The following is a 288,358-nucleotide window of genomic DNA, read 5'->3' on the forward strand; positions in this document are numbered from 1 at the left end:
TAGTGGTTTCCAAAGTGTGTTCTCTGAGATGAGCAGCCTTAGTTAGCATCATGTGAAAATTTGTTAGGATGCAAATTCTAAAGCCCATTCCCAGACCTATGGAATCAGAAACTTTGGGGTGGAACAATGGATGTTTTAACAAGTTCCCCAGGTGATTTTGATGCACCCTAAGTTTTGAGAACTACTGAAACAGAGAATTAAAAGTGTTTACTGGGGAACCAGAATATTTAGCTTTGTGACTTTTGGCAGGTTATTTAACATCTCTGTGTCTTGGTTTCCTTGTAAAATGAGGATATAATGACGCCTACATGATAGTGTTGTTATGAGGATTATGTTGTTAGCATACATAAAGTGTTAAGTCATTTTAAGGGCTCTCATTCTGTTGTTTTCAGTGGGAATCTTTTAAGCATACATTCTTAGAAAGAGCACAGGCTGAGAGACAGAACTTGCTTCTTAAAATGTAGTCTCCAAAGCAGCAGCCACCACTGCAGCATCATCTGGAAACCCATTAGAAATGCAAAACCTCAGGCCTCATCCAGACCTACTATTTTTCTTTGGGTAGCAATACTCTTTGGGTAGCAAAGAGTTGACAATTCAACTCTAAATCTAATAAGAATCTGCTGGGAGTGGAACCTACATAACTAAAAAGGCCCATTATTGATGCCGATGTTCACCAAGGATGCAGAAGCCCTGCTGAACTCAGGACAACTGATTTCTATCATTTGACAAAAACTCCAAGCACCTATGTTACAAACGTTGACAGGCACAAGACAAAAGATGGCAGGTTTTATATAGAAGAGTGCTGGATCAGGTTGGAAACCAATTACACTAATCTTGTGTTCTATATGATTGTAGTCTTTTTGCAAAATCCTAGAATATTCTGTGAAGGTTCCTATCTGGGTAGAAGTGACCAGTTGAGCCTTCTAAAATCTTATCTTGATGAAGCATTTTTTTTGAAATCATAGTTTAAGGTAGCCATTATCACTGAAAACATGGCTTGGCAAAATTCTGCTACTGAAACTGCACTAGAGTGAAGCAAGACGTCAATATTTGTGGAGCTGAGATACAGGGATGAGTTGATACATGAACGATGAATCTGGGATCACAAAATGTCATAAAACAAATTAACCTCTCAGAACTCTAGGAATTTTACTACAAAAATTGACAGTACATGTAATCAGAGTTTATAAATTGAATTCCTCATGAAACCATCCTCTTATCACTTATGCAGCCTGTTCATATGTACTGGCACTGGGTACACTGGGTTTTTGTGAGCATGTAAAAACCTATAAGGAAATATTTTTTCTTCAATTACTTCAGACTGAAGTATTCCTGTCCTCCATTTGACTGCTGATTATTATTTACTACATATTCTTTGACAATCATGTGTTACAGCTTTGTGATATTTTATCTCTTAGAATTCTTGAATCGCTACTCAGTGTTTTATAACTTTTCTTATCTTTATCATTTATTTCCTTGCTATAATGATATAGTTGTTCTCCAGAATCAAGGCAGGTGGAAATCTATGTGAAGACCAGATGACTTGAAGTTCACTCTTACTTTTAGGAAACAGCTCTTTGGAGACCCAATCATCTGGAAAGCCCTCATCTTTGGCAATTAGAAGATTTTTTATTCCCCTTTAGCTAAATCCCATTGCCAAAAGTAAAGCTTAGCCTCTCAAGCTGCCCGTTGTAGATCCTCAGGTGCTCTGAAGCAGGAGCAGCCCTGGCATAAATAAGAAAGAAAAGTAACAGTACAGGAGGCACATGGCTAGGAAGCTATTTAAATGAAAAAGTTTCAGTAATTACACTAAAGATGAAAGGACGAAATACTCTAGCAGAAACTCAAAGATGATCATATTGAATTAAAACCCAAACCCCAAATACATGATTTTTAGCCACTCATCTAAAACTAAAGGATATACAAAAGTTGAAAGGAAATGGATGAATTTATATGATGGAAGTGCTATTGGAAAAAAAGATACAGTAGCAATATTCAGAATAAAAAAATAAGCTTTAAGGCAAACATCTTTGCTACAAAGAGATCACTTCATAATGATAAAATATTAAATCCACTAGGAAGATATAATGATTCTAGATTTCAATGTACCTAAATTTGCTTAAAGTATAGAAAGTAAAATTAACAGGATTATATGGGGGAAATAGACAAATTCATAATCATAATGGGAGATATTTTTCACATTCTTTTCTCAATAATAGAACAGAGGAAAAAGCAGAGAGGACATAGAATGTTTGGACAACATAATTAATAAACGTGACACAAATAGACATTATACGTGGATCCAGACCTTGTTAGTTTGTATTCTAACTCCCATGGAAGAACATATGCTTAGGATCATGAGATCTTTTTTCTTATTTCTTCTTCTAATTGTAGCACATGTGCAAGCAAGAGTAGGAAAAACCTACAATATCTACTGGTTTGCATTTCAAACAAGGAACTATTTAAGGTCATATCCTGAATATGTATATTATAAAGTTAATTTTCATTTGCCCCTAATCTTATCAATTTGTAGTAGTATTACAGATTGATTCTTTTACTGCTTAATTTTGTAAATTGATCTTGATGACAAATATCTTATCCAGACTTATCCTTCTTGTTAGGACATGGCAATGAAAATATTAGTGTATGTTTTTATGGTAACTTAATTTGCCAATCCTATTGATAGAATTTACGGAACTCTTCAGAGGCTCTGGACCCACAATTTAGAACTTTTGTGAGAACCTCAGATTTCGGATCAATTACTGCTACATTACTAGGCAAAATTGATAGGGAAAAATATATTTGGATTCCAATGTAATTCCCATAGCCCTGCAAGTGGTAAGTATTCATTAAATGAATGGTATGTTTCTATGCCCCTCTTAGAATCAGGAGGAGTGGTATGTGACTATACTGGGAATAAATAAGGAGGAGGATGAAGTCTGATAGATTTATTTTTAAGAAAAAATAAATAATCCCTGTTTCAACCTTTTCCATACATGTTTGGTCAGTTGTTCACATTAGAACAATTTTGAATATTTTATTAGAAAATTATCTCTAATAAAAAGCATTTAAGGGGCTGGAGATATACCTTAGTTGGTAGAATACTTGCCTCACTTACTCAAGGCCCTGGGTTCAATCCCCAGCACCACACACACACACACACACACACACACACACACACAGCATTAAAAAATATGAAAATGCTTTTTTTTTTTCTTAAAAGACTGAAACCAACAGTCAAGGTGAAAGACAGGATTTGCCACGCCATCATCTTTATTTTAACAGGCACACCTCTTGCAATCAATATAGTATATAGAATTATGTGAGGCAAAAACATTTGGAGGAATTCCATTTATTGTGGATGCATTTTCACAATATATTTTTATTGCAGCGATCAATTATCAGTGAAAAATATCAAGTGTTTATAACATTTTAAAGAATGGCAGATTCACAGAACATGCTAGTCAGCTTGCAGTTTTATCTCTTAAAGATAACAGAGAACTGTAATTAAACAAGTCAACGATAAATTTGTTTTACCAAAGATTAAATTTAAACTGAACAAAAATTCTACCTTAAAACTTATTCCTTCCAAACATTGGAATAAAAGTCAGGATCAGTACATTCTTTTCTCAACTTTAGATTTTCTAGAAAATACATAGAATAGTGATCAGGAGAAGCTCTTGTTCAAAAGTTCAGCACAACAATGTTTCCTCACCACTGGCCTTAATTTAGATGTTGAACCATTTCACTCCAATGATGGAAATCCTCTACAGGGGAGTCTCATGGGAATTCTAGTTCATTTTATCGTAGACTTGTGTCTACTCTGTCATGGGTGGATGGCTTGTGCAATATTGGTGGCTTTCCTTCCTTTGGTCCAGGTTTGCTAAAAACTAGGGAATCCAACTAACCTTTCCTGATTTAGGAGGAAGATAGGCTTTGGAAGGCAGTGCTTACTCCACAAGCCAGCCCTCCCTGGCTAGCCTTTCTGGAGAAGTGGCTTATAACATAGTTATTTGGGATGCTCTCTCAGTATGGCAGGAATGGAGTCTAAGACAATTTTGGTTAAGTCAACTGAGGTATGAAATTAACCTGGTGAAGCTGTATGTATATGTCTATACTAGGACATTTTGCCAAGATACCGGTGTATCTTCTATCATCTATTATGAAGAGTAAAGACTTACATGCTAAAATAAGATCAGATATCTGGATTGTGTGTGTAAAAATGGTAAGTCAATAAGGACTCAGGGGAAAAATAATACTAGTAAAATTCACATATATTTTTGAAATTTTAGAACATTATCAACTTATGACAAGTATCAATGACCAACAAAGTAGAAAAGTTTAACTTGAAAAATATTTCAAAGTATATGAAGGTGGAGGTACTAGTATATGAAGGTGTCACTCCTAAATGCTAGATTTTACTCACTTTACTTCTCTGCTTCCCTTCCAGACATGAGCCAAAGTTCGTCTTTGTTTATATCTCTGTCTGGAATTCCAATCTGTGCAGTATTGTCATTGAAATTCTTGTCTTTAAATCTTAGCCAAGGAAGAGACCTTAGCTATCATGTTGGCCAACTTACCATGAACTTTAATGTTACAGGCTGAATTTGATTCAGACAGTAGATTTTGTAAAATTCACACTGGGCTTCAAAAATTGTCTTGAATTATAGACTAAATACTATGTATTATAGAAAATTTCAACTCCTTTTGACACTTCTAATCTTTCTTTTCAGTACTTTCTTTTTTATAAGTCATCGGGCATTGAAAACATTTCCATACCTACCTGCCATGTTTCTGTTGGCAAATATGAAATATTAATATAATATTGTGTTTTTTTAATTTTTAAAGAGCTGTGATATTTTCTAGTTACAAAGACATACTACTAAAAATAATAGTCTAGCACATGAAAAGCACTCTACTGTTAGTGTGTTTGTATACGTGTATGCATATACATACATACATACATAATCGGGTAATCTAAAATGTGGGTCAGGCTACTACACTATCAAAGAAATCCACAAAAGCAACCAACCTAAAAAAAATCAGTACCACTGTCAGCTAAAATAATAATCCAATTTAGATATGAATCAGCACGAAAAAAGTAATACCTTAACAGTACATCTTCTTTTTTAAAAAAGACATCATTATTGCAGAATTTTAAATTCGAAACAGGTTACTTTCAGAAACAGTTACCATGGCCTATGTAGATAATTTCTTCCATGCTTTATTCTAAAGTGCAGAAACAACATGACCTCTGTATTAACAACAACGACAACTATGGTTCCTTTTCCTAGATACTGCACACATTCCTCAGGCAACCTTAACCTCCTGTTGGTGACTCCAATGTGGTTGGTATCGCTGTTCAGACACGAGCAGTAGGAAAGTCTATTTCACAGCATGGGTTTCTTTAGAAACAGGCTCCTGTGCAAAGGCGGTACTTTTACCATGAACATCTCTAGATGTGATTATTAAATATAGTGATCATATACATTGGTTTACTGGGAAATTGAAAAACAAAAGAAAATAAACCCAATTTTGTAAATTGACATAAATATAAAACAGAGCAAGTAGCCCTCTACAACTGAGGTGGTCCGGCGTCTTGAGCTCTTGGGTTCTTTCTCGAACTGTCTCAAACCTGCTAAGAGAAGAGAACTTTAAATCGACAGCCCAGAGTATTTCACCCAGATGGCTTATGGCAGAAGAAAAAAAAACATAGTGTGGCAGGAATAAATATTTATAAATGGGGGCTGGGGATGTGGCTCAGTGGTAGAGTGCTTCCCTAACATGTGTGAGGCACTGGGTTCAATTCTCAGCATCACATAAAAATAAATTAATAAAATAAAGGGATTGTGTCCCATTTACAACTAAAAGCCTAAACAAAAAATTATGAAATGGAGAATTACTATTTACATTCTATTCAAATATGTCTTTTAGGCTACCCTTTTCTTCTGTTGATTCTTTTTTTCACTCTTCCTAGCTTTCTCCTGTATGTTCCTTTTTTCTATCTTGAACTTTGGCTTTGCTTGTGTCATTCAGAGTCCAGGAGGTTGTTTTAAGCTTCACTGAAAGGCCAGGAAATTCTAGGGGTGCAGAGGGGTGGGAGGAGAAGGGAGGTTTACATCCAGGATAGACACACAGGACCGGGCAGTCAGTCGGGCCCCAGTAACATACAACGAAGAAGCAGGGTACATTCATCTTTGGTTTTCTCCCATTTCCCCCCACTAGCAGTCTCTATATTCTCCCTGTTATTCTTATACCCAGGCCTTGTGCTTGACCCACAGTTCTATTCCTATTCTATTCCCCTTCCCTCTTATCTAGCTGCTAAAAATCCTTACGTGAGGTCCTAAAAGATATTAAGGTGTGGTGAATTTGCATTTTCGATGTGTTGTGCATTTTCATGACAAAGGAGGGTGGCATGACAGGTAGGTAGTGGGTTTGGCATTTTGGAGCAGAACAACCTAATCTACTGGTTCCTTATCTCAGCTCTGGGTCTGGTGGGCCTATTCATATTATTGCTGTAGAAGGAGTTCAGCAGCATAGACCAGGGATGAGGGAGTGGTGTGTGAAAACTGTCACCCTCCTACCTGGTCCCACCACATGGCACAGTTCCAGGGAGTGCCATTCAGGCTGGATTGCATATAAGTGGTGTTCTCTGAGTCCTGACACTCCAGGTCATCTTTATTCCACTTCCTAGAGCTCTGGCTAAGAGAAGTATGTCCAGAGGGATTCCACTGTACCTGTGATGACGGACTATGGACAGCTCAGAGAGGAGGATGTATAAACACTTGGACTGCCACTTCTGAAAGGTCAGTTATCTATGCTAGAAGGATCACGAAGTCTTAGGCCAATAAGTTCATCCTTTGTTTAAAAAAACAAACATTATTCTTCCTGTCTCCTGCCACCAATAAAACTATGGTATTTTACTCAGCAATAAAATCATGGCATTTTCAGGTAAATGGATGGCATTGGATAATGCTAGTGAAGTTAGCCAATTCCAAAAAAACAAATGCCGAATATTTTCTCTGATATAAGGAGGCTGACTCATAGTGGGGTAGGGAGGGGGAACATGGGAGGAATAGATGAATTCTAGATAGGGCAGAGGGGTGGGAGGGGAAGGGAGCCGACAGAGGTTAAGAAGGATGGTGGAATGTGATAGACATCGTTATCCAAAGTACATGTATGAAGACATAAATTGGTGTCAATATACTTTATATACAACCAGAGATATGAAAAATTGTGCTGTATATGTGTAATAAGCATTGTAATGCATTCCGCTGTCATTTATTTTTTAAAACATTAATAAAAAAAGAAACTAATGTAAGAAAATTTAAAACTATACATTTCCTGCTGAATAAGAATACAGGCTCAGGTCAGCTTCACTAGCGATCCAGGTTTTGCTGCTTATTTCCTCTGTGCCTTTAGGAAAGTTACTTAACTTCTCAGTGCCTCATGGCTGGAGGATCAAATGGGATAATAACAGCACCTGGTGTAGGGTGGATGCTCCTTCACAGTGGTGTGTAGTGGTGATCATTCCTACCAGGTGCTTTTTATGTATTTAGCAATCATTTGAAAATCTGAACTTATTTAAATCATTTTAAGTAGAGAGGCTGGGCTAGTGGGATTTATTGGAATGAAGGAGCAATGTATAACCAATAGAGAAGATAAAGTAACATACCCAGGCAGCTGCACCAGACTTAAGAGGGTGTGGAAAATAGGAAAGGGAAAGTAATTCTCTCATTTCAGTGAATCCCAGTGGTTCTCTAGTTGCCTTTGATGTGTTCTTTGGCCTGAGTTTGCTTAAAAAGTGCTTCTGTCCCTAGATTTCTACGTCCACTAAGAAGCAGTCTAATCTTACTCCCTGTTGGTCTCTCTTTAATTTTTCCTCTATTAAAGGAGAAGACTGGATCTGTTTTTTGAAATGGAGAAGGGCTTCAGTTAGGAGTTGAATTAGCTCCTTGTATAACAAGGGGGCCCTATTTGTAGTCTGAGCATCCTTTAGATACTGTCCAGAGCCCCCTTTCTGAAGAATGAGCATTCCCTTTACCCGGAGGATGTCAAAAGTAAAAGAGGCATTCTAAGCATTCCTAGCCATTAATTTTCACAGGGTAGCACATTTTGCCTGACTTGTGAATATTATTTCAATTCATTGCCATGGCAACCTGGGGCCTGAGGCTGCTGGCAGTGTTTTCTAGAATGGCTCTAGAAAACAGGTCTGGATCTGTCTACTCAGGAAAACAGGCACTTCCCCCTAAGGATCTGCTTTCCCCAAATGACGGTGGCATCACACTGGGTCCTTGCAAAGATACGTAGACCCCTGTTATCCCATGTGCCCATCTCTGCTGATCTTCCTAAGTACAGCAATGGAACTGTGGGTCAATGATATTTCTCCTTTGACAAAATGTTATATGGCAGGGTTCATTAAGAAAATAAACCTCTAGAGGGATGGAGGGGAAGAGAGGGGGCAGGGGGTTAGCAATGAGGGTGGAATGTGATGGACATCATTATCCAAAGTTCATGTATGAAGACATGAATTGGTGTGAACATACTTTATATATATATTTTCATACAGAGATATGAAAAATTGTGCTCTATATGTGTAATAAGAATTGTGATGCATTCTGCAGCCATGTAGTTAAAAAATAAAATCAATTAAAAAAAAGAAAGAAAAGAAACCTCTAAAATACCAGTCCTTCAGAGAGTTTACCTTAGTGGGGGAAGTGACCTTATCCACAGATTGCTTTTCCCAGAGGTTCCGTTTGCCAGTTACGTCTCCTGGCCTCAAGTCCTAATGCAGAAAGAAGAGAAAGCAGAAGCCTTTGATAGGTAGCCATTTATATTTTCTGACCAGGTCTAAATCAATCACCACATCCATTGTCTTGTTTGGATTAATTTGTTGTTTAGTACACTTGACCCCAGTGAACTCAAGTGGATGGAATTAAAAGGATCATTCACTGTTATTTGATTTTATAAAGAGCTCAACCTGATTGATAGCATGAGAATGGGCTGGAATGACATACAGCATCTGGGTCCTTGTCCTTCACTAAAGATTTACTGTTTATCAAACAGTGAAATTAGAATATAAGCATATTCAAAATAATGTAGCCTACTTCTAACTTTCTATGAAAAGTGAATAGAGCATGGGTTATTTAAAAATAACTTATTTGGGGTTTAATCAGCATTTTTCCCCTTGTAGATTAACTTTCTTTCTTTGTACCCCACCACATCCCCAGCCCTTACTGCTTTAGTGCGTGACTTCTGGTTGCCAACACTGCACTTCTTTGCCTCAGACCTTTCTCTAGCTGTAGATGCCCACTTGCCTGCATAGTTCATATCCCAGGAGCATCTCTCAACCACTGACCAGTGAGCACAGGCACAAGAATGCTTCTCAGACCTCCTCATGCTCTGGGGTAGGAAGTCTTAGAGGCATGTGTTCTCCAGGGTTCCAGGGCTTCCCCAGCGAGATTCACTTTTAACAGCCCATTCAGTGACTTGCTTAATAACACAGTCCCTACTGTCTGCTTTCTTCTCCCCATCTCAATCCCTGTAGTATTTTCTTCACCTCCCAAATAAACCCCTTGCACTAGGATCACTGTCTTGGAGTCTAATAGCCCAGATAAAACCTTTTTCTAACTGTACTTTCCTCCCACCAAAAAACCTTTTGTGTTTCCTAGGGGCAAGTGGGTAATTTAGAAGAACCTAGCCCCACAAAAATAAATGTCTATTGCAGATTGTACCCATAAGGGAAGTTGAGAGTCAATGACATATGTAAGTTCATGTGGGGATCTTGGGAAGGAAACACTAAAATATGATCTATAACAGCTATAGAGCTTTGAGCCTTTATTTACTGCCTCATAACTAATTTTGTTTGGATGAGGATCCAAAATTCTGTTTCCATTTACTTTTCTTCCAGCATCTGCTTATATTAGTACTTGGCAAAAGGTAGTTTGTAGAAAATAAATGTGTTTTACTGAAATAGTACTGCTTATTTTGGCAAACTCTTTTCTCATTTAAGAAGGCAAAGCTCACAGCAATTGCATTTATCCATGGACACCGGTCTAACTGAACATATTTCTAATACATAGCATTGAGATCTCAACACTGAAAATGCACTATTAAATGGTACCATGTGAAGCATTTCAGATTTGCCTTAATCTTATTGAATTTCTGGATTTCTGCTGTGGCATGAATTCCTGATATTCTATTAGAGTTATACTTATTTAACTTGGAAACATTAAGCAACAAATCAGGACTTTTTTTTTTTTTAAGAATTTCACTACATTTGCCAATGTAGGTAAAAGTTGCCAAATTGTCTGGAAAACTGTTTTGAAATTTTGCAAAGTATAATTAGGAACGTGCTGATGGAAACTCGGAAAAGTGGCTGTTATCACATTATTTATTTGATTTGTGCGGAACAAATATTTTTCTTTCACATGAAGCTTCTTCTACCTGAGAAAATGGATTGCGTTTTCCTTAAATTCTGCCAGTGAATCTTTGGAGATTACTTAAAGAGTTTAAAGAGTCAGTTTTAAGAAACTATTAGCATCCTTAGATCAAAGGGGAAATATAAATGGAATTACCTGACCAGACTACATTTTTAGAGAAAGACCCACTCCGGAAGAAGAGGGAGAAATGAAGGCAGGAGAGGCAGGTTTCCAATCAACCAGACCAAAGAGGGAAGAAGAGAAGCCAGCTGAGAAAGACACTGTTGGTGGTTGTGGTTTTTTTTAAACAAAAAGAAAGACAAATTAGCTTTTTAATTACTGTATAACATGCAGTTCAGACACAAAGAATAAGACAAACCAGCCACAACAGACACTTAGAATTGAATTCCAGTTACAAAATGACACGGAAATCCTGTAAATTCTATGCACAAACAGCTTAAATGTCCCAGTAAGGAATCTGCTATAGGTCAATGTTTAATTTTATATAAATTAATTTTCAGGAATTCCAAATACTATTGAGTTGGCAAACTGTTCTGAGCACATGTAATTCTTAAGATCTATGAAAATTATTACTTTTCTACTGGTAGACGATGTTTTTCTCTGCAGTGAGCTTAGAAGTCAACACTTTAATCCTACGATTTACTGTTTTCCTTCCTCTTGGCATTTCCCTGGATGAGGACCATTTGGTTCCATTAATTTCTCACTGGTTTAGTCCTAATGGCCACATATCTCTATGAAAGCACAAACCTAACTTTCTCCTCCCTCCATCCTACATCAAGGAATAGAAGCAATGAGCTGGCTGTAAACTGTCCCCTCTCCCAAATCAGAAGACAGCTTTATGACTCTCCTAATTGTCCTTGTTTTTAGGAATCTTTTGACATTCTGGGCTCAGGATCAGTCTGGCCTGAGTTCGAATGGTGTCAAACTCACAAGTTTTCCATGAAGGACCAAGGTGAAAACACCCAATGGCCAAAGAGGCTTGGCAGTAAGAAATTAAGGAAAAGAGGGAATCAACAACCTCAGGAGTTCAGCTTTCTATGCTTCAAAGTATACTTTAAGAGTATACTTTAGGACAAAGTATACTCTTAAAAATGAAAATGCAGCACAATGGTGTGGGTCAAGCCACACAGATCTTAGCTGCAGGCCAACAGTGTGAGATCCTATGGATGAGACCAAGATCCTTGATTGAGCTGTTTTTCTAAACCACCTTTCTTGGATTTTTTTTTTTTTTTTTTGCCTGCCTATGTTTAGGCATCTGTAGGATTCTTCCAATGCTTCTCACACTGCCAAAACTTCACCCTTCTGTTGGACCAATAGTGTCTGGGCTACACATGTCTGCTGTACTGAACTCCAAGTCATATTCTCTCCCAGTGAGAATGCCCTGTTGCTATCCATTCCCTGACATGTTGCTGGGAGGCTAGGTCTAAAATATGGGTCACTACTACTACCACTGGAGCATGCATAAAGCTTAAAGTGGCTTAATAAGTACATAAGACCTAGTATTTTATTTACAACATGAGTTACATTTTGATTTCTTCCAATATGGTCCTTATTCAGGAAGCCACCTTGGTCCACAGAATCAAATGTGAAGAAAGAGATCACTAAAATCATAAGAACTGCCATATTTGTTTTTTTAACCTCTACCTTCCAGGAGGTGGTCTAGCAAATCACTTGCTAAATTGTAGGTAAAGCAGACATTGATTCCATAATTTCCCCATTCTGCCTTTTATTAGGAAGCCATTAGCCAACAATAATCCTAGAAAATCATTATTTAGTATGTGGGAACTTTGGCATAGTTATGCCAATTATAATAATAACTGAATTTAATCTTTTAAATCTTTCCATTAGAATGACATACAGATTATGATAAGACTATAGTTAAATTGCTGATAAACAAGTAGGGATCAAATTTCTGAGAACAAGTTGGTATAGGAACTAAATAGATCATAAATGCTATAAACCTGAAAAAAATTAGCACTTCCTCTATTAATGTGCCATACTCAAAGAGGAAAACATTATCTTTCCCTCCTTTTTCCTTTTCTATCTTGAGAGTTCTCTAGGGGGTCTATGAGCTTCTTGAACTTGTAGATGTTGTGTGGGAGAGGTTCCTTACATTTTATTAGGCTTTCAAATGGGTCCATAATTGAAAAAGTTTACTAGTCATTGGCCTGGAATCAGAAGCTTTGTACAAATTGTTATGGTTTGTTTTTTGAAATAATTTATACTCTGTAAGTTATGGGTACTTGGAAACTTAAGGCACTAAAGAGCAAATACTTTTGAGATATGTTTTCTTGTCTCCACTATATCTTTTTACAGGTCCTCCTCTCCTATATCTAGCTGTGTTGGTCAATATGTAAAGATTTTCCAATTGAAAATTGCGTTTACACTGTTTATGCTTCTTGTGAATCTTCAGGCAAAGCCGTCTTGGGTTGAATAGTAATTAATAGCCTCAAGGAATTGTACTAAGAAGGATATGCAGCTGGTCGTGGTGGCACAAGCCTGCAATCCCAGAAGCTCTGGAAGCTGAGGCAGGAGGATTGTGAGTTCAAGGCCAGCCGCAGCAACTTAGGTCCTAAGCAACTTAGTGAGACCCTGTCTCTAAGTGTTAAAAAAAAAAAATGTTAAAGCTTTGGGGATGTAGTTCCCCTAGATTCAATCTCCAGTTCCAAAAAACAAAAAACAAAAAAATTTAAAAATAAAAATAAAAAAAACAAACATGTCCTTTTTTTTTTAATTGGAAAATTATAGAATTTAAATTTAGTGACTTTAGAGATTATATGTGGAGTGGACAGATACAATTAAATGCTATTGTGGCTCAACACCAGAGACCTGGTATTTAGAAAGTTTCTCTTCTCCTTCTAGAATGTATATGTATATGTATTTATGTCGATCAACTCTGCTTCCTTGGGTACCAACAAAGGTATACAGCCAACCTAACAGAATGCTCAGCAATACACAATAGGGTATTTATATGTAAGGCACTTACCATACACACTCAATGAAGGTTAAAATAAAAATTTTTAAGTAATATAGCTACACTTGATAAATGAGAAAATTTTAGATTTTTAAAAACAACATTCATGGGCTGGGAATGTGGCTCAAGGTAGCACGCTCGCCTGGCATGCGTGCGGCCCAGGTTTGATCCTCAGCACCACATACAAACAAAGATGTTGTGTCCGCCAAAAACAAAAAAATAAATATTAAAAAATTCTCTCTCTCTCTTTAAAACAACAACAACAACAACACTCATAATCAGTTTTTCTAGTTGCTAAATTTACTGGTTATGGGAAAAATGGCCCCAAGTTATCTAATTTCCAATTTTTTATGGTTTTCCTTTGCAGGTACTGATAATAAAATGATAGCAATTATTTCAACAACCACCCAAGAACTGCATTTTTATGCCAAGTTATAGAAACTAGGTAAATTAGAAAATATGGGTTCAAAAAGGCCAAAATACATTCTTTTGGGAATCGGGTAGAAGTCTTCATAACAGAGAAGCAGCCAAAGTAATTTGACATTTTGTTTTCAAATTCCTATCTGTAGTTTATAGAATAGAAGCTAAACAATAGACCAGTGAAGGGTCTAAGTTTGAACTGCTCTACATTCTGGCTAAGTCCTCCTCTTGGGGTGGAGAGGTGATAATATGGCTCCATTGACCCTCTGGGTGATCACGGTAAGGCTGCTGGGGACTGTCCTCCAGATGCACACCTCCTTGCTTGACACTCAGCAGACAGCAGAAGCGCCTTCTTTCCTAAATCAACAGACCAACTGCCCGTTTGCTGCTGCTGCTGGAAGCCGAGATCACAGAAACTCAGAAAAACCTGCAGCTACTTACAGAAGGTTTGGGAGCAGGTGACTTGTTCCCATCCGGGGTTTTAGTTAGCCATTCATTGATGCGGCTGGAGACTCCCACCTTCAGGCCAGCAGTTTCCTAGTATCAATCATCCAAAATATTAAATTAAAAAGTAAACTTAATCTGGGAAGGGATCTTGAAAGCAACCCCTAAGTACCATTAAGTATTATTTTACAGAACCATAAACCTAAATGATATTGATACTAAAGGAATATCTTCTTTTCTTTCTTGTGTACCTCACGCCATCCCAACCCAAAGAGTTAGCAAGTGACCTCAGGCATTTTACTTAGAGGTCTGTGGCCAGGTCTAGTACACAGGATCGTTTCCTGAGTACATTTGCCCTAAACTTGCTTTTATGGTCATTTCAAAACAAAGTACAAATTGCACCTTTACCAGTGCTTTTATTACCAACTAGTGTGACTTCTAAAACAAAATGAGGGGAAAAAATCCACTCCTCTAAACTTAAAAGACAAAAACCACACGCTTACCTTATTTGGTGTGCCTGATGCAGTCGGGGAGGAGAACACATTCCCTTTCTCCCACATGCTCTTGATATTGCGTACCCCTTCAGCAGGAACAGGAAGATCAGAGGCTGCTGGCTTGATAGGTTTTGCAGTTTTTGTTCCCTGAAATGGGTGAATTATCTTTAGGACTGGTGCTGAGAAGTTTGTCCTTGTAAAATTATAGAAAGCTGATCTTTCTCAACAGGATCATTCAAAAATTTCATTGTGTATACACCTTCACCAAAAATAAGTCATAATTTCTGTTGTAAAAGTGTACTCTGGGCTGATTCCATGGTAGTGGGTTATCAGAACTTAGTGTTACTAAAGTTGATATACAACTCCCCACTGCTAAATTTGACTGGCTTAAAAAAATTAAAACAAAAACAAAACTGTACTCTGAAGATATATAGCTCCCAAAATAAACTGTAAGAGCTTTCAGAAATGAAATATGCTTTCTAATGGGGTGTTATTTATTTTTAAGGTAATATCTAACTTTTTAAATTCAGTAGATACATTTTAAATCCTTACTATGGGCAGGCAACTTTGCTAGGTTCTGAATAAAAGAGGGTATTCAAGTATGCTTGAAAGGTGGGCAAAAGTCTGCTCTATAAGCTACAGTGGGTTTAGGTTTCAATAGAAAGATGGTAACTAGTTACAAGTGTTTCTTTCACATTGTGGAAAGTTCAATGAGAAATAATAAGTATTATAAAGCCTGGCAAAAGGGGACAGAATACTGAACATGGTATGTTTGGGGGCATAAACAGAATACTCTGACCTGGCAAATGACTCAGAAGTAATAAAGGGAACAAGAGGAACAAATTCTGTTCTATGCCAAGGTAACAGCATGTGCAAATATTCTGGAGCAGGGAAGTGCTTCAAGACTAAAAGACTGAGATATTTTAGCATGATGAATACACTGGAAGGAGGAAAGAATGGATGTAAGTAAGGGAGATATGCATTTGAGATACTTTTCCTCTGGTCTTGCTCTGTGGCCTGTGGTCAAGATGGTCAACTATAATAAGTGGCACCCCTAGGGGCCATGTCTTAAAAAATAATTTTGCCAGTCTCTGCAAAGTCTGAAGTCTGTCTCGATTTCATTAGACTTAATAGTGCCAAGACCAACTGAACCACAGAAAATTGCTGTCTGAAATTTGCCTTATATTTAGTGGACATTAATCTTATGAGTAAAAATCACATCTTGAGTGTTAGGACTTGATTATTATTGATTATTATAATTTGACAAACCAGAGCTCTCCATTTCTTATTTCCTCTTATCATTTGTTTGCAAACTATCTTATAGGCATCTCCATTCAAGGGTACAAAGAAGATGAGAAAAAACAAACTAATATAATTACTTCATTGCAGACACTCTGATTCAGAAGGAGGCTAAAAGCATTGACTGAAGTCTACATAAGGAGAACAAACTAGAGACGTACCTTAGTCAATGAGACCTGTCCTCTGAGTGTCATTAGAAATACACATTATTTCCAAATACAGTAAAACCTCCAGGTCAATCAGATTCAAGTAAGATAGAACCTACAAAACTATTTTCCTTCAAACTTGAGTTGTCTATAATCTTTACATTAATTTATACTATTATTTATTTAATAGTAAGACATTTTATAAATAAAAGAGGATTAAGCAAAATTGTAAGGAACCTAGTTAAATATAAGAATATATTGCATAAAGAATTGAGGATAGCGAAGACACACCTGTGAACATGTACACAATATAGTTAACTACCAATAAACTCATTCATTAAAAGAATAACACTCAGAACATACAGGCTGAAAGTAGTGAGCAGTAATCTATTTAAAACTTCTGTAACTATTATATTTTATAACTTTATTTACATTTTATATTTATCTTTTATTACTGTATTTCTCCATAACTTGTGCAAAGTACAGTAAAACATCATGAACACCTCAGTGGCTCCTGGATTTCTTTATTCTGAGTGAATAAAGGGCATCAGAGCCTATTTCTGTTCAACAGCACCACAACAAAAATACCAATACCTCCTGTTAATATTGGAGGCCAATTCTCACCTCAATTGCACTTGTGTATTGCTCCAGTCTGCTGTCTATCTTGGAGACTACTGCAGCTTGATGAGTTGTTTTGACCCCACTGCTAAATAAATAAACGCATGCATAAAAATATGAGAGAAAATAAGTGTGATGGTGTACACCTGTAATGCCAGTGATTCAGGAGGCTTCAGCAGGAGGATTGCAAGTTCAAGGCCAGCCTTAGCAATGTAGCAAGACCCTCAACTACTTAGTGGCACTCTGACCCAAGACAAAAACAAAAAATAAGAACTGGGGATGTGGCTCAGTGGTAAAGCACTCCTGGATTCAATCCCATCTCTCTCTTTCTCTCTCTCTCTCTCTCACTCACACACACACACACACACACCACTATATATATATATGTCGATATATATATTCGATTTATCTAATTAGATCCACCAAACTTCATTCATGGGATAGAAGAATATTTCCATGTATATAATAGCTAGTTATTCCCAATTGAACCATATTTACCTTTTCTGCACAGACTTATTCAAAAATTCTGCTCGTTCTTCTATCTAGGAATTGAAAAAGAAAATAAATACTGTTAATATTTTTAGCCCATGCTACTATTGTTCTTGAACCTGGTGAATAAAAATACCAAAGAATGTATAAAAGGTATTAGGACAATATTGCAGCAGCTCAGCTGGGCAAAATACAAATAAAGCATTTGATGGAGATTTGGGAGGTGAAGGTAGGATTGGCAAAGGATAGTTAAAATAAGTAGAGAAATACAAAGTGTGGGAAGCAAGTTAAGAATCAGATGATAAAAGTGCTTCTAAAATATTATAATGACTGTCAAATTAATCACTCATACGTTAAAATCCAAACTCCCATGTGGTGGCATTTGGAAGTGAGGCTCTTTGGAAGTCATTAGGTCATGAAGTTGGAGCCCTAAGGAATGGGATCGGTGCCCTTATAAGGGAAGACATGAGAGCCTGCTTACTCCGTCTGTTCTTTGGCCATCTGTAAAGAAGGAAGAGAGCTTCACCAGAACCCAACAATGCTGGCATCGATCTCAAAAATCCCAGCCTCGAAACTGTGAGAAATAAATGTTTGTTTTTTGAGCCACTCACTCTATAGTAATTTTCTAGTCTAAACTGATTGAGATGAGGGACATTCAACCACATCAGCCTAGGGTAGGTAACTATCGTCCAGGTGGTTCTGAGGCTGACCTGGACAGGGTAGAACATAAAAACTTTTCAGCACATGTGTGCTTTGGAACAGGCAGTCATACATCAAGAGATCTGTACTATTTGCTAATATGGATGGACAATGTGTAGCAGAGAATATCTCCAGTCTGGAGTTGGGTACCACATGGAGTCAACAAATATTTATTGATTTATAAAGAATGTATGAATTTAAGTGATAAAGTTTCAGTGACGTACAATGTTGATTTAGTAGCAAAAAGAAGTTTGTAGTTTAAAAAGAAAGAAAGACCACTGAACGGCCCATCTAGCATATATAAACCAGTTTATGGAGTTTTGTTATGGCAATCTGAGCAGACTAAGAGACAAGGACTCATTCTTTTAAGAAGCATACAAATTTAGTAGGGAAGAATATAAAGCACATAAACAGAATGTTAAAAAACCAATGGTAGGTACCCTATTAAAGATAAGAACAAAATGGTATGTCTAAGGCAAGCAAGTATCTGGGGGGAGTTGGAGAAGGCTTCTCAGTAGTTTGATACTTTCAGTTTGTAGTTTTCACAGTTTCATGATTGAATTTATGAAAGTGAGAATGGAAGTGCAGGTTCGAGGGGAAAGGACAGTTTTAACAAAGAAATTCATGTTCAAGGAGTTGGGGCAGGTGGGGAGGTGGAACTGAAGAGCTCATGGTGGTGGCAGAGCTGAGACTGGAGCATCCTTCTCACTTTGGCCATCACAGTTATTCACATCCAAGGTGCTCAGAATCCCCCCTCCTGTTTCTGGAATAGCTTATCCAGCTTGACTCATTGTGTTTTGTTGGGACTCACCATCCTATGGATGCCCTCTTGTTGGGAAAATGCCCTAACTTAATGGCTGAAAGGAATGAAACAATTTGTATGGAATTTGTCAATTCAATGTTCTATTGAATGTCCCACCAGTTAACCAGGGAAATTTCTCTAAAGACCACGAGATGGCAGTGTTGTCTTGAGAAGAGATTATATAGAGACCATCAAAGTTTAGAAAATTGATACTATTCCATGCTATCAATACATGAAAACAGTAATAATTATACAAACCTCTAAATTAATTTAAAGTTTATTCTTTGCTTGTTTTACATATAAAAATTACTCACTGCTAACATAGTTTAACAATGAGAGACCAGTTTCTGAGCTTCTCAGATAACAGAAGTCATGAGAAATTAACAAAATACATTTTTTGATAATATTTAATAATATCAAATATTTTATATTATTTGATAATATCAAATAGCAATGTGCCTGACCCTGTTATGAAGAAATTAATAAATGTCTTGATCTTTTTTTTTTTTTAAACATCTTCTCTAATTGATTGCTTACACATGCTTCTTTACCAGAGGGAATTGATAAAGGGATTTGGGGAGGGCTAGATGAAATGGAAAGCCAGGTGTGGGGTTGAGGGAAAGACCAGGAATAAGGAAGTCGAGGCATTTGGCCAACAGGAGCTAATCAAAGAAGAGAGACAAGAGTTGTAGTTTCTCTGGAAAACAGGGTAGCATCTGGAAGCCTATAGAACCACTGGTTTCTTCACGTTATCAAGACTATTCAGGGAAAGCTCAGCTGGAGTGGGATCTTAAAGAAAGTAGAAAGACAGAGTATGGCTTTTCTCCTTGGTTGAGCCAGGAACAAAAGACCCAGACTGGGAGCAGGTTGGACTCTGGGGACTGTACAGACAGAGATAGGCAGAACTGATGAAGTTATTTACTTTCTCCTTTTTCTTCTAGAGCCTGGCCTGCAATCCAGGGCCCGTTCGCCCAGTGGGAATAATGCAGTCTGTGTTTTTTGCCTAGCTCTCAAGATAAGAATAATTTTTTACATTGTTAAATGCAAAAAATCCAAAGAAGAATGATATTTTTACCATAAGAAAACTATGAAATTCAAATTTCAGTGCTGATAAATAAAGCTGTCTACCACATGAAGCCTCTCTCTACTCCTTCTGCTTTGCTGAGGTCTCAATGATTAGCATTTGGTTCCCTCTGCAATTCTTGAATTGTTTCCTGTGAGTCAGTCAGTCCACGTTAGCTTCACAGGGCCTGCAACTTGCTTCATACTGTTCTTTCTCAATGGTGTACAGCACACATGAGGTATATGACAAATACCAAGTACTAAATAACAAAATTCCTCTGTGGCTTAATTAGGATTTTTCCCTGAAACAGACCTCAAGATGAAGGTTCCAATACAAATATTGTTATGTATTTCTTAAAGTAAGGGATACACTCTGAGAAATGTGCTGTCATTAGTTGATTTCATTGTTATGTGAACATAATAGAGTATACTTACAAAAACAAGACAGCTATGATGTAAGTAGGTGATATAATTTTATGGGACCACCACTGAACATCCAGTCTATTATTGGCCAAAATGTCATGGTATGTTGCATGATTATGGTCAATTTGGGACCTAGATGGACAAGGAACCAGACCATCATAAAGACTAAGTGAAGTTATTTGAAGATAAAATATTCTGATTTTCATCTGAAGAAGTAATAGCTATAAAATGTAACTAACTGGTTTTCATCGTTTTTGAGTGCTACATCACATGATCTCATCGAACACCCTCAACCACTGGAGCCTGGCTATAATTGTATGCTGTCTTTGCTTCTTATTGATACTTTGTAACCTAGCTAGGCTGATGGAAAATGAGGATAGAATAAAAATGTAAAATTTTCACTCAAGATTCATTCATTCTTTGATCTATTCCTTTAACAAATATTTATTAGTATCTTCATTATGCAAGGCACTGTGCTAGGTGCTCAATTAAATGTTAACCCTCAAAGCAAAAGATACATGACATTGATTATAAGCAACAGATAGTGCTTTCCTGAGTCTGCTGTCCTTTTCCCTACATCAACCATTCCATCATCTCCCTGGCTCAGCTCCTTCCCTTCTCTAGGAAGCACTTCTGTCACACAGAAACTCCGCTCCATGAGGGCAAGAGTAGGACCAAACTCGTTCTGGCAAAGGACCGTATCCAAGTCACTTTTCATCTCTTCCCATGATAACAGCTCTGAAATGTGAAAGGTAGCCCTTCTTTTAAAGATGATGAAGCCAGTGTGCAAAGCAGTATAAGCCCTTTTCAAGTTTCAAATGCTCTAAAAGCTCATTTTATAAAGTTTAAATGTTCCATTTTCAATCGCTCAAAGCAATGAGGTACACAGAGAATGGATCAATGAAATTGAGAATCATCAAATGTCATCTCAATGTATATCAAAGTGCCACATTAACAACAGATACAAATCTCACCTCTTTCTTTCCTTTGCAAATGTTATAAACAAGAGAAGCTATGAAATAGCTGAAAAAGAGGGGGACTGTGCTCGAGATCCTCCAAATTTCGTATGTGGAGCTCTAATCCCCAGTGTGCTGCTGTTGCAAGGCAGGGAAGTAGCCAGGTCATGAGGATGAGCCCTCACAAATGGGATTAGTGCTCACAAGAGATGGAGGGGGCACCACTGGCCCTCCTTTCTGTTCCACCCTGTGAGAAGGCAATGAGAAGTCGCCATCTGGGAGGCCCAGGCCTTCGCCAGCTGCCGAATCTACTGGCACCTTGACCTGGACTTGCCAGTTTCCAGAACTGCGAGCCAGACATTTCTGTTGTTCATAAATTACTCAGTCCAAGGCCTCTTACAGCAGTCTGAACAGAAGGATGGCAAAGAGAGAAATGAAGCAGAGGAAGGCCTTCATGATCCATGACTACACGGGGGCCTAGAGCCAGGTTCTGTTGGAAGAGGAATACTATACGAAGGTTTTGTAGGGGAGAGAAATACCTTGAGAGATGAGCCTTTAGGAGTGAAGCACTTGAAGGGCTTCTTGTCGTCTGACAAGCCATCTTCGGGCATCTTCTGGCGTTTCTCAGCAGCTTCTGCCCTTCGCCTCTCAATCTCCTCCTTTAGCCTCCTCTTCTCTTCCTAAGACAGAACAAATAACAAGGACTTCAGGACCGGCTTCAGGGGAAGGGGAAGAGTGTTCTGGGAGAAAGAACGCCAGCCAAGGCAACAGACTCCCCCTCCAGTAACTGTGTGTCCTTTGCCATGTTATTTATCTGCTATATGTTTCAGTTTCTTCATCTGAAAAATAGAGAGGATTCCTAGTAGACACTAAACATCTGCTACTTAAAATGTGGAGATTAATGCTCAGTATGGTCGATTCCCTTAATGGGATGCATTAGCCTTACTATCCTATAAGTCATTTAATACCGACTCTTCATTTCTGTATAAGTGCAACAAACACAAATATCCTTCCCATCTATTTCCTAGAAGATTTGTTAAAAACAAGAACATATATGCAAAAATTTAATAAATCCATGGTACTATGTTAACCAAATTGCACAAGAGATGGTTTTAGGGTTGCCCCTGGCCTCAACTGAATACATTTACATTTTAGCCCTCTCAATTTAGTTATTGATTATGCATTATTTTAGATGGTTTGACAAAACCAAAATGATGTCCATATTGAGACTTAGTGGTGAAATTACAGATGTTTATAACCTGACTCATGAACCCCTCTATGCCTCTATTCCTGGCCTAGAACACTCAGTTCTGTCCTTTATCAGGCAAAAAATTCAGAGCTCTGATCAAGTTGCCTGTCTTGTGTGGATGATTTCTTGAGGGATTTAGGCAGTCTTTTGTCATTTTCAAACCATGAAATCATTATCACTGGTATTCTCAAGCACAGACTGATGTCCATCTAGCAGAGGATGTTACAGAAGGATCCAGTGCTTTGCTTTGGTAGAACTTTAGACTAAAATAACCCTCCAAGTGTAATCCAGTTCTAAGAGGTCATGACTTCCCTTTGTTTTCCTGATCCTCTCCTCTTCTAAGCAACATAGTAATAATGGTAAGAATAATGATAACTACCACTTTGGGGGTTCCTATTTGGGGCCAGGCACTGTGAAGACAATGATCTATTTAGTCATCAGGAAAAACTTGCCAAGTAGATATTATTTCACAGATAAAACAAGACAGAGTCGTCTAGCAATTCTCCCAAGGTCCCAGCTTCTTAGGTGGCAGAGTTAGGATACAAGTTCAGGTATGTCTGATGATAAAACTCTACCATCACAAATACTTTCCAATCAAAGTTTCTTGACTTATTCGAAGTTGACCTTGGAACGTTTTATCCAAACTTTTCACATAGTTTAGGAAAACTATGTGAATAGAATTCATGTCAGAAAGTCATTGAAATATTTTCTGCATATTTTGAAGGATGAGAGATCATTATCTCAAAAAGTTCTAGGCTTAAGAGTTGAAAAAGTAGGATCCCAGCTACGGCTGATTCTACCACTTATCAGTCAAGAATCTTCAAAGAAGTCACTCAAACTATTTGGTTCCTGATTTCTTTGTTCATAAAATGGGAACATACCCCAGGATCAAAAGAAAGAATGTATTTTGTAAACTGTAGCAATATAAATTGTAGCTGGGTAAGCATTTTTTCATATGTTGAGCTAAAGTTTTCTTCATTGCAACTTTAACTGTTATTTCTGTCTAAAGGATGGAACCAATTCATCTGTTCATAATGACAGGGCTCTTGTAGTAGTATCAGGCACTGTACTGGGTCCTGGGTACACTACAAAAACTTTTCAAGTATTAGGAAACAACTATCATGTAACTTAATCCTTGTACCTAGTTTGCATCTGAGTTTTCTCCCTGTTCCTTATTGAGAAGCAAATAGGACAAGGGGCTGATTAGAAGGCACATGGGACTTGGAGAAAAATTACAAAAATTGTGCCTCAGTTTCCTGATCTGAAAAATGGGGATTGGTACCCACAAGATAGAGTTCTTAGGAGAACTGGCTAAATTCTACAGGTTTGAGCCCACGCCCTGCGCACAGCGAGGCCGATTGCGCACTTGAACCCGGGCCAGCTCCTACCTCCTCTCTGGCCTTGCGGTCGGCTTCCTCCTGCTTCCTCTTCTGCTCTTCCTCCTCCAGGACCTTCCTTCGCTCCTCTCTCTTTTTCTTCAGCTCCTCCAGCTCCAAGGCCGCCTCCTGCTGCTTCTGTTTGAGCTTTTCGAACTCTTCGCTCTCGGTCTCCCCGCGCCGGCGGCGGAGCTCCTCCAGCCTCTTGCCGGCTTCCACCTGCGGCGCGCCCTCGGCTTCCCCGACGGCCCGCGCTCCGGGGCGGCTGGGGCTGCAGGGGACAGAGCGGGGTTAAGGCTCCAGCCCTGCAGCCTCCGCGGAAGGAGCGGCGTCTGCAGGCTGTGCACCCCAGGCCAGATCTCCACGCCCATCATTTTTAGACCCTGGATCCCCACTCCAGAGTGTAGGAGGGGTCTGCCAGGAACGGCGAGGGCTTAGCCAGGGCCCCTAATGCGCCACTTCTCCTTGACTTCCTCAGCTGCAGGGTGGGAGCAAATCTGTATTGCTGGTGGGAGGGTAAAGTGGTGCAGTTGCTATGGAATACAGTACCGGGGTTCCTCAAAATATTAAAACTAGGATACCCTATGTATACATTCAGAGGAACTGACAGCAGGGACTTGAGATGGTACATCCCTGCTCAGAGCAGCATTATTCACAAGAGCCAAGAAAGGGAAGCCACTCAATGGAGAAGCAAAATGTGGTATATCTATTTGGTGGGATATTATTCAGCCTTTAAAAGGAAAGAAAATTCTGATACACTTTTCAACAGGATGAACTTGAGGACATTATGCGAAATGAAATATGCCAGTTATAAATATCATGTGGTTCTACTTCTATAAAGGATCTAAAATAAGCAAATTAATAGAAATAGAAAAAAGAAGAGTGGTTACCTGGGACTAGGAGGAAAGGGGAAAGAGGAGGTGTTTAAAGGGCATAGAGTTTAGGTTCAGCAAGAGGAAATGATTTTGGAGATCTATACTGAGATTATACTTAATGTTAAATATCAGATTGCACACTTAACAGGGGCTAAAATGGCAAAAATTTTTTACTACAATTAAAAATACACGACCCGGGGCTGGGGATGTGGCTCAAGTGGTGCATGCTTGCCTGGCATGCATGCGACCTGGGTTTGATCTTCAGCACCACATACAAACAAAGATGTTGTGTCCGCCGAAAACTAAAAAATAAAGATTAAAAATTCTCTCTCTCTCAAAAAAAAAAAAAATACATGACCTATTCTATAGCATGAAAAAAATGGGGAAATACATTGATTCTGTTGCCTCAGTGGGCTACTCTTTGGGTCCCATGGGATTATTATTCATTTACTATTTAAATGTTAATTTATCCACTGTTATAAATATTAGTTGTTCCTAGAAAGGAAGGCCTGAACTCCATGACTATTAGAATAAGTTTGAAATTTAGGAGTGGCTTAAATAAATTACCGGTAACCTTGGATCTGCCTGGAATCACAGATCAAGAGAGAGGACAGAAGAGTTCAGGAACCAGAGACAGGAAAAAATGGTTGAACTCAGGGTTGGCACTGAAGCAAATACATCCACCTATGTACAGCTCTGCCTGGAGCATGCTGAAGCGGCTTTCTGGCAGATGAATTGACCCATTGTCTCTTGATTGAGCTAAATATAATAATACATGTCTATTTTTACAGAGCTGCTCCAAGAAAATTCTTAATGGCATACATTTCCCTGTGGCTTCAATTTGTGTATTTTCTACCCTCTTTGACCTCAATACAACTGTAATATTCCTTAACAGGATTTAGCTCTGATATGAAATGGTTAGAGTGGTTTCTTAAATGTCATTTATAACAAATTTATAAACCCTTTTCTTGTTCAGTATCTTATTTAACAGTCACAATAAATGGAAAGTTGGCAGGTTAGGTTTATTATCCCTAATATATGAATAAGTGCGTCATAGATGAAAGAGAAAATGATTTACCCACCCAAAGGTTTGGTAGCTAAAATTTGTTAAGCCATGACTGAATTCTAATATTTCTCTACCAATTATACTCTATTTTTCACTCTACTATAATTATACCTGAGGTTAAATTTGATCTGTTATAAAATGATGAATCAGCTGAAATAGAACAAGTTCGTCTCCTCTACCTCTCACTTGGTACTTTGGGGACAGTCTGTGAGTGATGTGTCCTATCTCAGAGTCTCTAGAATTTCTAGTCCAAACCTACCCACCTTCCATATCTGAGTCAAACAATGCTTTATCAGACAGCTCAGCTTATAAAACAGGAAGAAGATGGGACTGAAACTGATGCTTGAATTTTCCTTTGGAACTAAGGAGGACCCACAGGAATTTCATGACAGAACTGGAAACATGTTAAGGCTAAAGATAGATTGCTATCCTGAATCCTGTGTGAAAGTTTAATTCAGAACTAGCATTCTTTTTTAAAAAAAATATTTTTATTAATTGTTGATGAATTTTTTTTTTTTTTTACCTATTTGTATGTGGTGCTGAGAATCGAACTCAGGGCATCACACATGCTAGGCAAACGCTCTACAGCTGAGCCACAACCCCAGCCCCCAGAACTAGCATTCTTAATATTTTACAAGGATCACAGGAAAAGATGGAACAACATCATGGTCAACTACTGACTCTGAGCTCCTTTAATAAATTTGCTCTGTTAACAGAGTTGGACTACTGCTGACTTTGGCACATGTTAGTACTCACAGGAGAACTTCCATGAAACACTCTGTTTTCACTAAAGCAGAATCCACATAGATTGGATTCTGTTGGGACTTTATTTAGGAGAATTTATCAGTGAGCTTAAAGGGGCTTGTTACAGGTACTCTTAATTGAAAGACAAGGATGTTGCATGTCTGCTATTTAAACTCTAATTAACAAATATTAAGAAGATCTAGACGTAGGTAGCCATCCCTGATAACTTTGTCTAAGGAACAAAAGAATCACCACTATCTAATATCATTTATTCTGTGTAAAGGGTGGCACAAATGAAGGGAAGGGAGAGGGATGGAAATAGGAAAGACAGTAGAATGAATCAGACATAACTTTCCTGTGTTCATATATGAATATGCGACCAGTGTAATTCCACATCGTGTACAACTACAAGAATGGGATCCTAATTAGAATAAGTTATTCTCAATGTATGTATAATATGTCAAAATACACACTACTGTCATATGTATCTAAAAAGAACAAATAAAAAAGAATAAAAGGAGTGGCACAGTACTTCTAGCTATGGAGCAAGAGGACAAATAAAAAACAAATGGGTTAAAGGTACACATTATACAATATTGATCTTATTTTGTGCACCTCATATTTTTAAACACTGAGGTAGTTCTGACTCTATCATGGCCTCAGAATGTTTTCCTATCTGCAGATCAAAAGATCAATTTAGTAGTTTGTAACTGGCATTTTAAAAATGGAAGAGAAAATATCAGAGTACATGGCACGGAGAAAAAAAGCACCATTTCTTGACAGACTTGTTTCAGTTATAAATATACACGTGTGTAGTGGGTCATGCTTCAAAATTTGTTCTTTACTATGGACGGAGGTGAAAAAGTTTAAAAATATTATTCTAGTTTCTTGACTGTTAAAGATAAACTCTTTTATTTTGAATTCAAACAAGTTTAGAGGGTCTTTTAAACTTAACTTTGCTCTTTCAGAGTCTTACAGATTCACAGGCCTGCGAGGCCTCTTTCAGTTCATTAAGGTCTTTCCATCTCTGCTTAGAAACTCTCTCCTAACCATCTTACTATGCAGGGGCTGGACTAGGCAACGTGCCTAATAGAAACGTCTCTGGGTACCACTAGGTGGCGCTCAGTCTTCATTTTGGACAATCAAAAGGTCCATCATTGGGGACTAATTAAGTAAGTCATAATGCCTCATCCAGTGAACTCTTAACACCACAAATGTACGTTCATACTTTTTGGTATAGAAAGCTAGCTATACTACATTGTTTTGTAAGGTGCAAGACTCATTTAAAACATATATTTATAATTATATTCACATGTAGACATATGTGGGTCTGTAGTACATATGTGTGTCTATCTTGAGTGCTATATACATAGAAAATATCTGGAAAAATGCTACTGATAATCAGGGAAAAAAACTTTGATTCTCACCTTAAAAAAAAGAAAACCAAAACAAACCCTGGTCAAAAGAAGAGCAAGACTTTGGCCACTTCATCTCTACCTATGTGTGCTGTAGGCTCTCAGCAGGGAAAGGTCTTCCATAATGTTCTCTCTCCTATCTTTGGCTTCTTTAGGTTTAACTCAGCATGAACATGAGGCCTTTGGCCACTGGGAACACGGCTTGTTTTCATTTAAGTGAAGAGAGATGAAGCTTTTACTACCTTCCTTGCTTCTCATTTTATACAATGTGGAGCAAAACCAGGCTTCTCTGCTTCTGTTAGCATCACCTCCTAGCTGGCATGAAAGCTTGTGGACAATGGTAGATGAGCAAACAAGAATAACATGAGGACAATCTGTTCCCTTAGTTTTTTTTTTTTTTTTGTCTGCCCAAAGAAGGAAAATCTAAGGTCTGAGTCACATTCAAGCATTCTTAACGCTTGTTGCCATCTCTTGTGACTTTTCTTCTCTTTGAATTATCCAGCTCTTTAGATCTCCACACAATAGGCATGCTAATTATTAATTTGGGCTTTGACTGAAGCTCCTGGGCAAGTTTGCTAAAGGTTAACCAAACTTCTTTCTAGAGACAAGATTTTTTTTGAACATTGTTTCCCTTGACAAAAATAAACCTGGTCCCTTAAGAAAAAACTTTTACTTATAAAACATATTTTAAACAATCAAGTAATAAAAATATAATGATATTAAGTCATAGTCATGGCTTTTCATGAGTCTGACACTCCAGTAGCACTTTAAACCATTAAACTACAGCTTGTGCGGTAAGTTTTGGATTCAATTTACCAGCGTGAATCAACTTGCTTTGTAGGTTTTCTATGAATTTCCAATAACTTAATTGTCACATTGACTCCCTTCTCAGTTCCAAGTAGTGTCATAAAGTTTATCTTTCTTTTTCCCTCCTAGTTGTCTTTAGGTCTTTTATGCATACCTTTATCCTGAGTGTTCTAGGCTCATAAATGTAACGAGGTTTCTACTCAGACTGTTAAATAGAAAGTGTTCCGGGGGCGCTTAGGTTTATACATCTTAGCCTCTTAGCTGAGCCTGGAATGTCCATTGCTAGTAGTCTAACCCTTCTGAATGTTACAAAGGCTTTGATGTAAGAAGCAAGTCTAACTTGTACATAATACCTCCTTGGTGATTTTCTTATTTGAAGTGCTCAGAAAAGCAAGGTCTACAGGTAGGCTGCTGCCAAAGACCAGCCACATGGAAATCCCCAAACTCTTTTGCAGCACATCTGGCCTGGCAGCCAGGGATATAACAGAGGTTGGTATTTGGCACAAGTGGTAGGAGGAATGAGTGTGTGATGGGGCAGAGAATCTCTGCACCTGAGTCCTTCTACAAAACTGATGGACGTATCTGTGTTTACCTGTACCAAAGAAGTGAGGGTTCACCTGCATATATGGGTCTGTTCTGTCCTATAATTCAATTGCCTGGATTTTCAATATGATAGGGAGGCAATGTGTGAGGAGAGGGAACGTGAAGCTATACCAGACTTTTCCAGACTGTTTGAAATGGAGCAGCAGTTCCATGCCCTCGCCCTCTCTCTTAGAGATTCCCAAAGCAAATGAACATTCAGGGATTTGACAATGTGACTTAGTTTCCCAAGTATTTGTCTATAAAACAATCTGAGCTTTATGTGACATTTAAACCCTTAAAAAATGAATTCATGAAAATGGTACTGAGAAGGGTCTTTTATGAAGATGTCCAGACCACATAGAGAATGGACCAATGATATTAACCCCGGCCACAATATTTTTTAACAGACTGATGTCACATGAGCATTTTAGGTCAGTGAACAGGAACATGGTTGCCAAGCATGATCTGCCTTGCAAAAAAAAAAAAAAGGAAAAGCAGACTAAGCCTGGTTGAGCAATGACTGCTGGTCTCCCATTGGTGACTCGACAGACAGACCTGCTGACTGTGTATCTCTAAGACAATGGTCAATGACTTTGTAACCAAAGAATGTTGCCTGTTTAGCACGTTTCTGTCTGGAGGCACAGGACAGGGAGACTGGTTATTTTTCCCCCCCACACGTGAACACAGTCATTGTTAACTTAGTCACTACCTCTTACCTGAAAGTATTCTCAGTATGTTTAAGTTTGTGGGTCATGAATTCTCCATTCTGTGACTTCACTTCTGTAAATCCCTTCTTTCGATCCAAGAAGCTCTTAACTTCTTCTTTGGGCTCTTTGTCTTTTTTAATCTTCTCATCTTTGATCTAACAAAAAGTACATATTAGGAAGAAACATAACAATGAGAATCTTACTAGGTTTTGGTTGTTATTACCAAAGAAGACCCAACATTTTTAGGAAGCCAGCAAACTCAGAAGCAGAACCACCACCTGGGGAATGGTGTAGTAGAATTGAGGTCAGAGGACATTTTTGGAGAGTGAGCTGTGGTCTTTTAGCCTGTAGGCAAAGACTTTGACCATAAGGAAGTAAATATCATCCTTGATCTCACCGGGGTTTTTATTTTGGAGACCAGTGGGGATATGCTGTTTGGAAACCATTAAGTTCTGGGAACTCCACGTAAGAGTAGTTGTCTGTGGTTCCCACTGGGAGGTTGGTGTGGTTTTGATGGAAGAATGGTCAGGTTGCTTGGCCAGGTTTCTTCTGGGATGGACAGTGAATCTCTGACAAGGACACAGGTGAGGAGGAAAGAAGAGAAGATCTACCAAGCCAATTCTGGAGAACACCACCCTTGTAATTTATTCTAATGAGTAACTGGGTACCAAGGATGGAACACATAGGAACCCACCTTGAGTGTGAGGGCATAAGAGACATATGACACCATGTTTGTAGTTGTGGAAACCACTAAAGTTAGAGGTGGAACTCGAATAATTCCAGGTTTCACCTTGACTTCTGTTGCTAAGAAAAATTCAGTCCTCTGGAATTCGTTTTGTGATGGTTGCGAGAGACGTTATTTCAAAGTAAACTGAATTTACGTAGCTTTTATTAGGTAGGGGGCAAAAGAACTCAAACCACGGCTACATCACCTCACTCATTCTTAAAATATAAGCGTGAAGCCAGGTGAAGTTCATTATTGTTTTTACAAGTGAAGAGTCACAGAGCTCTAATGCTTTAACGAATCCTCCAGAGGAAGGGGAGACCATGGGAACTTGTGCTTCTTCTCTTCACACCTGGCCTCCCACACCTGTTTCCAACTATTCTTCAACACCCTCTGAACATCTACTCCTAAAAGACTCGTTTTGCAAAGCAGAGTACATTTTTTTTTTCCTGCTCTGAATTTCAACAGACCTTTGTTGGATTATCTTCTTTGAGTGTGATTTCTTAAATTGCCAGGGGTGGACGATTCACTATGAGATTGCCCTAATTAGCTAAGACTTTAATCTTTCTCCAAGAGGGATGTAATAGGATGTCCCTTGGCAATGCCAAAGAGGGGAACTGGGGTGTTGAGCACTCTCGGGGGATTTCTGTGCAATTCAAGGGACCTGATTTGGATCCCAGTGCTGCTAACAACCTAATTGTATTACTTGAACAAGGCTCTGGGATGCTGGTCCCAGGTATGTGAAAAGAGAGGGTTGTATGAGATCTTCCTAATCTTTCACCCTATCTTTTTCCTCTTGGCTCCTGATTAGTCTTGAGAGGCTACAGCAGAAGGACACTACTTGATGATGGCTGTTTGGTGGCTGTCCTTGCCAAACAATAAATCAGTGTTCACTGAAAAGGCAGGAGTAGGCAGAACATTTTCTCATCCTGGCCTACCATTGTTAGAGCCCCAGAGAGCAGGGACTAAAGCTTAGACCCTGGTTAAGAAGTATCTAGGGGACACACCTACAATCCCAGCAGCTCCAGAGGCTAAGGCAAAAGGATCCCAAGCTCAAAGCCAGCCTCAGCAAAAGTGAGGCACAAAGCAACTCAATGAGACCTTGTCTCTAAATAAAATACAAAATAGGGCTGGGGATGTGACTCAGTGGTCAAGTGCCCCTGAGTTCAATCCCTGGTATCAAAAATAAACAAACAAACAAAAGTATCTAGGGGAACAGATTTAGAATTTAGGGGTACTCTTCAGGGATACCCTGTGAGTCAAATCTCACGGTTTGTGGAGCACTATGGAGAAATTTCTTTAAATTCATTTCTCTTATTTTTCAGTGAGAAATATTTCCATTCTCTCAAAATATATTTATCAGATTTACTGACCAAAAGGGTGTTTAAAATAAATTTGTAAAACAATTGATATCAAAGACAAGAAAAAGGCCTTCCTCCATGTTTTCAAGCTCTGCCTTTATTGGCAAAGATTATGTTATGCTTATATTCTCCTTCGAAAACTTTTTAAGAAACATTCTCAATGTAATAACAATAATTTGATTTTGGACATTATTTTCCAAATGAATAAAGTAACTCTAAAAATCCTGTAAATCTTATTTTAAGGAATACAGTGAATTGGATTCTATGACAGTTGTGGCACTAGCCCAGGGGATTCTGAGCCCCTTGGTAAGATAATTAGATTTTCTAGGTTGGAATGTTTCCATGAAAAACCTCTGGGCTGAAGGGATTGCTGGGTCACCTAGTGTCCTGAAGGAGATAGTGTGCTTTGTACACAGATAACAGTAGTGTACTTGGAAGAAAGGCTCTGACCAAATGTGATCATGGGGACAAAACTCTGAATCTTTGGGATATCCAACCAGTGGGATAAAACACGGGTGTGCAGGGTTGGGGAATTTGTGGCATGCCCTTGTGCCAGAGAGATACTCAAAAGGTCCAAGGAGCAAGCAGAAAGGGATTATAACATATTGCTTTGAATGATTTGATATCAGAGTAGCCCCAAGAGCTGAAGGCAAGTTAGAATTTTTCAGTTCAGGTTTAATATGTTTTTGTTAGTTTTAGAAGCCCTAAGACCTTTTCTATCCCATGGATGTCCTCTGGACTCCTAGTTACTGCAAGTTTGGTCCGAAGACAACATGGTCCCTCCAGGGAGCTTAGACTCCACCCCAGAGCCCCTAAATCGACTGTGCATTTAACACGATTCCTGGGTGATGGATCTGTCTGCACATTGGGAGGTGTGGGCCCGGATGTTTGGATGTCTGCTACTGCTAGAAACTTTGTTTCTAGGTTGGAGCCCAGAAACAACTAGCTCATTAGTGAGGAATTAGCTCCTTGTAATTGGAGAGAAAGAGCTAAATTAAGTTGTAGGGTTGTCCATCATCTGCACCCCACTGCCACCACAAGCAGAGTTAAACTGCAGCGGAGGCAGACAGGGGGTTTTATTGTTTGCTTTTGTTTTGTAGGGCATTGGAGTGACTTCTGGAAATGTCTTCGCTGGGAAAGCTCCTGTGATGTTTGTGTTTACTTGTGGCTGATCCATCTGTGTATGCCACCTAGATGCCTGCCACCAAAGGGTTCAGCTTGTCTTTGTGTGATTTCTTTTAAAATTAAAAAGAATAGGGGGCTGGGGACATAGCTCATTTGGTAGATGCTTGCCTCCCATGCACAAGGCTCTGGGTTCAATCCCCAGCATCACAAAAAAAAAAAAAAAAAAAAAAAAAAAAAACAGAATAGGAAGAGATTGTTTCAATGGCTGGATCAGGTAAAATGATTTCAAGTCGCCTCTGTAAAGCAGCCACAAAATGAGCTAGAAAGGAAAACCCTGTCACTTAACCAGCAGTTTCTCTTTATAGTGTTAAAACATGAGTACAGTTGTTGTTGTTTTTAAAAAGCCAGGTTGAGGAGCTTATCTGACTTTATACAAAAAAAGAAGCCAAAGCTTCAAGACACTGGAATGTGCTGTGGGGAAGACTGGGAAAGAGGCAGCCTGAAACTATTCCCTGGAGTATCTTACTGATACTGTAGACATTGCTGAACTGGGACCTTATAGGAAGGATGGAAAAGGATGATTTTTATTCACCTCTGATGAGCCCTTTCTAGCTCAGGGACACCCTATGTAGGCCCAGAATGCTTTGGTCATTAAAAACAAATCACATCATGGTGCACTGAATTAAACTTTACATAAAGGATCTCAATGGTGGTTTCTGCGCCTCCCTTCCCCTTTGTGTTGAGTCAATTAACAGGTTAATGACTCAGGCCCGCTTGCTTCTGGGAGTTAAAAGTATTTACCATGAAACTGCAGCTCTGCAGAAGATCTCCTGTGGGACATTTCTATTTGAGTTTATTGCTGAGGGTTTTTTTTTTTTTTTTGTAGATGAATTTGTAAGTGTTGTCACTAAATGAGAAATCTTTTCCCTTCGTGTTCAACTGTTTTCTGAGCTGCCTTGTTAGAGCTAAGTTCAGTTTCCCTATTAGCATTTACACTCTCTTCTTCCTTTAGATGGGCAGTGCTCACGTTCAGTGTTCACTCCTGCAAACCATCACAACATCTGTTAGAAACACAGGGGGACATAGATCTTAAAGTAAATATAATATGTGACATCAACTAAGGACTCTTATATTTTATATGAATCTTATAAAACTTATTTAACAACCCACTCCCTATTTATTTATTCCGATCATCTATTTTCTTAATTTGAATTTCCCTTCTGTTTGAGTTTTCTTAACAGATGCCATAACAGGTTGAGAAAAGAGTGAGAGAACACTTGAGTTGGCACTCAGTGGCTACAAATCACTTTATCAGTCTCACGGGCAAAGCCATTCGGTTCTTTTTGCCTTGGATGATTCAGTTTTACCCCATTCAAATACTTTTAACTATTACTTATAGTCACAGTTTATAGGGTTATTTGGGTCTAACCTAAGCTCAGTGGTTAAAATGAGGTCAGGCTTTCCATGGTGGCACACTGATTGCTGGGCCCTGTGACATTCTGTCTGACTCAGGCTCATTACTTACCTACCTTCCGACACCCAGCACCTGCTCTGGTGTGTGCCTCAGAAATGCAATGCAGAACATTTTGCCAAAATTTTCTTTTGAAAACAAAAAAACATCCTCAGTTCACCAAATTTTCTACCGAGATGTGTGTGGGGAGGTGTTTTCCCTTGGAAAAGTCAAAGCATTAATCAAGGCCAGTTGGGAATATCTCACGATTGAAATGCAAGTAGAATGGATCAAGGGAGGGGGGGAATTAGCACTTAGAAGGGTAGAAAGCAGGAAAGACCGATTGGGGCAGTGTTTTCCAAGCCTTTTTGGCTATGACCCACAGTAAGAAAGACAATTTCTAAAACAATGCAATACTTACTACCCATGATGCCTTCTGATACCTTCTATCCTTTTCGTTTTTTAAAATGCTGATTAACTAATTTTGAGATGTTCTAAGCTGATCTCATGGATCACGAGCTGTGGCTTGAAAAACACCGGGTTAGAGGTTAGAATCCTGAGAATCATGGGAACTGAGAGACCCTGGAACACTGCTCTCTGCTGCATTAGGAGCAGATCACTTCTCCATAATATTTACCTCTCCTTTTTTGAAGGTAGGCTTGTCTTCTTGGGACTTTTGCCTTTGAGCTTGCCCTTTTGTTCCCTTTTCTTCTTCCTTTTCATTTTCAAGAATGGTTAAGGTCACTCGTGTAAAAGAAGCCCCTTTCTAGCTTGCAAAGGTGAGAGGGTGCACACATCACTCAGCAGGTGCTGTGGGACAGCTTCCTTGGCTGTCTTAGTGGGTGCTTACACCCCTTGGTGTCAGTGATTCTATATAGCAATGTGGGATACTTTCTTCCCACTCAATTTCTCTAATGTGCCTTCTAATTGTGCTCACTGGAATCTAGCGTGACATGGTGCTCTCCTCGTGTGTGTTTACAAACCTTGTGTGTGTGGCTGGGTGCGCTTTGTTTATGATCTTCTCAATTATAGCCATGTGCATGAGCCCCTTGTAGAGAAGCAGGAGTGAAAAGACAACTGCAGGCAGTGCTGAGTTGGTGACTGAGAGGTCGCTCTGGAAAGGTGCACATGCAAGCATCTCTTTTTTCCCTGTGGTTTGGGGAACAGTGGTGGTGCTTAGGGACAGTACTTGAATGCAGCCTTGCAGAAAGCAAAAAGTTTTTGCAGTTTGCAAACATTCTTCCCACCTCCATTATTCCCATCCTTCCTCAGGTTCACATGAATTCGTGTCACCTAGAAGGTCAAAGGAGCAAAATGTGTGCTCTTAATTTCCCACCAGTTACTGATACTACCTTGCTTTCTGCAAGCTCACATTAAGCTCAGGTCTACATGATGGCAAATCAGAGTTTTGAGGTGTATTTTTTTTTTCCCACAAAAGGTTCCAAATGGCTCCCTCAGGCTTTAAGTTTGCCTTCTTAGGATGAAATGTCTGACCATAATGCTTCATGTGAATTCCCCACGCTTAAGTTTATATAATCATTTAATATCGAACCTACATGTGAGATGAGGAGTGTTGGGTCTCTTGCCTCATGTAGACCTACAGATACAGGAAAGATTCAAAAGGAATGAGTTCAGATGCAGGTGCCGAAACAGCAACTACCACATTCATCATCCTTGGGTTCCTTCATTTTTTTTTTTTTCGGTATTCATAACAACCAAGCACAGAGCAATTGATTTCTCTCTGACTGTCCCATGGACTGCACAGTTAGCTTGCAATCATTTGCTTCATGCTTGTGCATTGCTATGACCTGAAAAAAAAAAAAATGACTAGCTTGCCAACTGTTTGAGCATGTGGGGCTGTGTGTGCGTGGCCTCAGTCCCAAATTTGATGTGCATTACATTTCTCGTAAGTCACAGGCATCACACACCGGGTGCAAAATGCTCACTGTACCTGTTTCTTTGGGACAGCTGTCTGAGGTTTATCTTCAGGCACTTTCTTTTCATTGACCCTCTTCCCTTCTCTTTTCTCTTCTGCTTTCTCCCCTCTCATCTTTGTCTCTTGCATTTCATTCCTCTTCTCCTCTAGCTGCTTTTTTCGCTTTTGCTCTTCTATCCTAGCCTTCGCCTCCTCCTCTGCCTGGGCCCTCTGCCTCTCCTCGGCCGCCCTTCTCTCCTCGGCCGCCCTTTTCTCCTCGGCCGCCCTTCTCTCCTCCTCCTTTACCCTCTCCCTCTCCTCCGCCTCCCTCCTCTCTCTTTCTTCTGCTGCTATTCTTGCTTGCTCCTCCGCTATCTGTCTTTCTTGCTCGGCTTTCATTCTTTCTCTTTCTTCTGCTTCCACCCTCAGCCTCTCTGCCTCGGCTCTTTGCCTTTCTTCCTCTTCCATCTTTTCATTATGAGAAGCCTCCTCTGAGCCTCCTTCCCTCTCCTCCACTTGAGCCTCTTCTGCATCCAGGTCCCCGTTTTTCAGGGCCGGTACCACCGTCTCCTCCTGGGTTTCTGCTGTGCTCTCTGCCACCCGCGCCTCTACCTGATTTTCTCCACCGCTCTCTTGCTTTGGCTTCTCTTCCTCCTCCTCCTCCTTTTCCTTTTCGTCTTTCTTCTTGTCCTCGGCATCCCTCCAGTCATTCTTCTGGTAGGACTTGGTGACGATTTCCGTCTCCTCTATCTCGTATCTCTCTTGGCGACGTTCTCTTTTCCCTTCCTTCTCCGCAGTCTCGTTTTCAGCTGTGTCATTTTGCATTCTTCCGCTGGGGAGGGACAGGCTGGCATCTGCGATGGTTGGGTCGAACTCCTTCTGCCGCTCCAGGGCTTCCTGAAGGCGTTTCTGGCGTCTCTCTTCTCTCCGGGCCAGACGCTCCAGGAGGGCAGCCTCATCATCGCCCTCCACCTGAGTGTTGGTGGTGGTTGGCTTGGACTCCTCGTCGGGGACACTGTGCAACACAGAGAACAACACCAAAGGCAACTTGCTCCGATTAATCTGTGATCTGCATTCATATAGCCAGTGCCCCCTGGGATTAGAGCGGATGTCAGTAGTACCCTTGGATGTCACCACTTCAGTACATACACACCTGCCTGATTTTCAACTGACAGCATGTGTAATTCTTTGCTCAGGTCAGTGGAGTCTACTCCCCATGCTAAAAGTGCCGTGGATGTTTGCCAATCAAGGATTGGATTTCTTACTCTCTCCTCTTGTGCCTAGGCAGCCCATGTGACCATAGTTGCCAATGAAATATGAGCAAAAGTGATGTGTCCAAACTAAAGCAATTAAGAAAGAAGCAGAGGTCCATTCTCTGTCCTTTCTATCTCTGACTGTTGGCTGGGTCAGAAGACTCCAAATCCCTAGGGATTGACAGAGTCATAAAAGGAAGGAAGATGGTGACCAGGACAGAAATACCCAAACTGGACTTACGTATTATATTAAGCTACTAAAATGTGGGGGCTCATTGTCAAAGTAGCAGCATTACCCCGACTAACATATAGACTATCTACCTTCTTTGTCAAGATTTCCAAGAAAAAAGGGTTTCTTGTCCTTCTTCTCCACAGTGAATAAAAGGCAGTTATAGTTAATGTTTTCTTAAAAAGGGAAAAATCTCTAAAACCCAAACTGTACAATGTTCATCATCTCACTCACTCTTGGAAGATGCTGGTCACTGCCCAATCCAAGGGTGTTGGTCTCCACTGGCAGGAGACAATCAGTCATGTAATACCAGAACTGTGACCAGAGTTGGAAGCGAATGCCTTACAATGTTTAGAAACTCCATCAAATTTCATGGTTCATAGGAAACTTGGCCCTTTTGATGTTCAAGTTCACTTAACTTTGGAAAAACATATTTCATATTTAACAACAAAATATGGCAGAGTAAACCCTAGATTTCAAACTTTCTTGGCCTTTGCTGTTGCTGTAGGACAATGTCCACATGAATTAGATATATAAGGACTAACTGTCCATGGAAATACAAAGAATTCAGAACTTACAGGGAAACGCCTAATATAAGGCATTTGAATCAACTGAATTCTAATAATTTTAAGAAGCTACCCCAAATTCCAAAATGTTAACCAGATGAAAATAAGAAGTTAAGAAACCAACAGACTGTTAAAACTTATCTTTGTATTTATACAAGGATTGACAGTGATCATCAGTAGATGTCAAGGGAGAGAGCCATTTATTTCCAAGAAGACTTATTTTTCTTAGGTTAATGAATATGTTAGAGATAAGTCACATATTCTCAGACCTGAATATGCTTTCCCTTAAAAAAAGAAAGAAGCAAAGAGCTAGGCATGGGGGTCCCTGTAATAACAGCTACCCAGGAGACTGAGACAGGACGGTCACAAGTTGAAGGCCAGCCTCAGCAATTTAGTGAGAAATTGTCTCAAAATAAAAATAAAAAGAGCTGGGGACATGACTCCGAAGTAGAGAACCCCTGAGTTCAATCCCCAGTACTGAAAAAAAAAGTTTGACATTATTCTTAGGGGAAAGGTATAACTTCTATTTCTATTTCTATTCAGGTGAAGAAACAGTTTACAAAGCATCTATTTGGGATTCAAAGGCAGTTAGTGAGCCCTGGACATCATACCTGTGTTCCCCTTTGCTGGACTTCCTCCCTAATTACATTGGAGCTGCTCATCAAGGGTCAAGGTCTCTACTTTTCTAGTTTGCCAATAAGTTTCCTTATTGAATTGACTCTGCCTACGAGCATTTGCAAGATGACCTTAGAAATCTGATGGAACTGTTTGAATGTAAGCCCCAAAAGTCATGACCCTTTCCCTTCATAATCATCTGAATAGGCTGAATTAAAGGAGCTATCCACAGCTCCCTCCAAACATCGACAAAATAAAACATGCATGCAAAACAAAACCACATGCAAGACCTTATAATAAGGTTTCATTTATTTAAGCAGTTCACAGTTTTAAATTAAAATGATTTTTTTCTCCAAATATCCTTTATATTTTCTAGACCTTGGTGCAAATAAATGACATATAATAACCACTAACAAAATGAACCATGTGATCCTATTTCTATTATAAAAGCCCTATTTTTAATTATTTTAGTTGTAGATAGACACAATATCTTTATTTTAATTATTTATTTTTATGTGATCCTGAGGCTCAAACCCAGTGTCTCACATGTGCTAGGCAAGGGCTCTACCACTGAGCCCCAACCCCAGCCCCATAAAAGCCCTGTTTGAAGAAGTTGAACCTATTAGGTATTCTCAACTCTAATTTCTACCAGGGCCTGAGTAGGAAAAAATTCTAATAGTAAACGTGTTAAACAAGTTTAAACAGTCACAATAAATTAATCATCTCTCTAAATACTACAGAAAATATTGGTTTGGGCTTTATGCTAAGAAAAGGAAGACATCTGCAATTCATACCTACTTTTAAAATTCAAGAGTCATCTATTATTGGTAGGCACATAGTCTCTATTAAAACTAGTTGATCTTTAGTTCAAAAAAGACAGCAATATGCTACAAAGGAATATACTTATTTAAAAGTATAATCCATTGTACTTAGTAAATTTTTAAAATACCAGATTATGAAACAAAATAAAAGCCTTCACTGTGGGTACGTTTAGGGATGGGAATGAAGTGTGTGTGTGTGTGTGTGTGTGTGTGTGTGTGTGTAGGGAATGAAGGTGTCCTAATGTCTAGATCAGACTGACTGTCCAACCTGATCTTTGGCCAAATCAAGAGAGATTGAAAAAGGGTTGAGCTGGGCTGAAAAGGAATGCCTTGCTTTCCTTTCTCAGGTAATTTTAGTTCAACAACCAGACTAAGATGCAATGAGAAATTCTCCATTCAAAGAGGGCAGTACCTGTTCTGGGTGTGAACCTCCACCTGGTCGGTCACCTGTCCCAAGGATTCTTCCTCTTGCTTCTGCCGCAGCCTTTCTTGTCGCGCTCGCCGGCGACGTTCCCGCGCTGCCTCTTCTTCGTCATCGTCGTTCCTCTGATAGGCAATTCTGGAACATCACAAAGACAAGCTCTTGAGCAAGGCCAGCTGCAAAAATGTGTTCATCGACTTCTTAGCAGGAACAGCCCTGGTCCCTTTGCCGAACCTCACCACAGGGTTCTTACAGGATGATTCTGTTCCTAAACTTGGAGGACCAACTGACTAGTTTTCAATAATTTTTTTGGGGGGGGGATACTGGGGATTAAACTCAGGGGCATTCAACCACTAAGCCATAACCCCAGCCCTATTTTTTGTTTTATTTAGAGATAGGGTCTTACTGATTTGCTTAGAACCTTGGTTTTGCTGAGGCTGGCTTTGAATTTGTGATCCTCCTGCCTCAGCCTCCTGAACCATTGGGGTTACAGGCATGCACCACTGCACCCAGTTAGTTTTCAAACTTGAAAAGCATTATACAATAACTACAGAGGATAATCCACAATGATCAGGTAACCTAAAAAAACTATGTAAAAGCAGACTGCCTTTGGAGACTGTTGGGTTAGCATATTTTGATTTCTTGATTTAAGCCAGTTATCACACATGAAATTTAGAAGCAGAAATCCAAAGTATTGAACCAAAAATAATCAAAGACCTATTAAAAAGGATTCAGTATGTTGTGTGAAATACTTGTATAGGCACTGTCACAAAGATAAGAAAAGAATCAAGTTACAAACCAATACTTAAAATAAGCCAAAATTGCTCAAGAGAATTGAAATCAGGGGTCTTTTGGTTAGATTTTGTTTTTCCTTTCAGGTTCTTTTTACTGGAGAGGGGAGGTGTTATTGACTGACGTTCAGAAGCTTCAAAGTCAGTGCATTTTGAAGAGGTGGCTCTAAGGACCCTCCTATGCTCTGAACCATGCTGCAGCAGTGTCTTCTACCTCATAGTGGCCCACAGGTGTATATTTAGACAGAAGCCTAAGAGCTGAGGCAGGTTGAAAACCCACAGGAGACTCCCCACTTGTGTATGTTACTTAGTTACAGTTTCACTGGAAGCAAATGCCTATTTGGGGAAATTACAATCAGTATCGCTGCACTAGGTATATTTCCTCTCATATTTATTTCCAAGTGAAGAATTGAGGCTTTGCAACTACAGATGCCCAAAGTCAAGAGGAAATCGCCTGGATGGTTAACTTGGCTTCTTTTGAAGGTGTAATATACACTGAGATACAGAGCTCCAGAAGACCAGGGGAGAGCTGCCCCGCCCAGGGCCTGGTGGATTGATGGGGGTTGTGGATGAGGCTGAATTATAGAGGGCTGCTTTTTACCGTGGAAAGTTAAAGTATTTTTTCTTGTTACTTACATATCTACAAAAAGAAATCCAAATACATAAATGTTTCATATTAGAAATTATTATTTTTAATCATGGTAAAATACTTAACATGAGATCTACTCTCTTAATAAATGTTTAAGTGTATAATACAATATTGTTAACAACAGGTGCAATGTTCCACGGCAGCTTCTAGAACACACTCAAGAATCTTAAAACTATAAAACCCAAATACTTTTTAAATTTTTTAAAAAATGACATTGGAAGCATACACTTTATATCAGCAATCAGTTATCTAATGTGAACAATGATGATTTGCTCATGTTAAATTTACAAATTGATCATTTTGGGACAATTCTAGTACCTCATTTTATCTGTATTATCTTTTGACTTCAATAACAAGAAGGCTATGTATTTTTTTCATCTAGGTATCTTATAAAAAACAAGATTAGCGATTCAAGGGCTGGTTGGTTTGCTCCTTGCTACTTTAGAAAATCTGACTTCATACTTATTAAAATCCGCTAGTGTGCAATGCTCAAATGCCAATATAAATAAAGTGTCACTTACTAATTCTATAAAACTAACTGGTAATTTTCCACAAATATGAAGAGAATGGGCAGTGTGGTAAAGTTAATGGATGACTAGATTAGGATTCAGAAAACTTGGTTTTCAGAATTGATCTCTTAGGTACTTGCAGGCCCTTGATTAACCTGAGCTAAATTTCCTTGTCTGTAGGCGTGTGGCAATTACATGAAATAATGGATATGCTATGACAAAGCATTCTAAAGTGCAGTATTTTTGTTGTTGTTGTTAGAAAAGGTCAGTTAAGGAGCTGCTTTGGAGGAAAGATGAGTTCAACTTTAGACTTGTTGAGTTTGAGGTGTCAACATGACATGAGTCGAATGTTCCTTTCTAGTTCAATCACATTGTAGTTTGCAGTCGAAAGCCCTTCCCAGTGGTTTGGCTTCAACCTTCAGATTTTTGGCCTGATACTCCCTTGGCTTCTTTCTCCCTAGACAGCTTTAACCACAGCAGGGAGAATGAGTCCTTCGTGACTTCTTCCCAAACTAATCAAACAGAAAATCTTAATTTGCTCTTTTTCATCTCTGGATCAGTCATGAGACCATGGCTATTACAGGGATCTTCCTCTTCCAAGACAAGCAAGAGCTCCATGTGAGACATCCCTATGCTAAAAGCAAATGTCCTCCCTTTCCTAATGAAATCTAGCTTTAAACCCTCATTTCCCACTATACTGGAAAAATCTGAGATGTTGCCATTTTTCTCCTTCTACATACTCGGTAACCTTCATGGCTGGATGTTGTTGGCTTTTAGCTCTGACACGAACTAGATTTGCCACCACAGCCAGGTCACACTTAACCTTTCCTCCTCTTGGATTTCTCATGGGCGGAGTGACCTGAACAATCCAATCATCCCCGCTGTCTCTTCGAATTCTTCACATTTTGAAGCTTAAAACTTATGGACAACCATTCTCCATTGGTAGGCCCTTTTCTACAGTCATCAGAGCTAGGTTTGAGGGGATCTTTTACTACTACTAAAAAAGGAAAAAGTCAAAATTGTTTACAAAATTAAGAACGACAGCAGCAAAAAGAGTCAAAATGATTTCACGTTATTTTTCAATTATAAAATGCCTGGTTGCTGACTCGAGAACCTATCAGTTGACTTTATACTTATAAGTGAAATTGTGTCTGTACCAAATAACTTGTTGGTGTGGAAATCCTTCAACTGTGAGACTCCCTACATTAGCCCTCAGCATGCAAAGCAAATTGTAACTCCTTAGCTTTTAGGCATGCTCCAAAGCAACCTGTATTTCATACTTCATCACAGATTCTCTTTTTATTTTTTTTCTTCATTCAACATTGGAAAGACTCAATTTGTTTTATTCTAAAAGTAGCATAGAATTATTACTTTAAAAACAAGATAATACAAAATGTATAAAGGCAAAAGTAAAAATCATCTTCCTAAGATCATACCACCCAGGTACAATATAGTGCTCATTTGATATATTCTATAAAATATTTTCCTATTGTACATAGATATTTACATTTTTTATAAAGTGGGATCACTTATACATATGATTTCATAAAGTTTCTTTAATTTACCTTATTTATGACTAATTTTAACACATTAATAGTTTGTCAACAGAAACAGTATTTTAAATATGTGTATATTAGGTGTATATGTTATACATCTTATGTATAAATAACATATATACATAATAAAATTTTATAAATACACCCAAATATAATTATATGGATGTACTATAATCTATTTGATCATTTTTTCTACTGCTTGATATTTAAGATTTTTTTCAACATTATGTTCTTATTTGTTTATTTTTTTAACATTATGTTCTTATAAATGATGCTGCAAAGGATATCAATATTGATACATTTTTACCATTTGTGCAATTATTTACTTAAGAAAATTTCTCAGAGATTAGAATTTCTGAGTTAAATAAAAGTATGTTTGTTTTACAGGCTTTTAGTATGCTCTCCAAAAAGGTCTATAACACCAGTAATGCAGGAGAGTGCTAATTTTACCATAAGCAAAATTTGTCTAAAAAGATAAGTATACAGGATCCTATCTAAATGATAGTATAAGCTTTGCTCTATGTTCTGGTTGAAGTCAAAATGTTAACATTTCTGATTTTCCACACACCAGATTTAAACCTATATGAAATGCTGATGGCTAGTAAAACACATACCTAACCAGCCACTGGGTTGTAATAAAAGCATAACGACCCATGTGTTCCTTCTGTGAAAATTCAGCAGATGCCAGTATTAACCAGTCCACCCATATTCTACAGTACAAAGACAACAGATGTTCCCAGATGATTCAGAAGCAGCGTGGGATCCCGAAGTTCCTCTGAATCATCTTGAGAAAGACTGAAGTATGTTTAACAGGGTTCTCAACAAATGCATCTTATTTGTGATCTACTTTTTGAAAATCCACAAATAAACTGAGCAACTCTCTATGAAATAAAATGCTGCGTTGATCAGAACCCATGAGCTTTCTATCCACACTGGCTGAAAAAGGGTTTACTACAGAGTATTCCGCTTTGTCTCTTGGTAACTGCTTTGGATGATTTCTTGCCACAAACGCTTGGAGAAGGGCACAGGAAGGTCTGCAGGAAGACCAGTGTTGCTAACAGTAAAATCACTCATTGGATATTCAAAAGAAAGAGAGATTATCTATGGTATGTATGCTCATGTGCACATATGTACACCTGTGAATAAGTGCAAAAAATCCCCAAAGTCCATTGTAATTCTATGATGCTATTTGATTGTGTCAGTTGAGAAAATTGTCTTTTCTTGCATTTCCAGAAACATTGCTAAAATTCCTTGGTGTTATGTGATAAGAAAAAAAAAAAAAAACGGATCTATGCAACAGGAAAACTTTCTTGTAATGCTGTGGCTTTTACAACACAACAATTTTTAAGACTAGCACTCTGCTGCCTCAATATATTCAAGCCACAGGATGATCATGTTATATTCAAGGTATTTTAGATGGAAAGTTCAAATAAGCAAAAGTAGTGCAAACCCAGCAAATAAGGGAATCGCTGAGGACTCAGTGTCTTCACCTTAGGGTGGATGAGGTCTAACTGTGTACCAGATGACAAGAGCAGGGACTGACAGGCAGAAGTTCCTCAAGCAATGCGTTAGTTGTCTCCTGGCCTCAGTGTTCCCCTCATCCCACACTCCCATCAAGTAGTTCTCACGACTTGAGCAACTCTGACAGAATTCTTGTGATTGCATCATCTACAGTATAGGTTGTTTTGTTTTGTTTGTACTCCAAGTCCTCCCTGGTGTGAAGAATATTGCTCTTATTTCCTTCTACTGTCTTTTTTCCATTTTGCTAATTTTATGATTTGAGACTACAAGACAACGTCCTTGATGTTTCCAAGTAAAATTCTGGCAATAGTGTTTTATTAACAAAACAATATCTCTTGACAGGGAATCATGCTTAAAAACAGAATAAGAAAAAAGAATAGCTATTTTTACTGAGGCAGGGGCTGATTTGATTACATGTTTAGGAGCACTAAATACTCAGAAAGAATGAAAACATAAAGTTAAGTCTATAGCAGGCACAGATTTACTGATTTTATGTTGATAGTCACAGTACTGTTCTCGGTAATTAACTGAATAATCAAATAGTAAAATTAAGTTTGGATCTGCCACCTTGCTATTGTATATTTTTACACACATTGTATATTTCATAACTGTATCTTAAAGATTAAACAATTTAATAACATACTTAAAGACTTGGCAAAATTAATTCCCTGAGTCATACTTTATTTTTATCATCTACATAGTAGGAATTCATAATTTATTTGATTATTGTTTTATACACAGACATTTTGGGTTTTCTTCCATTTCTTCCCTATGGCTGAGGTAGATGGTGAGAAGTGGAATAGTATGCATTCACGTAGATTTAAAAGAATCTGTAAGATTTCCTTTCACAGTAGTTATTCCAATTCACATCCCTATGCCCGATCACTTCTATAACCAAATAGAATCAGCATATATTAAGACAGTCCACTGCTAACCTGCCAAGCTCAGAGGATAGATTTAATCTCCTCTGTGGATTCCAACATGTTAAGCCCAAGGATTCTTTTAAAATATTAAGAAAATGATATCACAATTGCTTATACTTTTGTTATTTATTAATAAAATATGAATTCTATGATGCATGAAAGGAATCCATAGCTCTCTCTCTCTATCTATCTATCTATCTACCTATTTTTTTTGAAAAACAGTGTTTTTTAATATGAGACAGTTATTTATCAGACTAGGGAAAATACTTGGTTTGGATATGAACTCGGAACTCTCTTACTAAGATTTCATTGCTGGAGAACCACTGCTGAACTTGAAGACATTTACAAGAGTGCCCCTGAACAGATCTGGAATTGTCACCTTCAAACCGTTTTGTGTCCTTCCACATTCCTGGACTTGGTAAGCACACATGTGTATACAGATAAACAGATCCACAGGTTCAGTGAGAAAAGTTTCAGGGAAAATAAGGCTTCATACACTACAATGAGGCCGAGTCACAAAATACCCTACTCAGATCAAAGTTTCTAAGTCTTTCTGTTTTCCTTAATTGTTTCTGCCACACTCCTATATTTAAAAAAAAAAATTGTTGAACCTTAAATACCAATAGATTGAATCAATTCACTACCTAAAAGAATGAATGTGAATGCATAATAACTTATAGACCAGTAGACAGTTGACTGGACCCCCAAATCAGCTCTGATAGGTTTGCATCCCACTGTATGTGACATCCACTTTTATGTGACAAGTTCTTTAAGAGAAAGTGGTGTTGGCTAAAGGAGATTTCAGGTTTTAATTGAGGCACAGTTTAGCCTACAGCTTTCTGCAGCTACATAATTCCCATGTAGTCCACACCCAGAAGGAAGAAAGCCAGGGGCCCAGAACTTCAAAGAAGGATAGCTTTATTATTATTATTATTATTATTATTATTATTATTATTATTATTTTCATTTGATGGCCATTCCTATTGGTTCTTCCAAGGTCACTGTCTTAACTGGGGTCCTAATAAGGAATCCAGCTTCAAGAGTTAAAAACTTCATGTGGGTTGAAAATATGCTCATCAACTATTTAGAAGAAAAATGACTCATATATATTTTCATTATTCTTTCTCATGTACCAAAACCCCCAGGGATTTTCTTTTATAATGTGAAACACAAGCAGATTCTCCAAACATATCCAATCAACTCCATAAATTGCTCAAACACTCTTAGCAAAATCTCAGGCCACGCTGTGATCAGGAGAGACAATCCTGAGCTACTGAAGTGAGTCATATTTGCCCAGCAGACTTGCTGTATATTTGAAAGTTAAAAGAAGTTTATAGAAACATTCCAGGCTCTTGAATATGATTTTGTTTATATGTGGTGTCTGCAAATGTTGTGGTTTCATTTAATGCACATAAAGTCCAACTCTACATTTTTTTCCTTGGAGTCTTTAAAAGAAAGGCAATGAAAAATTATAATGGAGAAAAAAATTTTAAGTAGAAGTGTTTTCAGATCAGAATGTGTTTAGGAATGACTAATAGCTGATCATTGGTTTGTTAGTAATTAATATAGAATATAGAAACAAAGCCTCTTTGATCTAGAGGAGGACTTTTTTTGGTGGGGAAGACAGGTAAAAATGTGCCATATTATTTGTGGTATATCATTGCTGTGCCTTTACTGGAGTTTGAAGAAAATTTCCTAGGAAGAGAAGTACATCTCACTTCATCTATCTGCCCTTCTCCTATCCCTCTCCCCATTCTTAAACACATTGGAGTCACTAAAGTTTATATACCAACCATAAATTTGGATTCTTGATAAAACATTGTGTGCTGGCAAACTCTGGTGTCTCATGGATGTCCTCACAAGGCATCGGCCCAGCATTTGCTTCCTATGATGACAACATCCCATAATCACACAAGTTCCTCTAACCGCAGACAGTGATGGGGAAACGTGTTGTAGAGCCTCAGACCAAATGGAAGAAAACTTTTGTGTATCTATATGTATAATAGGCTGGTTCTTAGCACCATTATGACTTAGGCATCTTGTCCAGCCACCAAATTGGGCTTGATTCTGTATGGTTATAGAAGAGATCTGGGAAGTGTTTAGAGTTTCTGACTGAGTTACAGAAGATTCTAGAATGTTCTAGAATCATCCTGCCTCAGGGAAAGCAGATCCTTAAGCCAAGAGACTCATTTCTGAATTCATACACATAGCCATAGAAAATTTTTAAATGATAGATTCTAGTGGGGTTAATTATTTTAAATTAAAAAGACTTTTATCATGAATTGCATTGTACCTAAAAATAAGTTTATGGTGTAAGACCACTATAAAGATAAAACATACCCATGCACCTACTATCCAATTTGAATAGAACATTAGGAGACTTAATTTGCTCCTTTCAATCTCATTCCTCTCTCTTTTTAACCAAACAACCACTATTCTGAATTTTGGAATATTTGTATGATTCTCTTGCTTTTCTTTGTAGTTTTATCACCTTAGTATGACTCCTCAAATAATACATTTTGAGTATTGCCTTTCAAAACCTTCACATGATACTAATGTATGCATTGTGTGATTAGTATCTTTTACATTATGTTATGGAGATTCATCTATTTATATGAATAGATGTAGTAGAGGAGGCACAGAGTTTTCCAAATGTCATTCTTCTTCTTCTTCCCCCCCCTCCTCCTCCCCCTCCTTCTCCTCCTCTTCCTCCTCCTCCCCTCCCTCCTCCTCCCCCTCCTCCCTCTCCTCCTCCCCCTCTTCCCCCTCCTCCTTCCCCTCCTCCTTCTTCTTCTTCCTTCTTTCTTCTTTCTTCTTTGGTACTAGGAATTGGATTCAGGGGCACTTGACCACTGAGCCACATCCCCAGCCCTATTTTGTATTTTATTTAGAGACAGGGTCTCACTGAGTTGCTTAGCACCTTGCTTTTGCTGAGGCTGGCTTTGAACTTGTGACCCTCCTGTCTCAGCCTCCTGAGCGGCATGATTACAGGCATCTACCACCATGCATGGCTTCCAAATATTCTTGATATGATAGTTTGTAGAGTAAATGAATAACTTATTCAACAACTCACATTTTCTTTTAAAAAAAAGTCCACAAGTGGTTTATAATAGTCAGTAGAAACAATATGAATAGAATTTGGATTTGCTTTCTTATTGAATTGTTATTTTTCTCATATTTCTTTTTAAAAGAAAGAATGCATCTCATTAAATACAGATTTTGGTGGAGTAATTTCATGACAGTTTCCTGAGATAAACTAAAATCTATTCATTTTGTCAAAAACAGGACTGAATTTGCACCAGCCCATCTACCACCCCACCCTATTAAAACAATCAGTATAATCAGATACAAACATTCACTTTTTAACCTACAAATGTTTACAAAGGGTAGGTATGGAAAGAGAGGGCTGATGGTGGAAGATATGTGTGTTGCTGCTCACGTGGTCACTAGAGTTAAACTTTGGTCAAAATTAATTAAAAGGAGAAAGAGAAATGTTTAAGTGGCCAGGAAGCTAGTTAAAAATCAAATCGACCAAACTTCTTCCTCATTTTCCACCCTTATCTATGATTCAATGGGTATAAATGTGGCTAATGCAGATAAGCTCAGTTACTACCTGTGTTGTCATAAGAATTCATCTGCTCTTTATGCCCAATCTAGGATTCTCTGTCTAAAAAAGAATCTTAACTTGTGAATAGGAATCTCAAGTAAACTTGAACATATGAAATATGAAAATATAAATCTTAATGATCTTAGTCTTTTTAAAAAAGTTGTTGTCAATCAAAAATCAAATCTAATTGGAGACAGTCTCTGGCGGTTGTCTCTATTAAAGGACAATCTTGCTTTAATGTACATAGTATGTGGAAAATAAGCACCGGGCTTAGTCAATGTTTTAAAAGTCAAACATGAGAGAACATTTCAGATCCAGGTGCCCATCAATGGAGTGATGGTTTAGATCTTTACTGTCCCCTGAAAATCTCATGTTTGAAAGAATGGTCCCCAATACAGTAAGGTTCAGAGGTGGGGCTTTTAGGTAGTCATTAAATCACAGGGCCTATACCCTCATCAGGAAATTAATCTATTTGATGAATTAATAATTTGAATGAACCACTAGGTGGTAACTGTAGGCAGGTAAGGTATGGTGGAAGAAAGTGAGTCACTGGGGGCGTGGCCTTGGACTCATCTTGTCCTGATTCTTGTCCTGATTCTTCTCTTACTCATTCTGCTTCTTACCCATTCTGCGCTGACCAGCTGTCCTTCACTAAGCCCTTTCCCCTTGATGTTCTGCCTCACCTCAAAGCCAAAGCCATGGAGTTGGCCAGCCATGGACTAAACCTCTGAAACCATGAACCCCAAATAAACTTTTTCTCCTCTAAGTTGTTCTTGTCAGGTCTTTGGTCACAGTAATGAAAACTGACTAACACAACCGGCAATGCTACATTTTGCCATTTCTTTCTCCTGCATAAAAGTTTAGATCTGGACATATAACTGACCAATACCTGCTCCAGAGCAGGGTGTAGGGAAAGTTCCACATTCCCACTGGCTGATTTAAATGCAACTGCATTGGACCAAAAGTATATCAACAAAATTTTTTTTTCATTCCCAAAGACAATCTTCTAGAAACAGGAATTTCCATTTCCATTTCCATCTTCAAATGTAAAAATTATAAACTCATTTTAGATGAGTCTTATATGAGTGATCTAAAAACTTCAGTCTTCCTCCCAAATTTGAAATATTTGTGTGACACAGTCCACAAGTCCATAATTTCACGTGGTTGAGCTTCAAATTATAGTACTGCTATCACATTGGTAAACAGTCTGACAAATGAAATGAAGTAAGTGGAGAAATGAAAACAAGATGTCCTTAAATGGAGATTATAAGCCTGTGACTAATTAAAAGGAATCCCTGTAAGGGAAAGTGGCATTGCAGACATGCCTACGGAAATGTTACACAGCATTCGGATAACGCTAAGCCGAGTCACATATCCTGTGATTTGGAGATTCTGCTGAGTGCCTTCTCAGTACCTCTCCAGACTTGCAGTGCTTAATGCAAGGAAATTTATGGGTAATGGATTTTCATAACAGGCCTTTTATGATCTTTCCCTCCCCCAAAAAGTGCCCTCTGGAGCTTTTCTTCTTCCACTCTCATTTTTCTTAATTGGAAAAAGATTTACTATTCATTTCCTCCTTCCCGCCGCCTCTCCTTTCCATTCGGGTGGCACAGCCTCCCATCTCTTTCTCCCCACTTGCATCTCTCATCTCTCCTCCAGAAACAGAAAACTCTATAAAGTACTGCTAGAGAAGGCGCTGAGGCATTATTTTTAGGACAAATAGTAAAAAGGAGACATTTGTGTCATTCTAACCAGAAAGCATATTCGGATGGATTACTACCTCCCCGACACCAGAGGTAATGCACAACTCGTCCAGCATCCAGTTGGCTCATTGAGAGCCTCCCTGTGCTAGAATTGCAACTTTGTTTATAAGTGAAGGACAAACTTTCAGACAGGAAATGGAAAATGAAGGGCCACATCCTGGATGTTTGGTCTTTTGGAAAGAACACTTATAGGCGACCCGGCAGCCAATCACTGCAAATGGGTCCAGCCTCCTACTGTTAGGAAAGGAAGCCAAGGAATCTGCTCTGTCCTTGAGGGGTCTCTGTCCCATCTGTGGAAACCTTACCTGGGACAGGGCCTGCTCAAGGTGGAGGGAGAAAAACGACAGATGCTTAGTTGTGATTTGGTAAGAAGCCAGCCAACCAACCAAATAAACCGGCCTCCATGCTGAAGACTCCCTTGGAGTAAACAAAACCCCTATAGAAATGCAAACTTTTAAAATGCATTTATTAGTGTATTATAGTTATATCTAACAGTCGGGTTCATTTTGACATGATCATACATGTGTGAAATTTAATTTGATCCATTTCAGTTCCCAGTGCCTCCTCTTTCCCTCCCTTCGGCCCCCTTATTCCCTTTCCTCTAGTCTACTGGTCTTCCTTCTATTTATTTATCTATTTATTTTTAATTGGTGCTTTATAGATGTACATAAATGTGGAATTTGCTGTGGTGTATTTATACACGCACATCGCATAACTTTGTTAAATTCATTCCACATTTCCTCCCGCTTTCAGTCCCTCGGCTTCCCTCCCGATCTCCTTTTTCTACTCTTTGGATTTCCTCTATATCTTTATGATATCCGCCCCTCCACCAGCTGCCTTCTTTCCCTTGTTTTGCTCTGGCTCCTACATTTGAGAGAAAACATTTGACCCTTGAGTTTCTGAGTCTAGTTTATTCATTTAGCATTTCCTTGCGTTTACCAGAAAATGTCATAATTTTGTTCTTTATGGCCGAGTAAGACTCCATTGTGTACATATTCCACACTTTCTTAATCCATTCATCTATTGAAGGGCACCTGGGCTGGTTCCATAACTTGGCTATTGTGAGATGCACCGCTATAAGCACTGATGTGGCTATATCACTATAGTATCCTGATTTTAGTTCTTTTGGACAATTACTGAGGAATGGTATAGCTGAGTCATGTGGCACTTCCATTCCTTGATTTTTGAGGAATCTCCATATTGCCTTTCAGCGTGCTTGTACTAATTTGCAGTCCCATCCACAATGTATGAGGGTACCTTTTCTCCCAAATCCTTGTCTACATAAAAAATGCAAATATTTTAACTGACAGGGTAACATTAAGTAACCTCCCACATTTGTGCATGTTAAGTACATTGTAATCACCAACAGCTTAAGATTCTGAGACCCCAGTCTTTGAGAGCGAGGTGTGGGCATTAAGGACATTTTTGTACAGAGCTTAAGTGACTCGAACAGATTTCTATTTCAACAATACATTATTAACCTCTAAGGCTTAAGCTATATTCTGACCATTGACCATAACTGTAATCATTCATTTCTAAAAATTGTTACCTAATAGAGGAAGAATAGCTTCAGGAGTAGAGATAGCCAACTTGACTCTAGAAATGTCTAATCGTAAATGACAAAGTTACAGCACTGGTATTAGCTTATGGATTTCTAATCTTGTGGACGTTCCTTTCTGACCAAACCACTGATCCACATGGGACCTAGACTTTGACGGAGGAGAGCTCAATTCTGGTAGGACATCAAAAGCCCTTGGCAGCAAAGGGGCTGCCTGGAGCCCTAGATATGGAGGAGGAGGTGGCAGTGTGGCAGCTATCGGCACAGTCTTGACTTGTGGCAGGATGCTGGCTGGTAATTCTTGCTGCCGTAAAGTGCAAACTGACACCCAGGCGGCTGGAATTAGTCCATCCATTCAACAGACTTCGATGAAGCATTTACTCTATTCAAGCCCCCGAGGGACAAAGCCAAGATAAACACACCCTCTGAAAGGAGTTTATAATCTGGTAGGGAACCTAAGACATGAGTAAGTATGAGGGTAGTTTAAATATGACAAATAATATAGGAGACTTACAAATAAAGTTTAGAGGAAGAAGATGATTTAAGCTAAGGGTCAGAGAAGGCTTCGTGGAAAAAGTGGCATTTGAGCTGGACTTTTTAGGATGGCTAGGATTGGAAAGCTGGCAGGAGGGAAGAGGCCATTTCTTCTATACCGAGCTCAAAAGGCAAGGTTGCACAGTCAGGAAACATGGACATGGAAAAGCAAACAATCCAGTCTGGCTGGGATTTGGAAGGCAGGAAGGGCATTAGTGAAGCTCCAGTTGTGCATGGCACAAACAGAAGCACAGCTTCTAATAACTGGGAAGAGCAGACCATGCATTTTGTGAAGCTTAAGGAGAGCCTCCTTCTAAAGCTAGCCCTACTGAAAGGAGGCCTAAAGGGCACACACAGAAAATTTTTTAGCTTCTGTCTCCACTCCAGGTGTTCCATCTCACTCTGCAGCTTTCCCCAAGAAATAAAAGAAATTAGGGCCAGCTACTCCATATCAAGGGTTCCATAAATCTTAGCTGCAAGAGGAGATTGCTGTTCAGCAAACCCTACAATCATTTACAACAGTAGCACTGTGGAGGGTGCCTCATGAGCAACAAGCCAGGACTTTCAATTTTTCAGAATGGAATTTCTGCCCTTCTTATTCATACCATTTATCACCCTGCCTTGCATTTATTCTGCCCACCGAGAATTAATTAAGGTTTTCACTTACTCTACTTCCAAATCAGATCCAACTGAAACCTACTGTTGTGGCAAGGTGACAAGATCTTAGGATCATAGGTTAATATGACCATAAGGAATTTTTGTGGTGATTTTCAATTCAAGCTCCACATTTTACTCATGATAACCTGGGATCTAAGAAGTGAAGTGATTCATTCATACCAGTAATTACAGAATTAGGACGGAACCAGATCTTTAAGTTCCCTGACCCATTATCTTTCAAACATAGGCACTTTCCTAGATTTATTCTGCAAACCAACTAAGAGCTTTAGTCATTGAAGCCAGGAACTGGCAGATTAGGACTTGCAGGCCAAACACAGCCCTGTTCCTTCTGTAAATAAAGTTTTATGGAAAAGCAACCATGCTTATGTTGTCTTCGTACTTCTGTATCAGATCTAAATAATTACAACAGATGCTATACATGCTGCATGGCATTCAAATTAAAAAGTATATACTAATTGGCCATATGCAAAAATTTTTGCTGATCCCTGATCTACATCAATAGTTTTTAGCCAGTTTTTTAAATAGTATATTTCTATAAATTAAAAAAAAGCATGTACTTCTATCATGTATACATGGGTATATAGATAAATATCTGTACTCATTTATTTATAAATTATATACACATAATGATATTTAAATGTTTCTAGGTATTATAAAACACAGCAATGTAAAAGGCTAAAATGACAATGAGAACTATATTTAAAGGAACGTTTAATTTATTAAAGTTCATAAAACCTCAGTTATTTTTGAAAAATCTTGGTTTAACACATTGTGATCAGTAATTTGAAGGTCTGGATTCAAGTTCAGTTTATTTTGGTACTTAGTTTTAAACAATAGTCATGGCTTCACTTTTTAAGGAGCCCCTCAGAGGTATGTGAGCACAAACGGAAGAAACCCAACACTGGCCTTACATGTTGAAGGATGCATGATACCAGTTGCCTAAATCTCCCCCTACCCACCAGGCACCAACTTGTCTAGAAAATTCACGTCTATACTGATGTCAACCAGTTGTTTGTTCAAAGTCATGCAAGGATGCCCCAGTTTTACATTTTTAATGAATTGCTTCAAAATCTACTGAAATGTTTTGCTGGGGAGATGTTTAAATAGACTAGAAAATGTGTTTGAGGTGAAGTGTGGAGATGTGACAGTCTTGGTAGATGACATATTGGCATCATTTTTGACAACAAAAATCACAAAAAAGGGGGCCATTTTCCAAATGATTTCTCCACTGCACAAGTTTCTTCTGCAGATGAAAATGTTCTAAAATTGGCTATGGTGGTGGTCACATAGGTGAACCACTGGATTGGACAGTTTAAATGGGTGAATTGTATGTGAATTGTATCTCATAAGACCAATTTTTTAAAAGAGAAATGCAGTTACATTCCCTCTCTGGGGGGCAGCCACAGTGGCTGAAGGGAACAGGCCCAGTGTGTGGCAGAGGAAGAGTTCCTAGTTGCTCACCTCACAACGTGAAGTTGTCACCCTTTGGTGGGGCTTGGGTACTTTCTGCCTGCAGCTTCAGCAGAAATCTTCCTGACCACGAGTCTAATCATGAAGGTCAGTTTAGTTTAAACTAGATAAGCCTCACCATCTGTCAATCCACTGACCCCACTATGAGTAAACTGTGGTGAGTCACAGGGCACTGCTCACTCTGCTCACGCTCTTCCCCCAGGACCTGCCACATGTGGTTGGAAATACAGACTGGGGCAAGGCTCTGGCACCCCAAAGCATGACAAACACCCGTAAACCTTAGTTCCTCTGCCTTTTGACTTTACCTGCCACTGTCTTGCCTTCTTTGAGCACAGTTCTACTTGCGATGCTTTCCCCTCCTCTCCGCATCCACCCAGGGTGATCTCATCTGTCCCTCAAGGCCAGCTCACATTCCATACTCTTCCATCATGGAAGGCAACCAGAGGAAGCTCCTTCCCTCCTGTGAAATCTCTGTGGTTGTTCTAGGTATTTATCACATCTTGCTTTATTGTCATTATTTGGGCATTATTACCTTAGCTCCCATGTGATAGCAATTTTCTTGAAAGCAAGAGTCACGTTTTGAACGTTTTTAGCTCCCTCTGTGTGCCTTGCATGCAGAGGCATCAAAGAAGTGTTCTAGCAACTGCATTCAAGAAAGGCACGTGGCATTAGAACATCAACAATGGCACCGAGGAAGGCGAATGTACCCCTGAACACAGGGAATTTCGTCAAGGGAAGAAATGCTCTCTCTGGTCCCAACCTCATTACTATGAGGAGACAGAACAGAACCATATTAAACCAACCTAGGAGTGATAGTGAGGCTTGCAGACAGAAGAGATATTGGACAAAAACATAGCAGAGGGAGCCCCAACACTTCACATTTCTCTCAATTTTGTCTCTCCGTAAGCTGGAAGCTATGATTGGCCGGGAACTTCCTTTTCTGTGTTTGCCTAGGTAGTTGGTGCTTTTGGCTCGTTGGTCTAGAATGCAAAAATTTAAATGTCTTTATTGTAAAGATGTCCCTCATTCTTATATTACTTTTCTATAGATGGTAGAAGGTGGCAAGATATACAGAAAATCTTTTTGAGTTTGGAGCTGGAAAATATGTTTTCCTTATAAGGAAGAAGTAAATGGTTATGGACAGAAGACATTTGGCTTTTGAATCTAGTGAATAATCAGAGCTAAAGTCAAACTGAGTAAATGAGTGCTTTCCAGACTGTGGGCTCTTTCATTGTCATGTGTCTGGCCTTGACTTGGCTCATGAACAGGGCAGAAGTTCTCTGTCTGACTGCTACTCTGGGGCATGTCTCTTCCCTCTATAACGCTTCCTCCATCATCTTCCCTTGCAAATTTCTTATATTTCTCTTCCATTCTCCCTCTCTTCTCACCATCAAGCCTACTGTTGGTTTTGGCTTTTATGAGATATCTGGGTTAAGCCCAAACAATTCCGTATCAGTAGGTAAACTAAGCACATTTGATTTAGCTAGTACTTCAGAAATATTTTCATGTGCTCTTGAAAAAACTGGTTCTGTAATCCCATGGAAGTCATTAACATAGACCAAAACAGCTAATCTGACCGCATCATGGGCTGTTGTCATTTTCACACTTAATTTCAGAGTAAGGTTTTTAAGTCAGTTTAATCTGACTATGACCAGAGCTATGTGACCAGGGCTCTTGTGCTAATAGAGGAATATTCAGAGGTGAAATGATTGGATTATGAGAGCTGGAAATGAATCAGTCCATCCTAGTTTGAATGGACTAACAGGTGGAGCATAGCTGGAGATGGTGTACCCTGGAAAGGACCGCCTTCCCTGTGTTCTTTTCCCTCTCGCTCTCTCTCTCTATCTCTGCTTCCTGACCACCATGAACAGACCGTGCTCCTTCACCACACTATCCTGCCATGATATCCTGCCTTACCTGGGGACCAGAGGAGTGCAGTTATCCCAAAATGGACTAAACTCCTGGAACCATGAGCCAAAAAAAAAAAAAAAAAAAAAAAAAACCTTTTTCCTTCTCTATGTTGTTCTTGTTGGGTATTTCATTCACAGCATTGAAAAACTGATACCTTTCTTCCTTAATAATGTGATAGCCAGTAAGGAAGTGGCTGGTAATGAGTTCTTGTAGACATCTAACTAATCTGCAATGCTTCCAAAATTTGAACCTCCTCCCTAGTAGGTACTGCACTCATATCTACAAGTTGTCTTTAAACTTTTTTTTTTTTTTCAATTCTTTGGTCAGATCATCCCATCTTGCTAGATACAACAATTACACAATTTCAGGATGTCAATTTGGCTTAATATTAAAGGAAAAATCAAATAAAATGGTATTTATTCAGTAAATTAAATGTCAAGGGAACTTGCAGGGACACAGAGACAACATTAAAAATATAACTTCATTTCTTATGACTTTGAAATGAATAAACTGCTTTCAACTGCTTGGCAGAGTCGTGTACTCCTTACGTACATGGGAAATAACATCCAAACAATACTCATGTGTCTGGAAGTTGATTTTAGTTGAAAGCACAATTCCCTACTGTTAAGTTTAAAACAGCTGGACTGAACCTCCAAACCTAAGAAGAAACCTGTCTAACTCGTTTCATACATACACTGTATTTTCTTTAACATTTCAATACATCAGAAAGAAAAAGGACCCAGCCCTTGTAGGGAGCTGGATGACACAGAGAATGCATTCAGAGTGGCAGATCTCAAGGTTATCAGCCTTGGCTGAGATTAGAATCACCTAGGGGAACTCTAAAAAAGTCCTGGATGCCTGAGCTGGGCCCCAGATCAATTAAATAAAGAATTGCGTGGGGTATGAGCCAGGCATGAGAACTTTCCTCAGCCTGGTTAAGAAATACTGATTCATAAAGATGACTGAGGAAGAGTTCAGGCCAGATGCGGTTACAAGAGAAGGCAGGTAGGGTCATTAAGAAATCAGAACCAGAGAGAAGAAGTCACAGGCAAGCACTCGGAGACGAGAGGGGAACAGGGGAGCATATCGTCCTTATCCTAATGCCAGACATTTTGTTGTTTTTTCCTTTTTTAAAGGAGTCAAGGTCTATCAATATTTATAAGCAAAAGTAGGTGTTAACATCATTATGCAGATACATTCTTAAAACTTACTAAATGTTGGTGAACTACATGAAGTGGTATATCCCTTGTTCTCTACATGGCCAAATTAGACCAAGTCCAGGCCCACCTTCATCTCCTCTCCTGAGGACCAAGAGGACTTCACCTATGACCTCAGCCTCCTTGAATGAGGCAAACATCATATAACCCCAGCCCTGTGTTTTCCCATCATGGATCAACTCTCAGGAAGACAGTCCGAAAGCTCAGCTAAGGAGCTGTGAAAAAACAATTCCTACAGCCTGTTTTACATAATTTGAACTGTAAAAAGAGAAAAACCAGGTCAGGAGTCAGCCAAACCAAGAATGTACCTGCCAAACCACACCTTATCCTCCTCAATCAGCAAAAATATCATCCACCGCCCGACTCCCTTACCTCACCCACAGGAGCTCCCTCGTTCCCTTATTAGGACACTGGCAGAGGCAGAGACCGCTCCTGTCTGAGGGCCCAGGAGTGGCTTCCACAACATGTGCAGTTCATCAAAACGAGAGTAATATGCATGGGTGGGGGAGGGCGGCTGGAAAAATTAAATCCTCGCTTATGGAGGAGAATCCACTCTGGGTAGGCCACAATTATGGTTTTGCTGGAAAAGAATTTTTTTTTTTTAAAGGCCAAACCAAAAAAACACCATCCTAATTTTTTTTTTCCTAAAAAAATGCACTTTTAGGAAGGGTGTTTTTGAAGCATAGAAATGCAATTAAGGAAATTGTAATTTGAATGCTTGTAGGGAGTTGAATATATAATCAGCAAACACCCAGTCTTTGCTTGGGCTGTCTACATTGGTTTGTCTTAGTTTTAAGACTTTGGACATGCACCCAAATCTAGAGGAGTCTCTCTCTCTCCCCCTACTTCCTGTTCTTCCTTCCTTCCTTCCTTCCTTCCTTCCTTCCTTTTTTTCTTTCTTTCTTTCTTTCTTTCTTTCTTTCTTTCTTTCTTTCTTTCTTTCTTTCTTTCTCTCTCTCTTTCTCTCTTTCTCTCTTTCTCTCTTTCTTTCCTGGAGTAAAATGAAAGCTCTGTCTCTCCTCCTGCTTCTCATCTGGCCCTAGTCCTGGATTGGTCTTTCTCCCTTTTCTCACAATGGACCACCATCCAATCCAGGCTGTTTTTTCTACATGCTGTTGGTGCAACTAGAAGTAGGTTTCAGGTCCCAATAAGACATCCTGCTGTTAGAATCAGTGTCAGCAGGGCTGTCCTGTTAATCCCATCCTGTTTGGTGGCTAAGCTGTTTTCAGAGCCAACTCATGAACTCAGATCCATTCAAGAAATAACAGCTTGCAACTCTTTTCAAAGCACATTCATCACATATGAGATCTAATTTGATCTTCACAATCTTGGTGAGTCGGGCAGGATTCCCATTTCTTCTGCCCAGTGGAGGAGCTAGGCTCAGAGGGGCTGGGTGACTTGCATTCAGGGCCTGGACATCACTAAATTTTTGGACTTTGCTGCCTGGTACTGTTTTCTGCCTCAAAGATGTCAAAGTACTGTACTCTGCTCAAATAAGGGAGCCCTGAAACTGACCAGAGAAAACTTAAGTCCTCAAGTTCCCTTTGGGGCCTCTAACAAAGGGTATCAGGATCCCTGGCAGACTCAAGGAGACCCCAGGAATCACATCAGCCCCTGAGGTCAGACTGTGGCTGGTAAACAACCAACTGCTAAATTTTACTCCATTCATTTCTTTCCAGATAACAGTTCTCTGACTTTGTCAGGGCAGAGTTTAGAAGTTAAGGTACAGAGAAATTCAAAATTATGGAAAGATTTTATTTTCTTTTAATTGGCATACATTTCATGGGAGTCTGGATCTCCTACTGGGGGAAGAGGTACATCATGACCTCTTTTGAGGGCCCCAAAGCAGTATTTAGTCCTTTGGACTATATAGTTAAGGTAGAATCTTGCAGATCAAAGACCTTCCTTGAAACCCTTTTCTCCATCCCCTCTAGCTCTGCTCCTCAAGGAGGAGAAACTTGCTCATCGGGCAGGATCTGATGTAATAATACAATTGCTGCCAGATTCACCCACTCAAAGACCAGAGGTTAGAGCTTTGAACGCACACACAGGGAATAATTCCCCCAGTGTTAAGCTGGAGAGAGCAGGGGGGCCACCAGGAACCTGTCATTACACACACCCAGGCAGGAAGAAGTGGACAAGTGAATTAACCTCTGTGGCCTTGTTTTCCTTGTGTGTAACATGGAGGTAATGGTAAGTGGAGGTACTTAGAGTGCTGGTAAGGATACGATCAACACCAATATATGCAAAGTGCTTAGAACAGCGCTTGGCCTATAGTAAGTGCCAACAACTTTTATGATGCTATTATTATTGTTATCATCATTGTCATGATTGTCCTATGGGAAAGAGGTCCTGTGCTTACAGGTCTTCGGGGGCATGCTATTATTTCCAAACAAGGGGGCAAGAGGCCAAGAAGATTTTTCTAATTCAAGGATCTCAAATTCCTTTTCATTGATAGCATTAACACCCGAGAAAGCTGGGAAATGTAGAATAAACACAGGGGAAATTTCTTATTTGTATTCCCCTGTTCCTTCTCTGGTAATTTCATTCTCTCCCATTTTACTTTTTTTGGAGGGTCGATGGGGAGAATCAGGCTAAAAATGTCCAATGAATGAAATGCCTTTCATCCCTTATTTTCTCTAGCTCTTTTTTAATCCATGTCACTTCTTGTTAACACGTAGATGAAAATTTATCACCAGAGAGCTCTATCTTTCTACGCCAGAAAAGGCATGTGCACTGGCAGAAGAGGCTAATCCGCCTGTCTGCTCTTCTGTGGGGTTGGCTTCGGATTCCAGACCTTGAGGAGGGTCGATGATCGGAACTCAATGCTGGGAGGTTGGTTCTGGCTCTGGCTGGACTGGTTTAGACAGAGGACAGTCAGGGAAGGACCAGCTGTCCACTGCCCCAACACCCTCCAGCCAGCTGGCATTGTACACGTCTCAGTGATGATTCCACTTACTGCTTATGAATTAAACTACCGAATGGAATGTTAAAGCTTTAAACTCTTTCAGTTTTTGTCATGCAGTGTGACCTCTGAAAAATAATGTGCTGACCTAACCCCTAGTACCTCAGAATGTGATCTTATTTGGAAATTTGGCCTTAAAATGAAGTCATTAGGTTGGATTCTAATCTAATATAATTGGTGTCCTTTAAAGGCGGGGGGGGGGGGGATGTTTGGACCCAGACATGGAGTCAGACTTGCACTATCTGAAGAGGCACAGGAGACTAGAGAAGGGCCAGAGGGTTGCAAAGATGCTTCTAGAAGCCTCGGAATGCCAGAGACTGCCGGCAAGCCCCAGCAGCTGGGAAAGACGCTTGGAACTGATTCTCCCTCACAGCCCTCAGAAGGAACCAAAGTTGCCTGTAACTTACTTAACTTTTGTAAAACAGTTTCAGGTTCCACTCAACGTGGAGAAGGCAAGGGGGATTCTCACATAGCCCTGCTCCTACCGTCTCACAACCTCCCCCACTCTGGGCGGCCCCTCGGGTGGTGCTTTTACGACAACAGGTGAACCTACATCAACACGTCATTATCACCCAGAATCCGTGGTTTACACTAATGTTCACACTTGGCCTCGCATATCCTGAGCTTGAACAAGTACAGGACATGTCTCCGTAATCATTGTATCACAAGGACTATTTTCACTGCATAAAAATCCTCTGTGCTCAGCCTATTCGTCTCTCCTTCTCCCCTCTCTTCCTCCTTCCCCACAACCCTTGGCAACCACGGATCTCTTTGCTGTCTCCATAGTTTTGCCCTTTGCAGAATGTCATATAGTTGGAAATGTACAGTGGCGTCTTTCATGGTGACTTTCATGTGGATGAAAGTTTTCTCTATCCCTTTCATGACTTGACAGCCCACTTTTCAGTGTCGAATAATATTCTATTGTCCGGATGTGTCACAGTTTATCCACTCACCCACTGAAGGACATTTGTCCACACACCCTTTGAAGGACAACCTGCCTGTTGTTTTAAGCCACTCAGCCTGTGGGACTTGGTTAAGGGAGCCCGAGGAAACTAAGGCAGTACTCAATTTGAGGATTGAATGGTTTTATTTTGTTAATAAATATTTTAAATAATTTCTAGCACCTCTGCTGTTTATTTAGGTGAGTGGCTCATTACACTGAACCAGCAGTCTATTCTGATCTGTTAAGATACCTCTGCTGTGGGCTGGGGTTGTGGCTCAGTGGTAGAGCACTTGCCTGGCATGTGTGAAGCACTGGGTTAGATTTGCAGCGCGTGTATAAGTAAATGAACAAAATAAAGGTCATCAACAACTAAAAAGAATATTTTTTTTAAAAAAGATGCCTCTGTTGTCTCCTTGTGTGCTCAGTTTAACTCTGGCTGTGTTCCTTCTGTCCTCTGATATCTAGGAATCTTGGATGGAGATTTATCTATAGATCTGATTAGTCTCATAAAATGTTAGCCTGTTTTAGGTCCCCAGAAGTAGCTGGATCCTGGAGCCATTACATTTCCTGGAGTTTAGGAATGTTGTACATGGTCTCCCTCCCAGCCCACCAATCTTGAGATTCAGAAGAAACAGACACAAAATGCTTCCCTGAGTCAAAGTGGATGTTTAAGTAAGGTCAGACATCTGCACATTTATATAGGGAAGGGAGAGGAAGTGGGAAAGAATATTTCCCATGGTTCTAACGTACATAGACCTGGGATTGTTCTATCTCTGACTGCAAGGCTGTTTCCCTTGGGTGAAGAGAGATTATACATACTTCCTGGATGTCCTTCATGCAGTGAGGTTCAAAGCAAAGGCCCTGCCCACGCTTGGGTCTAGAAGCTTTTTCCATTTTGTGATCAGGGAATGTTTACATCTCAGAAAGTTAATCTCAGAATACAGTCTTTTCACAATGGGCCTCTTCAAGAGGTTTGCCCAACTTGTGGAGATCTCAGCAAACTTCAAAATGTAGAGGTCATGGACAGATTTGTTGCATTTAATCATAGGGAGCCTGCATACGAATTTATGGGTTGAACTCTGTTCCCTACAAATACATGTTGAAGTCCTAACCCCAGTACTTCAGGATGTGATCTTATTTAGAAACAGGGTCTTTGCTGATGTCATCAAGTTAGGATGAGGTCATTAGGGTGGGACCCAATCCAATAAGACTTCAACACAATCACAGACATGCACAGAATGAAGAATGTGGGATGAGACATAGGGAACATGGCACAGGACACTTCTGGGGCTACCAAAAGCTGGAAAAGGCAAGCAAAGTTCCTTCCCCTGCAGATCTCAGAGGAGCACAGCCCTGCTGACACCTGGACGTCAGTCTTCCAGGCTCTAGACTTTCTGTTGTTCTAAGCCACCCATTTTGCAGCACTTTATTATTGAAGTGCTAGGAAATTAATTTGATTCATAGATTCACTGGTGATCCTAGGAGTTCCCTCAGACTCATCTCCTAGGCACCCCATTCACGCCAGTTCTTATCATTGCTACTCAAGTCATCCCATTTCCCTTTTTTGGAGCATCTACCAACACCAGGCACCGTGCTACCCACTTGACATATATTTTCCTCTTTTTGTTGATGAGTAGATTAAGTAAACTGCCCAGGGGCAAGTCAGTGATCAAATGATGGGACTAGAACATGAACCCAAGCTTTTCTGGGTTTTGACATCAATATTCTTAATTGATACTGTCCTCCCCTGTCAAGGCCACTTAAAACTGGTGCCATTTGCTGGCAAACCATCCCTGACTATTACCATATCCTCCTTCCCAATGTAACTGGTTTAGGCCAACTAAGAAAAGCAGTCACTCTGTTTTGTCGTGCCCTCTCCCCCAAAAAGGTCAGTTTTCAGCAAATTTCCTTTAAGATTAGAGTTGGCCAAATTATAGCAGTTTGGATTCTCAATTTATGTAATATGTGAGATGAGCTCTGATTTTCTGAAAAGGAGACTTTTTTGTTTAATTTTTTTTTTGTAGTTGTAGATGGACACAATGACTTTATTTTATTTATTTATTTATTTATTTTTCTTACGTGGTGCTGAGGATAGAACCCAGTGCCTCACACATGCTAGGCAAGTGCTCTGCCGCTGAGCTACAGCCCAAGCCCCCAAGGAGAAATGGTTTAATGAATGCATACATTCTGCTGCCTTTGGCCTCTGCCTTAGTCACTTTGCTGGCTGGGGGTATCATGCCATTTGTCCCTGGGGTTTTGAGGAAGGGGAGTTCCCAGAGGGAAGGACAAGGGAGGTAATGGGTGAGATTGAGCATCCACTGTGGTATATGTGCTTTTGCGTGGCTCATTCCTTTAACTTTCACTAAACCAGCAAGGCAGATAGTTTCTTTCTTTTTTTTCAGATGGAGAAAGTAGGGCACAGTGAAATTAAGCAACCTGCTCAAGGTCACACACTTAGTAAAGGGGTGCGACTTAACACACGTAAGCGTTGGAATATCTGGCCTCGGTTTCTCTTCTGCCAAGAACATGGACATTTGGTGCTGAGAGCTGGGTCTGTGTAACAGGTGCTGAGACTTCCCCCAACCTGCAGGATGGCTTCACCCTGCAGAGGCCACCTGCTAGAGAGCACAGCTGAGCAATGGGTCCTCGCTAAATGACCCCTTCTGCTGCAGGAGACCAGCCTGCCAAAGCCCCTTGGCCTCAACCCCCTCATTAAAAAGCTGTTGAACACAGCCTTTTTCAATCAATTTTAGGCATATCATACACATTTCATAAATAACTGTGGAAACTATCTACACAGAGACTACAATGGTCATGACGTCGGCTTAAGACTAGGTTTCAAAAATTGTTTAGATTGTATGCATTTTATGTGTTTTCTCTGAAACCACACAGGCCTTTGGTGGGATATTGCTGAACGATGCTTCACTTTTTGAAACGCTAAAGTAAGAAGTTTATTTATTTTTTCTTTGGAGTGAATGTCGTCCTTATTTTATTATTATTTCATTTTCTCTCTGATACCATACAAAGTGAAAGGGAGTGATTCGGAGAATCAAATTCTAGAAAAGAGGAGTGAAAAACATTCTTTGTAAACATCAATGCTGTAGTTTGGATCTGGGATTGTGCCACAGAGGCCCTATGTTCCAGGCTTGGTCTCTAGACTGTGGCACTGTTGGGAGGTGGTGGAACCTTTAAGAGGTGGGGCCTAATTGAGGAAGTTAGGTTGGCAGGGGGGTGCCCTAGGAGGGGGCTGGATTCTAGCCCCTTCCTGTCTTTCTATTTCCAAAGGGCCATGATGTGAAGAGGCCTCCTCTACCACATGTTCCCACCACCCTACATGATGTACTGGGCTGCCCCAGGCCCAAAGCTACAGGTCCAAGTGACCATCAACTGAATGAACCCAGGAGCCCAACACACCTCTCCCTTTTAAAAGTCATCTCAGCTATTTTTTGTCACAGTGATGGAAAGTTGACTAACAGTCAGCAAACAGTCATAAAGAAGTAGAAATAAGACACAGAGAGCCCAGATAGCAGGCAGAGCCCGCCTGGAAGGGCCAAGCCCTAGGATGGGTCAGGCCCTAACTAAGAACTTAGCAGAACTTGGAAGGAACATTCATTCTGATCCACGGCTGTGTGAGATGAGGTATAGAATGCAGTTATAAGGAAAAGTGAAAGATCGATGAGAAAAGTATCACATTTTATTTACAAATTTATTGTCTTAAAACTTTCTTGATAAGGTGATTTCCCTTGCCAGTTAGTTTTGTTTAACATTCGTTGCTTTTAATAAAAAGTAGTCTTAAAAATGTAGAAATTAGTGGTTATAAATCTAGTGACATGCAGATAACAACAGGCAAAAGAACCCATCGACCACCTAGTTGCTTTATTGATTTTGAAACCAGAAACAGTATTTAAAGGCAGAGCAGAGAGGATGACCCAGCTGTGTTTCTTAAATATGAACCTAGTTACAACATCACAAACAAATGTCACTCTGAGATTTTCACTTATGAAGTTGCATCATATTGTAATCTGTTTAAGGATCCCAGCCCAGCTCTATTAAGAACATATGGTCTCCCTAAGTTGTCCCTTCAATATTAAATTTTAATTGGGAAAAGTAAGGTAATTTAACAATAACTTGCACTGGATTTGCACTCAGTGTTTTTCTGTACACTTTAACTGGTGTCATCATGCTGAATGTCCTTGCTCACCCTGTGATCTGAACAGAGCAGGCATTAGCATGTCCATTTGATCAGCTCTGTTGCAGCAAGTTGAAGTGACTTTCTGAAGAGATCACAGCTTTGATTAAAGAAAGGGCTAGACCACAATCTAGATCCTGTGATTCCATCCAAATAAACCTTTCCTTCAACCTCCAGATGGACCCCTGTATCCCATACCCTGGGTGGTCACTGACTAGCAGAGCTTCCTAAGCTGCTCTGAAAGGAGGAGCCAGAGAACTAAGATCATGTGATATGTTCAGTGGTTTTCAAACTTCAGTTTGGGACCCATTTACAGTTTATGGCATCTATCTACTGGGTCATAACCAGCATTTTAAATGAAATAGAATGGTACAAAATATCAGAGGAGGCTGGGCATGGTGGCTCACACCTGTAATCCCAGCAGCTCGGGAGGCTGAGGCAGAAGGAGTTCAAAGCCAGCCTCAACAACTAAGAAACTCAGCAAGATCCTGTTTCTAAATAAAATATTAACAAAATGGCTAGGGATGTGGCTCAGTGGTTAAGCACCCATGGCTTAAACCCCAGTTTAAAAAAAAAAATCAGAGGACATCATACATAGCAAGGGTGAACACTGCTTTGAGAAACATTATATTTCTATCTCTATCTAATGTATTTGTTTCAGAAGATCACAGGAAAAAAAGAAAATTGAGAATGGGGATTAGATAATGTTAATCATGGATCAGTACTGATCTGACTGCAGCCACATCTCTAAATGGACTGTGTTAGGTGTGTGTGTTAGATAGTAGGTATGCAGATGATTCAAGAAAGGCTTATGAAGTGGCTGGGAGGTTAGAAGCTGAGATAACCTCGAGGTCAGAGTCTGTATTTTATTCTCTTCTGTTCTTAGTTCCCAGTACAGCAGGACTAACCAGCACAGGAAACCCTCAATGAATATTTGTTGAATGAATAGATGGAAATGAACAAAGTTTACAGATTTTTTAAAGACTCCTCTTAAAAATTCAATTAGGCTTGGAAATAAATCCAGGCAGCACTACATTTATGGAGAGCCTATTCCAGAACTTTCATTTGTAAATTGGTTTTTGGAACTTCAAACACCATTCCACATGGTAGTTGGGAACTCAGGCCAGCCACCCAAGATATGTCAGAAGCTAGTACGAAGAATTGAAGCTGTATTTCCGTGGGAAAAAGCATTCTAACTGTCTAGTTAGGAATGCCAGAGGCAAATCAGCTTCCAGAGGAGAGCAAAACTCTTCCCTGATGCCCCATTGCTCTTGCCCCTGGTAGACTCAGCTCTACAGAGCCATATTTGATAGGCTTGGAGAGATGTTATAAGCAGTATGAAGTGAGGGCTCCTTTCAAGTATCAATAGGTCGAAGGAAAGAAGTAAAAAGGAAAGAGCAAGGCAGATAGTATCAACTGTGGCTACCAGATACCTTATTCACTTGGCCATTTCTAGGAAAGACACACAGAAAAATCTAGAGCCCTTCAATAAAGATTTGGAAGGACCAGCTCCATAGAGGGTGCCCAGTACATGTAAAAAAAAAAAAAATGACCTTTTTTTTGGCCATTCTCTTATTTTTTATCCATAAACATTAGGGTTTTCACTCTTCACCAGATAAGAGGTGCAGAAAACTCAACCACATAAAACCTATCTTTGAACCCAAAAGTCAACAAAAAGGGCCAGAGAGGTATGCAAACCAGCAGTCACAAAATGGACATGCCCTTTGCTTTGTAAAAGAGAAGGTCCTTCTAACTGGACTATTGATTTTTACTTTGAACATAATATTAACCAACAGGTTTTCTAGCATGCTTAGCTACAGCAGAATAGAACTAACCAGCACAGGAAACCCTGTGGAACACTAGAGAAAGGTGCATTACTAGATATTAGAAGAAATAAAAAGCATCAATAAAGAAGACACAAAATAATCACATAATAACGAGATCCATTTCTAGTGGGTATCTTATCCTCTGAGGTATCCTTATTTTGATACATGACTAAAAAAAAATGTTCATGGTGATAACTCCAAGCTATTAGAAAGTATCTCAAATGTATTATTTTCAAGAAGGGAGCAAAATAGTTTCCATTATAATTATTACTATTTACAAATGTAGCATCCTGGAAAACTGGAATGCTACATTGCCATATCATACTGGATAAACCAGGTATTCCTATGCTTTTTATAAATCTGAACATTTCTGTGTTTATTTCTTCTGTCAATTTTACAGAATCTTATAAAATTATGCTAATCATTTAATTATTTCTGGGCAATGTTTTCAACTTAGTTCTCTTGGAAAACAGTGGGATGAACTAAATAATTTCCCCTATTTCCTTGATTCCATAGACTTAAAATTTATGTCCCCTTCCACATTTGTGACAAAATGTGACACAAGAAAAAACTTTAAACTTTTATCCCGAGGATATTTAAAAGCATCTTATTTTTTTAAGAACTGTAACTCTCAGTGGACTAAAACACAAATATTTACAGGAAACTCAAAATCTAGACTCAAGTAAACTTTTGCAGGACTTTGGGGAAAGGATAAAATAGCAGTGAAAATAGTAAGTTGCAAACAGAATCTCTTACTGATCTTACTAGGAACAAATTAAATACACCTTGAAACATAAAGAACTGAGTAGCCATTCACACCTGCTCTTGAAAATAACATGGCCCTTGTGCAGGTCTTGGTGTTCAGGAATTTTAATGTACCTCATAAAAAAAATCGCTGCCAATCGTGTTCTGTAGGTGATGAAACTGAGATAAATTATCTGACGGAAATGCAAAGGAATTCTGAGTTCATTTGGTCAGGCACCTGCTTTAGCATTTAGTCTGGTACTTCTTACAAAACAAAAGGTGCAGAGGCTTTGTGTGTCAAATGAACTGAAATGAAAAGTGTAAACCTAGATGAAATGAGTTTGATTTCTTCAAACTAGAAAACTTCCTATATGTATTGGCATCATTCTGTATGTTGAAAATTCAAAATAGTTCCTGCCTTCAGATGAGTTGCCATCAATGGAGAGGAGAGACAGGTCTCCGCTAGCTTTAGCACAAGGGTAATATTAAAAGGATGGATAAAGAGAAAGGAGAGAGAGAGCCCAGGAACTGAGGAAGGCTTAGGGAGGAAAGGCAACGTTTGATCAGGGCCTTGAAGGAAGTCAGAAGCAGACATGGAAAGAAGAGTATTTATTCTCCATGCAGGGAATAGAGTGAGTCAAAAGATGGAGGTGGCATGAAGATAATGAGTTTGGGGAGCTGTGAGAGAATAATTTGGCTGGAGCACCAGAAGGTCAGAATGGGAAGGAATATTGAAGGCAGAATGTGGAGAACTCTGTACATTGTATTAAGCAAAATGGGCTCTATCCTCAAAGGCGGAGATGGTGTGTGGGGGTAGATGGGAGGACTGGATTGAAAGGGGACAGATTCTGAGGCCAGGAGCCAGATGTGAGGAAATTACAATCATCCAGGTGGAAAGCAATAACTGTTGAAATTCAGGAAGTGACAGAGTGAGTGGAGAAGAGTGAAAGATGGAGAAAAAAAACTGATGGAACCACAGGCGTGTTGGAGTGGAAAAGACAGCCAGGGCCAGGTGTCTAGGGGAGCATCTGGGAAGGAGAGTGAGTGAGAAATATGTTTGTTTTTTTTTTTTTCCCAAGCATTCCAGGCTCTGCGGCAGACCAGCTGTGAGACCCGGCCAAGCCCTTTTCCTCCTCTGAGCCTCAGTTTCCTTGTCTGAAATAAAGGCATTCAACGAGAACAGTGGTTTCTGAACCATTTTGTGGAGATCTAGGAATCCAGGGACATTTTAGTGGAGAGGACAGGGGGAATGGGAGTTAGGAGTGGGTGTAGTGTGTGCAATAGGCTGGAATTGGGCAGTGTTACGAGGATCCAGTGCTCCAAATCCAAAACCTATTTAACCAGAACATCTCCTCCACACAATAGGATTTCTTGTAAGATCAAATTGGATTTTTAAAAAAGTATGATAAGCACTGGACTATACAGATAACCTCTCAAGTCCCTTGAGCTCTCACACTTGTGTGATCACACTTAAAGAAACTTTCTCCAAGAGGTCTGCTCAGATCATGGTCGTGGGCCTGGTTTTTAGGACCCCATCGAGTTTTTCTGTTTATTTGATTAACTGTTGCACAAACCCTTGGAACAACTGGAACAACAATTGTCATTCTGAATCAGTGCCAAAGCTCTCAAAAATGGAAAAGCCTTACTGAAAGCCCATTTGGGGTGGATACTCCTGCGCGATACTTTTCCCCAAGACCCAGTAAGTTTTTCAATCCTCATAAACGCCAGTGTGAAAACGGCCCTGGCCGGGGAGTACAGAGATGGCTTCCCCCATGGACTGTCCTCTGACTTGGGGTAGGTCAGTTACCCCAATGGGCTCCCTTTCCTGCTCTGTAGAACGGGAGCATTGCACCCAGCGATCCTAGAGGCCCCTTCTGGCTTTCACATTCCAGGGACTCATGATCTCAAAACTTTGGAGCCCTTTATCTGAACAATTCCCTGATCAATAGCATATGCTCTGGGTCCTGTTTGGTCCCAGTCAGATGGTCACTGTACTGAAAGCGCCAGGCTGTTTACTTTAGGGATTGGGCAATGCGAAATCTCTGAGTCCTGCAAATGGATCATTCTGAGGCAGAGAGGGCTTAGGTCTAAATTAACAGCAGATCTTCAGCCACACAATGCTTTGTAGATCAGGATTTGGATTGCAGAAACCCGTGCCTAGATGCAAACCCTCAACATGGAAACGAGGGGAATCAGAAAGTCAGAACCACCACGCAGCTGAGACCTGAAAGTTTCAAGCAGGTCTGGATCTTGCATGCTGGCCTTGCTTTCCCTCCCCCTGTCTCCTCTGCCCCCTCCCACTCCCACAATTTTTTTTTTTTTTCGTTAAGCCACGATTCCTTTTTTTTTTAAAGGAAAGGAAGAGAAGAGAAATCGGAGAGGCTAAGTGCGGACTCACTGGGACAGCGCGGCCAGGCTGCGTCTTCCGTGGGACCCGGATCCGCCGAGCATGTCCGCAGCTGGGCAGGGGCGGCGGGCAGCGGAGGCACCCCCTGGGACCTGGCCGATTTGTCAGGGCGTGGGCCGGACCCGCGGATGGGCCATGTCATCTGCGACTGAAATGCAGTGTGCAGGATGCTCCAGTGTCGTCCCTTTGTGTTAACACTTTGGTCTGTCCCTGTGACGAAAGTCTCTGGGCTTGTCCTCAGCCAAATCTACTCCTCCCCACCCTTTCCCTCCACACAGGATCATCAGAGAGCTGATTGTTATTTTTTACTGTAATCTCCCTAATAGAAGCCCATCGAATTTAGATTCGAAGGGCACCAGTTGTTTGGAGATTTCCAGATCCTTTTTGCGGCGTCCTAGGGGCTGGAATCTCCAGTAGCATTCCTGAGGAAGGCTTCATATCCTTAACTATATGGAATAAGTAACTATCCCAAGGGAGGGAGGGAACTAGTCAAGGGAAAAGATGCTGATGCCTGTGCTGGCCTTTTGGAAAGAGTTGATCATGGTGTTATTACATGCAGACATAACCCAGTTCTGACAAGATCAACAGAAATCGGCCCACCGAAAAGTTCATCCGGGTGCCGTTCTCAGGCCCTCCTCCTGAGTTCTGTTCTCAATTAGCATTGATGTAGGCGGCTTCCAAAGCAAACAGTTCCCACTGAGAAATCAAATCTGAGAAACTCCTCTTATCCCTTTTATCCAGGGAAAGATGCATGACATAAAAATTCGAACCAAATGCAAAGGATGAAGAGACAGGGATTCTGCTCAGTGATGGGCTGAACTGTACAGGGTGTTTGGTGCTTGCAGAGTCCTGGAGCCAGGAACGTGTTAGAACAGGGTGTCCATGGGCATCCATGGCACTCAGAAGATGATCTCACCAGCCAAGGTGGGCAAAGGAAGCTGGTCAGCAACAGCTTGGAAGGCCAACAAATTCCAGCCCCTGAGGAGGGGGTGTTGTTGATTCTATCTGGAGATGACACCATCTCGGGTTAAGTTATGAATGCATCCCTTCATCTCTAATGAGCAATGAAGACGTTGGTGCTAGAGGACCCAGCTACTTATGGGACTGGCTTTCTGTCAAATGAGTAGAGTAACTCAGATCCCCACAATGTAGGGTTAGATTATTCTCTTGGTAAATAGTAGAGGCAATCCATCTCACACTGCCCATTTAATTTTCTGCCCTTTGATTGCATATTAAATTCTAGGGTTTGCTGTTGCAGGCAGAATTTACCCCCTTAAGATGTCTATGCCCTAATCTCTAGAAACTGAGGAATGTTCCTTTATACTGCACAAGGGAGTTTGCAGATGTGATTAAACTGAAGACAATGAAATGGGAGGGATTACCCTGGATTACGAAGGTGTGCAATCTAATCATATGGGTCTTTAAAATCAGAGAAACTTTTCTGACTATGGTAGACAGGAGATAGGACTACAGAAGAAAGGTCAGAGAGGTACTACTGCTGCTGGCTTTGATGATGGAAGAAAGGGGCCCAGAGCCCAGGAATGTGCAGCCCAGCCATGCAGAAAAGGCCCAGGAAATGGATTCTCCCCTAGAGCCTCCAGAAAGGAATGTAACCCCGAGGACACCTTGATTTCAGCCCCGTGAGATCTGGGTCATACTTCTATAGACCTGAGGATAAGAAGTTTGTGTTGTGTTAAGTCACCAAGTTTGAGGTTATTTGTTACAGTGGTGATAGAAAGTGAACATATTTGCTCATGATATTCATTTGACCTTGCGAATAAATTTTACCTGACAATGTCCTTCCCCCTTTAATCCCCCCTCCCACTCCAATACTGAGATGGCAAGTATAGTTTTGTCATGTTCAGAAAAAATTCTGTGGTTTCCAGGCCAGTAGTCAGCCTCTCCCCCTTTCTCTCCTTCCCTTACACACACACACACACACACACACACACACACACACACACACACACACCTTGCCCTCCACAGAAGAGAGCAAGAATGTAGTAATCTTCTGCTCAGGTGCCCATATTCATGTGCTAAAGGTCTGCTAACGTGCAGCTGTGTAAAGGATACTCACTGAGCTATTTCCCCCTGGTAGAGACAGGGAAAGGGAAACCTCGTGCATGCTCTCAGCTGGCCCCTTGTTATTAATGCAGCGCATCTGGGGAGTAGCTGTCTGTCTCCAGTGTGCAACAGTAAAATTCACTGGTGTCATAACTCATGCCATAGTACTGTCATGGAAATAGAAGTGAGTCTTGGACCTCAGTCAGACACCAGCAGAGAACACGGAGGCCAATGACAGGCAGATGTGATGCAGGGAGAGGCAGGAAGATAACAAGTGAATCAGGAGCTGGGAGCAGACTGGGGTGAGCAACAGCTTCCAGGTGGTCCTCTAAGCCAGAGGCAGGGGGTGGGGGCAAAGCAAGGGGAATTAGGAAGAACAACCAAAAGGTTATTTACAGTGTTCTGCACAGGCATGTGATTTCACTGTGTGGTAGAGCCTGGAGTTCTCAGAGTCCAGCTTCCAGAACTGGCATCTCTGAGAACTGAACGATAATGACCATTCTTTGGCACTGTGAACAACTGGGCAAGATAGTGGGTGTCACACATAGGAGACACTTCAGGATTCTAACTTGGGAAAATGAAAATCTGGGGCATGCTCGGATTACTTATTGCATCCCTTCCTTCTGTACGCTTTGTTGTTTAATTTTTTCATCAAAGAGATTCTGGGCTGGGAAGGTTTGATGGAGGTCAGTGTGATAGAAAGGAACAGCTCCCACCACAGGGTGGTCCTTTATTAATAAAATATGATTTTAAAAATAACTTTATTTCATGGAGGTAGAAGACTGGACCACATGATCTGTTCCAGACTTCATAGTCTGCAATAGTTGTTTAAGAACAGCTTCTACTTTGGAGCAATTCCCTAGAGAAAAGAGAGGTATGTGGAAAGTGCCATATGCACTGCAGTAATGCACTTAAGTCACACACACACACATTCACACACACACACACACACACACACACACGTGCACATCTATGCATACCTGCACATGCATATACACTCAGAAACATAAAACACATGTACATGCATTCACGTACACATATGCAAACACACACGTGCAATCCACATACCCACACACAGCCACTCATTTTCTGGACAATTCGGGGCAGGAGTCACACAGTCTTAAATTTACTTGCAACAGTTTAAACAATTTAAAGGGGATTTTTGAAAAGTTTCTTGGAGCTCAGTTTTCTTATAAAGAAATTCATAAATTCTATACTCTTAGGCAAGAATCTTGCCTAGACAGCAGCTTACCATGAGGTAAGCTGCACTGCAGCAGGTCTATGCCTAGACTCAAGAGGTGGCTAGGAATGAAAGAAAGTAAAGGGGTTAACCACATAGATGCATGCAGAATGCCTTTCCTCCTTTCCACTGGCCCTTCAAGTATTCTCTCCCAGCTGATGGCATTGCCCTCACCATGGCAGTGAACATATCTACTTAAACTATATTGCATCAAACTTCTCATTGATATTGTTTATTAACAGCCTAAGAAACATTCTCAGGAAACACTTCTCCCTTTTTGCATCTCCCTTTGCAGAAACTATAGACACTTTTCTCATTCTGCCTTGGAGTAACTGCTTTTCCTTTCCTCTCCTTCTCTATTGAATCTCTGCAGCTCCCCCATCTTCCTTTAGGAGTGTGTGGTAGCAGGTGGAGGGTGGGGGGATGTATGGGTTGCTGTGGACAGTTACCCTCATCTTTCCAGTCTTCCAAGTCTTCCAGTGTGACTCCTGCCCTTCCTCGGAGTCCTTGTGGTCTGTGCTAACACTGTTTTCTTCACTATTCTTTTCCTCTTCTGCTCTAGCCCTGTAACAAGGGCTGGGACTGCTACACTCCCTTATTGCCTCTGTGATGGCGGCCATATTGTTTTGTCCCAGCATGCTCCCCATCCATTTAGCATTATTTAAATATTATTGCAAGCAAGTCACTGCACTGAGTGTTGTTGGGGATACAAAAACAAGAAAGGCAGCCTTGAAGGGAGGTAAGAGATGTACATAAACGTCTCACCACTAGCTGGAAAGTGAACGGTGCTCTGAAAGAAATAGAGCTGAAGTGCTCTACTTCAAAGGGTGACATCCTATGATGGAGGCTCAGTTAGTCACTCTGGCTCTCAGTTTGTTCTGTTATCATGTTAGACTTCCTGTTGCTAAAATAGAAACCCACTTCTGTCTCTTGAGGCCATCGGTATTAAGTCATTCTTTTGCCTTGTCTGTTCTAGGCTAGATCCCAATGCCCATTTTCCACCCTTTTAAATATAACAATTCTTTAAATGGGAAACCAAAATGGAATGTAATACAGCTTGACCAAGGCTGCATGTGCCTGGAAGAAGTCCTCCTGCTGCCTGCCATGTTCCTGCAAACACATCCTTACCTCGTTTTCTCATTGATAACAGCATCTGTTACAGAGATCATCCAGCTCTGGGCTAAATACAGGTTTCTTTCCTCCCCCTCCTGCTCCTCCTGATCTCCTCTCTCCCCCCCTCCCCTTCCCTCCCCCTCCCCCTTTTTCCAGACCTGTTGCTTAGTCTATTTCCAGTATTTATTTGTAGAGCTATTTTGTTATTATTATTTGTCCTTAATATAGTGAACTTTATTATTTTTTTTAGAGAGAGTGAGAGAGAGAGAGAGAGAGAGAGAGAGAATTTTTTTTAATATTTATTTTCCATTTCTCGGCGGACACAACATCTTTGTTGGTATGTGGTGCTGAGGATCGAACCGGGCCGCGCATGCCAGGCGAGCGCGCTACCGCTTGAGCCACATCCCCAGCCCCCATAGTGAACTTTATACCATTTTCAGAGGCCCACTTTTCAACTCTTTCAGGATATAGTATATATTTTTCTTGTCTAAAGTCTTGGTAATTTAAATAAGAAACTCAAGGACTGATATCAAAAAACAGGAGAAAAATATATTGCAAGTAGCATCTACCTGAATTTCAGTAGTTGAGAAGTCTAATTACCTACTTGAGGCCACATAGAGTTCAAGGTTGTAAACTGCATCAAGCGTATGTTCGTATGCCTCTGTCTCCCTTCTGAAACTGAGGGCTCTTTGAGGAGAGCATTATGTCTTATCCGTCTTTGTGACCCTCCTCTCACCCTGTTAAGTGCAGTGCCTGGAGGAGAGTATGCTTCCTATAAAATGCGTTACACAAACCAATTAGCACACGTGACTTCATAAAGAGTAAATCACGACCTTGACCAAGTTAATCTATTTTTTCTCTAATTGAATAAAAAATTGGAACATAAGTGGTACCAGTGGTGACCCAGCCTCCTGTTTCGTCATGTCCACTATTGGAACTGAGATACATTGAGCAGCATGCATAACTGAGTGGTGAGGTAGATGAGCTGCCTGAGGGATCGGGATGTCATTTGCTGCTGCAAACTTTGGAATTGGTCCTTTAGCCCAGCTGCATTGCAGCAGGTCTGTGCCCCGAGGAAAGGTGGTTGCAGAGGGATGTTGAAGCTGTTTCCACAGGGAATGTGCTAAGCTCAAGCCCAATTTCAGTGCCTAGGTGATATATAGTAACATCAGATAAGAGGATCATTATCCTATCTTCTTTTTCCTTGTAGGGTTTCAGAACTCTGGAGGACTTAAAAGAATGCAGGGCCACTTTGATACCTCTAAGTTTGAATCTCAGGGCATGTGATAGTTCACAGAGGCCAAAAGATACTCTCAGGGTGGGGTCTAGGGCAGGGACAGTGGAGGATCCTCTGCAAGTGACTTCCTGGCAGAGGGGGCCAGGGCCACACTTGGGCAGGAGCCAAGCAACAGGAGTCATGGAGGTGGCACATAGTAGTTGAGCATATTCTTCAAGAGCTTGTGTGACACTGCCCATGGGGACTCCCAGAAATAATCAGTAGGGACTTTTTTTTTTTAAATTGGAGGTAAAGTGGTAGTCCTATATAAACAGGTACCATTAAGAGTAATTTTATTATCACTCATGTAAGAATTGTTAATGGTGTTCAGGGGAAGGTTTCTTTATTAAATAAAATTTAACTTGATATAAAAACATTGCCATAAGAAGTTCCATAAATAAAATAGTTATTAAGAGCATCTATAGAAAAGAATTATATTATTAATAATATTGACACCCATAGGCAGATTCTGATTGAGATGTATCAGCTATAAGGGCTTTGTATGCTTTAAAAATTGAATTTTATTCTGTAATTTGACAAACTAAAATGAATTTTAAATACTACAATGGTCATGTATATGCCCACCATCCAGCCCAAGTCCCAGCTAACTCAGTGCTCCTATGTTCTCTAGAATAACATTCTCTTCTTTTCCTCCTGAAGGTAGCTATTTTCCTGAATGTCTCTGTGCGCAATTGACCATCCTCAAAGCTGATACTCTGAACTCTTCCTCCCCTTTCTTTCACATGCACCTCTGGTCTCACCCCAGTGGGGTTACCATGAATACCACCAGAGTCTGTACTTAGTTCTAGGATGGACCAGGATGGAAGTGTGTAGTGATCCATCATTGCTCTCTGTCTTGATGTTTCTGTATTTTTCATGGTGAGATGCAGGTTCCCTCAGCACGAGTCTATTACTCAATTAAAAAGAGGACATTCTTTCCTTACTAAAGCCAAACCTCAAGTCCTAGCCTTGCCTGCCAGTTCTTCCCCTGAAGCACAGCCTGACTTCTAGCTGGACCCCCAGTACAAACTCACACATACTTTCAATCAGCATGACACGCCCTAACGTTGATCAGAAAGGTGACTGATGCTCAGTGTGGATTATTCCCGTTTGTCCTCCTTTGCCTGACATTTCTTGATGTTCCCCACTCTGACCTGAAGAGCCGTCTTTTCTCCAGAATGCCTTATTCTCTGTCTTTAATGATTGTTTAAGAACCAGTGGCTTGCTCCAACCCACGAAGTCTTTCTAGGTTTGACTTTATTCCCTTGTAATTTACCATCTGACAGGGAGAGAGCAGGAAGTTTGAGCCCACTCTTGTTTGCATGTTTTTGAGAAATAATTATGTCGTAATAGATGAGTCAGCCTCTTCGGCTAGCTCACTACAAAGTTCCTATTTTCTGTTGAAACTCTTTTGTACCGATTATTTAGGTCTATTCTGTAAGGTCTTTCTGAAATCAGGGTTTTAATCAGCTGGACTATTTTCTTTGCCTGGAGAGAAAAGTTTCTATCTTAAAAGAATTATGCCTCTAACTCCCTTCTGCCCTCCAGCTCAAAACTCATCTTTAGAACAATCAAACAGTGCTTGCAAATAGTAGGGCCTTAAGAACAGTTTCTTGAATGAACAGTTGCCAATGCATGCCAATAAATTCCTGGCTCTGGTCTCAGTGAAAATAATAGTCCTATCTCCTTTATATGATTCTAGGAAAGAAGTATATACAGGAAAAATACATTTTTTATGCATAGGAAACTGAATCTAGACCATAGTGATATATTTTAGAATGTAGATTTGTTGTACATAGATGAAGTTAAACTGTGAAGGGAATTCAATTATCACAGGGGCTCTAAGGATAGATTCTAGTGCAGGAGAAAGGTCAAATCTTCAAAGGAAACATGTCAGTTCATAAGCCACAGAATTCTCAGTGAGTCTGACTCTTGTTCAAAGTATCTAAATATTTCCACAACCATAAATATATTTGCTGGTGTCCACTTTATGCATCTGGATATTAAATTCACACATGGCTTTTATAGCTGGAATCAAATCCAGCTTTTTTCCCAGTAATACTATATAAGGTCTGAAAATATATTGATTTCTCCTTTTGGAAGTCAGACCTGGATTAAAGCATATTCTTTCCCATTGCAATTGGCCTACTTTTTGCTTTGGATCCTTTAAGTATTGTGCTTATTATTTATATTATAAATGACAATATAATTATAGGTGTTATTATATGGTATTAGGTACTGTCCTATTTTGTAATAATGAATCACATGATATCTACAGAAATAAATATGGATCTATACACAGAGTCTTATTTATTCTTATGTTTGTATGTATATTTTTTTCTTGCCAAATATATCACAAAAATCTTTTTTTAAAAAAATTCTGGCACAGATATGCCCTAAAATCACTTTTGCCTCTTATACAGTCTAGAATAGTGTTGGGCATAAAGCAGATGGTCAATAGGTACTTGACATTTGCTGTCTGGGTTGATGAGGGACAACAAGGGAGTAAAGAAGCTGCACCAAGAGGACCAGGACTGGTTCTTCCAAAGGCTTCTACTGAGTGGCCTTTTCTGGTTATTCATCATAGCACAGGATCTAGGTGCTGTGCTGCACCAGAGACTGGAGTTGGGGAATTATACAGTTGTCAGAGCTCAGAGATATTGACTAACTACAGAAACAGGAAAGACTGATGTGTATATCATAATGCCAATTCATTAAGATAGAACGGATGACCTCCCTCTTCAGTCCTGGGAGACTCTTACTCCCCAGCCAGGACATCCCCCATCCCCCAACCCAGAATGGCAGGAAGCTGCATCAAGACTTCTTCATGGGTGCGAAGTCAGAGCCAAAGGAACTGAATCATCGCAAGAATATTTCACCCAGCCAATAGGAGACAGGAGGGCATATCTCTCTCAGGGACAGAGGACATCTCATGTCACAAGCCAGAGCAAATCCTAAGACTCAAAGTCTATCTCATTTGGATGTTTCTAGATGCGCAGTGTCATCCCTGGATTTAGACTTGCCATTCAGGCAGACATCTTCTCCTGGCCCATTCTTTCATTAGATTTGCTGATATCACAGATTAGAGTGAGATTCCACTTGCTTAAATCTGGGATGCTAATTCAACTTGACCCTGATGGATTGAATTTATCAGAAATAGAATTGTAGAATTCTTAGGTGCCTTTTTTGGTGGCAGCCTCAGGCAGGAGATTAGAAATAGACCAAGAGAAGAAAGTGTTCAGCATTAGGAAGCTATTTTACTTTGAAGTTATTGAGCAATAAAATCAAGCCCTTATTAGGATTAATGTAGGACAAGCAAATGAGCTCTTTTGTGCTCATTAATTTATATTCCAGAAGTAGGCAGGGTTTTGAGGGAAAGCACTTAATTAAAAAATCACATACATTTTTTCTTATTTAAAAGCCAGAGGCCATCTGGAAAACTTTTTAATTATAAGATTTTTGAAGATAATAAAGAAAATAAAATAGATGGTACTTTTTAAAAAGTAGCAGACAGTCACTTCAGATTTGAAAGCCAATGATGTGAAATATGAATATGTTGCAAAGTAGAGAGGGCTGGAGTAATCTGAGATTCTCCCAGGTATTTTAGAATTCAGAGTCTTTCTAGGATAACTATAAATTATCTTTCCTTCTGACTCTTCCCTAGAGGATCTAAGAACTAAAGATTAAGTTAAAAATTAAGAGATACAATTCTGAGGATATGCTATTGTGCTTCCAGGCCCACGTGTTCTGAGTGTTCCAGATCACTGATTTTATTTTAATTACAACTTTTATGTTAACCAATTAACCAAAAGATATACTTTTATAAGGAAAAAAACTCAGCTTCAAAATATTCCTCCAGCACTTTTCAAGGTGTATTGACTATTTATAAAAAGAAAACAAAAACTGTTCCACTGTACTGAAAAAAAAAAGGAACCCCCATATGTTGATAAAAAGATTTAGTTCAAATGTATTGCTTTATATGTCATTATTTATTTATTTTTATTCTTTCATCCATTATTCTTCCTAATACTAGAAAACAATCCACCACTTAAAGTCTAAACTTCAGGGCTGGGAATATAGCTCAGTTGGTAGAGTACTTGCCTCACATGCACAAGGCCCTGGGTTCAGTCCCTAGCACCACACACACACACACACACACACACACACACACACACAGTCTAAATTCTGGACCCAACTTGTACATTAGACACTCTCTATTTCAGAAAGAGTTGATAAACACTAGTTTGAGGTTGACCCCACCCCTTGTCTACATCTTCCCATTTCATAGAATTAAATGAAACACTTTACTCTTCCCAACCACACACTTGGTCTTTCATTAGAGAAGGGTTTGATTATACAGCTTGTTCACTGCTAAACTCCTGAGGGTTTGGTCAGAACCCTGTAATTGGATGATCACCTGATTTTACATATAGATGCTGATGGAAAATGATACTAAGGGCTTAGATATCAGAGCAAAAAGCCAATAAAAGGAATTTGACTCTTCTGTTAATATCATTTGTCCCCATAATAAAACTAAACATAAGTGGTCAAAATTCTGATGTAAAAGTCCAATTATCCTTAATAATCAGAGAAATACGTGAGATGAATTTCTTCACATCACTGGAGAAGAAGATAATGGAATCAAGATTCTAATGACTTGAAGGCTCAGCTGGGAAATGATGGGACCTTAGGAAGGGGGCTGATGCTGTCAGCACCCTAAGATTTCACGAAGGCCACTAACCATTCTTTGTTTTCTCAAATAGCTCAGCACACTTAGCAAAGTTCTGCCTTGATATACAGATGTGAATGAAATATTGATGCCTATTCAACATTGTAGTCTGAGCTTTGGGGAAGATGTGGTTTCTGATCTAGTATTTCTTTCTATTTGAGGGAGAAAACAGATATGTGAACAAATACAGACCTAAAATAGGTGATGATAATTAATATACACGAAAAGTGCTGTGTGACAATGTGGGACACCAGTCACTTTGATCAAAGACATCTGGGAAGGATTTTCCCAAAGGGTGACCACTGGGCTGAACATTCGAGGTAAGGGAGCATTCCCCAAATTCAAGAAGCATGGGAGCGAGAAGTCCATGATGTAGAGGAGCACAGAATCCCTCAAAGCCGCAGCACCTCTGCCAACGTAGAAGCAAAACCAGACAAGTAAACTGACCCAAAGCATAGCTCTCTCGGTAAATAGCATACTCATTCCAAATAGGATAAAGCCATCATTTTAAATTTTTTGAATTTTCTCCTTGAGTCACAATTACAGGGAAAGAGACAATGAAAATGTTTTCCTTTTTCTAATTTATAACAGAGGTCTTAAGCCCCTTTCAGAGGAGATAGGCTCAGGGAGGAGTGACAGGTAACATTTTACAGTATTTTCTCTGTACCTCAGCCTTGAGAGCCTGGTATGCCTGCAGGTGAGTGAGCTGGCATTAGGCAGCAGGCTAAGTGTGAAGATTCCTTTGAAACATAACACGTGACTAATGAAACCTGCAGCTTCACATACATAGAAAAGAATCTGCTTTAAATCAACTGCACAGACACCTCAATATGATAAAGGTATGGCAATTTCTATCCTGCCTCAGTCTTGAATTTTCCAGAAACTCCATTCTGTTCAGTTCAGAATCCACTGAGCACCTGTAGCAATGATAATCCTTGTTTAGTCAGGATACACCATGAAGAGGCCAGCTCAAGGAAAACCCATGTAATTGCAAAGGTTAGTTTTCATGGTGAGGTAGAAAGAATTAAGGGCTATTCAAGGAGGTAACAGTAAGAAAGGCATCTGGTATCAACTCTTTCTGCATCAAAGTTTTTATCCAATACTCCTAAATAGTAGTTTCTTTCTCATCTTCTGCATCAGGGAAGGAGAAATGAATATTAGATCGCCCAAATGGTCCATCACTTGAAAAGGAAAAGAAAAATCAAGATTTATACATAGTGTTGATTGGAGAGACAGAAGAATTGTTTAAGGAAGGAATGGGCAGAGATACATACACATCTACCACAGTTCCCGACAGTGCCCTGGGAAAGGTGCAGTGCAATCATACCTGATGATGCTTCTTGTCTTTGCACCAGCATGATAATAACCCCTCATCGCCTGCTGCCCATCCCTTCACCCACTTCCTGCTCAGTTATTTTCCATATTAATCTCTTAAGTTCCCCCAGAAAAACCTGCCAACGGCGCAAGGTTTTCTGTGGGAATCCAAAATGGGTTGACTGCTGTTATTCTAAGCAGGCTCAGCAGAGCTACTAGTTCCAGAAATAAAGGACTCTTTCATGACCTAATTGCTGAAGCCAGCTCTGGGAGTTATCTAGCTTTCACTTGGAGAGCCCCAAGAAGTATGCAAAATTCCCGCAGGACAATAAGACCTAGCTAGCCTTAGGAAAATTTAAAAAAAAATAAAACAAAACATATTGAGCACTCTTCTGGAAACTGTCAATTTGATTCCTAAGTGGCACAGGAAAATGGAAAACAGTGAGGATGTGACATGGAATAGTCCATGTCACCCACCATGGAAAATGTGAATGGTGGAAGAATTTCCTATTCTAAACAATTTGGGGTTTAAAATACACTCTCTGGAGACTCCTGAATGCACAGGCTTATGGCTGCTATTTATAGTGGCAGATGTGTACTTTACCAAGATTTTTATTCCAACAAAGGAACTGTATGTGATGTAGGGAGTTATTAAAATGGAAAATAAACCCTCACATTTTTAACTGAGTCAATTGGTACCAATCTCAAATGTAATGTCAGAGCTCACTAATCTAGACTACCTGGAAGGAAGGCCATTATAAATTACACAATATTTTAAAAGAAATTCTGTCCTGAAAAATGTTCAAGTATACCTGGTAACTCTCACCGGGGTAGCAAAACATCAGAGGCTTGTTTAAAAAAGTGAACGAATAAAAATGACTTATGATTAGGAAATTAGCTTTTAAATGTTAAGCGAATGTTTGTAAAGTTATTTAAAACGTTCCAAAGGTTGTAATCTCTGGTGTTTAAAAACTAAGGCATGGAATGTAGCTTACATATTTAACATGCTAATCAAATCCTTTATTTATAAATAGTTCAAAGCTTACTTTTACTACAGTTCCCAAATAAACGATGAAAAATTCAGATATAGAGAAGCCCGAGTTAATGCTGATTTACAATAGTCTAAAAACTAATTTTCCAACTACTGATGAATGTTGATTATTATGTAGACAACTAGTGAAAAGAACTGATTTTTGTTCACAAAGTCTGCTCAGGACTCCTCTTTAACCTTGTCCACAGGTGCCTAAGAATCTACATACACAGCCTGTAGGTCCTGCTTCGTGCCCTGTGCTACTTTCTCTGGTAACACCAGTAAGGACCTTTGGGATAACAAAGGTCAAGAACTTCCCTAAAAGACTTCAAAGCAATTGAGCGAGATTTCCCTTGATGAAGATTCTGGAATGCTCTGAAATCATTCCTGTTACCATTTCTACCTGGCAATGAAAGCAGATATCTCATACCTGCTGATCAGTGAGGAAACCAGAGGCAGAGGAGACAACTCAATGGTAAGATCCGAGAGCCCTTATCACATTTTCAGTCTTTGGATAAGGTTGTTTTTTCCTAGTCCTGTATACTTCCCTCAGTTCCCCAAGTGTAGACTCCTTTGGTGCCCTATGTGTTTAGAAAGGCACAGCTCTTGCCCTCTCAGGGAAGTGGGTTCTCATTAACAACTTTACCTGAGGTGTCTGGAAAGAATCTTTGGAAAGAATTTTTGGAATGCCCCAGTTATAGGGCCCTGGAAACAAACAAACTATCACCTGAATTCCTATTACTTCATTCAGAATTTTGTTTTAAAATAAATGAATTCATCAAGACAAGACACTAGCCATTGCTGTGAGTGGAGAGATCAAGGGGAGGGATTGGCTTTGGTTGTGCAGGACTTTAAAGGAATCGAAAATGTGCTAGATCTTCAGCGGAGCGGTATGTTATAATGATTTAGGACTTCTATATGTATATTGCTTCATGTTATTTTTCATGTGTCAGCTTTATCATAGTTAAAATGAATGCATTCAGCCATGCGGAATGAAATGTTTCAAAGTCATTTTGTAAAAATTAGGTATATGCATTTTTTTAAATATACTATTAGCTTACTGTCTGTATACTGTAGTGGTGCTAAGAAACATTGGGTTGCTGCTTTAATAGTTTTGAAACAACTGATTATGCATTATGAAAAAAATTACAGTTTCACAAGTCAAAAAATCTATTTAAAATATATGATGAATTACATATTTTATATATGGATATATGATGGAGATAAAGGCTTGATATGTTAGGTAACAGATTATTTTGTGTTTTTGTCTTGATGTCAAACTAGTAAGAAAAATTAAAAAAAAAAAAAAAAAGGTGTACCAGGTATGGTGGCACACGCTTAGAATCCCAGTGGCTCTGGAGACTGAGGCAGGAGGATCACAAGTTCAAAGCCAGCTTCAGCAATGGCAAGGTCCTAAGCAACTCAGTGAGACCCTGTCTCTAAATAAAATTCAAAAATAGGGCTGGGGCTGGGGTTATAGCTCGGCGGTAGAGTGCTTGCCTCAAACAGGTGAGGCACTGTTTTCAATCCCCAGCACCACATAAAAATAAATAAAATAAATAAAGATATTAAAAAAATAGGGCTGGGGATGTGGCTCAAGGGTCAGATGCCCGAATTCTATCCCCGGTCCGGTTACCCACTCCCTCAAAAAAGGATAAGGAGATGCATTTCTTTTCAGGGTGGAGACTTTCATATCGAAGATTCACTCATCGTGTTTAAGGCAGCTGCTAAACAGACTTGAAACAGAGTAGAGATTAGATTGAGGCTGTCTAATGACCTGGGGACTGTGCCTTTCTTGTTCAGTGACACCCCAGAAGGTAGCTGTCCTAAAGCCAAATTCCCTGGGAGATGACTTCAGAGAGGGCTTTTCTGATAGCTCCTTCCACATCATGTCTTCTAACCCGCAGAAAAAACACCCACAGGTAACCTTGGCTGAGTGCCAGCCGTGTTTTGGAAACTATACTGAACAGTTGCTTTATAATCTGCTGGATACTTTGGAAGGAAGACTGTTAGGATGGCCACTTTTCAGATGAACACAGGGGGTTAGAGAGTCTGAGTGAAATCAGCCTTGGTAACCCAGCTGGGATTTGAATCTAAGTCTGAAAGACTCTGGATCCTACTCCTGGAAGGCACGTGTCTGGGTCCCACTCCAGATCTACCCCATTCTTTCCAAAGACAGTAGCAATGAAAGTGAAATATGAATTCCTCTGTAAGGAATCAAACCAATTCATTCTCTCTCTCTCTTTCTCTCTCTCTCTCTCTCTCTCTCTCTCTCTCTCTCTCTCTCTCTCTCTCTCTTAATATTTAGGGAGAAAAATCCTTGGATGAGTTTGAACTGCCAAAATGAAATTGGGAAGGACAGAGAAAGCTGACATAATAACTTAGTTCCATAATTAAGCTTTGTTTAAAGAAATCATGCCAAGATGACATATATCAAGCAAAAGATATTTTAAATTGATGAAAAATAGGGTTCTAGTTGCAAAATCACCATATTTTTCTCTTCTCATGTCAGATGGCAAAGTTCAAGCCCCAGTTTTTAACTGTTCTTATTCTCCCCCGCCCAACACACTTATTTTCATGTTTTGTTTGTCTGTTTGTTTGTTTGTTTTTTATTTTACTCATCACAATCTGGTCTAATTTCCTTTTATTTAGACATATTATCCATAAGCTATTTTGAAATGTAAACATGTTCTATGTGCAATAATACACTGTAGTATAAACTCCTCCCCAAAGTATGCTCCAGATGAACACATGGGGTTAGAGAGTCTGAGTGAAATTTCTAAACAGTAGCCATCAGCATTTTGTGTGGACAGCAGAATCAGGGTGCCTTCTCTTAAGCAGGGGGCTACACTGTTCAAGCAGACCCTGCCTCAATTTAGCTGGGTGGCCTTGAAGGGGTCAACGTCTTTGGACCTAAGCTTCTCAGATTCATTAGATCAAGGATTCTTGGCCCTGATTCATGGGCTCTGGGAGGTCCACGGTGCCAGTGAACTTACTGCTGTATTTTATGGGTGCCTATGTGCATTTTTCTTGGAGAAGGGGCCATACCTTTCACCAGAGCTTCCAGGTAAGGAAGGTGTGGTCCGAACGTGCAAAAGGAACATACCACTGCAGGAGATGATGCAAGATCAGTGACAGCCTGAAGTTTTTAGGAGTGTTGATGTGACTGAGTCCCTGTCCTTATGGCGAATAGAGCCTTACTCAGAAAACCCCAGGGAAAGTCAAAAGTGGTCCTGCCAACAGCCTTCTTTGGCTTGAGGAAGAAAACCTGATCTCCTCTGTTTCTATTTTTCTGTGAAATGGGAATAACACGGGAAATTTTATTTTTATTTTTATTTTTTTTAGGGCAAAGAAAACAATGACTGTCTACACATGTAAGCAATTTACCTGAATAAGCATAACAAACAGTTCAACTGGCTCAAGGCTCTTCATTCAGTCGGTTGCCACACAACTGCTGTGAATGATTCCTCCTTGTCTTAGGAAGTTATTTTACCATTATAAAGACGATGGACCCTCAGCCAAGACAATCAGTTGAGACATAAAAAATTCCATTGCTTGATTGCTATAGTGGAAAGGTTCTGAGACTTGGGGCAGGGAAGCAGAACTGGGTCGCACTCTCGGCTATATGAAATTGGAATGTTTTTTGAATTTCCAGACCCATGGATTCCTTAGCTGTAAAATGGGTATAATGACATCCAGGTCATAGGCTTGTTTTCACAATTAAATGAGATAATGTATATAGAGTACATCACCTAGAACCTGGCATGCCATTTATTTTAAAGAAAATGTCAGGGTTTCTTCTTTCAAATATTAAATGAAACATTTGGCAGATGTCCTTTTTTCCCACTTGAGAACAATTTTTACTAAATCAATTGATTTTTTAAAGTGAAATTCTGAGTGGTGTTTTAGATATTATATTTGAAATAAATATATGTAATATTAATTAATTTATATTTATGTTTAATATATTTACTATCTGAGATATTATATTTAAAATAAAGGATATCTCAATAATGAATTTGAAAATTAACATGTCTACAGTGTGTGATTATGAAATTTGCATGTAATGGTTATACTTGTGCAATAAGCTTAGAGGTAGCCAGCCAGAAGATTTAATTTTTTCCCAACTTCAACAGAAACGTCTTAGCAAGTGTCAAGAGCACTATAGGAAAGAAGCTTCACAGTAAGGGTACAGTAAATTGTAATGGCTGAGCCAGCAAAGACATCAAATTCAAATTCAAATAACATTTTATTTTCTATGGAAGGCCTACTAAAACATCAATGTGATTTTAATAATAATAATGCCTAACATTTATTGAGTATATACTATATGTTGGTCACTGTGTAGATCTCTCTATATGGATCAATAGCTTCATCTTAACAATGTCTGTGTGAGACAGATATAATTATCCCTGTATTTGTAGGTAAATAAATAGAAACAAGAGAGGTTTAAATAATTTGTCAAAGTAACACAAATGATAGTTGTAAATGATAGTTGTCACAGCCAGGATTTGAATGCAGACTTCACCACTCTCACACCTGACTACTATGTCATTCTGCTCCTCCCCCTGTGGCAGAAGATTGGTAACTTATAAAAGTCACATGTAGAAACAGTTCAGAAAAGCTTACCACTGTTTTAAGTATCCTGACTCATAGATAGGCTGCATTTTTTTCAACTGAGAATGAAGTTATGGGTTAGCATGGAAGTTCTTAAGAACCAAGATTTTCAGTTGTTTTAATATAAAACAACTATAAGTTTAGGCCTAGTCAGGGCATAAATGCCACTTTGGGTAGATCCTGAGCTTCTGATGTTTTGCAGAGGAATTATTAGGCTACTGGAAATTGATATAGGCAGGTCAAATTGGAAGAGGTAATAAACAGTTAATTTAGAGTGAAAAAAAACTGGAAAAGGAGGATACACAAGACTTTATGTGTTTCCTTCTTATGTGGCTAGACACAAAGATTACTTTGGTGGGAATTAGCTACCTCACCTTATGCATGTCCCTACATTTAAGTTGTACCAAACCTACCCAATATCGGATATGAAAACTTGGCAGACATCATTTAAAGTCTCTTTCAAGCCAATTATTGGAGAAATTAAAAGTTAATCTTCTTTTAATTCAAAATAAAGAAAATTAGATAAGGAATGCCAAGCCTCCCCTGGAGGGATCAATTTTCTGAAGACACTAAAAGGAAGTTTTGAGCAAATCCAGCTACTTTAAAGATTTAGACAGTTTCAAAGCAATATTTTACTTAACTCTCTAATGGAAAATCATGTTCTGATTATAAAATAACAAAAAAAAAGTTGAAAATATTTTTATTTGAAAATTTCAGGGTCATGTTTTAAGCATTTTGAACAAGTGCTTTTGTGTGTGCCTGGGTGTAGTCTAATCATCGATTGCCATGTGCTACTGAATCTCATGCAAGAGTTTCCAGGACACAGTTCTGGAAGGGGATTTCATGGACCCAGTGGATTTTTAAAAATCGCTTGTTTCTCCAGTGCAGTAAAAATATTTACTTTTAAATGTCTAATCATCAGGATATTTCAGAAGCCCATAAAAATGTATGAATGATGACAATAGCAGGAGTGTTCTCATTCCCTTTATTGATGCTCATGGGCCTCTGAATCTGATAACACAACAATAGGGGCCTTTCTTCTGATCAGAAAGAGGAGCAGGCGTTGGGCGTGGAAGGGATGTAATGAGTTCAGGCCTTGAAAAGTGAGAGAGCTCTGCTCCTGGTGAAAGCCAAGCCATCAGGCCAAGTATGTCCACTGCAGATTTCCTCATGGATAAAAACATCACTGCAGGGTTCTCGGAAGAGACACCAAAGCTCAAAATCCTTTTGGCCAAATTCAAAAGAACAGCTCCACTTGAATTGGCACTACCTCTTCTGGCAGAGAGGACACAATCCTTCCTCAGGCCCTGTTACCTGTCACACCCACTGACACTCTCTTTATTCAATAGCAAATTCTGGCTTTTCATTGTGCGCAGAGTTCTTCTGAGAAAAATACAGAATTGCTTTCATGTTTTTAAATTTTCTTTTCTCTTTTTGAATTGCAGAAAATTAAATTAGGTAATAATAATTCTTAGTGATGCTTACTGGTAGGGAATGTTCATTCAATGATTAGGGCTTTGTTAATACTTTCTTGAATTATCAGTTATTCCCACACAAACCCAATTAAGTCGATACTTTTGTTTTGCCCATTTCACACAGGAGGAAATAGAAGTTTTGAAAAACTGAATAATGTGAATAGTTAGAAGGCTAATAATGGCAGACCTGCAATTTGAACCACAGCTGCCTAAGGCTACAGCCCATGCCCCTAACTACGATATATGCCTCTGACCATTACACTTCCTGGTGGTCCTTCCTTTATATAGAATACATGTATTCCATTCTGACATATGTATTGCTGGTGCCATTGCTGGTCCATATGTACTAGATGCATATAAAAGGCCTAGCACTTTTTTGTACTTGTTGAATGGAAAGAGAGCTAGATGACCCCTTGGAAAATGTCTTCCCTTTCCTTCCCACTATATATATGTATTCTCTTATGACACAAACACATGTGCATGCATAGATGGTTCAGGAGTATATATAGGAAGAGAGAGAGAGAGAGACCAAAGAACCGAGTGTTGGTGAAGATGCACAGAGACCTCAGGAAATTACATAAGGGTGCAGTGAGGAATACGGAGATGAAGGCAGAGAGCGAGGGGGATTGAGAGAAAAGAGAAACAGAAAGGAAAGAAGAATAAATCTATGTAAGGCTTTATTCTTATAAGAGAGATGGAGAACAAATGTAGCAAAACTAAAATTTTATTTATTCATTCATTCTAACAGGTAATTGATGGAAAAATAGTTTCTTATGAGATGTGTACAAATAATGACTTTTGCTAGGAACAATGCATTACGGATTTTCACTGATTACCTGCACATTTCCTTCTGTGTCTTGAAGTTTTTTTATTCCCCTTTGGGTTAAGATGACTCTAGGAGGTGAGCTTTGTGATTATAGACATCTGGCCTCTACTAGAGACCATGGGTCTCCATAGTTCAGTGTAGGATCTTGCACTTTGTAGATATTCAATATATATATATATATATATATATATATATATATATATATATATATATATAAAATAACTGAATGAATTACCTTCTTTTTACCAAACCTAATGACCTCTTCTCAAAAACCTACAGTGTGAAAGCCAAAGAACAAGGATATCGTGACCAGCATAAAAGTTGAGCAGGCTGGGGGACAAGACTAAGAGGGGAAGCATATTTTCAGTGACCTAGGTTTGCAGTCTAGGTTGTTGGAAAGCTAGATCATTCAAGATGGACTGGGCTCAAACCTAAGAATGAGATCTGTGCAAGGCAGAGCTTGGGGCAGCCATGGTGCAGTAAGTGAATTCCAGCCCCAGGCACATGAAAGCCCCCATGTGCTAAGTATACATGTGCAATTAGTTGTTTTTTAAAAATGATATTTAAAAATTCTATTTCTGAAGAACAAAATGTCTAAAAATCTGGCCTATTTTAATTTATGGTTATGACAACCAGTGAGAGAACAACTTTAAATTATTTATCACTGCAAACTGAATGGCAACAAATTAAAACAACAAGGTATTTTATTAGAAAAGCCTCTGTGGGCAAGGAAGGTCAATGGACTTTTTCTTCTCTGTGGGGTCCCCTTCCCCCACAGGAATGCAGAGGTGCAGCACGCAAAGGTAGAAGTCATCTTTAATGTGTGGGCCACTATCAGGGTACACATTATATTAAGTGATAAAAATATAGTTTCTTGATCATTACCTGGCTTTCTCTAGATTGAAAAGCAAGCTCTTTCCATTTCTGTCATTCTCTTCGTCTATTCTCAGTGCCTTGAACACAGAACTCAGAGCTTGGAGCAGAATAGATGCTCAATAAAAATGTGTTGAGGATGAATGCATGGACCTGAGTCTTGGAACCACTTATTTTGGCTAATATACTCCACTGTCATTCCAGATCTGGGACAAATGCTTTCTTTTGGGTCCCTATATCCAAAGAAAAGTTAGGCTTTTGGTACTAGGTATACTTCACAGAGTCACAGAAATATCATTATTTTCTTGGGGGGCAGGTATGGAAAACCGTCATGGTTTATTCGTCTTAAAATAAAGTAATATAAGATCATCACAAAAACTTAGACAATCCTAAAAGCAAAAGAAAATTTAAACTGACCATCACTTCCCTTGAGGAAACACTCACTTGTGTGACAGGAGGAAGCCAAGGTCTAGACCTAAAGGAAGGAGGACTTGCCCAGGGTCCCACTGGCTCTTTGTCTTCAAATCAGAACCATGATTTTAGATGACCCTGGCTTTCTGGTTCTGGCCATCTGTTTCCTGTACACACCCTGCACTTTCCCATTAAAGTTGGCTGGACCACAAGGCCTGACCTGTGCTGCTCCTGTGAATGATCAGGTTTTATAAAAGCCTGCAGGGGAACATGGACTTACTAGAATAACAGAACTGAAGGTCCACCTTGAAACATGGAAAGGTAAACTTAGTACAAATATAAGGAAGTCCTTTACCTCTCTCTCTTATAAAGAAATAAAGAGGAGGGAGAGAGAGAGAGAGAGAAGAAAACAAATGGAACGTGATACACCAAAATAAGTAATGCAGACAGAAATGTAAGCAAAAAAGGTTAGGATAAACTTGTGTGAATTTATTTGAGGTTATTAAGGGTACCACACTAAGCTTTCTATAAGAATGACATCAAGAGAAGACAAATCCTTACACACACACACACACACACACACAATTTAAAAAACAAAATGAAAAACATAAAACCCGAGGAAACCAATTGAGTAGCTATGTGGTCAGTTCTTCAGCAAAGTCCTGAGTCTGAAAAAATGTGGTTTATTCATTCTAATCACAGCCTGGCTCTAACCACAGCAAGTTGGTTCTGTCACTCCTCTCACAATGATTCACTCACCCCCTATTGATGTAGAAAGCAAAGAAGCTGAAGAAACCAACCTGATGATCTAACACGGTGCCTCACCGCCATGTCCCCCTTCCTGAGTCCATCAGCCTCGACTCTGTCAGGCCCCTGCGCTCTGGCCTGACCCGTGGTTTCCTAGCATGTCCTGAGATCCATGAAGGCAAAAACTATGTCTTTCCATGTATCAGAATTATTTCCCACATCCCTCGAACAGACCCTGAAACCTGATTGGTGGTTAATAAGTATGGGTTGGGTCAGGATATTCTGCAGACTGTCAGGAGAACCTGAGGCCCAAACAGCACAGCCCAGACACTGCCTATGGGCCTTGAGGTCCACTCCCCACGGGGCCTCATCCCCTGCCTGCTTCTCCCCCATTTCCTGATCTTCTGTCTCTGTTGACGGTTTCTATTATGTCTTTAGGATATATCACTCTTTGCATACTTGCTTTCTTGGGATATCACTTCAGCTTTGACACCACCACCATTACTACCATCTTCTGAAGTTTGCCCAGATTTATTTTTCCAATAAGAATTCCTCTTCCTTTCTGAATGAAGATTGGCATTCCCTATCTCCAAGTGCCTGGGAGGATATCTCCATTTGGATAAAGCTTACCTGAAATTAAACACTATTCCCAAGACCATCCAGAATGGAATCCTTCCCTGCTTCCCCAGAGAGGACAGTGAGAAACCTTCCTGTCAGCTCCTCGGGCTGACAGCTTCTGGAATTGTCTTTGAGTTTTCTCCGCTCATAAAAGAGTTGTTAATTGTCCCTCTCATTTGTGACCTCTCTCCATTTCCATAGTCACTTGTCCAGATTCAGGCCCCCATGACCTTAAGTTTACTATGAACTCTACGGGCGCAGGGATCTCCATATTCTAGTCTACTGTAGACGATTTTTCCCAACACACTTTAACCCATATAACTTCCTTGTTGGGTCTCTTTCTATTCCATTAACATGAAACACTGAGGATGTACTAGACCAACCCCTGTTCCTCCAGCACCTGACAGGTTTATGGTACCAGGATTCTTATTTCCCCTCTGAGCTTTTGTGGTGTCAATTCCTCTCCTAGACAGCCTTCTTTTCACTCCTCATCACCATCAACATTTCCTCCCACACTTCCTTGCTATTTCCAAAAAGCTTTTTCTGACTAGCTGTGTCCCAGGATAATGACTACCTTTCCTTCTCTTGGCAGTAATATTTATTTCCAGCTCTATCATGATGTTGTTTTTTACTTGTTTAACTAGTAATAATGGCTAGTAATAATAATAACAAAAGCTATCATTCGTGGCACTATTTGCCAGGTAGTGGGCAAAGTCACTTAGGAAGTTCAATAATCTTCCTGACAACCATACAAGCTACATAAACATCATGCCTATTTGATAAATAAAGGCAACCATGGCTTAAAGAGAAGTCATTTGCTCATGGTAACCGGGTTAAGTAGCAGAGCTAGGGTTTGGTCCTATAGCGCACAGGTACCATCCATGGGGCCATGTGTATGTGCACAGACATTCCATGAATGGCAACCCACCCTGGCCAAGTCAATCCAAGGCAGACATTTTATCTTCTTTTTCATTCTTTCTATAAATCAAGCCCTCAATACTTTTTGCTACAGGTATAAGTTCAATTTCCTACTGCAGGATCGTGAAGGGATCTTCTCGCCACCATCTTTTCATCTGTGCACTGGGGACAATTGGGAAGCAAAACTGGTTTGAATTTAAAAGCAGTGTTTTAACAGTTTTCTTCCTGTGATCACAAATGAGAGGGACAATTAACAACTCTTTATTGAGAGGAGAAAACTCCTGAACTATCAAAAGAACATCTGATTTTTAGCCATGTTAAATGCCACTGTCTTTTGCTGTGAGGCCTAAAATGTTAAAATAGACATCTATGCCTGGAATGTCATGGGCCAATTCTTTATCCCCCCAACCTGCCATTCAGGTCACCAGTACAGCACTAACTGCTTCCAACCACACCCACAATCTCCATGGTAATACAGTTCACTGGCTGTCAACCTTTACTACACAGAGACCTGACTTGGATGCTTTTCTAATAAGAAAAAAGAATTATCACAAGATTCACCTGGGGCTTTCTGTCTCTACTGTTTTGGAAGAAAGACCCCATTTCCTAAATGTTTCCAATACTCAATATTTGGCATTTTTTCCTATCATCTCAGTATCATCAGTACTTTTAAAATCACTATTCACATATAGTCGGTCATTCAAGGTTCTCCCATGAAAAGCACCGATTAAACACAACTATTTGATTCTTCTCCAAGATTTTTCTTTTCTTTTTTTTTTTTAATGCAAAATTTAGTCTTAACAGTTAGGGAAAATGTCTCTCAGCTACTTCTGCAAACAGTTTGGCATGCAATATGGCCACGTTTGTCCCTTCAGAGGGAACAGTCTCTGAGGTCTGAAACCAACAGTGTGAATCATGAAGTGCAAGGCTGTGTCCACTTGGATCTCTACCTTTCTGCTTCCAGCCGCATCTCCTCCCTCTTTTGCCTCCTGAGTTCTCTGCGACGTTCAAAATCATCCATGGTGTGGGTTCAGTCTTAGGGAGACCAGATGGTGTCTGGATCTAAAAGGAAGGAGGCAGAGTCAGTATCATGGACGAGTTCGACTAGTACCTCCCGGGCATGGCTTTAACCCTCCCTCCAGTTTTTCATTTTTTTCTTTCCTCCTAAGAAAAATACCATAGAAGACTGATGATGGATAGCTAGTGATCAATTTCTGACTCCCCAGCTGAGTTAAAGCCACTCTAATTTCTGAAACTATTAGAAACAAATAAGTAAGATCCCAGGATCACATTAAAAATGATAATAATAACAGACCTGAGGAGACAGAGAGGCTTTAAAGACTTGACATAATGGTAGAATAACCTGAGAGCTACTGAATGATTTTTGTTCTTGGTAATTGGCTGAATCCCAGACAAAAGTTGTGGAAAAGTGAACAAAGAAAGAGAAAAACAGAGAAGAGTGTGTGCACGTGTGTGCACGTGCACATAAAAGTGTGTTTGGGGGGTGTAAGTGGCAAGAAAAGAAATAAGGAATTAAATAAGGGAGAAATAGAATGGTACGGCATAGATCTAGGCATCATTTGCATATTCTCAAAGTATTAGCATCAGGATTTGAATAATGACTGCAGCAATAATTTTGCTGAAAATAAACATCACAAAGCAGTGTTTTTAAAAGTAGTTAAATTGTGACCAAGCTGGTTTTAGAGCTCAAAAATCCCGGCTCTTTCTACAGATGGAATCCAACCATTTTACCCTTTCCTACCTCCTCCGTGATGATTTTAAGTCCAGAAAGATGTTCTTTTTCCAAAGCTCTTCAAATAAGGAGCCCGCTTCCCCTGTGTTTCTGTGCCATGGAGTCAAGCCTTCCAGAATTCCCCTGCAGCCCCCAAACCCAAAATGACTACGGGAAAGGGGAAGCGGGCTCTTTTTGTCCTTGCTTTGTTTACAGAGCTGTCAGTGGTTAGTTAAACTCAGCCTGGAATCTGGCATTTAAAGCCTGCTTGGAGATCGTTTCCTGTGTGGAGCGGGAGGTCTCCACTTCCTCTGGAATCCTAGGCTCTCTGCTGCACTCCGATCACAAAAAAATATTTTCCAGCCCCTTCTGTGCACACAAGATGAGCCATTTGCCCTGTGTAAGAAAATCAGGCGCTGTGAAAGCCCCAAGCCATCACCTGATGGCATCCTTCAAAGCAAAACTTAGGTTTTGAAGCCAAGTTGCAGAAACTTTCTTAAATAAAGTGTCAAATTCTTTTCTCTTCAAGATGTATTTTTTTCCTCTCTTAAAAAATCCCCACAAGAACAGAAACAAAATCTCAGCCAAAAAAAAAAACCCAACTCTCAAACAACAACAACAACAACATACAATGTTTGATTACCCCCCACATAGACACTTTTCTTATCCTCAAGGGTATTATTTAAGTTGCATCAGAAATCTTTAGGAATTCAAATTATTGGGGGTTTTAAAGTTGGAAATCTGTTTTTCTGTTTCACTCTGACCAAGAGGACTTCCTAAGACTGGCTGGTGATGAAGAAGACAACCAGTTTTTTTTTTTTTTTTTTTATCAACCATAAATGCATTTCTCTACACTTTGGGGTCTGATCTCCCCATAATTATTAGAATGAAAAAAAAAACCGACTTGAAGTCCTCTACAAGGTTGTCTGAGAGTCTTTCTCTCCTGGCGTGAGCTCCTGTTCCAACCACAGTGCTGATGTGTGAGGCAGCTGTGTGGATGGTGAGGACCCAATTTTGGGTACAAATGCTGGCTGGGTCCAGTGAGGGAGTGGGTTGTCTCTTTTCTTCTTCAATATAGTCTTTTGTTACCCTCAAAATAGCCTCTTGAATAATGATAACGACAGCAAACAGAAATGGGAGAAAAGTCTGTTGACAGCAAACTATTTTACTTTTCTTGAATTTTCCAGGTAGCTTGGAGAGTATCTGCCTCCTGCAGGGCTCCACCTGTACCTCTTTTGGAGGTGCTAAGAAACAGGCCATCCCAGGAGGCCCCGATGCACTTGATTTGCAGAGGTGGGTGATATCCTGCAGAACTCAAAGGCAAGTGCAACCGACCAGCATCTCGTGGACACTTTGGTGGACCATCCTTGCTGGATCTCTACCTCTGTGAGTTCCTTTTCTTGTACCCATTCTCTCCTCCTACTCCTCACCTTTTAGTGAATCCTTGGGCACTTTTTGTTCTTTTCCAACCATAGAAAAGCTCCCTAGGGTTGGAATGCAGCTCAGAGTGAGGTGGGGGCACTGAGAAGGGAGAGAAAAAGAGAGAAGGAGCTGGTGTTGCCTGCAGTGCTTCAGACCAGAGCCTTTCTGGCTTATGCTGCATGGATATGGGGTGGCTGCAAGTGAGGGAGAAGACAGAGCAAAAACACATCTGTGCACCGTGTGGTGTGACTCTCGGCTGGTGTGTGTGTGTGCGTGTGCAGTATGAGGGACAGAAGGTGGATGTGTATGAAGATTGATCTTGGTGGGTCTCCAGGGATGGGGCTGGAGGTCTCCCTTCAGCCACACACTCTACCTCCCAGAGCTCCTCTGAAGGTCTCTTGCACTATCCCTGTGTACAAGGAGCCAGGTCTAGGTAGAACTCTGATTTTTAAAAATTTTCTCTTCTCTTTTGGAAGCAGCAGCTTCCTTGTCCCCAGCTGGTAATCCCTCATTTCCTCCCCTGCCCCCAGTCAGTGTTGAATTCTTTCCAGCCACATTGGTTAGGAAACAAAAACTCTCAAGCAGTGAAGTGAAGAAATGTCAACCCAGAGAGACTCTGAAAACCACGAAGCTCTCGGGCGTACCAAACAGACAGGCAGCAGGAAAGAAAAAGGCAGGCCCCAGGAGGAGGTATCCACCGATGTATGCGACAGGGGACTTCTTGAAAAATTTTACAAAAATCAGAATTTGTGTGTGGGGACAGTTGTAGTTATGTTATTGAAAGACCTCTGATGTGACTCTTTTTATAAAGTGAAAACAGAAAAAAAAAAAAAAGCCCTTTACAAAGGCAGATAAACCATTGCCCATTGCCCACCAATGTTATCTGTGTGTCCAGTGTGGTTTCTCATGTATTGGATTTTCTTTAAACAGGACACTCTTATGGTAATTAAGTGATAGGTCACTGTTACAGGTTTCAAATCACTTAGCACACTGTCCTGCCTTTTGGAAAAAGCTTGTGGTCTAGGTGAATGGCAAGATGTGACAAGAAGTGTGTCCCTGCATATTTGGCCAGCCCTGAAGGCCTCCTGAATCTTTGCCTCTTCTCTTTCCTTCTCTACTTTTTTTCAAGAGTAGAATATTGCTGGGTGTGGTGGTGCACGCCTGTAATCCCAGCAGCTAGGGAGGCTGAGGCAGGAGGATCACAGGTTTGAAGCCAGCCTCAGCAACTTAGTGAGAACCTGTCTCAAATAATAGTAATAATAACAATAACAATAATAATAATAATAATAATAGTGTTGGAGATGTGGCTCAGTGGTTAAGCATCCCTGGGTTCAATCCCTGGTACCAAAAAAAAAAAAAAAAAGGAATTTTTAGTAGTATTTCTTATGCTTTTTGTTTATGTTTTGTTTGCTTTTCTTTCTCTGATACTTCTTTTTCTTCTCCAACTTCCTCCCTGTGTTGAGAATTAAAGTGTACTTATCTATTTATCTAACTTTAAAATATTTAATTTAATTTCAGATAAGTGTCTTTAAACCAAGAAATACTCTATGATGTTTTATATTCACAGAATTGTTTACTCCTTTATGGGATTGTGACCCCCTGTAGATATATGTGGGTCTTGGGTGGTCCTTGGGGTTTGGGGGTATTGCCAATATTGGCCTTAGAACATCAAGAGTAAAATTTGTATCAGGGACACTGAGTAAGTTAACACGGCCTCCAAAAGTAACTAACACTCACTGAGTGTCTACTATCTGAGTATGTACTATGGGATGGACCATTTTTTAAATCTTTTAAATTTTTGATTGACAGACTTCATTTCCTAGAGCAGTGAAAAACTAAATAGGAAGTACAGAGCTCTCATTTACTCCCTGTGCCCTACCCTGGCCCTCACTTTCTCCTGCGGATTGAACAGTGCCCTCTTCCAAAATAAATTATGTTGAAGTCCTAATCCCCTGCACCCCAGAATGTGACCTTATTTCCAAATAAGGTCAGATGTAGTCAAGATGGATTATTAGGATGGACCCTGATCCAACATAATGAGTGTCCTTTTAAAAAGGGGAAAATTGGCACAAAGAAAGACACGCACAGATGGGGAGCTGTTATCATCCACATTTTACAGAATTTCAAAATGGACTGATTCACATTTTCCCCCTGGAAATCGTTCTCTGCTTCAGGGAACATTTAAGAGTGGCCCAGAGAAGCTCTGAGAAGACTTTTTCATTAGCACTCTCCACTTTAATTCTTATATCTTAGGAGTTTAGGTCAGAATGATCTTGAAAATCACCCCTGCCTTCAGTTTCAAACGCATTCAAATCATAGAATTCCCAAGTCACAAGAGATCTCAGTTAAATGAGCCTTTCCAATATTGATGGAGCCTCCCTATAGTCTGTGTAAGAGTCACAGATGGGGATGGTCATATATTCGACAGCATCAGGTATACATTTCTTTGATATCTCAGAAGCTTCTTCTCTTGCCTTCCACCTTCCTTGTCACATACCTTGCTCCTCTCCTCAACATAACGTCATCCTCAACGTGGTTATTTCTGATACAAAGGACTCTAGTCTTCCAATGCCCCTGGCCACCATGAGATGCACCTTACGAAGTAGCTGTCCTTTTGCATTCACTGTCAATTCCATGCACCAACTACTTCAATGAAGTCTCACAGAAACATTTATACAGATGACATTCCATAAACATTTGTGGAGCACGACCATGTACCAGGTACAGGGGCAACAGAACACAACAATGAATAAGACAGAAAAGGTCTTTGAACTTGTATTTCTTTAAACTTCTGCCAGCCTTCTAAAGTTTGGATGTGGTTTGTCCCCCTGGTGTTCTTGTGCCAGAAGCTTGGTCCTCGTGTGGCAATGTTAAGAAGTAGAGGGACTTTTAAGAGGTAGAACTTAGGAGAAGGTCATAATGTCATTGGGAGCTCTGCCTATGAAAAAGGATCAAGATATTGCTCATGAGACCATGGTTAGTTATCTCAACAGGGTCAATATAAAAGAGCAATACTGGCCCCTTTCTGCTCTCTGGCTTCCTGTCTTGCCACGTGATCTCTCTCAACCACATGTACTCCTGACATTGTGATGCCATCCGCCATGAGGTCTTCACTGGAATGGCTGAGCGGAAGTTGACACCATGCTGGGCCTCCAGAACTGTGAGTTAAGTAAGCCTCTTTTTTTTTTATAAAAATACCCAGCCTCAGGTATTTTGTTATAGCAGCAGAAAATGGACTAATCCACAAGCCCATCTTCAATCTTGGATTGCACCCATCCTCTACTTTCTGGTTTGTGTTCTTGGAATTCCAAGCTTTGTGTCAGAAAGTCAGGGAACCTGTTTGTTTTATCAATCCTAAATATTTATGTTAGTTTCAGTTGGGTCATTACTACAACTCACTGATGCTTCATTTAACTACCTTTCCTTTTGAGCTGATAGTACCATGACATCCTAAATTAAAAAAAAAAAAAAAATTTGATTGCCCTTCAAATATATCTTATGCTTTCCTATAGCATTTTAGTCACTCTATTCCACCCATCTGGAATGACTCTCCTCACCTCCTCACTACCCATATTCTATCTAGTCATTGATTACTTCCAGCTGATTGGCTCACAGTGGCCCCAGCAAACTTCCAGCTGCCAGCTGATTGGCTCCTCTGTGGTGATGCTCATTGGGCTGTTTCCCCGCCCTTTCAGACCAAGGAGCTGCTCATTGGGGGACTCCTTTGGCTCTGCCCACATGACCCAGCCAATCGGCCTCAAGAGCGGGAGGAGTGGGGTTTGAGAGGCTCCCTGGAAGCCGGTGGTGGCAGTTGGGCTCTGAGGGAATTCCTGAAGGGCTGTGTGGTGCAGCGTGTGTGTTCTAAAAATAAAGTTCGTTTCTGCTTGACAAGTGGCTCGTGAATTGTGCCCAGCCAGACTGCGGCATTTGGTGGCCCACACGGGGAAACAGCCCAATGAGCATCACCGCAGAGGAGCCAATCAGCTGGCAGCTGGAAGTTTGCTGGGGCGGCTTCGGCTGTGGCTCTCAACAAGTCACTCTATTCCACCCATCTAGAATGACTCTCCTCACCTCCTCACTACCCATATTCTATCTAGTCATTAATTTCTAGCTCAAATTTAACCTCCTTCAGATGCTTTGCCTGAGCATCTTCACTTGAAAATGACATCTTCCTCCTTGAAGCTCCATAGTTCATTTTGATAAACAATAACCCCCTCCTTGCCACAGCTCACCAATTATCTTATTTATATAGCATGTAAATATTTTCAATAGTATTTTACTTTTCATATACTTTTGTCTGAAGGCTATTTATGAATATATATATAATCTTTTAAAAAAGAAACCCTTTGCAATTAGGATGTAAAAGGCACTTAGGAATTCTACCTGATTTGAGCCTCTAGAGTTTACATTTTGAATTTGGGAAATGTAACTTAAGCTGATTCATCTTTGTATTTTACTGACTGATCAGTATTTACAAAATAAATCAAAGACCCTGGTACTAGACTAATATGAATCTCTGAAGTTATATAAACCCACATTTGCAGTAGTTACACAGTAAATCTGGCAGCATTTGCTTTTGGACTGTAGAAAATGAACTTTCCTCCTTTTTTAAAAAAAAATCAATTTATCAACCCATTTTGCCCTTTTCCAAACTGAATGGTTCATTTGGGACTCAAAAACCAAATAAACAAATGGATTGTAATGTACAGTTTGGACTTAACTTAAGCTCAACCTTCACCATCTTGTTCCAAAAGTCTGTGCTACTTAAGAAAATACAGACACTCACCAAGGCACATTTATCAAGACCAGCAACAAGAAATAATAAGAACAATCTGAGGAGTTTTGCCTTCTCTAGTTGTTTCTTCTTTCCAGCCAGTGGAATCCAAAACACAAAGTCTTACTAGGAGCGGTTTAGCAGGTATGACCTATTTTGTTCCCATTCCTCACATCTCAGTCTCTTAAAATTACTTTTCTCAATTTGCATTTCTCCATTTGTGAGACCAGAAACCTGAGAGATGTACCATTCCTAAAGCTGATAATCTTTGTGCCCTCTCTTCCACTTGTGAACAGTGCCCAAATTGGGAGATTTAGATTTATGGAATGACAGTTCTTATATCTATTGACTTCAACATTCAGAAAGACATCTGCAGGGATTTTAGATTACATCTTTGAAGTGTTACCACAAATAGCATCAACTTCATTTGGAGTACTTCATATTTTTCAAAACACTGTGGTTATTATGATTTGATCCTCCCAAGTAGGAAAAGGAGATTCCTCCCCACTTAAAGTAAGGACACTGAGACCCACAGAACTTTGGCATTAGCTCCTGCACCACACAGCAGGTCAGGGGGAAAGGGGGACAGATATTTGGACTAATCTCTAAACCAGCTTGGAAGTTGCTTAGAAGAGTGAAGATAAGTGAAAATTTGGAACACAATTCCTCCTGCCCCCTGTCAAGGGTCAAGTTACTTTTCCCTGACAAACTCAAGAATTAGGTGAAAAGACATGGATTCCTACCAAATCAGAATAGAAATATGGCCACCAATGTTCTCATGGCCCCCAGAAAAGAGTGAATCACAGAAGTGTGAGCCATAAGGCAAGACAGAAATTCTCTACCACTGTGTCCATGTGAGGATACAAGACTCAGCCTTGAAAAAAGAAAGGAAAGAAGGAAGGAAGGAAGGAAGGAAGGAAGGAAGGAAGGAAGGAAGAAAGAAAGAAAGAAAGAAAGAAAGAAAGAAAGAAAGAAAATATAAATGTGTTTCCTAAATGTTATGTCTGAATGACAGAAGCATATACATAATTCATAAGTAAAGTGAGGGTTGGTTCCAATAGAATTACTCACCAATAGGTAGGATTCTGAGAGAGTGTGGACCCCTCTCACTAGACAAAGTCAGGGAGGAGTGAAATGGCCATCTGTTCAGAATTACAGTGAAAAGACATTTTTAAAATTCAAGGCTGTGCTATCCAATTTGGTAGCCATCAACCACATGAGGTAATTAAAATTAATTAAAATTCAACAAAATTAAGCTTTAGTTCCTCATCTTCACTAGTCCCATTTCAAGTATTTGGTAGCCACTGTGTTTAATGGTGGCCATGTAAATGCAGAGAATGTTTCCATCATGGTAGGAAGTTGGACAATCCTGCTCTAAGTCCTTCCATGTTCTAATGTTAAATCGTTACTCCAAGTGAAGTAAGGTGATGTTCTTCAGAGATGTGAAGAACACGTTTTAGAAGACCTTCATGGAGAAGCTAAGATAATGTATTAATGTGAGGAATGTAGAACAGGTCCACATCTCTAAGCACTTCTTTGGATTCCCTTACTAGCATCCTTTCTGTTCTCCTGCAGAGGATATTTTGGATTGGGCAATGTCTCTGTGACACTTGCTACTGAGAAAGTGAAATGCTGGGAAAATGTAAAAGAAGTTGGACATTGTCTGAAGAAAAACCACACTTCAGATTGAGTGACAAGGCCCACATTTGGAAATGAAGATCAGAGACTATGGGTTTTCATCGATTATAAACAAGGCACAGAGATCACAAAATTTTATATAATTTTACTTGCTGGACTTACTCATCTATAAAATATTAGCAACTCAGGTGCCTGCTTTTTTTATTTATTGGTCATTTCCACAAACATTACCGATTTGGTGACCGAGAAGCAGACCCCAGAAATTCAGCCAGTTTTCTTGTTTCCACAAGCTGAGAGGGTATAGCTGGAGGAATACAAATGCATTTCTTTGGCTGGAAACCACTCCAAGGTGGGTGCGAGAGGTATTTTGTTCATGGCCATGTTGTTGTGCAGGAAGGAATGCTATTATTAATCAGGAACTAGTTCTTCCCTGGTGAATGATTCAACTTCTATTCCTCATGGTCATCAGATCAATCTCTTGTATTTTGAAAGTATGAAGCAGGTTACAGGCTTATCTCCTAGGAGTTTATGATCTAAAATCAAAAGATTCAAAAACCCAAACAAGGTATGTGATCCATGGTCTTATGGACATAGGAGTCACATAATTTAAACACATAAATGTACAGATAAATTAAATAATAAATCAAACAGGGCCCAGGATGCTTTCTTCTTGTTCTCATGAGAGTTTTTTAAATAGTGGTTTCCCCGATTTGTTGGTTCAGGGATGTCTGGACTTTTCTTTGTGTAAGGAATGGCAGCAGAGGGGGGGAAGTCTGCTTAAGATCAGCATAAGGCTCGAGGATCTTTGAAGCACACCCTGACTTGAGTTTCTACTGATACCCCTATTAAATTATAGTTGGCACACTTAGCCTATAGCTTGTATTTTAATTAAATAAGTATGTGTCTTGTCTGTCCCCTTTAAAGGATTTTAACCTCCATGAGGTGATCACTCACTTTTGTTAACCCTCAAAGTTCTTAGCCAAGTATTTTCCTTATACTCAGTATGCAGTTTGTTCAGTTGGAATGGGCTCTGGGGCACTTCTTACTTACTGGACTTCATTGGTAAACAGACAAACTTGGCTAAGAAATTATCCTCATCTCCAGTTGAGCTCTTAGCAACCTGACGGATGGTGGCGATTGAGAAATGGACTTCTATTTTATTTTTGATTTGTACGTGGTTGCTTCCTTTTAGGGAAAAGATCTTTGTCTTAGGAAAGACATTCTGATTTCAGGAAGGGGGAGCTTCCTTTGTGATGGAGGAATAGGTTGGTTCTGAGACGTTCAGAGAAGGAGAAAGAAGACATGATAAATAGGAAAAGATGAGATTCAGAGTTGAGCTGAAATATTTCAAATTCCCATGGTCTTTGGAGATTTCTTGCCACTCCTCCATCATGATTAGAAAACACTGACATTCAGGGAGATATAAATGCTTCCATCAGTACCTCCATTCCCCAAAAAAGTGTTGCCTGATTTCACTTTCTAACCATGCCCAGTGATTAAAAACAGAAGGCCCCGTTCTGAATGTTAGCTTGGGAACCTGCCCCTCCCAGGACAGATGCCACTATACATTGGCCACAGGACTTATCTTTTCTCACCATCTCTCTTAGGAGCCCCAGTCAGGTCTGGGAAGACTGTGAGTTTGCCATGGGCATTACCCCCCCCCCCAAAAAATGGAGCCCTTTGGCACCACTTAAGCTTTAAAATACATGGAAGCGGCTCATTGTGTCTGGCCATTTCCTTGCTGAAGTTCTATAGATGTGAGGTCCATTTGGAAGGCAGTAGTTCAGGATGGTGAGATCTGGATTTGAACCAAGAGAGTTGGTGAAGAAAAAAATAAAAGCAGGGTCTTTGTGACAACTGGCTTGAAATGACAACCTGGTTTGTTTCGGAGAATAAGAAAGCTGATTCTAGATTTCCTCATACTCTTTTTTTTGAAAACCTGTAGTTTGCAAAATGTAGGATCAGACCACAGCTTCAGAAGCAATGGCAGCAACTTTTACTTCGGACAAAAATCCACAAAGAAAACAGAAAAATAGTTGTAATTAAGGACCTTAACTCGACAGTTACCTAGCTTGTCAAATTAAAACATGTGGTGACCACCTGTCAAGGATCTTGAAAAAAAAAAAAAGGCCCTTTTTTGTTTTTCTACCTGACCTAAAATCTTTTTTGGAGCACACTTGTGTTTTCCAAATTTTCACACTTAAACAAAAGCTATCCACACTAAGTATAAAGATGACTAAGCAATTTTGAATTAAGTAATCAAAGCGATCCCTGCCAATTTTAGAATAATTAAGTTTCTGCAGCCTGATATAAACAGTTCCAAGAACTACATGTGGCCTACCAAAAGTATATATTACAAGTAGTCAACCCTGAGGCCAGCTGGCAGACAGATCAACCTATTAAAGTAGAATTGTTCAGAATTTTGGAGTATTATTTTTCTTTTCTCCCAATATTTTTTTTTGCATCCAACTTTGTTTCTTTGGGAATGTTTTCAAACATACAAAGCAAAAAAACTATTGTGGAATCATACCTCTTGTAAATGAATGAGCATGTCTCTTGGGATCCTTTGGAACTCACAAATCATTCCCTTTTCAACCCTGTCTACACAGGCAGCCAAAGCAAAACAAAGTAAAATTAACCCATTTCATTCCCACTCAAGCTGAAGAGTTCATATTCTGCTTGGCCATCAGGAAGGTGCACAGTGACAAGTGGAAAAGTGAAAGTGGACTTTGGACTGTTTGCCCACCGGGTATCAAGGCATCTTATTTACTGTCTTTGCCAGCTAGGTGGGTGGGCAGGAATTTCTTGCTAATTAGGCTAAAGTTATAAGTTCAATCCCACTGGAATGAATTAACTCTTTGTGAGATTAAAAAAAAATCCTAAATGACTACCATGTCTAAATACTGGTCAGCTGCTCTATTGGAAGATGTTGTCTGACAACTTTAAATTGGGAAAATAGAGATGGTTAGACCTTCAGCAGGCATTTGTGATACAGGGAGTATTTGGCCAAAGGAATGTGAATATCATTATACAAAAAGCCCCCACACAACTGCATTATAAGCTCCATTGTCTTCTTCACTGTGTTTAAATCCAGATATAATCAAGAGTGGTTGAGGCAAGGATCGTTACAATGAAATCTTCAGTGTGGTTTCTTCAGTGTTAAAGTAAGATAGGAATGCCAACAGCTTTTTTTTTTTTTCAAACAAACATAATATTAATACACATACAGACATGCACTCATAAAGAAAACATAAATTTGTAAGACTAGAGTTTGAATTAATTTATCAAATATAACTTGATACCTATGGTGTCCTGGACACTCACTCTTCTACGTGGAGATAAATCTCCTTTCTACTCTCTCTCCTAAAGAAGCAGATAGGAGGCAAGTCACTAGTCAGGTTTGAAGGATGATGAACACTTCTTATCCCCTTCTCTCCCACTGCAGGTCCTATGTACGTAATATAAAAATAATGATCCATTAAATGCCATCTTCCAGAATTTATGCAGATACAGGGAATCCATTGAAGAAGTAAATTGAATAGGAGGTAGGAAAGAGGGCATCGTTCTAGATCCACCCAGTTCAGTGGCCTTCTAACAATAAAAGCAAGTTTCTTACCCACCATCAAGAAGAAATTTGCTGATTTCAATGAAGCTGGTCCACTGTGTTTTCAAACTTTGGTTCATGATTCCAAGAAATGAGCAGTTCATAATAAATTTATCCCAGTGGCAGAACCTCTCACGACCAGCTTTTCCACTTTGAATACCACAAGCAGACCTTTTATTTGTTGACACACAGCCCCTGGACATTCATGAAAACAAGATGTTCTCTTGCTGCTTTTTCAGTTAAACAGATTTAAGTCAGGGTCTCAGCTGAATTTCAAAACCAGATGTTACATAGCGAGAAGACTGAACTGACCCCAGCAATGAGAGACTATTTCACTTCAACTTGGATATTCTTGTCAGCAGGAAGAGTGACCAAGCATGACTTAAACTGGAAGCAGGAGCAACTTGAGGTTTACTGCTGTCTCTGTTCAGTGACTGTCTCCTAGATCTGGGAAGCTGCTAGTCGTCTAGGACTCCTGGTTTGGGGAATAAGAATCAGGGTTTGTGCCTTGGAGGTATAAGGACTTTGGCTTTGGAGGGGGCTCTGGGAAAAGATAATCTTCCTCCCACACATCACCATCCTGCTTTTCTGTAGACTCCAGAAGCTTCCACTGTATCTATCACCTGATTCCTCTTATCCCACTCTCATATACACACAACCAGACATGTCAAACTCCTGAGTCTTGCAATGATTTAGCCTTCATTTCTGCCTCTGGGCCTTTGCATCTGCTTCCTCTCTCCTAGAACAGGAAGTGCCCTCCAATCTTTTTGCAAATCTGATATATTTTTCTAGAATCTCTTTCAAGTCTTATCTTTATCCCAGAACCATTTTCTTTCAGAGTCTACTGGTGGTTGACAATGTCCTTTTTGGTGCTTCATACTACATGGCTTTGTTATTCAAATGTTAACTTCTCTTTCTCTTGACTGACTCTGAAGCTGCTCATCTTAGGGCTTCTATCACCTGATATCCCCCAGTAGTTCTGAGTATTTTGCCATGCATTTACAGATGCATGAAAGTATTAATAGAGCTGAATTTATTGAAAAGCTTAAGAAGCCTGGCCTGAGACTCCAACTTCCAAATGTTGCCACAGCTATGGTCACTTGTGCTAGTTGTCCATGATCCTGTTTTGCCCATCTGGGAACTTCCTGGACCCTTGTGGTCATTGGAGGCCAAGTGACCAGTTCTGACTGATGACCAAGGACACAAGTATTATGTTTCTTCTGGATAGACTTGCTGATGTGAGACCTTCAGAGATCTTTTCCCTGTCCTTCACGGTTGGCAATATTTCAAAAGTAGCTGTCAGCAGGTGTCCCTGAGTATGGATGGCAGAGATGTGAACCACAGACCCCTACCTCTTCAGTGGTGGTGACAAAGTTTTTAAGTTGCTGAGATAACCTAGCTTGTGATACGGTTTTGTCAACTCCAACACTAGATAATGGACTTCTAAACAAGTACCTACTCCACTTACCTATTTTCTATTTCCCTTCTGTGACTTCTAGTATAGAAATAGGGATAGCTGGGTTACTTGGTGTTGAGCATCAGGGAGTAGAAAGGGCTGTAGAAAGGGCTGATATTTCACTTTCTCATTGGTCCCATTTGATCACTCTCATGAGCCATCAAATGAGAGTGTTTGCATATTATACGATCACTCATTTATTACAGACATGACAAACTCAAATGCTTTTAAGGAATAAGAAAAGCCAATACTTTGGGAGTGGTGGTCTTTGGCAAAACAGAGAATACCACCACTAGGAACAAATTCAGATTTTTCCAAAGCTATGCTGTGCAAGGGAAGCACATTTGCAGAGCAACATGGGCATGCAGTGGTTGCTTTGTAACATTGATGGATACAGTCTTTCACTGATAAATGATCACACACCAGCCTAGGCACTGTAAGAAGTCACAAGGGTGAACTCACAGGTGATTCCATACTAGTTTATAATCTAGGTAGAGAGATTCACTATTGGGTCAGCAGTTATGTAATGCTAAGGATCAAGCACAGTTCTGAGAACTTTATACATATCAATTTAAATTCTTATAATGATCCTCACTGTTCTCATTTTACAGGTAAAAATATTAAGGCAATATCAAGGTAATCCGGTCTCTGTGATTTTAATTACAACACTATGCTAATTCTCATAAGACCTGTAAGTGGATCATACAAGGTAGACAGTGACAAGAACCTTAACGATGAAGTGATCCTGTGTCGGCTGGGAAGGTTTTTCTACCAATGGTCTTCCCAGGAAGCTGCTTCACATCAGGGCTTGGCTTGCCTGACATGGTGGTAAGCACATTCTAGATCTTTATTAACGAGGTAAAAATGAACCTCCTGTTTATGTGCATTTGTGCTTTGGCATACCGATTTATTATTTCATTTAAGTGGGGCTCACTTTAGAAAACAAGCTGAATTCTACCAAAAAAAAAATTTTAAATGAATCACCATCCTTCCCACTTGGACCATTTCTTTGTTTTCCCTACTTAATTAACTTTAGACATGAAACTAAATCATCTAAGTTTATCTGTGTCAGTTTCAGGGTAGATGCAGGTTTTGTGGGACCAGAAGATTATTTGAGAGGTCTTCTTTAAGAAAGATAATACAGGGGCTGGAGTTGTAGCTCAGCGGTAGAGCGCTTGCCTCCTACGTGTGAGGCACAGTGTTCAGTTCCCAGCACCACATAAAAATAAGCAAATAAAAAATAAAGGTCCATCAACAACTAAAAATAAAGTAAAATAAAATAAAATAAAAAAGAAAGAGAATACAAAATTAAATGTAAAAAGTTAGGACTGGGGTTATGGCAGGGTCCTGCCCCTGGGTCCACATGGTGGACTGATGTCCCACTGGATTTGTGGTTAATCACTATCTGGTCTCTCACCTTTGTTTCTTAGGAGCATTTTATAATAATGTCCCAGTAGCTTTACTTTGATTTTCATTTTAATTACTTTGAAACTATAATTATATTCCTCTTTTTTAAAAAATGTTACTTGAAAACCAGAATTTACCAAGTAAATAATGTAGGGGGCAATTAGGCATCTTCTTTGAAGTGATTTGCAGAAAAGTAGAATTACAGATATGGTTAATCCATTGCAATATTGTTTTCTGCCTATAAACCATATAATTAAGTATGATAGGTAAATGAGAGGGCAGAGATAATTTAAAATATTATGACCTTTTGCCAAGACAAGGCCAATGAAAAATAAAGAATACCAATCATCACAATTTACAACAATGCACATATTATTAGATTTACCAAAGTTTCTCCTGCATCTTTTTTTTTAAAGAAACATTTCTCTTATAGGAAAATGTAAAAGAATTGCAATTGGAGCTCAGATCTAAAATAGCACCCGGGATGGAGTAGTTCCAATTCAGTATGTATACATATACCTGTTGAATGAAAGAATCAGTAAGTGACTGAATATATGCTTGACGAAGGCGCTGCTAATGATGGTCACAAGCCTCCCTTATCAACCTCAACTTACAATTGCATCTTTAGTTTATAAACTATTAGTCATTAATCTGGGGGAAGCAGTTAGACAGGTCTCCAGAGTGTCATTATAACAAATGACTTCCTATAGATGCTTTTCCATTTACACTGGGATTACATTCCAATAAACCAATTCCAATAAATTGAAAGTGCATTTACTACATCTAACCTCCAAAACATCCTAGCCTAGCAGCACAGTATACTGTAGTGTGTCAGTTGTTTTCATCCATGATGTTGGGACCAACTAAAAGCTGTGGTACCCAGCACTGCCAGAGCATACTGGACCACATATTGCTAGCCTGGAAAAAGATCCAAAAGCAAAAGTTGAAGTATGTCTTCTGCCAGATGCATATGGCTTTTGCACCATTGTAAAGTTGGAAAAATCCTAAATGGACTCATAGTAATCCAGGGACCATGTGCATTTATATATTTTGTAAATCTGCAATAAAATCAAACCCCAAATCATGGTCTCATACACGTAGGGGAGGAATTCTTGGAAGAACTGGAAAGACTGATCTTAGGAGAGCTCCCTCCTTGAGCCCCACATGTGTCTGCACTCACTCCCCCACTGCATTCTCTGGTTTTGATAAACACACTTTCCCCCCAACTCAGGATGCCCCATTCCACAATATATCATTTTTAGTTATTAAATAACAGGACTCAATATTAATGTTGGCCTTCTCCATTCCTCTTTAAGAAAGTGTTTTTAGCCAAAGATATTAAACCACTCTTTTTCCCTGTCAGTGAAACAGCCAGTATTCTGAAATCACAGCTCATTTGTACCACATTGGCGTGAATATTCAGACTCCATTTGTCTCTAGCTCTTAAAGGCTGGTGGTGTGAGAGTGAATGATGGACATTTTGTTTTGAATTCACAAAAGGGAGGGGGGCGGAAAACCCTCAAGTAATAAGTTTAACCTAAAATATCTGTTTCAGGGAATGTAGCATTGCCTTTTCCTCTAGGAAAAGTCAATTTAGAAAAAAAAATCTAGGCTAATTTGGCATTGTCAGACCTGGGAGAGAGAATAGTAGGAAGGAAAATGTCTCTGTTTTTTTCCCCCCTGGATTGAGTGTTGTTCTACTTAAATCCTACTGGAACATTGTTGTACTGAGTCATGCAAGAGGTTCACAATCTAATTTTGTTGAGCCTCCTATAGCAGAGTTTGGAAGTAGTTGAGTCTGTATCCTTTAACTATAAAAATGGTTTCACAGCTTGAATTTCAGGTAAGATTTTTGATAGTTCGGGTTCAAAGCTAAATAGCACACTCCTTCCTTTCTCTTTATTGCATACTCACTTGTTCTTATGGGGACAAAGGGCTGGAGAGGAGTTCTAGACAAGAGCTCCGACCACCAGTGTCTGCTTTTCTCCCTATTATCTGTGCCTCCACTGCGGCTTGCCCACCCTGGTGCAATATCCTTCTGTCAATAGCCGTGCCAAGGAGGGAGGTATGCTTTTGTGGAGATGCCTCCTAAGGCCAGGAGCAGTTTTGGGTCAGGGATGCTCCATCATTTAGCCAAAATCACAAAGTCCGCATGTGATGAACTGCAATGAAAGAATCAGTAAGTGACTGAATATATGCTTCCCATCATTCCTTACAACAAAGGTTTCTGAAATGCTGGGAAGTCCCTGGGAACCTGTGTTCCTCGTTTGCCCTCAATCCCTAAACAAACTTTCCTTCTTGTATCTCCTGATGAGAATCCTGGGGATCATTTCCTTGAGGGGAGACTCCTGGATGAAAGAGTGGGTTCCAGGCCTTTCCACACGGAGCCTGGTTCCACAATCACCAACCAGGAATCCATAGTAAAGGGTCTTTGTTTAACAAAGACCTCTTCAGATCCAGCTCTGATAAGCTGGGCACACTTGAACTAAAGAAAAGACCAAGCACTTTGTTAAGGGTGTCCAAGGAGGCTTATTCTGTAAAACTCAAGGAAAAAGGAAGAAAAAAGCCCTGAACTTCTCTTTCCACCCCATCTGGAGCTTCCACTGATTCCAAACATATTGGCCCACAGTGGTTATAAAATCTCCCATTTATGCTGTTCTAAAACAAGGGCAAAGCCCGCTAGGTGCTTACAACTCAAAAGCACTACTTTTACATGCTCATAGGAAAATGATTTTTTTTTTTCTCCACGCCCTTCAGCTGACTGAAAAATAATGAAACACAGTCAGGAGGCACCTAAGCTGGCCACTGGCCATCATTCACTGGAACTCCCCCACTAGGCCATTCACGGATTGCAGAACTGTTTCCTCGTGCCTTCAAAAGTTCTCATTGTACATAAATATCAGCCTGCATAAAATCACTGACTTAGGTGTCAGCGACATTTTAGGTACCTTTAAGACAAGAGGCATCTTTTGCTGAACTACTTCAAGAACACAGAGGAAAGTAGAGATGTGGGGACTTGAATGCTGGCGTCTCAAATTTCATCTGAAAAATAAATGTATGATGGCCTACAGAGAAGGAGGAGGAGGATTCCAGACTTCTGATAGCCATTTCTGCTAATATTCACACCACTCCCCAAAAGTTCAAGCCTTTCTGCTTAAGAGAGAAGTAAGGAAATAAAAAAAGGGGTGGGCAGATGCAGAAAGAAAAATTAAAGGAAAAGAACACTTTGGAAACAACAGAAAAAATGAATAAATGCCATTCCTCCTCTTATTTGCATGATACTCAGGGAAATTCGGTCGTGGGGCAAACATGGCCACATTAGGAATGACAGGTGGTGGTGGAGCCCAGAGAGGAGGGGCTCATCATGGCTGCCATGACCCATGGCTTGGCTCTCCCACTGTCCACTAGACCTATCCTGGTGCAGCAGTGAGAACTTAAAACATAGCCAAAGCCTACTCTAGAGAACAGGTGGAGTGGTGAGATAAGAAGGAACCATGGCTGAAGTGGGAGGGGAGTTAGTGGGAAAAAAGAACTTTTTCTCCCAACTGGGCCCCTTACTGACTATCTAGACAAGATGATGTTCTGTGGCAACTGAGTCACCAGCACATAACACTGAGAAGGACCTGTCTCTGTTGGTCATTAGGTCTGATCTTGGCCTCCCCCACCATCCATTCTGATCAACTTTGCTTGCTTGATGAAGAAAAGGATCCTGAAAGAAAGGGCTGTCACAGAAGAGCCCCTGGGCAGGGGAGTTGACCACATGTCGGTCAGGGGGTGGGGCGAGACTCACAGGAATGGTTTGGGACATAGCCCCCAGAAAAGAGGCAAAAAATGGAACAAAATAAGTCCAAAGAAATAAGGGATGAGAAACACAGGTGATACCCATGTTCTTAGGTACCCTTGATAGAAGTAGTATGTGGGTTTCTTCCTCTGGGGAGGGTCCTTCTGTTACTTACCAGGAAAACTTCCCACCTACAATTTCTGATGATATTTTTATGCCACCGCTCCTCTCCCCTCACACAGTCTTCATTGGTATCCTCATCTACTGACACATTGTCACTTCCTGTCCACAGTTTGGGACTGTGAAAATCTCTCTCCCTGGTTCTGACTTGTGTCTCTCTTGTTTTCTGGACACATGCCCTTGGAAGTCCCAGAGGCCCTCAAACTCACAAAGTCACAATCTAAATGTATCATCCTTCCCAGAAGGGCAACCTCATCAGGGGAATGTTCGTGCCTCTCTGAGGAGAAAGATAACACTAATGACGTCAGCAGATCACATCTTCCTTCGACCTATTTCCCGACCTTGACTTATTTCTCCCTGTTTGAATTAAGAGCAGCAAGTGAGGAGAAAGGCCGTTGGATGCTCATCATTTAGAGACAACTTAGAGCAAATAAGTGTAGGTTCAGAGGCTGCATCTAATCATCTAGCCCTGTATTCATTCATTTGGTCATTATTAAATGACTACTGTATACAAAACTTCCTCTAGTATTGGAAGAGTTGTAACAGGTACATCTTCCAACTTCAGAAATTAAATAATGCTACAGGGGAGTGACGGCTGTATACACACTATGGAAAACCCACATGCTCTGAGTGTGATGTAAGTGCTAGGCGACTGCATGAGAGGAGAATAAGAGGGAAGTCCAAATGCAATAAACTTAAAATCAGCTATTAGAGAGGAAAAAATGATAATGGTGGTGTTGGGGACGAACTGTGTTCCCCTTAAGTTCACATATTGGAGTCCTAACCCCCATGGTCTCGAGTGAACCCACATTTTGAGATAAGCTCTTTCAAGAGGTGAACCTAATCCAACTGACTCGTGTCCTTACAAGAGCAGGAAATTTTCACACAGAAACACCAGACAGGTGTCTGCAGAGGAACAATCATATGAAGACATGAGAGGTCGGCCATTTGCATGAAAGGCCTCAGAAGAAATCAACTCTGCTGGCACAGTGATCTCAACTTTCAGCCTCCAGAACGGTGAGAAAACAATCTATTTTCTAATTCAGTCTGTGGAATTTTGCTGTGGCAGGCCAAGTAAACCAGCACAGGGAACAACTCATATGATCCTGAAACAAGAATTTCCTGATAACTGTGCTAAATTCCCCCAAAACTGAGTGAGGGAAGTTTCCTTTGGTTCTCCTTCCTTTATCTTCCCAATCCCCTCTTTCTGCTCCCCAGGTGGTCCTTCTGCTGGGGGACATTCTCCTCCCAGTCGAGGGAATTCAATGAAAGACAGGGGTGCTTATTGCTCCTGAAATCACCAGCGTTTCCACAAAAACGAGCTTATTGACCCTGATAACTGACTCATCCTCTCTGTTCCTCCAGCCATCGGCATTATTCACAGTGATTGAAGACTTCAGTACTGATCAAGACCCTCCTAAGCTATTACACATGCAGGAAATATTTTAAAATGAAGCAGAAAATCAGATTATAAAATAGGAAAACAATTCCTGCAAAACTGAATAGATTCTAACTGGTAAGTGTTAAGTAAACTAGGAGGGGCATAGCAGGAAGACTGGTTTCTCACAATGCATCTTTAGGAGCAGAAATTAAAAAAAAATCAGGCAGAGAGGCTGTATAACCGCTAAGAGCAGAGCCCAGAGAAACACACACAGACTCTACTCACAGGTTGGCAGTCAGAGGTCCACTTGTGAGCCTGCTGGTTAATCACCAAGCCTTGTGGAATTCAGCTGGATGATGTTGAAATGTTTTCTTGATACCTGGAATAAAGAGAGGATTAAAATACAATTAAGCAAAATGAATTTTAGTACATGTAGACGATATATTTTAAAATTCTAGTTCTCTCTCATGTACTATTATTACTTAGGACTTTAAGGGGGGAAATAAAGGTTGGGGTAGAAATAGCTATTGTGCATTTACATTTTAAAGACAGTCAATACAATGATTATTCTCCTGAACAATTCTTCTGAATTATTTTAAATGATGAGGTGGAGAAGTTTGTATAGTTCTACCAATGCTCTGACAAGGTCAATATTTATTTAACTAGTTTTCCTTTCTTTGCTCATAAGTCCTTCAGTATTTTTACTTTAAAATTTGGAAATTATTAAACAGAAAAGAGAAAGAAAATGCTATAAATGGGTGGAAACCATAGTTTCATGAACTATTCTATTAGTGAGACAGAAGGCTTTAAAGAGAAAACTTAAAGGCAGGGGCAACGTAACTAAAAGTGGAATTTGTCTTCAGATAACTCTTTTCTCTTTTCAGATTCCAGGTCTGAGGGCCAGGAAGCGGATGAAGCTCTCAAGATCTTTCTCTACCATCATTTACGTTGCAACTTCAAGTACATGACTGAGTGAACCCTCAGGTCAACCATTCTTCACTTTGCCCTTCCAACCCAGAGCTCTTTGTGAAATGTCCAACACGTAGACTCTCGCTGACTTAGCTCAGAAGCAGTTGCCAAAGTTCTCTATGAGCCAAGCTGAGTCTAGACCAGACATGGTCAGGGGCAAAAGATCTCTTCCTAGACAGAAGGGAGAGAGAGCTGGACCCACCAGGGAAATGATCCCTTTTTTCCTCCCCTTCTCCCAGTCTCAGTCAGTGGCCAACAGCCAAGCACTATTTCTTGCTCCTTTGACTTAACCATCTAATCAGTGGTGGGAGGAAATGGGTTTAATATAAAATATTCACTGTGGAAGAACTGAGGTGTAAGAAAAGGAAAGGAAGGATTCTCTCCCCTAATCAGATTTTCAGCTCTGCAAGAGTTGTATTTTCTTAGAACCCTTAGGAAACCTCCAGCTAAGCCACTCAGTAGCATGACAGATGGCAAGTAGCATTTTCCTGGGTTATTCAAATGGAAAGACATCGCCAGTACCTCTTTGCAAAAAGAGGTTAAAAATCATACTTTAAATATCTACCACAATTGTTCTCAGAAAGATGCCCCTTTGCAACAGGATGCTGTGGAACTGGAAGGAGGAATGAATCTCAAAGGGTTACTTATTGTAACAGGAAATTATTGCAAATGTTAAATGAGAAAACCTTTTTGAAAATAGATACTTTTATAGCAAACAAGAGGAATAGACTAAAGAAGAATGTAATTAAAATTTTACCTTACACAGTTGCATTAGGGCCTCTTGATTTCAACATTACTATTTCTACAAACCAATTCTCATTTCATGATTTGCTCTACATACATTATGAAAATTACAATAATAACTATTTGAGTGTTTTGTGTGTGTGTTTGTGTGTGTGTGTGTGTATGAGGTCCTGTGCTAAACATATTACACTTGTGGGTTTTTTTGTTTGTTTGTTTTGGTACCAGGGATTGAACCCAAGGGTGCTTAGACACTGGACCACATCCTCAGCCTCCTTTTTAATTCTTTAAATTTTTATTTTGAAATGGGCTCTTGCTAAGTTGCTGAGGCTGGCTTTGAACTTGCCATCCTCCTGTCTCAGCCTCTTGGGCCACTGGGAATTTAGAGTCATATGCCACCATGCCACGTACAACACCTGTTTCTGATAGTGAGTAAATAAAATAACAGGATGTGATAGAGGACCCCTTGAGGGCCACTGGAGGTTGAATAGTATTATGGTTTGACGGTGCCCCTAAAGTTCATATGTTGGAAATTTACCTCCAACATTAAAATGTTGACAATATTTGGAAGTGGGACCTTCAGGAGTTAACAATTATGGTGAGATGAGGTCATGAGGATGGGGCCCCATGATAGGATTAGTGGCTTTTTAATGGGAAGAGAGACCTGAGTACATTCTCGCCATATGATGCCTTCTTGTGTCACACAGTGGGAAGGCTCTCACCAGATGTCAACACTTTGATCTTGAACTTCCCATTTTCCAGAACTGGGAGACATAAATATCTTTTCTTTATAAACTTCTAGTCTGTAGTATTCTGTTGTGGCAGCATAAAATGCACTCCGTCAGATAGTGAGGGATGGTCTCTCTGAAGAGTACATTTCTAGGTAAGAGTCACCTATGTAAAGATCTGGGGAAGAGTGATCCAGTAGTGGAGCCCTTGAGAATCGTGGCGTGAGGCTTCAATGAGATGACCATGTGCTCTGATCACACAATCTGTCCAAGTTATTCAGTCCCAATGGGATTCAGGCTCATATGTCCATTGGTAGAAAACACTGCGTCAAATTATGTGTTGAACAAAGAGAGCTTACAAAAAAATTAGTTCTCAAAAGGGTTGCCTTTTTGGAAATCATGAGGGTAGCAATGTTTGGTGACCTGTCCCTGCCCACAGAGAATGTACAGGGCCACCTTGCATCTAGATCCTGGACGAACAGAGTTTCCCCCACTCCCCCGTTTACCTAGTAACTTGAAGAGAGCTGCTTTCTGTGGGTTTACATGAGTTCCTTTTACTCTTCAGTGTTGATGATAAGGCAAAATATTTCTTTACAATCGAATGAAAAGCTATAGAACACAATCCTCAGAATGGGAAAAGAATGGTAAGTAGCGATTCCAGTCTTAGTTGGCAGCGGATCACATAATTTGGGGGGATGGATATTAAAATAAAATATTTAAAAATAGATCCCTGGGTTTTAGTTAGATTGAGCCGGTAACAATAAAACATTAATATTTGTCTCTGTTTTACATTTATAGTTGAATATGGGAGCTAAAAGTATGTTAGAAGACAGGAAATATGGGATCTTAGGGAATCTGGGTCATTCCAATGAATATTAATGGGTGAACTGACCTTGAACGAGTCATTTAACCATTCCTGGCCTCTTGCTTCCTTCATCTGTAACATGAAGCATTTGAAGTAGAATTTTAAGAGCCCTTCAACTGAGATGGGAGATATATATATATATATACATACATATGAGATAATTTAAGGAAAAAATGTATTGTGTTTGTCTTAATATCTGTGAATAAACCTGCAGATATGGATAAAATGTCAACTGAACCCCTCTTTTCTAAGGGGTGCTCAGTGATGAGTATTGCTTTTTAGGGTTAATAACTTCTATCTCCATCACTTCTGAGAAAAAAGTGTATTATACAGAGCTAAATGATAATGTATCACATGATAATATCTATAATTTATTGGATGACTACTGTGTACAAGATAACTGATATCTGTGATTTAATTTTCATGAGAAAGCTGTGAGACTGCTTGTTTTTATTATCCCCATTTGAAAGTGAAGAAACAGATTCAGATTCATTGCCACTTCGTTGATAAATGATAGAGTTAGAATTAAAACCCAGATTTATCTTGCTCCAAGCTCTCACCATGACTGAGTACGTGGGGTTGTCAGAGCTGCCAACATTGATCTTTTGAAATTTATTACAAAATGTTAGGGACGGGGAGTTTAATGAGTGTGTCGAAGGTAGATAGACAGACCTAGGTATTTGCCTTTCATGGAATAGATTGTGGCAGTCCAGTGTTCTCCCTGGGAACAACTACAAAATCTGGATAAGTTTCAAAAACACTCAAAATTTATTTGAAGGCATCAGAGACCGTCTGCAATAACCAGGATCGCAGGAGCCAATATCCTCCTGGAGAGAAGGAGGGCCTGGAATAGTGATCTCCCATTCAGGGACTCCCCCCTTGAGGCATTGGTTGTCCTTAATATACAAAAGGCAAGATCATGGAAGAGAGTAAAAAGGAAAGCAGAACATTTCTGAGAGGAAGAGCCATATTTTTAAGCAGTCTCATAGCGTCAAAGTAGGAAAAACTTAAAGTTTCAAAGGAAAAGAGCCTTTGGGGATCCACAGAGCTATCGTGTAGTTCTATTTGTGGCAGTCACTACACAGAGCTTTAAGAATCGATCAAAATTTGTGGAACTGTCCAGAAAAAGAGTGAATTCTAGTCCGTGTAAATTATACTTTGATAAAACAGAAACAGAAGATGGAAGAGGAGGAGAAAGGTCTTGGGACCCTTGAGGGTTCCTCCATGAAGAGGGGGCAAACCAGAGATCCACAGAGTCGTACAAAGTAGCAGATGAGTTAAATCACCTCAGTCCTTTCCAAATAAAATGTATGTCCTCAACTCTATCAAACTATCAGAAGGTAAGATGAGACCCAACTGGAGGAGAGCAACCTCATCCAGCACCTCAATTGAATATCCATATGGAAAATAAGAAAACCAGGTCTTGACCTCTGTTGAACTTCCTTCTATCAAATAATTCCAGATTGACTGTAGAACTAAGTTGTGAAACTTACATATTAAGGATTTCAGGGGGAAAAAAGTGGGATATCTTTGCATGATCTTTGGACAGGCAAAGAATTTGTAAAACAGGTAATAAAGGTCATTTGTAAAATAATACTATGCTAAAATTAAGGATCACTAAGAGAGTGAAAAGCCAAGCCATAGACTGAGAAAAAAAAATTAGTAATACATACATCTTGTCAAAGAATCTGTATCTAGAATATATAAAGATTTCCCACAAATCAATAATACGAAGATAAATATCAATAGGAATATGTGTAAAGATTTCAACCAGCACTTTAAAAAAAAAAAAAGAGGATGTTAAAATGACCAACAGGCATTTGAGGAAGTACTCAATCTCACTATCATTAGAAAGATTCAAATCAAAATTTCCGGAATTAAAACCACCATTTAGGATAGCTAATATTCAGAAGAACAAGCAATTCGAAGTCCCATACACTTCTGTGGTAATATAAGTGGGCAAAATCACTTAGGAAGAATCTTTGACTGTATATGCTAAAGCTGCATATCCATCATGCCCCATGTCCTGGAAATTTTTCTCCTACACAATAGAAACCCATGCATGTTTTCCTTAGATGACATGAACTAGATGTTCATAAAAGTACAACTCTTAGTAGTCAAAGACTCAAAATAATTTTAATGTATATCAACAGCAAAATGGATAAATTGTGGAAGACAAACAATGAAATACCATCTAGCAAGTGGAATGATCTAGGTATTGCACAGGCAATTGGTCTTGGACACATAATGTGAAACAAGACACTGAAAAATTACTATATGATTTCATTCATATAAAAGTCAAATGTGGACACAGCTAATACTTGGTTTTGAAATTGGAATAGTGGATGGCGACGATGGTGGGGGTGGTATGACTCTGAAGGGCACCAAGAGGGCTTTCGAGGTGCTAGTACTATTCTGTCTCTTGATCTGGACACTGACTGTGTTCATCCTGAGGAAACACATCACACAGTACAGTTAGGGTTTCCTGTCCTTTTCTGTGTATTACACATCACTCAAAAGATTCTTTGTATAACACATGCCTTGTAAAAGACTGCATATTATGACAGAGATGACAAAGAGCAGGAATTTATGAGCTCAAAATACACAAGATCATGAAGGCTCTGAGTCTTCGGTCATCTATTACACCAGGAGGAAAATAAAATAATAAAAAGGAAGACAAACAATGAGAGAAAACAATAAGGTAATATAAATCACTGTATGCTATGGGGGGAAGCCGTAGTGGGGAGGCTGGGATTAATTTGGCCAGTTATTTCTAAATTAAAAGTCAACACTGGATTATTTACCAATGACTTTGTGAACTTTCCATATATATATTTTGGCTTACCATATCTTAGAAGGGAAATATTGAATGTTTTTGCAAGTGGCCCATACCAAAACAGTTCAACTACAGGGCCTGCTTACCCTCTTGGGACGCAGAGAAGCTTCACCAGCCCGGAGCCCTGGGCTCACCTTACCGTCTACTGTTTCTGCTCTTCCCAGTCAACCACCCACCTTCCCAGACCTATGTCTAGGGGCTTGTATATATATTAAGACCTCGAACAAGCTTACTTTGAAAAGTGCATGTTTCTATTTAAGCTTTTACCTATGTGTCTTGGGTAAAATCTGTCTATAGTATGCAGTATAAAGTTTTAAGCCTGCATGAGACTCTCTTGATTTTCATGGGGTACATTTTTGGTGTTTTCTATGGGATTGTATAAATGAAAATCTCTCTAGATAGAGATTTACATTTGTATAAATGAGTAGCTGAGAGGCTCGGGGTATATTACTAGGATACTATATTATGACTTTGGCTATTCAACGGGTTAAATAAAGTGATTGACTATGGAAATTGTTCTCACTATTGAAGAAAAGTTATGCAATAAAAGAGAATTCTCAGGACATTGTACAACAAACAAATTTACTGGATTGCAGACAAAGCTTTTAAACCATTACATTGGAATGAACATGGGTCTTTCCCTTTACAGCAGTTTGGAATGACAGAAGAAGACAGCCTGTCAGGTCCTGTAGACCTCTACACTTCATAGAGGTCTGGTCCTATGGAAATTTGTTTCCAGATATCAATTACTTCAATTTTAAAATCAGGATAGTAATAGTATTTTTGAAGGGTTTTTCTTCCTCTAAGCCTCCATAGCATTTTAAGAAGTCCTCTGGGCTCTTGTCATTGTATAAGTATGGGCTTCTTGATGGCAGGGACTTGGTCTTGTCAGTAATCCCAAGCATGTTCCCTGGCACAGAACGTATGCTTCATAAAATTTTGTTGGCTGAGTGAGTGATGAATGAAGAAGAGTAACATGACATAGAAAATGCCTCATATTTAACTTAGTATGCTATATGAGAAGACTAGCTCCTTCCTCTTCCTCCTCCTTTGTTATTCTTCATCTGCAAAGCAGAATGGTGCATCCCTTAGCTCATTGCTATACCATCAGGTGGCCAAGACCAGCGATGCCAGCCAGGAAAATTTTGCAAATCATCCTTAAACATGGAATGCTAAAGGTGTAGCTTTGATATACGTTGTCAAAGGAGCCAACCTGGTGCAAGTATGAAAAAAAATTCCTATCTGTAATAGAGTAAGGTCACATAACAAACAGCACAAAGAAGGGCTCTGATGTCTTAAATCAGGGCCATTTTTTTCTGCAGCCTCTTCTATTTTTTTCCCCTTGGAGAGTCATTTAATTAAGAATGCTCCATGCTGCTATTTCCATCAGCCAGGATCTTTCAATTTTTAACAGAGAGTGGGTGTGGATTTTTAGAGGCAAGGTAATTTCTTATTGGAGAAGCAGTAAGAATGTATCCACAGTAGGGTGAAGGTCACATGCTTATTTTTAAGCTTTATGAAAAATTCTCTACTTGTCTGAAGCAAATAGGAAAGAGAAAGTCATTTATGGCTCTATGAAATTTCTGGATTTCTCATGGGAAAGGAACTGATGTCAGTGTTTGATAAACTTCCCATGGCTACACACACACACACACACACACACACACACACACACACGACATTGACTCCTGAGAAAAATGTAATTTCTGTCTTTACTGAGCCATGGTTAACCTGCAGCTGAAATATGGTATAACTATACACATCAAGAAAGATGTAGTATGGATACTAAAAAGTTCAAAGGTTGTGGCAAGGTATGGCCAGTTATTTCTCATGCCACCACCATTACCACTACCACCACCACCAACCATCACCATTAGTACCACCATCACCATCACCATCATCACCACTATCACCATCACCATTAGCACCACCATCACCATCACCATCATCATCACTACGACCCTCATCATCACAGCACCACCACCACCATCACCATCACCATCATTACCACCACCACTACCAACATCACCACCACCATCATCACTACCACCACCACCACACCACCACTACCACCATCACTACCACCACCACCACCACTATACCACTACCACCACCATCATCATCATCATTTTTAAAAAAGTACCTATGTTTCTTTATGTTATTTCTAAGGCACAATGTTAACTGCTTAGGCTCCCAGAGGGATACCAAATGAAGCACTTAATTTTTATGATTCTTCAAATTTTGAATGGATATGATCTTCCTGACTCTCTTCTGCCTATGTGCCTGTGGGAGGTTTCCTAAATAAATAGAACCTATTAAGAGACAAGAAGCTACAAAGATAAACATATATAATATCTAGGAAAGGCAAGTACTATATATAATCATTTACTGCTTATCTGTAGAGTTTAACACAACTGTATGCATGTAGAAGTTTTGTAAATACTAATGTAGCCAAATTGAACCCTTTTAATTCTAATAGACTCTTGATTTATTTTCAATCTCAACAGTGAAGTTGGTACTTAGGGATCTGAGATATTTCTAAAGAAGTAGTGTCCTAATTCATCACTTTCCAGTTGAGGCTACATGTCACAAAAGCAACCAGATAATTCATTCAATTCCATCAACGCTGAAAAATTTAGGTACACTTAGTTGATTTAGTGAATTGACTTCCATGTTCCTATTATACATTTCTGTTTGTTTTTTTCTTAAATATTTTTCTACTGTTAGTTTTCACTACTGATTGAAATTTAGATATCTAAACACAAGGCTGTATGTTATATATTGCTTAAAGTAAGCTAAAAATCAAAGCAAAATTGTACCCACAGTGGATCGATCTTGTTCTTCTTCTCTACCTTCCAACCAGCTGGTAGTTCCCACCTCCTTCCTCCACCACAGAGCAGTGTGCTAAGATCTACTACAAGCTTTGGGTTCGGTCCGTGCCATGCACACAATGTTGACATAAGGAATCTGGCCTGCTGCAGGACTCAGGGCTCAGATCAGAAACTAGAATCACCATGTCTTACCCATGTAACAAAAGGCAAAGATCAGTGTGTGTACCCTTGAAAAAATTCACTGGCAAATGTCATTCCTCTCCATGAAAGAAAGTCAGACTGTGCTTTATCTATTGCACTTATAAGTGAAGGTTGCAATACCATGGGTGAGAGGCACTGCCTTTGCTCTAGAAAACTGATGTTTGTTCATCATCCAGATATCCATCTGTCATTCTCTTGAAAGCCATAGACATCAACAAACAGCAAAATAACAATGCACGGGGGACCATTTTGTGCACAGGCCCTGGGAAGGGCCAGTAGAATTCCTCTGATCAGTCTCCTTTTGACTTTTCCCATAGACCTTGTTCCCGCACTAAAATGTCTGGAATGCTCAGCGGGGATGAAGTGGGTTGGTCCCTGGGCAGTTATGCTTCTATTATCAATGAGATCAGCCATTTGTGGACTGATTTCCAAGCGATTCGTAGCATCCCAAATGGGTTGAGAACACAAATACACAGTGTATACAGTGAACAGCCTTCACATCCCTTTCCTCCAGTGATTTTTATGGCAACCTCAGAGGTCAATAAGACAAGTATTATTGGCAAAATTTTATAAATGGGACCTAGAAAGTCGTAAAGAGGTTAAGTGGCTTGCTCAAGGCTTCTCGGCTAGTGCTGGGAAGAGTTGGGTCTCCAGAGCTGTTCTTGCCTCCATTTGATCACTTATCTACCAAGTTCATATAGCAGGAGTTAGTTTGTTTTGTTTTGTTTTGTTTAGAATAGTCAATCACTACATTTCTTTTTATACATTGGCTCAACCCACTGATTGATTCCTAACTGCTATTACAGACTAAACATTTTCAAAATAACTATTAAGAATTATTTGCAGCCCTTGTAATTTGGCCTGTCTTTGCAGTAATCAAAACAGCAAGAGAGTATAACAAGTGATAAGAATATCCTGATCCCAAAGCATCTGAATATCAAAATAGGGCTTCTCTGAAGGTATGGTGGTCCACCATGTCTTGCAAGTGTCACTTGCAAGATGCGCCTCCGAATACAAGGTTTCACATGATTTGCTTTTAAAAATATTAGGAAAGATGCGAAGTTATCCCTATAAATCATTCAACTGCATCTTAAGCATCTTTCCTGATTGGAAACTACATGTGTTCTACAAAGGTCTTTTCTGTGAATATCATCCTTCATAAGGGAAAAATAGTTTAAGATTTGATCTACTGTCCCTTCCTTATAAAGTCAGGTCCAGTTTGGGATTCTATTTCCAGTTATTAAATGGAACCTCGTAAGGATACAGCAGAGATGAAGAAAGATGAGACCCTGCTCTCACAGAGCCTTCATGGGAACGTGAGTATTACCCAGTTTAGGTCATAATCGTTCTGTATCCCCGGTGCTTACCATAGCTCTAAGAACATATTAGTTTCTCAATAAATATGTGTTAAGTTAATAAATAAATGAAGTCTCCAGGTGCTCAGTTTTTCCATTTCTAAATTCTGATGAAAACATCATTATCCACTGTCCTGCCTCCTAGGACATTGAAACTGATATGAACTGAATGGTTGCAATCTAACTGAAGCCTGAACTTTTTATTGGCAAGGACATTAGCTAATTGCTGATAATGTGGGCACTATCCAAGCTTCAATTTCTTATAGCCACAAATTTAAACCAATATTGCTATCTTTTTTAAAAAATGTGTTTTTAACCAAATGAAGGATGGTATACAGATATGGATTGATAAGTGAAATAGATTTGCACATTAATAATATATTTAAAATGGAGCATTTCACAATAAGGTTATCTCCAAAGAATAGCATTTTTAAAGCATAGCAATGTGTCTATTCATTTGCCATCAAACATGCCAAAAGCAGCCTCATTATGTTCAACATTGATAGCTGAGTTGATTTGAACTAAATGATTGATTAATTCAACTGATCAATTAAAAGATTGATTAGTTCAATAAAAACTTCGGAGGTTGATGCCAGTTAACCTTGGGCACCTTGGTGTGTAGGACCACTGTGGTCTTATTCAGGCACAAACACAGGCTGAATCGAGCTGAAACACTGCAAAGCCTGACTTGCAGCTCCATAAGGAAAAGTTCTAAAATATACTTTTCAGAGATAAGATGATGATTCTTACATATTTGCAACATAATGTGATTGTGATAAATTATCACTAAATAATGAAAAACAAACGACTGTGACTAACTGAACAGAACCAAGCTTTCGAACAAATGCCATCCTAGAACCTGGAGTAGAACTACAAATACATCAGGTCAAGCATATTAGGAGAGGGATAAAAGGAGGGAAAAGGAAAATGTTAAACTTAACCAGAATCTAAATGCTATTGAGGCTGTACAGATACTCAGGTTGTTTTGAGAATGTTTCTTTCTTCTACTCTCTGCACTTTCCTTTCCTGATGTGTCTTAAAGAAAAAACTCCGAGATAAAAACCCAAACTGTCCTTACTATGTTTTTAGCTGTTTGAGCCCAACGGAAGGGAATCTAGGAGGGCAGGTACTTGATCATAAGCTCCACAAATGAGCAATCTCCACATCTACATATCGCTATGTAGTCCAGAGAATTCACACAGTACTTGATAATTATTTACTGATGAAGCAAAATCCATTTTTCAAGACTACTTTCATTTTTATTTCACTCTATTGCCAAATGTCTCAAATCATAAAATCTGTAAAATTGTCCCTATTTCTGCATGCTAGATAGATACACATTTTTATAGGGAATTATAAGTATACATTTTATCATAGAAAATTTAGAGGATACAAAAACATATATAGAAAACAATTCTATTTTAAAAGCAAATTTGAGGACTGGGGATACAGCTTGACTGGTAGAGTGCTTGCCTTGCATGCACAAGATCCTGGGTTCAATTCCCAGCACCACAAAAAAAAAAAAAAAGTAAATTTGAACTGGCGCAGTATGTACACCTATAATCCCAATGACTCAGAAGGCTGAGGCAGAAGAATCGCAAGTTGGAACCCAGCCGTGGCAAATTAGCAAGGCCCTAAGCAACTTTGTGAGACCTTGTTTCATAAAAATAAGTAAATAAAAAAAGTGCTGGATGTGGCTCAATGGTTAAGTGTCCCTGGGTTCAATCCTTAGTACCAAAAGAAAAAAGAAAAGCAAATTTGATGCATTATACATTCAGTTTTTTCACTTGTAATCATACTTGTTCACATGTTTTCCTTTCCCATTCTTTTAGCATGATTAATACCCTCACTAAGTGTGCAGTTGTTCCTGTGCACTAGGCAATGAGAGTCTACCAAGTATCGGCTACCACAAGTGATGCTTGTACAGACTTTCATGTACATAACTCTTTATTCCTAAATCTTAAAAACACTGTAGCACTCTTAATGTTCTATCAACGACACTCAGGGAACTCAAATTGATCACCTTTTCTTTCTATGAATTCTTCTTACTTTCAAATAACCTACTGGAGAGATTGGAACATTAATTGCAATGCCACCAAAATATTTTTCTTGATCCACAGCAAATAAGAGTAAGACAAAATGGCAAAGTCATTGGTATTGTCCATTTACTACCAAAATTATGGAAGCTTTAAAAGAAGAACAAATATTGTTTTAAAAGCTTGATTTTTGGTGAAAAAAATTATTTTCAAACTTGGCAGGTTTATTCCAACTTTATTTTTCTTTCATTGACTATGCATGCATCTATTTCCTCATTCTCCTATTAACCAGCTTGTTCTCATGATCTATTTTAATATTTCTGAGACACAAGATTTGTACCTATTATGGGGAACAGTGTGATAATGTGACGCATAGGCACATTGCGGAATGGTCCAATCAAGGTGATAAGCACTTCCATTTCCTGAAGCATCCATCTTTTTTGTGGATTAGGAACTTTTGTTCCTGTCCTTTCCAGTTATTTTGAAGTATATCACAGATCTCTGTAGACAATACTCTACTGTGTTACAGAAAACCAAAACCAAAAGACTGACCAACTTAAGTCTTGAAAGTGGGACAGTTCAGAGGTGTAGCAAATTAAATTGGAAAATTGAGCTCATCGAATGAAGACACACACAGAGGAGGAGAGTACAGAGAGGAAGTCGTAGGAGTGAGGAAGCCCACAGCACATAGCAAAGCCTCTTCTGGCTTGAAAAGCCCACCAGACATTAGGGCAATGTCATGGGTGGCTTTAACATCTGGGGTACAAGCGCTCTGAAGATAAGGTTATGCTTTTTAACTTCTGTTTCTGTTTCTTCTCTCCAAAAACAAACAAGAACTCCATCACTGCTCCTTTTTCTTTCAATAGACAGAATATAAATGAACACAGTCCATGTTCTTAAGTTTTTCCTGTCTCAGTAAATAGCACCAATATTCACCAGGCTGCTCCAGCTCTGGACCTGGGAGTCACTCCAGACACTTCCTTCTCCTTAACCCTCTGTTCTCACCACATCTCATACAATAAATGACTAAGCTACATGATTCTGCCTTCATCCTCACCACCTCTGTTACCACTCCAATCCAAGCCACTAGCCTCTCATCTAGACCATCCCAAGAATTCCCCAATGGGTCCCTGCCCTCTAATCTCTGTCCATTTCCAAACAACTACCTCTTTAAAAACATACACCTGGTGCCACCGCCCTGCTTAAGACACTTCGGCAGCTTCATAGTGCTTCTAGATGCAGATCCAGTTCTTCAGGTGCTTCAAGATGACCCTCAATTCAGTGGTCTGGCTCTGCCTACCCTTCCACTTGCTTTGTGACCTAGTTGCACTAGTCTTCTTTCAGTTTCTTCCATGGATCAAACTCTTTCAGGCCATAGAAGCTTGGGCATGCTGTTCTATAAGACTGAAATGATTCCACCACTCCTTCCTTGTAAAACCCATATGAATCTCATTAGGAATTTTTATACACACACACACACACACACACAGATACATACACACCCACACATATTTATATGCACCTATGTATACGTGTGTATGTGTGTTTGTGTGTGTGTTTAGTACTGGAAACTTTTAAACCCATAAATTCAAGGTTAATAGAGTAAACACAATACCCTAAGGAACACTGATTTTTCTGTTCCAAAGCAATCACAAGACAGATGATAGAGATTTCAAAGATCCTATTCATTTATTGTCAAGGTATAATAATTTTAATGTTGTTGCATTAGACATTTCAATTTTTAAAATTTTACCATCACATTATTCTTTTTTATAGGACTCTATTATTTATCCTCACGGACAATTGCAAGTTGTAGTGATATTTATGTTTGGTGCACATTTATTTAATGTTTGTCTTTTTCACCAGACTGAAAGCCTCATAAAGATGTGTCCAACTTGTTTACATCTGATTCCTTAGCATTTTGCAGTTGCCTGCCAGGGGTGATTCAATACACGTATACATATATATGGAAGGAATCAGTGGTTAATAATCAAAATATTTCAAAAGACTACTTAATGTTATGACAATGGGGGAAACTTTATGGGTTTATCATTTTGAGAAGGATAATTATTATTATTAAGAACTTGCTAAGTGTTCAACACATGGAGTAGTTGAATGGATATATGAATCAACACTTACCAGCTGCCAAAGCAGAATATGGTGAGTCTGAATGAAGGGCAGATAAATATACCAAAGCAACCAGGAGAAAACCTAAAAAATATTTTCTCTGCTGCTACAATTTGTAGTTTGGAAGGAAAAGAATGAAAGGCACATAAACATGCTTTCCATTGTAAAAGTTGAATCACACATTATCTCATTTGATTCTCATAAAACTCTATGAGACAGATAGTATGTCATCCTCATTTGACAAACACTGAAATTAAGTCCAGTGTCTAGAATTGCTCACAGTGTCACGGGTCCTGAACACAAATCCTGGTTTCTAACCCTAGAGACTATGTAGTAAGAGCAAGAGTGGAAGCTCGTGGGACAGCTGATGTGTTCTTATTCTGATTTTCCCCTTGCATCTGTGATAAGGCTGGCTGAGCTTTTAATACATCAACATACCCTTTCCATAACAAACAAACAAATACCCAAATTTCTCCAAGTCTCCTAGCTTGAAAATCTAATTTTGGTCTCAGCTGCTATGCCTAATTCTTTTCAGGTTGGAGTTTTTATTTTTCTTTCCAGCCATATTTCAAAATATACCCTGGGCCACATTTGTCTCCATTCCTTTTACACCAGTAAGAAAAGCCTCTCCAAAAAAAAAAAAAAAAAATTCTCAGTGCAGAGGGCCTACTCATACACCAGCTGCGATATTGGCTTATTTCCATATAACCTAATATGGCTAAGAAAATGTTTGACTGCCACAGAGAGAGGATTGCCAAACTTAACAACTTTTTAGTAAGAAAAGTGCCACAGAGCCGTCTGTTTAGATGTGGTGCGATTTCAGCTCAGATGCTTCTCTATTACCGCTAATGAAACTGTAATTGTTCTTCTAGGCTATAACAGAACCCAGACACCTGTCTCCTGTGCCCACTTACAGGCAAGATGAATAAATAAAAGCTGCCCAAAAAGGCTCTTGGAGACTCTATTGAACATGTTGCCTTTCTTGGGTTATAAAAACCAAGTGACGAGGGGATACTCAGTTCAGGTCCTGTAGGAGGTCCTCTGAGTTTGTGCAACATCACGTAGCTTTAAACAGAAGAAGGGACGAAAGGGAAGTGGCCTCCTCTGTCTGATACCTCTGTGTGTTGGGGACTTGCCATCATCTCCTCAGTAGTCCCTCCCTCCTGCTGGTTTTCCTGTCTCTTCTTACCTCCAGCACTATGATAGATGTCACTGTGATCTGAAATGTCACCCTGTCCCTCACCACAAATAAAACCAATCCTCATCAAATGTGGGCTCTTTCAGTCAGAGCCCTTGTCACTTCCCTTTTCACCCCTGTGGCTGTCTTTCACACTCTTTCTTGTGTCATCTGGCTTGGCACTGAAAGGACTTTAGATTTGCACGGCTCAGGGTTTGAATTCCAGGTCTGTGGCTTCCTTGCCAGGCAACTTTGGCAAAGTGTTTCTCTGCTAAAACGTGGAAAAGATGCTGGATGCCATGGTGCATGCCTATGATCCCAGCGTCTTGGGAGGCTGAAGCAGGAGGATTGCAAGTTCAAGGCCAGCAACTCTCAGCAAACTTAATGAGATCCTGTCTCAAAATAAAAAGAAAAAAGGGCTGGTGGTGTGGCTCAGAGGTTATGTATCCCTGGGTTCAATCTCTGACACAAAAAAGAAAAAAAAATTGGAAACGATCTATCTTGCACAGTCACTGTGGGAATTCAATGCTGTAACAAGCAGTGAGTAACGGGCAGGAAGAAAACGTTCAGGAAATGTCGTCAAACTCCCATTTTCTGTTTCTGGCCTCTTCCTAATCGGACTGCATTCTGCACAATAGTGTCATATTTATTTTTCAGAACTGTATAAATTGAAAGGGGAAAATCTATCCATTAACCCCTGAACTTTGCTTTGGTTAGTGAGGGTGGGAGATCTGCCTAAGAATTCAACCTGGGCCAAGTATAAGAAAACCAATGTCAAAAGTTCTTTTGTGTGGGCTGGGGATATAGCTCAGTTGGTAGAGTGCTTGCCTTGCATGCATAAGGGCCTGGGTTGAATCCCTAGCACTACCAAAAAACAAAACTTCTTTTGCTCCTCAGAGTTCTTAAGGGCATAAGCCCAAGGTATATAACTATGTTTACATAAATATCTTGACTGTTTTGTGGTCATACAGGTGAATGATCCCATCCACCCCCAAATCACATGGGAAAGAATTAAAGCAAAGAGCTATTTTTCCTCGAATTAAAAAAAAAAATCCAATTTTAATCTGTGATATAGTCTGAGCTATACTTCCATGTCCCCAGATCATCCCAAACCATCCATCAGAGTCTGTTAAATAGAAGTGAAGAAAATAGGAACTTTTTCATTCTCAGAGTGAAGGTGATAGACATCAAATTGAGGTTGTAAGAGGGTGACATAAACTTGGAGCAGGAGGTATCAGGAAAAATGAGGCGTCCTACCACTGTCTGTCTCTCTTGGGTTCTCAGAAATCCTGAAATGAAGACCTCAATCATTTTATTTGGATCTGAAATGCAAGAGCAATCCAGGAAGAACTTGGGCATGTCTAGGTTACATGAACCAATCATACAAAAACACCATTGTACGTGAAATGTCCGATTATCATGATTAGTTGAGGTGATTCAGGCGACTGTTGCTGTGTGTGAGAAGTACTGGTGTTAAAAAGACTTCAGTTCTAAGCCCTGGCGACACTCCTAACTAGCCATATGATCTTAGGCAAGTTATAAACTGTGGGCTGCAGTCTCCTCGACTATCAAAGGATGAAGAATGAACCAGAAAAACTGCTACATTTGATTAGGTGGTCTGGAATACTTAGGAAGATTCATGCTAAGAGAATTAAATTGTGGGTAACTAGAAAGGAAGAATAAGGCTATTTGATACCTTATTCTCAAAAAGAACAAAGACACGGGAATAGGGAAACTTGAACTGTTCTCAGGGCAAGCTCATTTAGAAACTGGCTGGGAGGGTGGGGAGAAGTGGGTGTACTGACTTGGTCCTTGGATGCCAGCTTTGCCCTTTGTTCTTTGGCATAAGGCAATCGAGTCTGAGATGTTTGATAGAATCAGTAGTTTGGAAAGACACAGATGGAGCTGGATCATGGGGGAGGGAGTTCAATTGGAGGTAGGGAGTAAGTTTGGAGATTCTTGAAACCTGAATCAAGATGGGTAAGAGAGAAACTCTGAAGGAAAAGATAGTCTATGTGGAATCTAGAAATGTGCTCTTACTTTTCCCCAACCTGTCTGGGTCTCCTTAGGTCAGTGTGCAGAGGGATCCTCTCTTATTTGCAGAACCCTGAACTCCTACCCCTGTTTCTAAGGATGGACCTATTCATGATCAATAAGTCATTTTTCAGATTAATCTTCAGGAAGGGCCAATGTAATTTTTTATTGTAAGTAAGAAAAAATGACCTTGACTTATTATAATATGATTAGAGACCTTTATTTTAGTTGCATAATTAAATATAATTTTGTAAATTGCACAAGCCAACAGCTAATTCTAAATGACTTCACTGAACAGGAAATCCTCATATTTTTTTTCTGAAACAATATACATAAGCCTCTATGAATATGAAAGTCAGAATGTGAAATTCTCCTTGCATAGAAGGAAGAAAAACTAATTTTTCTCATTCCTCTTTAATGCTTAAGTCTACAGCAATTTAAAGACCTTGAACTACCTTAATCACTTAGAAGAAATGCTTTGAAAAATGAAAACCAGGTTTAAGTTTCTAATGGCAGTAACCAGGTTAACAAAGCAGATTTGCTTTAACATGGGTACATACCATCCTCAAACAACTCTACGTCCTAGAGTGAGCCAGCCCTGGAATTGAAGTTAGGGTCTGCCTGAACAGTGCATTTCCTCCTAAGCTCCTGACCCCTTACCTCCTCTCCCATTCTTTCGCTTTATCTAAGTCTTCATACTCTGAAGAAATCATTTCAGGTCAAATAACAGAACCTTTTCCCATTATAGGTAGTTAACGCTTGGAATACATGACTTTAAAAACTAGTACCAGACTAAAAATACACATAGGTTCGAGAAGTGTTTAGAGCTACTATTGGATGGTAGGTTTAAAAGGGACTAAGAAGGAGAAATAAGGCTTTAAAAGTCTCAGGAAACAACATAAATCTCAGCAGTGGTCTCTTCTAGCCTATCAGAAGCAAGAGGCTCTTGAGCTCAGCTCTGACCAAGAGAGATATATCTCAGGTTCTAATATTTTTAGCAATTTAATGGGATGGGTGCCAAATGTTATCTTCATTGTTGTTGTTGTTGTTGTTGAGAAGTTGCCACTGTGATGGAAAATGAAAGAAACAAAAGACTCCATCTGTGTAGCTGAGGGGCACTGGGAATATACTTGCATTTATTGGGGGTCTGTCCAAGGCTGTAGCACCTCTTATTTAATATTCTAATCAACATAGGAGGGTTTTTTTTTTTTCTCTCCATTGTGGATGAGAATACTGAGGCTTGGGAAGTTAAGAAAGCATCACACAGAGATGGAAGACTGGGAACTAAAATTCAGATCATAATCTACCTTCCTTCTACTACTCCAAGGGGGAAACTTTCCTTGAAAAAGAAAAGAAAAAAAAGAACGGGAGAAAGAAAGAGAAAAAAGTTTGTCCAGTTAACAGTTATTTCATTCACTGATGCTTGAATAGAAGCAAATGATGTCTTAAATAAATCCGATCAACTGCACAAAATCTGGCTGTTTGCATTAAAAAAAAAAAGATTTTATTGAAAACCAGTTGTTTCAGTGGTCATGTGTAGACCTGGACTTAATAAATGACCACCTTTAAGTCCTACAGCTGGACGACTCCTAAAGAACCCTGAGGCAAGTCAATGGCAAGTTGCCACCCCAAACAAATTGCTGTCCGTAAGCTCTGAAACTTGAATTACTCTTCAAGGATTAAGGTTCAAGACTGTGAAAAATTAAAAATGTTGCCTATCCTAGGAAATAGCGTATGAATCAAAAATATCATTACTAAGCTTAACTGCGCTCCTAATCTTCCACTTTCATGACATCTAAACTGTTTTGTTATTCTTAATGGACCAAATCCCCCTTCTGGTAATGTTCTGGAAATTCTATTTTTGTGGTAATTTAAAAAGTCATATGGCATGTTCTTTATATTTGGTTTATGTAGGAGTTAAGACCACTTCAAACATACTTTTCTTTCTTAGATGGCTATTTAATATCATGTCATTCACTGGTAAAAATAAAAGTAAGTTAATCTGCAAAAAAATACATGAACACCCCAAAAAAGATTGAATTGTATCTTTGAGAAATGATTTTTTTTTCAAAGTCAGACATCAAAGGCTGCCTATTGCAGAAAGTTTATTTTGAGAAGCTTCAGTCAAAACAGTTTGGAAAGTATGAAATGAGTCATTTTTTTTTCCTTAAAGAAATGTAACTTTGTCTATTCCCACTGCATTTTTGGTTTGGTAGGAGACATCTTTATTCCACAGGATTTTAAAAGCATGTTTAAGATTCCATAGGTTTAGTATTACATCACTAATGGTTTCTAATGAGATCCAGGCAAGAGCAAGAAGGGGGAGAAGAACAGCAACAGAGCTGAATTCTGCAACACCCAGCACCATGTAGAATGTGGAAGAGTCCCTGTGTGTTATCTATTGCTGAGGCCATCTGGATTAAAAGGGGGAAATTCATATTCAATCAACCAGATGTGTGGGTGACGTGATACCCAGCATTGGGCTATTTGGAATCAGTCATCTAACAGGCTGGATTCTTACTTTTCATACAGATATTTGCTGCCTGTGGTTATGGTCAAGATGAACCAGTGAAGCATGTAAATATCTAGATATTTTATTCATCCTTTTGAGTTCTTAAGGCCTCGGCTACTTGCTTGGCTTCATTCCTAGAGACACCTTGAAGGTACAAAATTATGTAAGTTTTCTTTGGGGGCTGATGTCTATGTATAGATAGGAGGAGAGAGCTAAAATAAATCTTCCCCAAACTTCCAGCAACTCTGGCATTTTAAGGATGGGTGAGGGCACAATTTGAGTGGCAAGATGACCCTTAGAGGAGTCATTTTGCTATGAGTCTATTTCTTAATATCACCTCAAGGCAGTTCCATGATTATTGAGATCAGAGCTTCCGTGTATAAAGAACTTTACTCATCATAGAGGAGAAGTAAGGGAATAAAGAAAACCTAAGGCATTATTGATGCCTTTGTAGAATATATTCAGAGAGGTAGACACATATAACTTATTATAAAATAGATGTTTCGTGTGGAACAATTCAATTCTCTTCAGATGAAATAGAACAAGTTGTTTTAGGATGTGGGGTGGGGTTGGGTGGGGGAGCATAAAAAGGAAATGGTAAAATGAGGTGGTTTAGAAATTTGAAATACTTTTAAACAAGGAAGTATGAAGGTCTTACATTGTTTACAGTGAATTTTAGCATTCACTTACGCAGCAATTATTGAACACGTATGACATCCCAGGAGTTTTCTAAGCAAGTTAGTATCTTCCTTTCACAAATATATAACATTGGATTTTGTCCAGCTCCTTTTGTAAATCATTCTATGACACTGAACTGAAGAATCAAACTGGGGTCAGTCACTAAATGTTTTGCTTATGCTATGCTGGGCATAGGCTTGACAAGGGAATGGATCCAGTTCAGATCTTGTTCAGGCACATGATTCTAGAAATGCTGGAAAGTCTCCCTTCATCCCATTTACCCATCATGATTCACCAAATAAACCAGTTGTCAGTGCAAAGCAAAGAGCGCTAATACTTTCCCACAAGTCTGGTCAATCTCATCAAATTCCTAGACAAGGGCATAATAAAAGATAGCCATTCGTACCTCGTACCTCATCAAATCAAAACTTCTAAAAACAAACATTTCTAACTTCCCTTTAATACAGAACTTTAACTTAGCAAAAGCAGTACTGTGCCCAACATAACAAAGAGTTCACCAAAGACTGGCATCATCACCAATAAAAATTTGATGAAGGGGGACTTCGGTTTTGACTCAGCGGTCGAGAACTTGCGCAGCACGTGCAAGGCCCTGGGTCCAATCCTCAGCATCACGTAAAAAAAAATAAATAAGTAAAATCAAGGTATTGTGTCCACACCACATCTAAAAAATAAATATTAAAAAAAAAAATTGGTGAGGGCCACACAGCTGTCAGTGTTTTCTGATTTTAGTCTCTGGTGTTTTATTGATCCATCAAGACTTTCCCCTATAATATAAGGATCTGGCCATCAATAGAGTTTAGTGTGGCACAATATGCCCTTTTTTTTTTTTGCAAGAATAAATTGCTAAAATGTTTAAAGAAAAAAGAAAATGATAGAGAGACAGACATAGGCAAGTTCAACTATCTCTCTAAACATCTCTTTCTTTTATAAAAAATAGTGTGGACACATTTTAAAAACTGAACATAAGAAAGTACAAAAACATTTTTAAAAATTATATATATCCAGCATTCAGACATAATTTTGTTAATATTTGGTGAACATAATCTGAATAGCTCCTTAAATATATAGAATAGATGGGTGGATAGATAGAAATAATTTTGTACATATAGTAAGGTATATAGCAATATCATTTAACATAGAAAAATAGCTTCAACCTGTCTTAATAAACTTTGGATGTTTTCTACAAGAAACATTATTTTTTAATTATTTAACTTATTTATTTTTGATACTGGGGATTGAACTCAGGGGCACTTAACCACTGAACCACACATCCCCAGCCCTTTTTTGTATTTTATTTAAAGACATGGTCTCACTGAGTTGCTTAGTGCTTCGCTTTGCCGAGGCTGTACTTGAACTTGCGATCCTCCTGCCTCCTGAACTGCTGGGATTACAGGAAATGCCACTGTGCCCAACAAGAAAAATTATTTTTAAAAGTTAAAATTATGAAAAAAAAAATAATAAAGGCCATTGTTTTACCTACAGATATCCTCTTTTATTTCACATTTTGTGGCATTTTAATGTAGCAAATATAGTGTACTAGTCATATACATCATGTAATTCTTTTTTCAACTGGTTATAGATATCAACTTTAGCTATTCTCTGAATTCCTGCTATAAGCTACAGAGAAATCGGTATATACTTTTTTTCCCTATAATTTCTCCCTTCCTATGTTGAAAATTATATTATTATTAGTTTAATTGTCAAAGTATATAACATTTACATTTGTATCCACAGTTCCAATGGTTATTTAACTTTGGCTTTCTGTGTAAATCCATTAATTATAAAAATATTCTAAGCTTAATGGAAAACCACTGCATTCTAGCCACTGAAGACAAGTAAATAGTTTGCATCTCTTTTCTCCTCCTCCACCCATCCACTGGTTATTGTGGTTTCACGTCATCATGTAAAACTGTCTAAGGAATGCATCCCAATGTCCTCATGTTACATTATTAGTCTTCTTTTAAGTCTTTTAAAATCGTGGAAATGCTAATATTTACTTTGAAGTCAACACTTCGTACCATCCTCCAGCACCCTTTGCTATGTCCCCAAAAACAGATAAAAATATTTGGCCAACTATGGATGTCTAGTGTTTGAAATCTTATTTAAAATGATATTAATTATTAAAGATGCAAGGTAATCCTTCAGAGTATCTAAGCATTTGTAGCGGGCAAAAGATAGTTGGTTCAAAGGTAAAAGTGAAGATGACTTTTCTCCTTATACTCTAACCTTCCTTCAATATTTTATATATCCTAAAATGTATCTGGATAAGATTACCCAACATCTAGACCTCCAAGTATCTTTCAGCAATGTTTAGTTCAGAAACATTTTATCTAGCCGATGACATGTGTTCTACCCATTCCTGCCTATGCCAGATTTTTCCTAGAGTCTATTGCTCCTCTTTTTGTCGACGTAGAACTGAATATTTTCCCATAGAAACCAACATACTGTAAGTAACATGGTTCCAAGGTCCATTCTAATCATAGCTTTTAGTTCATCATGTATGCAATAGCAAGACCATCAGGTCCGTTGGTGTAAACGTCTTACAATGCAGTCAGACCACCCGCACCCTTATGGACTGAGAGTATATCTTAAAGTTCTGGTTACTATCTGTGTAGACATGAACTCAAAATTCCCTTAGATTTGAGTTTTCATGTAGATCAAGTGATTTTCAAGAAGGTGGGGGTACATCGACAAAATTTCAAGATCATGCTTTATTTGCCTTAAATCTTTGTTGCAGTTCCTTCCCTTAGGGTAGGAGCTTATAAGGTAATGTGTGTGTGTGTGTGTGTGTGTGTGTGTGTGTGTGTGTGTTTTAAACCAAGGGTTTGATGTGTGGTCATCAGAGGGTGTGGTAATGCTCTTTACAATAACTTCTTAGATGCTGAGTTCTCTAAAGCTTGGTAGAGATGATTTAACACTATTGGCTTGGGTTGAGATTGTGAAAGTATTTTAACACTTTTGAGTCTTCTGGGGTATCCATGGGGTATGGATATCATTTCAGCTTCATGACATCAACTCAAAACCACACACATATATTAAGTAGATACTTGTGCCAGACACAGTGCTCAGCAAAGAAGATAAAACTATAAACACATAAGACATGGCCTCAGTCCTACTAAGCTTGCAGTCAAGTACGGATGTAAAAATTAAATATGACAATGCAGTGTGATAACCTTGTTCAGGAGAAATTATGAGGCATTGCCAGAGCTCAGAGAAAGGTAATAAGTCACACTTGAGTGCATTAGGCTTTCCTGGTGAAGTCCTATCTAAGCTGAGGCTTGAAGGAAGAATGGGAGTTATCTGAGCATAAGAGATACAATAGGTTGGGAAATGCTTCTTCATTTCCCAGAGGTCTTGTGGCTCAAGTGTGCTCCCCAGTTCTCGGACATTTATTCTTCCTCTTAGACTTTGCCTTGGGTCACTTCTCCATCAGGTCAGACTCCTTGTCCTCAGTCCCTCTTGCCTTTGTACAATATCAGAAGCATTCTATGAGGAGTGACAGGAGAAGAAATGTGTCTGGGATTTGGAACTTGGATGCACTCTATCTTGCCTTTGTTTCAAGTGGCCCATTTGGATTTTCCTCAGTGGAAGAACATGGCTGAAATCTCTGCCACACACCCTGGGATTCAGGCTCCTGATCTTCCCTTCTGAAGTTTTCCATTACAAGTAAAACAAGAATGTTGGCATGTAGACCTCTACCACTAGTTGACTGGTTGGTTTCCATGTTAAAGTATGGCATAGACACCAATTGGACATTATATTCAGCTCTCTTTGGACACAGCTGCCATCTAACCTGTTTCTGTGGTGACCCACAGCTCTGGCACAATGGTGGGTCCTTGAGTTACATTTTCCAGGATGGAGTGATAATTGCAAGATTTACTGAACAGAGAAATATGACCCATTAAATTCAGACTAAAAATAGGGGTTTTTTTCTCAGAAAATGAAAATCTAATTACTTTGTTCTTCACTATGAAAAATTGGCTTCATCTGGGTAAAGAGACATGGAACCTTCCTTTGAAGTAGACCATACATTCCAGAATATCACTGGCAGTCTGGGGCCTGCTTCTGATTAGATAATTGACATAAACCTTCCCCAAATAAACATCAAACCCTTCAAAGCCAGAGAAGTCCATGAATAAAAAGCATCTATGCTTTAAGGAGAAGGCCTTCTGCAATAATTCGTTATCAGAAAGCAGTTTGCTTTCTTTTTTGTCCACCAGCTTGAAGACCTAAGAAATAGAAAGTATATTAGATGAAACTTCAAATCATCCTTAAATCTATTCTGGATGGTATTAGATTTAATGTTGTCCTTAATGGAGTGCTTCCAGATTTATGGTATTCTACCTTATCCTAAAAACTAAGCTAATTGCTAATAAAATATGAATCTTGAAAAGTAAAACATTATATTTCCTTCAGAATATTTTGTCTTTATACTCAGAATGGCATAAATTCACAGTAAGGAAAAAAAAAAAAACCCATAGCAACCCAACTGAGTGTGTGTGTGTGTGTGTGTGTGTGTGTGTGTGTGTCCTCTTTCTTTAAGGAATGTGATGTGTGCATTTACAACTCAAAAAGAGTTAACCAAGAAAATGGGTTGAAGGTTAGTGTGACAAAAAATATTGTCTGAAATTCTAATCTTGTTCCCATATACTCATGCCTTTTCGGGCAGTACCCCCTCTAGGAAATCCAAAAAAACAGTACTTTCCATCTTGAAAGGCCCCTTGCATCCAGAAATCAGTGTAAGAATTCTTCTTTGCTGAGCTTTCTAAATACATTGTACCAATAGATTTCTTCTTTTGAAGATGGTTCCATCATTTAGCTTTTGTAGACTTTGTAAAATGGAACAATATCTTTGTTCTGTCCTTAGCAGGTCCAGATTTATTCAGATAATTTGGTTTACCTCTTTGCAATGTGAAGAGGAGCTAATAGGCATGAGGTACTTTTCTGATGGAGGGGAGCTTGACAAGGGAGGTTTTGACTGTCATGAATTATTTCTTTTTTTTTTAAGAGAGAGAGAGAGAGAGAGAGAATTTTTTAGTTTTCGGTGGACACAACATCTTTATTTTATTTTTATGTGGTGCTGAGGATCGAACCCAGCGCCTTGCACATGCCAGGTAAGCACGTTACTGCTTAAGCCACATCCCCATCCCCATGAATTATACCTTGTTGTAGAAAACCTTTTTGATCTGAATAAGGTTGTGGATTGCACCATTGTCATTTTCCTGATTTTGATAATGTACTGTACTTTTATGTAAGATGTTACCACTGGGGAAAACTGGGTTAAGGGTATTTGGGACCTTTCTGTACTATTTTTGTAACTTCCTGTTCAACCGTAATTATTTCAAAACAAAAAGTTAAAAAGGAAAAAAAAATACCAGAGGTCAAAAATAACAAGTAAACAAAGTCTTTTCTAACAGCTCAAGAAGGTACATGTCTGTTGAGACTATGTAAGATAAGGCTCTTTCTTTAACATAATCTTGTAGAAGCCCTTTAGCTACCCCGTCTACCTGGCATTCCGCCAGAGATACACTGTTGACAGTTTTAGCCCTACATAACAACACTAGAGCTAAGAAAATATTTAATACAAGTAAAAGTGAAAATGATAGCAACTTCCTAACCAATGCAGATATCACTTCATTGATCTGGATATAAAACATTCTTTACAACAAATAATCCAATTCAACAAATTTTGTCTCTACTTCTGTTAACAGCCACTCTTCCCAAACAGAAGACATATGACTGTTTATGAAGAGGAATAAAATAGGTCCCACCAGAGAAGTTCAAGGAAATTTAAGTTAATTTTCCTATCTTCTGACATGGTAGAGAGTCAGTCACCTACTACAGCTGTGGGAGGGACTGTCCATGTTACTGACCTTAGTTAGAGCCACTGTGAATGTCTTCAGTATGTGGCTGAAGTCATGGATCTTATGACTGCACTGTTCAATGTGTCCACACTCCCTAAATTTTAACCATTTATTTGAAGATTCCAAAAATCCTCTGACCAGTTTGGTCAAAGAAGCAACATAACCATAAATCTTTCCAACTAATTGATGCTACATAGAGGCCCATTCAGGAATGGGTTTTGTGTCTGAGCAGGTACACATAAGCTCTTTCAAATATTTCAGAGTTGCTTTCACATGACAAACTATATATAATTAGTCAAGTTTCTACTTTCACCACTGTGTGAAAATAAGTGGAAAATCCTAGAACTCTAGCAATTTCCTCCAATAAAAGGTTGTTAATTGAGAAAGTGGGAGACTTTGGGGTTATAACCTAAGCAACGATTCCTGTTTCTTCACCTCACCTGGTATAGTACCAGGAACACTTTGGTTGATGTGAAATATCACATTATGTAACTAGACACCAAGCTAAACCTCAATTTGATGTAAAATTTGGTTTTATTAAGTCTGTAGCCTACATTTATACATAAAAGTCCTTGAATTTTCCCAGAAAAACAAGATTTGGGGCTGAAGAATGATTCCCCACTTAAAGCTATGTAACTCAACTAAATTAGTAAACTCTTAGTTAGATTGAGGGAAAACAGAACAGCAATGAGCAAAATTAACATTCTAGATCTGTCGAGATGTGTTCACAACTGAGTCACCAGGGTCACTACAATTGTCACGTCAAAGGAAAGATTCTTAAGGAATTAATATTTTACAAAAGGAGTACATGCCAATAAAAGCACAGTTTTTAAAAATTATAGAATATGTTTATTGTAAAATAAATTTTAAATGTTTTATTTAATAATAGGTTCTTTGGGGAATACTATCTATTTAACAATTACATTAAGTATTCTGTCTCTATTTTCATTCTCTCCTGTGCATTTGGTTTGAACATGAGATTCCTCAGTTCGACTAGTTCACTAGATTTGTTCAACTTAGTCAAACTGTTGCTGCTTTGACATACTCTCCAGATTCTAGAAGCTAATTAAAATTCTGGAATAGACCCTCATAGGCTTAGTTAAATATTCCCTCAACCCTGAAAACAGAAGAAATGGTAACAGTTACTCCTTTAAACCAATTAGAAGAATATAATATTAATGACCCAATAGTTCCCAATGAAGATATATATCACCTCATTCCAGAAACACTGCTGGTGATAATAAACCTAAGATAACTTCAAATGCCCAACGGCGAGACCTCAGATAGGTGAATAATTACACTGCATCATATCTGTACATAGAAAACTATGTTTAGTAAATATTCATAAAGCAAGAGTGGTGTGTGCCAACATCCCAACATAACTTCTCTTGTCTAGAAACAGGAAATGTCTTGGGGAGCCTCTAGGCCTGGGAAGTCCCAACACTGGGAAGAAAAGAGGCAGAAGTTCTGAGCCCCAGCTATAGATACAACATACACTATGTATTCTCCTTTCCTTGTTCAATCTAAGAAGAAAATTTATTATTGCTTCATGAGCAATATGCATAATCTAAATCCCAAACATATCTCTGTGTGTTCAGATTTAATTTTTTTCAGCCACAGAGGCCATCAAGATTTGCAGTCAAAAGACTTGAGGAATCCATGCATCACATGTCTTGACATGATGAAGGCAGAGTCAGCCAAAAGACAGCAACCTGGTCAAAATTATTGCAGCTAACCCAGGCTCCTGATGTTTGTCATAGACCATTTCTGACAGCAGAAGAAGAAATGAAAAGTAAGAACAAAGCAAAAGTAAGAATGAAGAGTAGGGATCAGGCACACATGTAGGCCAAACAGAGAAACTAGGCAGACAGAGTTAAAGACTCATGGTCAAGACTGAAGGGAAACTGAGATGTCATAGGATTCAGCTCTCTCTGCTTTCTGACTTAAGATGTGACCACTGGTACCAACACAATTCACTGCCATTGCCATCTGCCATTTTCCATGAGGCCCTCGTCAGAACTGAGCCCATGTAGGTGCCATGTTCTTGAATCTCAAGTGAGCTAAATAAACCTCTTTTCTTCATAAGTATCCTGTGTCAGGCATTTCATTATAATGATTTAAAGCTGACTGCTATATTCTTATAATAATGTTTATATTGTTACTTTTTAATATAAATAACTTCACTCTATCCAAGATGTTTTTTTGTTTTTCTCAGGCTAATCCCACTTGTTCTTCAAGGTCCAGTTGAAACCCTGTCTTCTCCAAGAAGTCCTTTAGCCTCACTATGGTTCACCAGAGCTGGTTCTAAACACACCAACAAGGAGGCTAACCTGATTCTCAGTCCCATGGTCTCTTAGAGTTTGGCACACAGTGATACAGGCCAGGCTCAGGGTACCCAGCTCAGGGTCTAGTTCACTGTGTTCATCTCTTGGGGTGGGTTATACCATGACATATATTACTGAAGTCCAATCTGAGAGACAATAGGCAAAGGGGTAGACTGAGGCTGCAGTTGAGAGTCAAGAACTAAGTGGTGCCAGGGGAGAAGTCTGCTGAGAGATCTGGGACGGGAGTGGAAGGTGCTTCTCATGTTGCTAGTTTGGTTTTCTAATGTTTACCGAGTTATCATTCGCTGCAACCCTCATTAATTCATTTGTTTATTCATATTGGCATATTGGAGAGATCAGGAGGACACTAGGACTAGGGACAGAGTCATGAGCAAAGTGAAGTTCAAGTTGTGTCAAGACTGACAAGGGAATAGGTTATTCAACCTGTTGAATAAGTACTGAAAAGGGGGAGGGGGAGCAATTCTTGTGCAGGAGTGAAGGTGACCCTAGAGTTTTATGTGCTTCCAGTGAACAACCCCTTCCCAAGCCTCACCCCTCGTAGAGATGAGAAAGAAGCCCAGAGTTCTGTGTTCCTAAAATGAAATGCCTCCCTCAGCAACTGCCCCAGGTTCACAATGGTCAGAATGAGAGATCATCAGGGTTGACCGCATAATTCTCTACACCCTTCAGGATGCCGAGACTTCCAGATCCTCTTGTATCACCCATAGTCCCCTGTCCAACAGGCTCTGTGCATCTCCTCCTCTGACCAAATATCACACTGAAGACCAAGAGTCAGCCAAGATCCCACATCTCAAACTCTTCTTTGAATTTCCATTCAATGTCATGCTTTATACTCCCCTTCACAATCGATAGCCTTTCTGACATCATCCACTACATATCACAGAGCCTTGGGGTGAAGGAGTTATCTTTATTCACCACCATTGGTTTGCAACCCTCTTCTCCCTAAAAATATTACCCACTACCCCTTCTTGTTGCAGTCATTTACTGATTCCTGAATTACTCCCCTTAATTTCTAGAAGATTTTAGCTCCTGGCCATAACCCCTACCAGTACTATTTCTGCCATGATTTGCAGTAATTTCAATATTTGTGTTCATGACTCTTCTAACATCCTGGCCTCTTAGTCTGTGGAGCTCTTCTCCATGATCTTGTCCCCCAACATACCTCAGCCACCCACTCTCCTTTTCCAGCTGATGTCTCATGATTCATCGCTCTAAAAACTACTTTCTAGGGAGCAAGAAGACCAGCAGCTACACCCATCAGGAGAAAAACACAACTAAGCTGACTGATGTTACCTAAAATTCATTACCACTAATGTCAAGTGGGACTTTAGTGCTACCTGGCAATTCTGCTCTCTTGTTTAAATCCAAACATCCTCTATTCCCCTAACACTTCTCTACCCTCCTGTTCCTCTCCTTGTTCTCAGCTGAAGCATTTGTTTCCCCTTTTTACTGAGAAAATAAGGGCCATTGGAGAACTTCATAAGCAATCACTACACTTTCCAACTAATGTATAGCTGAACCCATACAGTCTGCCTTTCCTTCTGGAATCTCCACGCTCTCAGCTAAGCTCAACCCTTTGAGCTCTTGTGCTTTGTCTCCATCCTCTCTCACCTACCCAAGGACACTCATCTCACAATTGTCACCTCTCTTCTGCAGCACTAACTATCTCTACCAGATCATTCCTATCATACAATTTTGCCAAAATATATCTCAAATTAAGAGGAAGAAATCTTCATTAAACTCACAAGATTCTCCAGCTGCTATTCCAATCCTTGGCTCCTCTTTCAACAAAATTCTGAAAGAATTGTCACTACTCTATGTTCCTTTTTCCTCCTATCTTCTCTTGATCTCATGTCAGTCTTTTTCTTTACCAGCCCAACCCCTCTTTTTAACAGCATCAATTCATCTACATTGCCCAAACCCAGGGATCAACCTAACCTATCAGATCTTCACGTCCTTCTTTTGGACGTACACCCTCTTGGTTCTCTTTCTTCTTTCCTTGGCCATCCTTCCTGATTTCCTCTGCTGCTTTCTGGACTTCATTCTAATATGGGAGACTCAAACAATTATCCTGGGACTATATTCTAACTCACTGCCTTGAGCTTATATCGCCTCCTGGTATTAAATACCATTCAGATGCTGAGCACTCCCAAATATATATCTTCATCAGCATTTCTTCCCTGAACTGCATATTTAATCATTCCAATTGGGTGCCTAATTTTCGTGTCAAATAGAAAATATCCAAAACACTTATTTGCACCCTCGTAACCTTTTCTTCTACATTTTTTTTCCCTGAATAGTTGGTCAATGGAAACTTCATTCTTCCATTTCTTAGACAAAAAAATCCTTGAGATCATTATGGACTCCTCTTTCCAGGGTTGTGCTGGTCAATGTGTTACAGCAGGCTCTCAGCTCTGCAGGGTAGGAGGGTGGGGAAAGCCAGGCTTCCCTGTGTAAATGGTCTCACCATTGTCCATTTCTAGCTATAACGAGGGGGCCTCTCAGTTACCCTTGGGAACAGCACTACATAATCAATTGAACCCCAATTTTGCACTCTGTTTATAGAGTCATTCTGTGTCATTCCAGATTTGGAAGAATCAGTTATAAGAACTGGGGCTACATTCTTTTTTTTATGGAAAATGAAACAGCCGCTTTCCACCATACCAAGCTGGATTGCTAAAGAGATAATCATAAGAAGCAGGAGAGTGAGGATAGCATGGTACATGTCAGGAACACTGTCCTGTGACATTCCCAGTAGCCATTTGGTCTTGGAAAAATGGCTAATTGCAAATATTTGATAAGTGCTTAAAAGTTTTCCCAAAGCTCTAAGCCCTAGGGGAAGATAGAGTGTTCCCAGGCCAGACTGAAACCTTTTAACCTTCAGACTCTTAAACATAAATATGTTGCCAAGATGCCGAGTGGATATTTAAATCTTCCACTTCCTGTTTCAGTGCTATCTCTCTGTTTTGGAGAGGGACCAAAAATGCTTCATTCCTTTTGGCACTGCTTTCTTCATTTAAAAAGGATTTATACTTCAGGGGTTCTGACTTCAGGGGGAAAAAAAATGAGAACATATTTGAGATGTCAGATTCTGAACATTTTGACCCTTGCAAACAAAAACATACGACACCATGGCCAGTGAGGTGCAGGAACAAGACCAGGGACAGAACACGTCCAGATGGACCTCCAAAGTGACAAGCAAAGAGGGAAAAGTTCAGGAAACATTAAAAATAGCTCATCCAAGAAGTCGACTTTTACTAGACCACTTGTAAATAGTTTTGTTGAATGTAATTTAAGAGCACCAATCTAAGTATCTCCATTATGCCTGAGGTATCAGTCAGTTAAGCCTCAGATATGATGAAAACACATCCAAAGACTTGTTTTATGAGGTTTTCATGAAAACAAGTAGGAGTAAGTAAAATATTCTGAATGGTACATCGCGGGCAGAGAGAGTTCTTTGAAGGTTGTCAGCCAGGATGAGGGTTGTTAAGTGAGCAGGGATAATTTCCGGAGTATCCTCATTAACTTTTGTGTCCCATCCGCATTATCTGCTTGTGTAGGTTTGAAAAGACTCAAGTGGATTCTGATTGTTCTCCCTGCCCTCCTCCCCTGTTAAGATTCTCCAGGGAGGCAGGATAATATTAGAAGTCTTCATACGACACATTCTTGTGTTCAGTGAACTGAACTGAATTGAATTCAACATTTGTTGAGAATCTATTTTGTTCTTGATGTTGTGCTAGGCACAGAAAGTGGGGGTGAGATCTATGGAAATTAAGCAAAATTGTCTCTAACTTCTTGTGAAGTAGAGAGAAGAGAGTAGTAAGACCCCTAAGAAGTAGTAAACCCCATAAGAAGGGGGTGGTATATAAGTTGAATCTTGAGATATGGATTGACTTTCAATCATTAGAGGGTGAATGGAAAAGCACCCAAGACCAAGGAAATGGCTTCACTGACAGCACATGCTGGTAAGTATGTGCCTGGGGAAATCTGTAGGCAACCTGGGTGGTTAGTCACTTCTCCATGGCCCAGGAGTTGCCCATACACAACTAGCTGCTGTGCTGTCACCTCAAAGGGAATGGGAAGGCTGAGAACAAAACAAAGATCCAAGTAGACCTCATGGGTAAGCTTTGGGTTTCATGAAACTGGTGCCATTTCAAAAACTGGCTGTTAGTCAGCTTTCCAACACCATAACAAACATCTGAGATAATAAACTTATAAACAGGAAAAGATATTTTGGTTCAGAGTTTTAGAAATTTCAGTTAATGATCGGCTGGCCCTGTTGCTTTGGGCCTACAGCAGCACATCATGGCAGAAACATGGGGTGGAGGAAAAACCACTACCTCCTGGCTAGGAAGCAAAAGAGGAAAAGAAGATAGGGTTGGGATCCCATGTTCCCTTCAAAGGCACACCCCCCCAAAACCTGAAGAGCTCCCACGAGGCCTTACCTCTAAGGCTCCACCACCTCCCACTAGCACCACTCTGTGGGAACCAAGCCTTTTACATGAGGACCTTTGGGGACATTTAATATCTGAACTATGGCAAAGGCGCATGCTTGTGTGGGTGCAGAAAAAGAGAATTTCATCAGCACTATGGGCAGCACTAATGAAATCAATGGTTTGAGCCTCTCCTTGGCAGTTTAATGGTTGCTGTAGCTCTCATCCCAGAGAGCTCTCTCAAAGGGCACACGATCGTCCTTGGTTGCTGAGTCATGGGCTCACAGGACAAACTCTTGTAAACAAATCATGGTATAATTACAATCAAGTGGAGAAGGGCAAATGGATTCCTCATTAAGTATAATCTTGCAGTTCAAAGGTATGTCCCAAACTGAGAAAATTTAGAAATCACTGATTAAGACAGCTGAGAGTGAACTAGATGGAGGATTTGCTATCTCCAACCATTTGATTTATTTCATGTGGGTGGGATCTAAGTCAATTCACTGAAAATGCAGGATTAAGCCAATTGAGTTGATTAGACAGCAACTGGCAACTTGTCATAATATGTTCACTTTTAGTAAACATTTATTACCCTTCCGTTTATGCTACCTCAGAGAATAATATTAATCAATTTAAATACTTTTATAAAAATTCAATCTCCACCAAGTGTTTTGGTGACCTTAATATTTCTGTAAGCCATCCAAGATTCCTTTTAAAAGTTTATAGTCTTTGGTTTTCTAAATATTGTCAAAAGATGGAGGGAAGAGAACGCTTCAACTCGAGGGTGTTCTTGTGGAATTTGGCTCTCGTGTCCCACGGCTGTCTGTATAGCTTAATTTTTTTCCAGCAATGAAAATATGTTCTCATCACCTCTGCAACGCACAGCTCGATGCTGGCCCGCAGCCTGCGGTGATTGTGAGTGAGCTGTCAAGGCATTAATATTTTAGTGGCTCCAAGTTGATTTGAGGGAATTTTAATCTTATTTTCTTTGTTTTCCAATGTGACTACCCAACCTCTCTTTTCATGTCGGAAAATAAAAAATGATAAGCATGACCAAAACTGACAGGTCAAAATGTAGACAATTATACCCTGTTGAATGTACAGTTTGTTCTAGATGGAGATCCCTGGGAAAGTCATGAGCTGAAGGCAACACGTATCAGCTTGGTAATACACAAAACAACTTGTGGCTATAAGAAGAGGGAACCAATCTTTATTGAGTCTCTACAGGTCCTGGGCTAAGTTATTTATATCATTTCATTTAGTTCCCATAACCCATCCCTAGCACATGTCTTTCCAAAGATGAGAAAATTGAGCTCAAAAGGGCTCAATATTCACCTAGGCTCTCAGGGGCCCTGCAGACCCTGTTTCTCCTACAGCACACAAAACGTTCTCTCTTATGTTCTCTCATGTGTCCATTCTGATATATCAGCTTCAGTGGTCAGAACGCCTCAATGAAAGGAATTTTGAAGCCATGAGAAAGAATGCGGTGATCCACCAGCAAGACCACAGTAGGTATTGCATCTGTGACCCCAAGAGTAAATGAAGATACCACCCATGAACTTGTATTGCTAATTTTAACTACAGAGTAGGAGACTAGGAGGAATATAAAATCCCTATAAATTTTTAATCTTCATAGTCTTTCCTTAGTCAATATAGATTTTCCTATGAGTTATAGTTTTTTTCTCCTGGTTGTATTTATTTCTAATCGTTGTTTTATTTTCATTCTAAAACCTTAGTTCTCCCTTGGGCAATGAGCCCCTCATCATCTATATACAAAGGATTATCTCAGTGTTATGACCAAGGCTGTGTTGTTTGAAGTTTATTTTAAAACATATCAGTGCAGATACAGTCCCAGGAACTGTGCTAATGAGTAGATGCCGGAACCTAGTCAGGAGTACAAACTTCAGAAAAGATAAGGCTGATGTTTTATTTTTATTTTTTTTAAGATAACATTTTAATATATTCTGCACCAATCAGGATATTGATTCTACCATCCAACTTATACTTGAATTCATAGTATCTGGTGGTACAGAGTTGGTAATTATTAATGTCAAGTAACATTAGCCATTGACTCTAAGCAGGGGTCTCACTCATCAGGGGCTGGTAACTGTAACCTAAAATATTTTATTTATGACCTGCCACTCTCTATATTTTTTCCTTAACAAAATTATTTTTATGATGTTTTAAATACGACCATCTAAATCCATATCTGAAAGTCTATAAATTGGTCCAAAGGACATAGAAATAACTTTTCACTGGAAAATCATGAGCCGGATGAATGGGTGTTCAATATATGTAATTAGGTTAGCTAGGAAGATTTGCACATGCATTTCATGCTTGTGTGTCCAGAGATGATGAATCAAACCCGTCATCCAGGGGCATGCCACTAATCTAGGACTCTATTCAGGCCTGAGCCCATTTAGTGACAGGATGGAGTCTGGCTAGCACATAAGCTGATCCCACCTTGAGAATATGGCCACATCTGCTAGGGAGTGAATCTTTTGCATGTAGTACTCATCAGAGCATTTACAAGAACAGTGAGACTTCACCAAGTGTAAAGAACAGGCTTTGTAATTATTTTTGTGCTCCCTTTGCTAATAAATGTTTGCACATGTGGCAGAATTTAATCTCTGAGACTTGTTTCTGTTGCAACATATCACATGGTATTGAGGTCAGTGAAGAACAAGTCAGGTCGTCATCTACCAATTGGAGACTCTTCACCATGAAGAGCCCAACAAGGGCTTGGGTCATTTTTTACAACCAATTATGGTGGGAAGCCCAGTAGAGACTGAGTTTTTCCCTACCCTCCTTGCACCTCTCAGTATTCCAGGGTTATTCACTGGAATGAAGGAAGGGAAATGTCCATCAGGATAGAGCCATGACACTCTATGCTTCAGTCAGGGGGCAATGGGTGGAGTGGGGAGCAGAACTTTGAATCGGGTGTGAGATGATGTTTAAATTGTAAAACAAGCATTTATTCTTCTTGAAATGAGGAATGGAGCAGAGATAATTTAGGGAATACTGCAGCTGATGATAAAAGGAAGATTGGCACATAAAAATTAGGAACAGTGATAGGGAAAAATAAAAAAAATTATTCTGCCTTTATATTCACCATGAATTGAGACTCCTCAATTAACTAGTCAAGCTATCGTGAAAATAATTTTATATGATTGCCAATGCTTTAACAACAAATATATAATCTGAGGCATCTGGATCTCATATTTTTCAGATCCTCAAGGAGCAAGAGTTCCACTTCTCCCATTAGGAGAACCATTCCTATTTAAAAAGTCGAGCATAGGAAAATAGAAATAAGGACCAGAGGACAACTCTCCGATCATCACAGCTATTGTCTATGTGCATACAAACAGAATCTTCCTGCCACCATCAATATCATCTCAGTAGTCGGCAAGAAATCATCTTTCAAAATAAATTCAAGGCTGGGTCTCCATTAGCTAATTTAATTTCCTGCAATCAATGGTGCAGACTGAAAGAAGAAATAGGTAAAACTTGGACGGCAATGGCTGTCAAGTTATTGCAAAGCAAGCAGTTTTATCTGCTATATTATTTAGGGAAACGTAGTAAAAGGAAAAACTGGCAGAAGAAAAATAAAATGGTCCCCTCTGGCTCACATGTTACACTTACCTTTCTGCCTAGTGAGTTAAACTACTTGATAGGTACAGGGACATAAATACTGTAACAATTCTAACAGGAATAATTTGTATAAAAGAAATGAATGGTTAAGGACTGATAACATATACACAAGAAAATGTAGGCATTAATATTTGTTCAGGGCTCTGAGAGACTAGAATCCTGAGTCCACTTTAGTCATACTTTAGACTTCTGTTCAACGTAGACTAAGAAAGCATTTCTCTGCTCCAAATACAATAAATGTTGCAGGAAAAAAAAGAACCATGAAAAATATTCAAAAACAACACAAACGAGTTTAAAAGCAAGAGAGAAACAGCTCCAGGTTGTAGAATAGAGAACTCAAAGACGGAGAAGGTATCCTGAGTTAAAGGCGTAGCTTCATGTGTAGCCAACGTGGCAGAGAACTCAAACTGGGCTCCTGCACAAAGCCAAGAATGAGGACAGTGGAGTCATCTATGAACAAAAATAGAAATAGTCTACATGTAGCATCTGCTGATGGGAAAACAGCCTATGAGCAAGAGGTAAACCCTAGACTGAAGGAAAATAAAAACCTTTTATATGTGCTGGAATGGGGTCCAAATTTGAACTACCTTTTTATAATGTTAGACACTGATGTGAAACATGACCTAAAGCCAGTGAAAGTCACAGGAATCAGTGGAGACAAAAGGGAAGGTATCCCAAGGGGATCCTTCCACAATCCAGGTAGTACCCTAAAACTTCTCAGAATGTGGGAGATTGGTTTACAACTCTCATGAAGAGATTTAAAAAGCACTTTTAAAAAATAAATAAATAAATAAACTTCTTCAGGAAAAGAATCAAGAAGATCTAGGAGAATATCTATGGGGGGAAAAAACTGGCAATCTTGTGCCATCCAACTCTGTCCTGCCCAGAGGACTTCCTTTTGTTCAGAGTATCCATGCTGTATATGTTACTTGCCCATTAGTCACCTAGTAGCTGTTTCAGTTATCAAATTGACCATAGTGGTATCATAGTGCTTAAATGTATAAATGTAACTCTTATCATAATTAATGATGTCCCAAAGTACAAAAGTAATAATGCTGTCAATTTTATTATAGTATATTGTTATAATTTATTCTATTCTATTTTTAGTTATTGTTGTTAATCTCTTGTTGTGCCTAATTTATAAATTAAGCTATATTATAGGTAGTATAAATTGAAAAGGACAGTATATACATGGTTCAGTGCTATCCATGGTTTTAGGTGTCTACTAGGGGTTTATAAATAAGGGGGAACTACTGTGTAGCCAAACCTAAGAAAGTTCCCCAAAATTAGAATAAGATAGAGAAAGGTAGAAAATTGGAAAAATACAAACTCTGATAATTACTTTAAGATATCAACCTCTCAATAATTCAATATGGGAAGGGGGCAGATCATGGGAAACTACAAGAAGAAAATAATTATCAAAATCAAATAAGAATATTTCTTATAATTGAAAGTTGTGTTTTTCTAGATTGAACAAGCCCACCAAGCATTCAGCAGAATAAATAAAAATTCAAATAATACTAGTCATATAGTCATGTATAGTCATGAAATTTGGGGACATTGAGATTAAAATAAGGTCCTAAATATTTTCAAAAAGAAAAAAAATATCAGGCACAGTCATCAAAATGGTGTCAGACTTGCTAAGATCAATACTGGGATCTAAAGGATAATGAAATATGCAGGTATGTCTTGAGAAGTTTTAGGAAAAATAATTTCTAGCCTAGAATTCTATGCCCAGCCAAATAATTAATCAAATATGAGATAAATCAAAAACACTCAAGACAAGCAGGTTCTCAAAAATGTTGTCTTCTCTGCACCCTTGTTCAGGAAGCTCCTGAGTGATCTTCTCCATGAAAACGGGGTATAAAGAGAGAGGAAGAATGGGATCCAGGGGATGGAGGATTCAAATTTCAGCCCACATACAAAGGAAATTCCTTTCAATCCTAGGAAGGACATTCCTAAACTGACTGTGAGGTGAAGAAGTAGAACAACTAGCTGTGGAACAAACCTAGAAAATGCCAAGAAATTTCCAGAAAGGATATCTATAAGAAAAAATTATTAATAAATTCCTTAATGTGTTTAGCTATAAATGAGAAGGGCTTGTTGGACCTATCAGGTGCTTAAGGGACACACTAATGACATAAAGCCAAGTGTGTAAGAGAACTGAACTAATTATGAAGTCATGGAGGGAGTAGGGAGAAAGATAGTGTTAAAGCAATAAAATGTAACCACAGTATACTACGTGGTCAGTTAGGAGCAATATTTACTCAGTTCTGACGATGTTAGGAGGATGAGGAAAATAGTAGGTTGAAGAAGGAGGTTTATAAAAGTGCAAATCCCTCTCTTGAATCATAGAAAAGTAACAAGTAATGTCTAACATCAGTAAAAGGCACAGTCATCCGGACAGTTTGGTGTTGGTGTGATAACAGATGAGTAGACATACGGGACAAAAGAGAAACTACAGAAACAGAACAATACCTATACAGGAGTCAATTGATTTTTCAACAAAGGAGTTAATGTAATTTATGGAGAAAGAAAACTTTTTTTTTGACAAACTGTCTGGAACAATTGGATAAACAAATGGGAAAAAAAATAAGCTCGACTGCTACATGACATAGCCCACAAATATTAATTCCCTGTAGAGCATAGGTCTAAACATAAAAACCCCAAACCATACAACTTCCTGAAAACCAGGAGACTATTTTGGCAACACACAAATATGCAAATGTTTCTTTAAGAGAAAAGAAAAGGCACAAGTCATAAAATTTTAAAGATTGATAAATGGATTTCATAAAAATATAAAGCTTGTGCTTGTCAAAAGACAGTGTCAAGAAAATGAAAAATTGAGCTACTGACTTGGAGCATATACCTACTACCTATATTTGACTTGTATTCAGATGTATTATTAGCTCCCACAAAATAACAATGATAAAAGTTTAATTTAAAAATAAGGCATTAGCTGTAACTTTACCCTTAAAGGAAGATATATAAATGGTAAATAACACAAAATATGCTCTATCATTTATCATTAAACAAATATAAGAAAAAAAAACACAGTGAGAAAACTTAATCAGTAGAATGGTTTAAATTTAAAAGACTAAATATTCCAAGTATTGTCAAAGATGGGCAGTCACTGGAATGTTAATTTATTGCTTATAAAACTTTAAAATGGCATGACCACATTAAAGAATAGTTTGGCAATTTCTTCCAAAGGCAAACATCTACTTAACCTAGGAAACAGAATTTCTACTTCTGGGTTTTTGCCTGAGAAAAATAAAAATTTACAAATACAAACATACAACACATGTGCACGCGTGCACACACACACACACACACAGAAATATATAAAGTTATGGTATCTTTATTTACAATACTACAAACTGGGACCAACTCAAATGGTCATTAACAGGACAATGAAAAATAAAATATATTTAATAAATAAATAAAATATTTTAGTTCTATGAAATATTGTTCATCATTTTAAAAAAGAACAGCTTTACACATGCAACAAGATGGATAAATCATAAAAACTTCACATTGTATGAAAGAAAACAGACAAAAATTAATACATGGTTTCATTCTATGTACATGAATTTCAAGAATAGATACATCTAATCTATTTTGATAGCAATTAGAACAGTTTATGTCTCAGGCAGGCAATGACATAGGCAATGTGGTAATGGGGAATACAAGTACCTTTTTTCATGTGAGTGTGTGTGTGTGTGTGTGTGTGTGTTGCATGTTTGTGTGAGTATAGTTTTATTTCTTTTGGGTAAAATCCTGGAAGTAGAATTGCTGAATCTAAGGTTAGATACATTTACCTTTGGAAGAAATTGACAAACTATTCTCTAATGTTGTCATGCAATTTTTAACTTTTTCAAGATAAGCAATAGGGATTCACTGTTATCTTATTGCTTACCTCAGATATCCACTATTCTGAAGTGTGTGTGTGTGTGTGTGTGTGTCTGTGTATTCACATTCTCCATTGCCTACATTCAATGAATATCTACTGTTTTGATTTTTATATAAGTGTACTATACATGTAGTACAATATAGCATACCTAAAATCTGAGTTTCTTCCTGTATGCAAATTTAACTTTAATAGTCATGTGCCACATAATGACATATTGGTCTGTGTATACTATGGTTGTTTTAGAAGATTATACCACCCAGTGATACTACGGTCATCTGTTTGTATAAAGTAAGTTCTGTGACAAAATTGACTAGTGGCACATTCTCTTAGAATATATTCCTATTGTCAAATGATGCATGACTGTACTTCAACTATAAAAAACTACAAGAGAGAGAACATATATTGTACTGGTAGAGAAGAGAGCAGCTAGGCTGACAGCAAAGCTCTCCTAAATAATAATATATGTTAGAAGAAAATGGACTAGTATCTTCAAATGTAGATAAAAAATATTCTATTCCCTGCTAAACTAATGTTCAAGAGTGCAAAAAGAAAGAAAACTAAAAAGTGTATTTTACACAGTTTACATACAAATAATTTACTACCCAAAGTTGCTCTTTAGAGCAGTTACTAAAGAATAAGGTCAGTGAATAGGAATTTGTACTCAGAAAGGAGGAGTGGAAGGCTAGAAGCAAGGGTAATCAAAGAAATCAATAAAATGTATTGATAGGTTATTGTAAATATTGGCTTAAGGGCTGGGGATGTGGCTCAGTGGTTAAGCATCTCTGGGTTTAATTTCTTGTACCAAAAAATAAATAAATAAAAATAAATTTCAGTATTTACAAAGCATAAATAAAGCATTAAACAATGACAGCTTGCAGATAAACAGGGATAGTTCAGAGGGAAAACAAACTTTATCCTTTGTATAATATGCATGTTAAATTTTAAAGGAACAGGATAATTTTTCTCCAAGCAATAAAGGTTAAGAGAATAAACATAATAAAAATGAGAAAATAAAGGGGCAAAGAATATGTATGAAAGAGAGAAAAATGCAAAATAAAAATTTAAAAATAAGACTATCTTGTGTCTAAAAACTGAAGATACTGAATCAACATTTTTATACTGTTGGTTAGTTATTTTCCCAATAATCTGCTCAATATGACTTGTAGAAAAAGTTCACTACACAAGATCTAACATTTTTGAAAATCAAGGGAAAGTAATATTTATTATACTTTTTTAAGATTAAAAAAAAGTGGATTCATTGTTTAAGTTTAGAGATACTTACCTGAAATGTTGCCAGAAACTTGAAGAAAAATATCAAATATTTGAAAGTGTAACCTATCATTTAAAATTAAGTGTATTCTGTTTTTAGGTACCCTATATGTCACCAATTATAATAATTATATTGGCCATCATTAAATGCATTGGCTCCGTCTCATATATTAAATGACAGAAGTCTGACTAGATCTAAAATGTTTATGTTATTTATGGGAAATCAACATTAAATTGTACAGAAATATTAAAAATAAAAGAGCTAAAATGTATGTACTAGGTAAATAACAATTAAAAGAAAGACATGTAGAAATACTAATAGATAAAGCAGACAAAGTAGTACATGCCTATGATCCAAGCAACACAGGAAGCTGAGGCTGGAGAATCACAAATTTGAGGTCAGTCTCAGCATCTTAGAGCCTCAGCAGTTTAGTGAGATCTTGTCTCAAAATAAAAAAACCCAAAGGGCTGGGGAAGTAGCTCAGTGGTAAAGCACACCTGGGTTCAATTTCCAGTACAGAAAGAAAGAAAGAAAGAAAGAAAGAAAGAAAGAAAGAAAGAAAGAAAGAAAGAAAGAAAGAAAGAAAGAAAGAGAAAGAAAGAAAGAAAGAAAGAAAGAAAGAAAGAAAGAAAGAAAGAAAGAAAGAAAGAAAGAAAGAAAGAAAGGAAGGAAGGAAGAAAGATTAACAGACAAGATGTGCTTTAAGTTGAATTACTTGGTAGATAATGAAAAGAATCATCAGCAAAATTTTAAAATCATGAACTTATATGTATCCAGCAACATAGCCTTTGATATGGGCCCAATATAATGACAGATTTTACCAAGGAAAAATGTCAGTATCTACAACTATTGTGGAAGATATTAACACAGCTGTCTCAAAAATTAATAGGTTAAGAGATTTTTAGTTTTTAGTAATTTTTCATTTCTAGTAAGGATAGATTTGAATAATGTGATTACTCTTTTTATAATTTATTCTATTTAAGCATTACAGTTATACATAGTAGAGTATACTATTCTCTTTTTATTGTTTGTATTCTTTTGGGGGTAATTAATCTGAATTGAAAAAGTTTAAGCAAATTAGAAGTCCTAGAGTAGACATGTTCACTTTTGCTTTATTGTAAAATCTAGCATAAATACACTAAAGCTCTAAACATATTTAAAACATTTGTGGTAAACATGGTATTGATACAAAATTTATTAACCAGCAGCATTTTTCCTCTTCCTGCCTAAAATTTAAAAAAAAATTAATTCTGTGTACAATTGTCAAAATGTTCTGCAAATTACCAAAGGGATGACTTTGTTTTTGTTATAGCCCCAACATTCTGTACTACTTAAAGATATCTTCCTCTTTGGGTTAGTTAATTCTACCATTTTATTTCTTCGTCTTTTTTTCTGGTGTTCTGTTTTTATTTGTTTGTTTTTGTTCCTACTCCTCTAAATACTTTTCATTCCCTTGGCCCTTTTCTATCAGATGTTGAGAGACTTCAAAACAATTTATGAACTGTTCCTCATCTTTCTCTCTTTACTTTTCCTTTTTAGTTGTAGATGGACCCAATACCTTTATTTTGTTTATTTATTTTTTAAGTTTTGGCAGGAAGTAGTTTTATTTGTTCATTTTTATTATGTAGTACTGAGGATCGAACCCAGTACCTCACATGTACTAGGCAAGCACTCTACCACTGAGCCACAACCCCAGCCCTATTTATTTATCTTTATGTGGTGCTGAGGATTGAACCCAGTGCCTCCCACGTGCTAGGTGAGTGCTTTGCCACTGAGCTACAACCCCCTCGTCTTTTTTGATTAAGAAAACCACAAAAACGTGACTTCCATTCCTCATCAGCAACTGCCTCTTTTCGGGAGCTGGAACAACACCTCTTGATCACTGTCGTGGTATTTTCTACTAAGTCTTTTATAAATATCGAATGGTGCATTTTTTCACGTTGTGGCCCAAGTGAATCAAGGTCTCTTTATATACCAGAAGGCCAATCCAAATGACACATGTTTGCTTTATCAACCTCTGTAAAAGTCTAGCGGTAATTTATATTGATTACATAATAAGAAACTCCATCCCTGGTACAACATGTTCTTTCAGCTGCAGAGCCACACCTGTAGAAATGCTAACACACATCTGGTTCAATAAATCTGTTCTTTCTGATCCTCTGGAGAGATACTTTTATGTAAACTATATAGCTACATGTGGAACAGGAAAGACCAAAACAGATGGCCAAACATAGTAACCATCTCCACCCCAAGGCTTGGGCTTTCTTCCTTGACTTTGATGGCTTCCTGACAGTTGATTCAATCATTCTGTATATGAAAAGTGTTTCTTATCACGTGTATTGATGCTTAAATAGCCATTTCAGCAATATTATTGCTATCAGGAGGTTTCAAGGAAATTCTCTGAGACAAGACTGTTCGTATTATTCATTAATAAGTAGATTGTCCCCCCATTGAATTTTTTGATAGGAAGAGCAAAAAGAAGATACCTGCATTTCCTCAGCTTTATCTGTTTTTGTTTTTATTTTTCTCAATTCAGTTGCACGTTTTTAGATTGTATCACTACCAAGAATTGACTTTAAAAGCAAACAAAGTATAATAAATCAAATAACTGGTGTACTTGGAAGCAGCTCATCCATAACAAGCCCCTGAATTACAGTTAGTTTTTGTAGTGAAAGTTTACTAGTAAAGAAGTGGCCTTGACAGGAGGGATCTCAAGTTCAAGGTCATCCTTAGCAACCTAGCAAGACCCTAAGTTACTTAGTGAGATCTGTCTCAAAATAAAATATAGAAAGGGCTGGGGATGTGGCTCAGTGATTAAGAGGCTTTGGGTTCAATTTCTGGAACAACAACAATAAAAAAGTAGCCTTGACAGGACAACAGTGAGCCTTTTGGGGGGACATACAGAACCACCAATCAGGAAAGTTCAGAGGTAAGAGCCACATCTAATCCAATCCCTTCATTACGAGGGTCGGTGCCCTAAAATACCAAGTTGTTTGTCTGGAGTCATGAAGTTGTATAAATGCAGAAACAAAATTAAATGGATTCTGTCACTGTCTACTGCTAACTCATATTTCAAAGAAAGTTTGGAGGCTGAGTCTATGAAAGATTATACTTGAGGTGATTTCTAGGAAGCAAGCGAGTGTCTCCATAGCTTATTTGTTACCAACAGGAACTTTTCATGAAATGTGGGGGTTTTGTTTTATAACTGCCCAAATCTTTTGATTTCAAGGTTCAGGGGGAACAAGGGTCAGGTCCTCTTCCCACCCCCTACTTCTAGTAGTGTTAAAACTCTCACAAGCAAATTATGGTGCGCTGCAGCTTTAAGAGCAGAGCTTCAGCAGCTCAACAGCAGGTAAGACCTTTCATACTAATGCTTCTGCCTAAAACTGTAGAACCATGGTGGTGGGAGGTAATGCTGGGGCGGGGGGGGGGGGGCGCGTTGTGCACTGGGCGTTACCATCTGTTTGCTGCCTTGGTGGCTTGGCAATAGGGCTCCAGCATCTGGCATCAGGGTGGAGCAGGTTGAGGCATCTGCTAGTGGTCTCAAGGGAAACAAACCAGAGACCAGGGGAAGCCTAGAGTAATTCAGGTGGAAATTCCTCAAGAAATGGCTGGTCCAGGAAACACATGCTCAAGAAAAAGAGCTGGCTAATACAATTTCCACTCTTGTATTAGAGTTCAATAGCTCCATGATGTACATATTAAAGTTTTCCCATATGAAACATTATATTGTTCCAAGGGGCTTGAAAAACAAAGGACATTATGTCAAAACTGAGAAGACCCAGATAAAGTATGGAATTTCATTAATAATAATATAATAACATTGTTTCATTATTTGTGAAAAATGTGAACCATAGTAAAGTTAACAATAGACGGAACTGGGTGTAGGGTATATGAGAATTCTGATACATTCTTGCAACTATTAAATCAAAAAGTATTCTAAAATAAGACATTATTTATAAAATTAATAAAAAAAATTGACCCAGCCATATGATTTCTTGTGTAAGCTTTACCCCAAGCACAGTTGCTAGGTTCAAATATGCTTTTCTTCCATTCTTTTTTTTTTTTTAACATTCTGAGCACATTTTTATACTTTAGTACATTCAGCTATAGATATTAAAAACAGAGATTACAAAGCACAAGCATGTTCACACATGTGATCTCATATGTTAAAAATTTAGATGCTGGTGCAAGATATTTTAGTGAATCTAAGGGCAACAAGACTCTAAGATTCTACAATTGTTCACTATGTGTTTTGGTTTCACATAAACCTTTTTTAAAACGTCTCTGATTACATTAGCGAAAAAGGTTCAATTAGATGATAATCTGTTTTAACCATCCCTTGTCAACACTGTGGGGTTTCAGAGTGTCTCTAAATAAGATGATTGTCATATTGCTTTTAGAGACAAGGATAGAAAGGAAGATGCTTATCCCAGAAGCCTAACATTATAAATTGCATTACAGGTATTAAATTATCCATACTGTATCATGATATGTATAAATATCATGTGTCAATTAAAAATTAAAATGTGGAGGAAATAATGTAAGATGATGTTAGCAGTGAAACTACTCATGTTAATCCTTTTTATTACATCTAGTTTAAAATAATAAACATGCATTGCATCCTTTAAAAATTAAATTTAAAATCATGGAAAGGGACTGGGGCTAGGGCTCAGTGCCCGCCTTGCACATGTGAGTCACTGGGTTCGATCTTCAGAACCACATAAAAATAAAGATATTGTGTCCATCTATAACTAAAAAAAAAAAAAAATGTTTTAAAATAATGGAAAGAAGGAAAGGCTGGAACGGGGGTTGAGACAGCCCTGAAAGTCAGAGTCAACTGAAGCTGTCACTCAAGGGATAATTGCTGGAAATCTCAAATCTGAACTTGGAGTCTAGACTTTCCTTGATAAATATGGACTTACATCTCCCCAAACTACTAAAGAGCAAGTCTTCTGTTTCAGAGGAAAAAGGAAAGAAAACAATGGGTGTGCTTTGGGACACTCTACTGCCTAAAGTCCCTCTGTGTTAAAGATACACTGCTCCCTACCCAGGCATTATAGAGCAGAGCAAGGCACTGGGCATTGAATGGCCCAATAGGCCATTCAGAGTGACACAGGTTATCTGCTATGGACAGGAGTCTTGACCTGGGCATCTTTTTCAACAGACCACCACCTGAACTCTGAGGTCCTCTGCAAGCCAAGGTATCTAAAACTTATATCTCATTGCAAACACACTCTCAAAAGAGAATTAGCAAGCTAGAAACTCTTCCCAATGGAAAGAGCAGCTGCTGTATTTTAACACATGCCTAAGAGCAGGTATGTGGAAAGGCATGGAGGTTTGGGAAATAAAAACCAAAAATAACAAACTCTTAAACTCTTCATTTCCTATTTACCAAATACAGGTGGTCAGGGCTCCAGGCCTGCGGATACTAATTCCTTCACTGAATCTTAGGGCAATGAATGAATACTGCCATTTACCCCTGCCACGACTACTGCAGAGTGAAGTATTTTTTTTGTTACAATCAATCTTTGTGATTGATGCAAACCCAAAATGACACGTGCAAGGATGAGAGCCATGGGCCACCATGACTGAAGCAGAAGCACCCAAATGGTATAGGATGTTTCCAACTGTATAGATCTCAAGGAAGGAGAAAGAAAAAATAGGAGAGGACCGAGAAGAAAGGAGGAAGAGGGCGAGAACTAAGAAGAGGAGGAAGAAATTTAACAGGGCTCTTCTTTTCTTTCATGAAGTATCTTATTTCTTTATTTGCCAATTATTTTCAGGGTACTTGAAAAAGCAAAAAAGAAAATTATTCAGTCAAAATCCCCAAATACATAAGTAAACAAATGAAAGAACAAGTGTGGCTTCTTCCTGCTGGCATGGTGCTCTATTTCAGCCAGCTGTGACGGATGTTCCAGTAGTCAGCAAGAGGGATGGGTCCCTCCTCTCCCCTCAGAGTTGAAAAGGAGCTTCAGGACATCCCTGCACAACCCAGAGTCTGACACAGATATCTTGACGATTGCAGTGACCTTCCAGAATGACCGGAAGTCACACGTGACTGACTCATACAAAGAGCTATGCTTGAAAGCCACTGAAGATTTCAGCCTCAAAGACTATTTCTTGAAACCTGCAGCAACCCCTGCTAGGCCTCTGGTGCATGCTGCTTTAGAGGACAGAATATCCAGATTCTGAGGTCACAATGAAGTCAATGCTGCTTGCTTTGTCACTTCATGTCTGCATTGTCTTCAACTCTAGGGTAGGTGTGCACATACAGGAAGTGTGTGAACTTTGAATTGAGACACGTACACACGATAGTTACAGGTATTTAGGTGGTGTAGAGGCTGTCTAGATCCTGGGCAGAACTACTGAGGTGGTGGACAGTCCACTCTGGACTCATCTGAGACCCCAAGCAGCTCGTAGCATTTGGTGGTTTATTTTGAGGTGTGTGTGCACACACGCATGTGCTCAGTTTGTGCCTTGATTTGTCTCAGAAATATAGGAAATATACCCCATATGTATCACAGCAGACAAACATGACCTCCCTGAGCTGCATTATGGAAAAAAATAAATTTAAAAAAGAGGCGGGGGGGAGGGAGGGAGAGAGAGAGGGGGGGGAGGGAGGGAGGAGGTGAAGAGGAAAAGGAAAAAGGAATTTAAACAGTGAGACAAGTTACAGAGTAGAGGAGATTGAGGAAGTGAAGAGATTATGGAAGAGAGATATTCAATATCTAAAGGATATTGGATATCTAAAGGTAAAGTTCTTGGAAGGAAATTAAAAGAAGGATCAGAACATCCAAAGTGTTTAAACAGGAAGGTCTAGAAACAGAGTGAGCAGTGATAGGTGAAGGGAGATTTGTGGGGGGCAGGACACCCTACACCAGGCACAGGATACCCAGCCCTCCAGGTTTGCCTGGCAGGGTCCTAGGTAGGGCTCCTATTTTAGGAAAGTTGTCCTTCAGAAGTGACCAGTGTAGATGATAAATGGTACAGTGACTCTCCAGATCGTCTCTGGCCTCAGAGAGGAGTCACGGGCAGGACCAAAGCTGGGACACCAAGGAGAGCTTGAAGGACAGGAGAGCAGGAAGCAGTGGCTGAAGGGAATACAAAGGAGGCAGGGCATGACATGGGAGCTCTGGGGACCAATTGGGCCAGCACCGATGAGGCCAGAGAGGCACTGAGAGCAAAGGATGGACAGAGGAGAGGTGGAAGAAACTAAGGCCACAGACAAAGGATTCAGAGCACACGTTTATTTTTTCCAATATTTTCCCCTGTATTTGGGGATTAGTGGCTGTGTTCAGCTTGTGTATAAGTCTCCTTCCTCCTGTGCAGACAACCACACCAGGCCATCAGTGGCTGCCTCCCTGGCCCGCTCAGCTGCTCCAAAGCTGCTCACCTCTTTCCTGGCTCTGCCTTCCAGACTCGCAGATGGTCTCAGCCAAGCCTTCCCAGCAGCCCCCTCCCCCACCTTTGATGGCCACATACCAGACTGTCTGCCACCGTGGTTTCCCAGCCTTCCACAGATAGGCCACAGTATGCAAAGCTGCGCCTCAGTGCGTCATTTCAGAGACCTCTTTTGACTTCTCACTGGATCAGAATTTCACATTGCGAAAGGCAGAAAGCAAATGTCAAGGGCAAGTTCAAAAAGCCAACTGATTTCTAGCAAAGAATTCCCTAGACTCAGAGGGAAGATGGAATACCACCAGCAACAGTCTTCTGCACCAGAGTTTCATAAGCTACGCCACATGGGTTTCGACCATGATTTTGAACTGGAGCATGTTATGGGTTGAATTATGTCTCCCCCGCACCAAATTCATTGTCAGAGTCCTAACCTGCAGCATCTCAAAATGTAACCTTATTTGTGGCCTTTACAGAAATGATCAAGTTGAAAAGAGGCCATTAGGGTGGAGTTCATCCAATATGAATGGTGACTTTATAATAGGAAATTTGGACCTAGACTCCTACAAGAGAGGATGCCACTTGAACATGAACTTGACCGCAGCCATCTACAAGCCCAGGAGATACCTGGAGCAGAGCCTTCCCCAAAGCCCTGGAGGGATCCAGCCCTGCTGATGCCTCAGTCTTGGACTTTTAATCTCCAGAACTGTGAGAAAATACATTTCTGTTCTTTTCTGTTATGGTAGCTCTAGGAAATAAATATCCCAGATGCAGTCTGGCCAAAGATAGGAGTTTGGAGATGTTGACTAGACTTTAATTTTTTTTTCTTTCCCGGAGGAAACTAAGTAATTCTTCTTAGAACTATCTCAAAGAGTGGGTGCTGCCTACAGCAAGATTTCTGGCTGATCTTGAGTAAACTGTTTCAGCTACTCATGCCTCAATTCTTCCATGAAACTGGTTATTGGAGCTGCATTCTGAAGTCCCCACTGTGACTGACTATGAAGGCAAAGAGTGATCACATGAACGTTCTGCTTTGGGCAAGAAGGTCAAACTTAAACAAGGTGTATTATTAATAAATAATATTTTAGGAGTGACCATTAAAGCAAATGGACTCCAAATTCTGGAGTTGGACATCCAGTCCTCAAAGAATCAGCCCCGTCTTGGCCTTTTTAATACCTAAATTTGATATACCTAGACAACAAAATGGCTTGAAGCACTTGTCCAACTAGTTTAATCCTTCAGTATCTAATTCCATATCTCCCCTGGAGTCAGGGAGAAATGTGCAAATCTCTCTGCTACCAGCAAAGGGAAACACAGAAGTACTTCTGTGGCCCTCTCCCTAACTGCTCTAAGCCTAGATCCTTGCCCCATCTGGCTCTAACTTGAACAATCGCTTGAGTCAGTAGTGTAAGAAATGGTGTTTAGTTCTGTGTCCTTATATGGCAGGGAGTGACAATGTGCTTGTCTCCTTGAACTGCAGTATGGCTCAGTGACAAATTATAATGACTGGTTATGGAAACCTTCTGCTCTGGTTTCCATCACTTTTCTGAGGGAAGACACAGAACAGACAGCTGTAGAGGAATGAAAAGGGTTGGAGTCAGGGAGTGGCCATGAATCCAGCTCAGTCTCATGCCAGTTGTGTGAGTTGAGCAAGTTACTTGGTTTACTTTACTGCTCTGAGGTGTAGTCCTCAGTTGCAAAGTGATATCATATGGCAAGTACCCCAACAAGGTAGCTGATTGAGCTAGCTTACCTTCTCAACCATCCTCAACCTTTAAGGGCTCAGGATAACTAGCAATCTGTTGCTCTTCACCCTCTGACGCTCTCTCCCAAGTTCTGCATTCTCTTTCTCTCTCTCTCCCCACCCCTTCCTAGCTCTCTCTCTTTTTCCCTCTCCCTCCTTTTCCTCTTTCTTTCTCTCTCATTTCAGATCTAAAACACTGAAATCCTATAAAACAACCAAGCTTCAGGAATAATTGGCCATATTACATAAAGATTATTCAGACAAAGGTGGCTCAGGTCCATGGGTAAGGGTAAAGGGTAAACTTTAAACTTATGGGTTGAAGATGATGGAGGCTGTCTTCTGCAGGGGAAGGTGATGTTGCAGAGACAGACCTAGTTAGAACATGCTTATTCTCACCTGCAATTTCCTAGAACTTGTGTCTGTTGGTCCTAGTCTTACCTCCTGGTGAACCAAAATTTGAAAGCAACAGACTCCTTTTATTTCACCTTTGTGATGGCCATGGAGGAAGGAAGACCAGAGAGCACATGGCAAGGGGCATAGGACTAAAGGGGGTCCCATGCCTACTGAGTCTCTGTAAGAAGTCACAGTGGATAATTGACAATCTAATTTGGTGTAAATCATGTACAAAGCCATTTAGAAATACTACTTCTAATAGTTACTATAACTGTAAAATAAAGGAGTAAAATCCCAATTTTGTAAGAGAACAGACAGGCTAGAGATCGCCAGATTTGAAATTCAAATTCAGGTCTTCATGACTCGAAAGTTTGTTCTCAAATAGATCGCACCTCCAGAGTCACACATAAAAGAGGGGTCTCTGTCTCTTGGAGTCATTAGCGATAGGTGGCGCAGAACAGAAGGTAAGCCTGTGGATCTCGGAAACAGATTATCCAGGTATAAATCCTGCTTCTGCCTTGCACTAGCTCTGTTACCTCAGATGTAGTACCTACCCTAACTATAACTCAATTTCTACATCCGGAAAATTGCTTGTTATAAATATTACTTAATTTGTATCTAATAAATATCAATATACTACTTAGCATGTGACACACATTATTCTAAGCACTGTATAGTGGTACAATTAGTGAAGGGTTCATGAGCTCTAGCATAAACATTGGTTTCAGCTTTCTTTTAAAAATATCATAGACGTTTATTCTTTTTACTCTTTTACTAATAGTACATGTGGAGCATGGTATTTTCTTAGGCTCAGGTCACAGCACTGAAAAAGCCAAAGTCCCTGTTTCCCTGATGTTTATGTTCCAGGAGCATCACATACTCTAGGAAACATGATCTAGGAAATAATAAATGTTCTAGGAAATCATAAATGAGCAAACAAACATACATAAATTATGAATATGCATGCAACTAAATGATAGAGGTGTTCTGATTGGCTGTCCTGTGTAAAAGGCCAATTTTGCTACTCCATACCTTGGGGTCAATGATATGTTAGGAAATGTTTAAAAACAAACTCTTATTGGAAGGAAGGGAAGTCTGATTTGTAGCAAGTGCCAATTTCTTTGATATAAATCCTTCCATTATGGTCAATTTCAAGCTCCCAACATGACATCACTGAACAAAGAATTGGGAAGGAGAATCTGGGTTGCAAAGCATAACACAGAATTTTCATCATACAGACTAAGTAGATATAACTAACCCCAAGAGAACAGATTATAGTAGAGTAGAGTAAAATAATTAGGAAGGGATATATCTCGAATATTGATTACCCTGGCTTTTACTACAATTTTTAAATTTATATCATTTAACTTTTAGTAATGCTTTTATTTTACAAACCAGATCCCAAAATTCTTGAAAATTTAACTATCAGTTTTCGGGAGTTAGTATGAATTGAGGGTACCTGGAAAGGGAGGTAGTATCAGAGCAGAGAGAGAGGAGTCCAGATGCTGTTTGTGTACAGCTGTGGGACATAATTTAACTCATTTTTAGCTTCCTTTCTCCAACAAGCTCTGCTTCCCTGTACACAACATAAGCACCTTGTAAACCAAATAGCATTGATACAAATACAGTAAAATTCTGTCATTCGTATTGGACAAGTTCACTCATACAGACAAACATTTAGAGCTACAATTTTGGGTGAATATAATGTATGTATTCAGTGGTCTGAATATGGTAGATTCTTCTGCAAAATACAGAAAAAGTAGCCCCTAGAGATGAATTTTCTGTGCTTTTGCACAAGGAACTGATCCCCAGTCCATGATCCCAAAGCCACTTGCCAGTTAGAAGCCCCGCACTTCTGAAAGGGCCTCCAGAGAAGCATCTAGGCCTGGGGCTGTGATGGTCACAGCCTGGGGAGGGGGGGGATGGAGGGTGCAGGTGAAGGAGGCGTCTCTCCTTTCCTGCTTAGGATTTGCAAATCCTGATCACAAAGTGGAAGACAGAGAAAAACATCTTCTACGATTCCTGGTAAGGGAAATACCTAATGCAACTGATTTTCAAAACATCCTTGGACAGAAATACTTAAAAAGAAAAATTTTCCTAGATTTACCCCTCCTCCCAAGTCTACATTTCACTTAGTAACAGTGGCTGGAACAAGAAGTGGAAATACCATGAGAAATTTTATTCCTGCCATATTTCCAGTGCTTTACAAAAGCAACAACTGGAAATCTCATCAGGACCTTGAACCTCATAGGGTTGACAGCTTTGTGCTTAAACCAAAAGAGTAGGTGAAGCTGGAGGAATTTTCAAGATAAGTCTTCTGGCTCTTCAGAAGAGACTCTTTGGTAAAATTGATGACTTGGGATATACATCTGTAGCTTTTAGGGAAAAACATCATTTAAATCTGAACAAATAGACTTCTGAGAAATAAGTAACTCCATACCTCTCCTATAAATTATTGTTACTGTAGGTGTACAGAATTGTTTCTGAGCCAGGATGTTTTATCAGTGCCACCAGGGAGCTTTGACAAACTACAGATGCCTGGACCTCACTCTAGCGAGACCTACTGAATTGGAACCTCCAGGGGACAAATCTCAGGGACGTATATTTTCAAAAAACTCTACAGATGCTGCTCAAGAGCCACTGGTGTGCAGGCAAATTGGGCTGCATGGTATAATCCACATTTGTGAATTGTGTTGTTCTCTTTTATTATCAGAAAAAAGCAATCTTTGAAACCAAAAAGGTTAACTGCCTGGGACTTCGGAGCTGTGTGTTTTAGAACCATCTTTGCTACCAGTTAACTGGATGATCTTGATCTAGTCGCTTATTTTATTCTTTCATTCAACAAATATTTATTGGGCTTCTACCATGTGTCCAGGCACTGGGTATACACAAATGAAATAAACAGATGTTCCCTGCCCTTATGAATCTTACTGACCAAAAAGACAGACAGACATTAATCAAAGAAACTTACCAATACATAAATAACTGCACTTAGTGTGTGTGGCCAGGCTTTAGTTTCTCATCTGGTAAATGAAAAGTAGACTACCAGTTCCTTTTTGTGTGTATGTATAGTGCTGGGGATGGAACCCAGGACCTCGTGCATGCTAGGCAAATGCTTTACCACTGAGCTACCTCCTCAGCCCAGTTCCTTTCTTAAAAAAAAAAAAAAAAAAATTCTTCGTAAGATCCCCAATTTCTTGGCCCAACCCTCCCATTATGTCTTAGGAAAACATAAAACCAGAAGTTTCTATGAATCCAACTACTCTTGTATATAAATTAACATCTCATCACCAGAATACATTCTGCACAATTAGAAAAATAGTGGCACATATTGTGTGACATGTTTTATGACCCAGTTAGCTAAAAGCACTAGCTGCATATACAGATTTCTTTACCTTGTGAAATAACTTGTGGCCTCCCAAATATTAGGAAGATGCAGACTACCTTGACCAAGTACAAAATGTGGCTCTTAAGAAGCTATGGCTCCATTTGCCATAGATCATTACCAATGACAGCAGTTTTTTCTCCCCTGTGAGCTTAAACACAGCCTTGGAAACCTTCTTAACATACCAATTGGCTGGATCTGGCATATAAAATGGAAAACTAGATGTACTCCCTGGGCTGAATGATATCCTAAAGTCCTGCCCAGCTTAAAACTTCCATGGATCCATGTCTTCAATTCTGCTCTCTCAAGAAACACATATGCCGTCTCCCATCTTCACATAAAAGTACTCCAGATATCAGAAGGCATACAGGTGGCCCCTTACTTTTATTTCTTTGGGAATAAACAGGTCTAGATCGTTTATCTTTTCCTCATCTATTTTGCTCTCCTGAGCCCCTCCAGCCTTTGATGCTGACTCTGGGATGGGTGTTTGTCGATGCCTCTCTAAAGAATGTGACCATGATGCTCCAAATGTGATCTGGCCAGAACACAGGGGATGCTGCTGAGCAGACTTCAGGACAGGGGTTCAGCGGATGAAGGATTACGCAGCAAATATTGCCTAGACCTGAAACACCCGGTTAAGTGTACACTGGCTTTTATTGCATTCTGTTGATTGAAGTATTGTGATTTACACTGAGATGTATTGGTTTTCATTTATTAAAATTGCTAAATTATTATTTACTAAATTTGAAAGATTGCCTTCATTTGGAGGCGAGCCATATCATACCTGTGGCTCATGAAGTTTCTTGCCAACAAGAATGCTCGAAGTGCTTTTTCTCTAGAATCTTTCCGAAATGGATGAATTCTTATTTTTTCATTTATCAGTGGTGAAAAATTTGAGGTTACCCTCCCTTAAGACTGGCTCGTTGGGCCTTACCAAGAACTGTATGACCCTGGTATTAGGTAAACCACTCTCTAGAATAATATATTCACATCACAATCCAAGTTATATACATTTAGACCTGTTGGAAATGTCAGCTGATTGGCCTCCACTCCCAACTGCCTCTTCTAACTAAAATGAACCACTGGGCTTTTCTATGCCCAGAGGTGACCACTGACTGATTGGAGCATGGTGGCAGCCAGGCCAACTGGTGCAATTCATCCATAGGTACATCAGTATCTTTAACACCTTCCTGCTAAGGGATTCGGCAAATGAAGATAAAGCTATTAGTTGAATCCATCCGATCTCCTCTCTCAGAATTTGACCTGGAAGCACAGAAGGAATTTTCCAGGTGATAGGACAGTGGAAAGAAGCAGACACAGTCTGAAGCTGAGTTCTGTGACTGGAAACACCTTGGGTGGAGATAGAGTTCTCTGCTGAGACCCTTGGACCCACCTTGATGCTAATTTCACTCTTTGTGGACTCTCTGGTCCTGATTTGGCTTTTGGATTTCCATGTGATTCCATCCCTTTATTATTCCACATGTGTTTTATAATCCTGCCCCTTGACTTGAGCTTCTGAAGCTTGTGAACATAAGCATCTGTTTCCCCAGACTGCATCTTACCTGACCATACACTGACTTGCTCAGTAAGACCTTCATTTCTAAAACTACCTGACTTCTGATTGTTTCCTATTTTTCCTTTGCTCACCCAGCTGTAATTTACCACAGAGCCTATTTTTCTGCTTTATGTGCATCCTAGGGGAACACTGATGCCTTCTGGCCCTTGGTCCCTGTGGGTGCTTTCCCCAGATCCTGCCCAACATGCAAGTGAGGTCTGCCTACTTCCTCAGCAAAAAATGTTGAAGGAAGCAAAAAGGGATGTTACATGTGGCTGTGAAAGGAACTAATTACATATTCCTACTTAATACGTTCCTCTTCAAGTATGATGATTCCCTTCTAGTCAAGGGCTCTCATCTGCATATTCACAAAGCAAGGCCAGAAGCCTCAGGAAATGATTAAAAAGAAAATCGTCTTCAAGTTCTCCATTATTGATGTATGTAGTCACACTCTTTTGAAAAAAAAAGAAAAGATATGTATTAAAATGGGTGCTTATAAAGAACACCCAATTTATTTAAAATATTTAAAAAATTATTTTCCTTCAAGCTCTGCTTCACAGCTGCTTAGCAATCATTTTATTCATCTCTCAGTGCTCTCTGGGAGTACACTGAATAGCTGCCATTCCTGAGTTTCTCTAGCCTCTGTGAGCTACCCACAAGGAAACAGCTTCTTCTCTGCTGATGATCTCCTTTTCTTTGGAAGGGAAGCTGAAGGAGGCAGTCTCCTCCTCTGTATCTGTGTATGCACACCCATCTCCTTTTCCTTCCAGATCTGGGAACAAGAAGCACATCTCCACTCATATTCTGATCATACCCTTACCTCCTGCGGGTCATCTCCTGCCCCTCAAGGGTGGGTCCCTTACCAGTCAATCACAAAGGGTGGGTTCCCAAAGGACCTCAGGGTTCAGAGTTCTTATCAGATTGTCCAAGTTCTCCAAGCACCACCAGCAAAACATCCTACCAGAAGGACAGCCTCCTCACTTCCTCCTCATAGCCTGGGGCTTCCAGGCTTCCTGCCCCCCTCCCCGCCAGCCAGTTGAAAGCTTGTGGCCCCTTACTACAGAAAATGCTCTAATCTCAACTCTGCCTGCTCTTTTAACTTTTCTCCTTCTGCCTAAAAAAGACAAGCAGCTTTCCTCTATCTAGAACCAGTGCTTGACACTTACACCGTCGTCTGGGCCTCATCCCAGAGCCCGGATCCTGTCCATTTCCAGTGTGGAACCAGGAAAGCTCCATGTTTGGTTAGGGAATCGAGGAGCTGGTGGGGTGGATGGGTGGGGTGAGGAAGTTAGGGATGCTACCAGGGCTCAGTGACAGTTGGGGATACTAAAGACTGAGGCCCTCAGAGGTGAGAGGCAAGCTCCGTGCAGCAGTCTGGTCTCAATACCAACAGGAACCACAGCCAGGTGCTCCTGATTACCTCATCCTCCCGACAAGGCCCAGGCTTGACATGCTGGGATTAATTCCATGCTTTTGGCTGGAGGCAAAGAAGCTGCCTCATTTACTAAGGCCTTTCTGTTGTCAGCACTTGTCTTTGGTCTTCTGCTCATCTGGATCTTCAGATTTCCTGGTTCCTAGATATTGCCTTGCACCTCTGATGGCTTATCTTCCTGTTGTTTATTTTTCTCCTGGTCTCTGATCATCAAAACCAGACTTCAGACTACACTGGGCTAGACCCATGATTCACTAGATTATGGAACCAGAGACCTAGAAAGAAGTTGGAGCCAGAAAGTAGCACCCAAGGATGGAAGTATGAGGAAGGAGGAAATAGTTCAAGATAGTAGGTAAGAGGTAGGAACATAATGTCCACAGGACTCCAATTGAAGGCAGTTCAGTGTACTTAGCCTACAGGGAAGAAGAGCAAAGGCTCGCTTCACTTAGAGATATTAATCACTACCGGATCCATTCTGCAGATGTGGCCAAAGAATTGATGCCTTTGAGAGGTCAGGGTCATTTCAGCAGAGGAACCAAAACTACAAGTGAGGTCTCATCTTGGTGCTCGAGAGTTAAGGCTGAGCTAAAAGCATCTCTTTAAATTACCCAGCACCCAGAATGGATGGGCATCTGGGCTAGCTTGACAGATGAAGAACTTTCTGTTAAGATGCTAATGGTTCTATTTTCAGAATCTGAGAGATTTTACCCAGAAAACCCCTTTTGAAAGTCTAAAAATTCTTTGGCAGTATCTTTCTAACCTCCTCCTTAGTCTACCATGCTATTTGCATTCCTCTTCGTCAGCATTTTCTCCATCTCCCCAACCCCCATGGCCTCACCCCACCACATTTCCTAACCCAGTGACAGACAACAGGCAGATGGGAAACTATCAAATCCTCTCTCAGACCCATCTCAAGTCACTTTTCTGTCTTGTTAAAGGAGTGACAAACTAGTTATCATGCTACCATGAAAATGACAACTACATGTTCTTTTTCTTTTTCTTTTTTAAGGACTTCTGAGGTGCATTTCACTCATCAGAACAGAATATACCCAGGCTAGGTTCTGGAACTTTCTATGGCATGTCACAGTACCAACTTATTTCATATGCAGAGAGCAGGAGCTCTTCAGGACAGTCACAGAGGTCAATAAGAATTATTAATGGCCCCCCTGTCAGGAAATGCTCTCATGTGTCTCATTTAAATCTTTTGAATATGGTTCTCCTTCTCCCTCTAATGCAAAAATCATGTCATTTTTTTTTCATTTGAATTATTTAAATTCCCCATTCTATTGGCTTTGAAATGGAAACAACTCTACACTTTACCTATAGCCAATCCCTTGTACATTTCTCGAGTGTCCAAAGATCAGCTCTTTCAGTAATGTTTTGTCCCAGAATTTTGCCATCATATTTCTCTTTATTAAATGATTTTAATAGAATGAAAGTTCCCAAGTGTGGTTTTATTGAGTCTGTTTGCCTCCCTATTTGGGGGAGATGTGTTATAGCTAATACTCAACAGCAAAATGACACCCAAATAACTGCCTAAAGTTCAACAGAAACTAAAATCCTCACATTTCAATCTACAGTAGAACATGTACACTGTTTTTTTTTTGTGGGTTTTTTTTTTTTAAATGTGTTTTTGTGGTTGTTGGAGGTGGGAGGCACAGGAGGGGATGGGAGAGAGTGGTCATAGAAAGACTGAACTTTCAGGGATTCGAAGATGTTGGTTTCAAATGGAATTTATCTTCAAATCCCAAGATTATGGATTTCCTTCCAAACTGCATTCCCTACATGGTTTAGAGAACAGTTGAAAAAAAAATGCTCTCCATATTTTGATTGACATTAAAAACACTGTGAAAATAGTTTGGAACTTGATCTCTTCGAGGGAAGGACAATAATCAAACTGTAGCTTTTGCCTGCAGCCTTCCTCTCACACTTACTCAGAACTAGTCCAGGGAAAGAAATTCACAGGGAAGTCTGTTCTCATATATCACTTCTAGAAGCAGAGAGAGACATTCTCAAGAAATTATCCCCAATTTCTAAATACAAAGAGAAAAGATTAATGAATCTCAACCCCAAACCACCATACTGCATGGAATAAAATCAAATGGAATCTGTCATTTGGAGTGGTAGCCTTTCATATCCATATTATTAAAAAAAATTATCAGATTTGCCCTTCTCTCCACATAAGATCTAGCCACACATGTCCAGTTTTGCCAAAAACACTAGAAGGATTTTGCTGTTTCCGTTTATAAGTTCATCTGCATAGTCTTGTTAACAGACAGATCTCTGAAGACCAAGTACTTTGTTCTTATCCACTTTTTTGACCCTGGATTGCCACAGCACTAAAATTCCCCCGCCCTTTACAATCAGCTCTTTCTAAAAGGAATTGCAGACCATACTACCAACTAGCTGCCTGTGCTTCTATTTAAGATGCCCAAATACGTCTATCTTGAAATAAAAGCCTGTCTCCTTCCTTTCTGGAACACATTTCCAACCCACATTTTTTTTTTTCAAATTCTCCAGGCATAGTCAGGCACACTTTCAAACAGAAAAATGAGAGTTCTTGAGAAATAGTTTGGTAGGAGGTTAACTATGATTTCTAAACACACACCCACTAGCACATGCATACTCTTGTTTTTAGGTTTTATAGGAAACAGATCAGGGTAGGCAACCTCTGTCTTAGTAAATATCAGATCAGTGACACTAACTCAACCATCACTAGAGCTAGGACCCTCTGACTGTATTTGTTTTTTCCCCAGCTCCAAAAGTCTAGTTCTTGTTTGCAGAGTAACATAGAAATGCATGTGGTTTAAACACACACACGCGCACACACACACACACACACACACACACACACACACACACACATCACTTTTTGGCTTCTCATCAACATAAATAGTTGTTGCTCTTACTTTTAAAGCAAAACTCCTTTCAAAATCTGATAATAAAAGATGCAGAAGAAGCTGCTGAGTGGCACAGCCCGCCCGCTAGCCCTGGCCTGTGGTCATCAGGTACAAACCCACGTCCCTCTCCTAAACAAAAGGACATCTGAAGCAACGTTGCCAGTGCTCCCTGACACAAGTCACTATGTGATCTCTCCTCTTGTCCCAACTCTAGAAACAAAACTTGAAATTTCACCCTGTTCGCCTCTGGGAACATCTGCAGGGTGGTGAAGCCCAGTCTGACTCTGAGAATTTACATGGTCTATTGCCTTGAAGGATCTTGCATGTCTGGCTACCTTGGCCAGAATGTTGATTGAAACCCAGAGAAAAGTCCCCAGCTTCTCTGGAAAAGAAAAGAGAAAGGCCCCCGTGCCTTACCTCCGCGGCTGAAATCTCTTCCCCAGGACTCTGTGGGAAAGGAAGGGCTGATCCCTTTAAGCAGGAGCACAGCAAGAGAGCAGGCAGGCAGGCAGGCAGCCGAATGCACACTGCTCTATTCAATAAAACTGCAGACCGCCCTTCCTTGGCCCCTCCCAGAAGTCCATGCTAAGTGAACACATATCCCCTATGTTTACAGCCGGCAGTCAGTGGTATGCATTGTCCTGTAGTTTTTCTAATAAGCAGCCAATGACGACACCCTGGCCAAGGTGATGCCGTGGGCCTGTGCAGATGCCTGTCATTCCCCAGGCATGCTCAGGAAATCACTCATCAGAAAAACCAAGACCTAAAAAGCTCTGAAACAGCCGAGCAGGCTGCCAAAACCAGCCTGCTCCATGCCCTTTTTTGGTTATCCTTAGCAGGGCCTCTGGAAGTGTATCCATTGTCAGGAGCAATCAGAAGAAATGTTAATCTTGGAGAAAGAGGCTGTCTTGAAGAACACAAATGGAGCTTTAAAAAGAAAGCAGTTTATCAAATGAAAATTAACAGATATGTTTATGGGGGTTGGGAGTGGGGAAGGCTTTTGAGTGGAGGGCGATTTCATACTGTATTTCTTCTTAAAGTAGTTGCAAGTACAGAAATGAATTTAAATTGTTATGCAATTTGAAAACCTGAAATAGACAAGACCCAGGTCTGCTGTACAGGCTAAATTGTAGCCTGGAAGAGAGGCACAGCCCCCTAAAATATGTCTACTTGTGTTATAAAAACGACTGACCAAAAAAAAAAAAAAAAAAAAGTGCATTGGTCGTTTTTAGCAGGCAATGTTGGCCAGAATAAACCTTGTGCTAGAAACTGTGCCGGCCAGGGTCCTAGGGTTGGATAGCCTTCTTGGTTTGTCACAGCACCTATTCCTGCTCTATCTTTTTATTTCCCCAGTCTTGGCAGTAGAGAGAGCGTGTTAGAAGTTGATATGTAACAGAGAGGGCATGGAGACCCAGCACCTGCCCCCAGGTAAGACTGATGTTCCATTAACTTCTTCAAAGAGTGTGCTATGGGACGGTCAGAATTAGGAGTAGCTCAATTAGAATGCAGTTAACGGACCCACACATGCATTCGATTGTGGTCTAGTACTTTTTAGTACTTCATTCAATAAAAAATATTTGTTTTGGAATACCTACTATTTTTCAGGTCCAGGGATAGATGCAAAATATAGGTCTCATTATTTCTATGTGTTTGGACAGTGATTCATCACTGACAAAGAAATTTTAAATAATTTCCCTGGCTAATTACAAGTCCAGAGGCTTGGTCTTCAAAAATTGAAGGTTTTAAGAAAAAAAGAATCTTTCCCTCTTCATGAAGATCTGAGTTAGAAATGATCTGTTTAGCCAAAGCTCCTGCCCTTTATGTTCTGTTCAGAACTGGGAAGAAGCTGAATCACATGAGTGGCTTCCTCCTTCAGCCTTCCAGCCATTAAGAAGTTACCCAGAAATATCTATATAGACTCTGTACACTCATCCTTTCCTTTTTCTTCCTTCCTCCCTCCCTCCCTCCCTCCCTCCCTTCCTTCCTCCCTTCCTCCCTTCCTTATTCCCTCCCTTCCTTCCGTTATTTCTCTGTGTGTGTGTGTGTGTGTGTGTGTGTGTGTGTGTGCGCGCGCCACAGGTTGAACTCAGAATGCTTAAGCCCTGTTCTAGTCAGCTTTTTCACTGCTGTGACTAAAAGACTTGACAAGAACAATTTTAAGAAGAAGAAGTTTATTGGGGGGGGCTCACAGTTTCAGAGCGTTCAATCCATAGACAGCTGGCTCCGTTCCTCAGAGCTGAGGCTGAACATCCTGGTAGAAGAGTGTGGTGGAGGGAAGCGGCTCACAGGATGATCAGGAAGTAGAGAGAGCTAAGCTCAGCTCCCCACATATGTACCCCAAAGGCATGCCCCCAGGGGACCCTCCTCCTCCAGCCATATCCTACCTGCCTTTTGTTACCACTCAATTAATCCCTTCAGGGAATTAACTCACTGATTGGGTTAGGGCTCCCATAACCTGTCTCTCCAAATTTTCTTGCATTGTTTCTCCCGTGAGCTTTTGAGGGACACCTCACATCCAAACCATAATAACCAGTGAGTCACATCCCCAACCCTCTTTATTTTGAGACAGGGTCTTGCTAAGTAGCTGAGGCTGGCCTTGATTGCAAGTTTCTGCCTCAGCCTCCTGAGCTGCTGGTGGTGCTGTGCACCACCCTCCACCCCCAGCACTCATCTCTTTCTTAGGAAGGCTTTTTACTCCCTCCCCTCTTCCAACTACCACTGCTAAAAAGAGCCCCCCAAAAAAAGCTACAACAAAAGCTACCAGGAAGAGGAAGAGGCAGGCTTCAGGCATCCTAAGTTAGAATCAGAATGCACTTTCCCAGAGAAACTAAATAAACAATTGGTCGGTGGGAACACTACAGTCAAAGTTACATTTCAAATTCAATGTAGCTCAACCAGGCATCTGTGGAACAACACCATTTATAAAATGGTTCCTATGGGAAAATGTTTTCTGATTCCAAATAAATGACTTGAAAATAAACTTTTGGAAGACAGCCAGTTTTATTGCTGGGGACATCCCATATCTGGACAGGTTGTAAAGATAGAATAATACTTGTTAGTGTGGTGAATGGCTGAGCTTGGAGACTTTGTAGGGCAGATCTCAGCGAGTTTGGAAAGCAATTTAATGAGTGAGCTCTAGATGTGACCTCTGTCCAGAGATGTTCTGGCAGTGTTGCCCAGAACTCAGAGAGTCCTGTTCAAAAGTGCTATTTTCCATTGCTGTAGCTGATTATAGCCTGAGCGATACTCTCCTCACTTGTATGAGCCATGTCCTTTGGTTGAACAGCATCAGGGCACAATTTTGCAAGCAATGAATAAAATAAGTACCAGCTTTCCAGAGGAAAGAAAAGTTGTACTACAAATGGGGAAACTATTATCAACAGGAAACATGCAAGGGACATGCATTTTGCATGGTTTTTAGAAGATAAACGGCTAAATATTTGGGGGTTATGCCTTTGGAAAAAAGAAGAATGTTTCCCTAGATAAATTCTGGATACCTAACATACAGCATATAGTGGATGAGCAATCATAAAGCCTATATTCTGTGTTTGAAGATGAACTTATTGTGAAGGAACTAGAGATTGGAAGAATAATCTAATACATTTCATGTAATATATACCATGATCATGATATAGAAAATATCCTCTTTCTTTGCCTTCTTGCTTTTTTATAAAACAATCCAATTGTTTTAAAAAAGGAAAGGAAAACAAAAAAGAGTATATATTCTCCAATCTCTGCCAGTTGCTGCTATGGAAAATTTTACTTTTATATTATTTACTTTTTTCCAGAGATCATTTATAAACAGAACTAAAAATACATAGGATTTATATAGGAAATTCCTGTGGAATGTTTTTCCCCAATGATCATCCCAGGAAAGAATAGCTTGTCTATCATAGGATATATCTGCCTAATCAAACTATAATAAATCTAAAGAAACATTTGGAAACATCTGGATGATTCATTATATCTTTTAGTTCTGAGCATTTGCTATCATATAAGTTAGTGTTCAGCAGTTGTATTTTGTTTATGTGTCAATTTGGGAAAATTAGAATCATTTCGTTGAGTCCACAAACTATCTACTTGCTTGAAAATATCTACTTCATTGAACAGAAAGAAGGATTTGAAACTATTAAAATGTTGCAGAAACCCCTCCCACATTCTTTTAGTCCAATGAAACCTTCCAGACACCCAAACTGATAAAACAATGGAAACAAACTAGTAGAATCCTGATATGAACAAGAAATTAGTTTAAAGGGGCTGGGGTTGTAGCTCAGTGGCAGAGGGCTTGCCTAGCATATGTGAGACACTGGGTTCAATTCTCCGCATCACATGTAAATAAATAGAGGTCCATTGAGAACTAAGAAATATTAAAAAAAAGAAATTTTTTTTTAAAAATATGGGTAAATGGTAGGAAGATCAATAGAGTAGAGGGAAAAGAGCAGGGAGAGAAATACTGGGGCCTGAATTAAAACAAAATATATTCCATGCTTTTATAATTATGTCAACATGGAGTCTACTGTCACGTATAACTAAATGAGCCAATTGATAAAAAGGAATCCTTGATATGAAAACTAGACCACAAAGTATGCGCACGCACATGCGCGCGCACACACACACACACACAGAAAAAAAATTTAGACTAAATGCACATAAGCCTAGATTTTTAAAAATTAGCAAATTGACCAATGCAGAGATGGTTCAGAATCTGAAAGTCTGTTGATTATAATATACAACATAAGCAGCTTAAGATTTTTTTAAAAAGAAAAAAAGGTAAGAAAGAAAAGAGAAAAATCATCTCAATATTTGGTAAAATTTATAATCACTTGTAGAAAAAAATCTCTTGGTAACTAAGATGAGAATCTTTATAAACTAAATGAGTGACATTTACCAGAAATCTATAGCAAACATCGTGCTCATTGATAAAAGGTTAAAAGCATTTTCATTATAACCAATTTAAAAAAAACAAGGATAATTAATTACCCTCTGGTACAATTAGAAAATGTGCTGAAAATTCTAACCAAGACAAAGAAATTAGAAAATAGAGCCACTGGGATTAGAAAGAAAAATAAACGTTTTTATTTGCTATGAAATGATCTTTATGTATAAAATTTAAGAGAATCTATAACCATATTGTAACCAACAAAAGCTTAGCAAGATTGTTGGAAACTCAAGTTCAGTATGCAAAAATCCAGAGTCCCTGTAACCAGCCAGCTCAAATTTTAAAATAAAATAGAAAAATATGTTATTCATAATAACAACAAGAAGTATACATTACCTAGGAATAAATGTAATAAAATACATATAAAAATTTACTAAACCTGAGTAAGGAAATGAAAGATGCAAATAAATAGTGAAGTATAATATTTTCATGAATGGCAAATCTCCAAAATTTAAAAATAACAATTCTCCTCAAAGGAATCTAAAATTTTTTTCCAGTTAAAATTCCTAAATAATGTATTTTGTATAAACTGATGAAGAAATAGTAAATACAGAAAAGTAGATATCTAAAGCTAGGTAATGAAAATTTAATAGATAATTCTTAATTTAATAGATAATTTAATAGATAATTCTAATTTAATAGATAATTCTAATTTAATAGATAATTTAATAGAAAATTCTAATTAAAATCAGCCTAGAAGTAGACCCAAGCATATATGGAAAAGTGTCAAATGGTAGTAAAGCTATTAAAATCAGAGGGAAAGGGTGGACTATTCTGTGAATATTTATAAACTATTTTAGTTTATAAAGATTCTCATCTTAGTTACAAGAGATTATGTGAAAACAATCAATTTTAATTCACAATTTCCAGCGTCACACGAAAACTAGGATACATGAAAAACAAAGCTTGGAAAAATTGTGGGTAAATATTTTTATCATAGGATATATCATAGGATAAAGAGCAGAACTTAGCAATGTAAAGACTGATAAGTTTGGGGACTCAATTAAACATGGTAGAGTGAAAAAGCAACACTTTTTTTCAGTTTCTTCTCTAAAAAAAAAATGATAGTAAAGAAGTAAAAGTCATGAATAAGTCCTACTAGGCAAAGAATCTTGGAAAAGAATCAAGGGGAGTCCGGATGTCAGCCAAATTCTGGAATATGGAAAACGGATGGAGCATTGGTATTGACTAAACAGAGCTGAGAAGATGAAATCTGGCATGTGGATTAGAAGCCAATGAGAAGATGCAGATTTGAGGCTGAGAATCAGGAAAAGCTGGGATTTGGAAACCCTGGGGAGCTCTGAAGGTGTGGAGTGGAGCAGAGAAACCAAAATAGGGGATATTGAGAAATCCAGGTAGCTTCCCCACCCCAACACGACCAGGTGAACGCCCTCTCCCAACCAGGCAGAGTTCTAACTGGAACAGCTTTTACAAAGGCACTTCCAGAGGACTGCTCAGATACTGTTGGTGGCAATGCAAATTGGCACAGCAACTATGGAAAATAGCAAATAGTCACAGAGGCATTAAACTGAGAGAAAGGGTAGTCATCCTATTCATGGTGAGGTTACAATCATGTAGAAGCAAAACTACAGAAAACTAGAAATAGAACTACCATAAAATGGAGCAATCCCACTATTGGGAATTTATCCAAAGGAAATCATTATGCTGAAGAGACATAATGCACTCTTACATTTATATGTAGCACTATATATATAATAGGCAAGATAGGGGATCATCGCTGATGAAAGTGTCCATCATTGATGAAAGGATAAAGAGAATTTGGTACATACACAATGGAATACTATTTAGCCATGAAAATAATAAAATACAGTCATTTGCAGCAACATGAATGGACCTGGAGGAAATTATATTAAGTGGAATAAGTCAGGTACATAAAGACAAATACTGCATGTTCTCATTTACAGTGGAAGCTCAGAAGCTGATTTCATGATCTCACAGAAGTAGAAATAAGAGTGGTCACTAGGGCCTGGAAGGTCAGAGGAGTAAGGGATGCAGAGAAAGGTTAATGGGTACAAAAGTGCAATAGGTGGGTGATAACTTCTAGTCTTGTATAACACAGTAAGATCACTATGAATGACAACAATTAATTGACTATTTCAAAATAACTAGTAGAAAGCATTTTGAATGTTCCCAGCACAAAGATATAATATGTGAGGTGGTAGATGTGCCAATTATCCTGATCTGATTGTTATACATTGTACACCTGAATTGAGATGGTAATCGGTCATCTATAGACATGTATTATTACTGTGTTGATTAAAAATAAAAATATTTTTTAAAGTTAGAAGACACTCTGAGAGAACAGGGTAAGAATGCTTGCGAATGAAAAATACGGCAGAATTCTATAGACATTCAATTCAAGCAAGGGAAGATAAAGTTTAGAAAAGTCTGACAGAAAAACAGGAAAAAGACAAGAAGGAAAAGGGAGAGTAAAGACGAAAAAAAAATGAGAGATCTAGTAAAAACGTCAACACCTGAGAGTTCCTGGAATAGAAGACAGAAGTGGTAATGAGAAGGAAATTGCTCAAGGAAACAGTAAGTTTTCTCAAAAGTAAAGGACACAAATTTCCTGTGTCAAAGAGCCCACAGGGCCAGTGCCATGAAGGCAAACATTGCTGTGCTGTCTCCAAGAGTGAATATATTGGACATGTCATCCCCAAATTCCTGTTAATGGTATTTAGAGATGGGAACTTTGGAAAGCAATGAGAAGTAGATGAGGTCATAAGAGTGGGGCCCTCATGATGGCATTAGAGGCTTTATAAGAAGAGACCTGAGCTAGTATGCTTACTCTGTATCACCAAGAAACAGAACCTCCACCATGCTATGATGCAGTAAGAAAGCTCTCACCAGTTGCCTGCACCATGCTTTTGAACTTATCAGAATCCAGAATTGTGAGCTAAGTAAACCTCTATTCTTAGTCATTTACTCCATCTCGGGTATTCTGTTATAGGAACAGAAAGTAGACTAAGACAAACATATTTCCTCCTGAAGTTATCAAGGTTTTGAGGCTAATCTCCATCCCAGAGGGGGGAAAAAATATGTTGAAGTGGAAAATAGAAACCTAGAAGGAAGATATGGATCAGGAAACAGGATGCAAACCCAGGATATTGGTGAGAGGTAACTGTGCAATCATGGACAAAGTAAATCCTGGGGTGATGGCTACGTAACTAGTTGAGGAAGCAACCAGTGGGCACTGGAGCAAAGGGCTCCAGGAAAGGTGTTTTCAGGAAAGGACGATTCAATCAATGAACCAATAGAGTCTTTTATGAAAGACAATAAGTAAATGTAGCACTGAGGTCATCATAATTACAGAAAGACAAACCATTTGTACAAGAAAGGGAAAGGAATCATTGGATGCTGTAGTAAAAAAAAAAAATTAACACAATCATCAACTGATTTTTACCAAAACAAGAATGATGTGATCAGGGTCCGAGGATAACAGGCAAGATCAGATCTGCAGGGTTTAAGTGAATAAGAGGGCTAACCCTTCATTTTGCTGAGTAGGATATCAACAGGAAGCATCTACAACCGAACCCCTAATAAACTTCCATATGCCTTAGGAATATAGAAGTTAATACCTAAAAGAACAACAAAGCAGTTCATTCCTTCTTCCTTCTTTTATTCATTTGCTGAAAAAATGATGAGTTTCTACCACAGGCAGGGTCTGTCCTGGGTGCTATGAATTAAATCCATTCTGATGGTGGAAGACAGATACACATATGAATGAATCCAATAACACGTAAGGTCAGGCTGTGGGGAGTGCTCTAAGGAAACAGTAAGAAAAGGTAAGGAATAGAAAGAAACTGAGAAGACTTTTTGAAAGGAGTTTTTCAATAAAAATATGAGCAGGGTGAAGGAATGAACAGAGAATATACGAAGGAAAAGCATTCCCAGGGCAAGAATAGCAGGTGCATATGAAAAGAACAGAGTACTGGGGAGGAGCCACAGACCAGGGCCGGCTTGGTTCACCCAGAGCCCCTGTGTCATGGCAGGACTTCTGGTTTTGTTATAAGATGGAAAATCATTGGAAGATTTTGAGCCTGGAGAAAAAATAAATCCCTCTGGCTGCCCTGCAGAAACCAGACGGCAAAATTGCAAGAGGAGAAGCAGAAGAAAGCTATGGCCTCCTCACGGGCAAGAGGCCCCGGGCTTGGGCTGGGGAATTAGAAGTTGGGGCAGCTGAGAAAGTCTGAATTTTGAACGCGTCAAGATTCACCGATGGTTTGGATGAGGGATGTGACAAAGGAGGGGTGACAGAAGTGTCTTTATTGTGGCCTGAACAACTGAGTGAACGGTGATTACTCTCATGACAGGGGACCACTGAGGGTGGCAGAGATTTGCGGGGAGGCGTAGAGGTCATCTTCAACATATTTAGGCATATAAGACCACTCGCAGTCACCCAAGTGGGTGACACACTACTCTGGCGTGACTTAGTGCTTACTGGAGAGTCGTCACACTGTCCACTGTCTACACATCAGGAAGGAGTTTCTGGGAAATGCAGAGCATGAGCAGCAGAGGTGTGAGAACTGACACCCCAACATCTACCGCCCCAGAAGAGGAAGAAGACTGAGAGTCAGGCTTAGGAGGAGGATCCGTTCTGGGAATGGGTGGCTTGAAGGATGCTGGCTTTTTGGCAAAAAGCCATATAACATGATTCGACTTTTAAAACCACGGTGGCTTGTGACATATTGGATTATTGGAATCTACTATTTATTCCTTTTTTAACAGGATTAAACACTCACATTCTTTGCCAGGTGTCTTTGCAGTGCTTTCAGTCGGTGACCTGGACCATCCGATTTGCTCTGTCGGGTGCCATGGGGGCTAGAAGGGATGGTGCCCGTCCAAAGGGGAGGCCCCACGGAGCTTCCGCCTTGTGCTTCTGCGCCTAACCATGATGACATGTCCCACTTGGTGGGCTAGCGCTGCTCCCCGCAAATGACATGTTCACCCAGAACCTGCGAGTGTGGACTTATTTGGAAATAGAGTCTCTGCAGATGTCATTAAATGAATGATCAGGACAAGATCAGGCTCTGTTCAGGAACTGGGCTCTCATCTAATGACAAGGGCTGTTATAAGGAAAAGAGGGTGTTTTGAGACACCTAAGGCAGAGGAGAAAGGGACGTGAAGGTAGAGGGGGAGACTGGAGTCATTCGTGTACTAGCTCAGCATGGCCAGGGACCACCAGAAGCTACGAGAGAAGCAGGGGACAGATTCTCCCTGGCAGCCTCCAGAGAAAGCCAACAGCCCTGTCCACACTTGGACGTTGGCCTCTGGGCCTCCAGAACTGCAGAGAATAAATGTCTGTTGTTTTAAGCCACCCAGTTTGTGTTAATTTGTGACAGCAGCACAGGAACTAGCACACCCCAGATAGTGGCTGCTCTTCGGCTTGGTTTCCAGAAAGAAAAGCAAGACAGATGGAGTTGGGCTGGGCCAGAGAGCCCCGCCAAGACCAGCAGAGTTGCCGTGTACCCAGGCCTTGTGTGAAGGGAGCAAGGAATAAACATGGCTGGCCAGAGGCCACCTAGATTTGGTAGCACTTTTTACAAAGAAAAAAAAAAAAAAACTAATACATGTAAGTATTAAGTAAGAATTAAGTAGGAAGAATTATTTACATCCAGATGTAAAAAATTTTATTCAACAAAAGCCACAATATATAAAGTGAAAGGACCGGCCAAGAGAAAGTTTTCAGTGTATAAAATAAAGGATTCAAATTTGGACTATCATAGAATGCCTACAAATTAATTGAGAGAGAGAGAGAGAGAGAGAGAGAGAGAGAGAGAGAGAGAGAGAGAGATCAATTAAAACATGGGCATAGGATAAAATAATGCAAACAGATGTGATGGCACATGCCTGTAATCCCAGTGGATCAGGAGGCTAAGGCAGGAAGATCTTGAGTTTAAAGCCAGCCTCAGCAATTTAGTGAGGCCCTAAGCAATTTAGCAAGACCCTGTCTCAAAATAAGGGCTGGGGAATGTGACTCAGTGATTAAGCATCCTGGGTTCAATACCCAGCACCACACTTTGTAAAAGCCAAAAGTCTTGAAATAATGCTCAGCCTGAACAGGAAAATGAAAGATAGAACAGTGGCACAAGTTCATATCCACCAGAACGCTAAAGAAAGAAAGAGTTGGATCATGTAAAACTAAATATTTTCATGATGCACAGAAATAAATTTCTACACATTTCAGATAAGAGAGAATATTGGTGTATTCACTTTGCAGAGTGCTCTGTCATAATTTATAATGCTCAGCATGGACTTTCTCACTCCGGGTTTCTATCTCTACGCATATCCTCTTCAGAAATTTGCATAGCCTAAAGAAGGCGTGTAAAAGGAGGCACCGCAGAACATTGTCTGTGCTGGGTATGGTGGCGCACACCTGTAATCCCAGTGACTCGGGAGGCTGAGACAGGAGGATCACAGGTTCAAAGCCACCCTCAGCAAAAGAAAGGTACTAAGCAACTCAGTGAGAACCTGTTTCTAAGTAAAATACAAAATAGGATTGGGGATGTGGTTCAGTGGTTGAGTGCCCCTGAGTTCAATCCCAAGTACAAAAAAAAAAAAAAAAAAAAGAACATTGTCTATAATAGTGAAAATGATGTCAAAAATCCCCTCAGCTGTCTGTCAGCAGGGAGGTGCTATACAAACTGGTAGAGGATGGAGCTCAAATGCATGACTACGTACACCTGTATCTCAAAGTATGTCCAGTGAAAACCAAACCAAACCAAACCAAAAAAAAAAAAAAAAAAAAGTTACAATTGGAATAATTCTGTGTGATGAATTATTTGTGGATACATGTAAGAGCACACTAGCACCACACCAAATTCAAGATAGTGGGTGCCTAGATAAGGAGGAAGAGAGGGAAATGGTACTAGTCATGAAATTAAAGAATTTAAAATGTATCTGCCATATGACATGAAGATAGAGCAATTATGACATTTGTTAATTCTGTAAAGCACATACATGGGTGTTGGTTATCTTTAAACTTCTTGGTTTTTTAATTAAAAAAAAAAAAAAAACTAGTGTAGAGGCAAGACATCCTCTCCTTGAGGCAATCATACCTGGTCATCTACGTGGCATTAGGAAAGGCCACTGACTTTCCTTGTTTTCAAATGCAGTTTGCGCAGAGCATCTGGCTGCAGGAGTGGACCTGCCCTGACTGAGGTCCCCAACGTGGCCATACATTTGAATTAAGGAGTGGACACCACAAACATCAGCAGCTACTCTTTAAAGGGTTAACACTCTAAGCCATCGCCTGGCTTAGCACCTTGATACCAATTGCTTTATGAGTAGGGTGCAGATGAACTGAGAGCCCACACCGACCTCTCAGGGCACTGGTGGAAGGATATTGATTGACTGGGATTAGGGTGAGGGCCTGACAAAATGGGAAGCGGGTGTGATCAGAGAAGACCCTGCATATAAGAAGGGGCACCTGGAATAAATGGTATCTTTTCCCACCTCTGCAGAACAGAACTGGCCACTGTCTCCTTATTTATTTAGTGAGAGGATAGCTAGATGTCTCTATGGTCTCCACCCTTCCCAGTTTACCCATATTCAGTGGTATTGGATTTACCCAATTCTCAAAGAATGGAAAAAAAAAAAAAAGTTCCACCTGTGAGAAATTGCTCTCCAAGGGGTTTCTGAATCACTCAGAGCTGTGACTGGATTTTTCTGCTTGCTCATTTGTTCATTCATTCATTCACTCACCATCTGAACTTCTGTTACCTTCAAGGCTTAGTGTTAGGCTCTGGGCCTTGTACGATCTGACAGAAAACTGAAGTCTTCTATAAAGAACTGCTCTTCTGCTGGGGCAGCTCTGACATGTGCACAAGATGGAATTCAGGATGGCGAGTCCTGAGAGAGCCCCTCGCTCTGCACACACATGTTTACCCAGCTGTGCACGTTCCGTCTTCCTGTCCATGCTGAACGCAGGCTGTGTCTGAAATCCAACCAAGACCATGTGGTAGGGCCTGGTCTGGCCTCCCAACCAGAAAACACATCCTTCACTCATTTCAGTGGAGGGGAGGGGGAAGCCAATCTTATAATTGGCTTTGCATTGCATTCATAGTTGCAAGGGGTGCAAATAAGAAAACATTTCAAATATTTGATCTATTTTGGGTGAGGTTCTGTAGCTTTGGCCTTGCATGCTGTCATTGGAGAGGCAAGAAGGCATTTATTTCTCTTGGGGGGCAGACTATTTTTAAGATCCAAAAAAAAAAAAAAAAAGAAGAAGAAGAAGAAGAAGAAAAACAAGGAGAGAAAACAGATTTTCAAAGAGTCTGGTAATAAGTGGAGAAAGATGGCTGTTTGGACCAAGCACACTGTGTCTAACCACTAATCAAGCTGTGCTGGGGACTGATCTTGAGTGAGAGAGAGAGAGAGAGGGAGAGAGAGCAGGAGAGGGAGCTGACACACCTTCAGGACCTCCTGTGCATTCAGGTTCCTCTCCCCCCAGGCTCCCTCTCCCCAGGAGTCTGTCCCATGGACAGGTCTCCAACCATGCCCAAGGCTTACGAGGAGGGTGGGGGGATACCTTTGACTGACTCTTGTTTCTTTTAGCTTCACTCTTTTTAGAGTCAAATTTCCTCAAATGACTATTTAATGCTGCAGACCCTCCTCCCCTTCTTCCGGGACCTCATTTCTTGGTTCCTGACTATTTTGTCTTCGGCCCCCTCCCTCCTCATTGGTTCTCCCGGAGGCCCCTGGGTTGATGCTCTTTCTGCAGTCCTACCCCACACTCTTGAACCCTCCTTGTCTTTGGTGGCTCCTGACACCCACGTCCAGTCACGTGTCCTGCCTCTCTGGCCTCTTTGAGCTTTCCAATTGTGCTTCCTTTTCTTGAAAAATGAGCCTCCCCCAGCACTGAGCCTCAAACTCTCTTTTAGAGACCAATAATATGGACCTCTTTCACAAGGCAGATGTAGGATTAAATGGGATAAAATGTATGTGAGTTGCTTTGTGAGCTATAATGTTCATTTATTTATTCATGCAACAAACATTCGTGAAGTATCTTCTCTTGTGTGAAACGCTTCTCAGTCCTGGGAACACAAGGATATTGTACAAGACAGTCTACCTGCTCTTTCCCATAAAAGGGGTTTGCCTTTTACATACGTGCAGTAAAATGTGGAGGTGCTCTTCTAAAAATTATGCCCAGTGAGGGTCACACAGGGTCATTGAGGAGGAAAAGGTCACTTCCAACTTAGTGGGATCTTAAAAAAGTATCCTCATATATCTTATGTTTATATATATGTATATATATATTCTCATGTTTATATGAAATACATATATGTAAGTATGTTTTCATATGTAATATCTTGTGATATAATAATAACATGCATTTTTGACCCTGACTTTCTGTTCTCTTCATGGTTAAATGTCCTTGCCCCAAAACCTTCATCTTTCTACCAGTAAGATAAAGTCAAGGGTGATCTATCACCACTTCTCTGCTTGCCCCTATTGGGATTCCCAGGACAAACCCTCTCTCCCTCCTGCTCTGACGTGCTCAGCTCCCACACTTCCCCCAGTATGGAGTGCACCTCCTGCCTCTGTGACTTGGGTCTTGTCACTTCCCACCTCACTCCTGCCTGAGGCCTTTCCGACTGGCACCACTTACTCCAGACCCACCTAACAGCATCCTGAAATCCCAGATCCCAGACAAACCCACTCAGGTTCTTTATCATTTGCTGACTTGAATTATTTAATTTGGTTGTGTTTAGGTACACCTTATTCCCCTGTGCAGAATAATTAAATAATGACTAGTTAATTAATAGTTGATTGAGCGATGGCTAATTAGTCGATTAATTAATGATTAACAGATATTTCTTGAATGCCCGTTGTGTGTTATAAAGTGGTAAACAAGATACATGTAGAACTTTTAAAATAGAGACCACATCATATAATCAAGGGCGATATATCGCACCTATTTTTATTTCTCTCTTTAAACTGGAATTTTAAAATGCGAACATTTTAAACTAGAATTTAAGAATGCAAACAAAATATTAAGGTATCTTGATAAAAACTATGTATGTTCGACTGTTCACAAACTCAGTACCAAAACAGAGAATTCAAGTCAGTGCTTGGAGAATGGTGAGTGAGGATTTGGGTGTAGGCCAGGAACCCTGGGGTTTCATTGTTGCTACCCTAATTAAGAGACGCAGGTGGCTGGAGGAGGGGAACAGTCCTCCCACATGCCCATGAATACCAGGCATACCTCAAACAGAACTGTCCATGTAAGGACTTCTGGGGACACTTTGTTCACATGATTCTTCTGGAAGGTAGGGAAGTGCAGCCATAATAATAATACCAAACACTCTGGTATGGGTAGAGTTGGATGTAGCAACTAGAGTGCTGATTAACAAAGCAGGAAATACGTTGTGAGAAGGAAAATGGAGGTGGCCGTTTGAATCAAGCTTCCGGTCCATGGTGGCTCCCTTTAGGAACAAGAGAAGCAGGTGTTAGGGAAAGCTTCCACCCAGAGCCCAAGACACCGGCTGATGTAGAAGGAAGATTCCCAGCATTTTGTGGGGTCTGAGAACATCCCTGACCTGAGAGGTACTTCTATCTGAGGATCTAGACCTCAGTGCTAGGAGAACTTACTCTCCCGGAATTAGCACTGAAGAAATGTCAGACTATTCTTCTTCATAATGCTCTAGAACATCAGCTTTCTCTTTGCTTGGCATTTATAATGGTTTCTTTCAAGTTACAGATCTCCCATTTCACATTTCTTCTAAATGAATACCTACTGGTGTTCTAGATGAATCTATATCCTTAGAATATCTCTAGGACACTCTGTTGAAAGTAAAAATTTCCCAGAAATTCTCCATAAGTTAATTACTTATGTGACACACTCACTCTCTCTAGAAAGATAGTTAATGGAAGAGATGTATCTATGGAGATAAAGGTATAGTTGGTATAGATAGAGATTTTGACATTGATATGAATATAGATATAGATAAGTATTGGTTTCTGTATTCCAGAACCTGGCAATAATGAGTAACATTATTTTAGAGATTTGTGACTTTTTCATATTTTTCCCCAATTTTGAGATTCTTCTTACTTTGAGCATTATTATCTAGGAAAGCTTTCACCAACTCTCCCAATCCAGCTCTGTAACATTCTTTGCCTTCCCTGAAGAAAATGGATGCTAGACATTGGTCAAGTTCCAGGAGACCAATCTGCATTCCAGGCTGTAGGATCTAAAGCCTTATGTGTGTGTCTTTAGGGTCAGGTGCTGTACCTTCACCAGCCTGGAGCAGGGAGAGAGCTGGGCTACACGCATGCAGGAGAGCATCTGGCCATCCTTGCATTTGCCTCCCATGCTCTTGAACTTCCTCTTCATTTTGCTGGAATGGACTTTGGACCAGCCTCCTTTCTTCAATGGAGGGAGAAGATCCAAGATTAAATTGTATATTCAACTGCAGTCCAACCAAGCTCACTTGGGGGTTTTCCTGGGTTTGGAGCCAAGGCTGTATCTCATAGATAAAGCCGCTCTACATATTTCTTCTCTTGGGAACGTGCCTGACGGTCGAGATCCAATTTGAATATTCCCAGCTGCATGCTAAATACCACCCCTTAAGACAGTACATAGACTGTAAATATTTTTAAATAATTTTAAAAATAGAAGTAATGGCAAATATATATATATATATTTTATTTATTTATCACCTTTTATAGTGCATTATGCAATCTATATTGTCATCATTTTTCTTTTGTATGTCCCCATGAAGTTAACTGACAAATGTTATAATGGGAAGCAAATACAACCTGACCTCCGAACACGGAGAGGTCCAGCACACAGAAAGTACAGAATACAAGTGAAGCAACTTGAATGAGTCACTAATCTGCCTGAGCTTTAGTTTCCTCATTTGTAAAACAGCTGTCTCACAGAGTTGATGCGAAGATTAAATAGATTAATAAACATGAACTGAGAGGGACTTTGCTCTGAGTGATCATCGTTATCAGCACAAAGCTGAAGATTAAAATCCAAGTCACTCTTTGCCAGTTTTATTTCATTTTCCAACTTTGAATGAGTGGGCTGCAAATTTTTCTTTCCATGAGACCTTGAACCTTGGTAGACTATGGAACACTGGCTTCAACCGCCACGGAGCTTTTTCTGATAGTTGTCATTCCAAAGAAATTGGTGAAATTCCACTGAGTGCACCGATGAAAAACCCAAAAGTTTTTCTTAAATATCAGAATAGGTTATCTTTTGGAAAACTGTGCTTGGGCAGGGAGTGTGGGGTGGAGAGAAGCCAAAATAAAGCTTTGTCCAGAGCTAGTTTAAAACAGAAGGTGAAGAAGGTGAAACTTGTTTTCAAGGCTGTTTCTCTTACTTCATAGGCCCTAAAGACCAACCCCATGACACCCACCTTGTCGGCATGATTTGCCTAGCATTCCTCTGTCTACCGCTCACTGTCAAAGCCTAAAACTCTCCCAAGACCCATTTTCTCAGAGGCCTGTGTTAAACTAGACTGCCTATCCAATGCTCAATGGTATTCGATATTTTGCTCTTAAAAAAAAAAAAATTGCATTCTGCAACCTCGTTTTTTGTTTGTTTTGCTTCATAGTATGCTCTTATCTTGATCCACAGGAGGCAATGATCCTATTCTGTTTATTGTGCATTTTTTGTGTTGTATATTTTCTTCCACTGTTTTAAGCATCGTTTCACATGCATGCTTCTTAATTTGTGTAAATGGTATTGAGCAATATGTCATTCTGGTTTTTTATTTTTTTCCTCTAAATGCAATGCTTTTAGAATCCAAAAAATGAAAGCAGAATTTGCCTTAATAAGATCTTCAGTTCTTTGAACTCAAAAGATAAGCTATCTGGGGAAAAACTCAGTCATGATGAAAGTATTTTGGAACCAAGGAATAGGGACGCTTAACACACTTCAGGAGTGCCTCTGACTGGTAGAATATCCCGTTGTTTTACCTTGCTTAGGTTGTTTTCACTGCTTGTCTGATTTTTTTCCAATAAACTGTTTTCCCTGCCTGTTCTGCCTCCCCATCCTCCAACTCTACCTTCACCCTCAATCCATTCCCCTTCAGCAGTTAGACCTATACAAACATGATCCTGCTACCTCCCCTTTGATTTTCCATCACACTTGGGATAAAATCCTTCAAGGCTCTCTGTGATCTTGCCCCTTTGCCTCTCAGAATTCATCCCCTGTCATTCCAGTCCTTTCTTCCTAAGCTCTAGTCAGTATGACCATCAGTGATTCCTGCACACTGTTGCTCAGGGCCTTTGCACATGCCATTCCCTCTGGCTGGAGTGCCCTTGCCCTGTAGACATCTGCCTGACTGCGTCCTGTACTGCTATAGCTCTCTTCCGAGTGCCACCATATCATTGAGGCTTCACTGAACCATCCCAGGGCACTGCTTCACTGCACTGCAACTTGACTATTATGTATTTAATTTGATTACTTGTCTGTTGACTTCCCTCTACCTGTCAGGAGAATGGAAGCTCCCCAAGGGCGTGCTCTTTGTTTTATTTGTTGCTTTATCCCCAACCCTAATTCTTGGTGCACAATATATGAATGAATGAAAGAATGAATGATCAATTCACAGATAAAGCTTAGTCCTCTAAATAGAACTTACAAGCCAGCCTTTCATGGTCTGACTTCCATTGTCTTTCTGGTAGCATCTTGGTCATTCCCAGCCCCTCCCATTGCCATACCCTGAAGCCCATACCCACCCTTCACTTTGGGCTCCAGCCAGACAGGAACTTTTCATTTTCTTAGGTATATCTCACTCCCTCTTGTCTTCGAGTTTTCCCTCACACTGTTCTCTCTGCCTTGAACACTGTTCCTCCACCTCTGTGTCCAGCTAGTCCCCTGAGTCCTTCATCTAGGAGGTCTTTCTGACAGCCTTTCTAAGTTTAATCCCCCAACACAGTGAGCTTCCAAAATACAGTGCACCTATTCTCCCCAATTTAATTGTTCTTTACTGAACACCATCTACCTTGCACTTTGGATTCTTGGAGACAAGGGCAGTTCTGTCTTTTTATCATCATCTGTGCCATGCCTAATACAGAGCCTCAGTGAACACTTGAGGAGTTATTGGCCTCTCAATAGTATATTTGCTCAAAGCCATCACTGATAGACTTAATTTATTGACTATCTTTTAATCTTTAGGTCTGAAGCATAGATGGAGGGTTGGTCTCAATGCACTAGCTAGAAAGAGCCACAGGATTTTTACATTCAGGAATATCCACACAGGAATAATGCTTACTCTGTACCTCTTGGGGGTTTCTAAACAACTCTTGATTTGGGGAATTTCCATGCAACACCATTTCCATTGGTGTGAAGGGCCCTAGGGCTGGCAAAGAAGGGCTAGGGAGCACACAGAGCTCGGTGACAGGGAGCCCACTGGGTCTCCTGGTTTTCTTTGTGACTGTTCCCAGGAAGAGCATGTCAAGCAAGCTCTGTGCAAACTCAGTTTTCTCACACGTTAACATGAGAATTGCAATAAAGGCTCTTGCCTTCCTGCCTCCCTTGGAGGAACAATAAATAAATGTGATAAGAAACTGTTCACAAAATAAAACAGACTTTGGAGTAAAAGAGCGGCCAGCCAGAATTCCACACGTAGCTGGAAACTGTTCCACATTTGAGCTCTTCCCATCAGCCTAATGGGTGGTAATCAGTAAGCTCTCCAGCCCCACATTCTTGTGAACACACACACACACACACACACACACACACAGACACACACTGAAATACAATGGGAGCTGAGGGTATTTAAAAGAAGAGGTCACTTTGGTGCGCTTATAAGTGTCTTTGGGGCAGATGATTAGTTCATTTAAGGTTTAAATGAACTAATCAATTTTCATGGATTTGCTATTAGTAAAATGAATCTGGTTGTGTATATAAGTACCTAATGAGTAGGCACATATATCTGTGTTTATGTATTTATATCCTCAAGTTTATAAATAGTCATCCATTCATCCCAGTTCTAAAGTGAGGCAGATGGATTAGATCTCAAAAGTGCTTTTAGTTCTAAGAATCTGGGAGTCTTAGAGCTTTGACTTTGCAACGTCTCACACACACTTCAGGGAAGAGGAGCAGAGTTGCATATAATCCTCCTTTGCATAAACCAGCACCTTTCAAGAATATCAGCACGTGGAATGCACTTGTGGAAGGTTTTTGGTGGGTAAATGTGGACTGCACAGAATCTCAGTGCTCAGCTGTGTCCCAAGTTTGACTCTAGATGTGAACCTAGCATTGCATTGAATAGACGCTCATGCAAGTTCAACAGCACTGTCCCTCCGTGCCTTGAGAAAGCTCTCATCCTAGAGCCATTCTGAGACTCTGTTTTCATAATAGGGTCGGGTGGAGTGGAGGTTCACCAGATTAGAGAGGGGGAGGGAGAAAGGAAGGGGACATGAGAATCAGAAAGACAGTAAAATGAACTGGACATAGCATTCCTAAGTTCATTTATGAATACACCATCAGTGTAACTCCACATCTTATACAACCCCAAGAATGGAAAGTTATACTCCCTGTATGCAGGATATGTCAAAATACACTCTATGGCCATGTACAACAACTAAAAAAGAATAAATATATATCTTTAAAAATCTCTTTGCTACACTATGGGTTTTACAAATAGTCACGAAGGAGAATATTTGAGCCCTTGTAAGACAACTCAGGCCTGGAAACTGCTAGGAGACTGACTTATCTTTGCAGAGTGTGAGATGAACTCTTCAAGGAACAGAGAGTTGCAGGGTGGAGGCATCCGAAGGCTACCACAGAGCAACATAAAAGTAGAAAGTGGAAAGAGGCCAGTACTGTGCACTGCACAACTCTAGAAGGTATCATGCACATTCTATTCCAGGAAGACAGTGCTTTCTAGAGAGAAGGGAAAGTAAAATAAGGGCAATTTTTGTTCAACTGGGAAACAAATATGGAAATAATATGCTTCTGTTTTGTTTTTATAACCAATAACTAAACAATAAATAAACCATAAATGAAACCTAAGTCTTAGGTTTAAATAGAGCCTAGAGAAAAGAATCAAATTCACTCAAAGTTTTCTAGCTAAGGAAGCCAGATTCATGCCAAGTTTCTAATACCACATGTCTCAAAACACTAAGAGCAAAACAGACACTCTGAATAAAGCAACTCAGTAAAGTGCTTAGAACCAGAAAGCAAAACAGTACCCTTAAGGTTAAGTCTAGATGCACCTTCATTCAAATATACAGGGAATTTCTGTTCCCCACTCCTCTTTGCCACATGGTGTCATCTGTTGGCCCAGGGTGCTCACATGTTAAATAACACAAGCTAATATTATCTTTCAACTCTTGCTCCAAATGAACAGCTTGTTTAAAGTTAAAAGGTATGTTCACATAACCGGTGGGATTCGACATCATGTGTAACCAGAAGAATGAGAAATCATACTCCATGACATGTGATGTATCAAAGTGCCTTCTGCTGTCATTTGTAACTAATTAAAACAAATAAAAAATAATAAACTGAGAATAGCGTTATGGACAAAAAAAAAGGTATGTTCATTAATTTTATTAACTTACTACATAGGTGTTTAAATCAAGCAAAGAAGAATTTTAAAGTTAAGTGTAATATTCAGGAAGAAATAAAAGTAAATTGGCTGCTTACTTTGAATAAAGATCTTCTGTTTAAGAATCATGTAAGAAGCTGGGTGTGGTGGTGCACACCTGTAATCCCAGTGGCCCAGGAGGACCACAAGTTCAAAGCCAGCCTCAGCACCTTAGCAAGGCCTTACACCACTCAGTGAGACCTTGTCTGTAAGTAAAATACCAGGGTGGGCTGAGGATGTGGCTCAGTGGTTAAGCACGCTTGAGTTCAGTCCCCCATACCCCTCAAAATCATGTAAGCTCAACTTGGAGTGGTGACACAGGCCTGTCATTCCAGCTACCAAAGAGGCTGAAGCAAGAAGATTACAATTTTGAGGCCAGCCTTGGCAATGTAGTGAGACCCTGTCTCAAGATAAAATTAAAGGACTAGGGGATATGACTCAGCAGCAAAAATAATAATAATAATATTAGACATATATACATATTATTATTATATATGTATATATATATATATAATGCAAGACCCACCAGGTCTAACTATTAACTACACATTTATAACAGTATCTAGAAAGAAACCTTCACAGTAGGAGCTTTAAAATGATCACAACAGGATTATTAAAAATCAGGTATGGTGACGCATTCCTGTAATCCCAGCAACTCAGGAGGCTGAGGCAGGAGAATCTCAAATTCAAGGCCAGCCTCAGCAACTTAGTGAGGTCCTGTCTCAAAATAAAATATTTAAAAAAGGGCTGGGGATGTGGCTTAGTGGTTAAGCATTACTGGATCAAGCCCCAACCCACTCCCTATAGCATTTTTGAGATCAACTGAGCCCCTTTCAAAACCAAAAACTCAATATAATTTTCAATACATCGTTTATTATAACATGAAGTTGTATACTATGAAGCCCATATAGAGTAAATTGTTATTTCAATCTCTCCCTGACAGATAATGATCACCCCTGACTAGTGTGACTAAATGAATAATTGCTCCAAATATTATTTTAGTCATAAGAACAGAATGCAGAGCCCCCAAATGGACCTAACATTGTTAGGATGCCTGGTTTTCCTCTTGGAGAAAAATAATGTTTAGATCTTCACACCATTCACCAATATTTTTCAGAGAGATTAAGATATGTAAAACTATGAAAACAATCAGAAGCAGTAGAGAAAAAGGTTTTATTACTTTGGGTAGGAAAGACCTTTTAAACAAGACTGGGAAGGCAAAGAAGACAAAGGGAAGAGTGAGATCTAAGACTACAAGAAATCCATGACTTCTCCACTATGAAAAATAAGCAAACTAAAAGACAAGAGACCGATCAAGGACACACGGATATTCTCTTGCGTTTCTGGGTGAGGACTAAATTTGACAATACCTATTCAAGCTGGAAATGCATATTCCCATGATATAACAATTTGACATCTCCTGATCTTGAAAGAAAGATGTTGAAGCCAGCCTGGTCAACATAGCAAGACACTATCTCAAAAAAAGAGAAAGAAAACTCTCACACACACATTCAAGCCATTCATTGCAGAATTGTGAGTGTTCACATAAATTGGAAACAGTTTGACCATCCATAGACTTTAGTAGTTGAGTAGAATGAGGTCTATACATGATGAAATTAAAGATCTCTATTACATCCTGTTGCATGAGCAAAGTTTAATCATGATATGTATGATAATATACCAGTACTATAAAACACACAAGCAATATCATATATATCATATTTTGTATGTGGAAGAGAAGTACTACATATCCGTTAGCAAAGGAAGCTTTTCAACCCAAAGGGATTAGGTGCAGGGGCCAATAGTTTTAGTCTGCTTATACTATTTAAATGATTGAAAATGAGAATACATGTACGGATTTTGTCAAAATCTTCTTTTCAACTTACATTTTTGTTCTGTGTTTGTACTGGGAAACTGATGTGACTCCATTTTTGAAAAACCAGCCTCTTCCTCAGAGCAGGGCCTATCGAAAAAGGGTGGGGGATGACCCAGTGTTCCTAGGCACATAGCCACCCTGCTGAGGGTAAATAACAGGAAAGGTCTGCAGAGCCAGATACCCCTAACTGCAGTGACCAGATAGCTTTGACTCAGCAATGCAAGACCAAAGAAGGCTTGAGACCTGATTTCGGACCATCGCAACAACCAATCAGAGTGAGACAGGGAACATATCTGAAATGATAGGTGACCCTCCCAGTAGTTTCGGTGATTGATAACATGTTAGGAAACCATGTAGTTTAGCGCATACACCCCCCTCTCAGCTTAAACCAATCAGTTCAAATATATCCACCTCTTGAACTCACCAATCACCCTTACCCAACTTGTTCCCGCCAGTGAATGTGCTAATCAATGTTAAGAGTTGTTGTTTGATTTTCCCACGGTATGAAATGATTTGTTGTGTGATGTTGTGACGCATAGAGTATCCCCCCAAAACCTGTAAATCCTCACTGAACTAAGGCCAGGACTCACTCCTCGGGACCGCTGCGTCGGAAACGGTTGTGAGTCCAGGCTCCAGCTTGCAATAAAGACTCTTGTGTGATTGCATTGGATTCGACTCCTGGAGGTCTAGGGGTTCCACGAATCTGGCATTACAATACCTTGAGCCAAGGATGCTATTACACAGTCGTAAAGATGACTTGATGCCCAATTTTTAAAATGCCAACAGCCATTGCATCATTACAGTGGCCCATACTAACTCCTATAAAACACACCTTGGAAAGGAAATCATGGTGCTCACGTCCCTCCTCTCCATAGCTCAGGGACCTGCCTCCTAGTCATCTAGCCACTGAGGCTTTTTCTCTCTCCTCTGTTACAATCTCCCAACCCAGGACTCAGCCCAGGTTGATCTCACCCAGAATTGCACGCCTGCTGTCTCCCATAACAAAGAGATGGAATCTAGACAGATAAGCCAAGACCTTGTCCCAACCCATAGAAGTCACATGCTGAGTAAATATGTTCAGGGGCTGCCTGCAGAGAGCTCTCCAGGATCCTGGCCCAGGGGAGGGACTGGAATTCAGAACCCAACTGGGAAGACTGCCTCAAGTCAGTGTAGCTAGAAGAACTTGCAAAGGCAGCTGGGATGTCAGAAGAACTAGGCTTGCAACAGAAAATACAAGCACTCAGAAGGAAAACACCAGTTTCTGATCCCAGAGCAGGCCAGGGTGGGACCAGCAGCATGAAGTGTTAGGTGTGAATCAAAAGCTGAAATTTAAGGCAATACCAACAAGATGATCCACAGGCAGGAGCTAATGCTACAAGGTTGCAGAATAAAGACCTTGAAGAAGATAGGGCAGCAACAGTGGGGAAGAGCCCCTGGGGTGGCCCTGTTTGCATCCCTGCAGATGGATTTTGTCATGGTCCATGCAAGGCAAGAGCCACTCTCAGGGCAGCTGGTTGGAGCCACAGCTTCTCTCTCACCTGCTTTAGAAAAGCTAGCAACACCCCGGCCACATCCCAGTCCAATTAAACTAATGCCTCTTGGTTGGAGCTAAACATCAGTATTTTTCAAAAGTTCTCAAGGGATTTTCCGGGACTGAGATGTGCTTGCCAGGCCCTGAAAATTGAGAGTGCGTGGTTGGTGGCACCTGGCACAGATGAGGAGCACACAGCATGGAGACTGCAAGGTGTCCATTCTCTCAGAACAATCTTCTCCCGTTCCTTTAGTCAACAAGATGATACACCCATTTTCCCCACAGAATGTAAGATGCCTTCTCTCCTTATTTTCTTACCTGAGAGCTCAGACCCAGGGTTGTAAAGTCATCACAGATTCTGGATCCTTAGTTTCTAATTCTCTTTGCAGAACTGAGTCTTGCCTTCTTAAGACACACTCCATCCCAGCCCAATCCTCCAGAGTTGGCAGCATGGACCCAACCCCACATTCCACTGTTTATTTTTCTCCCCGAGAATAATATATTCAAGATTGTAAAGTATATTTTTGATAATTGGTGCAAAGAGTGGATTTATAGTCCAATCTGACATAAATCAGGCTAAAAATTTACTGGCAGAAATGTAAGTTGCATAATTACTCGGCAGCAGTTACGCATTCTTGACACATTTATCTTCTTGAGCCTGAACTCTGTACATGCGTGGACACATATGAAATTCCCCACTTGTGATGTTTCTTCTCTGGCTCTTAGAAACAGATTTATGAAGGTATCACTCTACAATATATAATTCTACTTTTATAATTTGGATGGCTGGGGTAGCCGAGGGGAGCAGCTAAACCTTAACATATTGAAGTCATCTCCTATTCTTTTGAGAGTCTTGAACTGGGGGTGGACGAATGTAAATACAAAAATGCAAAATAATTAACTTGGAAATTATTTAGCTGATAATTGAACTCAGGGGCACTCAACCACTGAGCCACATCCTCAGCCCTATTTTGTATTTTAATCAGAGACAGGGTCTCACTGAGTTGCTTAGCCCCTACTTTTACTGAGACTGGCTTTGAACTTGCAATCCTCCTGCCTCAGCCTCCCAAGCCACTGGGATTACAGGTGTGTGTCACTGCGCCCAGTTTAGCTGATGATTTTGACTAACATTTTCTCTGGCTTGATGAGAATGGCTTCAACACTCCCTACTTAACCTATATGAAAGAAGTGTACTGTCTAAACCATGTACCCAAGATGGATCACCAGGCTCTTGAAAGCTATTCCATTAAGATCCCAGGTCTGCTCTTCCCAACATGTTGTCCATTTGAAGATGTCCTCCTAGACATCTACCGGCACATCTTAAAATGTTGCATAAGTGACATTATCTGAAATGATGAGACCTTGGACAAGGAATCGAAAGACTCTGTTTGTATAATTTTCTTGAATAATGGTAAAGACTACAGAAGAAAATGGAAGATTTAGGAGTTAAATAAAGAAGGAGAGGGAGATAGCTTGATACATCTGAAAGTGCTTCCTATGGACAGTCAACAAGATGTGAAGATGAATGAGAGGACACAGGAAGTGCCTCGTGATTTTCACCCCCAAAATATTGGAAGGCAGATAGGAGATGGAAATGTTTGTAGCCTCAAATCTTTATACTAATAATAGCTGTCATTGAGAATCTACCATCTGTGTATCTCTTTTTAATCTTAGGAGCAATCCCTTAAAAGTAGATGCTATTATTGCTTCCAGGAGGACCTGAGGCTTACGGAAGTTACAAAAACAAACAAACAAACAAAAACTTACATAAGGTAAGTGAGAAAACATTGATTCAGACCTGTGGAATCGAATCCAGTGTGCCCGCCACACCATCAGGCTTGCCGCCTAGCCTGATGAGTGTGCGTTGTAAACCAAGTGAACCTGATGTCACTTGAACCTAATGTCACATGAATCTTTGATTCATGATGGGAAGGGGCCTCAGATTGGAGCACAGTGATGGAAGATCATGCCCTGCTCCCCAAAAAAGTCTATAATAAGGGGAGGCTGAGCCACACTGTCATCAAGGAGGTTTTGACAGGAGTAACCTGGGAATGGAAACACTGCAGCAAATGGGCAAATTAAGAACACAAGTGAATTGCTTTGGAATTTTGCTAGGGGCCACCTGGCCAGAAGGAGAAACTTCATCATAATTTCTGAGAGTTGGCAGAACTTCGTAGGAGTAAGAGGAGAACTGATAATTAGAGGTGTGCTAGGTGTGGTGGTCATGAGAAACTCCAACTATTGGGTGTTTGCTACAGATTCTACCCCCATAACTGCCCACTAACTGCCTCATAGACTCTCTCCAGTCATGCCCAGATGAGCAGCCGCTTCATCAAACCCACAAAACCTGGATGGACAACACTATAACTCACAAACTAGGAAGTAAATACCACCACACCACCACCACCACAACAAAGGTTTCTAAATTCCTCCAACCCTTGGATGCTTAACAGAAAGGACAGGAATTGTTTACCCGAAGCACATCATACCATGTATTTTATAAAAGACTCAAAGGATGAAGGCATAACTTCTAGTACATTCCAGGAAGCCAAAGTGTATTTTATTTGATTATTTTACAATATGTTTATTCTTTTAAGTCCAGAGCATTTACAGGGTGTTAACACTCTAAATGTGTCACTAGCACCAACTGCGGTATTATCAAAGTAAATCAAAAGAAACATTTTTTTCATAGATATAGCCAATGATTATTAATCCTTTTTTTCCTCCAAAGTATATTTTAAGTTGCTATGGCAAAATGACGTCTCTGCTTTAAAAAAAAATTTAATACAAGCAGGGAAAAATTATTAAAGATAATCTGAGAGGTAAGTACAGAAGAGCAATTGCCCCTTGGAATTCAAGTTGAATTCATGCCCCACCCCCACCCCCTGTGCCAGCAGATGTTTTGACTTAAAATAGTACCTTTTGTTCAGATTAAGTCTCAGCTCCCAAATCTTTCTGCTTTCAATTCTTTGAAGAAGACACCCCAGAATCCAGTGTGAGGGAAGCAGTTTAATCCAGAGTTCTTAAAAACAGCTTGGTATTTTCAACTAAACCCAGGAGCGGAATGCAGGCTTAACTGGCCCCACCCGATTTCTCCCACCCAGATATTTTTCCTTTTTGTCCAGAAAAGTTTCATCATTCCAAAAGAAGAAAAAAAAAAAAAGCAGAAAAAGAAAAGTGTTCACTTAAACCATTAAACTCTCAACTACTCAACCAACCTGACCAAATGTAAAATGCTTGATCCAGAGAGGCATTTATTTGATTAATTGAGAACATGAGCTGTTAATTTCTTTCATCCTCTCTTTTAAGAACAGGTTGCAGGTCCTACCGTGCAGCAGATCTAGCTTTGGTTGCATTTATTTTATTAATTAAATACACAATTATTGTGTGCCGATAAAATGCAAGGTACTGTGCTAAAAATAATGAGGAGGTATGCATGTAAAATATATGTAACACATTCACAAATCTTGCCTTTGAGGAGCTTACAAATCAACAGGAGAGACAACATAAATATAAATTGCTATGAAATGTAGTACAGTGAAGTAAGTTTAGGGTACAAGTCAAGTTCTGTGGGACTTCAGAGAGATGTGGACCACCATTTTTAGCCAGGGAAGTCTTCCTGGGGGAGGGGGCATTTCAAGAGTGAGGACAGAAGAGCCTTCCAAGGCTGCCCAAGGGAGAACAGGGAAAGGCTGAGGCCCCTTCAGGAAAGAGGTGGAGGTCATTATCATGATGGGCAGACTCAGGGAAGAATCCTATTCTTTTGAACTCACTTTGATTAGCTTGCTTTGATTTTGCCTCGTTTCAGACTCAATCAGGTAATATCTACATACATCCGTTCATCTTTTGATAGACTCAACATTTCCTACATAAAATTATGAAATCAATCTTGCTTTTTCTTGCTTCCTCTCTTTCTCTCCATCCTTCTCTCATTCATTCAATCTCTCCCCAACACTCCCCGCCCCCACCCCCACACTCTCACACACACACACACACACACACTCACACACACAAACCAACCCTAAAGAGGCAGGCCCTCTGGCTTTCTCCATTAAACAAGGGACCTGCACTTCAAGCTCCACACTAAACCCATTCAGAAACATCTGGAGGCAGACCCTGGTCCTGCTTCCTGGGAATAAAGGCAAAGGATTCAGGCCAGAGAGCAGACTTAAATACTTCCTCAGTCACTTTCTTTGCTTAGAAAAGTGACAGTTCTGTGTAATGCCACTCATTTTCTGCTTTAATGAAAACATTTCTCATTACCATAAAGTACAATGAGCTGCTAAGGGAACTCCTGTCCACCAAGGGCCTCCCCATGGGGCCCTGTCCTTGCAACTTCTCCCCTTGACCTTCCCTTCAACCATGGCTGCTGCAGGAAAAGAGGGCTCCACTGTTTTCTAGACTTCAACACATGCCACTTGTTTTTTTTTTTTTTTTTTGATGATAGCAAACAATAGATCTGATTGGCTATTTTTCACTAAGTGTATCAGAAGATTGCAATGAGGAAATTAATCATGTAAAAATACTTGCAACTTTATGGATGCTAATTTTTTTTCCCTTTTTCTTTTATGGACCTTAGGTGATTGCTGCCACTCTACTGCACAGATAAAGTCATTTATTTGGGAGGAACTCCATGAACAAAGTCATGGAACTCCATGAACAGGCATGTGCCACTGTGCCCAGCCTCATCCTGTAACTTTTAGCAACAGTTATTACTCTATTCATTTTAGAAATTCAACAAAAATGAAATTAGACTACAGCACTGTCAGAGATTATATTAAGAAGCAGATAGTAATAACTGTTGCTAAAAGTTACAGGATGAGGCTGGGCACAGTGGCACATGCCTGTCATCCCCAGAATTCAGGAGGCTGAGGCAGAAGTATGGCAAGTTCAAGGCCAGCCTCAGAAACTAGGTGAGGCCCTTAGCAACTTAGTAGGAGCCTGTCTAAAAGTAAAAAGAGCTGGGAATGTGGCCCATTGGTCAGGCACCCCTGGGTTCAGTCTCCAGTACCAAAAACTAAAAAATTACAGGATGCTGATCAAGATGCCTGGTAAAGCAAATGCTTCCAAGAAAATGTGTCAACTGTTGAAAAGAAATTCAAAAAGAAAAAATCAATAATGAAGAACTGAAGTTGTCAGAGAAAAAAGAGGACAAACAAAACATATTAATCTACGACAGATAAAGAAAGCATTCAACAAGATGGAACTAGAGAATATTATGGTAAGTGAAAAAAAGCCAATTCCAAAGAAACAAAGGCTAAATGTTTTCTCTGATATGTGGATACTAATCACAATAAGTATGTTGGGACAGGGGTCAGGGAATAGAGGTATTTTGGACTAGTCAGAGAGGAGTGTAGGGAGGGGAGAGGGCATGGGAGTAGGAATGATAGTAGAATGAATCAGACATTATTTCCCTATGTGCATATAGGATTACATAACCTGTGTAACTCTGCATCATGTACAACCAGACAAATGAGGAGTTATACTCCACTTATGTATGATGTGTCAAAATGCATTCTACTGTCATGTATAACTAATTAGAATTTAAAAAAAAAATAGCATCCAACAAGAAAGAAACCTGGCAACCTCTTTCAAAGAAAACCAGAGAGCATTTGCAAACTATGATGGATCCAGTAATAATAGCAACTTTGAGTAACAATATTAAAGAAAAAGAACAATTTCAATATCATCTCAACTACCTGAAGAAAAGATTGCTACAATTATGTGAACCCATGAAAGTTCCTCCCCAAAGCTGAGATATTTAACTAATGTGTCTATTGAAAAAGGAGAAGACAGGAAACAGGGCTAATGAGGAAGGTCTGACATAATTGTAGGAAGAAATAGATAAATAGTGGAGAACACAGAATTCAGGACTGGAAATATTCAGAGATTAAAGAACAAATTCAGATTGTGGCACATGAGGAAGAAGGTAAAACAGATGCCTCAACTGGGTTGTAGTGGGGTACTCTCTCTTCCAGAACTTGCTCAGAACAGTCTCAAAGCATACACACTTCAGAAAGAAATTTTGATACTAATTCCAAACCTGAAGGCTCTTCTAAAGAAGTTGAATGATCTTCAAAATTCATCTAAATGAAGAACTTGTCAACATTCATCAGTGAACCCTATAAGAAACTAGACACTTCTTAGAGTGTCTATTTTTAGATTGTTTTATATAAATTTAATGTTTATGAATTTATAAAACTGTTAGCTTATGATGGTATTATAGAGGCTGAAGCTTAATGTGCACTTTAAAATGAGCATCTAATGTAGTCCTGAAATCTCTATTTATAGCAGTTGCAAATCTGGAAGATCAATATTTATATTACTGTATCTTGCAATTATTCACCTAAAACTATAAAACATGAATAGATATGATCTAATGGTATGCAATGGCTGGATGAAGCTCATTTATTGTTCAGCAGAGAAGACTTTGTCCTGACTTTTCATGACTTTGTATATGTAAAGTGTTTGTTAGTGCCTCATGAAAAAATAACAACAAGTGTTTGCTATCACTCAAAAAAATTGTTTACAGAATGCCCTCATTTTGGACTAGGCTCCCGTACTGGGTCCCAACAGACCAGAGTAAAAAGCAAAATGGAGTCACTCAGGCTAAACTAAGCTGTTTAACCTTTGGGATTAGAAAGGTAACAGTTAAATTTCCCAAACAGATCAGTTTCAATAGGCCTGATAATAAAGTTTTCTCTCTCTTAATCCTTATACAGAAAAAGGTAACCTGATGTAGTCTGATGTTAATCAATCAATTATTTTCCTGTGATTCTGTCTCCTGTTAATCAATCAATTATTTTTCAGTGATTCTGTCTCTGTCCCCAGTTGAACCCCACCTTCAAGGAAAATAACTGAAATGACGAATCCATTTCTTATTCTTCTGTTTCTGCTTTCTTCCTCCTTTTTCTGTTTATAAAACCAATCTCCTTTGTTAGATCTATCAGAAAACTTATTCTATCCCATGGAATGAAGTGTTGTCCAATTCTAGAAAAAAAAAATAAGTAAGCCAAGTAAACTCTTTAAACAATTGTGGTCATTTTGTCCTTTGACACTATAAAACTTTCCTGATGCGTTTCAAGATAATGTTTTCCAGGACATCTTGCTCATTGCTTGTTCATTGACAAAATGCTGAATGGAGTCATCACACAAACAGCAAACATCTCTATTTGGAAAGAGATGGCTGAAAAAAAAAAACCAGCAAAATCACTTTACCAGACATCAGAGAATAGAAATTTTATTTGCTGAGCACTCAGAGAAGGAAATGAACTTCAATCCCCATCCTCCTCAGATTTGCTCAGGATTGTCAAGAGCTGAAAAACTTCAAAGCGTAAGAGAAATGCAGCTCAATTTTAGAAATACAAAGTATTTGGAGTAACTCATTTTGCCAAATATTTATGTTTTGTTACATAGTTGAACTGCTTATCAGACCTTCAGGAATTCTTTGTTTTTCATTTTTGTGCTTTTATTTCCTCTCCTATCTCCTCCTCCTCTCACTAGAAGCAAAACACTCTGTGGCACCCACAGCTGAGGTTGCTTCTCCATAGAGGAACCAAACCAGGCCCAGGGCGGCCAATCCCCATACCTCTGCCCAGTGCACCCAGAGCAGTGATCCTCCCCTGCCCCTGGCTCTCTTCTGAGAAGTGCCGAAGTCTCCAAGTTCTCCCCAGGAGAGAAACAAAAACCTTTTTTCCTGGTAAATGTCTGGACCCTTCTTGAGATCTTCTGTTGGCCTGACTTCAGAAGGCCACCATTCGGGGGGGGGGGGGGCTTTGTGTGTGCAAACTGAGGCAGATGGGTAGGTAAGAGAGGTCCCAGGAGCTTTGGGTGCAAGAGGGACACTCATCATCGTTCACTGCCCAGGTCCCACGATGGCTCTGCTGTAATCTTAAAGAAATAGAGTATGGCTCAGAGGGAAGATGCTCATAAGAAATACGTGGAGCTGACACACTGACTTTGAACCCAGAGAAGGTTAACAGAGGCATTTGGGCAGCCTATGATGGAAACTGAGCCAAGATGGTGGCGATTTGTATGAAGCTGACAGGAATCACTATTTTTGCTCACACATCTGCAGGATGGCCTCAGCTTTCAGGGCCTGGGGAGTCAAGTTCTGCATTTCCCATGAAGTTCTTCACCTTCCAGCCCTGGGAGCTGCTGAACCATACCAAGGATCCAGGTGGGTTCCAACCAACCCCTGCTAGCAGGGCCCTGCCGCCCCCAGGCTCTCCAGCCCACAGGGCTACATGCACATTCCAAGATGTTCCACGACTGGGGAACTGGGAGCCCGGAATATCTGGGACCCACAGAAGGAAGATGTCCTCCCATGCTCCCGGCTCCCCACCCACCCCAATGCATCCAACCACATTTCCCAAAAGATGTCAAAGCACTGTCCAAGGGTGATATTATTTTCTAATATATGTTTATTTCAATTTGTACCCCTTTTGTTAGCAGTGACTTTCTGTTCCACAAATGTCACTTTGAATTTTTTCATGTGGTCTATCCTGTGGCTATGAGAACATACCAGTGGGATTTTGCAATGAGGCAGCAAGAAAAAGACTATCGATTCTGCCCTTTGAAAAAGAAATACGTAATGTTGATGCCCAGACATGTACTGTGTATGTATGTGTCTATCAGTTTGATATCCATATCTCATGGGGTCAGTGCAGATGCAATGCAGTTCCTAGGACTTCCATTTCCTTACCTATGAACAGGACACAAAAATTCCACTTTATAAAGTCCTTGTGATCTTGTCATAGCGCCTGGAACATAACAGGCACTTGATATATGCTTGTTGACTAAATATGTGGTTGGATGAATAAATTTGGCCTTTGTTTCCTCTGTTCAAAATGTGTTACGCTTAATTTACAAGGCAATTTGGAGGATTTAAAGGACATCAAGCTTTTTAAAAATGGTTTTGAAAATGAAAAACTTAACTGTAAAAATAGCAGATCCTTACTACTGTGGGACTAAGAGTATAGGTGCCCTGGTGTGTCCGACTTGGTGTGTGTACCTCCTTCTCATACACAGTAGTACTAGTTAAGCTCCCCATACTACTGAGGGGGTAGAGCAGCTCATCCACTCTGGTTCTTCATAGAACTTGGCTTCTATGTGCCACTCCCTTCCCCATAAAACTACTGGACATGAGTGGAGTGCTTGAGATTGTAAAGTGTCTGAGCTCGACTGCACAGATGACCTGGCATATGAATTGAGAGTACCAACATGGGAGCCAAACTCACCAAGTTAGGGCACTGATTCCACAACTTACTAAGGTACTTAACCCTACTATGCCTCAATTGATGCATGCAATAAGGATACTAGTAGAAGCATTTTGGTGGATTGCTCTAAAGGTGGGTAGGTAAGAAAACACACCTAACGCATTTAGAGAAGTGCCTTAGATCTGGTAAGAACTCATTACATGTGCTATTATTATTGTCCCTCTGTCAATGAGGCTTGCAGTCTGCTGGAAAAGACAAACTATGATACAAAGCTAGAGGAATGACACAAGCAGTAAAAAGGTTATTACCAGCAGTTTGCTTTGGATGCAGAAGCAGAAGACATCTTTATTCACCACCTTCATCACCTCCTCTGTGTCGTCTGTAGCTTGTCACTCTTCCCACATACACAGAATTCAAAAATAATGCCCCAGACTCCATCTGAGAACAAAGCCCAGTGCGTCTCACAATCATCACACAATGCTTCTATTAATGAAGTCTGAGTTTGTGGAGCCATATCACACTGTTGGCTCAAATCAAGCTTTTGGTCAAATAAGACCCCCAGGGCCTCTGTACATCAGCTGCTGCCAAGTTCCATTTTCTCCTTCCTGTCGTCCTATAATTCATGTTTTGAACCTAAAAACAAGACTTTGCATTTATCCTTATTACATTTCATGTTAGTTTTGGCCCAGTATTCCAGCATAAGATAATTTTTAATCTTGATTCTGTCAACTATCTTACAGTGTCACTAGCACATTTAATCGGCACACCTACTACACCCTCATTCAAGGCACTGATAAAAATGTTGGCCAAAATAAAGCTGAGAGAGAAGCCCAGCAGTTCAGCTGAAGCACCCTCTGCATATTTAAATGTGTCCACTGATCACTTTGGGCATGATTGTTCAAGCAGCTTTGAACCCATTAAGTGGCACCTGGACCACTATTTTATTCATAATACCTTGTTAATGCCTTGCTGATATTAAGATTACTGGGTCTGTGAAATTGTTTAATATCATTATATGTTGACTTTTTTTTTAAAGAAAGAGTGAGAGTGAGAGAAAGAGAGAGAATTTTTTAATATTTATTTTTTTTTAGTTCTCAGCAGACACAACATCTTTGTTGGTATGTGGTGCTGAGGATCGAACCCGGGCTACACGCATGCCAGGCGAGCGCGCTACCGCTTGAGCCACATCCCCAGCCCATATATTGACTTTTTTCAGAGTGCTGATATCTTTTAAATTTGATGAGGGCACCAATTTTTATATCCTGGTTATCAATAAAGAACTTAAGGGATATCACTTAATAGATGACACAGGAATAAAACCATACCATGTGATTGTCATTTTTATAGTCCCATTTAGGCTTTAAGTTAAGGGGTGAATTTTTTAGGGTAGTTATTGCTTTAACAAAGAGTCTCCCAAATCTCAGGACTTGATAGAAGTTTATTTCTCCCATGAACTCACAAGACGTGTTCCTGATTGACAGGCTGTTTCCACGTGTCATTCAGGAAAATGTAAGTTTTACTATTTTGTAGTTTTGCTCTCTTCTTGGTTCTTGCCATTGTCTGCATTCAGCAGTTAATGGGGGGAAAAGAGAAAATGCTATGTGGAGTGTTTCCCTGCTCTAGGCCTGAGAGTCATGCCCATCAGTCGTAAGAACACCTACCTGCAGGGAAGCTGGGAAATATGGTTTATATATGTGCCCATCTATGTTAGACAGTGTTTTGTCCCTCTGAAAAATATCTGAGGAAAAAAATTAGAGAATAAAAGATTAATTTGGGGTTCATGATTTTAGAGGATTCAGTCTACGGTCAGATAGCACCATTGCTATGGGTCTGTGTGAGGCAAAGCATCATGGCAGAGAGGATGTGGTGGAAGACAGCTGCTCAACCAATGGCAGCTAGGCAGTGAGGGCAGGGGAGCAATGAAAGGGCCAGGGACAGGATATAGTCCCCAAGGGTACCACCCATAAGGACCTACCCCTTCCAACTTCCACCTTTCTAAGATGGTGTCTCCACCACCTCCAATAGTCCATTCAGATTACTAATTTACCAATGGATTAATCCACTGGTGAGGTTAACACCCTCTTGATGCAACCACTTCCCCAAAGCCCTCTTCTGTACACTATTGCATTGGAGACTGAGCCTCAACACATGAGCCTTTGGGGGACAATCCAGACCCAAACCATATACCATTAGAGAGAAAGTGAATACAAAGCTTGGCTCTAGGATACCATAGTTAGGTTGGACCCTCAGGGTATTTGGGGTCAAGTATGACACTAAACCTGAGAGTAAGGAGTTTGATAAATCAGAAGTTATAAGACATGGGTTCTAATCCCAAGTCTACCATTTATTGGGTAAATATAGCTTTGGATAAGTCACAAAACTTTAAGATTGGTAAGTCTGTGATGGTATCTTGGTCCATTGTTGAATTCCCAGCCTTAGCCCCAAATCTGGCATATAGTTGGTACAATAAATGTTTGTTCAATTGTTAAGTGAATAAATGAATAAACTTTCTGAAAGACTTATTTTCTTATCTCCAAATCAACTTAGCTGATGGAAAATGAAATCTACCTAATTATGATATGTCCATGTATGAATCATATATGCATATATACATATATGTACACTAATTAAAATAACTATAATTATAATAAAAGAGGGGTCAATAGAGTACTGCAAGAAGATGGGGGAGGGAGAAGAGGAGATGGGAAGGTACTTGGGAATTAGATGAATCAAATTATGTTATATGCATGTATGAGTATGGCATAATGCATTCCATTATTATGTATAATTATAATGCACCAATAAAAATAAATAAATAAATAAATAAATAAAATAACTTAAAAATCAACTTAGTTGAAAACTAAGAAAATTATATGTATTTGGAACTATTAGGATTGAAAACTGGTAAAACACAGATTAAAATAGTCTCAAAAATCTCCTCTGTCATCTTACAAGATGACAGCTATATTTATAGCTTTAAATTATAAAAGTAGGAAGAATTGGAAGTTATATCACTTGTTAGGAAATATGATTGGTGCTGACAAAAGTTAGGCTTCTTAAGAGAAAGTCACTGGGTATAATCTCAGTCAGTCTCTGCATGGATGGGGGAAGGGGTTTGTCGTACAGAAGTTCAGCAGAGGTTAATGAACAATGTTTCAGGAAACCGCTGTTTGGCCCAGTCCAAAGGTCAGCTCACATCTGGAGGTGGGCCTATCTGGAGCCTAGTTCAAAGGTTCAGTTGCAGATGTGCCTAAAATCAGATTAGCAAAGGCCTCCTGACTCTATGCTAAGTATCTCAAACCAAAGCGATTCCATTTTTTTATATGCATGTTATGAATATGGCATAATGCCTTCCAAGGTTTTGTGATTTTCCTTGACATCATAGAGATCAGATAGGACCACAGCTACAAAAATGCCTTGGAAATTAAAAATCACTGCAAAAAATCTTGAGTATAGTTATTCTATGACACTGCATAACAATGTTTCAGTCAACAATGGACGGCACATATGGCAGTGGTCCCATAAGATTATGATGGACAGTGACACCACAGCCATCATCATAATGTCACGGTGTAACACATCCCTGTGTGTTGGTAGTGATGCTGGCATAAACAAACCTACCGTGCTGCCAATTGTGTGAAGTCTTAGCACACAGGATTATGTGTAGTATAACTATATTTCTGGCTTATATATTTATTTTCCTGTACTCTGTAACATTTTAGAGTATACTCCTACTCATAAAAAAATACTTATTGTGAAACAATATGCTGTATTACACTGACAGCAGTCTCACATTGTGTGTACTGTGTCTCTTGATGGCATCTTCTTCTCTCAGGCTTGATTTAATCTCATGTTGGTTTATTCATCATGGCTTTAAAGACAATAAGCTAGTGTGTATGTGTGTGTGTGTGTGTGTGTGTGTGTGTGTAATATAGCCTAGGTATAAAGCAGGCTACATCATCTAGGTTTGTGTAAAATGTACTCTATGGATTCCCACAAGGATGAAATCACCCTACAATGCACTCCTGAGAAGACATCACTGTCCTCAAGTGATACATGGTCACAATTACTCACAATTAGAGTTCCATTTGTGTCACATTCTATGGACTAATCCCTTCAGTGTAGTTTTCCCTTATTATTCACTGCAGAAACTACACACACTCCAAAACCATTCAAGATAAATCTGCACCATTTGTGTTGAATTCTATGACTTCAAGTCTGGCCACCAACGTCCTCTCTCTAATTAAATTTAAGAAGTAGGCACCGAGTGTCTGTTAAGGTGAGAATATGTGCTAAGATTTGGGGTAATGTAAGGATTGATATAACCTACTCTAAAATAAATGACAACACTGAATCTGTAGTGTGGATCCATCTGATAATTTTATATACCAGATAGAATTGCTTAATTTGTTAATAAGAATACTTAACAAAGAAAAATTAGAATCATAACTGAAACTTGATTAGCTTCTTGTAGTTGCTGAAGCTGGCTTTGAACTCGCAATTCTCCTGTCTCAGCGTCCCAAACCCGCTGGGATTGCAGGCGTGCACCACTGTGCCCATTTGGAGACCAGATTATAGATAATTTTAAATGCAAGAGCAGGAAATTTAGACTTTATTCTACAGGTAACATGGGGGCCAACAGCAGTTGCTAAGCCAGGAAACCACAAGGTCCAAGTATTATTTTAGAAAGATCCATCTGAGCAGGCATGGTAGCACACACCTGTAATCCCAGAGGCTCAGAAGGCTGAAGAGGAAGATTTCAAGTTCAAAGCCAGCCTCAGCAACTTAGCAAGGACCTGTCTCAAAGGTCTGGGGATGTGGCTCAGTGGTAAGTGACCCTGGGTTCAATTGAGAGGGAAAGAAAGAAAGAAAGAAAGAAAGAAAGAAAGAAAGAAAGAAGGAAGGAAGGAAGGAAGGAAGGAAGGAAGGAAGGAAGGAAGGAAGGAAGGAAGGAAGGAAAGAAAGAAAGAAAGAAAGAAAGAAAGAAAGAAAGAAAGAAAGAAAGAAAGGAAAAGAAAGAGGTGTGGGGGGGAAGAGGTTGGAGGGAGAAAGGGAAGGAGGAAGGAAGGAAGGAAGGAAGATTCATCCAAGAGATTTTATCCCAGGCTACTCAGAGGAAGGTGTATTAGAGGGCTACTATAGAAGTCTTAGTGTGAAGTCATTAGTTCTTAATCTGAAAGTGGAGAAAAGAAAAAAAAAAAAAAGAACATAGATGAAAGTCCTTCTAATTCTGATAACATGGCAGGTTGGCATACTTTTTTTCCCTTTGGATGTGCCTAAGATTGCAGGATAAAATGCAATTTTTTATTATTTTATTTTATTTTATTTTAGGTGAAACTAAAATCACAAGAAAGGAGAAATCATCGAAGAAGAAGAAACAAAATACCTAAGTTAGCATGTGAACTGATAATCCATTTACCCTCAGGATCAGGGTGAGTTATGGGTCTTTATAACTCATAGAACTTGGGTTTTAATCAGCTCAGGAGGCAAGGCTTTGAGACTGTACAAGTTAGGTGAAAATGAGCCTCACACCTAAAGTCAAAATCCTTTGAGGCCTGAACCATCAGGGAGAGAACATGAACCAGAAAAAATTTCCTCATCAGAGCAGCAGGGTGACATAGAAACTCATTTGTTTCTTTGTGGAGGGAAATAAAAAAAAAAAGCTTTTCCCAAGAATTTGAAACCCCGAACTAGTCTACACACACATTTGGTTTTAAAAATTACTCCACTGGAGTGGTCCAGAAACTTCTGAGCCAAGAAATTAATGTAAAAACTGGTCCCCGGCTAATAATATTTTGGAGTGGCTGGCAGAAACAATTACAAAAATACTCTAGAGAGACATTCCACAATCCGGAATACAAGGTAGTTTCACAGGAACACGCCAGCCCCACGTGAGATGAGCTCACAATAAAAGAAATTACAAAACACTGAAGGAAGCAATCCATCACAGGCAAGAATCAGTAAATACTACAGACAGCAGAATTCGTCAACACAACCTTCTACCTCCCACGAAACTGAGATGCTAGAACAACAATCTGAAAGGGAATATAAAGTAAGCATGTTTGGAATGATTAAGGATGTTACAGAAAGAAAGAAATCCACAAGAAAAACATAGAGTACCATGTCCAAAAAGGATAGATATTTAAAAGAGCCAAATAAAGTGTCTAGAAATAAAATCTATAGATAAAAATTCAATGGATAGACTAAACAGTAGATTAGATACATCTGAAGTAGAATTGTTGAAAGAGAAGACCAGCTAAAGAAACAAAGCAGAATGTAGCTTAGTGACATAGAGGAGGACAATCTATAAGTGAAAAGATAGCCTGAGACGGTTCAGTTAAGTCTAAATGCATTTCTAAATGCTGAGGCAGGATGATCGCAAGTTCAAAGCCAGCCTCAGCAATTTAGTGAAGCCCTAAGCAACTAAGTGAGACCCTATCTCAAAATAAAAACATAAAAAGGTATGGGAATGTGGCTCAGTGGTTAAGCACCCCTAGGTACAATCCCTGGATCCCTGGTACCAAAAAAAAAAAAAAAAAAAAAAAAAAAAAAAGAAAAGAAAAAGAAAAAGAAAAAAAAAAGAAAGAACAAAAGAAAAAAAGAAATGAAAGAGAGAGAATGGAGACAAGGTAAGAAGAGGTAATCGTGAGGGATTTTTACTTGGATGCAAAACACGAATATTCACAGTGAAGCCGCACCCAAAATTTGAGCAGCGTGTTTACAGATCTGGCAAGGACTTGCCTCTTTGTGAGATACCTATCAAGTGCTGCAGTCTGTTTTCGGGGGATTTAAAGCCAGCTTTAAGGTCATCTTGACATAGTTGGCAGCCAAATCAAATGCTGCTGACCATTGGCCACTGTTTCAGTCAGCTTTTTTGCTGCTGTAACTAAAAGATCTGACCAGAACAAGCATAGAGGAAGAAATGTTTATTTGAAGGCTCATCGTTTCAGAGGTCTTAGTCCATAGAAGGCCAGCTCCATTGCTTGGTGTTCAAGGTGAGGCAGGACATCATGGGAGAAGAATGTGGCAGAAGCAAGCAGCTCGCATGATGATCAGGAAGGGGAGAGAGAGAGAGAGAGACAGACTCCCAATTTAAAATATATACCCCATAGCCACGCCCCTAGTTAACCACTTCCTCCAGCCACATCCCACCTGCCTCCAGTTACCACTCAGTTAATCCCATCAGGGATTAATTCAGTAATTACTACTTTAAGACTCTCCCAACCCAAGCATTTCTCCTCTGAGCCTTCTTGTATTGTCTCACAACAGGAGCTTTTGGGGGACACATCACAGCCAAACTATGACAGCCACTATTACTTAGCTTTGTTCTTCAGGGATGGAGAACGGTACTTATTTTGCCTATCTATAAAAAAAAAATGTGATTCTTCTTTGAAGTCTCTTTGATATGAAAGGGGAGGGAGGGATCCTGCCCACTGCAGAGAAGCTTCAGGATCGGTCTGGGAGTACACAGGATGTGGAACAGCAGGATTAGTGGAAGGGGCTGTGTGTGCATCAATGTGCATACATTTCTCTACAAAGGGATTTCAATAGGTGCACACTGGCCTGATACCTCCCTTAAGAGATTTTTGGATTTTATCCTATATGTTCAGATATAATTCACTTATTCTCTCCCTTAAGGGAAAATGTTGGATTTGGGTTTTTGTTGTTAGTGGTGATGGTTTTAAAGCAGAAGGTAACATTGACCTTCACCAAGACACTATGTGCAGGAAGCACGGGGGTGCCCCCAGGCACCTAGTAAAGGATGTTTCCATTACTGCAACATCCTGTCTGGCCACTCCTCTCCATTCTTTGAGATTTCTGGTCAGTGTCGTAGTAGATTTTTTTCCTTGTTGAATTTTATCCCCAGGTAATGTCATTGCACACAGAGGGAACTCATCAATGCCCTGTTTTAGTTAGCTTTTTCACTGCTGTGACTAAAAGACCCTGCCAGAAAAATTGTAGAGGAGGAAAAGTTTACTTGAGGGCTCACAGTTTCAGTCCATAGACAGCAGGCTCCATTCCCTGGGGCTCCAGGTGAGGCAGAACATCAGGAGGAAAGAGTGTGGAGGAGGGAAGCAGCTCACATGATGATCAGAAAGCAGAGAGAGAGACAGAGGCTCTGTTTGCCAAATATAAATATATACCCCAAACCCACGCCCCCAGTACCCTACCTCCTCCAGCCACACCCCACCTGCCTCAGTTACCACTCTGTTAATCCAATTAGGTGATTGATTCACTGATTGGATTAAGGCTCTCATAACCCAATCATTACTCCTCTGAACCTTCTTGCATTGTCTCACATGTGAGCTTTTAGTGGGCACCTCACATTCAAACTGTAACAGCCCCTAAGATATTTCTCCATGGAACACTGCTCAAGGACTCTTACCAAACTCATTAGAGTATTTACAGGAGCCTCAGAAGCATAGAGCTTTCTCAGGGGACCAAAAAGAGCTTCTAAATTTGCATGCAGCACTCTCCCAGCCTGAAGACTATTTCCTTTCGGTGTCACATTGCCAGACCAGAAGCAGCAACACACTTGTGAATGCTGTTTTGCATCAGATGACATTCTTTTATTATTTGGGGGTTGCTTCTGAGGGGCTTGCTATGTTTAATCCCAGGAGGACACAAAATTTTACCAGAAGCTCCAAGTTCAACATGAAAGGACAATGTGTAAGTCAAGTTCCAGGAGCCAACTTAGGGGACCCTATAATAGTTGGAATAAGTATATAATATATAAATTTACTTCTGCAAAGAATAAGTTCTACCTAGAACTAGAACCACACACACACACTTACACACACACACACACACACACACACACACACACACACACACGATGGTGTACAGAAAGGAAAGAAATATCATTCCTTTAGAAGTGTTTGACGGCTATCCAAATAAGTGTGCTGTATGAAATATATGCTCACCAGATTCCCTGCATGCATGATATTACCACCCAAGTTTAAGTTTCAAGGTTGACTTCAATATTTCACCCATCCAAACTCAGTTATTCAAATATACCGAATGGTGTTTGTTAATGTGCACTGAGCTTTTCCATAAGACCCCTCCAGATAGACAAATGTGTCTAAATTTTGTATCATGGGCTATGAGGTGATATGTCAATATCAGGGCACTTCAAAGAGAGACACTCGTGCTGCGTCTACTTGACACCAAATATCTTAATGAAAATTGAAAACAGTGAATCTCAAAAATATATCCAGATGGTTGGCATTATACAAAGAGTCTTGGGTGGTACAATGTAGTCTGCTCTTGAAAAACAAAATGAATAAGTTTTCTCATGCATTTTGGAAGGGAAGAAAAATCTGGTAGCTTGAATATGATTTTAAGAATTAACTCTTTACAGGAAACATTGTTTTAATGTGATGATCACTTTTAGCACAGCCTTTTAAAATTGAATATAAATTGTTAATATTAATAACTTTCTATAATATGTGCTATATACACTTTATAATATAATTATATCAGATTTATCCATTATAAGTTATAGCATATGACAATTAATTTATACAATTAATAAGTTATATGTAATAATAATAAGTTATAGCATATGACAATTATTTATACAATTAATAAGTTATACGTAATAATAATAAGTTAAATGTAATAATTATGATATTAATTTGATTATAATGTCACTGACATCATTAAGCATCTAATATCACTGTGGGGATAAAAAGATTTACAAAATATAATCTTTAACTTCAAGAAGTCTGCAATTTTTCCAGAAGACTGGGGATAGGAATAGGGGCCAGGGAACACTTCAGTGATTTCTAGGAGATGCTTTGTCCCCGAACATATGTGGGATCTGGTCCCCACAGAGGAGTGAGTTCCAGGTAGGAACTCTCAAGGAGAACTGAGCCACAGGAAGTGTTACTGAGCCTCAGCCTCTCTCCCGTCTTGGGAGCTGGCCCGCAGAAAGCACACACCTCTGCTCTTTCATGCATGAGACTTTCTTCTAGGTGCAGGTCAAGAAAGGGGAGGTCTGTGTCACCCAACCCTGACTGAGCCTGGAGGGGACGCTGTCAAATTCTGGGGTTTCAAAAGCCTATTATTGCAACACAAACAAGCCATTCTCTTTGGAACCATTTTTATCAATAATAAAATGCTGTGTTGATCTTATCTGCCACTCTTTCCTCTCTCCTTGGGTTTAGAACTCAGGTGGAGAGGCAAAGGTTGTAATTTATTGGCGTCCCTTCCAATTCTTCCAACAGAGATGAGACCCATAACAACTAATTAAAGCACCAAGGACACTGTGATCAGTGCAGTGTGAGTTCCCAAGTATTTGGAGACACCTCCAGCAAAGAATAGCTTACTTCTACCCAGACAATTGCAGAGGAGAACAGGTGCCTGGGGCCCATCCTGCTTCAGAGCTTCTTGTTAGATGTGGCCATAAATTTCATTATTGTTCGGTGAATTCGAGTTAGACTTTTTTGTTACTTATGATTGTTAGATGTAAAGATACAGCATGTGATTGCGCGGAGGTGACTGAAGGAAGGAACTAATGGGGAGAAACAAAAGCTCATGAGAAATAAAATCGGAGAGTCAGGAGGTAAAGGTAGAGGCCGGTCTTAATCAGCTGGGGCCACTGTATTGACATACCTAAGGTGGGGTCATTTATAAAAGATGCATTTATTGCTCACTGGGAAATCTAAGATCAGAGTGCTAACAGATTTGGTGTCTGGTGAGGGCCTGTTTCTTGCAGATGGCACCTCTAACATATTCTCATGTGGCAGAAGGGGCAAAATGCTTCCTTTTGCTTCTTTCATAAGGGCACTAATTCCACTGGTGAGGGCAGAGCCCTGGTAATTTCATCACTTTCCCCCAAACCCCTCCTCATAGCACTATTGCACTGGGGATTCACATATTAATTTGGGGGACACTGATACTCAGGATCTAGCCGGGTCCTAAATGCAACTGTGAGCTTCAGACATTGATCCTCCAGTGAAAGAATTTGATCGGAAGGTGACCAGCTTAGACGTGTGCTTCAGGAACACCTACGTGGTGTAGTGTGTCAGGTCCAACCTCCAGCCTAGTAGGGCAAGACTGGAAGCAGAGAGACCTGTTAGGAGACTGTTGTATTAAGGAAGGGGTGGGGGAATCTGATCTTGAACTAGAGGAGTATCCGTGGGAATAAAAAGGAAAGAACAGACAGAAAGGTGGATGTTTTCAACAAAATTCACAGGAGTTGACTACTAATCAGATGTGGCAGGAGTGGGGGGTGGGGGTGGCAAGCATTAAGGAAGATTCTAGCCACGTTTTGAGCTGGTGTGATTAGAAAGATTTGGGTATAATAGGAATTGTAAGAAATAAATGTTCAGCAGGGCAAGGGGTGAATTTAATCCTGAATCCTTAAGATTGACACACTGTGTGACATACGGATTGCAACTTCCAGGGCACAATTGGTAAAGCTAAGCTGGAAAGAGGGGGTCCCAGAAATGAGTCACAAAAGAGGAAGAATCGGAGCCATGTGACTGAATTGAGTTCCCCATGGTAGCATGTAGAAGAAAGGGTGGAGAAAAGGGTCAAGGGCTGATTTGAGAAAAATCTTATATTTTGAGCTGGAACAGAAAGTGAAAGACACATAAGGATAAAGGGGGAAATACGAAAAGCACTGTATCAGGGAAGCGGGGGAATTTCACAGAGGCAGGGGGTGGTTAGTGGTGGAGAAACAGGGTCAGTCAGACAAAGTAATGAACAAAATGAGAGTAAAACAGAACCCTGCATTTGGGAACTGGATGGCCATTGACCTTTAAGAAAAGAATCATTTTGGGGGCAATAAAAACTGAAGCCACACTACAAGGATTTAGAAGGAAATGGGCCGTATCAGAAAAGAAGGAGATGACAAGATGATTTTTTGAAAGAGATTTTGTGATACAGAGAAAGAGGATGAGAAAACTTGCTTTGGCAGCAGGCAGACTGGAAAAAAAAAATGTTTTCATGTGTTTGTTTGGTAGGAGAACTGTGAGCTTGGTTTTGTGGAGGGAGTACAGTGGTGGAGCGAGAGGAGAGGAGACCGAGAGAAGGTTCAAGGTGGGAGGAGTCGAGAGACTACAGTGTCAGGTTGGCTGAGGAGGAAGCAGGTGCTAGAGGCTAGAGTGGTGTCCAGAGAGGCAGAAAGGGAACCAGAAACATCCAGGGTAAACAGAACAAGATGAGGGTGAGAAAAAGGATTTGGACCAGATACTGGAGGTGACAGAAAGTAGGACAGGTGGGGGAAGAAGCAGGGAAGGGCTGCGTAAGAGCAGCTTTCCTTGGGGCTCTTGCAATCTAAATCTGGAAATCTCCCCACTCACCGTAATGTAAATGTGGACCTGTCGGCGACATACAATCTATGGCTCAGGAAAGTCAAAAGTCTGTTTTAATCCTAAATTTACCTTCTGTATGGCTATTTTATTACTGTTCCTAGTTATGGTATTAATCATTTAATATCTTAATTCTAAACGATGAATATGGCTAAAAAAATTATAAATAGACTAATCCACATGGCTAGTTTCTGTGTTTCTTCAAAAGACAGGATGGCTGATGGAAGACATTTTTGAAATATAATCTGTTATCAGACTGAGTCCTGTAAGTCTGGGCTTTTCAAGAACTTACATCCTTGCAGAGCTCATGTGACTACTGGTAAAGCCTTTTGCTGCTGCTACAGTGGTTCTTCCCCGTCTATGGTGTCACTTTCCACTGCTTCAGTCATGTATGGTCAACTGTGGTCTGAAAATATGAAATGAAATTGGTGTCTTCTTCAGAGGCAGCATCCTGGAGTAGACCCATGCCACAGGAGAAAGGGAGGCCCCTGGCCAGGAGGGCTAGCCCTCCAAGTCTTCCCCATGTCCCCTCTCAGGCCTTGACTAAGGCCTACCCTCTTGGGCCACCTGCCTGGCCCTTCTCCCTTTTACCAGCACTTACCTGTGCCCTGGGTCACCAGTCTCCCAGGTGAGAGGCAGCAAAAAGTTAAGCAGATGGACGTTGGAGACCAATTCCACCTAGCTCTGCCATTCACCAGCAGGGTGACCGTGGGCAAGTCATTTGACTTCTCTGTCCCCTCACTTTTCTCCTCTGTAGGAAAGGAGCACTAATCTTTCCTTATGGTAGAGTTTTTGAAAGGAATAATGTGCAGGAAGAGGTCCGGAGTGGCAAGTGTTAGTCCTTACCTTGCAAATTGCTCCCCAGATGTGTTAAAAGTGGTAACTCTCTTATGTGTCGTCTCTCCTATGATTTTTTATTTTAATCATCCTCATAGAAAAGATCAAAGTAATTAACTTCAAAGGACAGAACTATGGAGATAGGAATAGTTAGAGACTTTCCCATCAGTCTAAAATCATACTAATGCACCTGTGGAAAAGAACAACTCTTCTGGGCAGCTATTCTCTGACCTAATGCTTCCTTAGAACCTAGGAGAATGGGGTGATGACTTAAGAATTGTCACAGATCCAAGGCTTCATTAATCTGGGAAATGAGTTGGTCAGGGCTAGAGTAAGCTCAAAGTCATTCTCTACACTAAGTGCCCCCGTCCTCTTTTTAGATTTTATTTTTCCCCCCATCTATAGAGAAAATAGGTTGGTAGTCAATGGAATGTCTCTAAAGTCACTAATGTTCATAAAGAAAATCACCAAGAATAGGAAGCTAATCACACAGACTGTGATAATTTGCTTCCTAATGATCACTCATAAATCTCAAATATGTCCACCTAAAATTTACTTTAGGAATATTAAACAAAATTTACTGGAGAACATTGATTTAGAATGAGTTGCCTACATTAGGCCCCAACAGACCAACCCAAAATGGACTCATTCATGTTAAGTTTCCATGTCACCAAACTGAGACCTAAACTGTTTATAAGACCTGATTTTCCAAGAAATCAGGAGAGAAAGAATTTCAGATCCCCAAACAGGTCAGTTCTCTGAAAAAAAAAAAAAAAAACAAGAGAATCATAGCAACAAGGGACCTGTCAGTCTGACCTATCATAATAAGGAAATCCCCCTGCTCATACTACACAAGGAAAGGAACTGGAACCTAACAAATCTGCTTTTGCCTTTTTCCTGCTCAAGCTACCCTACACAAAAATGACCAACTGCCATACCCAGAAGAGCTCCTGTGTTTCTACAGACGGGACGTTGCCTGGTTCATGAATTGCTATTAAAAAACAATTAGGGGCTGGGGATGTGGCTCAAGAGGTAGCGCGCTCGCCTTGCTACCTCGTGCGGCCGGGGTTCGATCCTCAGCACCACATACAAACAAAGATGTTGTGTCTGCCAATAACTAATAAATAAATAAATATTTAAAAAAACAAAAAAAAAAACAAAAACAAACAAACAAAAAAAACCAATTAGATCTTTAAAATTCAATGTGTTAAAATGTTGTTCTTTGACAAGAATAAAAAGCAAAAAGGGGTTAGGGTAAATGACAAGCTAAAAACCAGAAGATGAGTCACACATGCTATGAGTGCCCATCTGCCAGGCTCATGTTTTTCACTACATCTTTGTCAATTAATACTACCCTCCTCCTCCTCATCACCATCATCAAGTTCAGCACCCTTTTCCAGTTTGAGAAGATTTCTTTTCCTAAAAAATTGGATGAACAGCCAAACTTGCTTTCCATGGTGGAGGCTGAAGACTCCCTCTCTTGGTCTCCTTGAAGTTGCCCCAGGCTCTGCCAGGCAGATGCAACCACTGTGGTCTTTGGCAAGGGTGCACAGAGCAGGGTGTTTGAGGTTGCTGGAGGCAAGAAAGTCAGCAAAGCCGACTTTCTATGGCAGCAGCTGTGGCCAGTGACAGGAGAGGGCCACAGTGGCATCCAGTGGCATCCTCACTAGTTGGGTTCTGGAGCAGGACTTGGCTGTGGTCCTGGTTGCTGCCAGGCCTCATTTGTTCCTGCTCAGTTTCTAAGCCTGTTTCTGAAGTCTGTGAAATACACAATATCCTTTTATTAAATGCTTTTTTTCCTGCTTAAATCAACCACATCTGTTTCAGTTGTTTGCAACTATAAAACCCTGACTAATACAACTGGTGAGACAAGTTTTTTTTCCCTGTGATGGCCGGGTCTGCCAGTTGTCTGCCAATGTTCTCCTTTTTGTCCTTTGGTAATATAACTCTGATTTTAGCAGTATCCATGGCAGCACCCAGTCCCAAAACATAAAAAGAAAGAATGTATGCTAATTTTATCATTTGAGTCTTTTTTCAGGGTCAGTTTTGATTAATTTCCTCTTTCTTCTATGTTGTATTTTCCAGCTTTTATTGATGCCTGGGAATTTGGGGTTGTGTGCTAAACTTTTTGTGGATTTTATTTTGTTAGGTGCTGAATAATTTTGAATTCCTGTAAATATCCTTGAGTTTTTTCATGGGATACAGTGAATGGGTGTATTAGTCTTCTGATGCTGCTGTAACAAATTACCCCTGATTTTAGTGGCTTAACAATAGAAATTTATCTGTCCACAGTTTTGGATGCCAGAAGTCTGAAACCCAAGCATCTGAAGGGCACCTACATAGGTTCTAGCGAACAACCCAGGCCTTACTTTTTCAAGCATCTGATGACGCCTAGCATTCTTTGGCCAGTACACTCCAATCTCTGCCTCTGTCTTCATAATGCCTTCTTCTTTGAGAGTGTCAACTCTCCCTCCACCTCCCCTTTATGAAGACACTTGAGATTGCATTCAGAGCCCTTCCCGATAACCCAGGAAGATCTCTTTGTCTCAAGATCCTTAAAGTAATCACTTTCATTACTTGGGAGAAAACTAACATTTATAGTTCCCAGGGAGTAGGATCTGGTTTCTTTGGACTATCCTTTAGCCTCTTGTACTTGGAAATACATTTTTATTTTCAGGCCTTGTTTTAAAATTTTGACAGGTGGTAACAACGCCCTGAAGAATGACATTGGCCTAGCAACAAACTATTAGAAATGGGAGCGCTGCAGAATCAAGGGGTGGTGTTAATATAAGACATGGTCAGGAAACTGAGGAATAGTTGCATCCTAAATCATACATTTTTCAAAGCCTTTCTGAGAGAGACATGGGCATAAATCATGAACCAGACAGTCACATCATATTCTCAGCAAAGTTTGGATCCTACATGCAATGTAGAATCAGGGAGGGAGGCTGGACCCATGGAGAACTCCTTTAGTTTTATGGAAGAGGCCCAAGGAGCTGAGTGTCTGTCAAATTTGACAACGAGCTCCAAAAATATTGGATAGAGGAAAGTTTCTGTCCAATAAAAGAAACACTAGCTTTGGGGGGCCTCATGCAGAGCGAGTCTGGGCCATCCATACAGGCACCCAGGACAGTGAAGTAGCCCAGAGAAGGGTACCTGAGGAGGAAAAAGAGAAGACAGGTCTTCCTGACTATCAGAAGCAAGTTTCTGGCCAACTGACCTCCTTCTCACATAGGGAAGAGAAATGTGAGGTCACAGGGAGAGGGAGTTGACTGCACCCATCTGGTAACTACCCCCTCAAAAAGAGTTGACTGAGGTTTTGCAGAGACAAAGAGAAGGAAGCAGAAGACAGCCCCCTGGATGTACACAGGACCTTTTTCTCAAATGCTGATCTCCACCAGGGGAGTGCAATGGCTGATCAGTGTCCTTAGAGCAGAGGGAGTGGGGAGTGGCAAGGTGGAGTGTGGAGCGCCCCCTGGAGGCCAGGACCAAAGACAGGCTGAAAGCATTGTTAAGAGTGGTCTGACTGTATCCAGTGAATAAGCAAGAAAATTGAGGCATGGGGGGAAGGAGGAAAGGATTTGAAGACATAGTATAGTGTAGAGGAAAGTCATGGGCCTCAGAGTCAAACAACAGTGATTTAGCCAGCTGCTGACAATATAACTCAGCCAAGTCACTCCAACATATTTTTGTAAAACTAAAGTGAAATCACAGTGCACATGCAACCCTAGCACTCAGTCAGTCCTGTCAGAGGCGTGCAGTCTTTCAGATTGTGTCCAAGGTCACAAAGTCAGTATGAGCTAGAAGAGCTGGGGTTCAGACCCTCATCTTCCCAAGCCCAAACCCTTACCGGCTACGTTCCTCTCGGCTTCCCCTGAGTATGAAACCCAGGTTCCCTCCTGCAAGACCCTTCCCAGTGAAACTGGTTAATCTTCATATCCAAGAAAGAAGACGGTTCTTCAACAAGCCCTTTTTAGGGCTGGAGTGCTGTCCTTCCCTGAGCTACTTCATTCTCACCTCCCAGAAAGTGTAAACACAGCAAGCCAGAAGCCCTGGAACTTAAAGGCTGCCTGGCCTTGCCCTTTCCCAGTGATTTCTCAGGCTCACTAGGGAAACCCTTGAAGGGAATCCCTCTGGGCAGCAAAGTCCATCCCTTTTATGGACAGATTCTCTGCAGCTGCATAGCAAGCCCTGTGCAAAAATTTTGGCATGCAAGAGGCCACGGATCTTTTTTTTTTTTTTTTAACCAAAAGGCAAACATGCTTCTCTGAATTTATAACCAGAGTTTGGTTTTAAAAGGTTTGCAAAGCCCATTGTATGCCTCCTCTAGCTGGGCTTTTCCCAGACTTAATAAACAGTAAGACTCTAAAGCCAAATAGATTCCCCCTACTTCCAGAATGACTCTGCCCGACTGGCTATTTCTAAACTGGGCTTTCTCAGCCTCAGCTCTGTTGACATTTTGGACAGGACCATTCCTTGCATGGTACAGAGTTCAGTAGCATTCCTGGCTTCCACCCACTCCCTGCCAGTAGCACTGCCCCACTCTACTCCCAAAGTTGGGAAGATTAAAAATGTCACCTATGGGGCAAAATGACCCCGACTTGAGAACATTGCTTTACACAGACCTGGTATGATGTTGGAAACTTTTGTTCTTTGGTACCAGGGACTGAACCCAGAGATGCTCTACCACTGAGCCACATCTGCAGCCCTTTTTTATTTTTTATTTTTTTTATTTTGAGACAGGGTCTCGATAAATTGATGAGGCTGGCTTTGAACCTGCAATCCTCCCACCTCAGCCTTCTGAGCTGCTGGGATTATAGGCGTGCACCCACACTGCCAGCTTGAAACTGGTTTTAAGCCTGCTATTTTCTAACCTTTTCTTCCATACTTGACAGTTAATGTCATTAGTGAATCAAATTTTTAAAAAGATATTGAGGATATCAAATACGCCTGCATTTAAAGGTATCAACATCTGTGACACACAGTGAAAGTTTGCCATCTTATTTATAACTCTATTAATATCAGGGCAAGAGGCTCAGGGTAGAGCCATGCTAACCCTTAGCTACCCAGAAGATAGTTTTCCTGCTGGTAAAATCTGAGGCCAAGATACAGAATCTAGGAAACTTCTGAGTACTCTACACGCTCTTAACATTTTACAGGATCTCATTTAATCCCTATTATGACTACACAAGATATAGAAATTATCATAATTTTGTTATAGGGGAACTAAAACTTGAAAAGGTTAATTTATCTAAGATCAGTCAGCCTATAACTAATAAAGATGGGTTTGATACTCAGTCTTGGTTGTAGGAGTGACAGTTAATATTAGAGATCAACCAGTATTCGTGTTTGGCTCGAGAACTGGATGTATCAGTTAATGTGATCCTGTTGTTTGGGTTATAGACAGTAAAACTGGGAGAGAGGTCTGTTCAGCCCTTTGGGTTCTGCCATTTTTTCCTTTCTTTCAGGTCAGGCAGCCCAGATGCAGACTTGGCTTTGGAATCCACTGCCTTCTTCCTAAGTGGATCTAACACCTACCCTTCCATCCCCAGGCACTCTGCATCCCTCTTCCCTTCACTTCCTCTGAGGTCACTCTGACCCTAGGCCTCTGCTGGATCTCAGCCTGAGAGCTCTAAATCCAGAGCATCAGGAATCCCTGATACTACCTGTCCTTTGGAGATTCAGTCCCCAAAGTTAACTGCAAATCCCATTTTCCTAAATTCAAAGAAAAAAAATCCATTTTCCCTTCCATTATTTATCTCATTGAAAAAGCTTCCCAGCAGGTACTGTGGATGCAGATATAAATATATGAGGAACAAAAAAGAATGATGGGGTGAGGGGGCAGTAGGGGGTGGGGAGAAGTGGCACAGAAATAAGGAAAGCAAAGTACAGCAAAACAGTGCAAAGTTGGAAAGAAATAAACGTTAAAATCAGAAGATGGGGGCTGGGTCGTAGCTCAGTGGCAGAGGGCTTGCCTAGCATGTGTGAGGCAGTGAGTTTGAACCTCAGCACCACATAAAAATAAATAAATAAAATCAAGGTATTGTGTCCATCTACAACTAAATTCAAAAATCAGAAGATAAGGAAAAGGGGGGAAAGAGGGGAGAGAGAGAGAGAGAGAGAGAGAGAGAGAGAGAGAGAGAGAGAGAGAGAGAGAGGAAAAGATAGGAAGGAAGAAGTAGAGAGAAGAAAAACTTATCTGGAGAAAAGGGCTAATAGCATGGAGGAAATGTCCTCCAAAGTCGCTGCTATGGCCACTGACTTCTAGTTAGCTTTCAGTGTGTGCACAAATGGCAAGACGACTGCGCCCAAATCATACAGCAACACGCCCACTCGTTGGGGCCAAGTCATTCTAGACTGTCCACTTAACCAGCATGTTTTTATTGTACTCTATTTTTAGGAGAAAGAGGGACACAATCAGAGTGAAAAGCTCCAGTTAGGAATTCAAATGAAAACCCCAGGGTGGTTCTCAGTGCAGATTCACACACACAGGGCCAAGTGCAAATTCCATCACCAAGCATCTAGCCTTCTTTCCATCAATTACACTAAGTAAGTAGCCCCACTACCTTAAAGTCTTACCCAGGTGATTAAAAGTATTCTCCAAGTACTAACCCTAAATCCAGTAAAGTACAATGGCTACCAAATTACTGATCACTTATAATTATTCCTATAGCAGGGCTGCCAGGTGAAGGCCATCGTTCCCATTGATGGGAATGGAGAAACTATGGCCAAGAAAGGTTGAGGAACTTGCTCAGGGTCACACACCTAGTGACTGGGATGACCTCTAGACCTTCTGGTCTTTCCCCTAAGCCACAGTCACCCTTCACACCATACACACCATCATGCATAGACACAGAGTCCTCTGGTTGTATTCAATGCACAGCTTTTGCTATAGTGTAGCAGTAAACCCAGAAAATCTAAATTTTTTATCCACAAAGGCTGAAACAAAATCATGCTTTGTGCTCAATTCATAGAATTGCAGAATTCCCAGGGCTGGCAGGGAAACTAGGGTCATGGATTCCCCACCTCCCAACACACACACACACACACACACACACACACACACACACATCCTCCTTATTCTCTCTCTCTTTCTTCCCTCCCCACCCCCAGTTCCTTCTTTCCTTCTTCTTCTTTTCTCTCTCTCTCTCTCTCTCTCTCTCTCTCTCCCCCCCTCCCTCCCTCTCTCTCTCTCTGCAAATGAGTTAAACCAGGGTCAGAGAGTTAAAAGGTCCAAAGTCACATGGGTTAACCAGAAAATTGAATTAACTCAAAATCCCCATTCTTGAAAATATTCTATCCCATGGGTTTTCCTGTACCCCTGAGGGCACATTCTTCTCTCCCAGAGGCTGTTTTGCTGCCCTGACCCCACGGTGGGGGACATGGGAGACCACAGAACCTCCTGAGTATACCAGTGGCCTACAAGGGACGCTAGAAGCAGTCCATGATGGGAGGTTCAGGTGGGCAGGAGCCCGAGATAGTGTTTTTGGCAGACCCCAGCTTAGCTAAGAAGTTACGTGGCAAAGACTAAATTGGCAGTTCTCAATTCTGTGTTTGATACTATTACTTTTCTAATCTATGGTCCCTTTAAATCTGGTGTAACATAACAAGCTTATAATTCAAAACACATTTGTACGAAATGTAATGTACATACAGTATAAACCCAGGAATATAAGAAGCAATGTTCCCTTCAGGCCTCCTACCGAAAGCAGATGACACTTCTTCAAATAACCTGACATTTTCTGTCTGCTCTGCACTCTCTGCTCCCTCCTATCGGATCAACTGCTGCCTTCCAGTGGGTCCTCTTGCTGGCGTATGTGCGCAGGTTAAATGCTTGTTTTCCTTTAGGACAGACGTGCCCTGCTGCGCTTTTCCTGGATTTGGACTCTTCGTATTATTTACTTTATGTTGCCATGGAGACGGGGAGCTCACAGCTGTGAAGACTTGGAATCTGGGGCCACTGGAGACATTTATCATTGTGTTTTATATGAAGTGGGCTCTTGTTCCCTGTGGCTTCAGAGCCTGGTGTTTATTTGATAAAGAAGTTACTAATGAAGACGGAGGCCCAGCGCGTAACATGAAGCACTGCCTGGCCTCCGGGGCTTATGTTCCCTACGGCAGGGACTGATCTTTTTGGAGGGCAAGGTGGGCTCATGCAAACTTGGAGATTAGCAGCTGTCTGTCACTTGTTTCCCTTTAGGAAACAGAACGATAGGACAAGGGACCCATTCATCATTCTCTCACAGTCCCTCCAAGAAGAGAAACTTTCCCCAAGTATTTCAATCATGTTCTGCAGGGAGAGTGGGGGGGACGGCAGGGCTAACCAGGACACTTTCATTGTCGTTAGAGAATGTCTGAATTTGCTGAACAAGGTGTGAATCTGAATGAAATAAAACACAGTGGGTGGGGCCAACAAAGACTGTATGCTAAAAACATCACCAAATACACGTGCTAAAACATACATATAGGGGGGTTTAAAAATTTGATTTCTATTATTTTCAAGATTCTGTGAATTTCAATGTACAACTGAATAGAAATAGACACAGAACCAAGGAAACCAAAGTTTACTGCAGGTGTCTCTGGTAACTGAGTCTAAATAGTTCAGCTTTTGAACAAGTTAACTCCCAGAGTTCATGGCCCTGAGTGCCAACCAGCGTAACTGTCCATTGATGTCACTTAGTCTAAACCAGATCCGACCCCTTAATAGTTCTCTTCTGCACAAAGGCAAGGCTATTGGTCTCCAAATAAAACAAAACAAACACACACCCAACAATGACCAAAGACTGACCCACCACAGTCTTTCAGTGCTGCAGGATCTCTCCTGTCCACCCTCTCCAACAACCGAGTTCTCTACCCTCATCTCCTTCTCTGCTGTCCTTCTAGGGTCCTCTAATGGCTCCTTCATTTCTCTGGACTCTTGCTAGTTGACTGTTCGGATTGACACTTTTATTTAGATGGCGATTTGGCTTCTTCCAAGCTTCCCACTGCGGGCTACATTTGGAATTTTCCATGGACCTGGGCCATGCTCCTTAAGCCAGCCCCACTCCCCCCTCCTCCTCCTAGCCCATGTTTTAGGGACCCCAAATTTTCATTTGCCCTGTGAGGGCACTTGGAACTACTGGGCCATTTTTCCTGTGTCTCCTCTCTCCGTTTTCTTTCATCCTCATTTTTTTTTTTCCACCTCTCTTTTTTTTTCTTGTTCAAAGCTCACATTTTCTCCTTAAACAATCCTTCTTCCTTCCTTTCCTAGTGGCCTTCATAATTTGGTTGGGAAATTAAAATTTCTGTAGTTAAAATGCTTCATGAGACAATGATGGTAGAAATAACATTGGATTAGTTTCAGACCTTAGTTCTAATATTTTTTAAGCTGTGGAGCATTGGCAAAAATATGTCCCCAAGCCTCAGTTTCCTCATTTGAGAAATTGGGATATTAACCTATAAAATACACAGCAGCTATGAGACCAGCATGGAAGAGAACCCCCGGAAAGTTTTCAGTAGAAGTCATTTAACTTTAATCAAAGCTTTATTTGATATGTGTCATTCATCTAGGTATGACATCTGGGTACTGGTGAGAAGAATTCCATATGGAAGTTAATTTAATTTAATTTTGTTTTATTTGCAGTTCTGGGGATCAAACCTAGGGCCTTGTGCAAGCTAGACAAGTGTTCCTTCATTGAGCTACACCCCCAGCTCCAGTGAAAATATTTTCAGAAAATGAAAAGTCCAAATACAGATGTCAAGAATTGCTAAAGGATCTGAGATTTCACCCTTGCAAACCAGCAAGGTAGGATTCTGCAGTGCTTGAATACTGGCAGAAGACACAAGACTCCTGGATCAGAGATGAAGGACTTTATTGTTCACAGCAATAGCGGTAGCCAAAGTCTTCCAATTGCAACATGTATTTGAGCAATAATTTACTCCAATTTCAAAAAGCAAGGGTTAGGATTTATGCATTTATAAATTCAGCATAAGTCTTTACAAACCATTTTTATTTGACCACTTGTCTCTGCTCCAATGTTAGACACATTATATGAAACTTACTTTTTTCCCATTAAATAAACAAATGTATATAAATAAATGCATATAATTACAGCAATATAGTTTAGTGGTTAAGAACTCAGGATCAGGAGTCAGCCTGCCTAGGCTCAGATCCCAGCTTAACCACCATAGAATGACCTTGGACAAGCTATTTAACTTTGCTATATTTATTTTCCACTTCAGTAAAATGGAGATAATAATAGTATCTACTTCATAAGATGGATGAGTGGATGTAAGGTTATAATCCATGTAAAGTACTTAGGACATCAAGCTAAAATAAATGTTAACTGTTATTAAGAGTGTATATTCACACAATCCCTCGTATATAGTCTACTTTCCAACTGAAGAATTTTTTTAAAAATGTTTTTGTTATGGACACTAGAGTTTCAGAATAAATTCACAAGTGCTTCTAACCATAATTGCCCTCCCACCTTTCTGCTCCTTACCCCTGAGCAACTTGAGAATGGTTCTGTGTAAATGAAAGCAAGGAAAAACAGGTATCAAAAAGAAGATCCACCTCCATATGGTTATTCCCAAGCTTTCTTTTTGTTACAAGAAAATTGTTATTTGAAAAACCTTACTCATGAGTAAGTACATGGTTATTCTGATTTCCAAAGTAGGCTCTTTTGACTTATTAAAACCACAACAGTTCTTCAGGTGTTGACACTATTTTGCGTGATACCGCAATGGGATATGTGACATTATACATTTGTCAAAATCCATAGGATACACATGAGGAATGAACACTAAGGTAAACTATGAACTCTGATAAGTAATAGAGTATCCAGACTGATTCATCAGTTCTGACAAATGTACCACACTAATGTAAGTTGCTAATACTGGGGAAATTGAGGCAAAGAGAACTTTAAACCTAACACTGTTCTAAAAATTAAGTCTAGTAGCCAGGTGTGGTGGTGCACACCCTTAATCCCAGCAACTCAGTAGGCAGAGGTAGGAGGATTGCAAATTAGAGGCTAGCCTCAGCTACCTAGTAAGACCCTATCTCAGAATAAAAAATATAAAGGACTGGGGAATGTAGCTCCGTGGTAAAGCTCCCTGGGTTCAATAAAAAAAAATAATAATTCTCATATGTATACATATACTCACACTATTTATTTATATATACAATTTATGTTTATATGTATATTTATATATAAAGTCTGTATATTTAAATATATAATATGAAACACAGCATCTATATAATAGATTTAATATTTTATGCATCAACTGTTAGTGGTCTCACTTGTTATATTGCAGAGAAAGTGTGGTAATGGTCTTTCTTCCCCACCAACAAGAACCACAAATAAACACTGGTAATTTCTCATCTCATTTGACATTGATCTTTAGTGTGAAAAATAAATTCTAGAATTCACTGTTTGTATTATTTACATTAAACACCAAAGTTTGCAGTGTAAACACTATTCCTTCTTGAAATCAATCATTTGGAGGGTGCCACACAGTGCAGTTTTGAAAAATGCTGTCACCTTTTAAATGCTATAGCACCAGCGCTCACTCCTATTACATCTTTGACAGGAACGGCTCCTTCTGAGATTTTCCCTACCATTGTTTTCATGATATCTTATATTTCTGCCAATTTATTTGATGGTATGTTAAAAACTGATCTAAACACCTAAAAATTTCTTCTTCTGTTGCACACATGTCAAGAGTTTTACAAAGTAATAAATCTTTCTCATATTTGCCTGCATGAATTTATAATAGGAAAGCAAGCAGAGCAGAGTCTCACCCACTGGAGCTATAAAGACTTCACAAAATCTCAGCCTTTGAATTAACTCATTCAGCACCTTGGGTGATCATTCTTGCATTTCACCCTAGACTCTTGTCAGATAATGGCAGTGGCTAAATTTTTATAGTAGCCAGTTGCAGCACTGTGAATAACAGACGTTTAGCAAAGTTGCCCCTGGTGGCACATTCCATTCTCTCACTCAGAGTGCATCTACTTTGAATGACACTACATGTGAGTTTTCATGCTCAGTTTTCATTTCAGTTCATATTCCATTTTCTAGGAACAGTAAACTCAAGACACATTATGAGATGCCAATAATCTTAATTTTACTCTTACTGTATATTGTTTCAAAATGCCATTTGTAACTTGGCAGGCACTGGAAAACTACTTTGCAAATTTTTACTGCATGAAGTACATCTTATAATTGTTAGAACCATAAAAGGTGAACCCCAATGACAAATAATTATTAATGTTTGTTGTGTCTTTGCATGACTATGAATGAGTTTTCTGTACATGACTTTTACTTTCTGGACAGGTGCTTGGTTCTGGTCAGACTCGTCTTCTTCATCTTGATCTTTATTTTGGATTGTTGTTGTTGTTATTTAAAAGCCTAATTTTTTTACCCCTCTAGGTAGAAGATAAATATAAACATTCATGCACATTTACGTATATGTGCACAACATTTGTAAGTATGAAGGCAGGAAACTCATATGATGCCATCACACTGCAATGTACTACATGTCCACTTGTTACTGTACAACTGATTTTCCCTCCATGAGATAGCACACTGATGAATATATGCATCCAAACCTTGCCCAGCCTTTGGTAGAGCCTGGTCACTCCATGTTCATGGATCAAGATACCCCCTTGCAATAACTTACCTTAGAGGACATGCACAGGCCTGAATTCTGGAACAGATCAGGCCAGGACTACAAACTCTGTTCAAAGACGTGTCTCTTAAGACACTCAAATATATACCCAGAGCCATCAAGAGAAATGTTATTTCCAGGTCTGGGTTAAACCAAATCACTCAGTAGTGGTCTTTAGTTTGCTAAAGCATGGTGCTTGTCAAATCAAGAGTGAGTGTTTATTATCACAGTTTCATTTTTAAAAAAGTTGAAAAACATAAACATATATATATGAAGCTGAGCTCTGCATTTGTGGAATCTTTGCAACAAAGCGTAGCCTTGCTCCGTGGATAACACGACAACACATTGAGGGAAGGAACTGAGCCAAGCAATCAGGAAACTGAGCCTGATTCTCCCTCCCAAGCAAAAGTGAAACTACAGCTGGTACCAGCAGGCGCAGGTCTTGCTAAATTGCTGAGTCTGGCCTTGAACTTGCCATTCTTCAGCCTTAGCACCCCAAGTAGCTGGGATCACAGGCCTCCGCCACCACACCCAGCTAAGGGAGGGCTTCTTGATGGAATCTTTTCTGAGTGAAAAGGGGACAGAACCTGAAAGAATCCAGAGAAACTTGCTAGAGGAAGAAGAGGTTGGCTGGAGATGAAGAAGGAGGTAGGTGCTTTAGTTGGCTTTTTTTTTTTTTTTTTTTGAAGATCAAAAGACCAGACAAGAACAATTTTAGAGGAGGAAAAGTTTATTTGGTGCTCAGGGTGAGTCTCAGTCCACAGACAGTCAACTCTGTGGCTCTAGGTCTGGGGTGGGGCAGAACATTTTGGCAGAGAAAAGCAGCTCAGGACATGGCAACAGGAATCAGAGAGCCTCAATCACCAGGGGCCAAAGATACACCTCAAAGGAAGGACCCCATGACCCCCTTCTCCAGCTGTACCCTGCCTGCCTACAGCTACCACCCAGTTAATCCATTCAAGTGGATTAATGCACAGATCAGATTAAGTATCTCAATCCAATTGTTTCATCTCTAAACTTCCTTGCATTATCTAACACATGAGCTTTTGGGGGAAAATATTTCTAAACCATAACATTAGGTAACATTAGGTATCCATCTTATGGTCTTGTTCAAGACATTTCTTCTCTTGTTGCTCAGAGTTATCTGAAATCTCACCATTTCCCATTTCTTTTAACTTCATTAGTCTGGGTGTGAAATTTTCAAGCTATTGGTATGTAGACCATCATCACATGGGAGTGGGGGAAAGGAAGTAATCCCACCTGGGATTACTGTGAAGCCAAACTAAATTCAGTGAGTTTCTTCACTACAGGATATCAAGCATTTACTAAACTAATGTGGGAGGAAGGCCATATTATATTTTGCATATTCATTTGATTTTTTTTTCTTTGTAACATACACATTAACTTTTTTTTTAAATTTTGAGACAGAGACTGCAAAGTAGCTGAGTCTGGCCTCAAATTAGCAATCCCCCTGCCTCTGGCTCCCAAACCACTGGGATTACAGGTGTATGCCACCATGCCTGGCAATATCTGAAACTTTTGATCCATAAAAACTGTTATCTGAGCTAGGCACAATGGCACATGCCTGTAATCCCAGCGACTCCGGAGTCTGAAGCAGGAGGATCACTAGTTTGAGGCAAGTCTCAGCTACTTAGCAAGGCCCTCAGCAATTTAGTGAGAGCCTGTCTCAAAATAAAAAATAAAAAGACTGGGAAAGTAGCTCAGTGGTAAAGTTCCCCTGGGTTAAATCCCAGGTACAAAAGAATGTACTGTTTGGGGTAAGGCACTGCATCTCCCTGAGCCCTCTGTCCTCATCTGCTGCACATCATTCAGAGTCTTCACCACAGTTGGAGGGAACTGCATTGCCAATGAAACCCCTTAGAAGAAATTGTTTGTGACAGTTATTTTCCAGTGTCATTCAGGTGACCTTGAGTTGGAGCAGAAATTGGCAACTACAATTTCTAGGCAGTAGCAGGCATTAAATAGAACTACCAGAGCCAGCACAGTGGCACACGCCTATAATCCCAGCAACTCGGGAGGCTGAGGCAGGAGGATCATGAGTTCAAAGCCAGCCTCAGCAAAATTTAGTGAGGCCCTAAGTAATTCAGTGAGACCCTGTCTCTAAATAAAATTAAAAAGGGCTGTGGATGTGGCTAGTGGTTAAGTGCCCCTGGGTTCAATCCCCCGTACAAAAACAAACAAACAAACAAATAAATAAAACTACCAAAGAGGTAGGTCTGCTGTGTACCCAGGAATTAGGAAGGAAAGATGGAGAGAAGAGAATTCAAGGGGCACTTATTTTCCAGTGCTGACTTGTTTGGAAAAAATTTGGGGAAATCTCCAGGACTTCCTCATCCAGTGAAAGGTGGACCTAAAGCTCTTTTTACATTTTTGTCTTGTCGTGTCCTTTTTCCTGGAGACACATACTTGAGTGCCCTTCTGTCATGATGTTCTGCCTCACCTCAGGCTCGGAGCTGTGCAGTTGGGCAACCATGGAATGAAACTTTGAAGCTGTGAGCCCAGAATAAACTTTTCCTCCTCTAAGTTCTTTTGTCAGATATTTTGGTCACAGTGATGCAAAGCTGACTAATGCACTGAGCATTCATCTGTTCCATTTTGGCTCTTTAGATTTTCCTAGACTTTATATGACAGTCTGTATTAATCAGGGGTCTCCAGAGAAACAGAAAAAATAGATTACATTATGTATCTATCTATCATCTATCTATCTATCTGTCATCCATCCATCCATCCATCCATCCATCTAAGACTGAGATTTATCTTAAAGAATTGACTCATATGGTTTTAGGGACTGTCAAATCCAAAATCTGCAGAGCAAGCAGATGGACTGGAGACCCAACATAGAGCTGATACTGCTGCTCAAGTTCAAAATTAGTCTTTTTTCAGAATTTATTCCCTTTGGGGGGACCTCAGTCTTTTTTCTCATCACCCTTCACTGATTGAATGAAGCCATCCACATCCCGGGGTTGGGGGTGGGACTACTTTGACTCCAAGTTTCCTGATTGGAATGCTTGTCATCTAGGAAATAAACAGTGGCAGCTGGACTATTGTTGGATCCAATACGTTGGCACCACCACCTGCCCTGGTTGACACATAAAACTAATCATCATGCAGCATTTCCACCAGCAACACCAGGATCCTGCCTAGACTCGGTTTCCTCTTGTGATTCTTCTCTGGACCTTATCCCATTTCCCCCTACTCTCTCAGGAATTAAGGTAACACTTATCACAGCCTGCGTGTACTGAGCTCTTCCTCTTTTCTAGACACTGTGCAATTGCTTTGCATGGATTTCTTATTTAGTTACCATAACAATTCTTGGAAGCCGGCACTCTGATTGTTATCTTGTCTCAGCTAGAGAGGTTTGGGACCTTGCAGGAGGTCTGGGGTTGGTCTGCAGTGGGACAGGGGCTCAAACCCAGTCAGCCTGGCACTAGAGCCTGTGGTGTTAAACTCTTGGGCCAGGCTGCCTTCTTTCATATGCAAGATGGCCTAAACCAAAAGCAGCCTCCCCTTCCCTCCCTTGAACGATCATGAAAATCTCAGGCACAGTCTGGAGCTGCTCATGGATTCGGTGGAACTCATGGGACACACGGAGCAGGACAGTGGGTACAGAAGAGTATGCCAGTCCTTCATGGGGTGCCCACCCAGAACACATGTCCTCTAGATCACAGAGCTGGCAGGGATGGATGTGCCCAGCATGGTCTGAGGAAGGGTTTTCTGAACTTGGTGGACAGATAACAGCAAAACTCACTGTAAAGGAATATTCTACAGCCATTCTGGAGAAGAGTGATAAGGAATGGGGAAATGCTCATGGTGGGTTACATTTAAAAGCCAGTTCCTAGCAGTTTGTAAACATGAGCTTATTAAAAGTGTGTGATACATAGACCACACATGCATAACATAAAAGTTTGGCAGGGCGCAGTGGCGCACCTATAGTCCCAGGAGCTCGGGAGGCTGAGGCAGGAGGATCGCAAGTTCAAAGCCAGCCTCAGCAATTTAGGGATTTAGGGAGGCCCTAAGCAACTTGGCAAGACCCTATCTCTAAACAAAATAAAAAGGTCTGGGAATGTGGCTCAGTGGTTAAGCACCCCTGGGTTTAGTACCTGATATAAAAAAAAAAAAATGTTGTGCATATGCATACAACAGACAAAAATATATAAAAGATAGGCTTTAAAATGAAGTATGATCATGGGAGGTTTTAAAAATTCTTTATGCTTTTATTCATTTTCCAAATCTACAACTTATACATATTTTGTTGAAATATACAAAATATTGTACTTTTATAATTAAACATGTAATCATATTTAATTAAACAAACATTTTATAGAAATGTAAAAATATTGTCCTTCTGTAATTAAATGTGCAATCATTTTTAAGTAAACATATAAACATGTTTTGTAGAAATATATGAAATATACCTTTGCAATTAGACCTGTAATCATTTTTAACTAAACATATAGACATATTTTGTAGATATGTGCAAAACACTATACTCTTGTAGTTAAAACACAGATCAAGTATGAAGGGGTTTAGATATTTAACTGTTTTGAGGCAAAACGATTTACAATAATCTGGTTTTTAAAAATTAATTCCCAGAAATCCTAGGCTCAGAAGCATCCCAACTAAGATTACTGGTTTACAGATGGGTGTCAGTCCCCAAAGAGATGAGGTGCCTCACCCCAGGGGAGTCTCAGCCCTCCTGAGAGGAAGCTAATCCAACAAAGGTGTTTGGCTTCATGACAAGAATTTTCATTGCAAAAATATTTTCCATTCTTTAATCAGAGCCTAATCCAAGAGAAACTTCAGAGGCCTGTCATGGTACTTTCCATGTTAAGCCTCCACCTCCCGCTCATTTCTGTCCCAGGAGCATTCCTGTGATTTGTAAATGGTAAAGACAAAGCTACATTGTCAATGTCTTTGTCAAATTGTCACCCATTTGATGAATCCCTCCAGTTGTAATAATATGACTGAGGTTTTAACTAGCATTCTGGGACCTAGGCAACAAATGAGGGCTGTCTACTGTGGGAGGACCACCATTTATTCCAGTTAACGTTCATGAATCCAAACATGTTTGGAAAGTTACTTTCACAGGCTATGCACATCTCTTTACATAACAAAAACCATCATGCTGCGTATCATGTCCTTTATATATTATCCTCAAAAAACAAAAACAAAAACAAAAAAACCCAACTAAGAATCTATATGGCATAAGTAGCCAAGGCCTTGAGCTACTGACCTATTTGCCAAAGAACACACAGCAGGCATGAACAAGAGAAAGCCAGACATGTGGCTCCTCATGTCTGAAGACATCTTGAGTTTGTGGAGACAGCTATTCAGATCAAAGTCCCATACATGAAGGGGCTCACTCAATCCATCGCTAAGTCAATGAAGACATATTGACTCTGCACTAAGGTCTATGTAATGGCTATTCTTGGGGAGGTTACCAGATGACTAACCAGTGGTCTCTTCTGTCACCAAATTGAGTAATGATAACCTTTGATAAAAAATAAAATATGTCACTTTTAAAATAATCAGATGGTGTGTGTGTGTGTGTGTGTGTGTGTGTGTGTGTGTGTGTAAAATCTGCTATGAAAGCCCCATTAGCATTTGTCTCTCTGCAATTACTGGGGACTTTCCAGATATTGTACAGAGTATGACTACACACAAAAAAGGCTGATTTCAGACTGATTTTACAATGGGGTCTGTGCTCCCTTTACTGAAAAGTGATTCGAAAACCTGAAGAGGCTGCATTTGTGTATTGTTGATCCATTAACTTGTTAGAGCATACGGACATCAAATCTTGCTATTATCAATCATAATTTCTTCAAACTTAGAATCAACATTCAAGTCCTATAAATCCCATGTTCTATTTTCCCTGGGTCTCCTTTTAAAATATACTGCCTTTGGCTTGAAGTTATTTGCGAGTTTTCTTTTTCTAATTGAGGTATATGGATATCTGGTTTCTTCTCAATCAGATTTTTTGTAATGTTACATTCTAGAGCACTTAATTTTTGTGTGACTTTTCCTGGGGCCCCTTGACCACTTTTTTTTCCCTGCATATTAACACTTGAATCAAAAACTTCTCTAGGCTTTCAATAAAACAGCAAGATTCTAAGTCTAGAGGATAAACACAAACTGTCATGATTCTTGAACTTCTACTCTTCTGGTTTCTCCTGAATCCCAGTAATAGGTCAGTGGTTCCTAAATTCATCTTTCATAAACTTTTCACTGGTCACAGAGCAGTGAGAAAAAAATAACACATGTGATTCAATCACAAGTAAATGTATGAATATAGTTATTTATGAATTACTGTGTATAAGTTAAAAATAAATAATATGTATCATTAACAAATAACTTCAAATCTCAGGAGCTTAACAAAATAAAGGTTCATTTCACAGTTTTATCACAGCTCGGGAAGGTAAAGGCTGTTCTGCTGGTCATTCTGGGAACTGAGCTTCTTCCATTCAGGGGTCCTGCCATGTTTGAGGACATGGAGAAGGAGGATAGAAAGGCTCACCTGCTCTCAGCCCCTGGCCCATTGCATCTCCACTGGTGAGAACTAGTCCCAAGGGCCCTTTATCCATGGGAGGAGGGGAAACGCAGCCCAATGGCTCCAAATGGAAAGATACAGATATTTGCTACCCCCTAGCTGGTGTAGAATATGCCACAACATTAAGGATACTAGTATCTTTCCTAGAGAGGGGGCTATTTTATTCTTAAGTCTATGTTCTCATTCTTTTTTAACATGGAAAAAAGTACTTTCTTTTGTAGAAACTGATGATACCAGACACTAAGAATTTCTAAATGTTCTCATTTGGCAAAATCAGATGCTGTTAATCTTTCATTGGACTCCATGTTCCCTAATTTAAATAAACAACTTATTCTGGCTCATAAATTCCAGAAGTCTGGAACCACTGGCTTATAGAATCCTCAAAGATGAGGAAGATTTTTTCCGGGGATCTACTGACCAACTTCCTAAAACTATGTTTTATCTTTGAATGGGACATTGCTTGCTACAAGCACTCTTTGAAATCTCAAAATACTCTGATATTCCTTTTTACAGACTCCAACAGCTGCACAAGTGCAGGAGAACCAACAAAAATGGTTCCTTGTCATTTTTTGATTGGTGGAAACAATCACATCTTTCTAGCATACTGAACTTCAAAAGACGTTCCCCTAAGGAGATTCGGATGTGTTCTCAGGAGAATGGCTCTCACTGGAATTTAACATCAAATGTTGCAATTTGAGTAAAAGGGTAGCTGCAAAAATCTTTCTTAATAAATATAACACTGCTTCAGAAGGGAGGTCAACACTGCATCAGTTGTTACTGAAAAATTTTAGTCTTGGGCTCGCCTAGGTCTTCTAGGATGGTCTTTCCCTATCATTGCAGAAGTGTCTGTGGTCTGAATATGTCCACCAAGCACCCAATTTAGCCTCTAGCTCCAGAATTGCCTCCCTGAGAGGGACAAACCCCTGCCGGTACCATCCTCAACACAAGTAGCCGCTCATGACAAGCTGCTTATCCTAACTCTTTTAGGACTGTTTTCCTGAGTACAGGGTGTGCCAAGGTCTCCCAGAGCTAGGAGCTCCTATTGGTGAGTATTGGGTTCTCTTTCTGGTCTTGGAAGGTTGGCTAATAAGTTCTTTTCTTGGTGACTCTTTGTTGCTTTGTATGTGTAATTCTGTTAATTTCTTCTCTAATCCAGTCTTGCATACATCATTATCCAATCTCTAGCCAGATGTGGACACTACTCCATCAGAAAGTTCCCTGCAGAAATATTACTCCTATAGGTCCTTGGTTGTAAATATTTAAAAGTCTGAGCACACGGAAGGCCAAATTTGCCTATTAGCTTTGTAAATAACTCTACCTATTATTTTTCCATTTAGTGCTACACATTTCCTAATTTATACAGGCCCTAAATCGAGCTGTCCCTGCCTTATACAGTGGTTTGGCTGCTGTTGGGATAACTCTCAGTGAGTCAGCTTTGAGGAGACTGATGCTTTTACTTGCATTTTGTTCTCAGTCCTTGACCTCAAGGTTAGGCCTCTGCTGGGTCAGGTAGGAGGGGACAGTGGTTTCTAAAAGAACCCACTGGAGACACCTAGTGCCCTGCAACTCTGGCTTAGGAAAAGTGAGGGATCCTTAGTCAGAAAGTCACCGGTAACATCTGAGACCAGATTCACACCAGCATCAACACATTTGGGGGGGCCAGTATGCAAGAGGAAACCAGGCAGCCTCTGCCTGAGGCCTGGAGCACTTCCCAGCCATCTCTCCCCCACCTGACTTTCTTTCTCCCTGAAGACCATGCCTTAGGAGAAGGAGCAATGCTGGGATTCAACACTGCTTCTCTACAAATGCCATCTGGAAAGAAACAGAGGAAAGGGAAAGAGCCGATCCTCATTTGTAAGTGAGAAGGATGGACCACCTCCAGGCTTCTAAAACTTAAATCTAAAAATCACCGGAGGTGCCAGATCAAATCCAGGTCCTGAGTCCCCTCCCTGGTGATTCTAGTTCCTTAATCCCACTGGCTTCCAGACTAGGCCCTGAGTACCTCGGAGGTCACTGAGTCCTCCTCCGCTGATGTGGCCTGAGGTTTTAGATGTCATGGGCCCCACCATTCAAGGCCAGATCTCTGATATAGGTGTCTTCATTGAACCTGTAGCTGCCCGCTGTCTCACAGATGTTGGATGTCACCTGGGCTTCCAGGCCCAATTCTCATCCACACTGTCTTCCTCAATACCAACTCAAAGTTCCTGCATTCTACTGCTACCATAGTCAGGTACACCCCAAAAGCAAGGCAAACAAAACAAGAGACTAGTTTGCAGCTGAGAAAAAAGGCTTTGGGGTGCTTCCTTCTCCCACCCACCACTGCCTGCTTTGGAGGATCCGGTCCCACCTCTTACTGTTCAGGCAAGAAAACTAAAGGAAAGAGAAGTTCCAGGCCTCCCACAGCAGGGTAGTGGGAAGACTGGACTCCATCAGTCTGGCCGTAGCCCTCATGTCCTACCGTCCATAGATCTAATGAGAAAGCCAAGAGTGCAAGACAGGCTGGCCTAACAATGTCAGAAAGATTCACGTCAAGTTCAGGATCGGGGTGCTCCTTATGTTATGCTTGTAATTTAGTTCTGCAAAATCATCAGCCTGTGGCTGATGAAAGAGAGGCAAAGCCACACACTGTCCTGTTTGAAAATACCAGTGACATCACAGAGGGGATTCAAACGCCCCATGGTTGGAGGACTGCCTTCTCTCACTTCGTTCTTGCCCATAACTCACAAGCAGAGGTGGGCCGCACGGGCAGGACAGAAGCCTCCTAGGGCTCTGGCAGCCTGGGGGTCTGCTTCCAACCGGCCTCTCTGCAGCTGTGTGGGGACATCACTTCCCCCCTCTGGGCATCTGTTTCTTCTCTGCTAATCAGGGAGAGGGTTGTTCAAGGTGGTTGCTGAGGCTGCTCTCAGCTCTCTAATTGCTTGTGCATGGCCAGGTGCTGTGTCAGTCTCTGTGCAGCTAAGGGTGACGATGAATGTCTCTATCTCTTGTATCTTCGGGCATTCCTCCACCCCAAGGGACAGAGAGAGAACCTTTATAGGCCTTGTCACTCCCCTCAGCATCCAGAGCAGAGTTCTGCCCATGATAACTATTGCTGATCTTCTGGGTCTGGGGCGGAGCCACCTGGAGGTCCCTCAGAGTCTTGATAAGATGCCCTTTCCCTAGGTCCCCCATCTCCTTACCTTCCTCCAAGTAAGCCATGCCGGGTTTAGGACATGCAGCATTCACCAGAACTGAGTGACCCTCTGACCCTGTCATCTCACAGTGACTAGACAAGAACAAAGCCTATCTCCCTGACCCTTGGACAGCTGCTCCTTTTGGCCTTTGCAGATATCTGGCTGGAAGCAAACTATCAGTCATTTGGCTTCAGTTGTCTGGGGTCCCTCAGGGTTTTCTTGATAAAACAAGATGTGTTCGGTCTGGGGCTCTGTCCTGGGTGGCACCACCTCCAGAGCACTCCTGGAGGAGGGACGGTTGACATTCATGAGCCTGAATGTCAAGGCCACCCTTGACAACAGCCCATCCCTAGTATTTGATTCCATCTTTTCTACAATATCCCTGTTCCCATCCTCTGGGTGGGAGAAAGGCTTGGTCCTGGTTTTTTAAAGGTGTAGAACAGACTCCAGAATGAGGCCCCGTGATGACTACGAGCATGAGCTGCCGGGGAGGAGAGATTTCTGGTCCAGGGTTTCATCTTCCTGGGTGAAGGGCATAACATCAGGTTCATGAAAGTCACATGTCCCTCCTCTGGGAATGTTCTGGAGGTTGTGCCGCCCAGGATGGTGTCGTTCTAAACCAGGGAAAAACTTCAGACTTCTGATGTTTAATTCAGTGGTTAGAAACTGGGCCAAATGCTTTGATCCGGGCAAAGGCCAGACTTAGCTTAATTCAGTGACCCGAGCCCTCCCAACAACTCTCCCTGGGTGGATCAGATGTAATTATTCCAAAGGAAACCCAGAAAGAGAGGTTGTGTCTCAACTCCTCTCGAGCTACCGTACTATCTCAAAGCCACTGGAAATGCTGACAGTGATTCTGTGGGGACACGCCTGTGGGAAGAGCCAGGAGAGCTGTGTCCAAGCCTCAGTTCCTACTCTGTGCTCCTGCTTTGCTAATGTCCAGGTAAGATTCCCCTCCCACGTGCAGGTTTTCCGCACCACCCAGCTGTTTCCGCAGCTCTCCATAGCTGTTCTGGGTTGACTCTTGCAGCATTCCTCCACAAAGAGTCCTTCAGTTCCGCAAGCTAACCATGCTCCTCTTTCAGAGAGAAAGCTGCTCATAAGAGCAATGCATGGTGGTATTTTCCCCGAGAGGACAGCAGCAGATCAGGGTTCACTGGGCAGCAATTTTGCCTGACCTCAGGCTCTCCTGGGTTCCAGAAAGCATCCATTCCTTTTAATTCCTCTCTCGTCTCTTGCCCCCAAACCCACCAAAGTATCTCAGATCCAAACTAGTCCAACTATACCCTTGTGCCTTAATGTCACAGTGCTTGGCTCCACTGAGAGACTGAACAAAATCTCTTTAAATCCCTACTCTTTTCAGACCGTGAAATGGTGGCTGGTGGTAAATTGTTTATACATTCCACCAAAACAAGCCAACAAGAAATAGAATGAAGTTGGCTCGTTTCTTTGCTGTCTGAATTCCAGAAAATTCCATTATGTTACTAATTGAGTTTCCAAAATGACTGAGCAATAGCCAAAAAGACAGCCACGTTGTATAAAGGGACAAGCACTATACTACAAGTCAAAAAATTAGCTTTTCTCTTGATTTAACCTGTTTTAATTTTCTCTTAACTCTGTCTCTACCTAAGCTGTGTGACCTCAGGAGAGCACACAGCCTCTCTGAGTTGAGCTGTTCATATGTTGCTTGATGATCCCTCAGGTCCTCTTACCTCCCTGATCCTGTTTCTTTCCTTCATTGCTTACTTATAAAGCCTGCCTCCTTGTCTAGGATATCTTCACTCTTCTGATTTTTCCCATGTTTAAAGAGAGTGAAAACTATTTTTGAAAAATGCCTAACTTTGAATTTCCCCATATACATTATGACTTGTTTTCCATCCAGGACTGAAAAACATTCATTTTTATAGTCCGCCATTCATTTTGACCTTATTTTTTCCCATCTGATCATAACATGGAGGAAAACAACTTTAGCTCACAATGAAGGAGCAACTATTTCTAAAACTTGGGGGAGAAGAACATAGGAGGGAGAGTTTGTGTTTGGCTTCCTATTATTTGGGTTATTTTCCAGGAGCAGAGGACGGGAGGAGGGGAGGGGGTCTCACTCCTCTCCCCACCTCTTCCTGCACTGTGGCCAGTGAGTTCCACCATACATGGGAGGTGCTCTCTAAGGCCTCCCATTTCCCCAAGAGACTCTTCACCCAGGTTCCTGCTGTCCAGCAGGCCCTGGTCAGAGGACTCGACTTATCAGCCAAAAAATAAGTAGTCCTTGCTAAAGTGCCATCTGATTACTTTTTAAAATTTTTTTAATTTGTTCTTTTTAGTTACTCATGACACTAGAAAGTATTTTGACTTACCATACGTACATGGAGTATAACCTCCCATTCTGGTGGTTGTACGTGATGGGGAGGTACACTCGTCGTGTATTCGTATATGAACGTGGGAAAGTGATGACAATTCATTCTACTATCAACTCCCCGCTTCCCTTCATTCCTCTTTGTCTGATCCAATGAACTTCTATTCTCCCCCCTCCCCCGGCCCTTATTGTGAGCCAGCATCTTCATATCAGAGAGAACCATCAACCTTTGTTTTTGGGGGGGATTGGCTTATTTCATTTAGCACGATATTCTCCGGTTCTGTCCATTTACTGGCAATGCCATAATTTCATTCTTCTTTATGTGCCATCTGATTATACTTAAGGCTTAAACCTGTCCAGTGCAATCGCTGCTGCTCTCACCTGGAGGAGAGATGGGCTACAGGAAGAATCTCGGGAAGTGGAGGTCTGAAGTTCTCGACAGAAGGTCCTGCTGTCGACCAAGGGTGGGGCATGGAAAGAGGGCTGACCAAGAAGGCAGAGAACTCCACAAAATGTAGAAGAGGTGGGCCCCACAGGCCCTGAGACACCTTGGTGGGAGAGGGCTAAGTGTGAAACCCCGGTGGTCACCTCTGAGGCCCTTTACCTATAAAGAGTTCCAAGACGTCTCCACTGCCTGCTCTGTGGCCGGCCTAGACACCGGACCTGACACCAGAAGGAGCCACAGACCCTCCATCTCAGGCTCTGCCCCTGCCAGCCCCTCTAGCTGCTCCACCCTCACACCCAGACCCCCACCACTGGGCACACCAAGTCTCCAGTGTCCCCTGGGCACGCCCTTTCCCTTCCCCACTGTCAGGTGCCTTTCCTCTGAGGGAGCCTCTTCTCGGCCTGCAAGATCCAACTCCGACTGTCCATGGGCTTCTGATGTGATGTCCACCCAAGTCCTTCCTTCCTACCCCATTTGTCCACTTGATTATCAACCCAAGTGCTTAACACAGTCTTTATCATGGGATGGTTAATCCTGTGTCAACTTGGTTAGGCCGTTGTGTTCAGTTGTTTGGTCAAACACTGATCTAGATGCAGCTGCGAAGGTATTTTCTACACGTGATAAATGTTTATACAGGTAAACTTTGAGAAAAGTAGATTGCCCTCCATATCGGGAGTAGGCAAGTTGAAGACCTTCTACCGAAAGAGGAAGGCATTTCTGTCTCCAGGTTTCTCTCAGATTCATGTTTGCAACACCAACTCTTATTTTTAATTGGTACATTCTAGTTATATTCAGAAGTTGGGTTCATTTTGAGAAAAATGCATGGATTTGTTTTGCTCTGTTTCAGTCCCCTCCCCTCCCTCTGCTTTCCCTCTTTCTTCCTCCCCCTCTTCTCCTTCCTCTGCTGATCTTCCTTTCACTCACTCACTATTTGTTTCTGATTGGTGCTTCCCATGTATACATACAGGGGAAATTCCTGTATTTACATAGGCATGCAATGCAATTTTGTTCAATTGATTCTTCATTGCCTTCCCTTTCCCGTCCCTCCTCCCTCCCTCTGGATCTCCTTCTCCATGGATCTTCCCTGTACATTGATGATAGCCTATCCTCCTCTCCTCCTGCCTGCAGCATCAACTCTTACTGGAACTTTCATCCTTTCAGTCTGCCTGCCCTACATATTTTAGATTGATCAGCCCCACAATCCACTGAACCATTTCTTAAAATAAAACACCTCTCTCCTCTCTCTCTTTCTCTCTCTCTCTCTCTCTCAAATATATATCCTATTATATTGATTCTGTTTCTTGGAAAAATCCTGGATTAAAATAGTACTTATATACTAAGCATTTATTGAACTACATACCTAAGAGCAAGGAAAGAAAGACAGAAAGAGAGAGAAATGGTTGAAACTATGAGATAGGTAGATAGAGATTTGAATAACCAGGAAAGAAACGACATGCCACTATTTTTAAAACAATGATGTCTAAAAGACACATCAAGGAAAGAAAACTTCAGACCGATATCCCTGATGAACATAGATGCAAAATTCTCAATAAAATTCTGGCAAATTGCATACAAAAACATATTAAAAAGACAGTGCACCATGATCAACTGGGATTCATCCCAGGGATGCAGGGTTGGTTCAACATATGAAAATTAATAAACGTAATTCATCATATTAACAGACTTTAAAAAAAGAATCATATGACCATCTCAATAGATGCAGAAAAAGCATTTGACAAAACACAGCACACCTTCATGTTCAAAACACTGGAAAAGGGCTGGGCTGGGGCTCAGTGGTAGAGCACTCACCTCACATGTGTGAGGCCCTGGGTTCGATCCTCAGCACCACATAAATAAAATAAAGGTATTATGTCCACCTACAACTGGAAAAAATAGTTTTAAAAAACACTAGAAAAACTAGAAATAGTAGGAACACACCTCAACATTGTATAGGCTACATATGCAAAACCCAAGATCAACATCATTCTACATGGAGAAAATTTGAAAGCATTCCTGCTAAAAACTGGAACAAGACAAGCATGTCCTCTTTTCACCACTTCTATTCAACATCATCCTTAAAATTCTAGCCAGAGCAATTAGACAAAGAAATTAAAGGGATACAAATAGCTAAAGAAGAACTCAAACTATCACTATTTTCTGATGAGATGATCCTATACCTAGAAGATCCAAAACATTCCACCAGAAAACTTCTAGAACTAATAAATGAATTCAGCAAAGTAGCAGGATATAAAATCAACACCCATAAGTCAAATACATTCCTATATGTCAGCGATGAATCCACTGAAAGAGAAATTAGGAAAATTAATCCATTCACAATAGCTTCAAAAAAATAAATAAAATACCCGGGAATTAATCTAACAAAAGGGGTGAAAGACCTCTACAATGAAAACTACAGAACACTAAAGAAAGAAATTGAAGAAAACCTCAGAAGGTGGAAAAGATCTCCCATGTTCCTGGATAAGCAGAATTAACATTGTCAAAATGGCCATACTACCAAAAGCTTTATACAGATTTAATGCAATTCCTATTAAAATACTAATGACATTTTTCATAGAAATAGAAAAGGCAGTCATGAAATTTATTTGGAAAAATAAGAGACCCAGAATAGCTAAAGCAATCCTTAGCAAAAAAAGTGAAGCAGGAGGAATCACAATACCAGACCTTAAACTATACTACAGAGCTATAGTAACAAAAAAAAAATGGCATGGTATTGGCACCAAAATAGATTTGTAGACCAGCAGTACAGAATAGAGGGCACAGAGACAAACACACATAAATACGGTTATCTCACACTAGACAAAGGTGCCAAAAACATTCACTGGAGAAAAGACAGCCTATTCAACAAATGGTGCTGGCAAAACTGGAAATACAAATGTAGCAAAATGAAATTAAACTTCTATCTCTCACCCTGCACAAAAATCAACTCAAAGTGGATCATAGGCTTAGGCACTAGAACAGAGACCCTGTACCTATATAGAAGAAAAAATAAGCCCAAATCTTCACCACGTCAGCCTAGGATCTGACTTCCTTAACAAGACTCCTAAAGCACAAGAAGTAAAATCAAGAATCAATAAATGGGATGGATTCAAATTAAAAAGCTTCTTTTCAGCAAAGGAAACAATCAATAATATGAAGAGAGAGCCTACAGATTGGGAGAAAATCTTTACCACATATTCCTCCGATAACGCATTGATCTCTAGGATATATAAAGAATTCAAAAAACTTAACACCAAAAAAAAAACAAAAAAACAACCCAATCAATAAATGGGCTAAGGAACTGAACAGACACTTCACAGAAGAAGAAATACAATTGGTCAACAAATATATGAAAAAGTGTTCAACATCTCTAGCAATTAGAGAAATGCAAATCAATACTACTCTAAGATTTCATCTCGCTCCTGTCAGAATGGCAATCATCAAGAATACAGGCAACAATAAGTGTTGGTGAGGATATGGTGAAAGGTACACTCATACATTGCTGGTGGGACTGCAAATTGGTGCAACCACTATAGAAAGCAGTATGGAGATTCCTCAGAAAATTGGGAATGGAAGTACCACTTGACCCAGCTATCCCCCTCCTTATATTCAAAGGACTTAAAATCAGCATACTATAGTGATGTAGCCACATCAATGTTTATAGCAGCTCAATTCACAATAGCTAGACTATGGAACCAACCTAAGTGTCCCTCAATAGATGAATGCATAAAGAAAATGTGGTATATATACTCAATGGAATATTACTCAGCTTTAAAGAAGAGTAAAATTATAGCCTTTGCCAGTAAATGGTTGGAGCTGGAGAATATTATGCTAAGCAAAATAAGTCAATCCCACAAAACCAAAGGCCTAATATGCGGATGCTAATTCACAATAAGGCAGACAGCACTAGGGAAGAATAGCATTACCTTAGATTAGGTAGAGGGAAGTGATGGGAGGGGAGAGGAGGGGATGTGGGTATAGGAAAGATAGTAGAATGAAACAGACATTATTATTGTATGTATATATGTATACAATAGGATTCTGCAACATGTACACTCAGAAAAATGAGAAATTCTATCCCATCTATGTATGATATATTCAAGTGCATAAATGCAAAAAAAATAACTATGTCTATGTTTATTATGCACCTGGGTGCCACATGTGCAGAGAAATGTTTTAATGCAATTGGATTTCCTTAAATTTTAGAGATTCCCATATAAATACCAGACTTTAAGGTAGAACAAGATTAAGATATTGAAAAGGGGATTTAGGGTAACATAAAGCCTATATAATAAAGGGCATTTATATTTTACAGGGGATTTTTCTGGAATCTTTAGACTTTCAGGGACTGGATTAAGTCTGTAGGATTTCTAAACCTTTAGGAGTCCTCAAACTACTTTCAGTATTTTTAAAAGTCACACTGAAGCCCGGGCCCTGTCTGCTAAGTCTGTGTGGGCTCTGTGAAATGTACAGTTTTGTTTGATTTGGGCTAGAATTCTGCGCGGCCTCCCTCGATGCTCGGTATCTCTGATCAGCCATGGTATATATATCTTGGAATACATTTTTAGACATGGACATTTGGATCAACTAATCAGCAAATAGATGTTGTTAGGAAAATCTTTTGGAGCAAAGGGGACCCAGAAGGCAGTGGAAAGGGGGTGAGGCGGTGCAAGGAATTTCTGGCAACGAAACAGTGGGGATCCTCACACTGGATGGTTGCTACACCCCGGTGAGTAAGCCCAAGCACACCGTGAGGTCAGCACAACACCTGACTAGCTGCAGAGCTTGCGGTGGCCAATGGTAATGCCCCAGGATTGCTCCTAGGCCTGAACTCCAGGGAGAAGCTCAGAGAAGCCACACCAGCAAGCCAGAGCACCCAGGTGACAGGTCACACACGTGAGTGGCAACTGCAGCAGTGTTGCTCATGACACTTGACCTTGGCGGCCGGGAGCCCTGACCCCTAGCCCAGCCTGCCTGACTTTAAGTCTCAGCTCTGTCCCTCACTGGGCTTCTGACATCTCTGAGCCTCCATTTCCTCATTGGCTAAATAACTGGCAACCATCGCCAGTACTTCCTGACCGCCTCAGTGGGGCAAGGGTATGCCTGCCTCGGGGACACCAAATGATCTCACTCACTGTGGCCTGTGGGCAAGTCCTAGTGGATTAGATGCAGAGATCTCTAAGGTCCTTCCGGGGACAGAACCACTGTGGCAGAACAAGCAAGTCCCATGAGACGCCACCCAGCAGAGGCCAGGGTGCTGCCCAGGCCAGCTGTGCTCACTGCTGGGGCTGTAAGTCAAATCTCCCAGCTCATTTCAGTTTAGACACTCATGTCTTGGTAAACCTATGCATCCTCAGAGGGCCCCCTGCAGATACCAAAATCTATGGATGCTCAAATCCCTTACATGACATGGAGTAGTATTTGCATAAACCTACAAACTTTTCCTCATATACTTTAAATCATCTCTAGATTACTTATGATGCCTACTCCAAAGGGAGTGCTATGTAAATTGGTGCTACCCTTTGTTCAGGGAATGTCGAGAAAAAATTCAACATGTTCAGTACAGACTCGATTTTGTTTCCTAAATGTTTTTCGACCTAAGGTTGGTTGAACCTGCAGGTGCAGAACCCAAGGATGAGGAGGGCCCCGCGCTCCTGATCCCATGATCCCAGCTTCCACCCTGGGAACATTTTTGCTGCCTTCAGGAGCAGCTGGGAATCCTTTCTGCCAGGTGTGTTCTGTCCGATCATGTCTGATCAACGTGGAGGTGAGGCAAGTATGGAACCAAACAGCTCCCTGTGTCTTGGGGAGCAGTGCACATCTGGCAGGAGGGCTCCAAGCAGCTTTTCCAGAAGTAGCCACCAAAGAATTTTAAAATAATAATACAAAGGCCTGGGGTTCTTGATTTAACATCCCATTAGCTACCTGGGCTTTTGTTCTAGGCAGAGAGATCTGTGCCCCTCTTCTTGTTACACAGCCAACTAGCAGAGGCAAGACACAGCCAACCTCTGTGCCTCAGTTTATGCATGGTTTTACTCAGCTTTTCACAGCTCTGATGAAAGGACTCGGCCAGAACGACTGTAGAGAAGGAAAGGTTTATTGAGGGGTTCGTGGTTTCAGAGGTCTCAATCCACAGACAGCAGGCTCCATTCCTCGGGGCTCAAGGTGAGGCAGAACACCATGGCAGGGTTAAGGGGCTCACGGGGGCGGGAGAGAGAGAGAGAGAGAGAGAGAGAGAGAGAGAGAGAGAGAGAGAGAGAGAGAGAGAGAGAGAGACTCTATGATCCAGATACAAAATATATACCCCACACCACACTTGCAGTGAACCACTTCCTCCAGCCACACCCCACCTGCCTCCAGTTACCACTCAGTTAATCTGATCAGGGATTAATTCACTGATTAGGTGAAGACTCTCCCAACGCAATCATTTCTCCTCTGAATCTTCTTGTACTGTCTCACGGGTGAGATTTTGGGGGACACCTTCCATCCAAACCATGACACCTATTAGTCATAAGTTTTACATTATTTATGCACTAGGAAGGAGAGGATAGAGCAATAGGAGAGAAGGACTTTTTCTTCCTTCTTTTAATCTATGGTTACAACGCAAAGCAGCTCATTTCTAAAAGAGGTGACAGAATAGAACCAGTGAAATCATGCTCATGGGACCTGGGATCAGGCTGAACAGAAACAAGTGACATGGTTCTAACTTGGTGCCTTTACAAACAGCTCTTGCTGGGAGCTGCTCCTCAAGGCCAGGCCTCTTGGGTCGGCCTGGGCGGCAGATGGAAATGATTTGGGCACTTCCGGTATAGCCTGAATTTGATCCTTAGGGTAAGATCAGAAAAAGAAAAGAAGAAAGAAGGCAAACCGATTCCCTTGAAAACAGTGCACACTGAACGTGTGATAGTCAATGCTCACCCCTGAGAGCTCTACTCTTAACTCCGGTTTGTAAGACATAACATGTTTTTTCCCCTAATCCTTTCCAAAAAAAATGCATTCCATAAATTGTTAGCATCCCTGCCAATGGCCCCAGTAAACTCACATACCAGCTTTAAAGTCAACCCCTTTTAAACCAATGCATTAGTCCCTTGAGTTAGGGGATATTATTTCCAGATTCCTATAGCTGCTGGCTTTTTCTTTTTCTTTTCTTTTCTTTTCTTTTTTAGGTTGCAAATGATCATGGTTTTTGTAGCTGTTAATTTTTGGTGAGAAATAGACACAGTGGCAGATGCATGTATACAGTAGCTGTGACATCCTCCACAAGGCCCCTTAGTACACACTCTAAGATACCCTGACACCACACCCCCCCTCCTTGTTGACTTGACTCTTTCCTAAGGGCTCCAACTCTTCTTGTTTGGCATGTCCAAGAAATTCCCACATATGTTGGTGAGGCTGTGCTATTGTTATTTGTTTTATAACAGAGAGCTGGTGACATGTAGTGGCTTAACAAATGTGATCCAGAGTTGCACTCTCTAGTTTAAAGTTGAGTTCTACCACTTGTGACTGTGTGACCTTAAGCAACTTAACTGTTCTGTGCCTCAGTTTCCTTGTTTTTAAAATGGGAATGATGATAGTACCTACTTTACACACACACACACACACACACACACACACACACACATACACACACACAGCACTTAAGCAGGGCTCATACCAGATAACTTCCACACAAGTGCTAGTTACGATTACAGTTTCGTATAATTGGATACTGCTCTGATGATTTTCAGCCATTGACATAGAAAATTCCAGAAGAATCTAGGGACATTAAAATGTACACAGAGAATGAAGAATGGCTTTGTGACCTTTCTGGGGACATTTATCTTCTGAGAAATGTTGATGGAGAGAATCATGATAGTAAGGGATAAGGAGACCCTAGGCATGAGGCTCTATCCTATCATAGGGCCCAGGGTTTACAAGTTGAGGGCAGAACTGGTGCTGGCCCCGGGGACTTGGTCACCAGTCCTTCCCATTGGTTGATGCTGCCTCTCTTCTGGGAGAGGTGTGATATCTGGTCCAGGTCTTCACCATGCCTAGTGTCTGGATGAGGCCACACTCAGGTAGGTGGCCTTGTTTTGAGTTATCCCTGTTCTGATTCCCTTAACATCTCTTTTCAGGAATCATTTTGCTCAAAAACAGTCTTCTCTCATTCGACTCCAATGCTTAAGGGTCTGCAGGGCTTCTCTCCTATACTTGCACCCAGATGATGATGGAAGTGTATTTATTCTGACCCTATAAGTCAGCAGTGCACAGCAGGAACCCCAGAGGCAGTGCTAATTGTCTGGAGGAGGACCAGAGGCAGCCTAGGCTAGCAAGGAGGAGCTGAACGGGAAGTCAGGAAATCATAAACAAATTATAAATCAATAAAACCTAGTCCTCATCAAAGAATTTTTAATAAAGATTCCTAGAGCATCTGTATATTCTGGAAACTTCTGCAGCTCAGAAAGAAATTATCCAGCTTTGGGATCCAAGGCCCCACAGCCTCTAGCCTATGCATGGGATCTGGGTGATACCCCACAGCAGAACTGCCACATCCCCCAACCCTGTCATTCATAGCCTCCAACCAAAGCTCCTGCTGGAAGAACTGCAGGCAACAGTTGTCAATACCTGAGCAGGCGCAGCTCCAGTTGTCCCAGTGGTCCTAGGAGGAGGGATGGGGAACTGAGTGGGTAGAATTCTGGGCCCTCCTCCACACCCAAAGAAAGTGTCCCAATTTGGAAAAAAAAAAAAAGCCTAAGTAAGAGCCACACTTTTAGGCATGAAGTCTCAGAGTAACTGGCTGCAGGTCGTCGAGCTTCCTGATGGCAGAGCCCGTGGTAGAACACATAGCTCAGGCTCCTCATGCCCTGTCCCTCCACTTGCATCTCACCTACTGTGATGATGACTGTCCTGTGTATATATCTCTCTCAAACAATGGTGCAAGCCAGTCATGATGGTGCACACCTATAATCCCATCAACTAAAGAGGTTGAGGCAGGAGGACTCCAAGTTCCAGGTCAACCTCAGACTTAAAGTGAGATTCTGTCTTAAAATGAAACAATAGAAAGGACTGGGATATATCTCAGTGGTAAAACACCTCCTGGATTCAATCTTCAGTGCCCACACAATAAAAATAAAATAAATAATGGCAATAATAATGGTATAAGATGCTCAGTAATGCACTGAAAAAGAAACTACCAAAATGTACACAAAAGCACACTCAAGATTATCTATGGCCAACAGCCCAGTGAGACAAAGGTATCTTGACACCCAGCTTGAAAGTGTACTGTTCTCCCTTCTTCACCCCACCCCAAGATAACAAGGCCAACCCTTGGAAGAACCTGCTAGTCCGAAGCTTCATTTTCCAAGTGTTTCTTCAATGGCACACCCTCCTCCTTAGCCTTTTCCTGGTAAAACGGGGAGGAATCTGGGACCAGTATTTCTCCCTGAATTAGCTCAGCTAATCACCCTTTTTTCTTCAACAAATGTCCTCAGATTGTATCATTATTTAGGGGTATTTGCTGTTAAATTTCTATCTCTAATGATTTTTTTTTAACTTTGACTAAAGGAATTTGAGACATCTATGAAAGAAAAAGGGAAAGAAGCTTTTTCCTAATGATTGGGGAAGATCTTGTGATCATATTCATTGTTAATTCAAGGGACCCTTAAAGTAGTTTAAGAGCAAGTCCTAAAAACTTTTATATTTTTTATTTAGAAATCCCCCTTCTCAGCCAGAGGAATGAGAAGTTATGCTCCATTTGTGTACAATGTGTCAAAATGCATTCTACTGTCATGTATAACTAATTAGAACAAGTAAAAAAATATTAAAAAGAAACAATTAGAAATGTTCAACAGCTAACTGAAATAAAACAACACAGAATAAAATAGCAAATAAAAAAAATCCTCCCTCTTGTAATCTTCATTTACAAGTAGAATGTGAAGCACCCTCAGTTGATGTTTTAACTACAGCTGGCCTCTAAAGCCTTTCCATGGATTTTGCCAGAATTCTGCCTAATACGGAGACCACTGGTGTCGGGGTAGCCCCCTCTCCCCTGCCCCTTTCCCATTGACCAAAAATGTCAACTTTCCCAGCCTCTGCCAACTCTCCTGTGGTCTGGAGTGTTCCAGGAAGTGAGGAGTAATTCTTCCTGTCTTGCTTCATAAAGGGAAACCATGTGACTCCTTCTGGTGGTGGTGGGGGAGGGGTACTGAGGGGGCTTAAATAGATAGAGCCTCTAGAGGTTCAAGGTCAGAACTCCTAGAGGGGGAAGAGGGCTCCGTCCTTTTCCCTCAGCATAGGCCAGGGCCAGCCTGGAGCCTGCCTCAACTTGGCAGAGTTCCTCAGGACTGTCCCCCCTCCTCTGCCCCTTGCCCTCCCCACACATCCCCACCTTCTTTGAGCACTTCCCTCCCTCTGCCCCTGGGCTTCTATTTGCATTCCTTCTATTTTCTGGCATTTTCCAGGTTGGACGACTTTGTATTTAATAATAGCTTTGTATTCTCTTCTTTATCTGAAATCAAGGTTCATACCTGTATTGTATTCATTTGGGGAATAAAATTTGTAGCAAAGCTTGCTTTCAATAACTTCATACTTCTTAATTGTTACAAATTATTCTCCTGTACCAGAAACAGTACCATTCTGTTCTCAAAATGTACTAGCCTTCAATTGCAACCAGAAGCTGGGAGTCTGCACTTGGGAAATGAGTTTCCTGGCTGTATGCACCAGGGTCTGCTGTTGGAGGGCGGGGAGACGGTGGGTAAGCCTAGATCTTCAGAATTCAAAGCCCACATGAGGTCCATGGCCAAATAAAAATTGAATTTTGCTTTTTCTGAGACATGAACTGTTCGATGTCTCAATTCTATAAATTGGAGTTAGACAGAAAGGCAAGATGGTGTATATTTAATAATAAGTTTACTTTAAATCAGTTTTGAAAAACCTATACTTCATATAATGAATGGGCTTTCAAAAGCAAGAAAAAGAAAAAGTATACCCACCAAAAGGGAGCGGCAAAATAAATCCCAATGGAAAATTTGTGCCTTTCTGCGGTCGGAGTCATTTGGTCAAGAAATGATGAAATTACAAATTTCTGAAAAGGGTGTGTGTTTTGGAGTTACTGAGGTCCAGGTCTCAGCATGATCTCTGGGCAAGGCCAGCATTTAACTCTGATGCAGAATAAAGAGGAGGAAGTGGTCACAACCAGCATTCTTTGGCACCACGGCAATGCCTGCATGGTCTAATATCACCCATGAGTCTCTTCATCTCAATTTGGAACCAAGCTCTCTCAGTAGGCTGTGTACCCAGAGTCCCTTGCAGTGGAATTTATCTTTTAACTCTCTAGACAAGAATGGTTAGTAAAAAGTGAATTACAGCTAGAGACTTGAGAGACTGCACAAAAGACCTGTGTATGCAGCAGCAGCAGCTGTTCAGCTAAGGGCCTGGCGATAGGGAGCAGTGGGTGTGTTTTCCCCCGAGGGAGCCTCTCTGCCCTTGCTCCCAACCTGGCAATTGATGTCAACACAAGTCATGAGATAATGGATCACACTTGAATTAACATGCAAGAGAAGAGAAAGAAGGTGGCCCATTGTAGAGCCCAGAGGGAAGACAAGGTTCCACCGTAAGACAGCACAGATGGATCCAGGGAAGAGAAAAATGTGTGGCCATTTTTGCAACCCACCAGAGCATTGCCAAGTGGAATAGCAGTAGCAGAGGTTCTAGCCCCCACGCCCCAACATGGTTAGCAGGAGGGCAGCATCTGTGCCCAGCAGATGGGGCATTCAGTCCTTGCTGGAGCAGTCCCATTAGTGATCTGAGTCTTGTCTCTAAGTGGCCTTCCAAGCATAACTCTCTAGCCTTCCCGAAGAGTCTGTGAGCCACCTAATGTCTTTGGACAATTCCTTTTCTGTTAAGACCAGCTAGTGTGATTTCTACTAATTCTAATCTCCCTAACACTGACAACTTCCTCAGGCTGGAGCTCTGTGGCTTTAAAGATTCTACATTGAAGAAAGGACATTTTTTTGTTTTGTTTTGCAATATTTTCTGCAAATCCAATGTTCTATTGCCATCTTTTATGCAGGTATTTATGTAATCCAGTCAGGTTTTAATGCACAAGCTCTGGACTCCCCAGATGTCAAAGCACATGGGTTGAGAGAGGAAGAAAAGCAAACTCCCATCTCTCCCATTTAGAAAAGTGTGCACTTAAATTTTGTGTAAAAAAATCTCAGCTCTCTGGCACCTCACTGTGTCCTGTTGAACCGGTGTGACATCCTATTAATTTGAAAGGATGAAAAATGAAACTTGCTCACCATAGTTTCATTGGACAGACTTATTCTTTGATTAATTTGGATATAGATCTCAATTAAAACGATTAAAAAACAGTATGGAGTAGTGGCTAAGATCATGAGCTTTGGATTTAGATAGACCTGGATTTGAGTCCTACCACCCCTATATTCTAGCTTTGTGACTTTGGCCCTGTCACTCAGCTTTTCTGTGTCCCCTCTGGAAGATGAGGATAATAAAGGTGTCCAGTTCATAATGTTACTATAAAACCAAACAAGATCCAAGACCTGGCTTAATTTGTTATTACAGAATGACCCATGGAAGTTAATTCATTATGCCTGAATGATAAAATTTAAATAAAAAAATTGAATATGGTTACTTTATATGACTTCAACAGTCATAAAAATTGTAATTTTCCTCTCATTGTGATGCTAGTCACAATATAATTTCCAGAACTGAAGCATTTTTAAGTATCAGAATCTCACTCTTAGTTCCTTTTTAAATATAATAGGATTTTCAATTCTCTTTCACACACAGAGACGCATACTGTATCATTCAAGGTTAGTGCATATGAACCTTTTTCAGAGAAGACCACCACATCCTTGATGATGTTTGGTGGTTCTCAGTTATATAAAATGGCTTTAAATATTTTTAATTATTTCTGTTATGAAGGTATATTTTGTGCATACCGTCAGATGATTTCAAGATATTCTTAAACAGTTATTATAGGAAAAAATTTAAAACAATTCTTTTCCCTTTGGGACAATTAAATTCTATCCAAATGATGGAAATGTGTTCAAACATAGATGTACTCTACCACTCAGCTACATCCCCAGCCTTTTCTTATTTTTTATTTTGAGACAGAGCCTTGCTAAGTTGCTGAGGCTGGTCTTAAACTTCTGCTCCTCCTGCCTCAGCCTCCTGAACAGCTGGGATCATAGGCATGCATCTTGGCACCTGGTGAGAAATGCTTATGCTAAATAAAATAATGCAATATGGAACATAAATTAAGACTACATCTATGTGAAACATACATATAGAAACAAAATAGGATTTTTATCCACTTATTTTCAAAATATTTAAACTGTTACATTTAGCTCCATAATTTGAATAAAAACAAGGCATGGCTCCTTAAATAAACTGTTTTGTGTATCATTATAGCAGCTACCTGTGGAGAAATGCTCTGATCTGATAGAATACTGAGCTTTGCCTTCCTGTTACCAGCATCAGGATTTTAATCTCTGCCTCCATGGACCACCAGAGAGGGCCAAAGAGTCCAGACAAGGAAAGATCACATGCTGGTTACAAGAAATATCTTAAAGAACAAATTTATACCATGAACAGTTAGCCCTCAAGGACAGCAATAAATCTGCAGAATTCTGGAGATCAGGTTTGCATGATCCAGTCTGGCACCCAGACATGAATTCATTCAGGTCTTCTGCTAGTGAAGACAAGTGAACAAACAGGATCCAGGGAGGGAAAGTCACAGGGCTCTACAGATACCAGGGTCCTGAAGGGGTAGCAGAGATAGGCAGGCGGGGAAAGGAGGGCAAGAGGAGCAGATGAACAAAGGGAGGTCAGGCCAAGGAGGTGACAGGGGCAAAGGCAGAGCCTGAAGGCACAGGTGCCCCTGACAGTATGCACCAGGCTCTGAGGGACCAGAGAAGATAAAAGTGGAGGCAGGGGCATCAGCAAGAGGCTGCCAAATGTTTCAAGAGAGAAAAGATAAGGGATTGACTCAAGGGGGCAGATGAGAGGAATCCAATAGATAAAAGAAGACAGAATCAGAAGAAGGAAAGTCAAGGGTGATCACCAGGGTGCCGGCTGAGCATCTGGGTGCACCTGTGGCATCAATGTTGCCAGACAAGTCTCCAGAAACCAACAGGGGCTTCTTGTTGGTTTATATCTTAGGTTGAAAACTAACTACCTGAGCACAGTCACATGACTATAATCCCGGCCCTCGGAAGTCTGAGGCAGGAGGATCACATGTTTGAGGTCAGTCTGGGCAACTTAGTGAGACACTGTCTCAAAATTTAAAAATTAAGAAATTTTAAAAAGTGTTTGGGATATAGCTCAGTGGTAGAGAGTCTCTGGATTCAATTTCTAATACTGCAAAGAAAACCAATTGCCTCTTTGCCAGGCTAAAATCCCATGGAGGCCCCAATATCTATATTTACACTTATGGTTACATTGGTTGACTCTGCTGTTACATAATCAGAGAAAGAAATACCTCTGCCACCCCCAAGGGAGGAATTCCAGGCCTCTCCAGGCATGACCTTTTGTAGTAAATAGCCAGAGTTAAGTAAATAGACAAGTTTCGAGGCATTTATGAATAAATACTGACACCCAGTGTCTAGGTGCAGAAATTTAAAAAAAAGCAAAATAGCAAAATTACTGAGAAATTACCTAGAATTTCAGCTGCAAATAACATTCCCTACAACTTAACTCAGGATTCAAAAATAAAAATATTGACCAGCCAATCTATGGCTTAGGGGCTGCCTGGAGAACTCTAATGAGTATTCTGTAAAACCTGTGTTAGGATGGATCAAATAGCTTCGATCACGGGGGTGGAGTTATGTGCTGGCCTTTACCCTATTTGGTGCAGAGGTTAAGTATGCCAGAGTTCAAGTTCAATACTTCCAAGAGTCTTCCCACTAAAAGGGTAGATTTTGTGCCATTGATTTGACCAATGCAAACTCCAGTTCTGAGTGCCCACATTGGTCAATGTGACACATAATGATGCGGGGCAGAATGGTCAGGCTGATGTTCCCTTTTCAATAGCTGTGGAGTTAGAGTGAATTCATCGGACATTCTTGAGTAAACTCTGTAGCAAAATAACTCCTTTTGACGAGTGGCATCGTCATGAAAATGTGACCCTCTGACATTTTGGCCAGTAGTTGCCGCAGTTGCTATACGGATGGCTTCTGCTTTCATGAGACTAGAAACCGGGCACTGGCTCTTTGGAAATAGACTTGGTCACCTCCTGAGCTATGTGGAGTTTTCTGTTTTTAAACTTGGGTTTAAAGAGAATGAAATGTGTAGGTCAAGCAGCAAAGCTGCCTTCATGAAAATAAGATCTTTTCCAAGAGCTTTGTTTTAATTGTTTCTTGAGATGAGGTCTTGCTACATTGCCCAGGCTGGTATTGAACTCCTGGACTCAAGGAACCCTCCCACCTCAGCCTCCTGATGATCTGGGAGTGCAGGCATGTGCCATGTGTGCAGTAGGAACCTTGTCTTTAAAAATTAGAAAAGATTTAGTTGTCAATGGCCAGCTGCATCACAAGTAAAAGCTAAAACTTCAATGCCAACAGGATCATTTGACTTCCATTGTGGGCAACAAGGACTTTTCATTTCAGGCCATTGGCCTTCAAGCAATCTCAGGAGAAGGGTACATGGAGGAGTAAAAAACATGATTGTTTTGGGGTCACATGGATTAAAGCTGGACTATGACACTAGGAACATTCGGGAGGAGGCTGTTGCAGGGAGCTAAAATTCAAAGAAACAAGCTCAGCAATTAAGTTTAGGAGCCAAATGATTACTCCAATATCACTCAAAGGTATTTAAGGAGAATAAAAAAGGAGGTTTGCATGAAGTGAAGAAGAGTCCATGACTATTTGTTCAGCTACAAGGTGTAAGCAATTGTAATTCTGTTTCTGATTTGTTACATCACCCTATAAGCTGACAACTGGTCTAATGTGGAGCTGTACTCAAAGACAACAAAAGGATCAAATATTACCTGTTATTTCTTGACAACATAACATAGACTTGAGTTTTTCCCTCACTTACCAAGGACTGAGCTTTCGAGACACAAAGTGCAGAAGCCTTTCCTGACTCAGTAAAACAAGGAAGGTTTGAATGACTATACTTCATACAAAACTGTTAGACTTGTTTCTTGGTCAGTTTTCTGTCTTGTCACTTATTTTTCCCAGATTCACTTTGAAAAATTCAAATCTACAGAAAAGTTAAAATAATAATAACAGTATATTATAAACCATCTCCTCAATTCACCAATTATGACATTTGCTCTACTTGCTTTCTGTCTCTTTTAAACATGAAACATTGTGTTGGCTGAGACATTTGAAAGTGACTTTCAGACACTAGGAAACCTTACCCTTAAATTTCTCAGAGGGCATCTCTAAGAACAAAGCCATTCCTTTACCCAATAAATGTAATATTTATTATTACCTGATATGTAGGCCATATTCAAATTTCTCCAAATGCCAAAAAAAGTCCTTTGTAACTTTTTTTTAAAATCAAAGATTCAATTAAGCTTTACACATTACATTTTGTTGTCCTGTCTCTTTAGAGTCATTTGATCTAGAACTGTCCTCTCATATTTTAGTTTCTTGGCCTTGATATATTTTAAAAAGCCCGAGCCAACTGCTTTTTGGAACATCCTATATTATAAATTGGCCTTGTTGCTTTTTCATTATTAGATTTACTTTAAAAGTCTTGACAAAGACTCCACAGGTGATATGCATTTCCCACTGATTTATAGAAGGAGACATGCAAGGTCACTTAATATCCACTTTACTCATCCACACTATGGTTAATAACTTGGTCGTAGTGTGTCTGATCTCTTCATTGTGAAATGATTTTTATCCTTTGAAATTAATATCATGATGATGATGAGTTGAGACTATATGAATGATCCTATCTCTAGGAGAGCCCAATGGTTTTAGTACCTACTGTGATCCTTGTTTGAATCAGTTATTACACTGGAAGTTGACATCTTCTGTAAAGATGTTTTTCTTTATGCTCCCTTCCCCTTCTTCTAAAGATTTTTTCTAAATGTATGATATTATAGGTTATTTCATTCCCTTCTTTTTTAAAAATCTCAAACCAAACCAATTTTGATCCTTCAAACCAACTTTTACGTCCCATCAATCCTTGGACGTTTCTTTTCCGACTCATCAAGATGTTCCAAACTGTTCCAAGCTCACCTTGTGCTTTAAATGCCCCAATCTGAAGTCACCTTTCCTAACATTCCTCCTTCTGAGGAATATTTAGGAGCCAAAATCAAGGGAATTAGGTGTTCTGGTCATTAGTAGGTTGTGGTTTGCAGACCTTTTCAGAGGACAGAGCCAGAGCCAGTGGGGATGGCTGGGGTAGAGAGAGGAAAATACACAAGTGCACACGTACGGACACATGACCACAATACCTCCAGTGCAAAACCAGTAACACGGGGATTTTCTTTGCCTTCTTCCATTCTGTATCTCATGTATACCATTGTGTCCAGCCTGATTTACAGAGAGTAATAAACTTACTCATTTTTAATGCTCATTTTTTTAAAAAATGTATTTTCAAAGAGTCTCAGCAACATTAACATCTTTAAACACTTATATTTAATCTCAGAGGTACCCACACTGTCCTGCAAAAGTCACACACAGCAAGCTCATAGGCCTTTAGATAATAACCAGAGATAATACAGTCAAAACTCGAATTGGACTGCTTTATCATGGCTGCCATTGGCTCTCCAGAGTACCACATAGGACAAAGTTCACAACAGATTACTTGTGACTGATAGAGGACCTATTTATTTCCCTTTTCAAAATCCAACCTCTGATGTTTGCCACTTGTTTCAAGATAGTTCCACAGGGTCAGGGGGAAAGAGAAGGGATATGGCAGTGGCCATAAGTTCATGATGTCATAGTTGATGTGCAGGGGTATGGCTTTTGTGCTATTAATGATAAAGCCGCTAATGCCATCATGGGGCCTCAACCCCATGACCTTATCTAATCCTAATCACCTACAAAATACCATCAACATATGAATTTGGAGACTGTTTCCAACACATTAGGGAGACACATTCAAACCATAGCAACCTCCAAAAAATAAAACTTCACCATTCATGGAAAGAGTGACTTCATTCTACCTTCAATTTTATCTAATAACTTGGTAATGAAAGAGAGATTGGATGATTAAAGCATTCTTTACTTCAGATGTCCCAATTCCCTTTGAGATCAGTGGTTCAAATTCCTCTCATAGTCCAGTGTGAAAGCTCTTGGACCACATCACGACATGGCATCTGCCATCACCAGATCTGCTGTGAGGGAGGCGCAATTTAGTACAACAAAGGATGATATATGTGTGAGCCCCAAACTTGCAAAACCCAATTATTCAAAAGACAAAAACAGTAAATATGACCAGGATTTTCCATGTTGATCTGATGTTGGTGTTTCTGAGAAAGATGTAGAACCTTTCCAAGAGAAAGGGAAGCTGAACTTTGAAGACTTATGTCACTCATTAAAGCATAAAAATGAATTTAAAATGACACTGGGCATGATAATCTCCTGTCAAGCCTATTTCCTCCATTTCATTTCATCAGCAAACAGCAAAAGGTTAGTAAAATGAAGAACTACAACTATACAGTAGGAAGCGGGGAGGGGAGCACATTGGAACTTGATCTCTTTCAGCTACCAAATGCAGCCCACCAAGGATTCATTCTGACAAACAAAAAAGCATTCTTGGCAGAGCTACAGGGCACAGGGAGGCTTCTCAATCTAGAACACAAATGATCTCTGCTATAAACGTGCAACACTGGGAAATGCATTTTAACAAAAAAGTCATGATCCAAGATGAGAAATAACTCGAAAATTTGGGCAAAAGAATCTGGTAGCTTGAAAATAGTCAGATCACATTAATCCTCTGTGTACATTAATGTATTATAACCAAGAATGCTATCATTTTCAGTACTCAAGTTAGTAGTAGACAATGCAAGAACCTCTGTTTTCAGGAACATAAGTACTTTTTTGGAAAAATATGTTGTTTCGGACTTGTCTGAGATACAAATCCTCAGCCAGGCAGGATGGCACATGCCTGTAATCCCAGGGACTCTCAAAGCTGAGGCAGGAAGATTGCAAATTTGAAGCCAGCTTGTGGAACTTAAAGAAACCCTGTCTCAGAATAAAAAATAAAAGGGCTGGGGATGAAGCTCACTCATAGAGCACCCTAGGTTCAATTCCCAGAACCCAAACCAAACAAACAAGAAAAGAAAGGAAGATGTGGCTGCTCTGGCTGCCCACTCATCTCACTATACTGAACCCATATTAAGTCATCATTTTTTCCTGAGCAGGGGAGATATGTCAAGCCAGCCCTAGGGCAAGACTACACTGGCAGCAAAAAAGGCTGGCCCTCTCCAAGAACCAAATTTTTAGATGGGCTGTCTTCCTTTTCTTCAGAAAAAAAAAAAATCACTAATTTCTGTCCCAACTTCAGAAGGATGCCAAGATTACGATGCAGGTTAGACAGCCTTCCAGATTCTTGCATGAGAAGTTCTGGATCACCAGTTAACAATGCCAAGAAAACAGGTTCACTAGGTGGCCCCGAGCTTGAAGTGTGGGGTTGTTAAAAGTAATTTTACACCATTTCCATAAATGTAACCTCTGTTCACATTTATTTTAGCCAAGATTTGAAAAAGAATACGACCAAATTGTATCAGAAAGTATCAGCAAAAATCATTTTATCAAAATCATTTTTATATCCCAATATTAGGAAGCCAATAAGAGTCCAAAGTACCTAACTAAATGTCATTATTGCTTTGTGTGCTAAGCACACCATGCTGCTAGAGGACCCTCTTGAAGTCAAAATCTAGATGAGGGACAGGGAAGAACTCAAGTCCAGGATCTGGAGTTGCCCTAAGACATGATGACCACTTGGGGTGGAAAACTCAAGAGGCCAGTTCCAGAGATAAAACTATTCAAAAATGGTCAGGACTGCATCCTAGCCATAGGTTTGAAATTCTAGGAATACATGACAGCTGCATTATCAACCTGTGTTGTGGTTTGGATGTGAAGTATCCCCAAAAAGCTCATGTGTGAGACAATGCAAGAAGGTTCACTGATTGGGTTAAAATTCACACAACCTAATCAGTGAATTAATCCCCCTGGTGGGATTAACTGAGTGGTAACTGAAGGTGGGTAGGGTGTGGCAGAGGAGGTGGGCATTGGGGGTGTGGCTTTGGAGTATATATCTTGTATCTGGCAAGTAGAGTCTCTCTCTGCTTTTTGATCATCATGTGAGCTGCTTCCCTCTGCCACACTCTTTTTGCCATGATATTCAGCATCTCTAGGAGCCCCAAGAAATGGAGCCGGCTGTCTATGGATTGAGACCTATGAAACCGTGAGCTCTTAAATAAACTTTTCCTCCTCTATACTTGTGCTTGTCAGGTCTTTTAGTCAGAGCATCGAAAAAGCTGACTAAGACAACCTGCTATCTGAATTCTAGAGGATTATTAGTTGAAGAATGGCACTAAGATGAAAGGCTGCAGTAGAGGATAACGGATGGAAAGCATCCATATTCCATGTTTTTATGTATCACAGATATGGCCAGCTGGGAGCAGATCAGTTCAATTTTTCAGCCATCATCTTCGTCTAATCCCTAGGAGTTCTAAATTAAATACTGAATGGAGAGAAAGTAGCAGCGAAGATTTCAGACTTTACTTCCTTCAAATGTCAATTTTAACTATAAAATGAATATAAATAAACTAAATCCACCAAAGAAAACCTGAAAAATGATAAATAGCTGTAATAGCTATTAAAATTGCAAATTTTTTATAAGACTTTATCACTGAAATGGCCTACCCTGACTACTCTGTACTATATACCATAATATTTTGCCCTTAGCTGAATAACCCAAGAATGTGACAAACCCCAATATACCACTCCCTCTGCCAGGTGAATAAATCATATGCACTATATTCTACATTCCCCAATGCCAACCTTCAATTTAAAGACAAGGAGAAGTGTCAGGGTGGTAAAATGAGTGCAGTCCTCTGAGTGTTAACAGGAAGACAGGAGTACAAGACTAGTTGAGACACCAGCCTAAAATTTATCAAACACATGAAAACACTTGGAGATGTCATTTTCAGTCACAGAACTTTATTTTTAAACCAACCCTATGTACCCAACAATTAAAGTTCAAAAAACTAAAACAAAACCCAAAATGAACATAAACAGCCATAGTTGTCTATATTGTACCATTCTAGTGGCCAAAGAAGAATTCTACTGAATACCAAACAAAGGATGACTCTGGACTAGAGAAAGTTAGGGGCCTTGCTTCTGCTGTTATTGTAGTGGCTGCTGGCCTTCCTGAAGGACCCATCTGTGATTTTCCCATTAAATAAATGGACCTGTGGTCTTAATGACCAAAGGATCCCCTTTCCTAGAGGAAAAGACTAGTAATAAATACTTACATACAGTGTATCGTCTAATATTCCTTACTATCATTTCAGAAAGTCTTATTAAATAAAACGTGAACTACTTATTGAAATAGTGCCCATCCATGGTGACTCGATAATGATTCATTGAACAATAAATACCTTAAACTTCATCTCCACCTGTTACTCTTCCAACTCAGAAACTAACAAAACAACCTCAATTAAACACCCCTGGTTACTAATTTGTGCCTAATTCAAACAGGCCTAGCAAGAAAGCTAACTCCTAAGACTAATGCCATTAGTTCTTAGGTACTCTAATGCTTCATCCCAGCCTGGATAAGTTATCTAGTTACCTATACAAAATTCTGCTGCACAATCTATCCCTGGAAAAAAAAATATGGAAAATCAGGGGGGAAAAAAGAGAGAAATCAGCACCCGTAACACACAGCATGCCATTCCTTCTGCGTCTATTTTTAGGCAGTACTTGGAGACACTATGGGACTTTTTTCACTTTTCCTTGATCATCCACTTTCTTAATGGCTTGCTGGATAGCCTCTTGGTCACCCAGGAACTGATGAGGCCCAACAGCACGCAGGTTTTCATCCAGTTCCAGGAGAATTGGGACTCCAGTAGGGAGAGTAATGTTAATAATGTCTTCATCTGAGATACCTGTTGAGCAGAAGAGAAAGGGACAAGTGTTAAAAACAAACTCCAGAGGGAGTTCTGTTTAATTGTTTAACTGCACATTGACTTAGTTCCATATTAACTGTTTGGTTGAAACCAGGCCAGGTGCTGTGAGGGTTTCCAACTACAATTTCATAATGCCGGGAACTTTCTAGAAATTTAAGGATTCACATCAAGTGCTGAATCTTAAAACAGTATATAACTTCTGGGGCAACCTGCTCCTGCCTAGTTACATGTGGAAGGAATTGAAATCATCTTTTCCACACTGGTCTTAAAATTAGGACTTTCCATTAATGTCTGAATCTAGTTCATTTGATGGGAATGTGGCTGGTTTTCAAACACTAAGTGAGCTTGGAAAACCCCAGGAATTCAAGCAGGAATTCTCCCCCAAGGCTTAGGGAACATAGCCCAGGGGAATCAGGAAAGGACTTTACAGTATGCTTTGTAAACAGCCCTCATTCTCCAACTGTCCCTTTACATCCCACTACTAGGAAGATATGCATAATGGACAGGTCACCTTTAATCCTTTTTTAAATACAAGTAAATTGTTGGTAATTCAATCTGAAGCAGAAGAATTACCATAGTTATAATGGTCACTGTGGTAATAACAATATTTTCATTATTACAATTACTTTTAACAATAAACAGCTAACATTCTGAGCACATACTACATGCTAGGTACTTTTCTTTTTGTAAGACAATTTCCCTAAATTGCCAAGGCTGGCCTTGAACTTGCAATCCTCTAGCCTTAAGCCTCACAGGTAGCTGGGTTAACAGGTATGTACTACCATGCCTGGCTTACTTATTTTAAGTACTTTATATGTATTATATGAGGCTATAAGTTACTGTTTTCTCCATGTAACAATTTCTGGCACACAGAGGTTAAATAACTCAAGACCACACAGAGCAAATGGCAAAACTTGGATTAAAACACAGAAGTCTATACCTGGGCTTCTCCGAGTTCAAAACAGAAAAACAGAAGATATGAGAAAAAAGATGGAACAAACTAAAAAGCAACTGAAAATATTCAAATTATTTACTTTAAAAAAACAATTGGCTGGGCACAGCGGTGCATGCCTATAATCCCAGCAGCTCAGAAGGCTAAGGCAAGTTCAAAGCCAGATTTAGCAATTTAGCAAGGCCCTAAACAACTCTGTGAGATCCTGTGTCTAAATAAAATATTTAAAAAGGGCCAGTTTGTGGCTCAGTTGTTAGGTGCTCTTGGGTTCAATCCTCCATACTCCAAACAAAACAAAACAAAAATTCAAAAAACATAAATGCTCTATAATCTCAGTGACTTGGGAGGTTGAGGCAGAAGGATAGCAAGTTCCAGGCCAGACTTGACAACTTAATGAGACCCTTTCTCAAAATAAAAGATTAAAAGGGCTGGGTGGGATGTAACTCAGTGGTAGAGGGCTCCTGGGTTCAATCCCTAGTAGGGGCAGGGGAAGGGGGACATAAGTGTTTTAATTACATAGACTTCTAAATTCTAATCATATGTTTCTCTTCCATAAGATAGGAAGGATCTAGGCAGAGCAAATTGTGAGACGAGTCCAAGGTTGTCCTTATTTGATGGTGGCAGAATAAATTATTACTAGTTAACTATAAGTGCACTTTGTCATTTTAATAAGTCACTGGTTATAACTATACCAGCCAAGAGCCACAGAATCAATGCACTGAATCCTTACTCAGTGGGATGGCTCTTTATTCCAATTTCAGGTCTAGGACCAGAAGAGCTACCTACTAACTCTTATGTACAAACTATCCAAATTAGAACAACTATGAAACAAAAGAATCCTAACTTGTAAGAGATTGTCTCTTCCAAGTGTGCCGGCCAATCACTCCCCTCAATATACTAACTGTAAAGTTTTAGGTAAAAAATTTCTCTGGGCTTCCAATCCCTCTGTCAAGTTAAAAAGAGAAGAAAAAAGAAACATATGCTTTACCTTTCTGAGCATTACCAAAGGTTGTGGGATAAGAGGACTAGCTTAAAAATGAACATACAAGGAAAAGTACCCATTTCTTCTACCCCTAACAGGTAGAGGACTTAAAGGGAAGACTGTTTGCCCTGCCCTCATCTCATGTTGCAATCTTACTCAGGATTATCCCCACAAACTAAAGCTGGCAAGAACAGATGCATTCAGACAGGCACCCAGCTGGTTAGCTGGGAGATGAGCGCTCTAAATTCTAAAAGTCCTCTGCCTCCACTGGGTCAGGAAATGTCTGCTGGCTGTGCGGGAGGGGAGTTCAATAGTATGTGGTTTAGAGCCAGGGCACCATTGGGGCTTACAATCCAGCAGTTCTCCCTCCGAAATCCAGGGAAAATTCTGGAAGTCCTCAATCTTGACTCACCCATCTAACCAGTAGCTGAGTACAGTACTCTAGAGAAGAACATGTGTGACTTTGGGCAGGATTTTACCTCCAATGAAATGAGGGAGGATAGTTTCTTCCAAAACCAGAGTTTCTCTATTTCATACTTAATGGTTAGGAAAAGCAGAGACATCTTAGAGGTCTGAGAAACACAGGGACACCAAGTACTTTCTATAATCATCTGTTGTGCAAGACCATGTTTTATCTGTTTCTAGAATCTATAAGCCTTGGAGAGAAAAAGAGATTTCACAGATGTCTCTAACTAATCTGGTTTCGTAGGTCTCAGTCATGGTTGGCTGGCTCTATTGCTCTGAGCCTGAGGTAAGGCAGAATATCATGGTGGACGAGTATGACAGGAGGAAAGCTGTTCAGCTGATGGTAACCAAGAATCAGGGAGGGAGGAGAGGCAGGGACAAAACAGAGTCTAAGGTCATTCTCCAGTTACCTACTTCCTTTAGCCATGCCCCATCTGTCTACAGTTACCACCCAGTAGTCCATACAAACCATTAATCTACTAAATGGATTAATGCACTAACAGAGTTTTAGCCCTAATCATTGCCTAAAAGCCCCACCTCTGATTCTTGCTTTATTAGGGATCATGCTTTCAAAACATGAGCTTTTCAGGGAACTTTTCTAGGCCAAAACCATAGCAGTCCATCAACTAATAAACAGATAAATTAAATGTCACATAGTCATAAAAAAAGGAATATTATTTGAGAATAAAAGGAAATGAAGTACCCCATCCTGCTTACATGCTAAATAAAACATGCTAAATAAAAAAGCCAGTCACAAAAGGACCACATATTGTATGATTCTATTAATATGAAATGTTCAGAATAGGCAAATCCATAATGACATAAAGTAGATTAGTTACCTACAGTTAGGGGGAAGTGACATAATTGTGGGTGGTGACAGCAGAAGGGTACATGAAGGTAATGAAAATCTAATTAAACATTTATCTTCTCAGTCATCATTTCTTTATAGTGAAAACATTTAAAATCCTTCTAGTTTTTTTTTTAAGATATATAGTACACAATTGTCATCTATTGCCTCTCTATCGCACAACAGCACACCAGAACTTCTTACTTATATTTAATTATAACTTAGTACCCTTTGGTCAACCCTTCCCCACCTGCCTCTGAAAATAATTTAAAACTGATTGTGGTGGTAGATTTACAACTCTGTGAATCCATATCCACTGATTCCTCACCCATGGATTCAATCAACCAGGAATGGAAAAGACTTTTTAAAATATAGCTATATCACTTTTTGTTCTTGTCATTATTTCCTAAACAACATAGTACAACAGTATTTACATTGTATTATGTATTATAAGTAATCTAGAGAAGACTTAAAAGTAGATAGGAGGATATGTGCAAATGCTATGTCACTGTATATAAAGATCTTGAGCATCTGCAGATTCTGGTATCTGCAAGAATGTCTGAACCAGTCTTTTACGGATACCAAGGGACAAATATATACTAAAAAGCAATGAAGGGCTAGGTCTAGGTTTAGCTTAGTGGTAAAGTGCTTGCCAGTGTGCATGAGGCCTTGGGTTTGACCCACAGTACCATAACAAAACTAAAAATAATAAAATAAAAATCACTAAATTGTACACAATGAGTGATATAGATTGTATGTGAATTATACCAGCAAAAAAGCTGTTATACAAGTACTAAACAGGTTCAGAAAGGTTAAATAAACCTGCTCAAGTCACAAGACTGTTAAGGCAGTCAAAGTGGAGCTGTTATTAGATTTTGTTGCTGTTGTTATTGTTAATTTCCAAATCCTAGGGCTTACACTATAGTCATCTGACTTGTTTATGGTTATTTCCACCACCACAGAAGGAAAGAGGTGCAATGTTTATATTTTTTTCTGCTCTTGTGACAGGCTAGGTTCTCACTGGACACCAGCACCTGGTATTCCTAGGACTGAAAAAGGGCATAGACAGGTTTGGCTAGTTCTTGAAGTAGCTAACACACTGGAATTGTGATGGGGCAGGTTTAGGGTACTGTCTGCATGACCCCAAAAAAGGTTTGAGGTCTTTGCAAAGGAGCTAGGGCACATGTGGGACCCACTTGTTTGTCCATGAATTCAAATCTACCTAGGTCCTCTCTTTAATAACATTCTCAAACTCACACCTATAGCTTCGCTAACAACCCAGTTTTGTGTGAGTCCATTAAACAAAGGCCACCAGAAACATCATCTTTCACCTATAAAGGAAGAAGCAAACAAAAATACTTTTTTTCCAATAAATAAAGTTAATATTCCACTTTATTGACTCTTCAGGCCATTCACAGTACACTAATTACTTTAAAAATATTTAAAATACTTAGATTAGTTAATAATCAGTCAATGAGACTTAAGCAATTGAAATTTTAAAAGAGCAAATTAAGAAAAACCACAGTGAAGCCGTCACTCATTACTCAATCTTGGCATAAGCTATGTTCTACATCCTAAGGAAGTTAAGCCAACAGAACTCCTGAGGCTAGAACACTGAATATGCACTGGATTAAACCAAAGTGAATGAGGGGTGTATTATATAATCTTACTACAAACTCATTCACTGGGACATGACTTGAAAGCTAAAATGAGTGGCTAGCTAGCATATCACCTATCTGATAACTGGCTTTTTTTTTTTTTTTTTTTAAATACAGAGCTCAAGAATGTTCTACAAAGAACTATCACCAAGCTCTCACACTGAAACTACTTATCTCCATCGTGGTCCCTTTACAGACATCTATTCATGTACCCACCGTCTTTCTAGACTCTTCTTGTAAGGGGCACTTAGGAATTAACTGTGACCAATTTAAATGACTGGAATATTTCTAGTAAGAAAGTCAAGGATGTAACTCTGCCTAGACAGTCATTTCCAGAAAGTCAAATCTGCATCTATAAGTGCCTCCCCCAAGTCACTATAATGAGAACAGTCACATACACTGTACATGGATGGCAGGGCTTACCACTGTGCCTTTTGTGAAAGGGCTTGTGCAAGTGCTAGCTTCTCCCATCAACATTATGAATTTCTTGAGAACAGGATCTATGTCTACTATATCTAATCCATTCCTATATCACCCTGGCTCTTAAAGTAAGGTCTTACCATTGCACCAATTTTTATAAATATTTGTTTGACTGCAAGTTAGCACTATTATGGGTTAGCTCCTAGGATCCAGAATATATTTAGTTATATGGTCCACCATATAGATACACTACATAGACACACTCTGCATTAATTTATTTACTTATTCATTTATTTATTTTTGCAGTACTAGGAATTGAACCTAGGGCCTTACTTGTGCTAGGCAAGTGCCCTACTGAGTTACATCCCCAGCTCCTGTTTTACTTTTATTTGGAGACAGGGTCTCACTAAATTGTCCAAGCTGGCCTTGAACTTGTTATCCTCTTGCCTTAGCCTTCCAAGTCACTGGGATCACAGGTGTCTACCACCATGTATTTATTATATGAATATACTTTTTACACATAACTAAAATCTACAAGGGATAAAAGATTAATTAAAATTTTCAAAATATAAAGCTAATGTATGAAAGCATTCCAATTGGCCAGATTTTAGAAAGATTAAAAGGAAAACAAACTCCTCAAAAGGCTAGACCTTGTATGTCTAATTCACATGGAGGTGCTAAATCCCTAGGCCCAAAATCAGAACCTGATTTTGTGGACCCTGGGCACATAGCTGAACTGAATGAACTCTAATTTCTTGGGCTTTCAAACTGAATCTAGTCTTTTATGGTTGAAGCCTTGATTAAAGATTGTGTTGAACTTAACAAGAAAAAATGGGAGGGTTAAAAGGCTCTTAGTCTTGAACAAAAAGTTGCTTACATTTAGTGCTAATAAATACTTCAAATTAAATGTCTTCAACATATTCTTTGGTTTTCTCTAAACTGTTTGCTAGAAAAATCTTGAACTTCAGGAACTGGGAGAAGAGACAATAAGGGAGCCAGAAAGATTTGTTAGAGGATAGAATGAAATGCATACATTTTGACACTTTAGGATTAGGAGAAGAGAACCAGCTGCAGTCAGTTCATTCAACTGTGAGGTTCCACCCATTTCCCACTTCCCTTCCAGTCAAGCAAATCATAATTAAAATTCTACTGACAATTTGTGATAAGAGTTCTATATTTTTCTGTCACCAGTAAGAGATAAAAGAAAAGATTCTGAATTTCATAGATGATCAACCTGTTTTTAGTTTTAGTTCTTTAAAATCTGAATGCTGTATGTGTACAACTTTAAAATAGGCAGACTAGGGAAACAATTGAAAGTGAGATATTTGACTATTGTAACATGATGATAGAATGGCAGCTTCTGATTTAGAATAAGGCAGAGAGAAGTATCCATTCCACATTTAATTTTATAGTTAATACTGCATATAAGGTTTAAAAATAGAGGTTATTATACATCTTTTATACTGAAACACAAGAAAGCTTAAGCATACCACCAGGCAACTGAAAAGAGGCCTGAACTTGCTGCTTCTGAAAATATCACACTAAATGCCAAAGGTGACTAATTTAGTCCCCATCCCCACAGCTAGTCCCAAATGACCTTTCCTCCCCAATTCTCTAATTTCACCTGGCCACTTCTTTGCCTTGCTATGCATGCAGGGATCAAGTCTATGCATTCAGGGATCAAGTCTATCTTAACGTGAGAGTCTTGCCTGCTACTCTTACTCCAAACTTGAACTGCCTAATCCAGTGCTTGGACCCAGACTAAACATTCTACTTCCTCTGGCAAGGTCAGACTACATCCAACGCTCAGTTTGGTACCTGATTTTTCCTTCAATGTGGACCAGCAGGAAACAAACAGGAAGTGACTATGCTGACCACAGAGAAAGACACACACGCCTGTCTGGAACACTACAGAACAAGATGCTTTTAGATACTAAGCCTGTGTTGAAATTTTTCACGGTGCTTTGCAAGAAGTGTGTCTGAAGCTGTCAGAGGTGGGCCCTGCTGTAACCTGGACTTACTAGCATAGTACAGGTCATTATTTATGTTTCTAAAAATCAGTAAACTAATCCCTTAAGAAATTTTCCTACTATATAATATTGTCATTTTTCTTCTTTCTTCTTCTTTCTGGTACCATGGATTAAATCCAGGGGTACTTAACCACTGACCACATCCCCAGCCCTTCTCCCTTCTTCTTTCTTCTGAAAGTATTAAGAGCTATCAGATTAAAGAAAAACAACACCCAGGGCTGGGGATGTGACTCAAGCGGTAGCGCACTTGCCTGACATGCGTGTGGCCCGGGTTCGATCCTCAGCACCACATACAAACAAAGATGTTGTGTCCGCCGAAAACTAAAAAATATTAAAATTCTCTCTTAAAAAAAAAAAAAGAAAAAAGAAAAATAACACCCAAACTACATATCATTTACAAGCAAAAATATTATATAAATAGCTGGGCACAGTGGCACATACCTATAATTCCAGTGGCTCAGGAAGATCACAAGTTCGAGGCCAGCCTCAGCAACTTAGCAAAGCCCTAAGCAACTTAGTAAGGCCCTGTCTCAAAATAAAGAATAAAGGGCTGGGGATAAAGCTCAGTTAGTAGAGTGTTTGCCTCACATGCACAAGGCCATGAGTTCAGTCCCTAGCACCAAAAATAAATAAAGAATAAAAAGGGCTGGGTATATAGGGCTGGTTAAAGTGCTTCTGGGTTCGATCCCCAGAACTAAAAAAAAAAAAATTATATGAATAAGTCATTTGACATAGTCCAGGCATCTCAATCAGCCACAAAGCCTTACCTAGGCACTGACATGTGGTTCCCATGCTTGCAATTCTTAGACAACATGTTACTTAACTCTGAATCAGCAACATTTACTTGTACTATTCATCTGCATTGGCTCCAAGAGGTCCTTGTTGACCTACTCCTAGACTAAGTGGTTGTGAGGAAGAAAAACAGCAGGTGGAAGCTTAATTAAGGCTCCAAAGTTTGGTGGCAAAGAAGCAGTCATAGTTCTGAGATGGAAAAACCTTTAGGAGAAGAGCTCATGACCTTTAAGTAACATTAGCAAGACCCTAATAAAAGTTCATGGTTGGATAGAGGATGCAGCTCAGTGTAGAGCACTTGCCTAACATGTATGAGGCCCTGGGTTCCATTCACTGTGACCACAAAAACAAACAAACAAAAACCTTCAAGGTCCAGCACCTTATAAATAATTTAAAAAGGCAATTTCCTCTACTGACCATGGTTTGATGTTGCTAAACAGAGGCAGCACCAGAGAGCTCTTGACGCTTTGAGAAGCGTAACAAAGACCCTCCAGTTGAGTGCAGGTAGGTTCATCCTACAACAAGCTCCCCTTGGCTATAATTTTGTAAAGCAAAAAATCAAGGTTCTAATTAGGGCAATGGTGTTTTCATTGGATAAAGCAGGTTTTTTTTCAAGGTATAATTTTCATACTGCAACATTCACCTTTTTTGGTGTATAGTTCTATTGGTTTTGACAACTTCATATAGTAATGTGACCACTACCAGTGACGAAATAACACAGCTCTAACATCTCTCCAAATTCCCTCAGCCTTTGCAGCCTGCCCTTCCCTGAATGATCTGTGTTCTGTCCTGATAGTTCTGCTTCTTCCCAAATGCCACACAAAAGGTATTATACAGTACATAGATTTTTGAGCCCAGTTTCCCTCACTTAGCATAATGCAATTGAGATTCATCCACCTTGTTGGGTAGATCAGTAGTTTGCTCCTTTTTATTACAGCAGTTTCTTTAGGCAAAATAGCTTAGTGATCAATAATCAAATGAAATAAAAATATGACCTAGATACATAACCATAACTTTCCAGTGAATTCAGAGTCACATGAAAGTTTCTACATTACATGAGATACGCATGTAAAATGTCTCTATTCATATATACACTCCCCAAAAGCCCACCTTGTAGAGCTTAGGGAGCACAATTCAGACCACAATATTATGACAACAGCAGTAATGATTTAAGACTCAATGCATTCATTACATTACCTTTGTTGTGGTTTACCTGCCAAGGACTCTCTGGACTCAGCTGCTTACAATATAGTTTTCTAAATAAAGAATAGATTGAGGAAATTGATATTTTTCAGGAAAAAAAATATACAAAAAACGTCCAGGTGGTAATCACATGCAGCGACTCCTCAGACTGGGATTTGGGCAGAGTTCACGATTCTAACTATCATGATCACCGCCAAGTCATCTGAGCCTCTCTGGGTTTCATTCCCTTCCACAGCACCTGTCTCCTTCCCCAATAAGGAAGAAGCGTCAGTCAGGATTTGACTGCCTCTATGGTAATGCCATAGTATTGAACACTTGAAAAACAACATAACAACTTAAGAACCACACTCTCTGTTGCTAAGGTATGCAGAAGACACCTCTAAGTGTAGATGTTAGAGCAGATGAGTAATACTAGCATATCTCAGTGGAAAGATCTTTAGGCACCTTGAGATTGCAGGGTAGACCAATATTCTAATTAGGTATTTAACTGGGGTCCTCATTCTTCCTACCCCCAAATTACAGCTTTTAAACAAATTAAGAAAGTAGTTTTAGGACAGAACACTATGCTGTCATTGATTCCATCTGTTACCACACCTTTTCCCCAGGCATAGGTAATATGCTTTAAGCTTGATCAAGCTGTTTAAGACTCAGACAGGGAAAAATTGAGTCCATTTTATGAAAAATTTTTAAATAAACATGCAAAAAGCATGACTAGGAATCAGATAAATATAATGATCACAAATATTTTACTCTTTTAACCAATATAACTTCCCTTATATATACAAAAGTAAGCTTTTTTCCTATATCTAATCTTATCTTTTATAAGTAATTTCCCTCCACCCCCACCATGGGGTGTCTCTCTAACTACCACTGGTTAAACCTTCTTCCCATTTCCCTTAAAAAGAACAGTAATAAAGAGTTAAATTAGCAATGCACTAATAGGAGAGGGCATCTGGAATGAGCTGTAGTTGGGGCTGCAGAATAATCTGAAAGAGATCTTGAAGGCAAGTGAGGAGTAAATGGCACTAAACAGCAGGGGGCTTTTTTTCTTACTTTTTTGAAGGGGAGTTTCCTGGGCTAAAAAGGGGAGGAAAGACAGATCCTGAAGGAGACAGTGGTATTTTCTTTGGGGAAGGGAGCCTGGCTACAATAAGATCTAAGCCCGTCTCTGGAAAAGGAGTTTGCATAGTTGGATAAAACATATTTTCTGGCAGAAACTTTGAAATTCTGAATTTCAGTTCGCTGTTGTCTGACAGGAACCTCAACTCTTCTTCAAGCAATAAAATATTATAGTCTATTATGATGAAGTTACATGTCACTTCATCAAATACCTGATTCTTCTGAACAAGGAAGAATCCTTTTCCTTTACTTAGCTGAGTAAATGTGTGTGCACACACAAACAGATCAAGTGCCATGTGTAGTCAATGAAGTTATTAATAGCTAATAAAGTATGTAGATTTTAGATATCTGCCTGAGTAACAGATGTCAGGTGTAAAATTATAACAAAGTAAGCTCACTAAGATCACTTTATTTTGTTACCAATAGCCTCCTTCTACTTACTCCTTCACAGTATCAACCTCTTCACCTTTACACAGCCTCTTCTAGAAAAGCAAAGCACAGTAAAAGGAATGATGGAGAAATGAGTCTAAAACCTATAAGCTAAATGCTAACAGTGATGAAAACAGAAAAATAGAGTAGACTACTCAAACAGCACATCCCTGTGGATTAGTAAAGGGAGGTGGGATGAGGGATGTCCTGAAGGTGTCAGTGCAGTCACTACCACCCCACAGAAGTGAGCCAGAGTCTTCAGAAGGGTTCCTGTGACTTAGACAAAAGGTTAACAATAGAGTATTACTCAGCAGTTGAAAGAAAATTAAGGCTAATTAGCTCCAAGCTTTCATTTGACTCAAGATAAATTAAAAAGCCAACTGTGGCTATATTTTCCTCCCCTAGAACGTTCTCCCAATCAGTGACCTGATCTAGGAAAACAGGACTGGAATAAAAGAACAGGTCAGGAAGCTAGGTCTGAAAACACAGCCACAACTGTTTAAAGCTGGGGTCCCCCCCACGGGTGGGGGTCAACCAGACCTGGTGGCACACACGTGTAACCAGATACTAAGGCAGGCTAAGGCAGGGGATGGCATATTCAAGGCCAGCCTTGGCAACTCAGTGAGACCCTGTCTCAAAAATAAAAAATAAAAAGGGCTGAGGGTGCAGCTAGCTCAGTGGTAGAGTACCCCTGAATTCAATCCCTAGTACTGCCAAAAGAAAAAATCAATTTAAAGTTTGAAGAAAGTGGGCAAAACTGAAGTCTAGATAATTTACTTAACTTGAAAAACTCAAATAAATTTACTTTCAATCCTGCAGATTGCCCTTACTAGACTCCTTTTATCTTACAACAAAAAATCTTCAAATCAGTGCTTCTCAAAGTGTGGAACCCCAAGCAGCAGTGTCAGCACCACCTGGAAACCTCTATGAAATGCAAATTCTCAGGCTGCACCCCATACCGACTGATTCAGAAACTTAGAGGGCAGAATTCATTATCTGTCATATAGGGTCTGAAAACCTCTGCTTCCCGTGTCAAAGGCACAGGAGTTTGGATTTTTGGAACAAGTTACTTAAGTCTGAAGTGACAAAGGGACAAAGACAAGGAAAGTCTATTACATAAATAGTGTTTCAATAGCTTAATTTCTAGGTTAAGGCCCAACTTTAATACTTAGTGACTTCTATAAGTAGTACCTTCCAGATGTTTCAGGAGTGCTCTACTGCTGTTCCCATGAGCAGATATCAGAACAGTTTTTCCCTTTAGCACTTCAGGCGCAATCCTTTCATTCCAGTAGGGAAGGAGTCTCTCCAGGACATCCTTTAAGCTTTCAGACCGTGGCAGTTGATCCAAGGGTACATCGCATAATTTATACCTCCGGTCACTGTAGATTTCATGATAGTAGGGATGAGACTCCTCAATGGGAGGTGGGGTCACATTGTAGCTTCTTCTCCAGAGCCTCACCTGTTCTTCACCATGATTCAAAGCCATTTTCTCCCTGTTCAGCCCAATCAAGGCTCCATAGTGACGCTCATTCAGACGCCAGGAGCTTTCCACAGGAACCCATTCCTGCCCCAGCTCTTCCAGGATCAGCCAGGCTGTGTGGATGGACCGATTAAGGATGGATGTGAATACGAGATCAAACTCAAAGTTCAGTGATTTGAGCTGCTTCCCACAGTTCCGGGCTTCCTCCTCTCCTTCGCTGTTAAGTTTCTGATCCACCCAACTACAAAATCGGTTCTCCTTATTCCAAGCACCCTCTCCATGTCTTAGCATAATAAGTTTATACTTGGACATACTGATGGCTGTGGTTCCCTGACGTTTTTGAATGGGATTCTGTTTAAGGACAGCAATACATCTAGCAAGAGAAGAACAAAAAGCACAAGTTATATTCATTATTCAAATGACTACCTAGGAAAGGAAGCACAGTTTTACAACAACCAGTTTCTAAAATAAACTGAAATTCCTTTGAACAGTTTTGACGTCAGACATCCGGTATTCATCTACTGTAGTGCATACAAGCGTATTCTCCAGACAATTAATTACAGACAACATAGTTGACTTAAATTTTCTGATGGCTGGATAATGTTAATTTTATGATGTAAAACAACAGAACACTTCATTCTCATGGCATGCTGTGTTTCTGCCAGATAAAAAGATAGTTCACGCTTATAGTAGAGAGGATTCAATAGAATGAGTTATAGATGTCTAAAAACATGACTAGTAGCTGGGAACTCCCAGCTCCTAGCAGCTGACTCTACATCGAAGGCATGCTTCTTACTTTGTTTTTCCTCCAATGGGAAAAGAAATATTTACCAGCCTCACCTTCTTATTACAGAAGTTATTAAACAGGTTATCTCAGTGAACCACCACATAGATCTGGTATGTATCACTGACTGGTGGCAACCAGCTCTTTTAATTCTATAGGCTACACCATGTAAGAGCAAATCACCTTCTTATTACAGAAGTTATTAAACAGGTTATCTCAGTGAACCACCACATAGATCTGGTATGTATCACTGACTGGTGGCAACCAGCTCTTAATTCTATAGGCTACACCATGTAAGAGCAAATCCAAGGTACATAAGACACACTGGCTCAATATTCAAGCATGAAAAGTGATTTTGGGTGACATTAAACCAAATATGGTGTCACCAAAATAATCTTTCACTTGCCTCAAGACAGAGCTATTGGCAGGAATAAATCCGGATGTAAAACAACCTATCCAGTGCAAGCAGCTGTGAGATGTGGCCTGTAGAAAGAGATTAACAGGACTCAGGTCTGTGGGAGGGAGAGGAGCCACACTGATAAGGAGGTACTGCCTCCTCCTCCTCCCCAACCCTGCAGACAAAACTACACACACCAGCCACATCTTAGCAGGAGAAGAATCTAGTAAAGTGGGACATGCAACCTAAAAAGTGATTTTGAATCCCCTACATTCAAATTGCAGGCCCAAAGATCTATGGGTCCACTCTGTCCCCTGGAAAATCTGCAGATGGGCTGTGTTAGCTGGCCTTCACTCTCCTTGTAGTGAACATATCTACACTGACAAATGTGGTTTGGTTGACGTGCCTGGCACTTTCCACCTCCACCCCAGTGTTTTTCCACACTAGGGAGCAAAGATTATAAGAGCATCAAGGCCTGGTTTTCTGCCATTCTTGGCAATTTCTTTTCTTTCTTTTCTTTTTAATTTTAAGAGAGAGAGAGAGGAGAGAGAGAGGAGAGAGAGGGGAGAGAGAGGAGAGAGAGGGAGGGAGGGAGGGAGAGAGAGGGAGAGGGGGAGAGGGAGGGAGAGAGAGAGAGAGAGAGAGAGAGAATATTTTTTGATATTTATTTTTCAGTTTTTGGCGGAAACAATATCTTAGTTTGTATGTGGTGCTGAGAATCAAACTCGGGCCGCACGCATGCCAGACAAGCGCGCTACCGCTTGAGTCACATCCCCAGCCCTGGCAATTTCCATTAACTGGAGATTTCTGTCCCACTTAAACTGAGATTCATAGACAGTTATATAACATCACTGACAAAGTTCACTGGAATTTAGGCCTAATTTCTATTTTTCTTTAGTAATTCCTAGAGATTCTAAAGTATAAATGTCTTTTAAATAAGGCTGCAAGACTCAGGAAGGAAATCTGGTTGAGGTGATTAGCAAGTAGCTGAAAGGCTACTAGTTAGGATTGTGATGTCCCTTTCTTGTCAAGCATCAGATTTGAAGCTTTGGTGCACATGGAGCAAGAAAGCCCCAGGTGACTAGAAGGGACAGTGCTCAGGGCTCAGGTGAAAGCATCTCACAGGGCTGAGAATCTCTAGGGAGGGAGTACCATGTCCCTATCTTCAGCCTAGGAGAGGCATATCAGGCAGAAGAGAGAAGCTGACAAAAGCCATCTGGGCAGTGCTTTGCCAGGTGACTGCCTGTGTCCAGGAGCAGACCTTTCATGAGGTTAATGAAGCTCCAGCTTCAGGTCCCCTCACTCAAAAGAGACAAAGCAATACATCCAATGAATGGGTACTGGGGTGTGTGTGTGTGTTTAAATTGCAAAAAAAAAAAAAAAAAAAAAAAAGACATTTTCTTTTAAAACCCCCAAACACCACATAATAAAGCTTCAGGCCAATGGAGAACTGTATCCACCCTTTGTAACCACTTACTATTTTATTTATTGGTAGTAGTGGAGGTTGGAAAAACGATAAGCAAACTATCAACTGTACCTTTACCTCAACCTCAGTTTGTCATTTCAAGAGAAGCCACCAGGCTGAACAGCTAAAGAATCTATTTCTCTTCAGAAGAAGAATGTGGTAGACAAATTCCACAGGCAGAAACCCTTCCCCATCCTCTTTTGCCTATGGACTACAGCAAGGGAACAAAACAATGTAGCAATGAATACTCAGGCAGCCACCACCAAGCTTTGCAGGATCTAATCTGCTATACTGGCTTATTTTGTTTAAAAAAAAAATAAAGCAAATTGTTTTCTTTTTTTACTCAAAATACATATACTAAAACAGAAAATAGCCACAAAAATGATGCAAATACACATATTCCCTCACTGTGA

At 40.0% G+C, this 288,358-nt stretch overlaps 2 protein-coding genes and 1 pseudogene across 7 annotated transcripts in view; 1 reads left to right on the plus strand and 2 right to left on the minus strand.

Moving 5' to 3' along the window:
- Window positions 1-3,256: 3,256 nt before the first annotated feature.
- Window positions 3,257-179,045, minus strand: Cald1 (caldesmon 1). Of its 6 annotated transcripts, none has more exons than XM_026379906.2 (15): window positions 178,768-179,045; window positions 117,242-117,335; window positions 96,532-96,643; window positions 40,561-40,707; window positions 36,701-37,679; window positions 35,387-35,464; window positions 30,099-30,244; window positions 23,906-24,164; window positions 21,808-21,948; window positions 17,336-17,379; window positions 16,844-16,922; window positions 14,784-14,921; window positions 14,278-14,373; window positions 8,705-8,785; window positions 3,257-5,638 (listed from the first exon to the last, which is right to left on the minus strand). In XM_026379906.2, exons 3-15 carry the CDS (start codon window positions 96,600-96,602, stop codon window positions 5,630-5,632), a joined length of 2,268 nt encoding a protein of 755 aa, XP_026235691.2. In that variant the 5' UTR covers window positions 96,603-96,643; window positions 117,242-117,335; window positions 178,768-179,045; the 3' UTR covers window positions 3,257-5,629. The 6 variants fall into 6 exon arrangements, with proteins under 6 accessions (XP_026235691.2, XP_026235687.2, XP_026235690.2 ...); XM_026379902.2 differs by having other exon boundaries at window positions 16,844-16,925; XM_026379905.2 differs by having other exon boundaries at window positions 3,257-5,635; window positions 16,844-16,925; window positions 178,768-179,044.
- Window positions 179,046-208,305: 29,260 nt separating this feature from the next.
- On the plus strand, window positions 208,306-209,408 carry LOC113175590 (centromere protein Q pseudogene; annotated as a pseudogene).
- A 62,838-nt stretch (window positions 209,409-272,246) lies between these two features.
- The window catches only part of Bpgm (bisphosphoglycerate mutase), a 23,533-nt gene continuing 7,421 nt past the window's right edge, over window positions 272,247-288,358 (minus strand). The window contains exons 2-3 of the mRNA XM_026379913.2: window positions 285,011-285,672; window positions 272,247-272,901 (exon numbers count right to left, since the gene is read on the minus strand). Coding sequence (XP_026235698.2) covers window positions 272,726-272,901; window positions 285,011-285,611 — 777 coding nt within the window. The 5' untranslated portion in view covers window positions 285,612-285,672 and the 3' untranslated portion in view covers window positions 272,247-272,725. The remainder of the gene's footprint in view (window positions 272,902-285,010; window positions 285,673-288,358) is intronic.

The sequence above is a fragment of the Urocitellus parryii genome, chromosome 3 (genome assembly GCF_045843805.1).
Source record: "Urocitellus parryii isolate mUroPar1 chromosome 3, mUroPar1.hap1, whole genome shotgun sequence".
Classification (NCBI taxonomy): domain Eukaryota; kingdom Metazoa; phylum Chordata; class Mammalia; order Rodentia; family Sciuridae; genus Urocitellus; species Urocitellus parryii.

Coding starts and splice junctions, on each gene's coding strand:
- Cald1 (XM_026379902.2), bottom strand. CDS start 96,602: ATGGATGATTTTGAACGTCGCAGAGAACTCAGGAGGCAAAAGAGGGAG. Junction 30,245..35,386: donor CTACCTTCAAAAAAGGAGAG/GTAAATATTATG, acceptor ACTTTTTGTTAG/ATCAAAGATGAGAAGATTAA. Junction 8,786..14,277: donor CACCTGCTCCCAAACCTTCT/GTAAGTAGCTGC, acceptor TTTCTGCATTAG/GACTTGAGGCCAGGAGACGT.